General features: G+C 44.2%; 2 protein-coding genes across 7 annotated transcripts in view; both read left to right on the forward strand.

Moving 5' to 3' along the window:
- The first annotated feature begins 111,278 nt into the window (after positions 1-111,278).
- RIPOR1 (RHO family interacting cell polarization regulator 1) lies at positions 111,279-232,032 on the forward strand. 2 transcript variants are annotated; one of them, XM_075281773.1, is made up of 23 exons: positions 111,279-111,550; positions 132,478-132,598; positions 143,295-143,447; positions 144,989-145,067; positions 166,101-166,124; positions 169,632-169,685; positions 172,004-172,153; positions 177,191-177,254; positions 179,500-179,543; positions 181,974-182,099; positions 183,154-183,302; positions 187,861-187,990; positions 189,574-189,717; positions 191,737-192,615; positions 198,856-198,998; positions 199,826-199,997; positions 206,687-206,822; positions 208,489-208,650; positions 212,889-213,047; positions 214,606-214,802; positions 221,621-221,704; positions 224,990-225,080; positions 230,471-232,032. In XM_075281773.1, the coding sequence occupies exons 1-23, from the start codon at positions 111,532-111,534 to the stop codon at positions 230,566-230,568; spliced, it is 3,378 nt and encodes a 1,125-aa protein (XP_075137874.1). In that variant the 5' UTR covers positions 111,279-111,531; the 3' UTR covers positions 230,569-232,032. The 2 variants fall into 2 exon arrangements, with proteins under 2 accessions (XP_075137874.1, XP_075137875.1); XM_075281774.1 differs by lacking the exon at positions 189,574-189,717 and having other exon boundaries at positions 111,281-111,550; positions 230,471-232,031.
- Positions 232,033-281,411: 49,379 nt separating this feature from the next.
- Positions 281,412-288,358, forward strand: part of CTCF (CCCTC-binding factor) — a 31,269-nt gene continuing 24,322 nt past the window's right edge. For 2 of the 5 annotated variants that reach the window (XM_075281787.1, XM_075281786.1), the window contains exon 1: positions 281,412-281,561. The gene's annotated coding sequence lies outside the window, so the exon portion shown is untranslated. Of the gene's footprint in view, positions 281,562-281,952; positions 282,580-288,358 lie in introns of those variants that run through there. The other 3 variants (XM_075281788.1, XM_075281789.1, XM_075281790.1) reach the window with 2 other exon arrangements.

Genomic DNA, 288,358 nt, shown 5'->3' on the forward strand with positions numbered 1-288,358 from the left:
CTGATTGCGCATGCATAGAAGATTGAAAGCCAGGCCGACGACGCAGATGGAGGCGGCACTGGAGAGTTCTCTCGCAGCACTATGGACGCCCCCAGTGCTGTTTGAGCGCTGGGGCCCGCCCCCAGTGCTGCGAGAGAACTCATTTGCATAAAGACAGAAAACAGAATATCAACCGAATGGCAGCGTGGAGAAGACATCTAAAGGTAGGAGAAGAATAGTCTTTCTTAAGGCTATTCCTACGTGTTAGTTAGAAAAAAAAGGGATCTAATGATAGGATCCCTTTAATAGTGCAGTTTAGAGAACGATAGTTTGTGATTTTTCATCACAATTTAATATTAGTTATTGGTCTATGGGTTAATATAATAGATTTGATCTTAACTTTAGGACATACAATTTAGTCAGTCTTTATACCATACCACAGGCTTTCAATATGGTCTTTAAAAATACTAACTATGTTAAAATGTGTGAAAGAAGTTGAATGTAGGATTGAAGTGTGTAGAGCTCAATTTATGAAGGTTAAATATAGACTTTTGTGAGTATATTACATTTTGTACATGGCAAGTACAAGTACTCCAAATGGTGTCTGGAATTTTAATATGGTGCGGTTTTAATCTGTTCTTTCCCTACATTGATTTAGAGAATAAAAATATTTTGTTTTAATATCGTTTTTCATATCCAGAAACATAAATCAGAATGTCTTTCACTTGTTTGTTGTGTAAACATAATGTGACTGTGATATTTTAATAAAGCTGTGACATCCTTATTAAGTTTTATTGATTGTGTTTTGTAAGAAGTGACAAAAGTTATTGTTGAAAATATATACAAAATTTGTAATACATCATTGTATTAGTATTTGGACTATGTCACATAGGAGGTTCAGATGATTTGCTATGACATCGCATATCAGGTCTAATGTGTTCAATAAAAAAATAGATTTCATGCAGTACATTATATACCCGTATATACTAGAGTATAAGCTGACCCGAATATAAGCCGAGGCCCCTAATTTTACCACAAAAAAAACTGGGAAAACTTATTGACTCAAGTATAAGCCTGGGGGCGGGAATCCACCATTGCAGATAAAAAGTCTGGTCATGTGTATTACAGCTTAGTAACTCAATGTGCCTCATAGTAATAGCAGTTAACCCCATCATGTCCCTCACATTAACCCCCTGTGTGCCTCACATAAGAGTTACTGATATGTGGGACATATGGAGGTAATAATTAGGTATCTTCATAATTAAGGTCCTTTATTAGTACCCTCGTGTCTCACATATTAGTAACCCTTATATGGGGAACACAGGGGTTAATATGAGGGACATGATGGGGTTAACTGCTATTAATGAGAGGCACATGGAGTTACTGAAACTAAATTAATAACCCCAAATGCCTGACATTACTAGGCAGAGTAACTAAAGGAAGGTCCCTGTGTGTGTCACGTTATTGTAGCTTCCTCTCCTCCATACAACAGACATCTTCCATAAGACACAATGAATTATGGCAACTGACTTATCTGCAGATAATCCATTCTAGTTTCTACAGGACCTTTGATGACATCACACGTGACCTACATGACAAGCCAATCACAGAGCAAGGACCTCCCCCTTCATTTAGTTTATGCAGGTCCTTCCAGTTTTCTGTGCTCCATGGACCCTGACTCGAGTATAAGCTGAGGGGGGCTTTTTCAGCATAAAAATTGTGCTGAAACGGTAAGTGCTTCTCAAAGGTGTATTCTGGTGATTTGATAGTCCCATAGAAGTGGGGCAACGTGTGTGCAACCAGCTGCTACATTTGTTTTCAGGTACGATGGACCCTTGTTACCATGATCTTTGGTGTTCCCAGTGGCCGGTCCTCAGCTGATCAGCAAGTTGAATAGAGTGCTTTACCCACCTTCATCACAATAGTATGACAGATATCAGGACTTTTAAATATGGCACCCATCAAGGGGCTGAGTGGGCGCTATAGCCTCCAGGCCTCTCTTATATTACATGTTTGGGATCTGGTGGCAATGTTTTTTTTTGTTTTGTTTTGTTTTTTGTTTTTTTTTTAAAATGTAGATTGTGAGCCCCACATAGAGCTCACTATGTACATTTTTTCCCTATCAGTATGTCTTTTTGGAATATGGGATGGAAATCCATGCAAACACGGGGAGAACATACAAACTCCTTGCAGATGGTTTTATGCCCTTGGTGGGATTTGAACACCAGGACTCCAGCGCTGCAAGGCTGCAGTGCTAACCACTGAGCCACCGTGTGGCCCCTTTGGTGGCAATGTTTGTGATCAGAGCCCTTTCTGATTCTGAGCATTAGCCCTTCAAATGCAGATATGACTAAGGCTAAGTTCACATTTGCGTTTAGGTTTCTGTTGTGGTAAAGAAAAGTCCGCTTGGGAAAACCCTAAACAGAAACCTAATCCGCTTAAAAAAGCGTTTACTTTCGGAACCCGCTGACCCCATAGACTATAATGGGGTCCATCGGGTTTCTGTCCAAAAGGGTTGAAAAATGCAGAAAGAAAAGTGCTGCTTCCAGTGATTTTCTCTCAGCATTTTTCAAGCAAAATGGAGTCCCCAGGCGGAGAGCAGGCGCCAATGTGAACCTAGTATGATCACTGGCGTTTGGTGGGCGAATGCACATTGGATATGTTCCCAATACATCCGAACTAGCAATAACAGCAATTTGCTTAACACTAGATCAAAAGGGTGCAGCATTTTAATTTCTTTTGCTTTTTGCTAGGAATATATAGAACAGAGTTGTGAGGCAGATGGTTTAAATTTCTACATGAATACAGGTCTCGTAGATGTATTTGGAAAAACTGAGTTATTTTACGCAAGGGTCATTAGTTGTAGAGGGAGACCTGATATTTGCCTTGAAACCCTTGTTGGATGTATCTTGGGAAAAGGGGGCTTCCTGTTATGCAGACTCAAAGCTCTGTTGCAACAATATCAGTTGATAGATTCATGGTGTACATTACATCTGAGCCACCAGGACAGTACATTTTACATTTTAAAATTTAATTTAGGGCTCGTTCACATCTGCGTTGTCCTCTCCGTAATGCAGGTTTCCGTTTCCTGCATAAAACAGAGCAGGAGACGGAAACCTGCAGGAGTCTTTCTCACCCATTCATTTGAATGGGTGAAAAAGATGTCCGGCGGTGAGCGTTTTGCGCTCTCCGCTGCGAAACCGGGTTTTTTAATCCGGACATAGAGTCGGACATGCAGTACTCTGTGTCCGGATTAAAAAACGCTCACCGCCGCTCATGGCCAGACCCGGTCTGAGCTTTCCGTCTTCTGGCATGCAGAAGACGGAAAGCACAGAACGGAGAGTAGAACGCAGGTGTGAACCTAGCGTTACTTAAAATTTACTTTAAACTTAATTTAAATGTAAAATTAATTTTAAAAAAAATTTATAGTCATAAAACCCCCAAAATCCCTTTTTTTTCTATAGAAAATGAATTGTACAAAAAAGCCCTAAAAATTAATAAAAACAATGCATATTTTGTATCACTGTGTCCGTAACAACCTATACAATAAAACTGAAACAATATTTAATGTACACAGTGAACATCGGAAAAAAAAAAAGAAAACCCGCTGGAAGTAATGATTTTTCGCCATACCTTACAAAATATGCTATAAAAAATTATCAAAAAGTCTTATGTACTACAAAATAGTACCAATAAAAACCAAAGGTTGTCCCGCAAAAAATAAGCCATCAACCAATGCTGTCAACCGAAAAAAAAATGATGCAAAAATCATTGATTTATGTTCCCAAATGTGTTTTTGCTCTGCAGAATTACTAAGGCATAAAAAAACAATATAAATGAGGTATTGCCGTAATCGTACCGACCCGCAGAATAAAGATAACATGATACGCCTACTGTACATTGCATGGAGAGAAAAAAATGTAAGTTAAAAAGTAATGCCAGAATTGATGTTTTTTTTTTTTCTTTTGTTATTTTTTTTAATCCACCCAGAAAGAGTTAATATAATTTATTCAATAAGTTGTAGGCACCCAAACAAATGATGTCATTAAAAAAATGCATCTCATACTGCAAAAAATTAGCCCTTATATGTCCACATCACTAGAAAAATAAAGAAAATATAGCTTGTACAATGTAAGGAGGAAAACCCCAAAAGTCGCCAAAACATTAGAACATAACTGACTGCGACTGGAAGAGAATGTATAAGCTGTGTGAGCGTATATCAGTGGACAACCCAGATTTAGAGCTTCCGAGGTAAAACTAAAAGTGACCCCCGGAGTGACCTTTCCCAATTATAGGAGCTATTGGGGACATAGTAGGGAATTTGGTGGTACCCAATGTATTCTGCACACTTTTGTATTTACTCTTCACCATCCACTGTGCTGGAGAAATTGTATAACAAACTGTGGGGGTCTTCTTCTTCTGTATCCTCTTGTGAAAATGAAAAACTTGGGGCTAAGTTTGTAAAAATTAAAAATATGGCGCTAAATGGGTGGTTTATTGGGAAAAAAGTCATTTCTAATTTTTACATCCCAATGCTAATAGAATCTGTGAAACAGTGGTAGGGTCAAAATGCTCACCATACCTCAAGTTTTTTATAAATAAATACAAAAAATTTTAATGCTTACCACTAACATGAAGTACAATGTGTCATGAAAAAAACAATCTCAAAATCACTTGTGCAAGTTAGCACAAGTGCAAGATAGCGTTTTGAAAAATGAGTCCTAGTCCATAAGGCACTTTTAAACTAACTTTTAGGTTAACTGTAGACCATAACATGGAAAATTAAGAAAAAATAAAATATTTCAAAATATGTATAAACACTTGACATATTTTTTTTTTTCAATATAAATTCTTTATTTATAACAAGTATACAAAATAAACAAACCACAAAACAGACAAGATCAAGGAAGGACCCAAAAGGGGCCTGTAGAAACAACACGCAGCAGGGAACAAAAACAGAACACAGTTACAATGGAAGATTATAAAGATAATCTGTTTTCCCTTAGCCCAAACAGCAGCACAAGATGGGGTATTCCTGCCCCTGTGTGCTGTTAGGACAGGTGGAACTTTTAATTAGCTAACAGTTTTTCCCCCTATAAGAGGCCAGAGCGACCTCCTCCCCCCTGTGTTAGTCAAAAAGTATAAAAGGCAATATAACAATACAAACATTACCATAAACAATGGGAGGGAGCCTTGTGCTGCTGTTTGGGCTAAGGGAAAACAGATTATCTTTATAATCTTCCATTCCCCCTACGCCAAACAGCAGCACAAGATGGGGATCTAGCAAGTAAAATCCCAACTAGGGTGGGAGATCTTGGCAAGCAGATGCCAAGACAGAATGTCCGAAGGCTGTGGCCTCTGAGCTGCGCCAGTCCAATCTGCAGTGTCTGGCGAACATCAGATGAAAACTCCAGGAAGCAGCGGAACATATCTGCTCTAAGGAGAGCGAGCGTCTCTCTGACCGGGAAGTTGGTCCAATTCCGGTACTGGTAGGTCTTGAGCGCGAAGAGAGCAAGCGATGGCCTCCCTGATCCATCTTGACAGGGTGGCTTTAACACCTTTGTTACGGCCGTAGGTATTGATGAGCAGGTTCTTCGAAAGGAAGCTGTACAATCCAAATATATGCGCAGATATATGCGACCCTAGGACAAAATCCCTGGATGAACCCAAGTTGAACCCTATCAGTGAAAAAGGTAATGAATGGCTCCGAGGCAGCCAAAGCTTGTAATTCTCCAATCCTTTTGGCAGAGGTAATTGCCAACAAGAAGGTTACCTTGTAGGAGAGATATCTCCAGTCCACTTCTGTTAAGAGTTCAAACGGGGGAGAACAAAGCCCCTGAAGAACCGCAGCCAAGTCCCATTGCGGGACAGGGGACTGCATCTGAGGGCGGAGCCTAGAGGCCCCTTTAAGGAATTACTTTAATAGAGGATCTTGTTATAACCAGGTCCCTAGAAGAGCGGAAAGTGCTGAAACATGAACCTTCAGGGTAGCTGGAGTTAGCCCCTTATCCAGGTCACTCTGTAGGAACTCCAAGACTGATTCGATAGCAGAGTTATTAAGCTGCCTATCCGAGATCCTTTGGTAACTCCTGTTAGTTGAATCCGCTCTTGAATGGGCCAACGTTCTTAGAACGGCCTGGGATAATCGTCTATCTCCGTATATGATGCGGTCAACCTCCAGGCCATGAGGTTGAACCTGTCCAGGTCCTGGCAGAGCTGTCAGTTCAGAATTACCAGGTTTTGGACTTGTGGAAGCCTCCAGTAGGTCCCTTGACTCATTAGGATGAGGTGGGTAAACCATGCCCTTTTTTGGCCAGAACGGCATGATCACTATTGCCGAAGTCTGGTCCTGCCTGAGTTTCGCCAATACCTTCGGAATCATCAGAATAGGAGGAAAAACGTATGCCAGTTTGAACCTCCAAGGTATTGACAGGGCATCTACCGCCAAAGGATTGTCTTCCCGGTAGAGGGAGCAAAACCTTGTCACTTTGGCGTTGTACTGGGTGGCCATCAGGTCCACCTCGGGGAGACCCCACATCTCAGTGAGATGATGAAAGATGTCCGGATTTAGGGACCATTCGCCTGTCATCACCAGGCCTCTGCTTAGCTGATCCGCAAGGATGTTCAGCCCACCTTGAATATGAACCGCTGATAGTTGTGAAAGATTCCTCTCCACCAGGAGAATATTAGATTTGTCACCTGCAGAAGCGAGGGGGATCTGGTTCCCCCCTTGTTTGCTGATATATCGGACTGCTGTTAAGTTGTCTGTTTCACTCTCACAGCTTTCCCTTGCAGGTGGGGTGCAAACATTAGAAGCACACGGTGCACCGCAGTGAGCTCTCGCCAGTTGGACAAATGAGCCTTCTCTAAGCTGGTTCCAGGTCCCACGTACCGGGGTCTCCCCCAGAAGCACTCCCCATCTTGTGAGGGAGGCATCTGTGGTCAACAGGGTCCAGGATGTCTGGACCGTGGATTTCCCGTCTCTGAGCTGGGACCACCAAGCCAGTGATCGACGGGTTCTGATGGATAACTGGATAGGCTTCTGTAGCCCCGAAGGACTGTGGTTCCCGACTCTCAGGATCTCGCACTGTAAGGGGCGCATGTGCCATAGGGCCCACAGAACTGCCTTGATGGCTGCGGACATGAGACCTAGGACCTTCATGGCGGTCCTGATAGTAACCTTCCGGGTTGTGGATAGGTGATGAGCCGCTTGACCAATCTTCTCCTTCCAAGGAGGAGGCAGGGAGATCATCATGCTGAGAGAATCCAAGATAAACCCAGAAATTGAATCGGGGTAGATGGAACCACTACCGACTTCTGCCAGTTTATTAGCCAGCCCAGCTCATTTAGGAAAGCCACAGTGGATTCCAACTGTGTGGCAAGCACCTCCTTTGACCGGGCTTTTAGGAGCCATTCGTCTAGTTATGGGACAATAAGATCCCTTGGAGGCGCAGGGCGGCTACGACCGGGGCCACTACCTTAGTGAAGGTGTGGGGGGCCAAGGATTTGCCGAATGGGAGAGCTGTCTAGATAAAGTTGCTTGATGCCCTGGAGAGGGAGGGTCCTTACGTATTTGTCTGGCTTGAACAAGTTGAAGGACCGATGGATCTTGGATAAGCCGTGATCAGGCGGACATATGATGAGACCAAATAGCCTACCCAGCCGATCTAGATGTGCTCTCCTCAGAGAGGGAGGCATAGGTAGTCAACAGGGTCTGGCGTTAGATGGACCATGGCCACTCTCCACCAGAGAGGGATGCATCAGTGGTCAACAGGGTCCAGATAAATTGGACCGTGGACTCTACATTCAATTTCATGTTCCTCCTATGGAATGCTTCTCTAGATGTGCTCTCTTATCTGGATGTTCTCTCCACCAGAGAGGGAGACATAGGTAGTCAACAGGGTCCGGCCTTAGCTGGACCGTGGACACTCTCCACCAGAGAGGGATGCATCAGTGGTCAACAGGGTCCAGATAAATTGGACCGTGGACTCTACATTCAATTTCATGTTCCTCTTATGGAACGCTTATCTGGATGTTCTCTCCACCAGAGAGGGAGACATAGGTAGTCAACAGGGTCCGGCCTTAGCTGGACCGTGGACACTCTCCACCAGAGAGGGATGCATCAGTGGTCAACAGGGTCCAGATAAATTGGACCGTGGACTCTACATTCAATTTCATGTTCCTCCTATGGAACGCTTATCTGGATGTTCTCTCCACCAGAGAGGGAGACATAGGTAGTCAACAGGTTCCAGCCTTAGCTGGACCGTGGACACTCTCCACCAGAGAGGGATGCATCAGTGGGCAACAGGGTCCAGGTAAACTGGACCATGAACTCTTCATCCAATTCCACTTTATTCCTATGGAACTTTTCTCTAGATTCGCCCCACTAGTGAGAGAGGGGCGTTTATAGTCAACAGGGTCCAGCGCTAGCTGGACCATGGACATCCCGTCCTTAAGATGGAACACCACCTGGATGAAAGACAAATTTTGAGGAATAACTAAATTGGCTTGACCCAGACTGCTGAGTTTTTTGTCAGCTGGATGACACAGCCTCCTCCATCCAATTCCTCATTGCCCGTATGGGAATCTCCTGTAGATGCGCTCTCTACCGGAGAGGGCTGTCTCTGTGGTCAACAGGGTCCATACTATCTGGACATGGACATCCAGCCCTTAAAATGAAGCCCCTCCAGGCCCCACGGGTTGTGATTCCAGGCCTCAGACTTACCTTCTGCAGGCCGCATGCGCTATATGGCCCAAGGGACTGCAACTGCAGACCCTGACATAAGATCCAGTAACCTTTGGCAGTTAGGATGGAAACCCGCTGTATCACCTATAGATAATGCACTGCTGATATGATCTTTTCCCACCTAGAGGAGGGAGATTTTCAAGCAGACAGAGTCCAGCATGAAGTTTAGAGACTTTCTCCATGTGAATGGACCATGAGAACCACAAGTACTTTATTAACTTTTTTTTTTTTTTATATCACAAATGCAAAGTGCAACTGGGATTGAACCCAGGATACTGTGGATTCAGGCATACAAGTCTGTAACCCTACAGCTTGAGCCACTAGGGCTTCTATTTCTAAGTAAGACCTCTTATGAAAACTGGGAGAGGGAACCTTACCAGAAATCTGCATGTACTCCTTCATCCAGGAGATGACAACAATAAATGAAGGGCTCCTAGCTGGAGGACCCCGTACTGACAGCAGTGCAGACATGCATAACCTTACAACAAATTGCCTTAGAGCATCCACCATCATGTGAGCAATAAGCAAATATGCACCTAATAAGTAATGACAGTACATAGGTATATGAACCCTTCTTTTAGGTTCACAGCATATAGTCCCCGCTTAGGAATTAAATGCACATTGAAAAACCGCAAGAAATACAAAAATTTGGTTGGATCTTACCATAATGGCGGTGAATCGACTTCGATATTGTGAAGTTGACAGAGTGCCCATAGCAAATAGAAATTAGTGCTTTTAGTCTCTGCAGTGAACACAGAGGGAAAGCTGAAAGAGGACACGGCTTACCTTACTGCAGGGCAGTAAATGAACTGCAGCTGAAAAAGTCAGTAACCTGCACAAGGCAGGTAAGACAGAAGACTGCAGTATAAACCTAGATCTTTCACTCAGAAAGAAGGGAAAGAGAAAAAAGGATCTAAGACACCTTATTCTAAACCATAGAGGAGGCCACAGCCTCCTCCACCTGTCTAGTCGCACAGGACAGAAAAAAACACAGGGGGGAGGAGGTCGCTCTGGCCTCTTATAGGGGGAAAAACTGTTAGCTAATTAAAAGTTCCACCTGTCCTAACAGCACACAGGGGCAGGAATACCCCATCTTGTGCTGCTGTTTGGCGTAGGGGGAAAGCCAAGTACACTGGCAAGGGTGGGCGGGGGGGAGAAAAAGGAAAGAAGAAAATAAAGGAAAGGAGAGAAAACAGGGGTCCCGGCTCCCGTCCACGGGCGTGTGACATACGGAGTAGCATCAACTAGACAGGTCTCTGTATATCTGAGTACCCTAGAAGAAAATCCATGGTGTCCAGGCGTCCATGAAAGCCTCACGCATGTCTCGAAGGGACGCGGTGAGATCCTCCATGCCCTTGATATCCTCCACCTTGTGGACCTGGTGGTGGAGAGAGGGGAGGTTGGGTGATTTCCAGAGACTGGGATGCAGGCTCTGGCAGCGTTGATCAAGTGTCGCAAGGAGGACTTACGATACATGTGAAGGGAGAAGTCCGAGAGGTGGAGCAGTAGGAGGGCCGGCGTATGAGGGAGGGGGACATGAAAAAATTGGCCGATCACCTTATGAACACCATCCCAAAAATCCCTCAGCTTAGCACACTCTCAGAAAATATGCAAAAGAGTCCCCTCCTCCAAGTCACAGCGCCAACAGAGGAGGACAGGAAAATCTTATGCAATTTGGATGGGACATGGTACCTGAAGCCAATCTAGTCTATGACTGTGCCACCAAGTTATATCTCAGGCCTGAAGGTCTGCCACTCTCTACCAAAGCTGTCTTATTGGTACAGTATCAGGCACAATACCAAATCCTAACAGACCCTGACTATAGCACAGTTCAATACCAGAGAGATAACCACACAAACTGATAATACACTTCAGCCTTCACCATCCAGAATGCAACTTACAAAGGACAATGACTTTTCCACCTGCCATATTTCACTGTTCAGCCCCACACATTGGACCCAGGCCACTAATCATTTGGTAGCTCACCATTCACCCTGTGAACCATACATGAGGTCTTGTTTAACAAAGCAGACATGCTCCTCATCTTAGGATTTTCTCACTTTCTCTAGACAACCTGCTCTATGGTACCACACGGGTCTATGTTACTATCTTCCTGGACCCCATTCATCACCACTTTCCAGTAGCCTCTGGTTTCTCCTGGCTCACCAACAACTCTTAGAAGGACCAGGTTCCACCCAAATACAAAATAGGACTGAAGTCTAGCAGTTTACGCTAACGCATAAACTCAGTTTTTGCTAATGCGCCTAACCTCCTACCTTTATAGTGCATTGTACTTTAGAGCCATTATACTCTGGGAGACACTGTGGAACATTATACTTACGAGGGCATATTAACAAGGACATTATGCCGTTGGGGGCCACATTAAGAGGGACATTATATGAGGGGGCCTTGTTAAAAAGGGGAGTTATACTGTGGAGGCCACATTTAGGAGAACATTATACTATGGGATCCAGATTGAGGGGGAACTTATACTGTGGGTGGCATTATTCTCTTGGAGACTACAAGGAGACATTATACTGTGTGGAGACCACAACAAGCATGATCCTGTGTCAGGGTCAGTATACTGTCAGGAAGCATAAAAGAACATAGTTGGGAATGGGAGGGTTTGGAGTCATAGCTTACAATACCTAAATTCTCTGTGGTATGCAGGTTTTGTCCCTCTTTCAGTCCTTTGAAAAATGAGGCGTGTATTAACTATAGAGCTGTATTAACTGTAGAGCCAGCTATGGTGCAAATGCAGCAGGACCATATTCATCTCTGTGGCCTCAGGAAACAGAGTTGCATAAAATTGTAGGCATGAAGTCATTAGATTCCTGCTTACCGTGGCATGGCCTAGCTTAGACTACAATCATCCTGACACTCTGCTGTATGTTCACCTGCCTGGGCTCCAAGTGTTCGGGAGAGGTACTCTCAGCTCAGTGACATGTGAGATAGCAGTGTGGGCTTCAATGAACTGAACGAAGGGCCAGTGGGTGGCCCCTCCAAGTCCAGACCATGCATCCCAAAGTGGCACAGTTAGCAGGATAGGGATGAGCATCAACTGTGGAAGCTGGGAGTGAGAAACCTGTGGGTTGAGTAAAGCTAAAAGTGGAGGAGACCCGCTCACTACAGCTGTTTAAATATCCTCTATAGCTGATAGACAGGACTTATATATTACGGTTCTTGATTACTGATGCACTGTTTGAGACTCCTAATTGAGTTTGTATCTGTGAGGAGAGAGGGGGAATGTAACCCCCACCCTCTCTTCTGTGCTTATTTGACAGGTGAAAAGTTACTTGATGGGAATGAAGATAGATTTTCATACATTCATTATACTAGAGGACTGGATTACTGTTACGAGTTACTGTTACGTATCTTTAGGTTTTGTTCGGAGAACTATCTTTGATCATGTCAAACAGCATTAGGGCGAGTTCACACTAGCGCCCGATCTCCGTTTTGAGGTTTCCGTCTTCTACCGACAGGAGACGGAAACTCGGCTTTCATTGTCCACCGGTGAGCGTCTTCTGCTCTCCGCAGCAAAACCGTGTTTTTTTTCACTGGACACAAAGTCCTGCATGTCCGACTTTGTGTCTGGTTAAAAAAAAAAAACGGTTTCGCCGTGGAGAGCAAAAGACGCTCATGGGCAGACACTTTGCAAACCCATTCAAATGAATCAGTTTGAAAACTAACTGCAGGTTTCCGTCTTCTATCCAGATACAGGGGCACTGATTTCTTTTGGATGCCAGTTGATGACACGGGGTTTAGAGATCTTTTGAGAGAGTCGTACCCAGGTTCGTCAGTACTCTTGTGTATCTTCCACATATAGAACCTTATTGACTGTGTTAGGTACGGATTGCATGCTACCATATGTTAAGAATGTAGAGTATATGCAGACAGCACTCACTGATCATTCATATGCCTTCCTTTTTTTTTTTTTTTTTTTTTTATCAGATAAATTTTATTAACAAATTTTTCTGCACATAAATTCAAACAATCATCAAAACAACAGCAACACAACAACAATTCAAAGTAAATATGGAGACACAATCCGACATGTAAAGTGCCCCCCACTAAATCTCCCAAACATCCTTTGATTCATAGCAAATAATAGCACTCAAGGGATCAGGGAAACAGATGAAGTAGAAGTGAGAGATCTATTCCTAATCAATTTCATATGCCTTCCTGCTCTGCGCTGTACTTTTACGTTGAGTATGCTGTGTGTATAGTTAACGTGTGCCTGCAGCATTATCCCTGAACTTGTCTGTGTTAAACTATCCAACAATATTATTTATCTTGTATGGTGAACGCTGTAAAAAATATATACTGCAATACGCAGAATAACGTATTTTGGTCACCTAACTTCCCAAAAAATAGCAATAAAAAGTGATCAAAAAGTAATTCATACCAAACATTGGTAACAGTAAAAAGTACAACTTTCCCTGTGGTAAAAAAAAAAAAAAAGTTAGGCATCAGAATCCAGTGACCCAATGAAAATCATTAGTTCAAAAAAGCGGTAAAACCTATTAAAACCAAAAATTATGAGAGAAAACCCTTAGAAAATGTTAATAAAATAATGAAAAAACCTTATGTACCCCAAAAAGAACCAAGTGAAAGTATAAATCATCACACAAAGAATTAGCCCTCACATAGTTATATTAAAAATTTTTTAAAAGCTATGAATTTTTGATGACACGGAAGGAAAATCTGAATGTACGCATGTATGAACTAGGGAGGCCTGATGAGTACTGACCCGGAGACAGCACTAGATCTGGAACCTGTAGACATCTTTGTGGAAATCGGGATAGGTGAGTATATCTTGTGTTTTTATTTGTTTGGCAAAGCTTAAAGCAGTATTCCCATGAACATAAGCACATTTGTATTAGTAGATAATTTCAAGTTAAGAATTTTTGCAAATATAAGTAGTTAAAGAGGACCTTTCATGGGTTTGGGTACAGGCAGTTTTATATACCGCTGGAAAGCCGACAGTATGCTGAATTCAGCACACTGTCGGCTTTCACGATCTGTGTCCCAGGTGAAGAGCTATTGGTACCGATACCGTAGCTCTTCACAGTCAGAAGGGCGTTTCTGACAGTCAGTCAGGAACATCCTTCTTCACAGCAGTACCTATGGCGCTGTACTGTGAGAGCAGGGAGGAACACCTCCTCCAGTACTCGTTCATAGACGAGTATTATCAGGAGGGGAGGGGGCCTTCCTCCCCAGTCTCACTGTAGAACACTATTGGCGCTGCTGTGAAGAAGGACGCTCCTGATTGTCAGGAACGCCCTTCTAATTGTAAAGAGCCACGGTACCGGCACCGATAGCTTTTCACCCGGGGCAACAGTGCGCTGAAAGCCGACAGTGCGCTGAATTCATATATGAATTTGTACATAAAATTGCCTGTGCCCATGAAAGGTCCTCTTTAAAAATTCTTCAGAGTTTTAAAGATTTTCTCTAATTTTCTTAGTGGTGACAGTCTGTTGTCTAGATCGGTTGCCAATGGATATGACCACAAATTCAGAAACTTTCTATGGTCTGGGACTTGTCGGGAACCCAGCAATGATTATCTTATTGTAGCTGGGTCATCAGGCAGGGACACTACATGTATCAGAAGATATCCTGGTCCACAATAAGGAAAGAATGGCTGATTTTAAGAATTTAGAAAGGTCCTGCATTCATGGTCGTATACAATGGCAACCGATCAAGACCACAAGACTGTGACCACATGATATTTAGAGAAAATCTTTAAAACTCTGCAAAATGTTTAATTACTATTTTCAAAAATGTTTCACTTTTAATTATCTACAAATTTTAAAATAATTATGTTCCTGGGAATACCTCTTTAAGTTTGTGCGCCCATAGGGGGTATTATACTGGGCATAGGAGCAACATACTATATTGCTACACAAATGGACTGGGTGGAATAAGGCAGGGTTAGGGACATGGCTTAACGCAAAAAATTGCCAGTTATTCGTCTTTGTGTCATTGAGGGAGGGAGGTACTTATCAAACCTTTGCACTGGGCCCACCAATGTGCTAAAATTGCCCTGTATAAAATACTGATAAAGAAGAAATATTTTATTCCATTGTGCATTAAGGGAGCATACTGTACCTAACAACTGCTGCATCTTACAAAATCAGCTCTTCTACATCTGTCACACCAGTCAGAGAGAAGAGCTGAAAGAAAAACAAGGACTGGGCGGTGGTAATGGAAAGCAAGTCAGCAGCAGTGTCCAGAGAGAGAAAGCAGGATGAGACAGCAGGTCCTGATACAAACCTCTGATGAGAAAGAAATCTGACACTGAAATCTCTCCACCCGCAATTCAAAGACACCATTATAAGGTTTGTACATATCTTTTAAGCAGGAGCTTGCTGTGGCGAACCACAATTTGCTATCATTGCCCGGTATGTTTAGCGACTTCCTATATTTACAGGCCAGAGTTTCTTATTATGGGAGTGCAGCAAATTTCCCAGGACACTGGAAAGAATCTAAACATATTTATGGAGCCATTTATATGTCCTTGTACAGCAAATATAGTGTTAAATACAAATGTAATGTATTGCTATGATTACATTAAATGATCATCTATTTTACTCAAGAATCTTATATGCATGATCTGAAGATTAAGGAAGCATGCATACAAGGTGTTACTGGGGTGACCCACAGATGCTCAATGACTAGAATGATTTCTGTGAAAAAAAAAACTATATTACTGTACTGTACTAAAACTACAAAGTTTGCGTATTAGAGAAATATTAAAATGCCTTATCTATGTTTAGCAATTAAAAAGTCCTAAAATACTTGGCAATTGAGATATCAGAAAATGCAAAGTTGCAATGTAACACCTATTGCAGTGTGACCCATAAGAGTTTGATATTCGTATGAATAACACTGGGTCTTACATGTTGGGAAAGTGTAGATTCATGGGGTTGCACACACAGAGATTATAGGTTTGGGATCTGCCCTTACTTATTCCACTATGGAACTGTGCAGGAACTGTCTATCACTATATATATATATATATATATATATATATATATATATATATATATATATATATCTGTATTACTGTATGCAATGTATAGGAACCTGGATTATTGTGCGGTTACAGGATTGCCTGTCACCAAGCTGATCTCAAATTCTTTAATCATCTAGTGTACCCGGTTGTCTCCATCTTGCTACCTGATAGGTCTATTCTTTCTCCAGAGATGATTTTATATGTTAGCAATTCCTTGGGCCTCATTTAGAGAAATTATTCAAGCACTTTTTGTCCTTATTTTTTATGCATTATTTTGGAACTATATAGGTAGTAGTTTTTGTGGTACAATGTGACAATATTGTTTGGATTACTAATATGCATTTCCTTTTTATATAAGGGTAATGTATTTGTTTGCGCAGTATTGAAAAGTTGGATTATTTGCCACACACTTGCAAACATTTTACTGCAAACTGAATAATTTATCTAGGGGAAAATCATTTGGGTTTTATATTAGCTCTATTTGAGAAATATATAATTTAATGTTACCTAGTTTCCACCCTCCATCTTTTCCATTAACTCACTCCCGGTGCTGATAAGTGTGTGCAATAGTTATTGTAGTTCAGCTAGGCTATCGAAAAAAACAGGAAATCAAATTTCCATGCCTAGTCACTTTGTGACCTTCAGCAAACATCAGTGTCCTTTCTTCAGTCCTCATAATATGCATAACTTGCCATAACCTGTACATTCTTTCTTGCGGAGAAACAGCCATAGGGTGCGTATATATATATATATATATATATATATATATATATTAACAGGGTTAGCTCAGGGATCGTCGTCTCCTCAGATAGACGAGCTTTTTTGGCACAAAAATGAAAGTCCAGTCCAGCAGAATGTGGTGCAACTGACCGCAACCAGTTTTATTAGAAGTGGTGCAGACAAAACAAAAGCAAAATAAAATCCTATACCATAACTATGAGAACTCCCATTGATTTAAATGTGTAGCGCATGTAAGCCGGCGCCCATTGAAATCAATGGGATCTGTTTTGAAGCGCCTCACTCTGACACGTGTTTACGTGTCTAAATGAGCGGCGTGCTACTCCATGGGAACGGAGCCTCAATGTGTTCCACGCATTAAATGGAACCCATTGAAGTAAATGGGAGGCTTTTTATGAGCGCTGATTCTGACGAGAGTTATTGTGGCAGAATCAGCGCCACTTTACTCTATGTGAATGCCCCCTTATACCATGCCTGATGAGACTGACCTTGTTACTACCATGCCTGATGAAGAGACCTAGTAGTCTCGAAAGCTTGCAATCTGTCATCATTTTTGTTAGCCATTAAAAAAGGTATCAACTACTGAGGACTCTCAATCTTTACATTATACCATTGAGAAGCCTGTGTGTTCTGTGCCTTACTTTAGTCTAGTCTTTTCTATTGGAGTCATTGGCTTATGGATATCACCTGCTCTGTGGCCGATCATGGTGTAGCAGCGTGTTACTCCGTGGGAATGGAGCCTGAAATCGATGGGAGGCTTTTTAACCCATTGATTTCATGTTAAATGGAACCCATTGAAATGAATGGGAATCTTTTTATCAGCGCTGATTCTACTGCAAGTTTTTCTGGCAGAATCAGCGCCACTTTACTCCGTGTAAACAAGTTCAGTCTCCTTGCTGAAAAATGTGTCTCCTACAAGAATTAATCCAAAAAAATAAATAAACAGCAAAATGTCATAAATAAAACACGGACCAGTACACGGTATACATCTTGCTATTGTGCTTATTTGGGTATATATTTTGTTTTCCTTTGTTTTTAGTAATGTTAATACCCATATTGTGTTGATTCCCTTTTTGAAGCCAAATCTAGGATTTAAAAAAGAGAAATTTATATTTTCTTTTAAGTCCTGCACCTGCATCATCAAAACCTGCAAGTGTGACTGCAGACATAGTATACTAGTTGATTATGTAACTTTTGCAAAAGCTGAAACATCATTGCTTGTTTGTTTTAACTGATATATAGGACTTAAAGAGGAAGCAGAGTTCATCTCTGTGTGTTTTGGAACTGTTATTCAGTGGTGGAAAGCCAGAAAATCTAAAACTGCTCATGTTTTTCCTCTTTTGTTGAACTCAACAGAAAAGTGCCAGGCAGATTCAAGCGAATGACTGCAAGTTTTGCTATCTTTATTGGATTTACAATAGTTAAAGGGGTTGTCCCATCACAAGGATCCTATTTATACTGCTTGTTAATGTGGATTTAAGACTTTTCCTAAATACACTGCTTCAGCAGAACTGATTTGTTTGTCCACTATCTTACTTTATTCAATTCATTGTTGACACAGCCCTTGACTTATCTGCTCAAAAGTCAAGTGATGTAGCTGCCTGCTCTCAGGGGGGAGAGAGGAGGGGCTAAGTGCACGGGAGCAAGCCTATGTATCTAGCTATTCCTGTGTCTGCACCACGTGACCTTCCTGCTCTCAGATAGGGGAGAGGAGTTGCTCTCATTCTGAACTTGTCTTCAGTTCTCCCAGTTATCAGGATAGATAATTCAATTATGTTCATTATGGCAGAGACAGGCAGTCTCTGTATGTAACACAGAATGGAGTTGCTCCTGCCTGTACTTCATAGTCCAATATTGTGCATATAGTGTTGTTTGAGGACCTTTGATGACATCACAGGCCCTTAAGCCACCCCATAGGATCACGCTATGTGGTGGGTGGAGCTACACACTAATTTGGGGGCAGAGCTAAACGGCAGGTTGCATGTGAAACCCCGCCCACCAAATGACGCAAGAAACCAGGAAGAAAGAAGATTTTACAGCAGTGAAGACTGGTGAGTATGCAACGTGGAAATACCCCTCTAATGTAAAGGCAGTAAAGGATCAGTTAAAAAAGAGACATTAAAATAGTGTCCATTTACTGTTTATTATGATTGGTGTCTGTTTTTTAAATAGACTTCCCATGGAAGTGTGAACATCCCCTTATTTTGACTCATGGTGCATAAAATGAATTATTTTATGAGGTCGCTTCTTTATGGATATTTCACCTACCATATTCTGTTGTTGGTTCCCAAACGATCATACCCAGGTAATTTAAACCCAGACAAATTATATCTGCCTATCTGATTATAGAATCCCCTATTTATTACTGTCTTGCCTTACCTACATTACCATCCACCTGACTACCAGTTTGGTAGTTTTCTTGGCTAGCAGGTAAAGCATTGACTAGTACAACTGATATTACTGAGTCTGACATCTTTGCTTCATCATCCAACTTGGCAATTTGGCTTGGACATAGAGTAATAGAAGTGGCTTTCTTTTTCTGGAAACCTTTTCTACTTTTCCTGACTACATTAAGGCCCGGTTTACATGTGCGTTCAGGCCATTCTGTTCCCCTCTCTACATGAAATATACAGAGAGAAAAGTCCTGCAAACAGCATTTTTCTATCCGCATTTTTCCTGAGGAACCCGAACGGAAACCACAAGGACCCCATTATAGTCTATGGGTTCTGCTGGTTTCCTAAGGTAACCGCTTTTTTTTTTATGAAGATAGGTTTACTTTCAGGGGGTCCCCAAGCAGACTCCCTGAACAGAAACCCGAATGCAGATGTGAACTGGGCCTAACTCAGCTATTTAACTGATGCTTCCGGCTTTTACTTACTTTTTTTTTTTTTTTTTTTTTTTTTTAAACTGTAATTTTTATAAAATGTTTCAACAAAAATAATATAACAAAACAGTAACCACAACATGTGGTATAATAAGCATGGAAATAAATAATAATAATAATAATAATAATAAAATCCAAAATCAATTAACTAAGGACAAGCAAAAGACATAGGGCTAGACAAAAGAAAGAGTGGAAGGGAAGGGAAGAGACAGAAAAACGTTAATGGACAATTCAGACAAAGTCAAAAACAGTACAGTGCAGTAGATTTCCCAGTGTGACCAAATGCAGCCTTGAGTTAAAAGACTCAAGGCTGCATGTTTCTTTCATGTGAGCGATTAATTCAGACCTCGTGGGGGGGAGCACTGCTCTCCAGTGGCGGACAATAAGAAATTTCACTGCAGTACAGAGATAAAGAAACGAACGAGAAATCTTCTTGCTCAAGTGTCTGGGAGGCAAGTTAAGCAAGTAAGTCATAGGATCCAGCGGGACCCCTGCACGAACAGGCCTTTTGTAAGCAGTCGCCCCTCTGACCAAAAAGGACAAATAAGAGGGCAATCCCAGAAGGCATGATGGCACCATGCAGGGGCGTAACTACCATAGAGGCAGCTGAGGCGTCTGCCACAGGGCCCGGGCCATTAGGGGGCCCGGTGACAGCTGCTCTACCGCTGCGTTTTTTTTTTTTAAATAGGCCATTACAGGCCCTATTCACTTGCCGATACTATACTGTGTACAGGGGCCACTATGGGACATAATACTGTGTAGGGGCCACTAAGGGGTATAATAGAGTGCGGAGGAGGGGGTTGGTCGAGGTCTTCGACATCGGTGTTGGTTGGGGGGGGGGCCCATGTCAAAAGTTCGCCAAGGGGCCCCGCCATTCCTAGTTACGCCACTGGCACCATGCCCAGTAAGGACTGAAAACGCCAACACAAGGAGGGAACAGCGTGATTAAGCATATGGAGCAATGCTGGATACCACTGCATGAGTATTTTGTACTGAGTCTCTTGAAATGTAATGTAAGACAATGACTTAGCAGCCCTAGACCACACAACCTGCCATTGCTCATGTGAGATCTGGCTCCCCAAGGCCTCCTACCACTTACACATATACTTATGGACAGGAGGGGAGCCATCCCTCCGGAGAGGACAGAAGCCTATAATTATTCGAAATAAGGCCCCTAGTAAAGGTGCTATTTTGAGGGGCAGTGTGCAGTACCAGTATATTGGAGCCATAGATGAGGTATTCCACTAGGGAAATCATTGGACAAGTATTGCCTGGCATATTGTTAGTCTGGACATACCAGATGTGTTATCCTACCCCATGTATTAATCAGAATCGACCCTTATATAAACATTTTAATTGTTTGACCCCCATATATGCCTTACAATTCTGCAACCAATGAGTTGCTGTTAGAGATGAGCGAGTAGTATTAGATCGAGTAGGTATTCGATCGAATACTACGGTATTCGAAATACTCGTACTTGATCGAATACTACTCGCTATTCGAATGGAAAAATTCGATGCAGAACCAGCGTTGATTGGCCGAATGCTATACAGTCGGCCAATCAACGCTGGTTCTTCTCCTACCTTTAGAAGTCTTCTCTGCACAGCGTCCCCGCGGCGTCTTCCGGCTCTGAATTCACTCTGCCAGGCATCGGGCCTGGGCAGAGCCGACTGCGCATGCCCGCGCTACAAGAAAATGGCCGCTTTGACTGTAAGCGGCCATTTTCTTGTAGTGCAGGCACGCGCAGTCGGCTCTGCCCAGGCCCGATGCCTGGCAGAGTGAATTCAGAGCCAGAAGACGCCACGGGGACGCTGCACGGAGAAGACTTCTCGGAGAATCCAGCCCGACCCTCACTCGTGGACTTGGTAAGTTCAATTTGATCGAATGTTGCCTACCCCTGAAACGAGCATTTTTCCCCCATAGAGTATAATAGGATTCGATATTCGATTCGAGTAGTCGAATATTGAGGGGCTACTCGAAACAAATATCGAGTATTTAACTACTCGCTCATCTCTAGTTGCTGTATTTGATCTAGGCCATTATGCAATATATGGGGATGGATTTAGGTATTTCTGCAGACTGTTGGGAAGAATGCCTGGTTGTTGCAATGGGCAAAAGGTTGTTGGCAGAGGACAGGAGTTTTGGAGCAGTACTATTCACAGTAGCCAAATTCTCTAGTTCTCCTCCTTGACTGGTGCAGTGTTCAGTGGGCCTGCACGATATTAGAAATCTTAATATCTGTCCTCCTACTTCTGCACTATCATTCCCTTTAGTGCAGAAGTGCTTGCAGCTGTTTCTTTAAGATTGCCAAGCCGCCTCCATCTTCTTCAGGAACGGCCTCTCTGCACGTCTTCTTCCGGAGCTGGGTTTGAACTTCTAGGCCTTGAGCAGAGCCGACTGCGCATGCTCACAGGCCGCAAGAAAATGGCCGCTTACTTACTGTGTAAGCGGCCATTTTTCTTGTGGCTGCGGGAATGTGCAGTCTGCTCGAATCCGTAAAAAAATAGACACATTAACATCAGTTAGTGTCCCTTAAAGTCTGTTATGATAGGCGTCTTTTTTTTGTTGTTGTTGTTGGTTTTTTTTTGTTTAATTGACACTATCAGAACGGACATTGAATGGTAGTGTCAACGCCCCCTAATAAATGTTTGATAACAAATGATTTGAAAGGTATTAAATAAAAAGAAACAGGCATTTATATTGGGAGATTATGGTAGGATCAGAGAAGTAAAGAAGCAGTTAAGAGTCAAGTTGTGGGAGAGTAAGGAGGTACATATAAGAAAGCTGGAAAGAAGCTTGCAGTACAATAATATGACAGAGGAGTGAGCTGGGATGGAGAAATTTACTGGTTTTAATTTGAAAAGTGAAATGGTGGGTGGAAAAGTTGCAAAGGCAAGCAAATGTACTAAGTATTTTAATTATCTCAATTATTTGAATGAGGGGGTTGCTGTGTGTGTGTGGCGGGATGTTTTTTTGTTTTTTTTTACATAAGGTTAAGAGGCAATATGGGATATTGAAAGTCTGACAGGCAATAGAATAGTTCCCTAAAATTTCAAGGTTTATGTAGCTGAGTTATGTAACCTTTCTTTATGTTATATGAGCCTAATGCCAGCGGTCTTACAGAGGCTATTCACTGTTCTTTTTTCTGCATGTCTGATTTTGTGTCCAGTTAAAAAAAAAAAACGGTTTTGCCGCGGACAGCACAAAACGCTCACCTGCGCACACGGCTGGACACTTTTCAAACCCATTCATTTGAATGGGTTTGAAAAATGCCTGCAGGTTTCTGGCATAACGGGGACCGGGTGCAGATGTGAACAAGCCCTTAGTGAACAGACCAAACAACTTAAAAGACTTTTGTCCTGTAACCTTAATGTCATGTGATAAAGCTGAATATTTTTTAACCTAGTCCAGTGTGCATATATAAGAAGACTTGGAGAAGATGATGCTGTATTTACTACACAGTGTATACATTTAGGCTAAACGAAGCTCAGAAAAAAAAAACGTTGTGGAAAAAATGTGCCAGAAAAGTATCCCATTTTTGTCCACAGCATTTTTCTTTTGCAGTTTTCCTCTGGGGACTTTCTGCCCCTCTTATACATATACAAAAAACAGCAGCTTTCCCGCAAGTATAATTGACATGCTTCAATTATCAAAAATTAGCTAGAATCCCATCCACTTTGCAGGTACTGTACGACTTTCTGATGAGCTGACTTGTTGATTCTGATATTTTGCCTGGACGTCCACCTTTAGGCTTTTGAATGGATGCATGGACTTCATTTTGTATTCTTCCAACTATCATGGTGTAAGGGAATTGCTAGAAGAGCAATTACACAGTAGCTGCTGGTGAAATCTGGGGGAGGGGCATGAAAAGACAGTGAGCCCTAAGCTGAACCTCCCACTCCCCCCCTTCCCGTCCCTTCCTGCTTGCCTATCCTTTCGTAGGTGACAACTGGTCTACAAGCCCTTCCTAGGTACACTGTCTACCAATAAGAATTTGGACACCTTTGGTAGAATAGAAAAAGAATATTTATTCATATTCAATAGTTTGTAGAACCCAGCAGATGCTTTCTTACGGATGGTATTGATCGACACAATACTCCCGGATGCCTGTTGAAACTCCTGGTGTATGTGAGCCATTGGTTGGGTGCAGTTTTGGGAGTCTGCCGACTTGAGGCACATTCCGACAATCACTGTTCACCTTCTACTTCGTAATCACATAGGCCACTGTCGGTTTTGGGTAATTCAGTTCACTTGCTATGTCCCTTAAGGATTGACCATTTCTGTGGTACCCCACAATTACCCCTTTCTCAAAATCGGACAACTCTGCACTTCATGGAATCTTGCATGCAACTAATGTCAATGCACGAATGCCAATTTCTGTTTCCCATTTAACGGCGGAAGGCGTGACGTACATCACAACCGCAGATATTTTCATTTGCATGGGTGTCCAAATACTTATTGGTAGACAGTGTATATGTGTTGACATAGAACACAGTCAAGGCAAACAACAAAGGGAGGTCAGCTAGCCAAGGGTTCTGTAACAGTTGAGCAACGCAGTACAAAATCGTAATTCAAGAGAATATTCAAAGGTAAAGCAAGAGGCCAGGAATAAGAATACAGCTACGCACAAGGCAATAGCAAGCACCAATGTGAATGTGAACCATGAATATATAGGGAGGAAGAATCCGCCCCAAACCTAATAGGAAGATAGGCTTTCAATCACACAGGCAAGGCTAACATTAACTATTAGAGGAGCAGAGGAAAACCAAGGGGGGGGGGAATATAACAGTGTTCACACAGAGCAACAAAAGACTCTAAGCAAAGAATCAAGCAGAACACGCCTCCTGCGCCGCAGCGTGCAAGCACAGGGTAGCGCAGAGACCTGAAAAGGCAGACATGTTACACATGACACATGATGCAGTGTAACATTTTTTTGTGGCCAAGAGGCTGCCATCGATGAGCTGGATGATGTGGTTTTTCTTTTCTTAGGAAATCTTCTTCATGGCTGATCCTCAATTGAAACCAGTGAGCTTTCCCCTGGGAATCTACCTAGTAACACACTAAGATATTAGGAAATGTGAAAACAGGTTGTCATTTGTAGCATACAAGAAGAAAAAGATTTTTCCAGGAAATGTATGCCACAGGCAGAGAAGGAACAGCAGCAGAAGCAGGGACTGTAGAGGAGGAACCGCTATTGCAGAGTGTCATGTTAGCTGAGAAGACAGCACTGGAGATGCCTAAAGGGTGGGATGCACCTCACGTAGATACAGATGCCTTCCATTCCTTATAGTAAGACTAAAGCCCCATCTAGAGAGCTGCAGCCTAAAAAATTCTGTGGTGGTGGAAATGCATTATGATTTTTGCCTGCAGTGTTCTTCACAGAAAATTTCTGCTTCATAGATAGACTTTCTGCTTACATAATGCCTATAGAGAAACCGCCAGCGTTTCCGTAGGTATGATTGGCATGCTGCGATTTGCAAAAATGCAAGCATTTTTTAAATTGTAGCACTGAATACTTTCTGCAATTTGTGGATGAGATTAGCCAGAATTATTGAAAACACTATGGTTTCTGTTACATGGAGCCCTGGCCTAAAAGAGCACTGCCTGAATTTGCTTCCTAGTAGGTTGTGCTGGTGTACAGAGAACAGACAGGACTGGAGGACCTGAAGTACCAATGGCTATCTCACTGGTAGCAACATTGACCTTATTGAATTATGGTTACCAACCAGCTGGTGAAGAAATAATGAGAAGAAGGACCAGATATGGACTCCCTCAGAGACCCAAATCTCAGGAATCGTGCTTCCACCACAGTAAGATTGAAGTTGGCTTTATTTAGCAAAAACACTACGAGAATCAAAATAGTTTTCAGACATATAGGATGCATCTCAAAAAACAAAAAAGTATAAACCTCAGAACATATTTTTCGAAGGGGTTGTATAACAATCAATTAAATGTAATGTCACTGGAAATAAATAAATAAATAAATACATAAATCGATAATTAAAATCTGCATTCAAGTTCCCATGTTACTGTGTCAGCAGAGTGCTACAAGGAGGGACTATAGGTATATTGAGTGAATATCTACATTGTGGAAGTCACTCAAAAAAGTCTAAATGCCGATAGTAAATACATTGTACAGTTCACCTGGATAGATGTTCAGAATATATCTAATGTGTGAACATGGATAATATGACAGGGTGAAATTAATAATTTGATGTTATATGTTTTGGCTATCCAGTGATGTCCTCCAAAGCCTCATTCAGTCCCGCTGGTGTTAAGGTATTTAACCGGTATATCCAGTACATTTCGCGTTGGCGTAGGAGAGAAAATCTGTTGGGTAATTCGGAGGGAATATGATGTACGCCGACGCGAAATGTACTGGATATACCGGTTAAATACCTTGTCATATTGTCCATGTTCACCCATGAGATATATTCTGAACATCTATCCAGGTGAACTTTTTTGTTTCTTGAGATGCATCCTGTATGTCTGGAAACTATTTGATTCTCTATTGTTGTTTTCTATTGTAATGCAGCTAATCACACTTGAAAAAGGGCTGGTGTATGTTAGGAGTATTTTGTGTCGTGGGTATTGGTGCACACCTTCTGACTTGCTCGCACGCACTGTTTGTAGGCAGCTTGATTTCCTGGTTCATTAGTCTGTCCTCCCATTTGCACCTGGGAGGAGTGGTCTCTACTCTGTATTTAAACCCATGCCTCCCATGGTTCTGTGCTGAGTGTCGCTTTTACAGAGCTAGGCCTTAGCAGGAGGAGTAGGTGGTTATCTTGGATAGAGGAAGTTCCGTGGTTGGTTTTTGGGAGGTTTTGGGTGAACAAGTTGGTTTGTGTGTTTTCCCTTCTGTGTTCACCAATCCTCCCTCCGTGTATAATTGACTGTGTGAGTGAATTGCCTTATCCTTTGATTTCTACTCAGTTTCCCTGTGTTTGTTTCCTAGTGTACGGTTCCTTCCCATATTGGTTTGGGGAATTCCTTTCCTACATGTTTCCTGTGTGCTGCTTGTGTTGTTAGTCAGCGCACACCCTTGTCAGTCCCTGTCAGTAGCAGCTTCACTTGTTCGTTAGGGGTGACCCCCTTTAGTCTCCAGTCCCTAGAGATCTTATAGGGCATTCCTTCTCCCACTTCCCTCTAGGCCTACGGTGTCAGTGAGAGAGGAGCTGTCGGGGTCAGGTTTAGCCTGAGAACAGCCGACCTACACCCGTGAGGCAGGGACCGGGTTAGCTAGTGGGAGTAGTGCAGGGCGAGATTCCCTACTGCAATCCCTTAGCCCCGTTGCAGCTACCTGGACTGACATAACAGTACACTCAGCCGGTAAAAAAAAAAAAAAAAAAAAGGAAAGGTTCGTTTGCATTATGACGGACCTGAAACAGTTGTACCAGGCGGTGCAGCAGATCTCCACTGAGATGGAGGGGATCAAGCTACGAATGGATGCCATCCAAGCTTCTGACGTATCTCAAGTACAGCAGTTGGCTCAACACACAGCCTCTCAGGTGGAGGGCATACAGAGGCAGGTGAGTAGCGCCCCTGTGGGTCGGCCTCTGGAGCCAAAAGTCAGCTTACCTGAACCCTTCCGAGGTAAGAGGTCAGATTTTTTCCGATTTCAAAAGGACTGTCTTTTGTATTTCCGGCTACGGCCGTTTTCCTCCGGTTCTGAGGTACAGAGAGTTGGGATTATTATTACTTTATTGAGAGATGATCCCCTCATCTGGGCACATTCGTTACCAGCCGACTCAGCTTGCTTACTAACTGTAGAGGCGTTTTTCTCCACAATGGGGTTACTGTATGACGACCCAGACAGGGTACGCACGGCTGAGTATAACCTACGACGTGTGGTGCAAGGGGATCACGCTATAGAGAAATATTGCACAGAGTTTCGTAGGTGGGCAGCAGAAGTACACTGGAATGACCCCGCTCTACTTAGTCAGTTTGAGACAGGGCTCTCGGACCAGGTTAAAGATCATCTAGTTTCTCACCCTGTTCCTGGAGATCTAGATGAGGCCATGCAGCTGGCAATTAGAGTTGGACGGCGCCTCCGGGAGCGTGGAGACAAGAGTCCTGGGGGGGTTAGCCCTCCTCAATTCTCTGTTTTTGGAGAGGACCCGGGGGACCAACCCATGCAGATTGGGGCCACTGTGCGAAGTGCTAGACCCAAGAGTGAAGGGTCCCGCACAGTACGCTGTTTTGTGTGTGGAGGAATGGGACATTTAGCAAGGGTATGCCCCTCCAGAGAATGGTTCGCCAAGGAGGGTAATAACCCCAGGTCTATTGAGAGTAAGGGGAGAAAACCTACTAAGGAGGGAGGTGTGCATATTTCCTGTACTCAGACTGCCGGGTTGACCCTTGATGGATGGGTAAATGGGCAGAAGTGCCGGATTTTGGTTGATTGTGGTTCGGCAGTCAACCTTATTGACTCAGAGTTTTGCGAGCAACTAAGGGTGAGTCCTTTGGTCTTGAAGTCTCAGATACCGGTGTGGGCTATTGATAAGACCCCTCTACAGCAATCTGTCATCTCCAAACAGGTGGAGGGTCTGGAGTTTATTGTGGGTGGCCACAGGGAAGAGATTGACTTGTTCTTGTTGTCTAAATTACCAGCACAAGTAGTGTTGGGGTGGCCCTGGCTGAAGCAGCATAACCCTATTATCAACTGGGAGACCGAGACAGTAGTTTCTTGGGGGCAGGGGTGTAATGGTCGATGTCTGCCCATATCCGTGATGTCTTTGTCTATAGATAATTTGCCTCAAGAAATATGTGAGTTCAGGGAGGTCTTTGAGGAAAGGGCAGCCAAGACATTACCACCACATCGCACCTATGATTGCTCGATTAAATTTATACCTAATGCAGTGTTACCCAAGACAAGGTTGTACAATCTCACTATTCCGGAGAGGGAGGCGCTCAAAGAGTATATTGAGGGGAGTCTAGAGGTGGGGCATATTCGCCCATCTAAGTCCCCAGTAGCAGTGGGGTTTTTCTTTGTAAAGAAGAAAGATGGAGGGTTGCGCCCTTGTTTGGATTTTAGGGAGATTAATAAAATCACGGTGCGGAATCCCTATCCCATCCCGTTGATCTCGGATCTTTTCAGCCAGATTACGGGAGCTCGCTGGTTTAGTAAAATAGATTTACGTGGGGCGTATAACTTGCTGAGAATCAAGAAGGGGGATGAGTGGAAAACAGCGTTTAACACACCCCTAGGACACTTTGAGAATCTGGTGATGCCTTTCGGTCTAACCAATGCGCCCGCGTTTTTTCAGAATTTTATTAATGATGTACTAAGTGCCGTCATAGGGAGGGGGGTTGTGGTCTATCTGGACGATATACTCATTTACACCCCGGATTTGGAGACTCATTGGGAGAGAGTGAGAGAGGTTTTAAATCTCCTGAGGGTTAACCAATTAAGTGCTAAGCTGGAGAAATGTGTGTTCGCGGTCAATAAATTATGTTTCCTTGGCTATATCCTATCGGACAAGGGGTTCGAGATGGATCCTGAGAAGGTCAGGGCAGTCTTGGAGTGGCCGCGACCTGAGAACCTAAAGGCGGTCCAACGGTTCTTGGGATTCTCCAACTATTATCGCCAGTTTATTAAGGGATTTTCTGAGGTTGTGAAACCCATCTCGGACTTGACTAAGAAGGGGGCTGACTGTGCTAAGTGGTCGCCAGAGGCGCTAGCCGCGTTTGAAGAATTGAAGAAGCGATTCTCCTCCGCTCCCATTTTGAGACAGCCGGATGAGAGGTTGGCCTTCCGAGTGGAGGTGGATGCCTCCTCGGTGGGGGTGGGTGCAGTACTTTCTCAGGAGTTCGAGGAGGGTACGCATCCCTGTGCCTTCTTTTCTAAGAAATTCTCTGCCTCTGAACGGAATTATGACATCGGAGATAGAGAACTACTGGCAATAAAACTAGCGTTCGAACATTGGCGTCATTTCCTGGAGGGGGCCAGAAGGCCAGTCCAGGTATTTACCGATCACAAGAATTTGGTTTATCTTGGGTCGGCGAAGAGATTAAATGCACGGCAGGCCAGATGGGCTCTATTTTTTGCGCGGTTCCATTTTACCGTGACTTATGTGCCGGGTTCAAAGAATGTTAAGGCTGATGCTTTATCCCGGTATATGTCGACTGAGGAGGAACGAGAGGCGCCGGCCACTATTCTTGGGGATGGAGTGGTGGTAGCAGTATTGGGCACGAAATTGGAGAAAGCCTTGATCGAAGCGCAACACGCTGCACCTTCCAAGGTACCTAGAAACAAGCTGTTTGTCCCAACTACTCTCCGACAAAGTCTACTGAGGGAGTGTCACGAGTCGGTTCTTGCTGGTCACCCGGGGGTTTCAGAGACCATGAGATTGGTGTCTAGGAATTTTTGGTGGCCAGGGTGGAGTAAGGATGTCTTGCAGTTTGTTCAAAATTGTTCGGTCTGTGCAAGAGCCAAGGCGTCGCATACCCGTCCCCACGGTCTTCTACATCCGTTAGAACCTCCTAAGGCACCTTGGACTCATCTGTCTATGGATTTCATCACGGGCCTTCCAGTGTCTAAGGGTTTCACGGTCATTTGGGTAGTCGTTGACCGCTTCACGAAAATGTGCCATTTGATCCCGTTTTCCAGGCTGCCATGTGCCAAGACACTATCAGGGTCATTTATTAAAGAAATTGTAAGGTTGCATGGTCTTCCTGAGGAGATCGTTTCGGACAGGGGTCCGCAATTTGTGGCTAAATTCTGGCGGGCTTTTTGCAGCAGGTTGGGAGTTACACTGTCGTTTTCCTCCGGGTTTCACCCGGAGTCTAACGGGCAAACAGAGAGGAAGAATCAGGATGTGGAACAGTTTTTGAGGTGTTTTGTTCGAGAGAATCAGAATAATTGGGCTGACTTTCTTCCCCTGGCAGAATTTTCCTTAAACAACCATGATTCCAACGCCACAGGTACCACACCTTTTTTTTGCTCCGGTGGTAGACATCCTGTTTTCGGAGTATTTTCTTCCATTTCGTCCCCAGTTCCGGAGGAGGAGCTATTTTCTAAAAAGCTGCAAGGGGTATGGTCCCGTATCCGAGAGAATCTGGTGCGGGCGTCGCACCAGGCTAAGGTCCAGGCGGATAGGAAGAGAGGGGAGTTGCAGTTCTTCCCTGGTGAGATGGTTTGGTTGTCCACCAAGAATATCAGGTTGAAGGTTCCTAGCAAGAAGCTGAGTCCCAGGTTTGTGGGTCCTTTTAAGATCATCAAGATGGTAAATGAAGTGGCGGCGCAGCTGCAACTACCTAAAAGGTGGAAGATAAACCGGGTGTTTCATGTCTCCTTGTTAAAGAAGGCCAAGAAGGGAACGTCTCCAGTTAAAGTTCCACCAGTTTCTGAGTCCGGGGAGTATGAGATATCCCGAGTTCTGGATAGCAAATATGTTCGGGGGAAGCTACGGTATCTGGTGGCATGGAAGGGATACGGTCCTGAAGATAATTCTTGGGTTCTGGAGTCGGATATGTCAGCCCCCAGACTCGTGGAGAAATTCCACAAGGAGTTCCCGAAGAAGGATGCTCCTAGAGAATCCGGAGTCTTCTCCTTGAGGGGAGGATCCTGTTAGGAGTATTTTGTGTCGTGGGTATTGGTGCACACCTTCTGACTTGCTCGCACGCACTGTTGGTAGGCAGCTTGATTTCCTGGTTCATTAGTCTGTCCTCCCATTTGCACCTGGGAGGAGTGGTCTCTACTCTGTATTTAAACCCATGCCTCCCATGGTTCTGTGCTGAGTGTCGCTTTTACAGAGCTAGGCCTTAGCAGGAGGAGTAGGTGGTTATCTTGGATAGAGGAAGTTCCGTGGTTGGTTTTTGGGAGGTTTTGGGTGAACAAGTTGGTTTGTGTGTTTTCCCTTCTGTGTTCACCAATCCTCCCTCCGTGTATAATTGACTGTGTGAGTGAATTGCCTTATCCTTTGATTTCTACTCAGTTTCCCTGTGTTTGTTTCCTAGTGTACGGTTCCTTCCCATATTGGTTTGGGGAATTCCTTTCCTACATGTTTCCTGTGTGCTGCTTGTGTTGTTAGTCAGCGCACACCCTTGTCAGTCCCTGTCAGTAGCAGCTTCACTTGTTCGTTAGGGGTGACCCCCTTTAGTCTCCAGTCCCTAGAGATCTTATAGGGCATTCCTTCTCCCACTTCCCTCTAGGCCTACGGTGTCAGTGAGAGAGGAGCTGTCGGGGTCAGGTTTAGCCTGAGAACAGCCGACCTACACCCGTGAGGCAGGGACCGGGTTAGCTAGTGGGAGTAGTGCAGGGCGAGATTCCCTACTGCAATCCCTTAGCCCCGTTGCAGCTACCTGGACTGACATAACAGTGTAAGCCCGAAATGCGTAGTGTTTTTGCTAAATGGATCCAACTTCAATCTTACTGTGGTGGAAGCGCGATTCCTGAGATTTGGGTCTCTGAGGGAGTCTATATCTGGTCCTTCGTCTCATTGGTTGTTTACACCTTGTGGTGTTGGGAATCCAGCAGCTCGTACCCATACAGAGAGGAACCCTCTGGTAATTGGTTCCGACGCCATTTAATAGTGGTGTATTCCCAACAGCATCAGGTGAGAACCTGTCTTGTTACTAATCTGATTACTGGATCTCATACTATACTATACTATGGGCCGCTCGGTGTTGTCTTTTTCTTTTTTTGAGTCAATTTCAGCTGGTGAAGAGGAACAGAAGCTGGGTCTCCTATTCTCTACCTCCAATTCTCATTTAGGATTGAGAGGGACACCATGGTGGCTCAGTGGTTAGCACTGCAGCTTTGCAGCGCTGGAGTCCTGGGTTCGAATCTTGCCAAGGAAAACATCTGCAAGGAGTTTGTATGTTCTCCCTGTGTTTGCGTGGGTTTCCTCTGGGTAATCCTCCGGTTTCCTCCCACACACCAAAAGACATACTGATAGGGAATGTAGATTGTGAGCCCTATATGGAACAGTGACTGTCAATGTCTGTAAAGCGCTGCAGAATATGATGGTGCTATATAAGTAAGCATAATAAATAATTCCTTTTCTGTGGGCATCAAAGGGCACAGCCAAAAGAGCCAGAGGTGCAGTAGTAAAATTGACCATAGACCTGGAATTCAGTAGGACCTTAATGGTGACACAATGGTTATGTGTAATCGCTCTTCTGTTTATGTTGTTCTCTTCAGTTAAAGGGGTTGGCCACTTTCAGACCAATATTGACAAACAAATGTACAATAAAAAGATATACAATTTTCCAATATACTTTCTGTATTTATTCTTTACAGTTTTCTAGATTTCGGCTTGCTGTCATTCATTCTGTTACTTCTAGAGGATAAAACTCTGACCATGGTCATGTGATTTACGGTCCATATTCATGTGATGAGAACATAGGTGCCGCTCGTTATAATCACAGTACAGTGATAAGACATCTGCCTGGTAATCAGCTGTGCACCTGTATAGTCATCACATGACCATGGACCGTAAATCACATGACCATGGTCAGAGTTTTATCCTCTAGAAGTAACAGAATGAAAGACAGCAAGCCAAAATCTAGAAAACCGTGAGGAATTGATACAGAAAGTATAATGGAAAATTGTATATCTTTTTATTGTACATTTGTTTGTCAATATTGGTCTGAAAGTGGCCAACCCCTTTAATGTTTGTTATAATATTTTTAGTCTTGTCCCTACTTGTAGCAGTTCTTTTGATACTGTTTTGGTTGGTATTGCTGAGGGTTTACACAAGGCCTATACAGTTCCAACTGGGTGCATCTCTGATATAAATATTGACATTTTTAAATTAGGTATACAGAATGCTATGGAAAATGGTGCTTTGGGGGACCATGTCACATAGAATCCTGGCTTTTAGTCTTCGACACCCAGCAAATACTGCACTTGAGTTATTGCAGTGGCTACATAATGAATTAATGTTTTATTTTATTACATTTATTTATTATTTAATTATTTCATGGATGTTACCATACTTTCCTTTAATAAACTCCACAACCTCATTTAAGCCATTGTATTTTGTCTGTGTTTTATTAGAGATGAGCGAACACTAAAATGTTCGAGGTTCGAAATTCGAATCGAACAGCCGCTCACTGTTCGTGTGTTCGAACGGGTTTCGAACCCCATTATAGTCTATGGGGAACATATACTCGTTAAGGGGGAAACCCAAATCCGTGTCTGGAGGGTCACCAAGTCCACTATGACACCCCAGGAAATGATGCCAACACCTCTGGAATGACACTGGGACAGCAGGGGACGCATGTCTGGGGGCATCTAACACACCAAAGACCCTCTATTACCCCAACATCACTGCCTAACAACTACACACTTTACACACTCAATACCACCTCTCTGACAGTAGGAAAACACCTTGAAACATGTGTATTTGGCACTTGCAGTGAGGAGAGCTTGTCACCAGCAGTGAATTTGGCCCTTGTAGTAAGTTGAGGTTGGCACCAACATTTGTTTTGAAAATCAGGGTGGATTGAGCCTCTAACCAGCAGAGTTTGGGCAAATTCATGGTGGAGGGAGCCTCTAAAAACCCCAGTTTGGACCAATTCATGGTGGAGGGAGCCTCTAAAAACCCCAGTTTGGACCAATTCATGGTGGAGGGAGCCTCTAAAAACCCCCGTTTGGACCAATTCATGGTGGAGGGAGCCTCTAAACAGCCCAGTTTGGGCAAATTCATGGTGGAGGGAGCCTCTAACCAGCCCAGTTTGGACCAATTCATGGTGGAGGGAGCCTCTAAAAACCCCAGTTTGGACCAATTCATGGTGGAGGGAGCCTCTAAAAACCCCAGTTTGGACCAATTCATGGTGGAGGGAGCCTCTAAAAACCCCAGTTTGGACCAATTCATGCTGGAGGGAGCCTCTAAACAGCCCAGTTTGGGCAAATTCATGGTGGAGGGAGCCTCTAAAAACCCCAGTTTGGACCAATTCATGGTGGAGGGAGCCTCTAAAAACCCCAATTTGGACCAATTCATGGTGGAGGGAGCCTCTAAACAGCCCAGTTTGGGCAAATTCATGGTGGAGGGAGCCTCTAAAAACCCCAGTTTGGACCAATTCATGGTGGAGGGAGCCTCTAAAAACCCCAGTTTGGACCAATTCATGGTGGAGGGAGCCTCTAAAAAACCCAGTTTGGACCAATTCATGGTGGAGGGAGCCTCTAAACAGCCCAGTTTGGGCAAATTCATGGTGGAGGGAGCCTCTAAAAACCCCAGTTTGGACCAATTCATGGTGGAGGGAGCCTCTAAAAACCCCAGTTTGGACCAATTCATGGTGGAGGGAGCCTCTAAAAACCCCAGTTTGGACCAATTCATGGTGGAGGGAGCCTCTAAAAAACCCAGTTTGGACCAATTCATGGTGGAGGGAGCCTCTAACCAGCCCAGTTTGGACCAATTCATGGTGGAGGGAGCCTCTAAAAACCCCAGTTTGGACCAATTCATGGTGGAGGGAGCCTCTAAACAGCCCAGTTTGGACCAATTCATGGTGGAGGGAGCCTCTAAAAACCCCAATTTGGACCAATTCATGGTGGAGGGAGCCTCTAACCAGCCCAGTTTGGACCAATTCATGGTGGAGGGAGCCTCTAACCAGCCCAGTTTGGGCAAATTCATGGTGGAGGGAGCCTCTAAAAACCCCAATTTGGACCAATTCATGGTGGAGGGAGCCTCTAAACAGCCCAGTTTGGGCAAATTCATGGTGGAGGGAGCCTCTAAAAACCCCAGTTTGGACCAATTCATGGTGGAGGGAGCCTCTAAAAAACCCAGTTTGGACCAATTCATGGTGGAGGGAGCCTCTAACCAGCCCAGTTTGGACCAATTCATGGTGGAGGGAGCCTCTAAAAACCCCAGTTTGGACCAATTCATGGTGGAGGGAGCCTCTAAACAGCCCAGTTTGGACCAATTCATGGTGGAGGGAGCCTCTAAAAACCCCAATTTGGACCAATTCATGGTGGAGGGAGCCTCTAACCAGCCCAGTTTGGACCAATTCATGGTGGAGGGAGCCTCTAACCAGCCCAGTTTGGGCAAATTCATGGTGGAGGGAGCCTCTAAAAACCCCAATTTGGACCAATTCATGGTGGAGGGAGCCTCTAACCAGCCCAGTTTGGACCAATTCATGGTGGAGGGAGCCTCTAAAAACCCCAGTTTGGACCAATTCATGGTGGAGGGAGCCTCTAAAAAACCCAGTTTGGACCAATTCATGGTGGAGGGAGCCTCTAAACAGCCCAGTTTTGGCAAATTCATGGTGGAGGGAGCCTCTAAAAACCCCAGTTTGGACCAATTCATGGTGGAGGGAGCCTCTAAAAACCCCAGTTTGGACCAATTCATGGTGGAGGGAGCCTCTAAAAACCCCAGTTTGGACCAATTCATGGTGGAGGGAGCCTCTAAACAGCCCAGTTTGGGCAAATTCATGGTGGAGGGAGCCTCTAACCAGCCCAGTTTGGACCAATTCATGGTGGAGGGAGCCTCTAAAAACCCCAGTTTGGACCAATTCATGGTGGAGGGAGCCTCTAAAAACCCCAGTTTGGACCAATTCATGGTGGAGGGAGCCTCTAAAAACCCCAGTTTGGACCAATTCATGCTGGAGGGAGCCTCTAAACAGCCCAGTTTGGGCAAATTCATGGTGGAGGGAGCCTCTAAAAACCCCAGTTTGGACCAATTCATGGTGGAGGGAGCCTCTAAAACCCCCAATTTGGACCAATTCATGGTGGAGGGAGCCTCTAAACAGCCCAGTTTTGGCAAATTCATGGTGGAGGGAGCCTCTAAAAACCCCAGTTTGGACCAATTCATGGTGGAGGGAGCCTCTAAAAACCCCAGTTTGGACCAATTCATGGTGGAGGGAGCCTCTAAAAACCCCAGTTTGGACCAATTCATGGTGGAGGGAGCCTCTAAACAGCCCAGTTTGGGCAAATTCATGGTGGAGGGAGCCTCTAAAACCCCCAGTTTGGACCAATTCATGGTGGAGGGAGCCTCTAAAAACCCCAGTTTGGACCAATTCATGGTGGAGGGAGTCTCTAAAAACCCCAGTTTGGACCAATTCATGGTGGAGGGAGCCTCTAAAAAACCCAGTTTGGACCAATTCATGGTGGAGGGAGCCTCTAACCAGCCCAGTTTGGACCAATTCATGGTGGAGGGAGCCTCTAAAAACCCCAGTTTGGACCAATTCATGGTGGAGGGAGCCTCTAAACAGCCCAGTTTGGACCAATTCATGGTGGAGGGAGCCTCTAAAAACCCCAATTTGGACCAATTCATGGTGGAGGGAGCCTCTAACCAGCCCAGTTTGGACCAATTCATGGTGGAGGGAGCCTCTAACCAGCCCAGTTTGGGCAAATTCATGGTGGAGGGAGCCTCTAAAAACCCCAATTTGGACCAATTCATGGTGGAGGGAGCCTCTAACCAGCCCAGTTTGGACCAATTCATGGTGGAGGGAGCCTCTAAAAACCCCAGTTTGGACCAATTCATGGTGGAGGGAGCCTCTAAAAAACCCAGTTTGGACCAATTCATGGTGGAGGGAGCCTCTAAACAGCCCAGTTTTGGCAAATTCATGGTGGAGGGAGCCTCTAAAAACCCCAGTTTGGACCAATTCATGGTGGAGGGAGCCTCTAAAAACCCCAGTTTGGACCAATTCATGGTGGAGGGAGCCTCTAAAAACCCCAGTTTGGACCAATTCATGGTGGAGGGAGCCTCTAAACAGCCCAGTTTGGGCAAATTCATGGTGGAGGGAGCCTCTAACCAGCCCAGTTTGGACCAATTCATGGTGGAGGGAGCCTCTAAAAACCCCAGTTTGGACCAATTCATGGTGGAGGGAGCCTCTAAAAACCCCAGTTTGGACCAATTCATGGTGGAGGGAGCCTCTAAAAACCCCAGTTTGGACCAATTCATGCTGGAGGGAGCCTCTAAACAGCCCAGTTTGGGCAAATTCATGGTGGAGGGAGCCTCTAAAAACCCCATTTTGGACCAATTCATGGTGGAGGGAGCCTCTAAAAACCCCAATTTGGACCAATTCATGGTGGAGGGAGCCTCTAAACAGCCCAGTTTTGGCAAATTCATGGTGGAGGGAGCCTCTAAAAACCCCAGTTTGGACCAATTCATGGTGGAGGGAGCCTCTAAAAACCCCAGTTTGGACCAATTCATGGTGGAGGGAGCCTCTAAAAACCCCAGTTTGGACCAATTCATGGTGGAGGGAGCCTCTAAACAGCCCAGTTTGGGCAAATTCATGGTGGAGGGAGCCTCTAAAAACCCCAGTTTGGACCAATTCATGGTGGAGGGAGCCTCTAAAAACCCCAGTTTGGACCAATTCATGGTGGAGGGAGTCTCTAAAAACCCCCGTTTGGACCAATTCATGGTGGAGGGAGCCTCTAAAAAACCCAGTTTGGACCAATTCATGGTGGAGGGAGCCTCTAACCAGCCCAGTTTGGACCAATACATGGTGGAGGGAGCCTCTAAAAACCCCAGTTTGGACCAATTCATGGTGGAGGGAGCCTCTAAACAGCCCAGTTTGGACCAATTCATGGTGGAGGGAGCCTCTAAAAACCCCAATTTGGACCAATTAATGGTGGAGGGAGCCGCTAACCAGCCCAGTTTGGACCAATTCATGGTGGAGGGAGCCTCTAACCAGCCCAGTTTGGGCAAATTCATGGTGGAGGGAGCCTCTAAAAACCCCAATTTGGACCAATTCATGGTGGAGGGAGCCTCTAAACAGCCCAGTTTTGGCAAATTCATGGTGGAGGGAGCCTCTAAAAACCCCAGTTTGGACCAATTCATGGTGGAGGGAGCCTCTAACCAGCCCAGTTTGGGCAAATTCATGGTGGAGGGAGCCTCTAACCAGCAGAGTTGTGGGAAAGCAGGGTGGAGGGAGCCTCTAACCAGCAGAGTTGGTGGAAATCAGGGTGGAGGGAGCCTCTAACCAGCAGAGTTGGGGGAAATCATGTTGGAGGGAGCCTAGTATTAGCAGAATTGTGCAACGCTTATGGTGGATGAGTATGAGGATGCGGAGGAATTGGAGAGGTTGAGTACAGACATGGAGTTTCATGTTGGGGTGCTTTACACAGGTGGGCACAAAAATTAAGGCTCTATCCAGTGGTGGTTCATTTTTATCAAAGTGAGCCGGTCGGCACTCTCAGCTGACAGACGGGTGCGCTTGTCAGTGATGATGCCACCGGCTGCACTGAACACCCTCTCAGATAGGACGCTGGCGGCAGGACAGGACAGCACCTCCAAGGCATATAGGGCAAGTTCAAGCCACAGGTCCAACTTCGACACCCAATACGTGTAGGGCGCAGAGGGGTCGGAGAGGACAGGGCTGTGGTCGGAAAGGTATTCCCGCAACATGCGCCTATACTTCTCACGCCTGGTGACACTAGGACCCTCTGTGGCGGCACTTTGGCGAGGGGGTGCCATCAAGGTGTCCCAGACCTTAGACAGTGTGCCCCTCGTTTGTGTGGACCGGTGAGAACTTGGTCGCCTACTGGAGGAACTGTCCTCCCTGCCGCCAACGTCACATGCTGGAAACATCTCCATCATATTCTGCACCAATTGCCTGTGGCAAGCATTGATGCGATTGGCCCTCCCCTCTACCGGAATAAAAGACGAGATGTTGTTTTTATACCGGGGGTCAAGGATAGCAAAGATCCAGTACTGGTTGTCCTCCATGATTTTGACAATACGCTTGTCGGTTGTAAAGCACCCCAACATGAACTCAGCCATGTCTGCCACAGTGTTAGTTGGCATGACTCCTCTGGCCCCACCGGAAAGTTCAATCTCCATTTCCTCCTCATCCTCCATGTCTACCCATCCGCGCTGCAACAATGGGACGATTCGAAGTTGCCCGGAAGCCTCCTGTATCACCATCACATCATCGGACAACTCTTCTTCCTCCTCCTCCTCCTCCTCCATTAAACGCGATGAAGCGGACAGATGTGTGGACCTACTCTCCAGCTGTGACGGATCGGATGCTATCCCTGACTCCTCTGTGTGATCTGAGTTATCCCTGATGTCAATCAGGGATTCTCTCAGAACACACAAGAGCGGGATTGTAAGGCTCACCATCGCATCCTCAGAGCTCACCCTCCTTGTGGACTCCTCAAACACCCGTAGGATGTCACAAAGGTCTCTCATCCATGGCCACTCATGGATGAGAAACTGAGGCAGCTGACTTTGTGGCACCCTAGGGTTTTGTAGCTGGTATTCCATCAAAGGTCTCTGCTGCTCAACCACTCTATTCAACATCTGAAATGTTGAGTTCCAGCGTGTGGGGATGTCGCACAAAAGCCGGTGTTGTGGCACATGCAGGCGTTGCTGGAGAGATTTTAAGCTAGCAGCGGCTACTGTCGACTTGCGAAAGTGGGCGCACATGCGCCGCACTTTCACCAGTAGCTCTGGAACATTGGGGTAGCTCTTTAGGAAACGTTGCACCACTAGGTTGAAGACGTGGGCCAGGCATGGAACATGTTGGAGTCCGGCAAGCTCCAGAGCTGCTACCAGGTTCCGGCCGTTATCACAAACGACCATGCCTGGGCCCATGTGCAGCGGCTCAAACCATATTGCCGTCTCATCGAGGAGGGCATCCCTCACCTCGGAGGCAGTGTGCTGTCTGTCCCCCAAGCTGATCAGCTTCAGCACAGCCTGCTGACGTCTACCAACGCCAGTGCTACAACGTTTCCAACTCGTAGCTGGGGTCAATCTAACAGCGGAGGAGGAGGCGGTGGCGGAGGAGGAGGCGGTGGCGGAGGAGGAGGCGGTAGAGGAGGAGGAGGAGGGGGGTGTTCTTCTCGTGTCCCTGCCAGGAATGTTAGGCGGGGAGACGAGGTACACCGGGCCAGTTTGGGAAGCAGTCCCAGCCTCAACTACATTCACCCAGTGTGCCGTCAGTGAAATGTAGCGTCCCTGTCCGCATGCACTTGTCCACGCGTCGGTGGTCAAGTGGACCTTTGTGCAAAGCGCGGAACTAAGGGCCCGCCTGATGTTGAGTGACACGTGCTGGTGCAAGGCGGGGACGGCACACCGGGAGAAGTAGTGACGGCTAGGGACGGCATAGCGAGGTGCCGCAGTTGCCATCAGGTCCAGGAAGGCGGGAGTTTCAACAAGCCGGAACGCCAACATCTCCTGGGCCAGCAGTTTAGCGATGTTGGCGTTCAAGGCTTGCGCGTGTGGGTGGTTAGCAGTGTATTTCTGCCGCCGCTCCAATGTCTGAGAGATGGTGGGTTGTTGTAAAGAAGCGCCTGATGGTGCCTTTGATGGTGCAGGAGAAGGAGATAAGACAGGAACAGGGGAGGATGAGGGAGAAGTCAACAAAGTGGCGGAGGCAGATGAAGTGGTGTCCTGGCTCGTCCTCTGGAGTGCATCGCCAGCACAGTCAGCAGTGGCAGTGGCAGAGGCAGAGGCAGTGGCAGAGGCAGTGGCAGTGGCGTGAACGGCAGGCGGCCTTTGTCCTGCCGTTGCTGCCTGCCACTGATTCCAGTGCTTGGATTCCAAATGACGGCGCATTGAAGTGGTGGACAGGTTGCTCTTCTCAGAGCCCCTAATCAATTTCGAGAGGCAAATTGTGCAGACAACACTATATCTGTCCTCGGCGCATTCCTTGAAAAAACTCCACACCTTCGAGAAACGTGCCCTCGAGGTGGGAGTTTTTCGGGGCTGGGTACGAACTGGAACATCTTGGGAGATTCCGGGTGTGGCCTGGCTTCGCCTAAGCTGCTGACCTCTGCCTCTGCCTCTAGCTACCCTTTTTGGTGCTGCACTTGCCTCAACATCCACACTACTTTCCCCGCTTGACATCCCCCCTGTCCAGGTCGGGTCAGTGTCCTCATCATCCACCACTTCCTCTTCCAACTCCTGTCTCATCTCCTCCTCCCGCACAATGCGCCGGTCAACTGGATGCCCTGACGGCAACTGCGTCACATCATCGTCGATGAGGGTGGGTTGCTGGTCATCCACCACCAAATCGAACGGAGATGGAGGAGACTCTAGTGTTTGAGCATCTGGACACAGATGCTCCTCTGTTAGGTTCGTGGAATCGTGACGTGGAGAGGCAGGTTGAGGGACAATGAAAGGAGCGGAGAACAGCTCTGGGGAGCAGGGACAGTTGGGGTTATTGTTCTGTGAAGCTTGGGAATTTTGGGAGGAAGGAGGACAAGACTGTTGGGTAATAGGAGGAGAGGAGGCAGAGTCTGACTGGCTGCTGGACAATGTGCTGTAAGCGTTCTCTGACAGCCATTGCAAGACCTGTTCCTGGTTCTCGGGCCTACTAAGGTTTGTACCCTGCAGTTTAGTTAATGTGGCAAGCAACCCTGGCACTGTGGAGTGGCGCAATGCTTGCTGCCCCACAGGAGTAGGCACGGGACGCCCTGTGGCTTCACTGCTACCTTGCTCCCCAGAACCATTCCCCCGACCTCGCCCACGGCCTCGTCCACGTCCCTTTCCGGGAGCCTTGCGCATTTTGAATTCCCAGTTAGAAATTGACACTATATACCAGTAGCAAAAATTGTGGGTGCACGTAACCCCAATATATTCTTTGAATTCCCAGTCAGACAATGGCACTATATACCAGTAGCAAGAAATGAGGGTATTTATAACCCCAATATATTCTTTGAATTACCAGTCAGAAACTGGCACTATATGGCAGTAGCAAGAAATGAGGGTATTTATAACCCCAATATATTCTTTGAATTCCCAGTCAGACAATGGCACTGTATACCAGTAGTAAAAATTGTGGGTGCACGTAACCCCAATATATTCTTTGAATTACCAGTCAGAAACTGGCACTATATGGCAGTAGCAAGAAATGAGGGTATTTGTAACCCCAATATATTCTTTGAATTCCCAGTCAGAAACTGGCACTGTATACCAGTAGTAAAAATTGTGGGTGCACGTAACCCCAATATATTCTTTGAATTCCCAGTCAGACAATGGCACTATATACCAGTAGCAAGAAATGAGGGTATTTATAACCCCAATATATTCTTTGAATTCCCAGTCAGACAATGGCACTGTATACCAGTAGTAAAAATTGTGGGTGCACGTAACCCCAATATATTCTTTGAATTACCAGTCAGAAACTGGCACTATATGGCAGTAGCAAGAAATGAGGGTATTTGTAACCCCAATATATTCTTTGAATTCCCAGTCAGAAACTGGCACTGTATACCAGTAGTAAAAATTGTGGGTGCACGTAACCCCAATATATTCTTTGAATTCCCAGTCAGACAATGGCACTATATACCAGTAGCAACAAATGAGGGTATTTATAACCCCAATATATTCTTTGAATTCCCAGTCAGAAACTGGCACTATATGGCAGTAGCAAGAAATGAGGGTATTTATAACCCCAATATATTCTTTGAATTCCCAGTCAGACAATGGCACTGTATACCAGTAGTAAAAATTGTGGGTGCACGTAACCCCAATATATTCTTTGAATTACCAGTCAGAAACTGGCACTATATGGCAGTAGCAAGAAATGAGGGTATTTGTAACCCCAATATATTCTTTGAATTCCCAGTCAGAAACTGGCACTGTATACCAGTAGTAAAAATTGTGGGTGCACGTAACCCCAATATATTCTTTGAATTACCAGTCAGAAACTGGCACTATATGGCAGTAGCAAGAAATGAGGGTATTTGTAACCCCAATATATTCTTTGAATTCCCAGTCAGAAACTGGCACTGTATACCAGTAGTAAAAATTGTGGGTGCACGTAACCCCAATATATTCTTTGAATTCCCAGTCAGACAATGGCACTATATACCAGTAGCAAGAAATGAGGGTATTTATAACCCCAATATATTCTTTGAATTACCAGTCAGAAACTGGCACTATATGGCAGTAGCAAGAAATGAGGGTATTTATAACCCCAATATATTCTTTGAATTCCCAGTCAGAAACTGGCACTGTATACCAGTAGTAAAAATTGTGGGTGCACGTAACCCCAATATATTCTTTGAATTCCCAGTCAGACAATGGCACTATATGGCAGTAGCAAAAATAGTGGGTGTATATAGCCCCAATTCTATTGCTAGGGGACTTGCAGGGTATTTCTGGGGTGAAGGTGGGGGGGCACACCGTTGGAACGGGTATCGGGGGTATATATCGGGTATACGGGAATACACTGACAGTGTATTCCATTCAGGATCCTGGGAAAGCTGGGTTGCGGCGATTGAGCCCGTCAGTGCCACGTTACACTGACAAGCTTCTCCCTGGAATTTAGCTCTTACAAGAGCTGTTGTGGTTGTCTTCTCCTTCCTATCCTAGCCTGTCCCTGCCTACCCAGAATCTAAGCCCTAGCTAGCTGGACGGAAACCTCCGTCCTCGGTGAATTGCAAGCTCAGAATGACGCGAACCTGGGCGGCGCTGTTCTTTTAAATTAGAGGTCACATGTTTTCGGCAGCCAATGGGTTTTGCCTACTTTTCTCAACGTCACCGGTGTCGTAGTTCCTGTCCCACCTACCCTGCGCTGTTATTGGAGCAAAAAAGGCGCCAGGGAAGGTGGGAGGGGAATCGAGTAATGGCGCACTTTACCACGCGGTGGTCGATTCGATTCGAACATGCCGAACAGCCTAATATCCGATCGAACATGAGTTCGATAGAACACTGTTCGCTCATCTCTATGTTTTATTTCATCTGACTCTATTGGTTTAATTGGGATAACCTGGAATGGGGTTTGTGCTACCTTGCTTTAGGGCCCTTTCGCACGATCAAGTCCCGCCCATGGAAAACAGTCCGTGTACAGTATGTATTTCCTGAACATGGCCATGTGCATTACTGTAGCGATTAGGCTCTTTGGGAGCTCACTGCATTATATCTTACTGTGATGCTGAGGCTCCCATGACTTATTTCAGTGTGAAACTGCCTTAGTGATTGTTCCTACTCCATATGCCCCTTCCGATTGTGTATGAGCACATACTGGCACATTGTCATTTTGCCTGTTGAAAAAAATATTGTTTTTTGTTCTAGGTATTATTAAGTAACTATATAGGTATATGTTATTGAGTGTGTGGGGTGGGAGCAGGCTATATGTCTAGGTATTGTGTCCCTGATCATTTACAGCTCCAGCAATGCACCTGGAAGTAATAGAAAAATAGAAAGTTGGTGCAATATTTCAGTATTTCATGGCACTATTAATTCTGCCCAGGAACACATTATGCCTACAACCCTCCCTGCCTAATGGTGTAGAGCAGTGATGGCGAACCTTTTAGAGACCAAGTACCCAAACTGCAACCCAAAACTCACTAATTTATCACTAAGTGCCAACGTGGCAATTTAACTTAAAGGGATTCTACCACTAAAACACTTTTTTTTCTAGTGACCACGTCGGAATAGCCTTTAAAAAGGCTATTCGTCTCTTACCTGTAGAAGTGCTCTCCGCCGCGCCGTTCGTTCAAAATACCGGTTTGTACCGGTATGCTAATGAGTTCTCTCGCAGCGATGGGGGCGTCCCCATCGCAGGAGCAGCGATGGGGGCGTCCCCATTGCAGCTCGAAAACTCACCGCAGCGCCACCTCTCCGGTCTTCGGTGTCCTCCCCTTGCCTCTTCAGCGTCTGTCGGACGCCTGCGCAGTATGCTCTCTGTTCGGCGAAGATTGCCGAACGTACTGCGCATGCGCGAAAGTTCGGTGCCCGCACTATAGCTGGGATCGCAATTTCGCGCATGCGCAGTACGTTCGGCAATCTTCGTCGAACAGAGCGTACTGCGCAGGCGTCCGACAGTACGCTGAAGAAGCAAGGGGAGGACACCGAAGACTGGAGAGGCGGCGCTGCGGTGAGTTTTCGAGCTGCAATGGGGACGCCCCCATCGCTGCTCCTGCGATGGGGACGCCCCCATCGCTGCGAGAGAACTTATTAGCATACCGGTACAAACTGGTATTTTGAACGAACAGCGCGGCGGAGAGCACTTCTACAGGTAAGAGACGAATAGCCTTTTTAAAGGCTATTCCGATGTGGTCACTAGAAAAAAAAGTGTTTTAGTGGTAGAATCCCTTTAATAATGTGAGGGATCCACAATTGCAGACAATTACAGACCTGCAAAATATGGTCATACGAATGGGGCTTTCTGCTTTACTGTGACCCACACACAGTCCAATCTGCTTTACAGTGACCCACACACAGTCCAATCTGCTTTACAGTGACCCCCACAAAGTACAATCAGCTCGACAGTGGCCCCCACACAGTATAATCTGCTTCACAGTGACCCCCCACACAGTACAATCTGCTTCACAGTGGCACCCGCACAGTGGCCCCAACACAGTACAACTTGCTCCACAGTGGCCCTCATAAAGTATAATCTGTACCATAGATGGGTGCCCATAGAGAGGGCTCTGAGTGCCACCTCTGGCACCCTTGCCATAGGTTCGCCATCACGGGTGTAGAGTGTTTAAGCGGTTATTAGTCATTTATGTTGTGGAATAGAGTGGTTGTTTAGGGGCTAGTACCTTATTTTTCAAGTGATCTAGTGTGAATATTGTGTACATATTTTTCCATAATGTGACATGCCACCACTGATCAAGTTTTGTGGGCAATAATTACCCTAACACTGCACTCCAGCAGTTCAAGGACTAAAAGAAGATTTCCTGTGGTAACATGTGGCAGGATGCAAATGGCTGACCCCTAACCCCCTCCTCCCCACACACACACACACACTCCCCCAAAAAACCAAAACTATATTTACCTCTACCATTTTCCCACTGCTGCATTTCCAGTGGTGCCCTGTTCCCCATCCTGATTGCAGTGGCTGATTTTCTTTTTTTAAAATAAGTTCTTATTGGGCAAAAGCAGTTAGGCCCAGTTCACATCTGTGTTCAGGTATCCCTTTGGGTAGTCTGCTTGGGGACTGCACACTGTATATACAGCTTACTGAGCTGATCTGGGGTCCTGTAGGACCCAGCAGCTCTGGTAAGACGCTGCTCCCAGTGGATCACGTGACTGCCGGGTCAGAGGGAAGCTGAATTATGGCGGCGCCCATAGCTGTGTATACAGTGCTCATTGAGCGCTGTATACACAGCGATCGAGAAGGCAGGGAAGAGAATAAATCTTCCCTGTCTTCTCTCTGGGAGCTCCAGCTGAAGTTACAGCTGGCTCCCAGCTTCAGTAGCTGCACGATCTCTGTGCAGCTACTGTGTTCTGACTGGACATACTGGTACGTCCTGTCAGAACTAGGCAACCACTTCCCGGACGTATAGGCAGTCCGGAAGTGGATAATATTTACCACCACAGAGGGCTGTGAGCTCTTGCCTCATTTGAGTAGAGCCCATCTGATTCAAGACAGTGTTCTTCTGCACTTTTCTTTTTATAGAAGAAATGTAGCAATAACCTCAAGATTGTAGAAATCAGAGGAGCAGTAATTGTGCTGATGATGGAGTCAATAAGTAAGGTATGGGCGCATCAGGAAATTTGGCAGGGTAGAACCACCAGCAGGTTTACTGGGGATATCAGGATAGGCACTATGGTATGATCAAGCTCAGAAAACCTTAGTTGTTTCAGAGAATGTCCACTAGATGGCAGCAAGGTTTTATGGAAAATGTCAGATAAGGGTATTAATGATGTCCAAAGTTTTTCAACCTAATACAAAGAAGATCTAGAATGTAGAGTAAATTAGCAAACTACATTATTTCGGCACAAAGTTAAAGGGGTTGGCCACTTTCAGACCAATATTAGCAAACAAATGTACAATAAAAAGATATACAATTTTCCATTATACTTTCTGTATCTATTCCTTTCATTTTTCTAGATCTGGGCTTGCTGTCATTCTTTTTGTTACTTTTAGTGGATAAAAGTCTGTCCATGGTCATGTGATGACAAAACACAGGTGCAAAGCTGATTACCAGGCAGCTGTCTGATTGTACTGTGACTGTAACAAGCAGCACCTGTGTACTCATCACATGATTTTACATCAATTTTCATGGACCGTAAATCACATGACCATGGTCAGAGTTTTATCCTCTAGAGGTAACAATGAATGACAGCAAGCCGAGATCTAGAAAATCGTGAGGAATTGATACAGAAAGTATATTGGAAAATTGTACAACTTTTTGTTATAACACTTGTTTGTCAATGCTGCTCTGAAAGTGGCCAACCCCTTTAACCCCTTCCCGACATGCGCCGTAATAGTATGGCGCGTGTCGGGTCTGTAACTATGGCGACCGCCCGGGAGCCGGGCGGCCGTCATAGCCGCCGGGTGTCTACTGCTTTAAGCAGTAGACAACCGGCTCTAATGCCTCCGATCGGTCCCCGGACCGATCGGAGGCATTAACCCCTCCGGCGCTGCTGTCAAAGGCGCCGGAGGCGCCATCTTCCCAGCGGCGCACGGGCGCCGCCATTTTGGCAAGGATCGCCGGCTCCTGGAGCATGCTCCAGGGCCGACCCCCCGTTGCCATGACAGCCGGAAGCCTTGTTAAGGGCTCCCAGCCAGTCTGCAAATTCTCTCTTTTGCAGGCTGGTGTATACAGCCTGCAAAAGAGATGATGATTTTTTGCAATGCATTGCAATGCATTAGCATTGTAATGCATTGCATTAGTGATCAGACCCCCTGGGGTTCAACACCCCTAGGGGGTCTAATAAATGCAAAAAAAAAATTAAAAAAAAGTAAAAAAAAATATAAAAAAATATAAAAAGTATTAAAAGTTCAAATCACCCCCCTTTCCCTAGAACACATATAAAAGTAGTTAAAGACTGTGAAACATATAAATGTTAGGTATCCCCGCGTCCGAAATCGCCCGCTCTACAAATCTATAAAAATATTTTTCCTGTTCGGTAAACGCCGTAGCAGGAAAAATAGTCAAAAGTGCCAAACCGCCGTTTTTTCACTGTTTTAATTCTGATAAAAATTTGAATAAAAAGTGATCAAAGCAATAACATTTCCCGAAAATGGTAGAACTAAAAAGTACACCCGGCCCCGCAAAAAAAGACGCCCTATGCATCCCCGTACACCTATGTATAAAAAAGTTACGGCCGTCGGAATATGGCGACTTTTAGAAAAAAAAATTTTTAACACCGTTTTGGAATTTTTTTTAGGGGTCAAAATGTAAATAAAACCATATAAATTTGGTATCCCTGGAACCGTACTGAAACACAGAATACAGGGGACATGTCATTTTGTCTGCACAGTGAACGCTGTAAAACCAAAGCCCGTAAGAAATTCGCAGAAATGCATTTTTTCTTCAAATCCACCCCATTCTGAATTTTTTTCCTGCTTCCCAGTACATTATATAGAATAATTAATGGTGGCATCATGAAGAAAAAATTGTCCCGCAAAAATTAAGACCTCATATGACTCTGGGAGCGGAGAAATAAAAAAGTTATGGGGTTTAGAAGGAGGGGAGTCAAAAACGAAAAACGAAAATCAAAAAATGCCATCGGCGGGAAGGGGTTAAAGGGGTTGTCCCATCACAAAGATCCTATCTATACTGCTTGTTAATGTGAATGTAAGACTTCTCCTAAATACATTGCTTCAGCAAAACTGCTTTTTTTGTCCACTATATCACTTTATTCATTTTTTTTTTTTTTACACATCCCTTGACTTATCTGGTCATAAGTCAAGTGATGTTTCTGCTGCTCTGAGGGAGGAGGGGCTAAGAGCACGGGAGCGAGCCTGGATTGGGGGGGGGGGGGTAGTTTACCCTTTGGAAGGAACGGGCCGCCAATACAGACCCGGCATCTGCTGTAATAGGCGAATGGGGGTAGGGGGCAGAGGAGCGGAATAACAGCATCGCTTCTGCCGCTGCTGGCTTCATGCAGGGCAGGAGCATAGTGATGTTGCAGGCATCTGTGCCGGCGTCTACACTCCCTGGCATTCGCCTCTCTATTACAGCGGATGCCGGGTCTGTATTCACATATACAAAGCCAAGTGGCGAGATGCCGCTGGCCCTGCTTGCACGCTCATAGACCAGTCTAGCCTTCACAATGCGAATACAAACCCGGCATCCGCTGTAATAGAGAGAGGCGGATGCCGGGGTCTGTATTCGCATTGTGAAGGCTAGACTGGTCTATCAGCGTGCACGCAGGGCCAGCGGCATCTCGCCGCCTGCTTTGCATATGTAACCCCGCCCACCAATGACGCAACAAAGCCGAAAGAAAGAAGAATTTACAGCAACAAAGACTGGTGAGTATGCGACGTGGGAATACCCCTTTAAGTCAGTGAGTCACCAGGCAATATTATTATGAGAGACTGCCTCACAAAATGTTCCAATTGGTGGTCCATTGAAAGTGGTCATCCACATAGTTACATAGTAGATGAGGTTTGATGAAGACATCAGTCCATCAAATCCAACCTATAACCCTACAATCCCCTACAGTGTTGATCCAGAGGAAGGCAAAAAAAACAAACATATGAGGCTTATGCCAATTGCCCCATTTCAGGGGAAAAAATTATTTCCTGACTCCAATCTGGCAGTCAGTATAAAAACACTGGATCAAAATGTCCTTAAAATCTAGTGTACATAACCTGTTGGTGTTCTCTTTGAGAAAGGCATCCAGGCCCTCTTTGATCTTGCTCAATGTATTCACCATCACCACTTACGGGGACAGAGAGTTCCATTGCGTTGCTGTTCTTACTGTGAAGAATCCCCATCAGTGTTGCTGGTGAAACTTTCTCTCCTCCAGACATAGTGGATGTCTCCTCTAGAGGATGTCTTGATGTTGAGGCAAGACTATAAGTGGGGGAAACAAGATATGCCACAGCAGCTACTCATCTGTCCTAGAGTCAAAAGATGTGAATAGTACACTGTAGTATTTTTAGATCTGCATGGACCGGATGTTGCTCCGTTCGGAGGGTAGATCAATGGGGAGCAGTAGGTGAGAGTCCAGTGCCAATGTAAGGGATGATAATGGCGGCAGGTCACCCCCTGGTGCTTATCCTCACAGCTTCAATGCTGAAGTGCAGAGAAGGTTCCAGGAGCGAATTGTTGGCTCCTTCTGCACTAGGGCAAGAAAGAGGGCACTAATAGCAAGTATGTACCATCAGGAGGATGGATGGTTGCAGTATCTGACACATTTTTTTTTTTTTTCTTTTTTGGTAGAGTTGGAAGGGACCTCAAGGGCCATCGGGTCCAACCCCCTGCGAGTGCAGGTTTTCCTAAATCATCCCAGCTATATGTTTATCCAGATTCCGCTTGAAGATTTCCATTGATGGAGCGCCCACCACCTCCCGTGGCAGCCTATTCCACTCTCTCACTACCCTCACTGTCAGAAAGTTTTTCCTAATGTCTAATCTGTATCTCTTTCCCTTTAGTTTCATCCCATTGCTTCTTGTACTTCCTTGTGCTAATGAGAATAGGGTAGATCCCTCTGCACTGTGACTACCTTTCAGATATTTGTAGACTGCTATTAAATCTCCCCTCAGCCTTCTCTTCTGCAAACTAAACAATCCCAATTCTTTTAGCCGCTCCTCATAGGACATGGTTTGCAGACCTTCCACGATTTTGGTTGCTCTTCTCTGGCCTTGCTCCAATATATCGATGTCTTTCTTGAATTGAGGCGCCCAGAACTGTACACAGTATTCCAGGTGTGGTCTGACCAGGGAAGAGTACAGCGGAATAATGACCTCTCTTGATCTAGATTCAATGCTTGTCTTAATACATCCCAGAATTTTATTAGCCTTTTTTGCAGCAGCACCGCACTGTTGGCTCGTGTTGAATTATTATGTTTTTTACATTTCTGTTACCCAGATGTAGAACTTTGCATTTGTCCCTGTTAAATACCATTTTGTTCGCCTCAGCCCATTGTTCCAGTGTGTCCAAGTCCTTTTGAATACACTCTCTCTCCTCTCTAGTGTTGGCTATTCCTCCTATCTTCGTATCATCTGCAAATTTTATGAGTTCCCCAATAATTCCATCGTCCAGATCATTTATAAAGATATTAAAAAGTACTGGGCCCAGAACAGAGCCCTGCGGCACCCCGCTTTTGACTTTCTTCCAGTTCGATGTGTAGCCATTTAGTATTACTCGTTGTGCCCGATCATTAAGCCAGTTGTGAATCCACCTAACTGATTTTTTGTCAAAGCCATACTTAATCATTTTTTCAATAAGAAGGTTATGTGATACTTTATCAAGTATCTGAAGTCAAGATATACTATGTCCACGGCATTCCCTTGGTCCAACCATTCAGTGATTTTGTTGTAGAAGGAAATCAGGTTAGTCTGACAAGATTTATTGGTCATAAAGCCGTGCTGGCTCTGGTTAATTAATGCCTTCCCATCCAGGTACCGAAGTAAATGTTCCTTGACAATTTGCTCAAAGATTTTTCCTGCTATCGAGGTCAGACTTACCGGCCTGTAATTTCCTGGATCGTCCCTTTTCCCCTTTTTGTAGATGGGGACAACATTTGCCCTTTTCCAATCTAAGGGTGCATGCACACTACGTAACGCCGGGCGTGTATGAGAGCCGTACACGCCGGCGTTACAGCAGGGCTGCCGAACACTTCCCATTCACTTCAATGGGAGCGCTCGTAAACGCCGCTGTTACGAGCGCTCCCATTGAAGTGAATGGGAAGTGTTCGGCAGTCTGCCGTAACGCCGGCGTGTACGGCTCTCATACACGCCCGGCGTTACTCAGTGTGCATGCACCCTAAAGGAACCACTCCTGTTTCCCATGACTTACCGAAGATTATAGCAAGGGGTTCAAGACCACAAGGTCTCAAGAGCATACATAAAATGCGGCCATACAAGATGCCCCTGAAGTTTTAATTCCCTGTGTAACTCTTTTAAATAATAATAGAAACTTATATATGAATCATGGACGTACAACGTACTACGAGAGGACTTTAGCCATAAAATTGCTATAAGCTAAGCATTTACAGACATTTAAAAGAAGAGGCAGCTTTAGGGCCCGTTCCCACAATGTAACACGGCACTCATTCTGACATGTAAACACGTGTCAGAGTGAGCACTTCAAAACAGAATCCCATTGACTTCAATGGGTGCCGTCTTACGCGTGCTACACATTGAAATCAATGGGTTAAAAAGCCTCCCATTGATTTCAATGTGTAGCGCGCGTAAGACGGCACCCATTGAAGTAAATGGGATTCTGAGTAGAAATCTCATCTACTGTGCTGTTACTATAGATAACAGTTAGTCGAGGACCTCCTTAATGTCGTCACACACAATAATATGTCCTCCTTATGCCTCTCACCAGTATAATGGCCCCAGTTCTGTCTCCGCAATATAATGTTCCACTTTTGTCCCACATAGAAAGATTTCCCCTTTTGCCCCCATCTACAGGATAAGGGCCCCATTTTGCCCCCATACACAGTATAAATCCGGCTTTTGCCCACCCACACCACATAATGGCCCCCTTTTGCCTTAATACACAGCTTAATTGCTCCCTTTTCATACTCATACACACAGAGTAATTGTTCCAGGCTCCAGGTAGGGCCCAGGCAGGGAGAGAGCAATGTTACAGGTTTCCTCATTTATAACGCAAAGCTCCACTGCCACTAAATATGTCCATAAATGTAGAAACTTTCTATACTCTGAAACCCAGACATAATATCCTTTTTGTGGCCGGGTTATCTTTTCGTGCACATGCTGTCCCTGCCTTGATAACCCGGCCAAAGTAAGGAAATCATGTCTAGGTTTCTGACAAGTACCAGATAATAGAAAGGTTCTGTATTCATGGTTGTATAAAATGGCACCCAATCAACACAAAAGACTTTCTATACTAAGATGATTAAAGACAATCTTTATAACTCTGCAAAAGTCTTATTTATTTAGAATTGTAAAACTATCTAACATTTGATTGTCTATAGATTTACATATGGTTATGTTTGTGGGGAAGCCTCTTTAGTCTAGGGATGCACGTTGCAGAAATGGAACTTTTTTTGCTCTGGCTTTGTCTTATTAAAAGCTGCAAAATCTGCAACAATATAACATATGTTTCTTTAACCGGGTCCCTCTGCCTTAAAGGGATAAAAATAAATTTTTACCCTGAATTAAACACCTCCCCATTTACTTTTAATTCACTTTTATTAACAAAAGTGAATATTTACCCTGATCATGTGACCACCCCAGACAGATCCTCCCGTCTCCTTGCTTCCCATCTCCTCCCCTCACTACACTGCTTCTGTCTCAGGCCTTGCCCTCCCATCTCCTCACTGTCTTAATATGTGCTCCAAAACTGGAACAGCGTTCCTTTACCTTCTGTGCTTGGCTGTGCCAATACAGCAGTATATACCCATCTATGACATTAAGTATGTTATCCTGTGTGCAAAAATGTCATACATGTGGACATAAACTGCAGTTTGAGCACACAGCAGGGTGCAGATGTGTTTGGAGCACAAATTTATGTGTTTTTATTATATATGTTTTCAATATGAAAACTGCACCCCTCAAAGAATTTATCAAACGATGTATTGAGCATTTGTTTCACAGATGTGAATGAACAATGGATGGTGAAAAGTGAATATGTAAGCTTCACAGAGTACATGAGGAACATCGAATTTCCTACTACTTTCTCAGTAGCTCCTATGATTTGGGGGGGGGGGGTCACTTCTGATGTCTTTTGTCTTGCAAGATCTAAGTCTGGGGTGTGCGCTATATTTTAGTTACATCAGGGTTACCCTGCGAGAGTTAAAAGTGAAAATAGAATCAAATTGGAGAATATCCCTCGTGATATGTGATTGACTGAGCCTAGAAATCAGTAGAAATCAAAATAGGCTCCCCTTTATCTCCGCACACAAGAATTTGAGTAGTCAGATTCGGGATATTATTCGTAAACACTGGGGTGTCCTTAGAATGAGTTCTTTATCTGTCCCAAAATTTCAGTCTCCTCCTCTTCTATCCTATAGGAGAGCAAGGAGTATTGGGGATCAATTTTGGTAAACAAACCACATTAACTGGATGCACAAGGAAGGGTTGTTATCCATGCCGTTCCTGTGTTAATTATACCCTCTTGGATAAAGCAGATTGGTTTATGCACAATGGTACACAATTTAAAATTAAGACTTTCCTTACTTGTGACAGAAAATTTGTCATATATATGCTTACATGTCCTTGTGTACTCATTTATATTGGGGAGACTACACTTGATCTCAAGACTAGACTCAACCAGCACTGTTACACAATTAGGAAACACAAGAAAGATTTTAGCGACTTTAAAGGGATCCTATCACTCAGACACAATTTTTTCTAGCTACCATGTCGGAATAGCCTTAAGAAAGGCTATTCCTCTCCTACCTTTCGTCGTCTTCTCCGTGCCACTGTTGGCCTACAATCTCGATTTCTCTTGGTATGCAAATTAGCTCTCTCGCAGCACTGGGGGCGGGCCCCAGCACTCAAAAAGCACTGGGGGCGTCCCCAATGCTGCGAGATAACTCTGTCCAGCGCTGCCTCAATCTTTGTCAGCAGCGTCCTCTTCAGCCTCTTTTTATGGCGGTGGCTTGTAACACAGTATTGTAAGCGGCCATTTTCTCGTGACCTGTGGGCATGCGCAGTCTGCTCTGCCCAAGGCCCGAGGCCTAGAAGTTACAAGCCACCGCCGAAAGAAGAGGCTGAAGAGGACGCTGATGCTGAAGATGGAGGTGGCGCAGGAGAGAGTTCTAATTTGCATACCAAGAAAAAACGGGATTGTAGGTGAACGGCGGCGCAGAGAAGATGACGAAAGATAGAAGAATAGCCTTTCTTAAGGCTATTCCGACGTGGTACCTAGAAAAAATAGTGTCTGAGTGATAGGATCCCTTTAAACATATCGATCAACAATTGCAACTTAAGATCATTGACCGTATTCCTCCACTTAGACGTGGAGGGAACAGAGAATGGTTAATGAAATGACGAGAATTAGGGTCAGTGCACACAGAGTTTTTTTTACGCTGATTTTGAAGCTGAATCCGCCTCAAAATCAGCCTCCAAAAAAGCCTCCCAATAGAGTACTTTTTTGGGAGACTGATTTTGAGGCAGATTCAGCATCAAAATCATCGCAAACAACTGTTTGTGCACCTTTGGGTCCATTCACACAGAGTTTTTTGGCACTGATTTTGATGCTGAATCCGCGCCAGAATCCACGTGGAAAAAAAGCCTCCCATCGACTTCAATGGGTTCCCTTTTCTGCTTCCAAAATACAGCTGTATTGCAGTCTATATGACTTGCATTCAGAAGATTGCAGGTTCAGGTCCCCTAGGACCTTAATAGGAGCTTAATAAAATAGTTAAAAAAAAAAAAAAATAGTGGGTGTACTTGGCTTCCAAGACTGACAATTGGGCTTACAACTTTAATACAAAGATAACAGAAGCTTTGATCAGGCACTGTTTTAGTCCCGATCGAGCAGCTCAGTGTACTTGAGATGGAAGGGAAAATGGGGGAAGATGCAGTGCAACAATGGGTAACTGCCGTAATATAGAACAATCATACATCCACCTGTAACAGCAGAACTGAACCTTGCTGGGAGAGACCAGGGACAGGTAAGTATGTTTTAGGGGGTTTTTTTCACCTTCCCCACCGTAATATTAAAAAAAAAGGTTATCCTGGACAACCCCTTTAAGCTGTATCTGATAAACAAAATAGATAAAGCAATAGATTAGGTTAAATCCTTTAGCTTTAGCTATAAGTCTAAATAATGATCCTGGAAATGCAAATACCCCTTGAGGCCGGGGACCCATCTGGCATAAATGGGATTTGGCTACTGCGGAAACGCCGCAGAGGAAAATGCAGCACTTTACAGTCACTGCAAGGTGGATTGGATTCCAGCTAAACCCAACCACACCTTGTGAAAAAAAATTACCACTGCGTAGAGGTGCTGCAATTTCCAAAACTATCACGGTTTTGGAAATCACAGCATGTCAATTATACCTACAGAAACGCCAGTGATTTCCCTATTTTTTTTTTATTTTTTTTTAATAAAATGTAGATTGTGAGCCCCATATAGGGATCACAATGTACATTTTTAAAAAAAATCTTTTCATTTAAGTATGTCTTTGTAGAATGGGAGGAAATCCACGCAAACACAGGGAGAACATACAAACTCCTTGCAGATGTTGCTCATGGGGGGATTCAAACCCAGGGCTCAAGCGCAGCAGTGCTAACCACTGAGCCACCGTGTTGCCCCTGAAATGCCAGTGATTTCCCTACATGTATAATTGTAACAGAAAACACTGTGGGAAAACCGTGATGCATTGCTGCCGTGGTTTTCCCACAGCACTTATTTGCTGCGGCTCGCTACGTTGGGCCTTAAGGGGTTAAATATTCAACATTTGTCATTTCCAGTAAAGTATGTTAGACGATTACAGTATGAAACACTATACACGTCATGCAAAAATAAATGTTCCTTTTCAACACAGTCCTGATAAAATTAATTTGTAATCTGATGGGTTACTATGGACAGCACTGGCACTTTTTCTTTGAGCAATGTTTATGCATGAGGAACACATCTGTGACATTATTTTCTTCTAGCTATTTCTGCACAGGAAATGTCATAAATGAGTCATCACCAACCAACATAGCAGTTTGGTTTGCTCGATTGTGCTAATACAAAAATGAGAGTGATGCACTTTTTTTTTTTCTTAAACTCTTGAGAAAACCTTATCCAGATCACATTTTCTGTGATGAATTTTCAGTTTTCCATATTAGCCATCTTCTTTGAGAAGACCACCTTCTCTAGAAGACCACTTTTCTAATTTAATTTTGAGTGGTTGTCTCAAAGAGATTTCACTTTTCACTGTACATACTTTACTTGTTGTGGTACCCTAGTCACTTGTTTGACTTGTGGGCAATTCAGAAAGCCATGTGTGGCCCAGGAAATGTGGTCTATTTGCTGGTCCATTTCCTGAACCAAACTCACTGTGTCATATTGATTTATTAGACTTTCAGTTTTAGCCTGACCAATACTTAAAAGCATCATTTGAGTATGGGACAGTATTCCTGTATCGAGCTGGAACACAGTGTTATAGATCACTGTGACTCATGGAGCTTAGTTCAGCCGAATGATGATGGTTGATCCAGAAATTGTTACGTGGACCTTATGAATATGCTTTTAATAGGACACAAAGCAATGTGTTCAGGTTGTTTAGTTTCAGTTGTGGAATCTAAAACTAAGTTTGGCTCATAACAGGGAAAAAAGGGATAAAGGTACATGTATAACACCAATATATTCCACAGCGCTTTTACATACATTGTCAGTCGCTATCCCATATATGGCTCCCAATCTAAATTCTCCATCGATGTGTCTTTGGCATATGGGAGAAAACCCATGCACATGGGAAACTCGCAAACACATGACTTCCAAAACAGTATAAAAAAAACTTTGAATATGTGAAATAAATCCTAAGGCTAGATATTTTGATGTGTATTTGGAAGGATTTGTGCTCCAAAATCCACATTAAAAATCCCCTCCTTTAAGTCCCATTGTTTTCAATTGGAGCCTGACAAACTGCTTCATCTTGGAGTTTCATCATCAAAAGCAGTGGAAACACTCTGATAAGCTCCATATGGTTAAAAAAAAAAAAAGGGGGGGGGGGCAGGACGTGGACAGCAGCGCTTAGGGCCTGGTATGTTGTAGCAGGCCACTGCAACAAATGTAGCTTTCTTAAACTTATCCACTTGTTTAATATCATCAATGATCATCAAGATTAGCTTTGCCCCACAACAGTGTCTCATGACCCATCTGGACCACTGTCACTAATCTGTGACTACTTCTGAGGTACTGACTAGAGATGTGCAAACTTCTCATGATTCATTTTATATCTTGTTTGGGTGGTTCGGGACCAAGATTAGTTTTGGACCGAACAAGTTTGGTACGAACCTCAGTTTAAATTGGCTTAAAACCAAGCGTATAACAGTATGAAGGTTACTAGGAACCTATCTATCCAATTTCTAGCTCTTTACGGCATACACAGCCAAAATTATGTAAAGGTGAAAGTGACATGTATGTCTATGGAAAAACAGATGTAAGCAGTGGATACAAACTTTGAGTTTAACCATACATTGCAATGCCAGTTTTACACAATTTAACATTTAAAACACTTCAAAAATTACCCTTTTTGGGAGAAAGATGCTTGCCCATGGGTTTTTTTTAGACACACATGGTGGTTATAATGCAAAGGCATGGGGGCGTGGCTTGGCCATGGAGGAGTGAGGTTGTGTGCTGCCTCTGCTCCGTCCCTGGCTCCGGGTAAAGACACCTTTTGCTGCTGACCGAAATTGGACTTACCTGCTCTGTGATGGGGAAGAACCGCAGGCCCTCTCACCGGTCCTCTTCAACCCCTCCGGGGACTTCTGGCTCCTCTTCTATCTCCCGCTTCCTCCGGGTGCCGCGCTGTGGGGACTCCTCTGCTCCGGCCGGATCCAAGATGGCGCCCGTTCCTGTAGCCGCTCCATGCGGCCGGCTTCCTGCAGGCTCTGTGCACTCTCCGGCTGCCTCCGACGCTGTTCTATCTTCTGCCCTCAGCGATGAAGTGGACTCTGGGGACATGCGGCCGTGCTCCTCTGCCTCCGGCGGTCCGGATGATCTACATGCCGGGGATGTCTGTCCGCCGACGCACACCTCCGGCGGCCTTTCTCCTCTCTCCTCCGGCCTGAAGGATGATGGACAGGTAGGCCGTGGCTCTGCCTCACCCTCTCTACTGCCTGCTCCTGGGCTGGATAGTGACTGGCCGTCCCTGCCGCCTTCTCCTGCTGCCCCACTGCTGTCCCCCTCCCTGGAGCCTATGACTGCCTCCTCAGGGTCCCTTGCTTGGGGAGAGGGCAGGTCTGACTGGCTCCCCTCTGAGTCCTCCCTCCCTAGGATGGCCCCAACATCCCCCTCATGCCCTGTCCGGGAGCCCCTGCATGTTTTGTGCGTGCCTCCAAGCCCCTTGGCTTCTGAATACACCGGCCATGAGGCCCATGGTCTCTCTTCCCCACCAGTTGCTCCCCCCCTGGGGCCTGACCCCCCTTCTACCGCTCCCTCCCAGCCTCCCCAAAGTCATCAGGCTGCTGTTGCTCTCCCGCCAGTTCCCCCTGCCTCACCTACTGCTGCCGCGGTTAGTGGACCACGTCTCTGTATTGCCTATGACCCTGCGGTAGCTGACGTTTCTTCTGCTTCTGTTTCTGATACCTTGGTTGAACTACGTCGCCTTAGCGCTCACTTGGCGGCGGTCCCTACTAAGTCTGATATGGAGGAGTATGTGGTTCGTCTTGAGCAGTCTTACAAATCGGAGCTATCTGCTGTCCGTTCCTCTGTACAACAACTGGAGACCAGAGTGGATTCCCTCGAAGCGACCTCTGCCTCCCATGATTCCCAGCTCTCTACCCAGGAGGCGACCATTGCCTCTCACACTCGACAGTTGTGGTTCTTGTCTGACATGCTGGATGACTTGGAGAATCGCAATCGACGTAATAACATAAGGGTGAGAGGACTGCCTGAATCTGTTGAGTCTCAGCATCTGGACACTACCTTGCGCACCATCTTCAATTCGATTTTGGGGGCCCCCTTGGATTCGCCCATTGAGCTTGACCGTGCGCACCGCTCTTTGGGTGCGCGCCCTCCTGATGACAATAGGCCCCGAGATGTTATTTGCAGGGTGCATAGATACCAGTTGAAGGAAGCGATTATGCGCAAAGTTTGGGAAGTGCCGAAGATATTGTTTCAGGACTCTGAGCTCCAACTACTTCCGGATCTGTCACGCCTCACCCTTGCTAAACGGAGAGCGTTGAAGCCTCTTCTGGATGTGCTCACCCAGCATCAAGTGCCGTACACTTGGGGCTTTCCTTTCCGCCTTCAGGTCCGTCATGGCGGCCGTGTTGTTTCCATGTCACATCCGGATGAACTTTTCAATTTTGCCTCTGCCCTGGGCCTCCCATCTGTTCCTGCCCTCTCATGGCCTCCGTTTCCTGGTGATCTTCTGTCGGCCCCTCCTGCCCATCCTCAGAGGCGTTCCGGGAGGCGCCGCAAGACCCGCTCCTCGGTGGTGACGAGTCCGTCTCAGGCTGCTCCTGGCGCTTCTACCTGATTGCTCTGCTGTTTGTGACGGGCTTCTTTAGTTTGGACTGGTCACCCCTTATGTTCCTGGGATTTGCGTGGGGGGGATAGGGATGTGTGATGCTTATTTTTATATGCGGTGTTTCTGTCCTCTCCACCACATGGCTCCCTTGTGGGGCTTGTTTCCTCTGATTATTGTGTTCCTGTTCTTATTGTTCTATTTTTTCGGTCAGCATTTTATTCTTTACTAGTTGATTTACTGTCTTGGTGTTTTCGCCTGGGGGCCTGGGATGGGGTACTGGCTGCTTTATTTGGAAAAGCCCGTTTCCCACCGGGGTCTCCACGCTTTCTGTTTGCGTGGTCTTTGGCAATCTTTTTCTTTGCCGCTTCCCCACCTCTTTGTGTGGAGTTCTTCTCTCCACCCCACTTAGTTGGTTTTGTTTCTTTTGTCCTCCTGTCCTTTGTGTTTCACTCCTGGTTGTTTCTTTCTATTTCCTTTTCTCTCTCTTACTCGTTTTTCTTAATCGTTCTCTGGTTGTCTTCCGGTTGTTTCTTCCCTTTTCCCTTTCTTTCCTCTCCCCTCGGACATGTCCTCCGTTAACTTTTGCACCCTCAATGCTCGGGGCCTTAATGTCCCTCAAAAACGTAATCAGATTCTGTATCAGTTGCATAAACAGCGCTCACATGTCCTTGTTTTGCAGGAAACCCATTTTAAGAAGGACCACGTCCCGGACATCCACAGTCGTTACTTCCCTAAGTGGTTCCACAGCGTCAACCCTGTTGCTAAGTCCAAGGGAGTTTCGATTGCTATCCACCGTTCCTTGCAGCATGAGGTTCTGGACACCTGTATCGACCCTGAGGGTAGGTTTCTCTTCTTGAAATTGCGCACGGGAGGCACGGTTCTTACCGTGGCTGGCTGCTACCTCCCGAATCAGGGTCAATTGGCGTACTGTAGGTCCCTTATCCGCAGATTGGCAGACTTTAGTGAGGGGGTTGTAGTTCTGGGTGGTGATTTCAATTTTGTGCTGGACCCCCATGTCGACTCCTCTCCCCCGCGTCCCCCCCACGCTCCCTCGCAATTGCGCCGCTTGTCGTCGGCCCTTCACAACTCCCAATTGGTAGACGTCTGGAGTATCCTACACCCTCTGGATAGGGATTATACTTATTACTCCCCGGCTCATAACTCTTACAGTCGCATTGACTTCTTCCTGACCAGCCATCATGCCCTGTCCTGGTCCCCGGTAGTCCGTATCGGCTCGGCCCTCTGGTCGGACCATGCCCCTGTTCATTTGTCCTTGGACATTCCTGGTCTGTCGCGTCGTCCATTTAACTGGCGCTTAAACGAGGGCCTATTGAAGGATATCTCCTGTAGGGAGGCTGTCGGGGCGGCTATCCGGAACTTCTGGCTTGATCATTCCCTTGACTCTACTTCCCTCCCTATGCAATGGGAGGCTATGAAGTGTGTAGTGAGGGGGGTCCTTATTCAGCATGGCGCTCGTCTTAAGAGGGAGAGGGCCGTTGGGGTTGCTGCCCTTTTGGGGCGGATCCACGATCTGGAGATGTCCCATAAGCAGACTGGCTCCCGTACAACTTTCACTGAGCTTCTTAATGTTAAGGAGGAACTCCGTGCCCTTCTGGATGGGAAGTATCTGCGCTTCCGGGATCGCATTAGAAAACATTATTATGAGTTTGCTGATAAATGTGGTCGTTCGCTGGCTCGGCGTCTCCATCCGCGTGACTCCCCCGCGTATGTTCCGCGCTTGCGTACGGGATCGGGTGTTTTAGTTCATAATCCTTCTGACATCGCTGCGGAATTCCGCTCGTTTTATTCCAACTTGTATGATATTCGCGGTCATTATGCAGACCTAGATCCATCGGCGCTCCGGCATAAGATCCGTCGTTATGTTACGGAGACTGCTCTCCCCTCCCTTTCTAGTGATGATGCGGAAGCCCTTGAGACACCATTCTCGTCGGAAGAAGTCGCCGCGGCGATTCAGGCGACGACTGCGGGTAAGGCGCCGGGCCCGGACGGGTTCACTGCTCGTTTTTATAAATGCTTCGGTTCTCTGCTCTCCCCGGACCTGGCACGGGTGTTTAATAGTGTGGGTGAGTCGTCGCCGTTTCCTGCGCAATCCTTGTCGGCTCTGATCACTGTGATTCCTAAGCCTGGTAAGGATCCTGTATGTCCGGGGAGTTACCGGCCTATCTCCTTAATCAATATAGACGTGAAATTGTATGCGAAACTGTTGGCGAATCGTCTTTCTCCTTTCATGCCTGCTTTGGTTCATAGTGATCAGGTCGGCTTTATTCCGGGTCGGGAGGCACGTGATAACGTCTGTAAAACTGTTCTCGCCATCTCCGTTGCCCGCTCCACTAGATTCCCTCTTTGCTTGCTTTCAATTGATGCCGAAAAGGCGTTTGATCGCATCCATTGGGGGTTTCTTCGGGAGACCCTTGTGCAGATCGGTATTGGTTCCGGATTTTTGGGCAAGATCTTGGCTCTCTACGGGAATGCGTCGGCGCGTGTCCGTGCGAACGGAGTAATTTCGGATCCCTTTTCGGTCCATAACGGTACCCGCCAGGGTTGCCCCCTCTCACCGTTGCTTTTTGCTTTGGTGATGGAGCACCTGGCGGTGGCGTTGCGCCATTGCCCAGATGTTCACGGTATATCTCTGGGGTCTCGTGTGGTCAAAGCGGCGTTATATGCGGATGATCTCCTGCTTTATGTCTCCGATCCGCGGGTGTCATTCCCGGCCATTCTGCGCGAATTTTCTCGTTTTGGTGCCCTTAGTAACTTTAAGGTTAATTTATCTAAGAGTGAGGCCCTTAATGTCTCACTTCCACCCTCTGAGGCTGAATTTCTGGCGTGGACTTTCCCTTTTAGGTGGCAGCCTTCCTCCTTCAAGTACTTAGGGATCCGTATCTCCCCTGATCCTGCTTCCCTATTCCAACTTAATTATCTCCCACTTTTGGATGCCGTTACTACGGACCTACGCTCTTATGGCGCTCGTCTTCCCTCTTGGTTCAGTCGAATTCATGCCCTTAAAATGGATATCCTCCCCCGGTTTTTGTATTTATTTCAGGCCCTTCCTATCCCTCTACCACGCACTTTTTTGGCCAAGGTACAATCCTTGTTTGGGAGGTTTGTTTGGGGCTCCTCTCAGAGCAGACTTGGGTTCCTTACTCTTGTCCGGCGTAAGTCCAGGGGAGGCGTTGGCCTTCCGGATGTGCGCCTTTATTATCGCGCCTCGGTTTTGCTTCGTTTGTTTGACTGGCAATTCCGTCGCCATGATAAGCAGTGGGTGTCCATCGAATTTGACCTGTTATCATCCTCGCTCTCCTCTTGGCCGTGGATTCCACCGCATTTCCGTCCCAAACCCCCTGGCCTTTACGTTCTCCCTTCACACTTCTTGAAGGTGTGGGATCTGGTCTGCTCTTCTGGGCGCTTGGCCCGTGTTCCGGGCCCCTTGACTCCTCTCTTCGGGAATCCTATGTTCCCCCCTGGGTGCTCGGTGGATCGGTTCCTCTGTTGGGAGAGAGAGAATTGTACTCGTCTTCAGGAGGTGGCGGGCGACTCCCCGCTCCCTCCTTTTGCCCAGTTATGTAGTTCTCACCCTGACTTGCACCTCTCGTGGTTGGAATACGCCCAACTTCAGTCCTTTTTGAAGCGGTTCTCGCTTATTTCTCATCTCTCCCCTCCGGCCTTAGCCTTAGAATCCTTAGTTGGGCGACGGACCTCCCCGCCTCGCGCGCTTTCACTGTTGTATGACGTTCTCCTTTCGGATGTCACTGCAGGACTCCCCTCTTATGTTACTGCCTGGAATTCCGATCTTCCTGTGAGTCTGTCATCTGCGGATTGGGACAGGTCCTTCCTGCTTTCTCACAAGATGGCCCTCCCGTGTAGCGCTCAGGAGAAAAATTTTAAGATTCTGTCCTGGTGGTACAGGTGTCCAGTGCTTCTTCATAGGATTTTTCCTGCGTTTTCGGACTTATGTTGGCGCTGTGGCTCCGCTAGGGGTACTATGCTACACATTTGGTGGGATTGTGACGTTCTGCGGCCTTTCTGGGATGCGGTGTTCTCATTGTATTCCACGGTCAGTGGGCGCTCTGTGACTGTTTCTCCTCAGCTGGCACTTCTGTCGGTCATCCCTGGCAAGCTGTCGGCGATTAAAGAGGACCTCCTGAGACATTTTCTTACGGCCGCCAGGGCTGTTATTCCAAGACACTGGCGCAGCTCCACCCCACCCTCCCTGCTTGAGTTCCTCCAGGAGTTTCTGCTTATACAGAGGATGGAGACCATGGTAGCGGAGGATTCTCCCGCTTATTCCAAGTTTGAACTTCGATGGCGCCCTTGGATTCTGTTCCAGGAGTCCTCTGCTTTTTCTACTGCCTTCGCCTGCGTGTGACATGGCCGTCTGTTGTTTTTCTCCCTCTTTTTCTTTCTTACCTTCCCTTTCCTCCTCTTCCCGTTCTAGTTCTGCTTGTGGTCTCACTGTCCTTGTCCTGTGTTTGTTTGTTCGTTCCCTGTCTCCTCCTTATTCCCTTTTCTTCTCCTCGTTGAGCTATTTTTGGTTTATGTGCTGAGAGGTCTTCTTTGGCCCTCTCGCCTACTGATATATGTGCCTTTTTTTATTGATGCTCGACTTATCTTTGTTTATTTGTGTTGTATTTTTATTGAAAAATCCTTAATAAAACCCGTTTAAGCATAATGCAAAGGCATGGTTTTATAGAAACATCTGCCAGTTTTGATTACTTATAAGTGCTATAGGTTTCTTATTCTTTGGAAGACACTTTTGTCTTGTTGAAAAGTGAAGAATGACTTTTCACAATTAAAAAGTCACCAAAAATGATCCCTTTATAGGATAAGATATGAAATAAAAATGTTTGACAACATTGTGGCACCAACAGTGTGGTATAGTGTAATGTAATGGTGGAAGTTATGGTAGCTGTGGCAACATAAGTAGCAGTACAGGATGGAATAATAACTTTTGATGATCATGCCACAGGATATACCTGGCTGAGCCGTGGCAGTGGTAGTAGCTGCAGCAGCATGAGTGGCAGGCAGTAAAGTATGGATTAATATGGTGGACAAGGCCTCAGGACATGTCTGACTATGGGGTGGCAGTGGTGGTGGGCGTTTAAGAGTTGCGGGTAGCATCAGCAGTACAGTAAATGGAACATGATATGGTGAGACAGTGGAACCTCTATTTGGAGGCATCAGCCATAGTTGTGTGAAAATCATCATGGTTTCATGACTGATTCAGTTTGACAATGAATTTTTTCCATACTGGTGGTGGATAGTTTGGTTCCTATAGTATCACAATGCCACTAGCAGTACTGAACACACTCTTGGCCTTTACACTTGAGACCAGACAAGCTAAAACTCCCAAGACAATCTAGGCCAACTCTTTCCACTGCTCTATCCTTTTGGCCCAGAATTCCATGTGGTCACAGTTATCTGCTGAAACATAGATGCACTCTATCGAAAATTGTTCTTGTTGGTGCATCCAGTGGATGTCAGATACTTGTGGGTCTGGTTGGCACTGTGAAGTAAAATTTTTTGTTTCATGTTCCAGATACTGTATTGTGTGCTCATGCTGTTTTTACTTTTACTTTTAGATTTTACTTCTGTTACTTGTAGCTGTGGCACTTGCAGTGGAGGTGGAGTGGTGGCTGAGAGAGGTGATCTGGTATGCGTACTCTCTCAACACTGTGCCAAGTTAGCTATCCTATACTATTCCAATTTTTCTTTGCTTTGGGTGTAGGGAAGAATTTCCCCATTTTGGGTTTAGGCTGCTTTCACACGGAGTAACGCTCCGCTCATTCTGACACGTAAACTTGTGTCAGAGTGAGCGCTGTAAAACAGAATCCCATTGACTTCAATGGGTGCTGTCTTATGCGTGCTACACATTGAAATAAATGGGAGGCTTCTTAACCCATTGATTTCAATGTGTAGCGCACGTAAGACGGCACCCATTGAAGTCAGTGGGATTCTGTTTTACAGCATTCACTCTGAGACGTGTTTACGTGTAAGAATTAGTGGAGCATTACTCCGCTTGAAAGCAGCCTTACGGAGCCTTCACACGGAGTATACGCTCCGCTCATTCTGAATGTAAAAGTTGTTCAGAACGAGCGCGTAAAAACCAGCTCCCATTGACTTAAATGGGTGCCGGCATACGAGCGCTCCCCATTGAAATCAATGGGAGGCTTTTTTCCCTATTGCTTTCAATGTGATACGCACTTGTCACAATGAAAGCAATAAGGAAAAAAGCCTCCCATTGATTTCTATGGGGAGCGTACGTATGCCGGCACCCATAGAAATCAATGTGATCTGGTTTTAACGCGCTCATTCTGAACAAGCTTTACGTTCACAATGAGCGGAGCGTATACTCAGTGTGAAGGCTCCCTTATACTTCTCAATTCTGCTCAAACCACTCCTTGGTTTGACTCAAAAAACTGCAGCAAAATCTGCAACAAAAAAAGTTGCGTTTCTGCAACGTGGGGCCTTAGCCAATGCGGTTTTATTTAAACCTATATGGTATCTGTATAGAAATAAAAACATAAATAAAAAAAAACAAAAATAGTTCTTAATACAAAAATAATTTTATTAATATTACACATCAAGAAGAAAAGACAAAATGGTTAAAGACAATTAAAAAAAACTATCGTATCAAAAATGCGAGTGGAGGTCGCATGTGGATCACAATAGACAACATATATGAGTCAGTACTGTTGCCGTATTCTGCCCATTAATTAAATAGATGTACATCCATTTCAAGCCCATATGGTGTGGGCGATGAAAATAATCATATAAATATATGGGGTCACCCAGCTAAAGAAAAATCAAATATGATGAAGTATAATGAAAGGTAGATATCAATCACATATAGATGATATCATATGGGAGAAGGAGTGCATATAACTGTTGTACAAAGAGTACCTTATACAGGTAAAACACATCAAAGCCTGACTACATAGTATAACCAAAATGTAAACTGACTCCTTGTGGAGTATGCTTAAAGGGATTCTACCACTAAAACACTTTTTTTTCTAGTTACCACGTCGGAATAGCCTTTAAAAAGGCTATTCGTCTCTTACCTGTGGAAGTGCTCTCCGCCGCGCCATTCGTTCAAAATACCGGTTTGTACCGGTATGCTAATGAGTTCTCTCGCAGCGATGGGGGCGTCCCCATCGCAGGAGCAGCGATGGGGGCGTCCCCATTGCAGCTCGAAAACTCACCGCAGCGCCGCCTCTCTGGTCTTCGGTGTCCTCCCCTTGCCTCTTCAGCGTCTGTCGGACGCCTGCGCAGTATGCTCTCTGTTCGGCGAAGATTGCCGAACGTACTGCGCATGCGCGAAAGTGCGGCGCCCGCACTATGGCTGGGACCGTACTTTCGCTTATGCGTATTACGTTCGGCAATCTTCGCCGAACAGAGAGCATACTGCGCAGGCGTCCGACAGACGCTGAAGAGGCAAGGGGAGGACACCGAAGACCAGAGAGGCGGCGCTGCGGTGAGTTTTCGAGCTGCAATGGGGACGCCCCCATCGCTGCTCCTGCGATGGGGACGGTATTTTGAACGAACGGCGCGGCGGAGAGCACTTCCACAGGTAAGAGACGAATAGCCTTTTTAAAGGCTATTCCGACGTGGTAACTAGAAAAAAAAGTGTTTTAGTGGTAGAATCCCTTTAACCACTGCGACCTCCACCCAGAGTCCCGACGCGCGTTTTGCACCCTTCGGTTTTATATACCACTATAAGGGTGAATTCACACTGAGTAAACACTAGCTTATTCTGAACGTAAAACACGTTCAGAAAAAGCGGCGTCTAAAGCAGCTCCATTCATTTCTATGGGAGCGGGGATACGAGCGCTCCCCATAGAAATGAATGGGCTGCTTCTTTCACTCCGTGCAGTCCCATTGAAGTGAATGGGGAGTGCCGGCGTGTACGCTCCGGCATGAGCAGAGCTTGCCGTATACGCCGGCACTTCCCATTCACTTCAATGGGACTGCACGGAGTGAAAGAAGCAGCCCATTCATTTCTATGGGGAGCGCTCGTATCCCCGCTCCCATAGAAATGAATGGAGCTGCTTTAGACGCCGCTTATTCTGAACGTGTTTTACGTTCAGAATAAGCTAGCGTTTACTCAGTGTGAATGCACCCTAAAGCCAACAGTGCGCGGAAACCTGAAGTATGGAGTGCTGGCGCAGATGTGAACGAGCCCTAAGCTGTGAAGAACACCCCCTAGTACTAGTCTAGGGATGAGTACAGGCAGGGGGGCATTCCTCACAGCTCCGTATTTCCAGCCTGGGGCATATAACAGGAAAGTCAACAGGGTGCTGAATTCAAGAAAAGATCATTTAAACCACAGTCATACAGGTGCATCATACAGTGAAAAAAACCCATAGGACCCATGTGTATTTTCACAGAAGTTCTTTACACTCTACTGTTATGTGCATGGAGACTACCAATACTCTTAAGTGTTTAAGGATAAAAATATACTAAAATAGTTGGTCCTACAATCTTTACCCGTCTCCCAGCTGCTTGTCACTCACATATCATATCATGGTCTATAAATTCCCAGCTGTCGGTCTTTAAATTGCCCCTTTGTATATTTGTACAAGGTCACGGCTTGACCTAGACGTTTTGTTGCTCTACTAATGAATGAAAAATCATTAGCTACAGGTACAGTACAAAGCAATAAACTGAGTTGTATGGAATTTTGTATACTGTGACTCAATAGATAAAGTAAATTAGGACTGGTATTAAAAGACTAGATGTCCTCCCGCTGCCCTTGTTGCCCTTATGGCAATATCCCTCCCTCACTTCTTGCTCCAGGTTCTGCCCCTCTCCTGCTAGCAAAAAAAGGAAGGCTTTTTTTTTTTCAGCACTGAAATTCCACACCAAATTCCTCACCATTTTCCTCCGTGTGAATGGACCCAAGAAAGTTACACAAGCCAATAAATGTCGCTAGATGTTCTCTTCACTAGAGGTTTCTATTAGTTACATTACTACACTTTGCTATAAAGGACTCGCTCTGCCTTCCCTACAGTTCAGGAAAATCATATTGCTAATAAGTGAACAATGTAATGTGTTTTATATATGCTAGATATGCAATACTGACACTTAAAAATAACAGTTATATAAAAACCGTTACAAAACAACGCTAAGGGAGACTTCACACGGAGTATACGCTCCGCTCATTCTGAACGGAAAACTCGTTCGGAATGAGCGCGTAAAAAACAGCTCCCATTGATTTCTATGTGTGCCGGCATACGTGCGCTCCTCGTTGAAATCAATAGGAGCCCCCCCACCCCCCTTATTGCTTTCAATGTGAACCTCCTGAGTCGAATTTGGGTTTCCCCTGAAACAAACTTTTTTTTTTTCCCATAGACTGTAATGGGATTCGATATTCGTTCGAATAGTCGAATATTGAGGGGCTATTCGAAACGAATATCGAATATTTCACTGTTCGCTCATCTCTAATAATGATCCATAGTAGCCTCTTCAAACAGTATAATGTGCCATAGTGGCCCCTCCACACAGTATAATGTCACATAGAGGCCCCTTCAAACAGTGTATTGTCCTATAGGGGCCCTTGAACACAGTATTATTTCCCATAGTAGCTCCTATGTTGTTCCTTGCTAATATTGCAAAAATTCAGGTTCGGCACAGCCTGAAATTTTTGGTGGTGACTTGGGGGTCTTTTCAGACCCTCAGAGTATAATGACTCGATGCCCAGGGGAGGTGACAAACATGAAAAAAAAGAAGTCTTACTCACCTCTCCTGAGTTCCAGTGCGACTCCCTGCTCAGCCTTCAGTCCTCTACAATGATGTCACAGAAATGGATTACACCAGTATAATTATGCTTTGTGACGCCAGGCCGCTTTCCAATAGATGTCTCCTGAGGGGAGTTGGCTTAAAATAAGACACACTTATACTCACCTCTCCTGAACTTCTGACAGTCCTCAGCATTCTTTCTGTGCTCCTCCAGCCTGTGACTTCTGATTGCGCTACCTTGAATTATGTTCTAACAATATTGACACCGCACCTCTGATGAAGCTGGTCATCTAGATCAGCAGAAACGCGTTAGCGGTGGATTGTGGGCCTATTTTTGCCCATTTTTGTGCTTGTGTGTATGTGGTTACGCAAATCAGAAATATCCATACAGTAGTCAGTAAAATTCCCCAGCTAGTTGGCTCCATAGCTTTTTGTGGGTGAATTTTACATGTGTGTGAGTTGTTAATATTACGCTTACTTGCTAGGACTATGTAGATTTTTTCATCACAAATCTGCAACTACCTAAGGTTTAGCCCATGTTTGAGTTAAAAGTATAGGGTCCTAGTAAATATATTTTTTTATTAGGAACGATATACAGCCGTTCTTATGTTATTAAGACCCTTCTTTTTCTCTTTCTTTTTCATACATGCATCATCACCTTATAGTATTAGACCTATTAAGGGATATTACTGCAGTGGAATGTTCTGTTATCATCCATAATACACCTAAAGTTTTATTAAAGGGAACGTCTCATTTATTTTTTGACACTTGATCTTTTAAATTAACGATTAAAAGTTACATTTTAGTGTACTATTCATTCTTGTTTATTCTACATAGATAGTTTGTAACCTCAATTAACACACAGGCTACTTTTTATCCTGGTAAATGACATGGCTTCACGGCTGTTATGAATTTATGTTCACATGCTATATTAAACTGCTCTTGGCAGCAGCTTATCTCAGGTTCTGATAAAGCCAGGTCTGTTATCTCTATGTAAACACTCAGCTAACCCTCCGTCCATTATGTACATGCATTTGCATATTATCTGATCTGCTCCAGGCAGCGTGCTGACACACTGCATAGGAAAACAGCTTTAATCCAAATTGGTAGTTTTTCTACTTTTTTTTTTTCTTTTTTTTTAATGTAGATTGTGAGCCCTCTTATAGGGATCACAAAGTACATTTATTTTCCTATAAGTATGTCTTTATAGAATGGGAGGAAATCCACACAAACACAGGAAGAACATACAAACTCCTTGCAGATGTTGTTCCAGGCAGGATTTGAACCCAGGACTCCAGCGCATGTCCCCTGTCCAGTTTCTCCGGGGTTAAGGACAGAGAAAACACCCCCTTACAGTTTTTATCTGGCTTCATCATTTACATATGTAGAAAGAATTTTTGGAAATATAGTGCAAAACTGCAGTAAATACTGAAAGCATAACATTTATAGCAAATTTATATGAAATTCTGGTTCAAGTTTTGAATAACATAGGAAATCTGTATTAGTGAATACTATACACAGACAAAAGGCAGAACATGTGTACGCAGACACACACACACACACACACCATGTGCACACAGACACAACATGTGTACACATGACAGAACATGTAACCCAAACAAACACATGACAGACTATGTACACACAAACAGAAGACAGAACATGGGTACATACACGCAACATGTACATACATATACACACACACACAGCACATACCTGGAGCTGAGTCAGTGATTGATTACACAGGTATGCAGCAGCTGCACAGCTACACTTCAAGATGAGGAGGAGGAGCTTTCACCCTGTGCAGACACAGATAAACCTCAAAGGTAGGTGAAGTGAGGGGGAGACAAAGTGAGGCAGCCAGCACCCCGCAGTTCATTGGGCTCCTTCAGGAGCTTGGGGCCCCGGCACTTGCCCGAGTTGGCCAGGTGCTGACGCTGACCCCGGCTGTATCCCTTTCAAGTATCAGAGATACCACTGCAGCCCCTGTAACCATCACTATCAAGAAGATACTGTAGGGAGGAGTAGGGGCCCCGGAAAAAATATTTGCATTGGGGCCCTCAAAACTTTATTTACATTACTGCCTGTCCATTTAGCAGCCGAAATAAATGAATGGGTCAGAGACAGCACAAGAGATATCATTCATGCACCATTTAAACATGTTCGTGTGAATGTAGCCTTAGGCCACGCTCACACAGTCAATACCCCTTTAAAGGGTCTCTATCATTGGGAAAAGTCATTTTTAACTAATCACATCCTTGCATAGCCTTTAGAAAGGCTATTCCACACCTACCTTTAGTATGTAAATTGCGTCAGTGGTTTTTGAATAAGCCTGTTTTCATTCATATGCTAATTAGACTCTTGGTGCACCATCGTGCACCCTCTTTGCTATTGTTTCCGATGGGTGTATACAGCACAGGCTGCTGCTGATGACTTCCTGCTTGCACACACAGATAGGAGAGAATAGCAGGGACGAGTGCTGCTGGGAACTTCCTGTGCTGGCTGGAAGCTAATTAGCATATACATAAAAATGGACTTATTCAAAAACCAGCCTCTGCTGTGCATACACATAGAGAATAGCAGAGAGGAGTGCATAGTAAGACTTCCAGTGCATGCAGAAAGCTAAATAGCATACGAATTAAAACAGACTTATTCAAAGACTACTGAGGCAATTTACATACTAGAGGTAGGTGTGAAATAGCCTTTGTAAAGGCTATGCAAGGATGTTATTAGTTAAAAATGACTTTTCCCAATGATAGAGCCCCTTTCGTATGCTATTTAGCTTTCTTTTTTTTTATGTAGATTGTGAGCCCCACATAGAGATCACAATGTACATTTTTTCCCCTATCAGTATGTCTTTGGAATATGGGATGGAAATCCATGCAAACACGGGGAGAACATACAATCTCCTTGCAGATGGTTTTTTGCCCTTGGCGGGATTTGAACACCAGGACTCCAGCGCTGCAAAGCTACAGTGCTAACCACTGAGCCACCGTGTGGCCCTTGTATGCTATTTAGCTTTCTGTGTGCACTGGAAGTCTTACTGTGCACTCCTCTCTGCTATTCTCTATGTGTATGCACAGCAGAGGCTGCTGTGCAGATGACTCATCTCCCTACTAGCATACACAGAGAATAGGAGACACAGACACTTCCGTTGCATGCAGAAAGCTTATTAGTATATGAATAAAAATTGACTTATTCAAAGACTACTGAGGCAATTTACATACAAAAGGTAGGTGTGAAATAGCCTTTGGCTATGCAAAGATGAGCTTATCTAAAATTGACGTTTTCCAATGATACAGCCCCTGTAAGATGGCTGCAGGTCTCAATTTGGAGAATGCAATATGAATGCTGGTGCAGCAGCTACATTGTCCAATATTGCCAGTTTACCCAAGGGGTTAACAGGACAGCTCACTCCCACTTCTCTGGTGCTTGTAGAAGTTAAAGAGGACCTTTCATCAGTTTGGGCACATGCAGTTTTATATACTGATGGAAAGCTGACAGTGCGCTGAATTCAGCGCACTATCGGCTTTCCCGATCTGTGCCCGGTGTAAAGCGCTATCGGTCCCGTTACCGTAGCGCTTTAGTGTCAGAAGGGCGTTTCTGACAGTTAGCCAGGAACGTCCTTCTGCTTCGCGGCGCCTATCACGCTGTAGAGTGGAGCGGGGAGGAATTCCCCCTCCCCTCCGGATAATACTCGTCTATGGACGAGCTGAGCTGTGTGAGCAGAGGGAGGGGGCGTTCCTCCCTGCTCACACAGTACAGCACGATAGGCGCCGCGAGGCAGAAGGACGTTCCTGGCTAACTGTCAGAAACACCCTTCTGACACTAAAGCGCTACGGTCCCGGGACCGATAGCGCTTTACACCGGGCACAGATCGGGAAAGCCGATAGTGCGCTGAATTCAGCGCACTGTCAGCTTTCCAGCAGTATATAAAACTGCATGTGCCCGATCTGATGAAAGGTCCTCTTTAAGCTGAAATGCTTACACACAACATGCAAGTCACAGTCTTCACTGGACACTTTACTGAAGTTATTGCAGGACAGAAAGGGCCACAGCAGTTTACAGAAAAACAATGCACATTTTTTACACAGTGATTGGCTGTGGCAGTACAGCAGTGTTCCTGTTTGCAATGTGGTAGTGCTCAGCACAGACAGGCCATATGTCAAATTCATGCTGCAATCTTGGGCCACTACATGAAATTGTCATCAATCCCTTAGTCGTCACTTGCTACCAATCGACTAACTAGATGTCTGTTATCTGTAAAGATGGGCGAACCCCAGAAGATTTGTTTCATCTTGTGTTTGAAGGAAGTGAACCCCTGGCTTCGTTCAAAATTGTTTATAGAGAACTGGAAGGGAAATTATTATATTTTGGCATACCTCCCAACTTTTGAAGAACCGAAAGAAGGGACAAAATGTGCGGCGCGCATAGCGTGCCGCGGCAAATTTAGCCCCGCCCACTTTTGTGTTGACCCCGCCCACTCGTTAATTTTTCATGTGCCCGCACACAGTATAATCCTCCTACAGTCACCCATAAATTATATGTCCCCCCTCTATCTCTCCCCCAGTTTCATATACACCCTTCATCTGCCCCCAGTTTCATGTCCCTCTTCCAGCTCTGCCCCCAGATTCATGTCCCTCCATCTCTGCCCCCAGATTCATGTCCTCTCCATCTCTGCCCCCAGATTCATGTCCCACATCTCTGCCCCCAGATTCATGTCCCTCCATCTCTGCCCCCAGATTCATGTCCTCTCCATCTCTGCCCCCAGATTCCTGTCCCTCCATCTCTGCCCCCAGATTCGTGTCCCTCCATCTCTGCCCCCAGATTCATGTCCTCTCCATCTCTGCCCCCAGATTCATGTCCTCTCCATCTCTGCCCCCAGATTCATGTCCCTCCATCTCTGCCCCCAGATTTGTGTCCCTCCATATCTGCCCCCAGATTCATGTCCCTCCATCTCTGCCCCCAGATTCATGTCTCCTCCATCTCTGCCCCCAGATTCATGTCCTCTCCATCTCTGCCCCCAGATTCATGTCCTCTCCATCTCTGCCCCCAGATTCATGTCCCTCCATCTCTGCCCCCAGATTCATGTCCCCTCCATCTCTGCCCCAGTTTCATGTCCACTCCATCTCTGCCCCCAGATTCATGTCCCTCCATATCTGCCCCCAGATTCATGTCCCTCCATCTCTGCCCCCAGATTCATGTCTCCTCCATCTCTGCCCCCAGATTCATGTCCCACATCTCTGCCCCCAGATTCATGTCCCCCATCTCTGCCCCCAGATTCCTGTCCCTCCATCTCTGCCCCCAGATTCCTGTCCCTCCATCTCTGCCCCCAGATTCATGTCCCTCAATATCTGCCCCCAGATTCATGTCCCTCCATCTCTGCCCCCAGATTCATGTCTCCTCCATCTCTGCCCCCAGATTCATGTCCTCTCCATCTCTGCCCCCAGATTCATGTCCTCTCCATCTCTGCCCCCAGATTCATGTCCTCTCCATCTCTGCCCCCAGATTCATGTCCCCCCATCTCTGCCCCCAGATTCATGTCCACTCCATCTCTGCCCCCAGATTCATGTCCCTCCATATCTGCCCCCAGATTCATGTCCCTCCATCTCTGCCCCCAGATTCATGTCTCCTCCATCTCTGCCCCCAGATTCATGTCCCACATCTCTGCCCCCAGATTCATGTCCCCCATCTCTGCCCCCAGATTCCTGTCCCTCCATCTCTGCCCCCAGATTCATGTCCCACATCTCTGCCCCCAGATTCATGTCCCCCATCTCTGCCCCCAGATTCATGTCCTCTCCATCTCTGCCCCCAGTGTCATGCCGTCCTCTCCTTCATCTGCCCCCAGATTCACGTTCCACCTCCACATTAAACTTACCTTCTCCTCCGCTCCCTCGCCGCTCTCTGCCCGCCTCTCTCCCTGACACACGCGGCTGAAGCTGCTCGCGTGCTCGCTTCGCCGCTGCGTCTCTCTCTCTCTCTCTCTCGCTGACACATGCGGCTGAAGCGAGGAGCTGACCTGTGTCAGCTCCTCGCTTCGCTGCTGCCGCCGGCTCCTGGCTTGTACATCGCGTCTACAAGCCAGGAGCCGGCGGCAGCAGCTAAGCGAGGAGCTGACACAGGTCAGCTCCTCGCTTCAGCCGCATGTGTCAGCGAGAGAGAGAGACGCAGCGGCGAAGCGAGCACACGAGCAGCTTCAGCCGCGTGTGTCAGGGAGAGAGGCGGGCAGCGGCGAAGCGAGGAGCTGACCTGTGTCAGCTCCTTGCTTCAGCCGCATATGTGTTCAACTCAGATCTGCGTCCTCTGGACGCAGATCTGAGTTGAAATCGGGACATATCTCCCTCCAACCGGGACCGCGGGACATGTCACCCAAATCGGGACTGTCCCGCGGAAATCGGGACGGTTGGGAGGTATGTTTTGGGGTCTCTTCAGTCCCCAGAGTATAGTAACTGGAAACTACTCACTTTCCATTACTTCTTCTAGGCCTCCTCATGGTGTCCAGCACTCTGTGACTTCCTCATCACTGGCGTCTGGCTTGATATGGTTGAGGGACTCATCAGGGCTGCCCTTTATTTCCTTGACTTTTCAACATAGCCTTAGACCCATTGCTTAGGGCTAGTTCACACGTGAGTATAAGGGGAGGTTTTTGACAGCGGATTTCGCGTCCAAAACCTCCCCTTATAATGGTGGTCTATGGAGACCGCCGGGCTTCTGTTCTCCGCTAGCGGCGAGTTGCTGCTAGCGGAGAAAAGAAAGGACATGTCCTTTCTTCAGGCGGAAGCTGCGCAGGCTCAGCCGCGCGGCTTCCGCCCCCGGCAGCTCCCTCCTATGTCGGCTCATTCATTTGAGCCGACAGCAGAGGGTTAAGCCGCGACAGCGATGGTCGTGGCAGGCGGGTTTTGACAAGAGAGAGACGCGGCTCGCAGCGTCTCTCTCTGTGTCAAAACTCGCGCGGGCAGTTCACGTGTGAACTAGCCCTTAGAATTTTAGATAAACCACCAGCTTTCTCTGGAATTAAGACAGACACTTATGTGACGTACGTGCAGGCACATGTTGATGGTCTACTTCTCTGTATGGCAAACCAAAAATTAGCATTTCCTGATATAATGCAATGGGATCTGTTTTAACGCCGCTGATTCGGAATGAGTTACACGTTCAGAATCAGTGAGCATATACTCAGTGTCAATGCACCCTTAGGGACAAAAATTGCTTCTGAATGATAGGATCCCTTTAAATATACAGCGTGATACTTTTTGGAGCTACTGCAACGGCTTTGCAAATCACAGTGTGTCCGCGCTGCGATCTTTTCCGCAAAGTGGGGATGGGATTTGCATGAATCCCATCCACTTTGCCTGCACTGTACAATGCTGCAGGCAAATCGCGGTGTTTTCGGTCCATGGTGCCCCGGCCTTAAGGACATGTTCTGTATTATTATAACAGATGTCAGTGTTTCAGGTTTCTGTTGTTCCAAATAAAATAAAATAAAAAAAAATCAAATCACCTATTTCCCTAGATTACATACAAAAATAAAATAACACATTTGGGGAAATTCATCAATTACTCTACGCCAGTTTTGTGGCATAGAGGGATGGTACTGTGGCGCGCATTTGATGTAAGGACCTTTTCTGAGGCACAAGCCCTATTCTATGCCTCAGTTGCCAAATTATATGAATGTGGGCAGGGGATGGGGAAGGCCTTGGCTAAATGTATTCATTTTATAGCTCACAACAGTTAGCTGGTGTGATTTATAAGAGAAATCTATGCCAGTTGTTAATTGGCATAGATCTCCATTCAGGTGCAAAGGCGTATGATTGATTTATGAGGAGGCCAGAGGCAGTCGTACTCTGCACCAGTTGAGGCCTTTATGTATGTATATGATAATAAATCTGCCCCATTATCCCACATGCTGAACAGTTCAACAGGAAAAAATGAAAATGTTTGAATTTTCTCACCCCCAATTGAACAAACAGTGATCATCCAAACATTCCCTAAGGCTGGGGCCGGAAACGCTGTGATTTGCCCTTGGCGGAGACGCCGCGGGAAAAATCGCGGCGTTGTACAGTACTTGCAAAGTGGATGGGATTCATGCGAATCCCATCCCTACTTTGCAGAAAAAATTGCAGCGTGTCCGCCCGTGGGGACTTAGCCTAACATAGTATCAGTACAAACTTCATCATGTCTTGCATAAGAAAACCTCTCTAAGGCTAAGGCCCCATGGGCCGGAAACGCTGCGCTAAGGCACTGCGGGAACAACCACGGCATGAACACATCGCGGTTCTTCCCGCAGCAATTTGAACAGAAAGTTTGCAGAGTTTTCCTCCTCTGACTATTTGTTACAATTATATCTACGGGAAAGCCGCCGGCGTTTCTGTAGATATAATTCACATGCTGCAATTTTCAAAACCGCGATGGCTTTGGAAATCGCAGCGTATCTGCTCTTCGATTTTTCTCCGCACAGTGGGCATGGGATTCGCATGAATCCCATCCATTTTGCAAGTACTGAAAAACGCTGTTCTTTCCGACCTCACATGGCTTTGTACCTGGAAATATAAAAAGCTATTGGTTTCACAATATGGCAATACACAGAAATATTTTTTTTCAAATTCTATGATTTTTAAAACATAAACAATATCAATTGGGTATTTCTGCGTTTGTGCTGACCTGCAGATTATAGCTATGTTCACACCTACACCAGAATCTGCATTGGAGACTCTGTCACATTGTCCGCTTGAAATCATTGGATGATAAAGTCCAGCACTGTGTACTTTTTTCTCTGTCGACTTCAGTTTAATTCCTTCCTGACATCCACTGTACTAGTAAGATGGATGCCAGGTCTTTAAAGACAGCAGATGCTCTACTGTAGGGTGGCTGCCATAGCTACCAGGCCCATATACGGTACGGTAAGATTGGCACGGTAAGATTGCAGGAGCCGACCTGTTCCTTTGGAAACCTGGAGTCTTAGGGTCCATTCACACTGAGGAATTTGATGCTAATTCTGGCGTGGAATCCGCGTCAGAAGCAGCACTAAAAAAAAAACTCCCATTGACCTAAATGGATTCCGCTTTCCGTGCGGAACCCATTAAAATCAATGGGAGGCTTTTTTTGCCATTGATTTCAATGCATTCTGTGCAGAAAATGGAACCCATTGAAGTCAATGGGTGTTTTTTTTCAGCGCTGATTCTGACACGGAGTCCGTGCCAACTTCCTCTGTGTGAATGGACCCTAATGAAGGCTTCCAGATCTGCCATAGAAATATTACTATTGAGGCTGGACTATATCTATAATAGTAGTGTAGTGAATCTTCCATACACTGACATACAGTTGTATGGCAGTCTATAGGACTTGCAGGTTCAAGCTCCCAAAGGGAGCTAATAATAGTAAAAAATAATAGTAAAAAATAAAAATAAAAATCTATAAAAAACCTACAAGTTATTATTATTGTTTATTTATATAGCACCATTAGTTCCATGGTGCTTTACATTTGGGGGTTTACATACAATACACAAAAAATACAGGTAGATATAATACTAACAATGACCGACTGGCACAGTGGGGTAGAGGGCCCTGCCCCCGAGGGCTTACAATCTGTGAGTTCAAATCACCAACTTTCTCTAGAATACCTATAGAACAAAAAAAATTCTGTGAAACACATACACATTAGGTATCCCTGTGTCGTTAAATGCCCAGTCTACAAACTTACAAGATTTTGTGCGGACATTAGCATCGGACACAAGCTGTCGGACACAGACGCTAGTGTGAACGCCCCCTTATGCATCCCCTACATGCAAATATAAAAAAAAGTTATGGGTGTCAGAATATGGTGGCATATTTTTTTTGCAAAGTTTTTTTGTTAAGGTATAAATAAAAACTATATAAATTTGGTATCCCTGGAAATTTACTGAAACATAGAATACAGGTAACGTAATTTTGGCTGCACAGTGAGCACTGTAAAAACGAAGCCTGTAAGATTGTCGCACAAATGCAGTTTTTCTCCAATTTTAGCTCATTCTGCATATTTTTCCAGGTTCCCAGTACATTGTACAGAATAATAGATGGTACTACCGTGAAGAACTATTTGCCCCCCAAACATTAAGCCCTCATATGGCTCTGAGAATGAAAAAATAAAAAAGTTAAGGGAGTCAAAAATGAAATACCAAAAACGCCACCAGGGAGGAGTTAAAAAAAAAAAGACAGAAATCTGTCAAACCTCATTATAGTCAACTAGCTGGTACCCGCGACTTCGTCTGCGGTGATTGTAGAAGTGGGTAAATACAGGGTGAGGTAAGGTTTTAGTAGTGTGCTAAAGCTATGAGATAAGAAATGTACTGCTGTATCTTGATTTTGTTGTAATTTAGAGAACACATGAGACGTTTGTGTTGAATGTAATTTTTATTACAGCTGTTAGAGGGGTTTGTTAAAAACTGTACATAGTGTCTTTGGGACAGAGGTATTTTAAGTTAATATACTGCGATATACGATATTGTATGATTTGTTATTTTCCGCCAGTACATGTAAGTTTTGGGCACAGGATACTCGTGAGCAAGTCACATAAAGTTGTCCATGTGAGAAGCACGGTGTGGCTAAATGTATTCCTGCTACTTTGAGCGTTTGTCCTTGGGATTTATTAATGGTCATTGTAAAAGCCAATTTAAGGGGAAATTGTAGTCGTTTGAATTGAAATGGGAAATTATTTGGTATAATTGGAATGCGTGGGATTAACACACTGTCACCTTTAGCTGCTCCTGTAAGAATAGTGGCTTCAATGATATTTGTTCCTAGTTGTGTGACACGTAGCCTCGTGCCATTACACAATCGTGGTGCATCCAGATTACGCATGAGTAGGACAGGGACGCCAATCTTGAGTTCTAGTTTATGTGATGGGACGCCGGGTAATTCTAAGGTGTTGAGGAATTCCACAGGGTAACTTGTAGTCTCTTCAGAGGTTAATACTGTGTCTATGGATTTATATATGGTGGATTCACCAAGTAACTGTTGTAATATCTTGCGGTTGATGTTATTGACCAAGTCATTTTTTGGCGCTAGCAGTGCTCTTTCGCATAACCATTCTTCGTTGCTGATATTTGTTTGCAAAGATGGGAAAACGTGTAATGAGTTCTTCTTCAGTGGTGATGGGATTGCAAAATTCGTTAGTAAATTGAATTTGTCCATGTAAGTCTGTTTGTAGTCGGCCGTCTCCGATTTCAATCAATTTAGAGGCAAAGGCACCTGATTGTAAATCATTGTATAGGTGGACTCGCATGTTGCATGTTAGGTGTAGTTTTTCGACTTTTGACCAGAGTGGTGATGCTTTTATACATGCATTCATCTCATCCGCTGGTGTACCTCTTTCGATGACTGGCAGGGTTTGTCTGAAATCACCAGCAAGCAAGACGACCACACCTCCCATGATAGCTTTGTTGGTGCGAATGTCTTGAAGACTGCGGTTTAATGCTTCGACAGCACGCTTGTGTGACATGGTGCACTCGTCCCATACAATTAGCTTACACTGTTGTAAAAGAGTGCCGCGGCTGCTATTTTTGGTGATGTTGCATGTAGGAGCTTCGTCAGCGGCAAGATTGAGTGGCAATTTAAAAGTTGAATGCGCTGTTCGACCACCATTGAGCAAGGTTGCTGCAATACCTGAGGAGGCTACAGCTAGGGCTATGTTGTGGTCTTTACGAAGGGAGGCCAGTAGAAGGTTGAGTACAAATGTCTTACCAGTTCCTCCTGGAGCATCGAGAAAGAAGAGTCCGCCATTGCCACTATTTACGCAGTTGAGGATGGAATTATAGATGTGACGTTGCTCGGGTAGTAAACGCGGCACCATTTCATTGACTAAAGTAGTCAAGGCCTCTGTATCGTAATTAAGTTCTTTCAGCACTTCGGTTGTTAATTCTCCAGTTCGTTGTGGTTTTGGCAAACCAAATTCTGTTATGTTTTTGCCTGATAAGTTAATGATTTTGTCTTCTAGTAATTTGAGAGATTCATTGATGATAATGTCTTCATGCATGCATTGTAGCCTATGTGTGATATCCTCAGATAGCGCCTCTTTGTATTTATTCCATAGCTGAAGTGGGTTTGAGAGTCCGCAAGCGCATAGTAAAATAGCAAAGAGCTCTCTGAGTTTTGAGGCAGAGCGACAGAGGACGGCTTCTTCCATAGTTTTGTCCCAGTGATTGTCATTTTGTAATAGGCCACGTGCTTCACATGCTTCTTTGAAGGTGGTGCACTGTTGGCCATCAATGTATTTGAGTGAGTCAAAGTGGGCGGGACCTCGCACTTCATTGAGTAACAGCCGTAAGCAGTAGCATTCGAAGTTGGTAACGTGTACGGTATACATACGGCCTAGTGTGTCGGCAGATTTAATACCTGGCCAGGCTTGGAGAGCTGTGCCCTGGACATGACGCTTCCACTCTTTCTTTGTTGGATTCCATGTGTAGTATTTAGGTAGTTCAGTGTATAACAGGGTTTTTGCAAAATGGTCTGTTTGGCACAGTTGGAAAAATGCAGTTAATGTTGTCTTGGGAGGTATGGCAATTTTTTCTCTGAAATTGTGCTCAGTGAAGTAAATGCGTGCGCCATTGGGCAGGTGGACGGCTAAATGGGTGACAGCGGGGTGTCTTTCGTGAAGTGGTAATCCAAAGATGCGCCATACTGTCTCATTGCTGCTGACGTAGCGTGCTGCTCTGAATGTTTGTATTTCATCTCTGGGGTCTAGATTGGGATATTTTGTGTGTGTCATATTGAAAACTGCCTGATCGGTTCCTTTGTTGATGTACTTGCAGATATATTTTATTGCCTGCACTGAATTACAGAATTCCACATTAATATGGGCGTTGAAGATTTTTGTGAGAAGGGGAGAATAGGGCACAACCCACTTGTTATCTACTGTGACATTTTGTGTGGTGCCACGAATTGTTAGTGTAGTTGTGTGTCCTCCATCGTCAGGTGCTCTGCGGCGGTACAGCGGATATCCATTTTGGTTTGTCTGTGTGTCGTTGAGTAAGGGGCGAGGGTATTTTTTGGTACACTTTCTATCTTTCATACACGGAGATGACATATTCAGTGCTCCACATGGGCCATGGATCATATTTTTCACAACGCTGTCGTATAGTTGTTGGTCAATGTTGGGATTGGGTATTTCGGCACTAATGATGTCGTCAATTTGGTTGGGCCGTAATTTTTGCTTTAGCCGCAGTAAAAGATGTACATGGGGTAAGCCTCGTTTCTGCCATTCAATGGAGTACATGAAGCACTGTGTTTCTCCAAATATTTGTCCTTTGGTTAGAAGAGCTACTAACTTCTGTACTTTAATTTTAAAGACTCTGGCAATGATGTCGTGTCTATCAGTGGCTTTTTGTCCAGGCATAAGTTCCCGTGTAATCTCAGGCCAGGCGGAATTGCATGTGAAAGTGATGAATAGATCGGGTCGGCCATAGTTGCGAACGTATGTGAAAGCATCCTGTGTGTACTCGTGGAGATATCTTGGGCTGTTGACGACAGAGGAGGGTAGGATAACTATTTGGCCGACATCAGTGGCGCTAAGTTGGGCGTCTGTTTTGATGGCATCTTGCAAATGAATGTAGTTTTCAGCGCGTAACTTAGTTTGATTTAAAGCAATGTATCTTAAGCGCTCACTTTCCATTTTGACATACATGTCAACTAAAAACTGGTGGAAAAGCTGTCTGCAGCGCAGGAGTAGATTGAAGTTATTCTTTCGAACCATAAGGTGGTAAGAATAGAAATCCTTGCAGGAAACTGTTTTAGTTAGCATAGGAGAGTTAGTGTGTGGATTGGTTTGCGGTATGTTAAAATGATATCCTTCTTGTCCTTTCCAAAAAATAATGGGGTATTGGAGGGCATCATAGAAGCGATGGGTGTCAGCTATGCGGCAAAGTTGGCCATCTCGTGCATGCAAGACGATGTCTCTGGTGCTGGTGTGTTCGGCGATAGCTACCACAGCTGCAACTTCATTGGAAGTGGGAGCATTGTAGCGGCGCTGGTGCTGGCCATGTGGTACACGGTCAGGGTGGATGACGACTTTGTAGCTTTCATTAGGCATGTTTTCAAGAGCGGTTTTAAATTCTTTGACTAAAATATTGTTAGTGTTCAGAACACTTTGTATTTTGTTAACTATTTCTGTTCGAACTCCTTGCACAATAGAGGTACGCCGATGTGTTTGTGCTGCGTCATCGCCTATAAAATAAATTTGTAAAAATTGTGGTTGTCCATTGGAGTGTGGAAGGAGTGAGCCAATCCTATGATACACTTGGCCTTGGACAGTAAATGTTGGACAGAAGCCTGGCATGGAAACAACAGTATCAGCTCCAAACGATGTCATGTGGAAGCAGGCATTGTACTTTCGTAGATTTTGTAAAAAATGTGTGGATTCTTCAGTGTTATCTGCAAATAATTTGTTCAAGGGTTCGGCAGGCTCTTCTAAAAGTGGGATAACGACTTTACCCCCTGAACAACACATGCCAGGTGCTTCTTCTTTCCATTTCTGCGCATTGCAAAACCTACACGTTGTGTTCATCTGGCTGATTGTTAGGAGTCTGTGTGCGCTGTAGTTGAGAGCGGGATCATACTCCAATGCAGCGTGATGGAAAACACTCCAAGTGTTTTGAGTGAAATTTGTGCGGCGTTGTGCTACTTTTTGCGCAACAGCGTTGCGCCGGATTTGTGCTTCTTCCACAGTCTCAGTAGCTCGTTGTGATGCCATATAAAGAGCGGTTTGTTGGCGTTGATGATCAGCTTCTTCATCTGTTTGGCGAGCTCTTAAGTTGGCTTGACGCTGAACTTGTTTTTGGCGGCGTGTTTTGGTGCGTTGGGTGCTTTCAGCAGCTCTTTGTGAGGCAATGTACTGAGTGTGTGCTTGGCGTCGAGAAGTTGTCTGTTGCGGTGTTTCCGAAGCTCGTAAGGTAGCTTGACGTTGTTGTTGTTGTTTTTTTCGTAGTTGTGTTTGAAGTGGGGTTTCAGCTGCTCTCTTGGAAGCCATATATCGAGTTTTTCTTTGTTTGTAAAGAGCTGCTTGCTCCACTGTTTGCACAGCTCTTAATTGTGCCTGGCGCTGAAGTTGTTGTTTGCGTCGGATATGTGATTGTTGGGGCATTTCAGCAGCTCTGCGCAAGGTCATGGAATGCAGTTTTCTGTGTTGTCGGCAGCGTGTGTGCTGTGGTGTTTCTGCAGTGCGGCGTGCTTGTGCTTCTTGTGGCATTTCAGCTGCTTGTTGGGATGTTCGGTGTCTTCGCCGTCGTACGTGCTGTGTGCGCTGAGACGCTATATAATGAGCATGTTGTCGTCGTACATGGGCTTGTTGGGGTGTTTCAGCGTTGCGAAAAGCGGCTTGACGCATCGCTTGCTCTATTCTTCTTAGTTCAGCTTGAGCTGTATTTTCTTGTTTGCGAGCTACTTTCATAGCTGTTTGTTGTTTTGTTTGTCGTGAAATATTGGATTTCCGTTTCTTGGGCATTGTGTAAATGGAGGAACAGTGAAGGTGTGGGAATGTGTTTGTCCCAACTGTGTGCGCAGATGCTGTTTGGAGAGTGGGATTATGTCTGCTTTGAGTTGTGTGTGGGCAATATCCTGCGGGTGAACATAACAGTTATTTAGTTGACGTAAGAGGTAGATGGGTGGAGATAGAGGATGCAATGGTATGTTTTGGCTGTATAGAGGGATTGGTGAGGTGAGTGTGTGATGAAGTGCTGATGTTGAGATAGTTGTGGCAGCGAGGGCTGATGAGTTTGCTGTAGTGTTGGGTTTTGATTTTTGTTTTTATTGTGCTGTTGGGTTTTTGAGTGTGGTGTTTGGAAAGTGTGTAAAGTCTATTTGTGTGTTGTAGTACGTTTGTGAGTTGTGAATGTTTGTGTGAGAAATGTGTTTGTATGATGTGGCTATGGATTATTCGTTAGAAGGTAATGGTAAGTTGTGGGCCAATTTTTGATGTGGTGAATTTGTTTGAAAACTGCATTTATGGGAGGTTGTTAGGGGCTTGTGTTTTCCGCCGTTGAGTGTGAAGGCGACATGACATCGCCCCTGTGTTGTGTTTTTGGGTGAAATTGTGGGGATGGTAACGTCATATGGTTTTATGAATCTTTGCAGTCTTTTTGAAAAAAGCGAAAGTGTGTTGAGCTTTTTTTTTGTGTGGAAAAGTTGTGGTAGTGTGAGAGCAGTGATTTTTACACACGTGTGTGTTGGGGGATGTCTTTTCTTGTGGGCCACGGTTTGGTTCGTACGGTAGGGTCCGGACTATAAGTGGCACATAAAATCCTACAATTTCCTCTGAAAATGAAAGAGCGGCTTATAGTCGGGTGCGCCTTCTATATGGATGGAAGCGAGGGCCCGCGAGGAGTTAAGTGGCGTCCGGTGGCAAAGTCTGGGTGCCGTTTCCATACCTTGCAATGGGAGGGTGCTATTGGTATAGTATTTGCTCATCTGTAACTTCAATTGTAACTGCTTGCAATTGAACTTCGAGATGAGCGAAGAGTATTGGAATAGCACGCTCCTATTGTAAGGTATGGAAGCGGCACCCAGACTTTGCCGCCGGACGCCGCTGAACTCCTCGTGGGCTGTCGCTTCCATCCATATATAAGGCGCACCGGACTATAAGGCGCTCTTTCATTGTCTGAGGAAATGGTAGGATTTTATGTGCCACTTCTAGTCGGGACCCTACCGTACGAACCAAACTGTGGCCCACAACAAAAGACATCCCCCAACACACACGTGTGTAAAAATCACTGCTCTCACACTACCACATCTTTTCCACACAAAAAAAGGTCAACACACTTTGGCTTTTTTCAAAAAGACTGCAAAGATTCATAAAACCATATGACGTTACCATCCCGGTTCCCATTGCCGGCGGCCGGCGCATAACTCCTGGCGTGTCGAGCGCTGTCATTCATTTCCATGGAAGCGTGGCATTGAAATGAATATAAGCGGCTGGGACGCGGTGGGAAAGCGGCCGGCGGCAAAGTGAGCGTGCCGCCGCTTTCAATGACATATAAGGCGCATCGGACAGCACTGCGCCTTAGAGTCCGGTGCACCTTATAGATGAACCTAGATAGGACTATAAGGCGCTCATTGGTAATGCGCCTTATAGCGCTGTGCGCCTTCTAGTCAGCAAAATATGTGTTTGATCATTTTGTATTGATATTTGTCTGAGAATGTAAAGAGTGGGCAAACGTTGGTTAGGGGGTGTGGAGTATGTTTGGCGTTACGGCGGTAAGCGTCCAGGTGAAATATTTGTATAGCTTTGTACAGCGGCCAATTTGGGACATAGGGAGACGTAAGATGTATGTGTTTCACAGTATTGAGGAATTTTATATGTGTTCTGGGTAAGTGTTTTAATTTTTTTTTTATTTTGCATGTATTAGACCATCTTGTGGTTTTGAACAGCAGGAGATGTGATGAGCAATACAATGCATGACAATGCTAATGCATTGCAATGCATTGCCAAACAATCCTAATTTCTTTTGCAGGCTGCATATAGCAGGGTGCCAAAGAAAAGGATTGTTCAAGAGCCAGTGCTATTGCAGGCTATGTAGCATAGCCTGCAGAAGCCTGGATAGAGTCAGCTGACTGGGAGACCTGGCGGCTGCCATAGCAACCTGACGCCTGCCACCTAGCTCAGTGTAGGCAGCGGAGAACAGGCAGAGGATGCCTACGCGCAGCGGGGGACAGATCGGAGGCGGTGTGCAGGTAAGAGTTGGGCGGCAGAGATGTTAATGTCGCCGCTTGGTGTGGGCACAAAGAGGGGATATGACGGCGGCTTGTGAAGTGGGCAAGCACTATGGCGGGCGTCCGGCTCCCGGGCGCCTGCCACAGTGAAGCGGCCGCCATGCGCCGTACTACAACGGCGTATGTCAGCCAAGCTGACAGTGCGGGCATACTATGTGAGCGGTAGCAGCGATATAGGCCAAAAGCTTTGTGGATGCAGTGTGGCAGGCGTCCGGCTCCCGGGCGCTTGCCATAGCGAAACTGCCGGCATGCGCCGTATTATTAAGGGGGGTATGTGAGCAAGAGTATAGTAAGAGGGGACATGACGGCGTCTTGTAAAGAGTGCAAACAGTATGGCAGGCGTCCGGCTCAGGGGCACCTGCTCCAGCGAAACTGCCGGCATGCGCCGTACTATTAAGGAAGACTACAGAAAGAGGGGACATGACGGCGTGTTGTTAAGTGTGCAAGCACTATGGCGGGTGTCCGGCTCCGGGGCACCTGCCACAGCGAAGCGGCCGGCATGCGCCGTACTACAACGGCGTATGTCGGCCTAGACTATAGTGCGTGCATTCACTGTGGCGGACGTCCGGCTTCTCATCGGTAGCAGTGAAATAACAGGCGGCTATGGCGGGCGCTTGCCATAGCCACACCGGCGGCCTAGGCCGTAGTCGTACGGCATATGTGGGGATGGGGTGCAGTAATGTTTTAAGGCACTTTGATGTGTTTCTGGGAGCAATACATGTAGAAGGCAGTAAGGGAGATTGGTGACATTGTTATGGAGCGTAAGGTGTTCGTGCTGTGTGGAAGGATAGAGCAGAATGTAGAGGGCCGAAGTAGAGGCAATGTAAGCATGGTATTGCAACTTACCAGTGTCGTTGGCGTGGAGAGGTAGAGAAGCTGGATGGATCGTGAAGACGGGAACAGCAGTGAGGTGAGGGTGCCGTCGGGGAGTGTGGCAGGCCGGATAGAGTAGTTCGGGTGCTGATGCCTACGGTGGAGGGGCAAAATGGTGGCGTGCTGGAAAGATGGTCGGGAGGTGGCTAACATGCGCATGCTCCTGCCAGTGAACTGGCTGTGTGGGCGGGATCGCGGATCGTCAGACCAGTGGGGGTCGGCAAAGATGGCTGCCTCGGAGTGTTGAAGAGATAGGCTCCTGGAATATCGTTAAGGTGAGGGTAAAAGCAGTAAAGTATGTGTAAATGTGAGTGTGTGCTGTTAGGGGCTAGGCTGTAGGGGGTAATATGAATTTTGTGGCTTGCTATGGTGCAAAGTGTGTGAGATAGCAGAGGTAGTGGTGTGAGTTTGGGTTTGTGGAGGTCCTGGGAAAAACGTATGTGCGCAATTGTGACGAAAAGTAGCCTGTTGCGCAATGGGGTGTAGTGACTATGTTTGTGGAAAATTTCAGCCAAATCGGTGGAGCGCGTTTTGCGTGATTGACTAACAAACATCCGAAAAGCCAATGCCACAAACATCCAAACTCACAAACTTTCACATTTATAATATTAATAGGATGGGTCCACCGGCCTCTGTGTGTAAATGCTATTACAGTGGTCAGACTGTCTGTTGTTCTGGTTCTCTGTGGTGTGACCTGAGTCTAATTCTGTAATTTTTTTCCCACATGGTGAATGGCCTTATAAACGATACCATTAAGCAGATTGTGTACTTGCTTCTTTTCCCCAATTCCACCCCAGCTGCCACCAAACACAACAATGTCTTCTATATCGCCCTCGAATGAACGAAAAACTTATGGTTTTTGTAAGGTGGGGAGAAGAAAAGGAAAACACAATAGCATAAAATGACTGTGTCCTGAAGGGGTTAATACGGTAGTAATGTGAATATAACCACAGGAGGTCCAGAAAGAATGACTGCGGTACAGCAGCTGTGTGAATCCGGCCTTTCAATAGAAAAAAAAGCCAATGGAGGAATTGCAATAAGTGAGCCCCTCAGTGGTGTGTGAGCCACTGCAGCAGAGGACAGACATGTCAGCCTCATTCCCTAGTAATAGATAGCAGGAGCTGGAACAAATCACAGGAAGGCAGTGACTCCTCCGTGCGCCCCTCCCCCACTCCCTTGTCCTGCACTCTTCTCCGTCCCTCCCTCCCTCCACATAGTGGAGTCGCCGTGTCTTATCCTCCTGCTCTTGTCCACATCTTAGTGTGCAATGACTGACAGGACACGGCACAAGGCTGGATATATCGCTAACAAATAGAGAACGCCAGAGCCGAAGCGAGTCACAGGAGTGCGTGTAGGAATAAGGGGAGGACTGATGTGACTTCACTGCCAGGACACTGCCCTTCCTTCAGCTGATCCCAAAGCAGTCATGTAAGTTCCACTGATATCCTTGTATGAGGGGATCGCGGGGGGTGCTATGGATTCGGGTTAAGGAGCTTTGGGGAGGATCAGTCTCTGTGCATTGTTTGGTGCCATAACTGCGTGTGAAGCGGCACTAGGGCAATAGACATTGCCGGGGACGTCCAGCCATCCGGGCTATATGGGCAGCAGATGTTTACCGTTAGCAGACTGACGTGCCAGTCTGTGGTGAATGTGTGTGGGCATCGGGAGGCTGCTGCTATGTCGTCTGCTCTTCTAGGCTCAGGCCACTTGTACACAGACTAGGCCATGAGCTAGTGAAGTCTCTGCTGGATAAATCTACATTCTGTTGTGATTATTCACTTGTGTGATGGTGGAGGCTCAGGCCCCATATAAGGAGGAGACCTCTGGTTGCATCATATACATAAGCTAATATACTGTATTGTCCGCTGTCTGTGTAAGATATTACAATGATAATAAAGACTGAGGTGACTTACAGTCCATTGTGCAGCGCAGTGTATGAAAGTTAAAGCGATAATCGGTTTACAAGCTATGGGCAACGCCGCTTTATTAAATCTGCCAGCAAATATTATTCCAGGCCATACACATTACACTGACTGTTTAGCCATCTGGCTAATTTGTAATACCTATGGCCAGTTTTAGGATGCGTTCACACGTAGCTGGAATGTGCGGGTTGTTCTCAGCGTATTACAGTAACGCATTAATTTAACAAATGTTATCCACATGCTGCGGAAAGGTATAAGTGCGTATATTGGCCTGTGGCGCAAATTTTAAGTCTGTGGCTTGTCAGGTTTTCTGAGTGTATTTATATTTTACTTTTATGAAGGATATTCGGGTCCATAAACACGAAAGTGAAAAACTAACTTATAACCTCCATTTTTAGAACGACGTATTGTCAGTTTTTTTTCAAATGACAGTGAACATCAATTAAAATAAAAGAACGTCTTATTTTTGGACATTTTATGGGGTGAGGGACCCAAATCCAGTGTACGAGGTGGCCAATTTTTAGCTTTTTTTGGGTAATGTGTCAGTTTCACAGATATTAAAAACTGATGAGTGGGCTTGGTAAGGAAAAAAAACCCAAACAACAATGACGTTCATCCAATTTTTTTTACTGGTATTTAAAAATGGATGTAAAACTGACTCAGTCAGAAAACTGATGAATAATAAGTCACTCACTGAGAACGACAAACTGATGAAACTGTCAGTTCATTTTTTTCACTGTCAAGTACATGTAGCCTTAGTACAGCAAAACAATAACTGTAATGATCATTATAAAGCTGGGTTCACACCTGCGCTGTTCTGGCAATCTGTCCATCATTCTGCTTGAAAAATGTGAGGACTTTTTTCTCCGCATTTTTCAGGTGGAAACCCGGCGGACCCTGTAATAGACTATGGGTTCTGCGGGTAACCACTTTTTAAGCGTATTTGGAATCCCAAACGCAAGCATCTTCTGAGTAGATCTTCTCCACTGTACAAATAAATGTTAGGGAGAGTTTACACGGAGTAACGTGCCGCGTGATGTGGCACATAGACGCCACGTGAGCTTTTGTGGGCCGTTCACGCTTCCATTGATTTCAATGGGAGTGTGGATCGTATACACTGCGCTATTTTGCGGTCGTGATTTTGGGGCCGCAAAATAGCGCCGCGTATACGATCCCGGCTCCCATTGAAATCAATGGGAGCGTGAACGGCCCGCAAAAGCTCACGCGGCACTTTACTCCGTGTCAACTCAGCCTTAGGGTTTAGTGTGGTTGATAAACATGACATTAAGGCAGTTCTCCTTGGGAGCTGCAACAGTAACCTTTGTAGAAAACTAAGGCCTGCTTCACATCTGCGTTCAGGATTCATTTGGGGAGTCCTGAACAGAATACAGAACACATTGAAAAGCGGTGAGCTTATGATAGCACACGGACCCCATAGACTATAATGGGGTTTGTGTGTTTTACGAATGGTGTCCACACGGAACATGCGGAGAGAAAAGTACTTCATGAACTACTTCCTCTCCGCATGACTTGTGCAGACACCGCGCGGAAAACATTATAGTCTATGAGGTCCATGTGTTTTTATTGCTCACCGCTTGTCAATGCATGCAGTACTCTTCTGCCCGTTTGAAAAAACGGACATGGTTGTAAACAGACACTTAAAGACACAAATGGATACTAAAGGACTCAAGATAAAATCCCATTTAAATTAATGGAAATTGTAAACGGAAACAGCTAGTGTCCGTTGCTAAAATCTTGAGCGGACCTTAGCTACAGACACTAGCTGTCGGACACCTACAGTAGTGTGAATCCAGCCTGAGGGATTGGGAAGATGAGAGAGGATGGACGTAGTGGATCCAAGTGAACCATGTCTTCTCAAATATAGCATGATGAGTTTATCATTGATGCAGACGTTATGTAGTCAGGATGTAACTTCCTGATAGGTGACTGAGCGTTTTCTCCACGAGTATACTATTGTCTGTTTGTTTGGCTGCTAGTAATAGAAATGTAAGTAGCTTAAATTGTGTATGCGTCACAGAGGTTTAAGATGTAGGAGGGCACTTTATGATCTTTATGACTGACAAAACCAAATAGGCATGCAGAAGACCTGACACACAATTTCAAAACCTAGTCAGCCCAGCACAGGACCATCATGTATGTAAGTTGTTCCTTTTTTTTATGGATTTTCGCCATGAATTTCTCCCTTTGCAATGTATAGGGTGAAATCTGTTGTAAGGCTAAGGCCCCATGACCCGGAAACGCCGCGTTAAAGCGCTGCGGGAACAAACGCAGTGTGAACGCATCACGGTTCTTCCCGCAGCGCTTTGAACAGGAAGTTCACGGAGTTTTCCTCCACGGACTTTTTGTTACAATATCTACGGGGAAGCCGCCGGCGTTTCCGTAGTTATAATTGACATTCTGCGTTTTTCAAAACTGCAATGTGTCCGCGTGTCCGCGCTGTCATTTTATTTTTATTTTTTTTCCGCAAAGTGGGGATGGGATTCGCATGAATCCCATCCACTTTTCAAGTACTGTAAAATGCTGCAATTTTTTTTCCCACGGCATTTCTGCTGCGGGCAAATCGCAACATTTCTAGCCCATGTGGCCCCAGCCTAAGTTCGCAAGGATATCTACATTCTCTGTGACATTTCTGGCATAATTTGCAAAAATATTCTGATACTCTTACTGCTCACGCACAAGGGAAAATCTGGCCAATAGATTAGCTGGAAATCCGGACCTCTACCCAGCCAGGGTACTGGTATACCATTGTTCATACTCTATAGTACAAGACAGGACATAGCTCACTATGATTCACAGATCTTGGGATTGGGCCTGTCAATAGGCTGTGGAGTCGGCAGACTAAATCACCGACTCCACCTCCTCCATTTTTCCACAGACCGACTCAGACTTCACAAAAGGCTGATTTGTATGGTTAGTTATGGTAGTAAAGAGTCTCTAAGTTGTTAAAAATCCAATGATTGAATTTTTTTGAAAGTAAATATGCAACAAATTATGCATCTAATAAATTATACAATATTAACAATTGTATAATATAATTAATCATTTTATTTTAAAGGGAGAGCTGGTTCCTTTTTTTTCAGACTCCAGCTAAAATTGTTCCCAACCCTGCTTCCACAAGTCTGACTCCACCTACCCGGTAAATCTGGTCGATGTACGGAACTGTTTTTTTGTCCTGATTTCCCCAAGTGCATGAGGCTTTGGGGTTCTATGTTTACAGAGACAGAATTTCTGTTATAACATATATATATATATATATATAATTTCAATGAGTGCCATCTTACGCGCGCTACACATTGAAATCAATGGGTGGCTTTATAGCCCATTGATTTCAATGAGTAGCGCGCGTAAGCCGGCACCCATTGAAGTCAATGAGATCTGTTTTGAAGCGCCTCGCTCTGACACGTGTTTACGTGTCTAAATGAGTGGCGTGTTACTCTGTGGGAACGGAGCAAAACTCTACATAAAGAAAATGGTGGAAACACATCATGGTTTTTTTAGCTTTTTTTTCACAAAGTGTAAAGAGTGTTTTTCCTGTGGTATTTCAGTTTCTATTATGCCTAGACAGAAAACGCTTCCATTTCTGCAGGTTTAATTAACATAAGGTAATTTACAAAAACACATCAGTTTTTGAAATAGCAGAATTTCCGCTACATATATATATTTTTTTTCTGCCCATTCCCATCCACTTTGAAAGTATTGTAATACACAGCGCCAAAACACTGAATATTTGCAACATGGGTCCCTGGCCTAATGGAGTCTGTCAGCAGTAAATAGAGATGAGCGAACACTGTTCGGATCAGCCGATCCGAACAGCACGCTCCAATAGAAATGAATGGAAGCACCTGTGACGCTGACTTTGCCGGCGGCCGGCCGGCGTCACAGGTGCTTCCATTCATTTCTATGGGAGCGTGCTGTTCGGATCGGCTGATCCGAACAGTGTTCGCTCATCTCTAGTTATAAACATGTTCAGTCTGCTGTTCTGATCTGTCATAGGATCAGAACAATGGGCTGATATACTAGTATGATGAAGGTTGCAGACGGAGCACATTCTGTCTACATCTGTCGTCATTTACTGTATAAAAAAAAAAAAAAAAAAAAAAAGAGCTTTCTTCCTTTCTTCTTCTATCCTGTTTGTTTTAGACAGAAGATAAACTTGTTCATGCAGGACTTTATATTCTGTTTGACAAGTAAACAAAGAAGATAGAAGAAAGCTTCCACCTTTACATTACAGTGAATGATGACGGATGCCAACAAAATGTCCTCCATGTGCGTCCATCATTATTTTAGTTTCATTACTATCCAATGACCAATCAGAACAATGGACTGATGTGAATTTAGCCTTAATGTGTAAATCAATGTTTAAATAACTTTTGATTACCATTAGTGTCATTAATTAGAGATGAGCGAGTACTGTTCGGATCAGCCGATCCGAACAGCACGCTCGCATAGAAATGAATGGACGTAGCCGGCACGCGGGGGGTTAAGCGGCCGGCCAAGTGCATCCATTCATTTCTATGGAGCGTGCTGTTCGGATCGGCTGATCCGAACAGTACTCGCTCATCTCTATCATTAATAAATTCTGTAATGTACTTTAACACATTTTGGCTTTTTTTCTATGAAATCCCATGCTTTTTTATGCTTTTCCTTGTTTCACCATTGAGAGCTGCATACCTTTCACTAGTAGAGATGATCGAATAGTATTCGAAACTGCAGTTTCGAATACCTCGCTCCATAGGAATCAGCCGGCGCTTAACCCCTTGCAGTTCGCTTGCTCTCATTCATTCCTATGGAGGCGAGGTATTCGAAACTTGAGTTTAGAACCTCTACTCACTAGGTGTACTGAGGAGCGGGTTCTTGTATAATGTCTGCAGCTGGGGGGGGGCACTTGAAATGGTCATATCTCCGGTATTATAGAACAGGCATTGTATGAAAGAAGAGATTCTCATTTTGTCTCTGTGGTAGATGATGTCCCTGAAGAAGCCATGACTATATTAAATATTGTGTGTGTTTTTATATTGGAGCCAGAAACACCATGTATCAGCTCAACTCAGGAGCTTTTCTCAAGTCCTGAATGAGTCCGATGTTGTTTATTTCTAGCTCCAAGAGAGGAGTTTGGTACAGTCTACATCTATCTATCTATCTATCTATCTATCTATCTATCTATCTATCTATCTATCTATCTATCTATCTATCTTGCCTTGCGAAAGTATACGGCCCCCTTGAACTTTTCAAGCTTTTGCCACATTTCAGGCTTCAAACATAAAGATATCAAATTTAAATTTTTTTTGGGGAAGAATTAACAACAAGTGGGACACAATTGTGAAGTGGAACAAAATTTAATGGATATTTTAAACTTTTTTAACAAATAAAAAACTGAAAAGTAGGGCGTGCAATATTATTCGGCCCCCTTGCGTTAATACTTTTGTAGCGCCACCTTTTGCAGCGATTACAGCTGCAAGTCGCATGGGGTATGTCTCTATCTGTTTTGCACATCGAGAGACAGAAATTCTTGCCAATTCTTCCTTGCAAAACAGCTGGAGCTCAGTGAGGTTGGATGGAGAGCGTTTGTGAACAGCAGTTTTCAGCTCTTTCCACAGATTCTCGATTGGATTCAGGTCTGGGCTTTGACTTGGCCATTCTAACACCTGGATACGTTTATTTGTGAACCATTCCACTGTAGATTTTGCTTCATGTTTTGGATCATTGTCTTGTTGGAAGATAAATCTGCGTCCCAGTCTCGGGTCTTTTGCAGACTCCAACAGGTTTTCTTCCAGAATGGTCCTGTATTTGGCTCCATCCATCTTCCCATCAATTTTAACCATCTTCCCTGTCCCTGCTGAAGAAAAGCAGGCCCAAACCATGATGCTGACACCACCATGTGTGACAGTGGGGATGGTGTGTTCAGTGTGATGAGCTGTGTGGCATTGTTTTGCATTGTGGCCAAAAAGTTCGATTTTGGTTTCATCTGACCCGAGCACCTTCGTTCACATGTTTGGTGTCTCTCAGGTGGCTTGTGAAAAACTGTAAACAAGACTTTTTATGGATATCTTTGAGAAATGGCTTTCTTCTTGCCACTCTTCCATAAAGGCCAGATTCTTGCAGTGTACGACTGATTGTTGTCCTATGGACAGACTCCACTTCAGCTGTAGATCTCTGCCCTTCATCCAGAGTGATCATGGGCCTCTTGTCTTCCTCTCTGATCAGTCTTCTCCTTGTTTGAGATGAGTTTAGAGGGATGGCTGGGTCTTGGTAGATTTGCAGTGGTCTGATACTCCTTCCATTTCATTATGATTGCTTGCACAGTGCTCCATGAGATGTTTAAAGCTTGGGAAATCTTTTTGTATCCAAATCTGGCTTTAAACTTCACCACAACAGTATCTCAGACCTGCCTGGTGTGTTCCTTGGTCTTCATGATGCTCTCTGCGCTTAAGGGTGCCTTCACACGGAGTAATGCTCCACGCATTTTGCTACATTTTACACGTGTAAAAATACATGCGTAAAATGTAGTAAGCCATTGAGTTCAATGTTTTTTTTCCGTATAACACGTGTTAAAAAAAAAGCCATTGAACTCAATGGCTAACTTCATTTTACACGTGTAAAATGGACAAAAAGCACGGAGCATAACTCCGTGTGAAGGCACCCTAAAACAGAAACCTGAGCAGGGTGCATTTATACGGAGACTTGATTACATACAGGTGGATTCTATTTATCATCATCAGTCATTTAGGACAACATTGGATCATTCAGAAATCCTCACTGAACTGAACGGAGTGAGTTTGCTACACTGAAAGTAAAGGGGGCGAATAATATTGCACGCCCCACTTTTCAGTTTTTTTTATTTGTTTAAAAAGTTTAAAATATCCAATAAATTTTAAATTTGATATCTTTGTTTGAAGCCTGAAATGTGGCAAAAGATTGAAAAGTTCAAGGGGGCCGAATACTTTCGCAAGGCACTATACAGTGTGTGTATATATATATATATATATATATATATATATATATATATATATATATATATATATATATATATATATATAATGCAAATCAATGTTTTTTCAACAGCTCTTTTTAGCTATGTTTCACAATGTGCGATCTTAGCTTAAAAAAGGAAGTGGCAGAGCTGCCAATCTTCTATATCTAACTATATGTTATATTAACATACAGTTATATAGAAACAAAAGAAATAAGCAGCCTTCTTCTTAAAAAAAAAATGGTTGACACCAAAATCAGTTTAGTAAAAAAAATAAATCTCTTAAAATTAATAGAGAATCATTTTTTTTCTATGAATATTTGGAGGGTTTTTTTGTGTTTTTTTAAATGTATGTTTTCTGGAGTTTCTTAAAATAAAGACAAAAAAATCCTTCAATCTCAGACTTTTTTTCTATTTTAGCTTTTTTTTTTTTTTTTACTTTCCGCCGTCTAATTAAGGAAGAGCTGCATTTCTTATAGGCTTTGTTTTTACGGAGTTCATTTTAATGAGATTACCTGAATTCTGTGGGTCCGTACCATTATGTGTATTGCCAAATTCTTTTAGTGTAAACCTTGTAAAAAACAAAAACTTTGAAAAAATAAACATTTCTTGGAATTGCTATATTCTGGGTCCTGTATAAGGGGCTGCATTTTTTTTCTCTGCGGACGTTCTGCTTCCATTATACCTATAGGGCAGACCTGGGCAATGTCCACCTCAAGTTCCTCTTCATTTTCTGCTATGTGAATGTCCCACAAAAATGCAAGTGAAACCTTTCCGATATAGACAACCAGAAAAGTAAGGCTTTTTGGAAAGCCTTTTCGGATCCCACAGAGCAGGATGATCTCATTCGCTGTTGTGTGGCCGTGTGTATAAGCCCTACAAGATGACTGTGTTGTATTTATAATGTTGTAATTAGTTTTGTGTATTGTATTTGGAAAGCTACAGGATCACACAAATCTTTGGCAGATTTATAAAAAAATTTTCTCATAGTTATTATGGTGCAGCTTTCAAGACCAGTATATGGGATTAAAGCCATCCTGTCAATGGTTGCTATGGGCAACTAAGGCCGTTTTCCATTTAGTGCATTTTATAAATCTCTGTAGATGTGTATCCTTGCTGTCAGAGCCATTTTTGTGGTTTTTGGCATGCTGTGTGGCTTGCATGCAGCTGTCACACATTCCTCATCTTGCTTCCATATGTTTAGTACAGTTACTCATTATAGATGTTGATTCTCCCTTGCTGAGACTGCGTCATAGGTTAGACTGCAATACTTTCTACAGTCTTATTATGCTTCAGTATACAGCTTTGAGGGATCTCAGTGGTGAATCTAAATCTCACTAAAGATGTTATGTAAATTGGCCATCAAATGAAAAACTCTAATCCTCTCTGTGATGTAAAGGAGATGACTGCTGCAAACTAAACCCCTACACTTTTCAACCTATTATTAAGCTTAGTGGCCAAAGTGAAAATCTAGTGCTTTAATTATTGTATTTTCTTTTAGAAGAACATTATGTTCCAAAGTTCTTCATAGCAACGCTAAGTTATAACTTATTACATATTTAGCCTATATTGCCAGTATGTATAAAAAGCCAAAGAGGAGTGTCAATTCAAATCGCTGTATTTCTGCTTTTATAACACTTACAAAACTGTTATTTTAAAGGGGCTCTATCAGCAAAATTATGCTAATAGAGCCCCACATATGCGTGAATAGTCTTTAAAAAGACCTATCGTGCACCATGGGCGGGGATAAACGATGCGACGTCAGCTTCGGGCACGCCTGCCTCTTCTGTCTTCTTGGAGCGACGCCCTCTCGTTCCGTGTCTTCCGGCTTCTTCTCTTTAAATCCCGCGCCTGCGTAGTAGCGCTTTCCTCTGAAGCTACTGCGCAGGCTCACTTGCAAACTGCCATTAAGTAAAATGGCGAGTGAGCCTGCGCAGTAGCGCTTCGGAGGAAAGCGCTACTACGCAGGCGCGGGATTTAAAGAGAAGAAGCCGGAAGACACGGAACGAGAGGGCGTCGCTCCAAGAAGACAGAAGAGGCAGGCGTGCCCGAAGCTGACGTCGCATCGTTTATCCCCGCCCACAGGCTTTCCCGATCTGTGCCCGGGGTAAAGCGCTATCGGTCCCTGTACCGTATTGCTTTACAGTCAGAAGGGTGTTTCTGACAGTTAGCCAGGGACGCCCTTCTGCCCAGCAGCACCTATAGCGCTGTACAGTGTGAGCGGGGAGGAACGCCGCCTCCCTCTCCTCACAGTGCTCGTCTATAGACGAGTATTATCAGGAGGGGAGGGGGCGTTTAATAGTTCCCACTGGAGGAATCCTCATCAGCAAGCATCTCTTTTCCCTGTAGCAGCCATTGTAGGAGGGATATTGCATTGTGTTGTTCATCTCCAGATTCTGTTTGAGGTTTTGACGGATTTTGAAGCCACTTCTTTAAAATCCAGTTTGTTAACCTCTTCCTACATTTCTCTGTGGGGTGTTATGCGTAATGGAGAGATTTTTTTTTTTAAATTAATGTAGATTGTGAGGCCTACATAGAGCTCACAATGTACATTTTTCCCTTTCAGTATGTCTTTGGAATATGGGATGTAAATCCATGGAAACACAGGGAGAACATACAAACTCCTTGCAGATGGTTTTATGCCCTTGGCGGGATTTGAACACCAGGACTCCAGGGCTGCAGTACTAACCACTGAGCCACCGTGTGGCCCCATCGCATAATGGAAGAGATTTTGTAAGAAGCTAGTCCTCTCGCTACACTTTCTAGGCATATCTCAAAACAGACAAAAGAGGAAGGACACTTCTGTATGTGAGATTTACCATCCTTCACCATGTGAATTGTTCATTTGTTTATTTATTGAAAATGTCCCTGTCCACAGCAGGAAAATGTAACCTTTCAACTTAGACTTTCCTCTCCTTCAGGCATTTCCTGTTCTGAATATCCTCTATGCTGCATCTTTTTTCTCATATTTATTGTGTTTTATCCCCCCTTCCTTCCCCAATAACAATATTTTAGATTGAAGTGATAGATCATTAAAATGTCAGCATTTAATATTGTTCCTTTTCTTATCTGTAGAGTATTAATCATGTCAGACTGTACAAGGAAGACATGGAGTTGTGCACAGGCTTTTTTTTTTTACTATTTTATTTAGTGTGTGTGTGTGTGTATATATATATATATATATATATATATATATATATATATATATATATATATATTATTGTATATTATTATTTTTTTTTTTTAGCTGTCCTGCCTTCCAATAGCCATAGCTTGTTTTTTGGTTTGTATTTTTTATGTACCACATAATGTACTGAATTTTTTTTTCTAATGTAGATTGTGAGCCCCATATAGTTTAAAGAAGAAAATGTTTGTTTTTGTACCGTGTTAGCCAGTGGGTATGAAATATAAAAAAACAAAAAACTTGAGTCTTCAGTAGATGATACCTTTTTTAATGGCTAGCTCATAATGATGACAGAATATATATTTTTCTTTGTGTGTATTCTTGTAGAATCCTGGAGTAAGTCTCAGTCTGTGGAGTTTCTTTTTTATTGTGGATTAGAGATATCCGCAGTTTATCATAGTATTGTAGCAATGTTATCCTGGAACTTTCTTTGATATTGTTCCATTCTGTTTTAATCTCCATTTGGACTTTGCTCTTGATGCTGTAGAAGTGATGTAAGATGTATAAGGTGGTGAAAACCTTCCATGAACAATTCAACCAGTTCCATCCCACCATCAACCTGACGCTCAATTATTCCTTCTCTGAAATCAACTTCCTGGACACTGTCATCAAGATACAGGATAACAAAATTGAGACCTCACTGTATCGGAAACCAATTGATTGCCCTACCTACCTAAGATGGGATAGCTTTCATCCTAAACACATAAAGAACTCCATTGTATACAGCCAGGCCATCAGATACCATTGCATATGTTCAAACCCTGCAGCTAGAGACAAACACCTTGGTGGCCTCAAAAACACATTCTTGAGGCAGGGTTACCATCCAAAAACAATTGAAAATCAAATCTCCAGGGCCACGAGAATACCAAGATCAGAGTTATTAAAATACAGTACAACACAGGAAAACAATTGGGTGCCCCTGGTTGTCACATATAACCCACACCTGGAGACGCTGAGAGGAATCACATGCAAATTACATCCACTACTGCAAAAAGACAACCGTCTAAAATCCATATTTCCAGACCCCCCTCTTCTGTGCTATAGACAGCCACCAAACCTCAGGAATATGGTTGTTAGCAGCTCACTGTCACCTCCAACTAACACAGGAACATTCCCATGCGGACAGAAAAGATGCAAAACCTGCCCTCACATACTGACCACTGACAAGATAGAGATACCAAACTCTAACAGGGAATATAGAATCCCAGGTACGTTCACCTGTAACACACCTAATGTAGTGTATTTAATAATGTGCACCAAATGTTCCACCGAAAATCTGTATGTTGGAGAGACCAGTCAGAAGCTCAGAATGAGAATTAATTCACATCGCCATACAATTAGAGAACAAAGGATGGACCTTCCCGTGCCAAAACATTTCTGCAATGAAGATCATAATATCACCAATGACATGAAATTTTTGGTTTTAAGAGGGAATTTTAATTCAAGGAAAGAGCGACGGATTTAGGAGTACAAGAGCATGACCCTATTTAACACTCTGGAGAATGGAATGAATGTCACACATGGGTTCATTCCATTCTATAGAAATCACTGAACTAAGACAGCCATAAAGATAAGAACCTGGGAACTGTGAATTGTTTACATGTATATACTAACAAGCCTCTCCCCCCCCCCCCCTCCTGAAATTCTATCCCTATGTGTCCTGTTGTACATAAATATGCATCCTTCAGAAATTGTACTTAGTTATATCTGAAGAAGACAAAGAGCTTCGAAATGTTATATTCTGTCATCATTTTGAGCCCCATATAGGGATCACAATTTACTTTTTTTCCCCTATCAGTATGTCTTTGTAGAATGGGAGGAAATCCACACAAACACGGGGAGATCATACAAACGCCTTGCAGATGTTTTTCCTGGCGGGATTTGAACCCAGGACTCCAGCACTGAAAGGCTACAGTGCCAAACACTGAGCCACCGTGGTTGCCCTTATAATGTACTGAATTTGTCTCAAAATAAAATAACAAAAAAAAACCCACAATCCCATTTACTTTTGGGTTTTGATTTTACAGCATTCACTGTATAGTAAAAATTACTTTATTTTTATTCTGCTGGTCAGCATGATTATGGCAATACCAAATTTGTATAGTTTTTGTTATGTTTTACTGTTTAGAAGAATAAACTTTTTCTTTTAAAGAGGACCTTTCATGTCCTCGGGCACATGCGGTTTTATATACTGCTACAAAGGCGACAGTGCGCTGAATTCATCTCATTGTTGGTTTTCCCGTTACGTGCCCCACATGTGTCCAAGGACATGAAAGGTCCTCTTTAATTGATTTAATCAATTGAAATCCACTCATTTATGTGGCTTTTGATGCGGTGTACAGGGCAGGCTAAATAATGAATTATTTTAACAGCACAGACTTTTACAGACACACTTGACTGCTGATGCTAGTGCAGTGGTCAAGTGAGTGATGTACGTGAGACACTGTATTTGAAGAATCGGTGGCAACATCCAGAGTAGTGGAGAATAAAAAGGGTTATGCAGGGAAAAATAAACCTTACCAGTGCATTCCCTGTATTGGATAAGCTTAGTTATTAATAGATAAGAAGATCTCCCCATCCCCAGGATTAACTTCACAGAAGTCTCATTCTTCTGCACCCTTTGTTGACTTCTCAGTTTGTATCCACATGGCTGGCTCCCCCCAAACACATGATCATGTGATTTATGGTCCATGGTCATGTGATTTATGGTCCATGGTCATGTGATGAGCACACAGGCGCACAGCTCGTTACCAGGCAGAGGTCCGGTTACTGTGCTGTGACTATAACGAGCGGCACCTGTGTACTCATCACATGACCAGGGACCATAAATCACAAACAAAAATGAATGACCGCAAACAGAGATGTAGAAAACCATGAGGAATTTATACAGGAAGTATTTTGGAAAATTGTACAACTTTTTATTATAAAACCATAACATTTGTCTCTCCATATTGGTCTGAAAGTGGCCAATCCCTTTAAGAGATAGAAATTGGAAGACATTCAGATCAGAATGATGGACAGGCAGCATATACCGTATATACTTGAGTATAAGCAGAGTTTTTCAGCACAGTTTTTGTGCTGAAAAAGCCCCCCTCGGCTTATACTCAGTGGGCTTTAATGGATTGAAACATCACTTGTGTCAGTAAGGCCTTAGATCTGGTTCTTGGGTGTTTTGAATTGCTTTGTGCATTGCATATGCTGACTTTGGGGTGAATTTGCTGCGACATCCACTATTGGGAAGATTGTCAACTATCTTGAATGTTTTTCAGTTGTAAATAATCTTGGATGATGGATTTCAAATTGTTTGAAACTGGCCCATAACTCATACTTGCACACTAAGGGAGCGTTCACACTAGTGTCGGTGTCCGACAGGTAGTGTCCGCTGCTAATGTCCGCTCAAAATCTTGTGCGGACACTAGCCGTGTCCGTGACATTTTTCATTAATTTAAATGGAGATCGGGTGCGTTCTTTTACAGTCCTTAGCTGTCTGTTCCCAAAGATGTTTGACTTTTCATGCGGACAGCAAAACCCGACATGTAGGTTTTTTTTTTAACTTTGCAATGTTATTGCACCCTGTACTAATATCACATGACTGCTATAAAACAGATACTGTGTGATCTAAATAGTGAAGGGCCCCAAAGCAGTACATTCTGTCCCACAGTGGTCCCCAAAGCAGTAGTATATGCTCCACAGTAAGCACCATGAAGAGAAGGTAAGTAGCATCCTTATTTTTCTATCAGTGCAAGCGCTGATGAATTACATCATTGAACTTGTGTCAGAGCAGAGGTCACACTCTACTTTCAATGCAAGCTGCGGGTCTACACTAACCATTTTCAGCTGTATGTGCATTTGCACATACAGCTGAAAGAAGCACTCGCTCACAAACTGGGAATCCTGTACTGGATTTTCCATTAGTGAGCGATCAGGGAGCCTGGACAGAGTGACGGCTCACGTGGCTTAGGTTCACCACCACGGCTAAGGGTGTGTATTCTGGTGCAAAGTTTGTTTCTAGGTGGGTGGCAGAGGGATAGGACTATAGAAGGCAGGCAAATCTGGGAGATCTGGTGGTTGAAGGCCAATGGCATCACAGAAAGCTGTTAGATCCTCAGGGTCATGGAGCTGAGCTCTTCTACCATTCCTTTCAGCAGATATCCTAAAGGGTTAAGCCCCAGATGTAAGGAATCCACTGTTGGTTCAGTAAGGGGCATCGAGCATGGCACTGCTGTACTGCTATAGTATTTACCTAATTTAATTTTAATTCGGATGTTTTTGTGTTTGGTTTTTTTTCTTAATCATGTCTTGATATGCAAAACCATAGAATTCAAGAAAAATGCAGTGTGTGTGTATATATATATATATATATATATATATATATATATATATATATATATACACTCACCGGCCACTTTATTAGGTACACCATGCTAGTAACGGGTTGGACCCCCTTTTGCCTTCAGAACTGCCTCAATTCTTCGTGGCATAGATTCAACAAGGTGCTGGAAGCATTCCTCAGAGATTTTGGTCCATATTGACATGATGGCATCACACAGTTGCCGCAGATTTGTCGGCTGCACATCCATGATGCGAATCTCCCGTTCCACTACATCCCAAAGATGCTCTATTGGATTGAGATCTGGTGACTGTGGAGGCCATTGGAGTACAGTGAACTCATTGTCATGTTCAAGAAACCAGTCTGAGATGATTCCAGCTTTATGACATGGCACATTATCCTGCTGAAAGTAGCCATCAGATGTTGGGTACATTGTGGTCATAAAGGGATGGACATGGTCAGCAACAATACTCAGGTAGGCTTTGGCGTTGCAACGATGCTCAATTGGTACCAAGGGGCCCAAAGAGTGCCAAGAAAATATTCCCCACACCATGACACCACCACCACCAGCCTGAACCGTTGATACAAGGCAGGATGGATCCATGCTTTCATGTTGTTGACGCCAAATTCTGACCCTACCATCCGAATGTCGCAGCAGAAATCGAGACTCATCAGACCAGGCAACGTTTTTCCAATCTTCAATTGTCCAATTTCGGTGAGCTTGTGCAAATTGTAGCCTCAGTTTCCTGTTCTTAGCTGAAAGGAGTGGCACCCGGTGTGGTCTTCTGCTGCTGTAGCCCATCTGCCTCAAAGTTCGACGTACTGTGCGTTTAGAGATGCTCTTCTGGCTACCTTGGTTGTAACGGGTGGCTATTTGAGTCACTGTTGCCTTTCTATCAGCTCGAACCAGTCTGGCCATTCTCCTCTGACCTCTGGCATCAACAACGCATTTCCGCCCACAGAACTGCCGCTCACTGGATGTTTTTTCTTTTTCGGACCATTCTCTGCAAACCCTAGAGATGGTTGTGCGTGAAAATCCCAGTAGATCAGCAGTTTCTGAAATACTCAGACCAGCCCTTCTGGCACCAACAACCATGCCACGTTCAAAGGCACTCAAATCACCTTTCTTCCCCATACTGATGCTCGGTTTGAACTGCAGGAGATTGTCTTGACCATGTCTACATGCCTAAATGCACTGAGTTGCCGCCATGTGATTGGCTGATTAGAAATTAAGTGTTAACGAGCAGTTGGACAGGTGTACCTAATAAAGTGGCCGGTGAGTATATATATATATATATATATATATATATATATATATATATATATAAAATTGCCTATTCTGAGGCTAAATCATGGGGGTGTGACATGTGGGACCCCACTCAATCACAGTGTGAAAAGGCTAGAGCGCTTATGTGGGCACATGACCTTTTCACTGCTTAGCTCACACTCCTGATTCACAGTGCGTGTACAATTTTAGGATATATTAACACGGCGGAATTTGCTGCGGGATGTAGGGACAGATTTCACCCCCATATCGGGGTAGATTCCACCTGGAATCCGTCTCCCACTGTTCTCGATGAGAGGCAGAGATCACAGTAGGACACTGAAAAAAGAAGTGAGTTGCTAGATCTTGCTATGGCTCGAGATTCCCTGTTGAATAGGCCGACAGAATGCCGATGCATTGCATCAACCAGTGGGCAAAAATATTGGCGGGGGAAAATGAACAGTAATTCCTCTTCATTTTCCACCATTAGATCAGCAAAAGTAGACTTTGGATATCTGTGGGGTCCTAGTTATACCGAACTGTACCAAAAAAGCTGAATCAACTGTACAATAACAGCATATAGGCCTATACTTTAAGTGCTGGGAGCCGAAATGTTAACTCGCTGTACAAACTGTAGTGGTGGATGTAGGTACTCCAGCACTGCTCTGTAGACTTCAGTCGAGCAGTGCTGCCGTACCAAAACCCGCCAATTCAATTTGTACGGCTAATAAGTAACACTGCTTGTTGCATGTAAACATTAGCAGGAGACCACTTCTAGGAAATGAGGCTGTAATTAAAGGGGTTATCAAGTTTCTGGTCATCAATGTTAGATCTTTTGAGGTCATGCTCCGGCGACCCCACAGATCAGCTGTACTGAGAGAATGCAGCTCTTGGTAATGTTTACATGCTGGAAGCTGCTCACTCAAACTGTAGCAACCGCACAGTACCTACAGCTGCTGCTACAATTTGTTCAGTGAGTTAAAGGGGAAAGTCATTTTTAACTAATCACATCTTTGCATAGCCTTTAGAAAGGCTATTCCACACCTACCTTCGGTATGTAAATTGCCTCAGTGGTTTCTGAATAAGTCCGTTTTTATTCATATGCTATTTAGACTGGTGCACGATGCATCGTGCACCCCCTTTGCTATTGTTTCCTATGGGAGTATACAGCACAGGCTGCTGCTGCTGATGATGACCCAGCTTCCTGTTTGCACACACACACATAGGAGATAATAGCAGAGACAAGTGCTGCTGGGAACTACCTGTGCTGGCTGGAAGCTCATTAGCATATGAATAAAAATGGACTTATTCAGAAACCACTGAGGCTATTTATATACTAAAGGTAGGTGTGGAATAGCATTTCTAAAGGCTATGCAAGGATGTGATTAGTTAAAGGGTTATTCCCATAACTCTTGTTCTGAAGCCTGCAGGCTCTGTGCTCTCTTCGCTTCCTGGATTTCTCGGCACATTGGTTGGTGGGTTTCACTTCCTCTGTTATCTGCTATGTTTGCAGTCTGTAATGAGGGATTGGTTGTAAATGCATTACTACAGTATAAAGCTGATGTGGAAACTGATGTAGCACAGCTGGATTTGAATCAGCTTGCATTACATACAGAGGTAACGGACTCCTTATCTCAGCCCTTATCAGCCAAATTCATTTAAACCAGCTGATAAGTGGAAAGGCTGAAGATAGACAACACAGAAATCCTGGCGCTCTCCCCTCCCCTCTCCCCTATCTGAGAGTTGCTTGTCTCCCCCCCTGATAGCAGGCAGCTACTTCACTTGGGAAATGAGCAGATAAGCCCAGTGGCCATAGAAACGCAGTAATCAACAATGAAGTGAATAAATTAAGATAGCGGCCAGACAAAGCAGTTTTCATACAGCAATGTATTTAGGAAAAGTCTTAAATCCACATAAACTAGCATTATAGATAGGATGTTTTTCATGGGACAACCCCTTTAAAAATGACTTTAATATTACAGTTTACAGAACATAAACAATACTGGACGCCATCTTTGTACTGCTGATCTGCATGGTTCCCAGGTGTCAGATCCCCACAGATCTAATATTGATGGTCATCCTAACCCCTCTAATTGTAATTCATGGCATGAGGCCCCTTCATAAAGCTGCTGAGCCTGGGTCTTGAGCAGGGCCGCCAATAGGCCAGTACTACTGCTACTGGCGTCAGGGGCCCGGCCAAATTTAAAAATGGGGGGGGGGGGGCGGGCGGGCCCCCTGGCGCCAGCAGCAGTCATTGTATGTCCTGTTTGTTTCAACTCAGATCTGCGTCCAGAGGACGCAGATCTGAGTTAAACACTTACGCGACTGAAGCAAGGAGCTGACACAGGTCAGCTCCTCGCTTCGCCGCTGCCGCCTCTCTCGCTGACACATATGTGGCTGAAGTGAGGAGCTGACCTGTCGGCCACCGGCTACCCGGCAATGTAGACGCGATGTGATGACGTCACATCGCGTCTACAACTGTGCGCCAGTAAGAGAGAGAGGCGTGCAGAGAGCAGCGGGGGAACGAAGGAGAAGGTAAGTGTAATGTGGAACGTGAAACTGGGGGCAGATGAAGGAGAGGACGGCATGACACTGGGGGCAGAGATGGAGGGACATGAATCTGGGGGCAGAGATGGAGAGGACGGCATGACACTTGGGGCAGAGATGGAGGGACATGAATCTGGGGGCAGAGATGGAGGGGACCTAAATCTAGGGGCAGAGATGGAGGGGACCTAAATCTGGGGGCAGAGATGGAGGGGACATGAATCTGGGGGCAAAGATGGAGGGGACATGAATCTGGGGGCAGAGATGGAGAGGACATGAATTTGGGGGCAGAGATGGAGGGACATGAATCTGGGGGCAGAAATGGAGGGGACATGAATCTGGGGGCAGAGATGGAGGGACATGAATCTGGAGGCAGAGATGGGGGGACATGAATCTGGAGGCAGAGATGGGGGGACATGAATCTGGGGGCAGAGATGTGGAGACATGAATCTGTGGGCAGAGATGGAGGGGACATGAATCTGGGGGCAGAGATGGGGGGACATGAATCTAGGGGCAGATGAAGGGTGTATATGAAGCTGGGGGAGAGACGGAGGGGGGACATATAATTTACGGGCGACTGTAGGAGGATTATACAGTGTGCGGGCACATGAAAAATTAATGAGTGGGCGGAGTAAACCTAACAGTGGGTGGGGCTAAATTTCCTGCGGCGCGTAAAGCGCGCCACACGTTTTGTCCCTCTTTTGGTTCTTCAGAAGTTGGGAGTTATGGGTACAGGGGGCATCCCTTGCCGGGATACGTTGGTAACCAGTCACAATCAGCTCCCCACTTATCCCTGTACGGAGAACTGCACCCCCCCCTTTTTTTTTAATGGCCAGTTCTTCGTGCAGGGATAAGTTGACAGCTGATTCTGACTGGTTACCAACGTATCCCGGCAAGGGAGGCCAAAAACGCAACGTGAAAAAGCCCTGAGGATTTATTAGGAGGGCTCTTATAAATGGTGTTGGTCACACGTAGCAGATTTTACCTGCAAATAGAATCTGATTAAGCCTTGTAATGTTGCTAAATAAAGGGAAATGTAATACAGAATTGGTATGACGCAAAATAAGGTAGTTTTAAAATGGGGGGACAGACACTTAGGCTGTATGGGGCCCCAAAATTCCTGATGGCAGCCCTGGTCTTGAGTGTCAGTTCTCCACTGATTTCTTTTTCATGATATATATACACTCACCGGCCACTTTATTAGGTACACCATGCTAGTAACGGGTTGGACCCCCTTTTGCCTTCAGAACTGCCTCAATTCTTTGTGGCATAGATTCAACAAGGTGCTGGAAGCATTCCTCAGAGATTTTGGTCCATATTGACATGATGGCATCACACAGTTGCCGCAGATTTGTCGGCTGCACATCCATGATGCGAATCTCCCGTTCCACTACATCCCAAAGATGCTCTATTGGATTGAGATCTGGTGACTGTGGAGGCCATTGGAGTACAGTGAACTCATTGTCATGTTCAAGAAACCAGTCTGAGATGATTCCAGCTTTATGACATGGCGCATTATCCTGCTGAAAGTAGCCATCAGATGTTGGGTACATTGTGGTCATAAAGGGATGGACATGGTCAGCAACAATACTCAGGTAGGCTTTGGCATTGCAACGATGCTCAATTGGTACCAAGGGGCCCAAAGAGTGCCAAGAAAATATTCCCCACACCATGACACCACCACCACCAGCCTGAACCGTTGATACAAGGCAGGATGGATCCATGCTTTCATGTTGTTGACGCCAAATTCTGACCCTACCATCCGAATGTCGCAGCAGAAATCGAGACTCATCAGACCATCTGCCTCAAAGTTCGACGTACTGTGCGTTCAGAGATGCTCTTCTGGCTACCTTGGTTGTAACGGGTGGCTATTTGAGTCACTGTTGCCTTTCTATCAGCTCGAACCAGTCTGGCCATTCTCCTCTGACCTCTGGCATCAACAACGCATTTCCGCCCACAGAACTGCCGCTCACTGGATGTTTTTTCTTTTTCGGACCATTCTCTGTAAACCCTAGAGATGGTTGTGCGTGAAAATCCCAGTAGATCAGCAGTTTCTGAAATACTCAGACCAGCCCTTCTGGCACCAACAACCATGCCACGTTCAAAGGCACTCAAATCACCTTTCTTCCCCATACTGATGCTCGGTTTGAACTGCAGGAGATTGTCTTGACCATGTCTACATACCTAAATGCACTGAGTTGCCGCCATGTGATTGGCTGATTAGAAATTAAGTGTTAACGAGCAGTTGGACAGGTGTACCTAATAAAGTGGCCGGTGAGTGTATATATAAAAAAACCTGACTTTGCTAGCAGTATAAAGCAGAACACCCAGTACCATATGTTATATCAGTTTTGTCTTTTTTGCTTTTTCTCATCTTGCATGACTGAAGACTGGTAGGTGTCTGACCTTTCATTTTCTGTTCCCAGAAATAAGTTTCCTAATTTAGGAATCCTTACTATAATGGGCAGTTACATTGTAGGAGAGAGAACCTTGCTGTCATTGTTTGTTACATATCAGGATTTGACTCATCATGAAAAGGGTGATGTCAGATAGTTTGGCAAGGGAAGTAAGGGTGGAAACCTGCCTGGCCCTTTCCTGTCTTGGACTTGCTGGACCTGGCTCTCCAGCACAGCTAAAAGTCTAAAACGTAGAAGCTACACAGTTCACTGGGGCAGATGAGGGCATCAAATATATTGATTATTGACTAAAGCAAACATGAACGGCAGCCTTCAAGGTAACAGCAATTCTTCATCACACATTACTGAATTATAATGGGTACCTGCTACTACACTATCTATTCCTGGAGGATATTGATGATGGAACGATAAATGGGATTTTTTTTTTTTTTTTAATTTTCACAGTGGACTTGTAAGGTATGGCAACTTATAGATGTGTTATTAGGTAACGCTTGTTAAAGTTGAATTGCAGAAAGACGAGATTGGTTAAAATACACCAGAAGTGTGCCTTGCTTTATTTGCCTTTTCCTTTGAAATACTATTTGGCACGATAATGTGAGAGTTTTAGTAAAGAGTTTCACTGAATATGAACAGTTGCAGCATTTTTTACTTATCTGTTTGACAATTTGGAAAGTGCCAGTGTATTTTGAGCTAGTGGCTTATCAATCCAGCTATTAGATCATTGATGGGAAACTAGACTTTTCTGTTAAGTTATATGTTTACTTGAATGGCACATTAAACAACACATTGGCAGAATAGTACAGCTATGTGTAAAGCTTATATCCACTGCTTGGAGGTGCTTACAACCTTCACACTAGCCTCTCCATTGACAGAATGCAGGGACTGTAAGGCTAGTTGTACAGCTGCGCCCGGTCTCCGCTGGGGTATTCCGTTCCCCTCTCCGCTTGAAAAATTTGGGTGAAAATCTGGGTGACCGTGGATTTCCACAGGTAGCTGCTTTTTTTATTTTATTTTTTTTTAAGCAGATTAGATTTCCATTCAGGTGGTCCCCAAGCAGACCCCTCCTAAACAGAAACGCAAGTGGGAACCTAGCATCGGTTGCTTACTATGGGTATGTTCTCAATTAACTTCTTGACAAAGATTTTGGCACATTTTCTATTACACTCAATTCCCTTTATTTTTGGTATTCGGTTATAGATCCTTTGTTTTCTGCACTATTTCCTGGCCTGTCTTGCTGCAGTTTCACGGCTGAAAATTCAGCCAGTGGCTACACGTTTACTAGACTATGGAATGGCGCTAACCACAATTTTTAATCGTGGAAGTTCAGAACTGCAAATGGTTGCCAGATATGTATTATTTGCTTTATGAACATACTTTTATGCTGTAATATGTTAATAAGTTGAAAAGCGTCTCACTCAGCAAATGTGTAACTGCTTGGCACAATCTGCTTTATATGTACAGTGCAAGGGTGGAGTGGCCTGTGGAGCAGGGGTAGGGTCCGATAAGTTTTACATTGACACATTTGGCTATATTCACATTACTGTTATAGAGGCCCTCCATGCAGGGCTTTTTTTTCGGTCAGATTTGGATGAATGAGAACAACTTAAGTTGAATAATGGTAGTGTGAACCCATCTTTAAAGGGGTTGTTCAGTAAAACTGAAAACCATTCTAATATAGTGTCATTAAGACTTGCAACATCTTTTATGACTTTTTGTGGTTTCCTTCTTGACTGGAAGCTCTCTCTCTCTCTCTCTCTCTCTCTCTCTCTCTCTCTCTCTTTCTCTCCTATTTTCTCTCTCTCTCTCTCTCTCTCTCTCCTATTTTCTCTCTCTCTCTCTCTCTCTCTCTCTCTCTCTCTCCTATTTTCTCTCTCTCTCTCTCTCTCTCTCCTATTTTCTCTCTCTCTCTCTCTCCTATTTTCTCTCTCTCTCTCTCTCTCTCTCTCCTATTTTCTCTCTCTCTCTCTCTCCTATTTTCTCTCTCTCTCTCTCTCTCTCTCTCTCTCTCTCCTATTTTCTCTCTCTCTACACAGCAGGAAATGCCCCATTCCCTTCTGTGTCAAGAGGTTTTCACCTTCCAGCAGGTCCCTTCTTGTGATCATGCACCCAAGATGCCTCTAAATTATACAGCCAATTTATATATGTTTATACGGGACCTCTGGTAAGCAAAGCAACAACACAATGAGATGAGCCCATGCTCACTTCTTGTTAGAGGGAAGATTTGCTTTGCTTAATAGCAGTGTTCATTATAGGGCATCAAAGAGTATTAATCAATAATGTAGAATCTCTTGTGTATACCTGTTCTAGTTGATGTGTCATAAATATATTACTTTTGGTGCCCTGGAGTGGGGCACTTAGTGTAAGGCTGTGTATCAAAAATCTCCTCCATCAGAAAGGAGAAAATTAACCTTTTAAAGGGGTTATCCATCTTTCAAAAATTATCTACAAATCTATCCACAGCCGTAGTAAATACTCACTATTCCATTGTACACCCTTTGCTTGGCTTTATTTTATTTACTGCTTCTTATAAAAAAAAAAAAAAACCTTGAGTCTTCAGTAGTTGATACTAGAGATGAGCGAGTACTGTTCGGATCTGCCGATCCAAACAGCACGCTCGCATAGAAATGAATGGACGTAGCCGGCACGCAGGGGTTAAGCGGCTGGCCGGCGTCAAAGCAGAAGTACCAGGTGCATCCATTCATTTCTATGGTGCGTGCTGTTCGGATCGGCTGATCCGAACAGTACTCGCTCATCTCTAGTTAATACCTTTTTTAATGGCTAACTCATAATGATGACCAATTACAACGTTCCGAAGCTCTCGGCTTCTTTCTCAAGTAAATTTACTTGAGAAAGAAGCCGAGAGCTAGTCGAGAGCTTCAAAATGTTGTAATCTGTCATCATTATGAGTTAGCCATTAAAAAAGATATCAACTACTGAGGACTCTCAAGTTTTTTGTTTTTTTATAATTTCCTACCCACTGGCTAACACGGTACAAAAACAAACATTTTCGTTTTACGGCTTCTTGTCATTTACATGCAGCGAATCTGTGGACAAACTACACTTCCCATGATTCATCTGCCTTCTTAACATCCCTTCCCCACTGACAGGGAGTGGGCATGAGTAAAGTTTGTGTGCACAGACATGTTGTGAGCAAGTCTTCGTGGCAATCTGGGCCATGATAGAGAAGGGCAATGTAAATGCTGCTGTTGGGATGTGGCTGATCATTGTCATGCAGAAGAGCCAAACTGATATTTTAACACCAGGGCCTGTAAACATTTAGTTGTACGCCTGACCATGGCCTTTTTTTTATCCAGCAGTCAGCAGGAGTCTGCTTTCAAGGACCTTGTGAAACCCCTTTTTGGCACAGTAGCTCAATTGTTAGCACTGTTGCCTTTTAGTGCTGGGGTCCTGGGTTAAAATCTATCCAGGGACATAGAGTTTGTATGTTCTTCCCATGTCTGTGAGTGTTTCCTCCCATGTGCCAAAAACATACTGATGGGTATATTGGTTTCCCATAAAACATCTGAGCCGTGTATACGGCAGCCACAGACTCCTCTACTCCACAACGCTTCCTGAGCTTTGAGTCCCTTGTGTCAGAAAATTGCATTACAAATTGTCATTGTCATTCTCTTTCTGTAAGCAAATATCTATTAGAATAAATGTTACGGTAAGTAGAGCAAGTACTTATCTGTTGTGTATCGGATTCTGTGTTAAAGGACTTTTGTATGCTACCATCTTATTGCATAAAGCTGAATTTAAGAGGACGCACTTCTAAATTAGCTCTGTTAATGTTAACTTCTCAAGGAAGTAGTCTACAAAAATTTCCCATTTTTAAACAGATGTCGGAAGCAGATAAAATACTGGAGGTATGTGAGGGCTGGGGAGGGGATTGGAAAACTAAGCTCATCTACACAGGGTGTTTTCTTATATGAGATGCTGAAATATTGTATGAAATATTGATAGATCTCTGTAAAACATGATTTTATAAAGCTACAGTATTTGCTTAAATATGTAGCTCAAGGAACGTGTTCTCACCTTTTTACTTGCAGTAGTTTAACAGTATTCTTAATGTACTGGATTATTCATAACTGCTATTTATAGGTCACAGATAAAATATGATACTATTTATATATTAGGGCTTGTTTGCAGCAATCACAATCCTGCTGTATATATGTCATTATACTTGACATATGGCAGTAATTGATGTGTATCTGCCACACCACACCTTTTCCAGCTCATCTTTATGCCCAGCCTATACTTTCTCATTTCTACGGTGTTGAATGAAGAATTAAAGTGAGGAGCGGCCACTCCAGAATGAAAAAATAACTGGGTGCTATGGACATATGTTTTTTGTGTTCTTTTTTTTTTCTGGGTCTAGGTCCAGGAAAGATTTAGATTTCTGGTGTTCAATACCACAGGAAACAAACATTCTGGCTGGATGGGCGACTCAGTCAGGCTAGGCTTACATATGAGTCGATTGCAATGCAATGCGATTGCAATGCAATGCAATTGCAAGTTGATTGCTATCTCCACCGCTCTCATTATAAAGACAGCGGAAACCCGACATAAATGCTTTTTAGACAGATGGTCTCCCACTCATTCGCATATCGTAATGGTCCCAAATGATGGAGAGCCCAATGAACCGTGCCAAACCCCCTCCCCCCCCATCCATGGTGATTGGCTGGCAGCTGGCACCAGAGAGGGGAGCGGTGGGTGGAACATTTCCTGCTAAACAGCCCATATGAATATTCATGATGGTGAACGGGAGAGTGTTCTGCTCACCACTTTGGGTCCATCTGTATATTTATGGCAGGGCCCTGGCGTTCGCAAGTTCTGTGAGCATTGTTCTGGTGGCTGACATTGAGCCAGAGAGGTGAGCGGTGGGTGGAACACCCTCCCGCTACACAGCCCATGTGCACATTCAGGAGACTCTGCCACTCCCCCCCCCGGCAGCTTCTGCTACTGTCGGCGGCTGTGTGGGCCAACCAGTAAGTGCACGTGCGTGTGATCTTGGCAGGGCCGCTGCAGACATCACAGCAGCGGCCCTACCATGCAAAGAACTGTGAATGGAGCCAGATCAGAAGCGCCCCCGTTCACCTCTAAACAGCCCCCTGTCAGCGCTACAGGCGGCACTGTGTTGCTTGTCAGCGCTGAAAACTGACATACCGCGGCACTGCACCGCATGTCAGCTACCATGGCAACACGCGTGTCATAGGTTAGCCATCACTGATCTAGAGAAAAAAAAAATTGCTCTGACATTATTAAGCAATTTGGGTATGTTGTCAGATTTACTTAGAAATGTTTCTTTAAAGAAGCATCAAATATTTCTGAATTTTCAGGCTGATATAAGGAAACCCCTGTTTTCTTTAAGGAGGTCAGAAGTTATGTAAACAGATAAATGTAACTCCCGTAATGGTAAATCGGAGTCACAGAAACAATGTAGCACACTACACAATTTCCATAACTTTGTAAACTAAATGGTTTGTCCACACATTTCAGGACTCGAGGAGGTCTGGGAGGGTGAAATATTAAAAAAAAAAAAAAAATAAAAAAAAATAAATCATACTCTCCTATCCCTAGCTGGCTCCAGTAGCTGACTCAGCAGACACAGGAAAGAAGCTGGTGACATTATATGACTGATGTCACTGATTCCTGTCCTGTGACCGCTTAGCCCACTTCTTGGAGCAGGACTTTCACCCACAAAGGCAAGAGGACACCATGGCGCCGAAGACAAGTTAATATGCCCCCCCCCCCTTCCCTGGCCTCCTCCCTGAGTCCTGAAATTCATGGACAACCTCTTTATGCTGTTTCTGTAACATCTGTTTACTTTGAGAGGAGATACAAAGAGAATATAGAACTGTGTCCGGCTGTTTTTATAACTCCCAACCTGATGATCAGTAGAAAGAGGCATTATTGTAAACAGATATTTCTATTTGGAGTTGTAGATGAGTTGGTATGCCTACAGTATATCAGGATCTTCTTGTATGAATCCTTACTTTTGGCTAGCAAAACCATAGATTTACAATGGATGGATTCGCACCCTCCATCTCTTCCGATGTGGAGGAAGTTGATCAGTTCGATTTTTGCCATATAACCAATTGATGTGTAAGGGAGGGGCTTTCAAAAGACCTGGGGACCATAGTGTAATTCATTGTTACTGCCACATTAGTTCGTACAGCTTTGGCTCATTTATTGTGTAGACAAGGGGGATTGCCAGGAGTACCCAGGACAACTACTAAACTTTGGGTCTATGTATTACTTTTGTAATTGTAACTTTCCTTATATACTGAACTATACTGTCTGGATGGGTATGTGGTATTGTTTGGTGTCCACTGCCATTTCCCTCTAATACCATTGGGCTGTTTCTCCCTTTTGGACTCTGATGCTGAGTCCTTCTTACCTTCAGGGTACCTGCCTATGGAATTGGTAAATGTGGTGTTTTGCAGCAATGTTGTTTTTTTTTTTTTTTTAACGTTTGTTACATTGTTTTATCTCTTATTTTTATGTATTTGTAGTCTGAGATTATTTTGACACTTGACTGCCACTGCCTATTTGTCTTTTATAACAGGTTGTACAATTTTCAGTTTAAAAAAAAAATAAAAAATCCTCAAATTCAAATGATATTATGCCATACCAATCATAATTTTGTAGTCTTTGTTTTATACAGAAGTGGGTTTAAAATGCTGGTAAATGTAATGGGTATTCTAATCGGTGCAATCTGTAAGGAATAGCCACACATGGTTGATGTTACGTGGCCACTAACTGAATGGATCTGCATGTTGCTGCAGCTTTTCCCTGGGTTGTTAAATTTTTGTTCGTTTTTCTTGTTAAGACCAGGTGGGTTTGCAGAATTACCTGCAAAATTGCGCAGCAATAAATGTGATATACATTACTAGAAAATTACATCACACTGAGAGAGAATTTTGGAACATCTTGCCACATTTTGGCACTTCTAAGCCACACTCCACATGTGCTAGATGTGCTGTGTTTACTCCAATGTCTAGTCATAACCAGGGCAGTAAATCTGGGCCTATGTTCTCTTTATTTTGGATGTGGCTTTACATAACATATTAGGTATAGCCAAATTCAAAATGGCCAAACTATTAAAATTTAAACTATTATATCCCAGTGATCTGCCGTAGTCCTGGATATTGGATCGAATATTGATGGCTGACCCATTAAGGAAACAACCCAAATTTCTATAGTTACCACAGGAGTAGATGAACATTGAGAGAGAAGTTTTTTTAATCTATTGGAGAGCCACCCTTTATAGTTACCAAATATACTCGAGTATAAGCCGACCCGAATATAAGCCGAGGCCCCTAATTTTAGCACAAAAAACTGGGAAAACTTATTGACTCGAGTATAAGCCGAGGGGGGGAAATGCAACAGCTACTGGAAAATTTCAAAAATTAAAATGGTCGGAGTTTTTGGATGCTGGGTGCTAGGAAAGGGGAGGGGGTGTTTTGGTTGTCTGTCTGCCCCTTCCCTGAGCTTGACGACTGTTTTTTTTTTTTTTTTTCTCCCACCTGGAATTCAGTCTGGCTGAATATAGGGTATCTGCAGAGCTCCTATTAACCCCCTCCGACGGAACAGGAGCACTGCAGATACATTATATTCAGTAGAGCGGGCACTTTCAGACACAGGAATACCTAATGCGTAATCTGTGTGTAATCTGTTTCACAGAAATTTTCTACTTTTATATGTATTCTAGGGAAAGGAGGGATTTAGAACTTTTTATTTTATTGTTTTATTATATTTTTTTTAAAGCTTCAAATTTTTTTTCACTATTTTATGGGAGATTCTATACATCACTATTGCAGCTGGTCATTGACCCCCCCCCCCAAAAAAAAAAAATAAAAATGTAATTATATATATATATCTATATCTATATATATATATATATATATATATATATATATATATATATATATATATATATCTATATATATATATATATTTTTTTTTTTTGCTTGACTCGAGTATAAGCCGAAAAACTAGGCTTATACTCGAGTATAAACGGTCGGTTTTGTTAAAATCTTTACCCTGCACTTGTAACAGTACACATTACTGTTTGTCTCGCTCAGTTTATTTTATTTTTTATTACCAATCCGATTTGCATACATACAGCTGCAAGTGCTCAGAATTGTTGCTCTTTAGCTGTATGAATGAAATTTTCAGCTTCTGTCTGTGTCACAACTATTTTGAGGCAAATCTGCTGAATCAGTCCTGCCCCTTGTGCACTTGCCGGTTGACTCGCGTATCTATAAAACAATGATTATCTCTCCGTGGCTTCGCCATTTTGCGGTGACAAAGGTTTCTCCTCCTATTAACAGCCCCCAATATTTATTTTGGAGATATTTTGGAACTGACAGAGCCTCCCTTTTTAAAGTGTTGTGGAATGTACCTTCTGTCCCAGCCTCACTATTATGGGAACTGAACGTTATCTGTCATGCATAGTCACATTATTATTTAAGATGCTCCAATGGGAAAACAAACTATTTCCGTGTATTCTTTGTTGTACTCACCCAACCTTTTCCTTTTCCTGTCCTGTAACAGTTACTCTGCATTGATTTCTTGTTATGTAGTGTTTTTAGAGGATAACTGCCTGCAGTGCAAATTGGCATCTGTAATTTTTATATTAAAGCGAGTCTATGAGCAGGAAGCGGTGGAGTGACAACTTTTAGTTCTACAGCCATAATACAGCTTCTTGAAGTCCAATCTGATGAGACGGAGACAGATGGTGTTAAGGACTGTCCCAGGCAATCAAATTGATCAGAGTTCTCATGATGACTCTGCCCCAATAACTTTTAGTTTGCGTCCACATTTTTCTGCAGCTTGTCTGAGCCAAAGCCAAGAGTGGCTTCAAACGGAATGGGAAATATGAAAAAACTTTGGTGCAAAAAAAAAAAAAAAGGCAACAAAAAACACAGCTTTTCTGCACTGTGGATCCTTAGCTTTAAAGTTGTTTTCTTGTGAAATTTATGATAGAAATAGATTATTAATATCAGATTGATGGGGTTCGATCTCTTGAACACCTGCCTGTCAACTGACTGAAGGGACCGCGGTGCTCAGGCAGTCTTTGTATAATGTCTGTAACACCATGTCTACCGGTCTACTGGTTCTTCTATGGTTTAGTTGATGCCACAGCCCTTGCCAATTCGCCCAAGCTTTTAAAGGGGTATTCCTACGTCGCATACTCACCAGTCTTCGCTGCTGTAAAATCTTCTTTCTTCCTGCTTTGTTGCGTCATTGGTGGGCAGGGTTACATATGCAAAGCCAACGGCAAGATGACGTCGCTTCTATGCCGCTGGCCCTGCGTGCGCGCTCATAGATAGTGAGTCCAGTCAATTCCCCAGCCTTCACAATGCCTATACAGACCCGGCATCCGCTGTAATAGAGAGGCGGATGCCGGGGGGGGGGGGGGTGTTTTAGACGCCGGCACAGGTGCCTGCGGCATCGCTACGCTCCTGCCCTGCATGAAGCCAGCAGCGGCTGATGCTGCTATTCCGCTCCTCCGCCCCCCTCCGGAATAGCAGCATCGCTCCTGACGCCTCTCTATTGAAGCGGATGCCGGGTCTGTATTGGCGGCCCCTTCCCCCAAAGTGTAAACTACCCCTCCCCCCTGGCTCGCTCCTGTGCATTTAACCCCTCCTCCTTCCCCCCTGGCAGCAGGCAGATGCATCACTTGACTTTTGGCCAGATAAGTCAAGGGCTGTATCAACAATGAAATGAATAAAGTAAGATAATGGACAAACAAAGACGTTTTGCTGAAGCAATGTATTTAGGAGAAGTCTTAAATTCACATTAACAAGCAGTATAGATAGGATCCTTGTGATGGGACAACCCCTTTAATTCTGCTTATCAGCAGAGGTTCTACTTGATACTGATGACCTATCCTAAGGATACATCATAAAATATCTACAGAGAACTGGTGCTAATGCCTTTAATCAAAGTTATCTTTGATCCTGGGCAATTTGATATTATAATGCCCATGATGTCCTCTGGGTGCCCCTTTTGCAAGTCACTGCCATTGCCTTGCTACCTTTTTCACTGTAGGAGGGCTCCCACGCTTTGAGATTGTGGAAGCTGTCTTGTTACTATGACCATTTGCAGCCTTATGAAGACTTGGGATGTGTGTGACGTTTTAGTTGTTTATGTCACATTGATTGTGACTGTTCATCTCATCTATACTGCAATACCTCCTTCGCGTTCTATCCAAACATGCTAAAAGTATGTCTTTTTGGAAAATGTAATGCCACAAGCGATCTTTCTAGTTTTCTTACGATCGTCTTGCTTTTATCTGCAGAGTTTTCCTGTTCTTCACCAATTCTTTGGAATTTGACCTTGGAATCATATGTTTTGTGGAGGCCAATGTCACATAATTTTATTTAATTTAATCTACTGTACAGGCTCACTTCAAGTTTGTCAGCTTGACCTAGCCAGATAACTTTCTAGTTGACTTGGTTGTTACTCTTGTTGCATCATTGGACACTGCATACTGACTGAGTGTGTCCCGGTTCATATCTGCGTTTGGTATTCCACTTGGGGACCCCCCTGAAAGGAATACCGAACACATTATAAAGTGGTTAGCTAAGAAACCACATGGATGTGAACCAGGCTTAAATTGCTCACATATATTTCTATTATCATTGCCAATGGAAGGGGCTGTTCCCCATGGACAAATAAAAATGCAGAAAACCTGCACCTAATATGTCAGGGCTTGTTCACATCTGCGCCCGGTGTCCGTTCTGCAGGTTTCCGTTTCCTGCACTAAACAGATTCAGGATACGGAAACCTGCAGGACTCTTTCATACCCATTCATTTGAATGGGTTTGAAAGATGTCCGGCCATGAGCGGCGGTGAGCGTTTTATGCTCTCCGCTGCAAAACCGTTTTTTTTTTTAAATTGGACACAGAGTCGGACATACAGTACTCTGTGTCCGATTTAAAAAAAACGGTTTCGCGGCAGAGAGCATAAAACGCTCACCGCCGCTCACGGCCGGACCCGGTCTGACAGGTTTCAGTCTTCTGCATGCAGAAGTCAGAAACCACAGAACGGAGACCTGAACGCTAGTGTGAACCTAGCGTCACTCTTTCTAGTCCATTTACATTGTTATTGTTTTTTATTTTTTATTATTATTTCTTTTTATAGCACCATTCATTTCTTGGTGCTGCACATATGAGAAGGGTTTACATACAACACGAGAACAATACTAACAACTGGTCGAGTGGGTTATAGCACCTTGTCCGCAGGGGCTTACAATCTCATCTTTTGATTGTAATCCCATTGTGAACTCTTACAGGAAGGTGAACTCTCATTTGTCTCATTGTTTTTTCTTTTGTCCTCCTTATTTTTCGTTTCACTTGCTGCCTCCGAATTGTAAAAGCCTGCAGAATATATTGGTGCTGTAAAAATAAAGATAATTCTTATTAAAAACAAGTAGACATTAGCTAGCAATCTGTTTAGTACCAGCTAGTGATTCAAACCACTAGAAAACAGGAATGTAAGGAATGTGAATGAGAGGTTTGTAAGGAGAATGGGAGTGAGATTTCTTATCTGCTTTGTAAGTCAGAGCAAATCGTGTCTCTGAAAATCTAATTCTTTATTTGCTTTGTGCGTTTGAAATGGATACGGCCACATGAAATGACGGAGCTTTGGGATGAGTTGTTGCTTGTTATTGGTAAGGTACAATTCTCAATGGAAAACTGTGACTTTGACTTTGTACTAAAGTCTGTTTGTAGTTTACATGCTTGGCTTTTTGTAATCTTTGCAGTACTGCTGTTCCGTTTTGTTTTTAAGTAAAATAGGATTTTGCAGACAGTGTCTTTTTTATGAACAGCCATTGCATTGCATTTGAAAAAAATATTGGAGTACCTCCATTTATAAACCAGCAAAATGTTGACCAAGTTAGATTTCATTCACCTAATACTACTAGAATCAACTCATGCAATCTATTGAAAAAAATGTGTGTGACTATGAAATAATGACATTGAAAATGTCCATTTTGTTTGCATATCGGTTGTTGTTTTGGGACCTGTATAGCTTGCTCTGCTTCAATGTTGAATTATCCATATTTATGCTGGTGAGATGTTTTGAAAGTCTAGATATATAATTTTTGCCTTATCAAATAATGTAATGAGATTATCAGTGTAGAGACTAAATTGTATGTGGAACAGTATTCCAGTGTGTTTAGTAATATAATAATAATAATAATAATATAATAAACATTTTATTTCAATAGTGCTTCGTATTCCGCAGCACTGTACAATTTGTAGGGTTCAAATAGACAGAAAGATACATTACAAAGAAAGTCATTTCACACAATGGGACTGAGGGCCCTGCTCGCAAGAGCTTACAATCTATGAGATAGAGGGGATGACACACGAGGTAGCAGGGACGGCATTGCTTATACAGTGGTCAGACAATTTTGTAATAGAGGTTACTGTCAAGGTAATGCCCAATATTTTGCCAACAACAGTGTCCTCAGATATACAAAGGACTTCTTTTGCTGATGTTCTGGGTTAATTTGTGATCTCCCTGTTATAACTTAGGCTGTTTTGAAACTTCTGGCAAACTTTACCACACTCAGCAATTTTCACCATTATGTGAGATAATTAAGGACCAAAAGTTGTGAAATGTGTTGTGTGTGTTTTTTTTTTAAATCAATTTATTTTTTTAAATCTATAAAGTTTTGTAGAGACTTTTTGAAGCTAAGGCCCCACCTATTGAGCCGTAGGAAAAAAAAAGTTTCAGAAAAGTCCACGGAGGAAACAAGATTGTTTTTCCGGAGAATTTTTCAACAGAAAGTCCAGAGTTATCCTCTGTGGACTTTCTGTTTCTATTATACCTCTTTGGAAACCGCCAGTGTTTTCATAGGTATAATTGCCATTCAAAATGTTTAAAATTGCAGCATTTTCGCTGTGGATATTTTTCTGCGATGTGTGGACGAGATTAGCCAGAATCCCATCCACTTTGCAGGTACTGTAAAATGCAGCGTGTTTTGCCATGCCGTTTCATGAAACTCTGTTGTGTGAATAAGTACTGATTCATTTCAGCTATATCTCTTCATTAGCCGCACGGTAACAACAAAACCAAAAGAGTCAAGCAGTGCTCAGTCTTTTGATGACGATACTGCAGTCACAGCACCCTTTATTTCGCAGTGCAACTCCATTCACTTATATTGGTAGAAGAGTCGCTGAGTGACATGGCTTTTTTTTTTTTTTTTTTTTGTGGAACAGGAGACCCACACAAAGTTGCATGTAATCCTAGAAATACTGCTCATAACGGTGCTACACATTTTGTATTTCTCAATACTGTCAAACTTTGACACTGACTCCCATTCTCAGTTTTACATATATTTCAGAATTTTTTTTATACAGTTCTTCATAAATATGGAATGTCTAGAAGCACCAAACTTCTGACTCCAATATCATCCAACTAAAAAAAAGTTGAGCTGAGACAAATATTTGATTCACGCAACTAATCTATATAAATCTTAGATGCAAAACATGTAGTCAAAAAAAACTTAAAGGGGCTATATCAGCAAAATTTTGCTGTATGACCCCCACATATGCTATTCAGGCACCGGTAATCTTGTTTTAAACCCCCGTCCCATTTTAAAATAAAACTATAGAAACATATATGTAAATCATACCTGAACGTGCACGATCTGACGTCATTTTCTGGCACGCCTACCTCTTCCTTCTTCTTGTAGCGACGCCCTCTGGTCCTGGCTCTTCCACGCCTTCAGCGTCCTCTTCTTTTGGCGTGATGGCTTCAAATCCTGTGCCTGTGTAGTAGTGCTTCCCTTTGGAGCACTACTGCGCAGGCTTCGGCGCCATTTTTAGCAATGGCAGTTTGCAAGTGTACTGCGCATGCGCAGTACGCTCGTGAAGTTGTAAGGGAAACTAAGCATCCTGAGTGCCAACAGTGCCGGAGGGAAGCACTACTATGCAGGCGTGGGATTTGAAGCCATCACGCCAGAAGAAGAGGACGCTGAAGGTGTGGAAGAGCCAGGACCAGAGGGTGTCGCTGCAAGAAGAAAGAAGAGGTAGGTGTGGCAGAAGATGACGTCAGATCATGCACGGTGGGCGGTCGTGCACGTTCTGGTATGATTTACATATATGTTTTTATAATTTTATTTTAAAATGGGACGGGGGTTTAAAATAAGATTAGCGGTACCTGAATAGCCTTTTTAAAGGGGCTCTATCACTGGGAAAAGTTATTTTTATCTAAACACATGCTTGCATAGGCTTTAGAAATGCTACTTCACACTTACCTTTAGTATGTAAATTGCCTCAGTGGTTTCTGAATAAGTCCGTTTTTATTCATATGCTAATGAGCTTTCAGCCAGTACAGGAAGTTCCCAGCAGCCTCCTCTCTTCTATTATCTCCTATGTGTGTGAGGCAAACAGGAAGCCGAGTCATCATCATCATCATTAGCAGCCTCCCATAGGAAATAACAGGAGAGGAGTGCACAATGTATCTAATTAGCATATGAATAAAACAGACTTATTCAGAAACCACTGAGGCAATCTACATACTAAAGGTAGGTGTGGAATAGACTTTCTAAAGGCTATGCAAGGATGTGATTAGTTAAAAATGACTTTTCCCAGTGATATGCAAAAGATAGAAAAACACCGAGCACACTTTATAGTGTAGATAGTCGATTCACCTTTTTGGATAATTGTAATGAATGTATCAGACCTCGTGGCCTCTCACCTGGTTTTGTTGTGACAGCGTTCACAACTCCGTACTAAGGTGTATATGATACCAGGTATGGGGAGCGGCACGTCTCAAAGGCACCAGTTGTGTCAACCGGGGAAACAGCAGAGGAAAAGGGCAGGACGGCGCTCACAGGTCCAATAGATTTTATTAATAAGAAGAATTGCACAACGCAAACAATCACAGCGTTTCGGGCTGGACGCCCTTTCTCAAGTGCGTATCTAATTAAAAACACACAAATCCATATATAAAGTAACATATAGAATCTATAACATATAAAATCACAAACAGTTAAAATTGTAATGTTGCCAAACTCAGATATAACACTTCAAAGCTGATATACAACATAAAGATATATATAAAAAAAAAAAAAAAAAAAAAAAAGAGAATATAGCACATTGGGAGCATATATAGCTTATCCATATACTCATTGTGTAACTGGCATCCTTAAAAATAGATATACAATGAGCTGGAAGCTCATATTGTTCACCATATACATAGATCTTTTATCCTAAACACCTTAGTAAATGAGCAGCCTTATTAGACATACTGAGAACTCTGATCTTTATAATAGAAGTCTCCAAGAGACAGGACAGCTTCTTACCTTTCAGGAAAAAGCCCTGTAGATACCAAGGATCAGCTATTCTGTTTGGGGAGTGCTGCCTGATCTGTATATATGGTTCACAAGGTTCACTTCCTCCCGGTCGTCCAAGCACTTCCGGGGGAAATGTGCAGTTCACCCTGGAATGCACATGCACACAAGGCGCTCACTCATACTTTGTGATCTTTGTCTTAGGGCAGTCATATAGTTTCACTAAGGATATCCTCAGTGTACCTATAGTCTATAAAAAAAAAAAAATTAAAAATAAATAAATAGATTAAAAAAAAAAAAAAAAAAGTCTTTTTTTTTTTTCTTTCCCCTCCTTCTTTTCTCTGAAAAAAATTTGAAAAATTTTTTTGAAAAAAAAAAAAAAAAAGTGAAAAAAAGGAAAAAATTCATAATAATGAAAAAATAATAAAAAAATAATAAAAAATAGTAAAATACATAACTGTTGGTTGGCCTTATTTATTCACATCTTCTGATGCGATGTTCGAACCAGCTGGATGTAATGTATTGAATTTGAACATCCAGAACATTTCTCTTTTGTTCAATATACTAAGTCTATCACTGGTTCCCGAGGGAATCCAATCAATCGGTGTGACTTTAAACCCTCCAAAACTTTTATTATGGTACTCGGCTGCATGACGCGAAACGCTGTGTTTCATGTAACCATTGTTAACATTAGAGCGATGCTTGCTAATGCGTTCGCTCAATTGCCTAATTGTTCTTCCAATATACTGGAGGCCACAAGGGCACTCTATTAAATATATCACAAAAGTTGAAGTACAATTTAGATGATACTTTAGTTTAAAAGTGTTATTTGTAGTGAAGCTACTCACTTCACAGACTTTATTTCTAATAGACTCACAGCATTTGCATCTTTTTCGATTACAACAGTAACTACCAACAGGGGATGTATTTGATGTTGTAGGGGTAGGGCCAAGCGGACGTAATTTGCTTGGAGCTATAAAGCTTTTTAGTGTTCTTGCCCTTCTGAAGGTAAACCCAGGTTTATTGGGGAGAATCTTTTTAAGGAAGGGGTCATTGTATAAAACTGGCCAATGTTTGATGACTATATCTTTTATATGCTGATGGGAAGAGCTGAAAGCTGTTATGAAATTTATATCATAATTTTTATGGTCCACAGGTATTTTTGGAATTAAACATTCTTGTTGGTTTAATTTGCTGGCTTTAGAGCAAGCAGCCTTAATTATTTCATTCGGGTAGCCTTTCTCTAAAAACCTATCAGTAAGAATCGTACTTTGGATGTGAAAATCTTTATCCCTGGTGCAATTGCGTCTGATACGGCGGAATTGGCCAAAGGGCACATTTTGTTTCCACCTTTTATAGTGGAGACTTCGAAAATCCAACAGGCTATTACAGTCTACAGATTTAAAATACGTTTTTGTGCAGATTTTCTTGCCTTCATTAGTCAAAACCAGATCTAGGTATTCAATCGATACTGGATCTGATTTGCCTGACAGATGGATTCCCCAGGTGTTGGGATTGAGATGTTCCGTAAACTGTTCGAAATATAATGCCGACCCATCCCAGATAAAAATAAGGTCATCTATATAACGCCTAAAATAAACTAAATAACTTGACCATTGATGGTTCCCATATATCCATGTATTTTCAAATTGGCCCATGAAAAGATTGGCATAACTGGGGGCCATCCTCGTCCCCATAGCCGTTCTTTTATTTTGTATAAAAAGTTTATCATTAAAAGTAAAAACATTATGTTTTAAAATAAACTCAATACTAGCTAGTATAAAATCCCTTTGTATTGTAGAAAATGAGTCGTCTAATTTTAGTGTAGTGTTGATTGCCAGTAGGCCCAAGTCATGGGATATGTTGCTATATAGGCTAGTGACATCTAAAATTGCCCATCTATAAGTTTCCTTCCATTCAATGGAAAGTAACTCACGGATCAACATTGTTGAGTCCTTCAAATATGATGGTAGACTGATTACATAACGTTGAAGTAGATAGAGCCCCTTTAACCCCTTCCTGACATGTGCCGTAATAGTACGGCGCATGTCGGGTCTGTAACTATGGCGACCGCCCGGGAGGCATTAACCCCTCCGGCGCCTTTGACCGCCATTTTCCCTCGCGGCGCATGGGCGCCACCATTTTGGCCGGGATCGCCGGCTCCTGGAGCATGCTCCAGGGCTGACGTCCCGTTGCCATGACAGCCGGGAGCCTTGTACAGGCTCCCAGGCTTGTCTGCAAATCCTCTCTTTTGCAGGCTGGTCTATGGAGCCTGCAAAAGAAAGGATGCTTTTTTGCAATGCATTGCAATGCATTAGCATTGTAATGCATTGCATTAGTGATCAGACCCCCTGGGGTTCAACACCCCTAGGGGGTCTAATAAATGTAAAAAAAAAAGTTAAAAAAAATATAAAAAGAATTAAAAGTTCAAATCACCCCCCTTTCCCTAGAACACATATAAAAGTAGTTAAAAACTGTGAAACATATACATGTTAGGTATCCCCGCGTCCGAAATCGCCCGCTCTACAAAGCTATAAAAATATTTTTCCTGTTCGGTAAACGCCGTAGCGGGAAAAATAGTCGAAAGTGCCAAACCGCCGTTTTTTCACTGTTTTGATTCTGATAAAAATTTGAATAAAAAGTGATCAAAGCAATAACATTTCCCGAAAATGGTAGAACTAAAAAGTACACCCAGCCCCGCAAAAAAAGACGCCCTATGCATCCCCATACACTTACGTATAAAAAAGTTATGGCCGTCAGAATATGGCGACTTTTAGAAAAAAAATTTTTTAACACAGTTTTGGAATTTTTTTTAGGGGTCAAAATGTAAATAAAACCATATAAATTTGGTATCTCTGGAACCGTACCGAAACACAGAATATAGGGGACATGTCATTTTGGCTGCACAGAGAACGCCGTAAAACCAAAGCCCGTAAGAAAGTCACAGAAATGCATTTTTTCTTCAAATCCACCCGATTCTGAATTATTTTCCTGCTTCCCAGTACATTATATAGAATAATTAATGGTAGCATCATGAAGAAAAATTTGTCCCGCAAAAATTAAGACCTCATATGGCTCTGGGAGCGGAGAAATAAAAAAGTTATGGGGTTTAGAAGGAGGGGAGTCAAAAACGAAAATCAAAAAATGCCATCGGCGGGAAGGGGTTAAAGGCTATTCACGCATGTGTGGTGCTCATACAGCATACTTTTGCTGATAGAGCCCCTTTAAGTGACATCTTCCGTTTTGTCACACTTTTTCTGCAGTTTTTCATTAAAAAGTACTGTGTGAACCCAGCCTCCTTGTGGGAAATCATGGCAAATAAAGCAATAATACTACTGTGTGTATATATAAGGCCCTCTAAAACTACGGTACGCTCACTTGGCCCAATTTTTTCAGTAGAATCCATGACAAAAATGTACCTCCCATGTATTTCAGTGGGTTGCAGACACTTCAAAAGTAAGTTTCCTGCTTAATCCAGTGGATGCGTAGTAGGGAACCTTTCAGCCACTAGCACAAAGTTTTCCAAGGCAGATTTACTATGACAGGTTTTGCCACAAAATCCAATGTATAAATTTAGCCCTAGTGGTAATTTAAATTAGGGTCAATATACGCTAATTTGTATCAATGCTGAAAGGGGCTTATAACTTCAGAATGGCTGAATGGATTTGGATAAACAAAACCTTAACATACTTAGGGTGACATTACCTCTTTGGGCATTTCAGACCTGTGGACATGTCCTTTATAACTGTAGTTTTATGTATTCATTCAGGTCCCATTTGTCTAATGTCCAGAAATCATTCATTGTTGAATATGTGACAGTGTAGTGTAAGGAGTGTAAATACTGATAATAAGCTGTCACAAGATAATGGTGTAATACTAAAGGCTTCAGGAAGATAACAGAAAAGCCATCTGTTATAGTTGTGTAGAACACCAACTTAGCAGATGTGAGTCCACTAATCTACTTACATAAAGTTCATTCTGCTAAAACTCTGCAGAGCTCTTGCTTAGTCCAATACAATAAATTCCTTAACTACTACATAAATGTCTAATACATGTTATGTTTGTACTTTCATTTTAATATGTTTGCAAAAGCATATTATTGGAGAAAACTGTATAATTGAAAGGAGGCTCTTGGACCGCGTCTAGCTTGAATACAAGATGAGATACGATTGGATACAGAGACATACAGGGTCTGTGCTATCCTGGTATACGCATTTCCCCACAGAGGTTGCAGCTGGGTCTGTGAATCCTGTGCACCCTTAGGTTACCGAAGCCAAATCTGGTGACGAGCAAGACCAAGGAAGTGTGGGTGAGCAGTATCCTGATGAAAAATGCCAGTTGAAAGCCCTGTCATGAGAGGCAACATATGGTCACAGGATGTCCTGTATATATCGCAGAGCTATTCGTTTCCCTTGTAGGAGAGAACTGTCATAGTAGAGGAGACCCAGATCATAACACCAGCAGTTGGGGCACAGAAAACGCAGGGTTGAAGCGCTAACTCAAATCCAATCGTTGTCTGATCTAAAACAGATCTTGTATTTGATGTTTCAGTTTCAGTCTTTAGCAGTCTAGGTTTTTTGTGCTGGTTATCAGGGGCAGTACACATGATGGGCGCAATGGCATCAAGTTTCTATCTGCTAAGTGCCTGGAAACGGTCCTGCAAAGACAAGGGAGTGCTTGTGCTTTTCAGTGGATCAAACAGTCCTTTCGAATGGTGGTCTATCTAGGCCATCGGGAGCAAGTTTGTCCCGTGTCCATGCCCTCATATAACCAACTCCTCCTAATGGTTAAGTCACAACACTCTAGATCAGTGATAGTATACCTTTTTGAGACAGAGTGCCCAAACATTTACATTTGGCATAATTTTGAACAATTAATGTTCGCTATTTACATTGCACAGGATCGTGCAATAGGATGTGGTCGTGCAATGTTATTACGACCTGTAATAATACAACGTCTGTTATAAAACAGATACTAGGACATAAATAGTGAAGGGTCCTAACACAGTACAGTCTGCTCCACCGTGGCTCCCACACAGTATAATCTGTTAATAAGATGAGTACCCACAGAAAGGGCTCTGTGTGCCACCTCTGGAATGCATGCCATAGATTCACCACCACGGGTCTAGTCTTCTGCCCTCAGTACTGAAGTGTTTTGCAAGTAGGTTCTGTAAGGGTATGTTCACACAGAGGATAATGGATTCTGCGTGTGAAGATTCTGTGGCTAGCCGCACCGTAATCCGACGAATTGCACTGGTATCCCGTCCCGGCATTCCGCTCCGGATTAGGCCTAAATGAATGGGCCTAATTGGGAGGGAATCTCGCGCCGCGGCTGAGTCAGCCGTGGAATCCGCAGCAAGATGGGGCATGTCGCTTCTTTTCCGCTATTAGCTAGTGGAAAAAAGAAGCGAGTGGCTCCCATTGAACATTTGTCTGCAGTAGTACCTAAATAAATTTTGAAACCTGAAAAAAAATTATGTAACTTTGGAATTTCCATGATTGTACCACAGAATGTAGGTAACGTTATATATAACATACAGTGAACTACCTAAACCCATAAGAAATTGTGTCTAATGCCTTTTTTTCCCAATTCCACTCCATTCACAATTTTTTCCAACCTCCCAGTATGTTGTACAAAATGTTACATGGTACCATTATGAAGTACATTTTGCAACAACTGAATTAAATGTGAGACTTCGTGAATGGAAAAATAATTATGGCTCTTCAGATGTCAACAATAAAACAGAAAAGCGTATATAATTATTAACCTGGTGTTTAAGAAGTTAAAAAGTGTTAATATTGCAAAAAGCTTACTTTTAGGAACTTCTTTATTTTAAACCGAACATTCCCTTTTAACTCAATGTCTGTGTTCTAATTAAGTTTTTGGAAGGATTGTTATATTCTATATTTTATTTTTTTATTTCAGGGAGCACACACAAGGCCCACTCCACCATGTCACTCTCCATGCAGTCTTCAAGGGTCACATCTACTTCAATTGCTAGAAGTCAGTCATTTGCAGGTGTTAACTCAAACTACGAAAAATACAGGTTCGTTCATTTTCACACTTTTCTAATAATCTCTATAATCTTTGACTGAGTTACATACATTTTGTGTTTACAATATATAGGTTTGTGTGTTTATTGATTATACAAATCTATATGATGTCATTTAAAGAGGACCTTTCATCATATTGGGCACAGGCAGTTCTATATACTGCTAGAAAGCTGAATTCAGCGCACTATCTGCTTTCCTGATCTGTGCCCCGGGTAAAGCGCCATCGGTCCCGGTACCATAGCGCTTTACAGTCAGAAGGGCGTTTTTGACAGTCAGTCAGGAATGTCCTTCTCCACAGCATCGCCTATCGCACTGCACAGTGTGAACGCCTCCTCCCATCCTGATAATACTCATCTATGGACGAGCACTGTGAGCAGAGGGAGGGAGGCGTTCCTCCCCGCTCACACTGTGATAGGCGCTATTGGGAAGAAGGACGTTCCTGACTGACTGTAAAGCGCTACAGTACCGGGACCGATAGCGCTTTACCTGGGGCACAGATGAATTCAGCGCACTGTCAGCTTTCTAGCAGTATATGGAACTGCCTGTGCCCAATCTGATGAAAGGTCCTCTAACTTTGTAGCTATCATTTTGATCTCCCCCAAATTTCGTAGGTGAATCCGCATGTGTAAGGCATGTCTCATCATATGTTCTAAATTTGCTGGCAGAAAAATCGCAGCATACTAAAATACTAAATGTGTTTGATGGGATTGCTGTTAGGGGTCCGTGAAGGCCACTTGAGTTTCCAATTAGTCATACAGACCTTGTTTTGTGTATATGTTCTATGTAGTGATAAAGGGCCTTCTGTAGACTGTTGCCAGAAAGTTGGAAATTGTTTAAAATATCTTTGTTGCTGAAGCTTTAACATTTCCATTACTGGAAAGACAAACCTTAAGATCAGTCCTATAGTAGGCCCTCATTGATCAAATTTTATATTAAGGCACTCTTTTGTTTTGCTAGATGGTGTTCTCAGGGCATATGCAGAACTCCTTTTTTTTACTCCATTAGACAGCCAGATATTGAACATGATTCATCCCTCCAGAGAAAGCTTCCTCTGCTGCAGGATCTATTGCCGGTGTGCTTCACGTCACCGCTTCTCCAGCAGTTGCATAGCATTGCTCATGGTGATCTTGGGTTGTATGCAGCTGTTCAAACATGGAAACTGACATCATAAAGCTCCCAAAGCACAATTTTTCTGTCAAGTGTCTCTACCAGAGACAGTTTGTAACTATGTAGTGACCGATGCAGAGTGTTTGCTTTGCTTCGTAGCTGTTCATAGACAACTTATGGTAACTTTTACTTTTTAATAACAGTGCTTAACTTTGTACCTATCATTTTGACTGGCATAGATCTAGCAGATCAGGAATTTCATATGGCAATGCCATGTTTTGTTAATGTATCCAGATTGGTTTTGGGTGCACCAGGTAAGAGTTGGGATACATATTCCAATTTAGTCCATGGAAGTACTTCCTCAAGCTGAATAGTTTAAAGGGTTGTTCCCATCTCCAAACTGGAATATATAGAAACCGAGAGAGTGGTACTGCTCTATGCTGTTTTTGTAACTCCAATAGAGACAAATGGGAGCTAAATATACTGTACCGTGCATCACAGCCGAGCCACACTGTTTCTATAGATCCTCCGTTATGGAAACAAATATGCTCAGGATTGTGGCATTAGTAGGCCAAACCACCAACTTCTCTGTTTTTTTCCAATGTCCATTTTTCTGACTCCTGCTCCAAATCCAACTCCTTTATAAATGACAAAATGGCCTCCAGACAGTATAATGTTGCATAGCGGCCCGTTAGCACAGTATAATGTCCCACTGTGGCCCCTGCATATAGTAGCATGCCCCATAGCGGACCACCCACCTGGCCCAAGAGACATCTGAGACGTGACCAAATAGGCCAGAAGACGCCTGGAGAGAGGTATGGCGCAGGAGAGTTAAGTAACAGTGTTTTTTATGGTCCCTCATCTCTCCTGGCCGTCTGAACAGTATACTCCTGAGTCTGAAAATACCCCAGAGTATACTGGTAGCAATGTTTGTTGGGGTTCTTGGACCTCCGTTCTCACTTACCAATCCCCGCTCCTGATCAGATCTGCCTCCCCTTCTGTCCCCCAGGGGTCTCCAGCGACATGATATGGGACGCAGGTCCCGGGCCTTGTGGCAGCTGCTACCACATCTACCCCGGTATTTACACCCCTGGCAGCAGAAACCGTAAAGCTCCTTTGATTCATCACAATATTTTTAATGAAATTCCTATTAAAGTATATTTGCAGCAAACTCTGTATATAATTAATTAAATATGCATTATTTATAATTGTATAATATAATTAAAAATAAAAATGTAACAATTTTGTCTTGAAGTCAGAGTTGGAAACTCCCCCCCCCCCCCCCCCCCCTCATATTCCATCAAAAATTGGACCCAACTCCGATGCCCTGAATGTATTACATTATTTGTATAGCGCCCATTCACATCGGTTACTGAGACAGTGTAGAGCAGTCACTGAAATCCACAGAAAAATATGCACATATGTCACATGCAAATGTTGGCACTTATTTTACCCTTTGCATAGCTAAGCGAAATCTACTCTAAGTAGAGCATGCTGTACATTTAAAAATTTGGTCTACATTTTTATTGTCTCTGCCTAGGGGATGTAGATATAGATATGGATCATGTTGTTATTGAAATAGTTAAATCAATTGTGAGAACAGAATTAATCAATAGTAGATGTACATTATAGGGAGTCACCAGGGTGAATGGATCAAACCAGCAACACAGTTTGATAGGTCAGGTTCACTTGAAGGTGATCATTTTTTTTTCCCCATGAAAATCTGTGTCCCCATTGCCACAATCTTTTTTTTTTTTTTTTTTCTTTCATAATATGCAAATAAGCTACTAAGGGCTTCTCCGTTGCTGTAAACTTCCAAGCCCCAAACTGCTGTAACACCCCCACCTTCCCTATTTTAAGTTCCAGGGAGCACTAAAATCATGTCACGTGCGCTGGTATAGTAGAGCAGTGTAGGGCATAGCAGGACAATATCCTCGGTGCTCCAGACTGTTCTGTTTGTGTGTTATAAAGTAAATGAATATTTTGGTCATGGAGTCAGGTTAGTTTAGGGGGGGGGGAGGGATTATATACAGGTGAGCCTGATTAATATGCTTCACCCTGGTGACAGATTCCATTTAAGGGTAAGTTCACATGGAGTTTTTTGGTCAGGATTTTGAGACCGTATTTGCCTCACAATCCTGACCAAAAAGACGGCTACCAGGTGCTCATTCTTCAGGCCGTTTCACCTCGCGATTCGGCCTGAAGACACACCCTCCTCCAGACTAGGCCCATTCTTTGCGGAGTGCGCGGCTGGATGCCGGTGCAGTGCATCGGCTTTCAGTCGCAGCTATCGGCTTCCGGCTAAGGGTAAGTTCACACAGGGTTTTTTGGACCGGTACCTGAGGCGGAGGCATCCAGTTGCACACACCGCTCCGGATTAGGCCCAAATGAATGGGCCTAGCAGGGAAGGAGTGTTTTCAGGTGGATGTCGCGAGGCAAATTCGCCTGAATGAGCATCTCGCTTTTTTTTAAAGTAAAGAACTGACCGGCTCCCATTGCTTTCAATGGGAGCCATCTTTTTGGTCAGGATTTTGAGGCGGACACGGCCTCAAAATCCTGACCAAAAAACTCCATGTGAACTTAGAGATGAAGCACAATGATTTCAGGCTGCTCAGAAATGTTTTTATGCTGCTCAGAAATGAGTCAGTCATTTCCATGGCAACACTTAATATGTATGTTGGCTGTAGTAAGAGGACTAGTATTCTAGAACAAGTAGGTAACCTATCAATAGAGTATTCTTTATGGTCTGGCTGGTTACTTTTTCACCTGAGTTAATGGTTTGTTGATTAATTTGCTGGTTTAAGTGAATGCTACTATAAAAATTTAGGGTCCATTCACACATAGGTTTTTTTTTGTTTGTTTTTTTTTAGCAAGGATTTTGGTGCTAAATCAGTGTCAGAATCCACGTAGAAAAAACGTCTCCCCATAGAGTTCTATGGGTTCTGCTAGCTTTTTTTCCGTTAGCGGAAATTTTTTTTCCTTCAGGCGGATTCCGCCTGTAAAAATCAACGCAGTTAATGGAAGGCGGAAAATCCACGTGGAATTGGCAAAAATGGGGCTTGATTTTCCAAATTTGACGTGTCACTTTATGCACTAATAACCTTGAAATGCTTTAACTCGCCAAAGTAATTTTGATATTGTTTTTTCGTGACACATTGTATTTCAGCTTAGTAGTAAATTTTGGTTGATATGTTTTGAGTTTATTTATGAAAAAATAGGAAATTTGGTGGAAATTTTGTAAAATATACATTTTATAAAGTTTGAAGTTATGTGCATTGCATAGTCATACCACCAAAATTCTATCATAAATCTAATGGACCAGATCTCTCCTTTATGTTTGCATCAAAGTTTAGTCACCCTTTTATTTTTGACATTGACAAACTGACATTTTCTCAGATAGGCCATTTTAGTGGCCAATATTTCCCGTCCATATCACATCACTGTAAAATGTCAGCTCTTCAGTTGCTAGGCCGTGTCTCCTGATTTCGGAAACCCTCTATATGTGGTCCTCCTCTTTTGCCTACAAATATGGCAAGGCTCAGAAATTAAGAAGCGCCATACTTATTTGGTTATTTACACTGCATTGTAAGAGCAATGTTTCTGTAGAGGCCGACCATTTGCTTTTTGTGTCAGTATACCAGCAGAGATGGCTGCAGGTACTAGTAAAAGGGCAGACACAGAGGAAATCTATTTAGAAGCCTGACTTTCTTGGATAACTAGTGCTTTTTTGTACATACTGTCCCCCATAAATATACCAGAGCTACGTTCTCCTGGAATGCATTTGTTTTTTTGTTTTTTTTACCAAGGTAGTTCCTTATTAGAAACTGAAGGTGGTAGTTTTTGGATTAGTAAAATAGTAAAGTAAAATAGTATAACTTCCACAATTTCCTCTATGTCTAGAAGAGAGAACATTTCACTAGCATCATAGGTAGGGATTCTTTCTAAGGCCTGGTTCACATCTTCGTTCGGTAATCTGTTCGAGGAGTCCCCATCGGGACCCCCCCACACACACCCACCCCCGAACAGACTACCATACGTATTGTCAAGTGGTGTGCAGTGAAAGCACATGGATGTCATAAACCACGGTTGCCACATGGAACATGCGGACAGAAAAGTACTTCGATCTACTTTCCTGTCTGCATGACTCGAGTGGAAATTGTAATGGGGTTCGTGTGCTTTCACTGCACACCGTTTGTCAATGCGTTCGGTAGTCCGGTCGGTTGGTCCCCATGCGGACTTCCCGAATGGATTACCGAACACAGATGTGAACCAAACCTAAGAGCATTGAGGTTATGGATCTCACTGCCACAGAATGTGGTGAAGGCGGATTCATTATACAAGTTCAAAAAGGGCCAAGGTTTAAAAGGCGTTGACACTACTGTGGGATATCTGTTATGATGGGGTCCTTTAAAAAAATTAAAAACCTGCAAGAGTTTGTGTCCAGTTAAAAAAACAAAAAAAAAACAAAAACGGCTTCCCCGTGGACAGGCAGAAGACGCACATGGGCAGTCACCTTTGCAAACCCATTCAAGCGATTAGGTTTGAAAGCTGACCACCAGGTTTCTGTCTCCTGTACAGTTTTGCGGGGCAGAAGACGGAAACCGGATGGATTACACAAGATGACGAGCATAGGTGTGAACCCACCCTGACTGATGCTAACTGACAACAACTGATGCTAACTGATTCTAATGTGTGTTTTTAATAACTGATCCATTAAATGGATCTGTTAAAAAAACAGACACATTAACATCAGTTAGCATTAGAGATGAGCGAACACTAAAATGTTCGAGGTTCGAAATTCGATTCGAACAGCCGCTCACTGTTCGAGTGTTCGAATGGGTTTCGAACCCCATTATAGTCTATGGGGAACATAAACTCGTTAAGGGGGAAACCCAAATTCGTGTCTGGAGGGTCACCAAGTCCACTATGACACCCCAGGAAATGATACCAACACCCTGGAATGACACTGGGACAGCAGGGGAAGCATGTCTGGGGGCATAAAAGTCACTTTATTTCATGGAAATCCCTGTCAGTTTGCGATTTTCGCAAACTAACTTTTCCCCATAGAAATGCATTGGCCAGTGCTGATTGGCCAGAGTACGGAACTCGACCAATCAGCGCTGGCTCTGCTGGAGGAGGCGGAGTCTAAGATAGCTCCACACCAGTCTCCATTCAGGTCCGACCTTAGACTCCGCCTCCTCCGGCAGAGCCAGCGCTGATTGGCCGAAGGCTGGCCAATGCATTCCTATGCGAATGCAGACTTAGCAGTGCTGAGTCAGTTTTGCTCAACTACACATCTGATGCACACTCGGCACTGCTACATCAGATGTAGCAATCTGATGTAGCAGAGCCGAGGGTGCACTAGAACCCCTGTGCAAACTCAGTTCACGCTAATAGAATGCATTGGCCAGCGCTGATTGGCCAATGCATTCTATTAGCCCGATGAAGTAGAGCTGAATGTGTGTGCTAAGCACACACATTCAGCACTGCTTCATCAAGCCAATACAATGCATTAGCCAGTGCTGATTGGCCAGAGTACGGAATTCGGCCAATCAGCGCTGGCCAATGCATTCTATTAGCCCGATGAAGTAGAGCTGAATGTGTGTGCTAAGCACACACATTCAGCACTGCTTCATCAAGCCAATACAATGCATTAGCCAGTGCTGATTGGCCAGAGTACGGAATTCGGCCAATCAGCGCTGGCTCTGCTGGAGGAGGCGGAGTCTAAGATCGCTCCACACCAGTCTCCATTCAGGTCCGACCTTAGACTCCGCCTCCTCCGGCAGAGCCAGCGCTGATTGGCCGAAGGCTGGCCAATGCATTCCTATGCGAATGCAGAGACTTAGCAGTGCTGAGTCAGTTTTGCTCAACTACACATCTGATGCACACTCGGCACTGCTACATCAGATGTAGCAATCTGATGTAGCAGAGCCGAGGGTGCACTAGAACCCCTGTGCAAACTCAGTTCACGCTAATAGAATGCATTGGCCAGCGCTGATTGGCCAATGCATTCTATTAGCCCGATGAAGTAGAGCTGAATGTGTGTGCTAAGCACACACATTCAGCACTGCTTCATCAAGCCAATACAATGCATTAGCCAGTGCTGATTGGCCAGAGTACGGAATTCGGCCAATCAGCGCTGGCTCTGCTGGAGGAGGCGGAGTCTAAGGTCGGACCTGAATGGAGACTGGTGTGGAGCGATCTTAGACTCCGCCTCCTCCAGCAGAGCCAGCGCTGATTGGCCGAATTCCGTACTCTGGCCAATCAGCACTGGCTAATGCATTGTATTGGCGTGATGAAGCAGTGCTGAATGTGTGTGCTTAGCACACACATTCAGCTCTACTTCATCGGGCTAATAGAATGCATTGGCCAGCGCTGATTGGCCGAATTCCGTACTCTGGCCAATCAGTGCTGGCCAATGCATTCTATTAGCTTGATGAAGCAGAGTGTGCACAAGGGTTCAAGCGCACCCTCGGCTCTGATGTAGCAGAGCCGAGGCTGCACAAGGGTTCAAGTGCACCCTCGGCTCTCCTACATCAGAGCCGAGGGTGCGCTTGAACCCTTGTGCAGCCTCGGCTCTGCTACATCAGAGCCGAGGGTGCGCTTGAACCCTTGTGCACACTCTGCTTCATCAAGCTAATAGAATGCATTGGCCAGCGCTGATTGGCCAATGTATTCTATTAGCCTGATGAAGTAGAGCTGAATGTGTGTGCTAAGCACACACATTCAGCTCTACTTCATCGGGCTAATAGAATGCATTGGCCAGCGCTGATTGGCCAGAGTACGGAACTCGACCAATCAGCGCTGGCTCTGCTGGAGGAGGCGGAGTCTAAGATCGCTCCACACCAGTCTCCATTCAGGTCCGACCTTAGACTCCGCCTCCTCCAGCAGAGCCAGCGCTGATTGGCCGAATTCCGTACTCTGGCCAATCAGCACTGGCTAATGCATTGTATTGGCGTGATGAAGCAGTGCTGAATGTGTGTGCTTAGCACACACATTCAGCTCTACTTCATCGGGCTAATAGAATGCATTGGCCAATCAGCGCTGGCCAATGCATTCTATTAGCGTGAACTGAGTTTGCACAGGGGTTCTAGTGCACCCTCGGCTCTGCTACATCAGATTGCTACATCTGATGTAGCAGTGCCGAGTGTGCATCAGATGTGTAGTTGAGCAAAACTGACTCAGCACTGCTAAGTCTCTGCATTCGCATAGGAATGCATTGGCCAGCCTTCGGCCAATCAGCGCTGGCTCTGCCGGAGGAGGCGGAGTCTAAGGTCGGACCTGAATGGAGACTGGTGTGGAGCGATCTTAGACTCCGCCTCCTCCAGCAGAGCCAGCGCTGATTGGTCGAGTTCCGTACTCTGGCCAATCAGCGCTGGCCAATGCATTCTATTAGCCCGATGAAGTAGAGCTGAATGTGTGTGCTTAGCACACACATTCAGCTCTACTTCATCAGGCTAATAGAATACATTGGCCAATCAGCGCTGGCCAATGCATTCTATTAGCTTGATGAAGCAGAGTGTGCACAAGGGTTCAAGCGCACCCTCGGCTCTGATGTAGCAGAGCTGAGGGTGCACAAGGGTTCAAGTGCACCCTCGGCTCTCCTACATCAGAGCCGAGGGTGCGCTTGAACCCTTGTGCAGCCTCGGCTCTGCTACATCAGAGCCGAGGGTGCGCTTGAACCCTTGTGCACACTCTGCTTCATCAAGCTAATAGAATGCATTGGCCAGCACTGATTGGCCAGAGTACGGAATTCGGCCAATCAGCGCTGGCCAATGCATCCCTATGGGAAAAAGTTTATCTCACAAAAATCACAATTACACACCCGATAGAGCCCCAAAAAGTTATTTTTAATAACATTCCCCCCTAAATAAAGGTTATCCCTAGCTATCCCTGCCTGTACAGCTATCCCTGTCTCATAGTCACAAAGTTCACATTCTCATATGACCCGGATTTGAAATCCACTATTCGTCTAAAATGGAGGTCACCTGATTTCGGCAGCCAATGACTTTTTCCAATTTTTTTCAATGCCCCCAGTGTCGTAGTTCCTGTCCCACCTCCCCTGCGCTGTTATTGGTGCAAAAAAGGCGCCAGGGAAGGTGGGAGGGGAATCGAATTTTGGCGCACTTTACCACGTGGTGTTCGATTCGATTCGAACATGGCGAACACCCTGATATCCGATCGAACATGTGTTCGATAGAACACTGTTCGCTCATCTCTAGTTAGCATCAGTTACGCTGGGTTCACATCAGCGTTCGGCTTTCCGTTCTCAGGTTTCCGTCTTCTGCATGCAGAAGATGGAAACCTGTCATGCTGAGTCCGGCCTTGAGCGCCAGTGAGCGTTTTATGCTCTCCGTGGCGAAACCGTTTTTTTAAAACCGGACAGAGTACTGCATGTCCGACTCTGTGTCCGGTTTAAAAAAAAAAAAAAAACGGTTTCGCCGCGGAGAGCTTAAAACACTCACCGGCGCTCACGGCCGGACACTTTTCAAACCAATTCATGCCTCAGTCTTAACCTCTTCCTAACATTCACTCTTCTATTACGGTGAATGTCTGATATTTAAATACAGATATGTATTAGGGGGGCGTTCACACTAGCGCTGCTGTCTGCCCTGGGGTTTCCGTCTTAAACCCTCGGGAAACTGGACAGGGGACGGCTCCTGCATGTCTGACTTTGTGTCCGTCCAAAAAACCCCAAAACAAAACAAAAATATTTCCAGGTGGAGAGGCTGCATAAGGAATGAATGGGTTTTAAAGCTGACTGCCGACAAGCCGTCCTCTGTCCAGGTTCCCCAGGGTTTAGGATGGGAACCCCCAGGCGGACAGCGGTAGTAGTGTGACAGCAAAGACCTATCGCTACTGCCAGCAGTGCCTGTGTCTTCCCAGCAGCGCATCGATGCAGCATTTTGGGGAGGATCACCTGTCCTCTGAACAAATTAATAAGTTATGGGGTTGGGAAGGCAGGGACTGAAAAACAATTCAGCACACATGCAAATGTCCAGCTCACCCCAATTCCATATGAAACAAAATTCCTGGGCTGCACGGATGCGGATAGACTCCAATCCACACTGATACGATGACTGATAGTACTATCAGTCACTGAAAAACAATGCATGTTCTGGGAAAGTTTTAAACCACTTATATACTAATTTGCTTTTTTTTTTTTTTTTTTATTGATTGGGATGTTAAATGCTGTTGTTGCTTTTATTTATTTTTTTCTAGTTTAGTGAATAGAAAATGCATTTAGGTTCCATTCAGATAAAACAGATGGATTACGTAAACATAGAGATTAAAGTTTTGTCTTTTTTTTTTTTGTGTGTGTGTGTCCACTTCCCCCACTAAAAAATCTGAAATTATAATTTTTTTTAAATATTGATCTTTATGTGAACAGATGGCCTTCAGTTTGCATCCTCCTTGGCGTCCGATTAACAGACCTGCTAAACAATTTTAAAAAAATATTTTGAATGGAGCCTGAGTTTATAAATCATAACCTCAATCTAATCCATCAACCTCTGTTGAAGCTCTACACATGAACATGTTTTACTTATTGCACCTAACCTTACGTATCTTTTTTTCTTCTAGACATCGTCAGCCATTTCATACACCCACAGTTTCACGAAGGTCTGGATCCAAAGTTCGCAGAATGTTCTCTATATCGCACAAATCTCCTCCTCCTAAGGTGCCTCAACCTGACCGAGTGGACGAAGTCTATAATGCTTTAAAAAAGGGATTGGGGTAAGAGATCTAATGTTACATGCTCAAAGTCTTAAAGAGGACCTGTCGCCAAGTACAAAATGCTAAATTACATTCCTCATTTGATTGTTGTGCCCCAATTCAATTTAGTGGGTTATTTTTTTTTTTTTCTTGCAAGAAAATAAAATGTTACTATTTGGTGAACAAAAAACAAATTTACATATAGGCCATATCTTTTGAATGGGAGCACAGATTTGAAAAACTTTATTAAAAAAAAAAAGGCAAAAATTATCAGTCACAACAGCAATGAAATGAGGGGTGTATTGTTTTAGCATTTTTTTTTCTTTTTTACTTTGTGATGGGTCTTCTTCATGCATAATTTTGTAACTACCAGCTACCCCAAAGGTTGGCATCAAACTGAGTGGGGTTCAAATGGATTTTTTAGTATCTGTATAAAAAGTAATATGGCACATTGTATGTTTGGGCAGTTCTCTCCTAACTCTGCAGATGTGCACCAGAACTTCATGCAGAGTTAGCTTCATCTCACTGTCTGGAGAAAATGGAGACTTGACTGGAGACCAGTGTGGTCTTGCAGGCATGTGATCTTACAGTGATCGTAATAAGGTTTGTCACATAGTGGCAAACTTAATTGGCTGAGCACAGTTCACCCTATTCGCAACCTATCATAGGGGGAGATCAGTGTGTCTACTCCCACCCCACTGTCAGTAAGGCAGCTAATATCATGAGCTTTTGCCAGAAACTGATTAGCTCAGGTCATAGTGGTCTAGGGGCTCCTATGCAAACTGTCCCAATATATCCAGTGTTGTCACAATTTGACATATACACACCTACTTTACCCGCATATATAGCAGAAGGTGGTGTAAATGTGCCACAATAAAATTTTGCCCCGTTTGCTTTTTCAAACTTTTCAAGCACGGCAGCTATTAGATGATATAGTTCTATAAATTTATAAGTTAAACCAGTTCTGGCAAACAATCCTTTTTCTTTCTGTGCCAAACCCAGATACAGGAGGCCCACTAGTGTTCAAGAAATTAAAATAAATTCACTGTGTGAGAAGGGAAAAAACACAAACACATACATACATACATACATACATACATACATACACACACACACACACACACACACACACACACACACACACATACATATATACACACACACACACACACACACTGTGAATCTGTAAGTGCGGGACTTCTCTAGTAACATTGAGTGAGCACCACTCAGCGTTGGTGACCATTTAAAGGAAGTCTGTGAGGTCAGTTTGGGACAATAAACCACCTACAAGTTCTTATGAACCAGATTTAGAGGTTTAGACCCGTAGCAACGCCATTCATGCCCGTTTTTAAAAAACAAGAGATGAGTTGCATCTACCTCTTTAATGGAGTGGGGACATAGAGGGACCTTGGCTTCACTGAAGAACTGTGCCTGGAGAACATGAGCTGGATAAGTAGATATTTTTTTTTCTTTTTGTTGCATTGGTAGAGGTCGATTTTGGAACTAAACCCTCAGTCACATGTATATTTAGAAGTAACAAGCCATTTGTTTTTCCTTTTTAGGGCATACTTAGAGGTTCACCAAATTGAAATGGATAAGCTTACCGTCCAGATCAGGGAATCCAAAAGGAACTCTAGATTGGTAAGCTCTAAAACTAAGGCCTACATTTACTAATGACTTTACAGCATGGACATAGTAGATGGTCTGAAAATGTGCTAGGTTTCTCTGCAACTCAAGTTGTATAATAGATCTGCCACATAGACTACTGCGTTGACATTATTATTAGAGATGAGCGAACAGTGTTCTATCGAACACATGTTCGATCGGATATCAGGGTGTTCGCCATGTTCGAATCGAATCGAACACCGCGTGGTAAAGTGCGCCAAAATTCGATTCCCCTCCCACCTTCCCTGGCGCCTTTTTTGCACCAATAACAGCGCAGGGGAGGTGGGACAGGAACTACGACACCGGGGGCATTGAAAAAAATTGGAAAAAGTCATTGGCTGCCGAAATCAGGTGACCTCCATTTTAGACGAATAGTGGATTTCAAATCCGGGTCATATGAGACTGTGAACTTTGTGACTATGAGACAGGGATAGCTGTACAGGCAGGGATAGCTAGGGATAACCTTTATTTAGGGGGGAATGTTATTAAAAATAACTTTTTGGGGCTCTATCGGGTGTGTAATTGTGATTTTTGTGAGATAAACTTTTTCCCATAGGGATGCATTGGCCAGCGCTGATTGGCCGAATTCCGTACTCTGGCCAATCAGTGCTGGCCAATGCATTCTATTAGCTTGATGAAGCAGAGTGTGCACAAGGGTTCAAGCGCACCCTCGGCTCTGATGTAGCAGAGCCGAGGCTGCACAAGGGTTCAAGCGCACCCTCGGCTCTGATGTAGGAGAGCCGAGGGTGCACTTGAACCCTTGTGCACCCTCAGCTCTGCTACATCAGAGCCGAGGGTGCGCTTGAACCCTTGTGCACACTCTGCTTCATCAAGCTAATAGAATGCATTGGCCAGCGCTGATTGGCCAGAGTACGGAACTCGACCAATCAGCGCTGGCTCTGCTGGAGGAGGCGGAGTCTAAGATCGCTCCACACCAGTCTCCATTCAGGTCCGACCTTAGACTCCGCCTCCTCCGGCAGAGCCAGCGCTGATTGGCCGAAGGCTGGCCAATGCATTCCTATGCGAATGCAGAGACTTAGCAGTGCTGAGTCAGTTTTGCTCAACTACACATCTGATGCACACTCGGCACTGCTACATCAGATGTAGCAATCTGATGTAGCAGAGCCGAGGGTGCACTAGAACCCCTGTGCAAACTCAGTTCACGCTAATAGAATGCATTGGCCAGCGCTGATTGGCCAATGCATTCTATTAGCCCGATGAAGTAGAGCTGAATGTGTGTGCTAAGCACACACATTCAGCACTGCTTCATCACGCCAATACAATGCATTAGCCAGTGCTGATTGGCCAGAGTACGGAATTCGGCCAATCAGCGCTGGCCAATGCATTCTATTAGCCCGATGAAGTAGAGCTGAATGTGTGTGCTAAGCACACACATTCAGCACTGCTTCATCACGCCAATACAATGCATTAGCCAGTGTTGATTGGCCAGAGTACGGAATTCGGCCAATCAGCGCTGGCCAATGCATTCTATTAGCCCGATGAAGTAGAGCTGAATGTCTGTGCTAAGCACACACATTCAGCACTGCTTCATCACGCCAATACAATGCATTAGCCAGTGTTGATTGGCCAGAGTACGGAATTCGGCCAATCAGCGCTGGCCAATGCATTCTATTAGCCCGATGAAGTAGAGCTGAATGTGTGTGCTAAGCACACACATTCAGCACTGCTTCATCACGCCAATACAATGCATTAGCCAGTGCTGATTGGCCGAATTCCGTACTCTGGCCAATCAGCGCTGGCTCTGCTGGAGGAGGCGGAGTCTAAGGTCGGACCTGAATGGAGACTGGTGTGGAGCGATCTTAGACTCCGCCTCCTCCAGCAGAGCCAGCGCTGATTGGCCGAATTCCGTACTCTGGCCAATCAGCACTGGCTAATGCATTGTATTGGCGTGATGAAGCAGTGCTGAATGTGTGTGCTTAGCACACACATTCAGCTCTACTTCATCGGGCTAATAGAATGCATTGGCCAGCGCTGATTGGCCGAATTCCGTACTCTGGCCAATCAGCACTGGCTAATGCATTGTATTGGCGTGATGAAGCAGTGCTGAATGTGTGTGCTTAGCACACACATTCAGCTCTGCTTCATCGGGCTAATAGAATGCATTGGCCAGCGCTGATTGGCCGAATTCCGTACTCTGGCCAATCAGCACTGGCTAATGCATTGTATTGGCGTGATGAAGCAGTGCTGAATGTGTGTGCTTAGCACACACATTCAGCTCTACTTCATCGGGCTAATAGAATGCATTGGCCAGCGCTGATTGGCCAGAGTACGGAATTCGGCCAATCAGCGCTGGCTCTGCTGGAGGAGGCGGAGTCTAAGATCGCTCCACACCAGTCTCCATTCAGGTCCGACCTTAGACTCCGCCTCCTCCAGCAGAGCCAGCGCTGATTGGCCGAATTCCGTACTCTGGCCAATCAGCACTGGCTAATGCATTGTATTGGCGTGATGAAGCAGTGCTGAATGTGTGTGCTTAGCACACACATTCAGCTCTACTTCATCGGGCTAATAGAATGCATTGGCCAATCAGCGCTGGCCAATGCATTCTATTAGCGTGAACTGAGTTTGCACAGGGGTTCTAGTGCACCCTCGGCTCTGCTACATCAGATTGCTACATCTGATGTAGCAGTGCCGAGTGTGCATCAGATGTGTAGTTGAGCAAAACTGACTCAGCACTACTAAGTCTCTGCATTCGCATAGGAATGCATTGGCCAGCCTTCGGCCAATCAGCGCTGGCTCTGCTGGAGGAGGCGGAGTCTAAGGTCGGACCTGAATGGAGACTGGTGTGGAGCGATCTTAGACTCCGCCTCCTCCAGCAGAGCCAGCGCTGATTGGCCGAATTCCGTACTCTGGCCAATCAGCACTGGCTAATGCATTGTATTGGCGTGATGAAGCAGTGCTGAATGTGTGTGCTTAGCACACACATTCAGCTCTACTTCATCGGGCTAATAGAATGCATTGGCCAGCGCCATTGGCCGAATTCCGTACTCTGGCCAATCAGCACTGGCTAATGCATTGTATTGGCGTGATGAAGCAGTGCTGAATGTGTGTGCTTAGCACACACATTCAGCTCTGCTTCATCGGGCTAATAGAATGCATTGGCCAGCGCTGATTGGCCGAATTCCGTACTCTGGCCAATCAGCACTGGCTAATGCATTGTATTGGCGTGATGAAGCAGTGCTGAATGTGTGTGCTTAGCACACACATTCAGCTCTACTTCATCGGGCTAATAGAATGCATTGGCCAGCGCTGATTGGCCAGAGTACGGAATTCGGCCAATCAGCGCTGGCTCTGCTGGAGGAGGCGGAGTCTAAGATCGCTCCACACCAGTCTCCATTCAGGTCCGACCTTAGACTCCGCCTCCTCCAGCAGAGCCAGCGCTGATTGGCCGAATTCCGTACTCTGGCCAATCAGCACTGGCTAATGCATTGTATTGGCGTGATGAAGCAGTGCTGAATGTGTGTGCTTAGCACACACATTCAGCTCTACTTCATCGGGCTAATAGAATGCATTGGCCAGTGCTGATTGGCCAGAGTACGGAATTCGGCCAATCAGCGCTGGCCAATGCATTCTATTAGCCCGATGAAGCAGTGCTGAATGTGTGTGCTTAGCACACACATTCAGCTCTACTTCATCGGGCTAATAGAATGCATTGGCCAGCGCTGATTGGCCGAATTCCGTACTCTGGCCAATCAGCACTGGCTAATGCATTGTATTGGCGTGATGAAGCAGTGCTGAATGTGTGTGCTTAGCACACACATTCAGCTCTGCTTCATCGGGCTAATAGAATGCATTGGCCAGCGCTGATTGGCCGAATTCCGTACTCTGGCCAATCAGCACTGGCTAATGCATTGTATTGGCGTGATGAAGCAGTGCTGAATGTGTGTGCTTAGCACACACATTCAGCTCTACTTCATCGGGCTAATAGAATGCATTGGCCAGCGCTGATTGGCCAGAGTACGGAATTCGGCCAATCAGCGCTGGCTCTGCTGGAGGAGGCGGAGTCTAAGATCGCTCCACACCAGTCTCCATTCAGGTCCGACCTTAGACTCCGCCTCCTCCAGCAGAGCCAGCGCTGATTGGCCGAATTCTGTACTCTGGCCAATCAGCACTGGCTAATGCATTGTATTGGCGTGATGAAGCAGTGCTGAATGTGTGTGCTTAGCACACACATTCAGCTCTACTTCATCGGGCTAATAGAATGCATTGGCCAGTGCTGATTGGCCAGAGTACGGAATTCGGCCAATCAGCGCTGGCCAATGCATTCTATTAGCCCGATGAAGCAGTGCTGAATGTGTGTGCTTAGCACACACATTCAGCTCTACTTCATCGGGCTAATAGAATGCATTGGCCAGCGCTGATTGGCCGAATTCCGTACTCTGGCCAATCAGCACTGGCTAATGCATTGTATTGGCGTGATGAAGCAGTGCTGAATGTGTGTGCTTAGCACACACATTCAGCTCTACTTCATCGGGCTAATAGAATGCATTGGCCAGCGCTGATTGGCCAGAGTACGGAATTCGGCCAATCAGCGCTGGCTCTGCTGGAGGAGGCGGAGTCTAAGGTCGGACCTGAATGGAGACTGGTGTGGAGCGATCTTAGACTCCGCCTCCTCCAGCAGAGCCAGCGCTGATTGGTCGAGTTCCGTACTCTGGCCAATCAGCACTGGCCAATGCATTTCTATGGGGAAAAGTTAGCTTGTGAAAATCGCAAACTGACAGGGATTTCCATGAAATAAAGTGACTTTTATGCCCCCAGACATGCTTCCCCTGCTGTCCCAGTGTCATTCCAGGGTGTTAGTATCATTTCCTGGGGTGTCATAGTGGACTTGGTGACCCTCCAGACACGAATTTGGGTTTCCCCCTTAACGAGTTTATGTTCCCCATAGACTATAATGGGGTTCGAAACCCATTCGAACACTCGAACAGTGAGCGGCTGTTCGAATCGAATTTCGAACCTCGAACATTTTAGTGTTCGCTCATCTCTAATTATTAATATTATTATTATTTATTTAGCACCATTAATTCCATGATGCTTTACATTTGAGGGTGTACATACGGTACACAAAATATACAAAAGAAATACAATACTAATAGTGACCGACAGGCAGAGTGGGATAGAGAGAGGGCCCTGCCCACAAGGGTTTATAATCTATGAAGGAGGGATAGAGACAGAAGGTGAAGGGAGAGACTGTTCAGATAGTGGTGAGGTGGCGGTGAGTCTTCAGGGCCTTCTTGTAGCCTGTGATTGTTTGGGTCAGTCTTATGTGTCTTGGTAATGACTTCCAGAGTATGGGGGATGCACGGGAGAAATCTTGGAGATGGTTGTGTGAAGAGCGTATGAGATCAGAGTGGGTTAGGAGGTCTTTGGAGGATCGCGAATTACGTTTGGGCAGGTAGTGAGAGATTAGGTCAGAGATATATGGAGGGGACAGATTGTGGATGGCTTTGTATGTCAGCGTTAGTATATTGAACTCTATTCGCTACGCAATGGGTAACCAGTGAAGGGTTTGGCAAAGGGGAGCGGCCGATGAAGAACGGGGAGAGATTTGTATTAAGTGAACAGCACAGTTTAAGGTGGACTGGAAGGGGGCAAGAGTATTTGCAGGAAGGCCATAGAGAAGGGTGTTACAGTAGTCTCAGTGGGAGATAATGACTGCATGGACTAGCATCTTTGTGGTTTCAGGGGTGAGGAAGGAGCTAATTTGATGGATGCTCTTGAGTTGGAGGCGGCAGGAGGGGTTGACGGCTTGTATCTGCAATTTGAAAGATAGGTCGGAGTCCAGGGTTATCCCAAGGCAGTGGACTCGTGGGACAAGGGTAAGCGTGTTTCCATTAAATTTGAAAGATGGGTCAGGTAGAGTTGCCGTACGAGGTGGAGTGAAGTTGAACGCTGTTTTCTCCATGTTGAGTTTGAGAAAGTGGGAGGAGAGAAAGGAGGCTACAGCCACTAGACACTTTGGAACTCTGGCCAACAGAGAGGTAACGTCTGATCCAGAGAGATATATTTGAGCATCGTCGGCATAGCAATGATAATGAAAACCATGCGATTCTATGGGTTTGCCTAGGCCGAGGGTGTAGATGGAGAACAGGAGGGGTCCTATGATGGAGCCTTTGAGGACACATACTGAGAGAGGGTATGGTGAGGGGATCCAGGAAAGTGCCAGGTGTTAGATGTAGAGTTGAGCGAGTACTGTTTGGATCAGCCGATCCGAACAGCACGCACGCATTGAAATGAATGGAAGCACCTGGTGCTTCCGGTTTGACGGCAGCCGGCCGCTTAACCCGCCGCGTGCCGGCTGCGTGCATTGATTTCAATGTGTGCGTGCTGTTCGGATCGGCTGATCCGAACAGTACTCGCTCAACTCTGGTTAGATGCCAAGGGATGAGAGCATTTCTAACAAGAGGGATTGGTCAACTGTGTCAATGACAGAGGAAAGGTCAAGGAGGAGTAAGACAGACTAGTGACGCTTGGCTTTGGCAGTTAGAAGGTCATTAGTGTCTTTGGTTAGGACAATTTCTGTGGTGTGACGAGGTCAGAAGCCTTACTGTAGTCTGTCAAAGAGTAAGTTGGACTAGAGGTAGGAGGATAGTTTGGAGTAGACGAGTTGCTCAATCAGTTTTGAGGCATACAGGAGCAGTGAGATGAGACGATAGTTGGCTGAAGAGGACGGGTCGAGGGACGGTTTCTTAAGTATAGGAGTGATGGTAGCATGCTTGAAGGCAGAGGGGTAGGATCCATTGGTTAGAGATAGGTTGAAGAGATGGGTTAGGGTCGGAGTAATGACTTTAGTGAGTTTGGGGATGAGATGTGATATAACTAAGTAGCTTAGGAGCTGATGTAGGAAGAAGGTTTTTGTGTTCTTGGAGAACTGGGTTGACTTCTATGTTGGCTACAGGCTGTTCAATGGGGATTGGCCACCTCAATAGGGAGGGTTCAGTTGTACTAGGGGAGAAAATGGCTAGAAAGTTTGGGGAGTGTTTAAACTAGAGACTGGGGAGTGCATAAAGGATGTAGCAAAAAAAAACAAAAAACGTCAGGTTAGGTTCACACTAGCATAGATCTCTCTGCCGTTTGGGTCCCGGTGACATATCATTTTGGCTGCACAGTGAACGCCGTAAAAATGAGGCCTGTAAGAGTCACAAAAATAAACTTTTTCTCCAAATTCAACTCATTCAGATGAAGGAGGCAAAGACTGAGACAGAGGTTCATCGCTAGGGAAAGTAAAAATAGCTTGAAAATATTCTTTAATTACATAAATGAAAAGAGAATTAAAACTGAGACATGGGCCCTCTCAAAATAATCTCAGTGTAATGGTAGAGGAAGATGAAAAGACAATTATTTTAAACGCCTTCTTCTGTACAGTATTTAGAGAAAATTCAATGACTGAGGCTATGACTAGAGAAAATATAAATTCTCATTGTAACGTCACCTTCTTAACTGTGGACGGAGTGCAGAGGCGTCTTTAAAACATTGGAATAGGCTAATCACTGGGTGCTTTTGTTATTCATGTTATTCATAATGTTATATTGATGGTTTTGAAGGATTTAAACATATCTAATATTTAAGGACTTTATACACACAGGATTTATCCCACAAGACAGTTTTTTTTTAAAGAGATACTATTACAGAATATCTCAGTATTATATATACTCTAAGTGTGGCCATACCAGTGATTTGTATAGAGGCATAACTATGTTCTTGTCATGAGAGTGTATACCTTTTTTGATGCATCCCATAATTTTAATTGCCTTGGTAACAGCTGCCTGGCACTGGTCACTAAAGGTAAGCTTGCTATCCATCAAAATCCCCAAGTCTTTTTCAGTTGCAGTCTGAGGCTAAGGCCCCACGGGCCGTAAACGCAGCGCTAAAGTGCTGAGGAAAGAACCGCGGCGTGAACACAGTGCGGTTCTTTCTGCAGCACTTTCAAAAGAAAGTTCGCAGAGTTTTCCTCCACGGACATTCTGTTATAATTATATCTATGGGAAAGCCGTCGGCATTTACGTAGATATAATTAACATGCTGCAATTTGCAAAGCCGCAACTGTACAGGAACCAACAGTGACCCTTGTGGCCCCCCACTGGTGACTGTGACCCAGTCTGAATATTTACCATTAACAAGTACCCTCTGTTTCCTATCACAGAGCCAGTTGCTAACCCAAATGCATATGTTTTCCCCCAGTCCCAACATTCTCATTTTGCATACCAACCGTTTGTGTGGTACAGTATCAAAAGCCTTTGAAAAGTCCAGGTACACCACGTCCACTGCATTACCCATGTCTGGTCTTGAACTGACCTCTTCGTAGCAGCTGATCAGATTAGTCTGACAGGCCCGATTCCTCATAAACCCATGCTGATTGAGTGTTATAAGATTATTTACATTGAGATACTCCAGGATAGCATCTCTTAGAAAGCCCTCAAATATCTTACCCACCACAGAAGTCAAATTTACTGGACTATAAGTTTCACTTTTACACCTCTTTTTGGAAATTGGCACCACATTTACTATGCGCCAATCCTGTGGAACAGACCCAGTCATTACTGGATCCTCAAATATTAGATACAAGGGTCTATCTATGACCATGCTTAATGCCCTCAGAACTCGGGGGTGTATTCCATCTGGACTGGGCGATTTCTCTATTTTAGTGTTTTGAAGGCGCCACCACACTTCTTCTTGGGTTAAACAGATGACATTTAATTGAGAGCTAACATTACCCCTAATCATGTTGCTGGCTAATGGATTTTCTTTTTTAAACACTGTAGAGAAGAAGGCATTTAATACTTGTGTTTTTTTCTCATCCTCCTTTACCATAACTCCCAGATTATTGTTGAGCATGCCCACATTCTCAGTTTTTATGCTCTTGTTATTTATGTAATTGAAGAATAAGTTTAGATTATTTTTACTTTCCTTGGAAATTTTTCTTTCAGCCTCAATTTTCACCATTTTTTATTTGTGGTTTGGGGATAAAAATAATCACAAAAAATTGTTGCAACTGAGGTTCACACTACTGTTGTTACCGTTGGTTTGTTGCTCACATCTGTCGAAGGATGAGAGTAACAGATGTCAATATTGATAGAGTGACTGCAGATAGACCATCTCTGCATTTACTCTAATGTAAAAAAACATGACAGAAATTTTTTCCCATAATGTTACATTACTAATGGAAGAAATTTTTTTTTCTTTTTCTTTTGTTACGAAATTAAACAAACACGCTGTAAAAAAAATTCTATCAGAGAAGGCTCTGTCTGCACCCATCATGCTATTGCTGTTAATGTACATTGCTCTCATCATATGAAGCTTAAGCGAGACAAGCATTTGTAACAGTGGTGTAGCCATCACCTAAAAATTTATTTTTCAGTAAATTCATGACTTTGACCCATATTATTATTATTATTATTATTATTATTATTATTATTAGCCAGGCTGCCTCCTGGTAGTATAGAGAACCTTGAGTGAGAATAATTTTTTTTTTTAGGAGGAGTCATTACTTTCCGCACAGTGTTATCTTACAATGCAAAAACCTGTAGCAATTACTAGTGCATCTCAATAAATTAGAATATCATCAAAAAGTTCTGGACTGTAGCTCAGTGGTCAAAGGTGTTTTCAGATGAAAGAAAATTTTGCATTTCATTTGGAAATTAAGGTCCCAGATTCTGGAGGAAAAGTGGAGAGGCTGCATACAATCCAAGCCGTTTGAGGTCTAGTGTGAAGTTTCCACAATGAGTGATGGTTTGGGGAGCCATGTCATCTGCTGTTGTAGGTCCACTGTGTTTTATCAAGACCAAATTCAGCTCTGCCGTCTACCAAGAAATACTAGAGCTCTTCATGCTTCCCGCTGCCCACAAGCTTTTTGGAGATGGAATTTTCATTTTCCAACAGGACTTGGCACCTGTCCACACTGCCAAAATTTCATAATCACAGTATCACTCTGCTTGATTGGCCAGCAAACTCGCCTGACCTTAACCTCATAGAGAGTCTATGGGGTGTTGTGAAGAAGAAGATGAGACACACCAGACCCAACAATGAAGTCAAGCTGAAGGCTTGGTCTTATATAATAATCTAATTTTCTGCGATAATGACTAGAGATGAGCGAACAGTGTTCTATCGAACTCATGTTCGATCGGATATTAGGCTGTTCGGCATGTTCGAATCGAATCGAACACCGCGTGGTAAAGTGCGCCATTACTCGATTCCCCTCCCACCTTCCCTGGCGCCTTTTTTGCTCCAATAACAGCGCAGGGTAGGTGGGACAGGAACTACGACACCGGTGACGTTGAAAAAAGTAGGCAAAACCCATTGGCTGCCGAAAACATGTGACCTCTAATTTAAAAGAACAGCGACGCCCAGCTTCGCGTCATTCTGAGCTTGCAATTCACCGGGGATGGAGGTTTCCATCCAGCTAGCTAGGGCTTAGATTCTGGGTAGGCAGGGACAGGCTAGGATAGGAAGGAGAAGACAACCAACAGTTCTTATAAGAGCTAAATTCCAGGGAGAAGCTTGTCAGTGTAACGTGGCACTGACGGGCTCAATCGCCGCAACCCAGCTTTCCCAGGATCCTGAATGGAATACACTGACAGTGTATTCCCGTATACCCGATATATACCCCCGATACCCGTTCCAACGGTGTGCCCCCCACCTTCACCCCAGAAATACACTGCAAGTCCCCTAGCAATAGAATTGGGGCTATATACACCCACTATTTTTGCTACTGCCATATAGTGCCATTGTCTGACTGGGAATTCAAAGAATATATTGGGGTTACGTGCACCCACAATTTTTGCTACTGGTATATAGTGCCATTGTCTGACTGGGAATTCAAAGAATATATTGGGGTTATAAATACCCTCATTTCTTGCTACTGGTATATAGTGCCATTGTCTGACTGGGAATTCAAAGAATATATTGGGGTTACAAATACCCTCATTTCTTGCTACTGCCATATAGTGCCAGTTTCTGACTGGTAATTCAAAGAATATATTGGGGTTATAAATACCCTCATTTCTTGCTACTGGTATATAGTGCCATTGTCTGACTGGGAATTCAAAGAATATATTGGGGTTATAAATACCCTCATTTCTTGCTACTGGTATATAGTGCCATTGTCTGACTGGGAATTCAAAGAATATATTGGGGTTACAAATACCCTCATTTCTTGCTACTGCCATATAGTGCCAGTTTCTGACTGGTAATTCAAAGAATATATTGGGGTTATAAATACCCTCATTTCTTGCTACTGGTATATAGTGCCATTGTCTGACTGGGAATTCAAAGAATATATTGGGGTTACAAATACCCTCATTTCTTGCTACTGCCATATAGTGCCAGTTTCTGACTGGTAATTCAAAGAATATATTGGGGTTACGTGCACCCACAATTTTTGCTACTGGTATATAGTGCCATTGTCTGACTGGGAATTCAAAGAATATATTGGGGTTACAAATACCCTCATTTCTTGCTACTGGTATATAGTGCCATTGTCTGACTGGGAATTCAAAGAATATATTGGGGTTACAAATACCCTCATTTCTTGCTACTGCCATATAGTGCCAGTTTCTGACTGGTAATTCAAAGAATATATTGGGGTTATAAATACGCTCATTTCTTGCTACTGGTATATAGTGCCATTGTCTGACTGGGAATTCAAAGAATATATTGGGGTTATAAATTCCCTCATTTCTTGCTACTGGTATATAGTGCCATTGTCTGACTGGGAATTCAAAGAATATATTGGGGTTATAAATACCCTCATTTCTTGCTACTGGTATATAGTGCCATTGTCTGACTGGGAATTCAAAGAATATATTGGGGTTACAAATACCCTCATTTCTTGCTACTGCCATATAGTGCCAGTTTCTGACTGGTAATTCAAAGAATATATTGAGGTTACGTGCACCCACAATTTTTGCTACTGGTATATAGTGCCATTGTCTGACTGGGAATTCAAAGAATATATTGGGGTTACAAATACCCTCATTTCTTGCTACTGGTATATAGTGCCATTGTGTGACTGGGAATTCAAAGAATATATTGGGGTTACAAATACCCTCATTTCTTGCTACTGCCATATAGTGCCAGTTTCTGACTGGTAATTCAAAGAATATATTGGGGTTACGTGCACCCACAATTTTTGCTACTGGTATACAGTGCCATTGTCTGACTGGGAATTCAAAGAATATATTGGGGTTACAAATACCCTCATTTCTTGCTACTGGTATATAGTGCCATTGTCTGACTGGGAATTCAAAGAATATATTGGGGTTACAAATACCCTCATTTCTTGCTACTGGTATATAGTGCCATTGTCTGACTGGGAATTCAAAGAATATATTGGGGTTACAAATACCCTCATTTCTTGCTACTGGTATATAGTACCATTGTCTGACTGGGAATTCAAAGAATATATTGGGGTTACAAATACCCTCATTTCTTGCTACTGCCATATAGTGCCAGTTTCTGACTGGTAATTCAAAGAATATATTGGGGTTACGTGCACCCACAATTTTTGCTACTGGTATATAGTGCCATTGTCTGACTGGGAATTCAAAGAATATATTGGGGTTACAAATACCCTCATTTCTTGCTACTGGTATATAGTGCCATTGTCTGACTGGGAATTCAAAGAATATATTGGGGTTACAAATACCCTCATTTCTTGCTACTGGTATATAGTGCCATTGTCTGACTGGGAATTCAAAGAATATTTTGGGGTTATAAATACCCTCATTTCTTGCTACTGCCATATAGTGCCAGTTTCTGACTGGTAATTCAAAGAATATATTGGGGTTATAAATACCCTCTTTTCTTGCTACTGGTATATAGTGCCATTGTCTGACTGGGAATTCAAAGAATATATTGGGGTTACAAATACCCTCATTTCTTGCTACTGCCATATAGTGCCAGTTTCTGACTGGTAATTCAAAGAATATATTGGGGTTACGTGCACCCACAATTTTTGCTACTGGTATATAGTGCCATTGTCTGACTGGGAATTCAAAGAATATATTGGGGTTACAAATACCCTCATTTCTTGCTACTGGTATATAGTGCCATTGTCTGACTGGGAATTCAAAGAATATATTGGGGTTACAAATACCCTCATTTCTTGCTACTGCCATATAGTGCCAGTTTCTGACTGGTAATTCAAAGAATATATTGGGGTTATAAATACCCTCATTTCTTGCTACTGGTATATAGTGCCATTGTCTGACTGGGAATTCCAAGAATATATTGGGGTAATAAATACCCTCATTTCTTGCTACTGGTATATAGTGCCATTGTCTGACTGGGAATTCAAAGAATATATTGGGGTTACAAATACCCTCATTTCTTGATACTGCCATATAGTGCCAGTTTCTGACTTGTAATTCAAAGAATATATTGGGGTTACGTGCACCCACAATTTTTGCTACTGGTATATAGTGCCATTGTCTGACTGGGAATTCAAAGAATATATTGGAGTTACAAATACCCTCATTTCTTGCTACTGGTATATAGTGCCATTGTCTGACTGGGAATTCAAAGAATATATTGGGGTTACAAATACCCTCATTTCTTGCTACTGGTATATAGTGCCATTGTCTGACTGGGAATTCAAAGAATATATTGGGGTTATAAATACCCTCATTTCTTGCTACTGCCATATAGTGCCAGTTTCTGACTGGTAATTCAAAGAATATATTGGGGTTACGTGCACCCACAATTTTTGCTACTGGTATATAGTGCCAATTTCTAACTGGGAATTCAAAATGCGCAAGGCTCCCGGAAAGGGACGTGGACGAGGCCGTGGGCGAGGTCGGGGGAATGGTTCTGGGGAGCAAGGTAGCAGTGAAGCCACAGGGCGTCCCGTGCCTACTCCTGTGGGGCAGCAAGCATTGCGCCACTCCACAGTGCCAGGGTTGCTTGCCACATTAACTAAACTGCAGGGTACAAACCTTAGTAGGCCTGAGAACCAGGAACAGGTCTTGCAATGGCTGTCAGAGAACGCTTACAGCACATTGTCCAGCAGCCAGTCAGACTCTGCCTCCTCTCCTCCTATTACCCAACAGTCTTGTCCTCCTTCCTCCCAAAATTCCCAAGCTTCACAGAACAATAACCCCAACTGTCCCTGCTCCCCAGAGCTGTTCTCCGCTCCTTTCATTGTCCCTCAACCTGCCTCTCCACGTCACGATTCCACGAACCTATCAGAGGAGCATCTGTGTCCAGATGCTCAAACACTAGACTCTCCTCCATCTCCGTTCGATTTGGTGGTGGATGACCAGCAACCCACCCTCATCGACGATGATGTGACGCAGTTGCCGTCAGGGCATCCAGTTGACCGGCGCATTGTGCGGGAGGAGGAGATGAGACAGGAGTTGGAAGAGGAAGTGGTGGATGATGAGGACACTGACCCGACCTGGACAGGGGGGGATGTCAAGCGGGGAAAGTAGTGTGGATGTTGAGGCAGGTGCAGCACCAAAAAGGGTAGCTAGAGGCAGAGGCAGAGGTCAGCAGCTTAGGCGAAGCCAGGCCACACCCGGAATCTCCCAAGATGTTCCAGTTCGTACCCAGTCCCGAAAAACTCCCACCTCGAGGGCACGTTTCTCGAAGGTGTGGAGTTTTTTCAAGGAATGCGCCGAGGACAGATATAGTGTTGTCTGCACAATTTGCCTCTCGAAATTGATTAGGGGCTCTGAGAAGAGCAACCTGTCCACCACTTCAATGCGCCGTCATTTGGAATCCAAGCACTGGAATCAGTGGCAGGCAGCAACGGCAGGACAAAGGCCGCCTGCCGTTCACGCCACTGCCTCTGCCACTGCCGCTGCCACTGCCACTGCTGACTGTGCTGGCGATGCACTCCAGAGGACGAGCCAGGACACCACTTCATCTGCCTCCGCCACTTTGTTGACTTCTCCCTCATCCTCCCCTGTTCCTGTCTTATCTCCTTCTCCTGCACCATCAAAGGCACCATCAGGCGCTTCTTTACAACAACCCACCATCTCTCAGACATTGGAGCGGCGGCAGAAATACACTGCTAACCACCCACACGCGCAAGCCTTGAACGCCAACATCGCTAAACTGCTGGCCCAGGAGATGTTGGCGTTCAGGCTTGTTGAAACGCTCGCCTTCCTGGACCTGATGGCAACTGCGGCACCTCGCTATGCCGTCCCTAGCCGTCACTACTTCTCCCGGTGTGCCGTCCCCGCCTTGCACCAGCACATGTCACTCAACATCAGGCGGGCCCTTAGTTCCGCGCTTTGCACAAAGGTCCACTTGACCACCGACGCGTGGACAAGTGCATGCGGACAAGGACGCTACATTTCACTGACGGCACACTGGGTGAATGTAGTTGAGGCTGGGACTGCTTCCCAAACTGGCCCGGTGTACCTCGTCTCCCCGCCTAACATTCCTGGCAGGGACACGAGAAGAACACCCCCCTCCTCCTCCTCCTCTACCGCCTCCTCCTCCGCCACCGCCTCCTCCTCCGCTGTTAGATTGACCCCAGCTACGAGTTGGAAACGTTGCAGCACTGGCGTTGGTAGACGTCAGCAGGCTGTGCTGAAGCTGATCAGCTTGGGGGACAGACAGCACACTGCCTCCGAGGTGAGGGATGCCCTCCTCGATGAGACGGCAATATGGTTTGAGCCGCTGCACCTGGGCCCAGGCATGGTCGTTTGTGATAACGGCCGGAACCTGGTAGCAGCTCTGGAGCTTGCCGGACTCCAACATGTTCCATGCCTGGCCCACGTCTTCAACCTAGTGGTGCAACGTTTCCTAAAGAGCTACCCCAATGTTCCAGAGCTACTGGTGAAAGTGCGGCGCATGTGCGCCCACTTTCGCAAGTCGACAGTAGCCGCTGCTAGCTTAAAATCTCTCCAGCAACGCCTGCATGTGCCACAACACCGGCTTTTGTGCGACGTCCCCACACGCTGGAACTCAACGTTTCAGATGTTGAATAGAGTGGTTGAGCAGCAGAGACCTTTGATGGAATACCAGCTACAAAACCCTAGGGTGCCACAAAGTCAGCTGCCTCAGTTTCACATCCATGAGTGGCCATGGATGAGAGACCTTTGTGACATCCTACGGGTCTTTGAGGAGTCCACAAGGAGGGTGAGCTCTGAGGATGACATCAGGGATAACTCAGATCACACAGAGGAGTTAGGGATAGCATCCGATCCGTCACAGCTGGAGAGTAGGTCCACACATCTGTCCGCTTCACTGCGTTTAATGGAGGAGGAGGAGGAGGAGGAGGAAGAAGAGTTGTCCGATGATGTGATGGTGATACAGGAGGCTTCCGGGCAACTTCGAATCGTCCCATTGTTGCAGCGCGGATGGGTAGACATGGAGGATGAGGAGGAAATGGAGATTGAACTTTCCGGTGGGGCCAGAGGAGTCATGCCAACTAACACTGTGGCAGACATGGCTGAGTTCATGTTGGGGTGCTTTACAACCGACAAGCGTATAGTCAAAATCATGGAGGACAACCAGTACTGGATCTTTGCTATCCTTGACCCCCGGTATAAAAACAACATCTCGTCTTTTATTCCGGTAGAGGGGAGGGCCAATCGCATCAATGCTTGCCACAGGCAATTGGTGCAGAATATGATGGAGATGTTTCCAGCATGTGACGTTGGCGGCAGGGAGGGCAGTTCCTCCAGTAGGCAACCAAGTTCTCACCGGTCCACACAAACGAGGGGCACACTGTCTAAGGTCTGGGACACCTTGATGGCACCCCCTCGCCAAAGTGCCGCCACGGAGGCTCCTAGTGTCACCAGGCGTGAGAAGTATAGGCGCATGTTGCGGGAATACCTTTCCGACCACAGCCCTGTCCTCTCCGACCCCTCTGCGCCCTACACGTATTGGGTGTCGAAGTTGGACCTGTGGCTTGAACTTGCCCTATATGCCTTGGAGGTGCTGTCCTGTCCTGCCGCCAGCGTCCTATCTGAGAGGGTGTTCAGTGCAGCCGGTGGCATCATCACTGACAAGCGCACCCGTCTGTCAGCTGAGAGTGCCGACCGGCTCACTTTGATAAAAATGAACCACCACTGGATAGAGCCTTCATTTTTGTGCCCACCTGTGTAAAGCACCCCAACATGAAACTCCATGTCTGTACTCAACCTCTCCAATTCCTCCGCATCCTCATACTCATCCACCATAAGCGTTGCACAATTCTGCTAATACTAGGCTCCCTCCACCCTGATTTCCCCCAACTCTGCTGGTTAGAGGCTCCCTCCACCCTGATTTCCACCAACTCTGCTGGTTAGAGGCTCCCTCCACCCTGATTTCCACCAACTCTGCTGGTTAGAGGCTCCCTCCACCCTGCTTTCCCACAACTCTGCTGGTTAGAGGCTCCCTCCACCCTGCTTTCCCACAACTCTGCTGGTTAGAGGCTCCCTCCACCCTGATTTCCACCAACTCTGCTGGTTGGAGGCTCCCTCCACCCTGCTTTCCCACAACTCTGCTGGTTAGAGGCTCCCTTCACCCTGATTTCCACCAACTCTGCTGGTTAGAGGCTCCCTCCACCATGAATTGGTCCAAACTGGGCTGTTTAGCGGCTCCCTCCACCATGAATTGGTCCAAACTGGGCTGTTTAGAGGCTCCCTCCACCATGAATTGGTCCAAACTGGGGTTTTTAGAGGCTCCCTCCACCATGAATTGGTCCAAACTGGGCTGTTTAGAGGCTCCCTCCACCATGAATTTGCCCAAACTGGGCTGTTTAGAGGCTCCCTCCACCATGAATTGGTCCAAACTGGGGTTTTTAGAGGCTCCCTCCACCATGAATTTGCCCAAACTGGGCTGTTTAGAGGCTCCCTCCACCATGAATTGGTCCAAACTGGGGTTTTTAGAGGCTCCCTCCACCATGAATTGGTCCAAACTGGGCTGTTTAGAGGCTCCCTCCACCATGAATTGGTCCAAACTGGGGTTTTTAGAGGCTCCCTCCACCATGAATTTGCCCAAACTGGGCTGTTTAGAGGCTCCCTCCACCATGAATTTGCCCAAACTGAGCTGTTTAGAGGCTCCCTCCACCATGAATTGGTCCAAACTGGGGTTTTTAGAGGCTCCCTCCACCATGAATTGGTCCAAACTGGGGGTTTTTAGAGGCTCCCTCCACCATGAATTTGCCCAAACTGGGCTGTTTAGAGGCTCCCTCCATCATGAATTGGTCCAAACTGGGGTTTTTAGAGGCTCCCTCCACCATGAATTGGTCCAAACTGGGGTTTTTAGAGGCTCCCTCCACCATGAATTGGTCCAAACTGGGGTTTTTAGAGGCTCCCTCCACCATGAATTTGCCCAAACTGGGCTGTTTAGAGGCTCCCTCCACCATGAATTTGCCCAAACTGGGCTGTTTAGAGGCTCCCTCCACCATGAATTGGTCCAAACTGGGGTTTTTAGAGGCTCCCTCCACCATGAATTGGTCCAAACTGGGGGTTTTTAGAGGCTCCCTCCACCATGAATTTGCCCAAACTGGGCTGTTTAGAGGCTCCCTCCATCATGAATTGGTCCAAACTGGGGTTTTTAGAGGCTCCCTCCACCATGAATTGGTCCAAACTGGGTTTTTTAGAGGCTCCCTCCACCATGAATTTGCCCAAACTCTGCTGGTTAGAGGCTCAATCCACCCTGATTTTCAAAACAAATGTTGGTGCCAACCTCAACTTACTACAAGGGCCAAATTCACTGCTGGTGACAAGCTCTCCCCACTACAAGTGCCAAATACACATGTTTCAAGGTGTTTTCCTACTGTCAGAGAGGTGGTATTGAGTGTGTAAAGTGTGTAGTTGTTAGGCTGTGATGTTGGGGTAATAGAGGGTCTTTGGTGTGTTAGATGCCCCCAGACATGCTTCCCCTGCTGTCCCAGTGTCATTCCAGAGGTGTTGGCATCATTTCCTGGGTTGTCATAGTGGACTTGGTGACCCTCCAGACACGGATTTGGGTTTCCCCCTTAACGAGTATCTGTTCCCCATAGACTATAATGGGGTTCGAAACCCGTTCGAACACACGAACATTGAGCGGCTGTTCGAATCGAATTTCGAACCTCGAACATTTTAGTGTTTGCTCATCTCTAATAATGACTTTTGGGTTTTACTTGGCTTTAAGGCCCGATTCACATCTGAGTTTGGCAAATCCATTTGAAATCCTTATTTAACATCTTCAAAAACTGACTTCAAACGGTGCGGATGAAAACCCATTAATTTCAATGGTTTTTAAAAGTAATCAGTATGTAATCAGGTTGTGCCATTTCCATCTGCTTTCAGTTTTTTTGTGCGGACAGAAAAGTAGAACTTGCAGAACTTTGTCTCCGTACTAACAATAAGGATTCCAGACAGACAGCAACCAATCTGTTTTGTTTTAACATTGAGGTCTATGGAAAACAGATTACATACTGACTACATACTGATTACATACTGTCCGGATTAAAAAAACCTGTTTCGCGGCGGAGAGCATAAAACGCCTCTCACAGCCAGACAGCTTTCTCACCCATTCAAGTGAATGGGTGAGAGAGTCCTGCAGGTTTCCGTCTCCTGCCTCTGTTTTGTGCAGGAAACGGAAACCTGCAGAACGGAGACCGGGCGCAGATGTGAACGAACCCTGATTACATATGGAGTACATACCGATTACATATGGAGTACGTAATCAGTTTGTGTCTGTTTTGCATATGCTCAGAATGAAGAAGAGGGAGGAAAAAGAAAAACTGATTAGTCAAAAACTGATTACATACTGACGCTAGGTTCACACCTGCGTTCATCTGTCCGTTCTGAGCTTTCCGTCTTCTGCATGCCAGAAGTTGGAAAGCTCAGACCGGGTCCGGCCGTGAGCGGCGGTGAGCGTTTTAGGCTCTCCGCCGCGAAACCGGATTTTTTAATCCGGACACAGAGTACTGCATGTCCGACTCTGTGTCCGGATTCTAAAACCTGGTTTCGCGGCGGAGAGCCTAAAACGCTCACCGCCGCTCACGGCCGGACAGCTTTCTCACCCATTCATTTGAATGGGTGAGAAAGCCTCCTGCAGGTTTCCGTCTCCTGCCTCTGTTTTAGGCAGGAAACGGAAACCTGAACTACGGAGTGCCGGTGCAGATGTGAACGAGCCCTGACACAGTTTTCTTCTTAGGGCGGGTTCACTCTGCTTTCTTGGTTTCTATCTTCTGCCCGAGAAACTGGACAGGAGACAGAAACCGACAGTCAGTTTTCAAGCCCATTCACTTCAATGGGTTTGCGAAGTGACCGCCCGTGAACAATTTGTGTCTGGCCGCAGCGAAACCTTTTTTTTTTTTTAACTGGACACAAAGTCGGACATACAGGACTTTATGTTCAGTTTAAGAAAAAAACATTTCACCGTGGAGAGGCAGAAGGGGAGACACTGCCTGCCGGGTTTCAGTCTCTTGTCCAGTTTCTCCGGAAGAAGACAGAAACTCACAAAGTGAAGACCGGGCGCAGGTGTGAACCTGCGCTCAATCACTTTAATCTCTCATTATTTTAAATACTGATTTCAAATGGATTTGCCAAACGCAGATGTGAACCAGGCCTTAGCCATAATCATCAACATTAGCAGAAAGAAAGACTTAGTTCACTCTGTTTGTAATGGCTCAATATAATATGTTTCATTTTCTTTTTTTTTAATTACTAAAAAAAATACATTTTTGACGATATTCTAATTTATTGACAAACACTAGTATATTGTTAAGAAGAAAATATAAAAAGTACAAAGTGAAATAGATGTTTTCCATTTTCAGAAAAGTATAGTTTAATACATTTACTGAATTAATCAGATGCAAGTCCAATATTCAGTCTTCATTTGTTAATGGTTTCATAGTTTTGTGAATATATAAAATGTAAATATTTAGGGCTGTATTATATGTTTTAGCAAATGTGGATCTAAATCATTTCAAGGATACGTTTAAGGAAATGTGACCAAGAAATTGATGTCTTATTGTAAATGCATAGCAATTGAAATGACTCCAAAAATATTGTGCTTTTTATGTATCTAATATAGGTTTTGTTTTTTTGTGTGTTTTTTTAGGGCTTTTTATATGACTTAGACAAGGTGAGCATTATTTTATAAAGTTTTTTATATAACTGTGTTATTTTTGTGTCAGTATTGCAGTATTACATATATAAAACATGTTACATTGTTCACTTACTAGCGACATAATTTTTCTGAAGTGTAGAGATTGTAGGAAAGACGCATTCCGTTATAGCGAAGTGTATTATTGTAACTAATAGAAAGCTCTAGTAAAGACAACATCTAGTAGCGCTTTTTGGCTTGTAAATTGACTTCCCTCAATCTGAAATTTGGTAGACAACTGAACAAGAATAATAGATACTCAAACTCATTGGGGTTATTTTTCATCTGCTCCTTTTTCGGCCATATTTTTCACAGGTGTGCATTATGTTAAACTAGTTTTACTCTGGTGTTAATTTATGATGTCAGCGCACCTCCTTGTTAAATGTTTTGCACATGTTACCCCTTGTTCACATCAGCGTTTGGATTCCGTCCAGGGGAGTCCGCATGGTGGACACCCCCCCCCCCCCCCCCCGAACGGAATACAAACGCAATTGCAAGTGCTGTGCTGTAAAAGTACATGGACCCCATAGACTATAATGGGGTCCGTGTGCTTGCTGAACGCTGCCCGCACGAATCATGAGGACAGGAAAGTAGATGGTGAACTATATTTATGAAAAACTTTTAAAAAAATATTTTAAATAAAATAATTAAAAAAAATAAGTAAAATAATACGCCAATAAAATGTCGTTATTAAAGGTTATAGCCCCACCCCCGACAACACCATACAAAATAAAAATTATGTAATGGAGAGGAAAAACTATTTTAAGAAAAACTAAGTTTTTCAGTAGCACTTTGTATTATTAGGCTGTATTCACACAGAGTAACGCCAGGCGTTTTTTGTGTGTTTTTTGCACATAGCGCCGCGTTTACGCCGCGTAGCGCCGCGTTAACACCGCGTATACGCCGCGTTAACGCCGCGTTAACGCCGCGCTATTTAGCGGTGGCGTTGCCCGGCGTTAACGCGGCGTTAACGCGGCGCTATGTGCAAGAAACGCCTGGCGTTACTCTGTGTGAATACAGCCTCAAAGGGATCCTATCATTCAGACGACATTTTTTTTCGAAGTACCAAGTCGGAATAGCCTTAAGAAAGGCTATTCTTCTCCTACCTTTCGTTGTTTTCTCTGTGCTGCCGTTCGAATACAATCCCCATTCTTGTCGGTGCGACTCCAATGCTGCGAGAAAACTCTCCAGCGCCGCCTCCATTTTCGTCAGGAACGGCCTCTTCAGTGTCTTCTTCCAGCAGTGTCTTCTTACTCCTAGGCCTCGGACAGAGCAGATTGCGCATGCCCACAGGCTGCTACAATACTATGCCCACAGGCCATTACAATACTATGCAAGCGGCCATTTTCTCGTGGCCTATGGGCATGTGCACTATGCTCTGCCTAAGGCCAGAGGCCTTAGAAGTTACAAGCCACCACGAAAAGAAGAGGCTGCAGATGACGCTGCTGAAGAAGAGGAGGCGGCGCTGGAGAGAGTTCTCTCGCAGCATTGGGGCCACCCCTAGTGCTGTATTAGCACTGGGGCCTGCCCCCAGTGCTGCGAGAGAGCAAATTTTCATACCACCAAGAACCGGGATTGTAGGCGAATGGCGGTACGGAGAAGACAAGTGAAAGAAAAAAAAAAAAAAAAAGTGAAAAACAGACACAATTTCCCTCCTATTTTGTTTATATTTACCCGGATTAAAACACGTTCGAAAATAAAAACAACATAAAAATAAAGCCCTATGTGTCCCCGAAAAAAGACGCAAAAATTAGTTGAATGAGACTTATGAGAAAAATGTTACAGCCCTCTAAACTGCACATACAAAATAAACCTAAAATGTGTCTGGTCCTGGACTACAAATTAGCACGGTACTGAAGTGGTTAATAAAAAAAACAAAAAAAAAAACCTAACAAATCCAAACACATTGCAATGAACAAGTTCAGAACACTTCTGGTGGTGCACATTCCAAGTGTGTGCCAAGAGTGTCCTTATATTTGGCCATTAAACGTCACTACACTTTTTATACAATGTAATCAGATCCTTAGAATTTTCATTCAGCTCTGTGGATGATGCATGTGTCTATTTATTGAATCACACAATATGTTTCCCATACTAACCTATAGTGTACCACCACCAAAACTGCTTTTTAGTCCATCTCTATGCGGTCATTGAGTCAGTTAGCGATAAAGTAATATATCTATCTTGTGTCAAAGATCATTCTTGCTGCTTAGAAATGTAACTTATTCCCTGTCATAATGAAGTGTTTGATGCCCTTGACCATGGCAGGATTTGCTAGAGTATTATATTCTTTAGTGCAGGGGTGGGGAATTAATTTTCCCATGGGGCCACATGAGAAATTATAACGGTTCTAGAGGGCCATGCACGCCACAACAAATTTAGCTTCACCCACTTATCCACTGACTCCGCCCATTCTCGATAATTTTTCCATGTGCCCCACAGAGTAAAATCCTCCTACAGTCACCCTAACATTATACACCCCCACATTATAACGTTTCCCTCCAAATGTCACACAGTATTAAGTCCCTCTCCTTGTGCCCCAGTATAAACCAGCAGAAATTAGAGGGGACATTAAACTGGGGCAGCTGGAGGGGGACATTAAAATGGGGGCAACTAGAGGCAGAGATGTCCCCCTCCAGCTACCCCCCATGGTTTAATATTTGCCTCCAGCTGCTCCAATTTAATGTCACCCTCCATCTGCCCCCTAGTTTAATGCCCCCCTACATCTGCCTCTAGTTCCCTCCCTCTTGCTCACACATGCTGTCTCTTCTCTCTTTATCATTCAGCAGCTTCCATTGACGGCAGCTTGCATCAAGCACACAGTCTCGTGTGGCTCCGCCCACTAACAGGTCATAGCCTATCCTGGTGATAAGCTGTGATGACATCATCACAGGTCCTTGAATATCTGCCCCCTAGTTTAATGTCCGCCCTCCATGTGCATTCAGTTTAACTGCCCCCCTACATCTGCCCCTAGTTCCCCCCTCTTGCTCACACATGCTATCTTTTCTCTCTTTATCATCCAGCAGCCTCCATTGCCGGCAGCTTGCAGAAAGCACACAGTCCCGTGTGGCTCCGCCCACTAATGAGTCATAGCCTATCCTGGTGATAGGCTGTGATGACATCATCACAGGTCCTTGAAACAACTTCCACTAGCTATGCGGAAGCAGTCAGAGGGCCGGATGTGGCCCCCGGGCCGGACATTGCCCAGGCCTGCTTTAGTGGTTTCAGCAAATCCCTGTCTATGTCAGTCTTTCTATTTTTGGGGCAACACAGAGTGGTATTCACAAAAAAATAGATGCTTTGTCAGGTGTGACCACGCTTTGAGTATTACAGCTCATTTGGGCATGGGGGGGGGGGAGTAGATTTTCTTAGTAAAGTGCTTGTTCTATGTCAACAGCATAAGCGGTTTAAAGTGCCCTTTACTTATGTAGTGTTGGTTTTCTATTGTTCGTATTAAATTTTTTAAATATTTTCCTTTTTTAACAGCAAGTGAAGTCTGTTGAACGGTTTATCCGCAAATTGGAATTTCACACAAGTAAGGTTAGTACCTTGTTATATAGAGAAAATATATTTTAATGTTTAGATATATATGTTTGTCAGTTTGAGAAAATATCAGGATTTTGTATGAACTTCTAAAATTTTGTTTTACTAGCTTGCTTCAGGCTCTTGGCGCACAGTCTTTATGTGGCAGCTTTTGATAAAGGGATGGGAAATAAAGAAATATTTTGGAAATTTCTATCTCTAGCAGGATGTACTTCTGGCGTTGCTGTGAAAGACTTAGTTTGCTGCACTAGTGGGAACTATCTTATGCTAGAGACTTGGGTCACCCGTTCACACAGATTCCGGAACTAAACCACCACCAAATTGGATCTATTAAAGGCCGCCATCTATCACTACATATGTGGCTCTTTTGAAGCCATCAATTCCAAAAAGATTTATCTTGGTCTCATTATTCCAGGTTATAGATTCACAGTAGTCTTCATCTCTGAATTAACATGAAGATTATTTTTCAACCCTTCATATCAGAACATGCTCATCTTTTGGTGTCAACCTCTGGAGACGGCTTGGTTGAGATGATTGCAGTTCCATCTTTGTTAAATTTTTGTATCACTTTTGCTATAGTATTCAGATTGTAGAAAAAGCTTTGCTGATCTTCTTGTAGCATTCATCTTTCTTGTGTAAAGAAATTGTCCTGTGACTTTTCTCTTCCATATGGTGCTATTGCTGACAGCATGAAATGAGAAGGGGTTTACTTAGTTCACTATAAAAAGGTTTTAATTTAACAATCTGTCTGCTGGACATAATTAGCATCAATTTCAGCTGAATTCTTCTAAACAAGAATTTTGTACTGACACATCTGTTGGGGTGTACTTATAAAATCTATATACACACAATGTGGAACTCTTATGACAATCTATTCTAAATCATTAGGCCTTAAAGGGGTTGTCCGGGATAACTTAAAATCTTTGTACTACTCTACACCCTCACCCTTCATACTTTCTAAATAACATCAATTATGAAAAACAGATAGTTACCCATATCCCTGGGGCGGTTATGTAACCACTCAAGGGACATTTTCTGATTATCCGCTATCTGTTTACGCATTTCTGGAAACAGATTGCTACTACTACTCCCTTACTATTCATGGCTTCTTCCGGTGAGATGGCTCCTCCTCCTGCTGATGCGTGCTGCCACCGCGAGTAATTCACCTCTACTACGATTTAACACATGCACAGTAGAGGAATTATCATTGCTGAGGGGGAGTACGGGAGGAGGGGCTGTCTCACCGGAAGAAGCATGGAGGGGTAAGTATATAATGTGGGTTGGGGGTTGGGCTGAATAGGTAGGGAAGGGTGGAAAGTTTGAAAGAAAAGCCCCTGGTGGGAAAGCCCCTCCTCCCGTACTCCTCCTTAGCAGCGATAATTCCTCTACTGCGCATATGTCGAAGTGTAGTAGAGGTGAATTACCCGCGGTGACAGCACGCAACAGCAGGAGGCCTTCCTGAGGACTGACTTATAGTATGCCATTCTTAATAATTCTTCTGTTTAGGCCTAATAGGAGAGCAAAGTCATGGTAGATAGCTGAAACTCTGCTTCCGTGTTCCTTAGCAGGCTGCACAAGAATCTGAAACAGATGACTGACTCATTGTGTGAATCTATCCTTAAAGCGGTTGTTCGGGATAACTTTAAATCCCTGCACAATTCTAAACACCCTCCTACTTTCTAAATAACATTGATTATCAAAAATGTTGCCCATAATCATTTTCTGATTATCCAGTGATGATCCAATTCCCCATTTCCGGACACGAATCATCACTACCCCCCCCCCCATCCATTCCACTGATACTCACCCATCAATGTCTTCTTCCGGTGAGACGGCTCCTCCTCCTGCTCTTCTAGACTGTCCGCCGCCTATAATTCACTTCTATTGTGCTTCAATTCATACGCAGTAGAGGCGTCTTGTTACTGCTGAGGAGGAGTACGGGAGCAGTACAGGACGAGGGGCCGACTTGCTGGAAGAATATGGAGGGATAAGTATATACTATTGGTCGGGGTTGGGCTGAGTAGGTAGGAAAGGGTGGGATAGTTAGAGAGACAGGGAGGGGAGAGAGGAAGGAGGTGAGGAATGAGGAACGAAGTGGGTAGAAATGTTAGAGGTTTAGTGAGTGAGTTAGCAGGAAGCAGAGCCTGTAAACAAAAGCAGAGATAGCATTAACCCCCAGAGACTCCCAGAACAAAACACTCAAAACACAGATATAGGTATATGGGTACATTTATTAAGACATTTTTTAATAAAACTTTTTTGCCAGGAAAACTGCTTTAATTTGTTGTTTTTTTTTTATTTTTTTATTTTTCCAGATAGATGAGGTATATGAAGCATACTGTATCCAGCGTAGGTTAAGAGATGGAGCACATAACATGGTTAGAGCTTATTCAGCCTCTCCAAGTAGCAAAGAGGCCCGTGAGAGCATGACAGAAGCTGGAAAAGGTTATAAAGAATATACAGAGGTGAGAGATAAATTGTATGAAACTATATTTGTAAATAACTTATATGAAGGAGTTTATTTTTTTATGATCTAGGATGGCCTGGTCTATAAGGCCCTATGCACACAACAATAACAAAAAGCTGTGTAATTTTTTAGCATCTATTAGGACAATTAAAGTCAATAGGTCATATACATGTACATTATTATTTTTTTCTTTTCTTTTTTTATGTAGATTGTGAGCCCCATATATTGATCACAATGTACTTTTTTTTTTTTCCTATCAGTATGTTTTTTGGAATATTGGGGGAAATCCACACAAACACAGGGAGAACATACAAACTCGTTGCAGATATTGTTCCTGGTGGGAGTCGAACCCAGGACTGCAAGGCTGCAGTGCTAACCACTGAGCCACCGTATTGCTCCCACATGTACATTACTTTTAGTACACAGTAAATAATGTTTAAAAGATAGAACGTCTTATTTTTGTCCATTTTTTTTTTTTATGGACCCAATACATTGGGATTAGTTGTCCATATTTCAGCTAATGTTAAACTTTGTATCAGCAATACAAACACATAGCCAGAAAATGTGTAACACCGATGTTAAAAACGGATGGTTTCATCGTTTTTAATGTCTCTTTTTGCTAATGTGTGCATGTAGTCTGAGGGTAAGTCCAGACTAAACTTTTTCCAAAAAGAATCTCTACAGTAGCAGAACTACACCAGGCATCTGCTTTATTGCAATATCTTACATTGCAAAAGGGGAAATTTGTAGTGTAAATCTGCAGTATAAATTGATATACTGTATTAAATATTAAATCATTATTGCAGACCAATTTATGTAGCAGATTTTTCTCCTTCTGTATGTGTATGGTATTTTGTACATTTTCATTCACAATATGTTTTAGTTTTTTTGTGTTTTTTTTTTTGTTGTGTTTATGTTGCTTTTTTCACTCTAAGCATTTTAAGATTAAAGTAATACTCCCATATCAACGATCCTATCTATACTGGTAGCTTATGTAAACTGAAGACTTTTCCTAAATATATTGTTTTAGAAATGCTGCCTTGTTTGCCTGCTGTGTGAAATTATTCCTTCCATTGTTTACACAGCGTTTCCATAGCGCTCTCACTGTTTACAGCTCTGCATGAAGGAGAATAAGTTCATTTGATTGCAGCTGATAAAGTCCTGCATGTTATCTCTCTATGTAAACACAGAGATAACACGGAGTCCTCTAGAAGATGTGCATATTATTTGATCTGCATTTATATTAGATTTCTAGTAATTATAATAAGTATTGTGATACTTCATAGTGTCCTGTTCAGCACGCTTGAAGGGGGGATACAGGAAGTGAGAAGAGGAGACAGCAGGTAAAGCTGCTGAAACAGGGAGATGGGATAACCCGTTTAAGGCTAAGGCCCCACGGGATGTCCTGCAGCAAAAAAGCTACCTATGGGGAACCACCAGCATTTCCGTAGATATGATTGACATTCTGTGATTTCCAAAACCGTGCGTGTCCGCACAGTGGTTTTTACTGCAAAGTGGGCATGGGATTCGCTGGGATGCAATTTTTGCGGTGTTTCCATCCTGTGGGGCCCCAGCCTAAGGCTTGAAGCCCCACGTTCTAGAAATGTAACGGAAAAAAAAAATGCAGCTTTTTACAGTACCAGCAAAGTGACTGAGATTCTGGCTAATCCCATCCACTGATTGCAGGGTAAAAAAAAACACTGCAGAAAAGCTGCATTTTGAAAAACACAGACATTATTGAAATTTACATAATCTAGCAGTACAGATGGGATCCTTAAGATGGGAATACCCCTTTAAAGGGATTCTACCACTAAAACACATTTTTTTTTTAGTTACCACGTTGGAATAGCCTTTAAAAAGGCTATTCGTCTCCTACCTTTGGAAGTGCTCTCCGCCGCGCCGTTCGTTCAAAATACCGGATTGTACCGGTATGCTAATTAGATCTCTCGCAGCGATGGGGGAGTCCCCATTGCAGCTCGAAAACCAACCGCAGCGCCGCCTCTATGGTCTTTGGTATCCTCCCTTTCCTTCTTCAGTGGCCTGTCGGACGCCTGCGCAGTACACTCTGTTCGGCGAAGATTGCCGAACGTACTGCGCATGCGCGAAATTGCGGTGCTCGCACTATGGCTGGGACCGCAATTTCGCGCATGCGCAGTATGTTCGTCAATCTTCGCCGAACAGAGCGTACTGCGCAGGTGTCTGACAGGCCGCTGAAGAAGGAAAGGGAGGATACCAAAGTCCATAGAGGAGGCGCTGCGGTCGGTTTTCGAGCTGCAATGGGGACGCCCCCATCGCTGCTCCTGCGATGGGGACGCCCCCATCGCTGCGAGAGATCTAATTAGCATACCGGTACAAACAGGGCCGGCTCCAGGTTTTTATGGGCCCTTGGGCGACAGAGCCTCAGTGGGCCCCCTTCTAAAGGAGGTGGGGGAGTCGAGACACTGTGCGTTGCAGATGAAGCGAGTGACGTCATGTAGGAGTGTGGCGTCACCAACGCCATACCTCCCAATCTTTTAAAGAGTAGAAAGAGGGGCAAAATGTGCGGCGCACTCTGCGCGCTGCTGCAAATTTAGCTCCACCCACTTTTATGTTGATTCCACCCATTCTCATTCATTTATTATGTGCTCCCACACAGTATAATCCTCCTACAGTCACCCGTAAATTATATGCCCCCCTCCATCTCTCCCCCAGTTTCATATACACCCTTCCTCTGCCCCCAGTTTCATGTCCCCCCTCCATCTCTGTCCCCAGTTTCATCACGTTCTCCCCCTTCATCTGCCCACAGTTTAATGTCCCCCGTCTCTGCCCGTGTCATGCCGTTCCCCCCCTCCCCTTCATTTGCCCCTTCAGTTTCATTGGGCCCCCTCCATCTCTGTCCCCAGTTCCATGCCGTTCTCTCCCCACCCCCTTCCCCAGTGTCATGCCGTCCCCCCCCCTCCCCTTCATTTGCCCCTTCAGTTTCATTGGGCCCCCTCCATCTCTGTCCCCAGTTCCATGCCGTTCTCTCCCCACCCCCTCCATCTGCCCCAGTGTCATGCTGTTCTCCCCCCCTCCATATGCCCCAGTGTCATGCTGTTCCCCCCTCCCCTTCATTTGCCCCACAGTTTCTTTGGGCCCCCTCCATCTCTGTCCCCAGTTTCATGCCGTTCTCTCCCCACCCCCTTCATCTTCTCCAGTGTCATGCCGTTCCCCCCCTCCCCTTCATTTGCCCCCCAGTTTCATGGGCCCCCTTCATTATGTTTCACCTTAATATGTAATACAAAACAAACACTTACACTCACCTTCTATCACTCACCTTCCATCGTTCCCCCGACGCTCCTCTCTCTCCCTCCAATCACATACGCGATGCAGGAGCTGTGAGATCAGCTCCTGCTTAGCTACGGCCCGGCTTGCATGTGTAGGCGTGATGCGATGACGTCATCGCGCCTACACACGCAAGCCGGGCCGGAGCTTTAATGCAGGAGCTGATCTCACAGCTCCTGCATCGCGTATGTATTCCAGCTCATCGGCGGACGGACGCCGATGAGCTGAAATTGTGACAGGCAAGTGCCGGGGGGCCCCCAGAGGCTCTGTGGGCCCCGGCACTTGCCCGACTATGCCGTGCGCTGACGCCGGCCCTGGGTACAAACCAGTATTTTGAACGAACGGCGCGGCGGAGAGCACTTCCAAAGGTAGGAGATGAATAGCCTTTTTAAAGGCTATTCCAACGTGTTAACTAGAAAAAAAAATGTGTTTTAGTGGTAGAATCCCTTTAAGGTTTGTGCCACACAATGTTCTTTTATGTGTCTATAGCTCTATACAGTCCTTGAACTGCCAGTGCTTTCATTTTTCTATAAGTGAAACTAATTAATTTCAGTTGTATGTAATTATATCATATATACCACAAAGGGGAGCAGGGAAGGGAAGACACAGCCCAAAAAAGAAAAAAAGGCACACAGCAATTAGAAAAGGAACACTTACGATCCCTTGGGAAGAGGAAGAAGCTGCCCGGACCTCCAAAGCGATTCCTCCGACATAGGAATAGATCCTTATAGGAAAGTTGAGCAAAAAGAAGGATGGTCCAGCAATATTCTTCCTTAAAAATAATTCTTCTTTATTTGAATACACATTTAAAAAGTATAAGTGTCCAGCGGGATAATTGGATATAATGCATAGCGGAAATATTTGGAAAAGACTGACGTGTTTCGAACAGAAAGTTCTTATTCGTAGTCTGGTGTTTTCAGAGATCCACTGATTCTTATATACCATGGAAATCATGTGTGAGTAATCCACATGATTGCACGAACCCGTACTGACATATACCAAATGTATGTAATTATATGCAGTGACAGCAAAACCATGCTTCGTTCAAAGGGAGTCTGTCAGCAATAAGTTAGTTAGAAACTTAATCGCAGTACTTTGTAGAGGTGAAGCTCCATTTTTATGTAAAATATTTTGATTCATATGCAAGTGATGAGAAAAGTTTTGGCTGGGAATGTAGAGCTGAGACAAAGGCCCAGGCAAGCTAAGACACCCCTCAAAGCGGGTTTTTCTGTTCATTTGCGTATGGATAAAACTGCATTTTAGATGAAGATAGGGCTTCAAAGTTAAATAAAAGAGATACATTGGAACCTGTAGAATTCCCTCTACAAGGAACCGTAGTTACGTTTATAATGAATTTACTACTGACTCTCTTAAACCAGCATACTAAATGACATAAAAAAAATGCATGCAAAATGCTTTTGGATAGAAGAAACATGGTAATCCAAACTTGTCATAGGCATATGAATCCATAGAATGAAGATAACCTATTTATGTTGCATGAGAGATGCTGAATAATTTAGTACACACAAATAATTATTCTCCATTGAAAGTGCAATTTATCCTGAAACAAATAATCTCCAGTATACCCTCTCACCCCCCCAAAAAAAGAAAGAAAGAAAGAAAGAAAGCACTGCATCTGACTGCCAAAATTGGTTGTGTCCTGGCCCTGTTTGGATCCTGATATAGATCTTACATGTTTGTTAATCATTTTCATCCTTTTGTTTTGAAACAGAATATGTGTGTACTAGAGAATGAACTTGAAAACCAACTGGGAGAGTTTCGCATTAAAATGAAGGGTGAGTACTGAATCCAAATCTGATAATAGGTCTAATGCGCATGTCTACGAAAAAACACAGGATATGCCAGAAATGACTAACTCCACGATAGTATATTTTGGTGGAAAAATTCCTAGAACAGTAGTTGGTGCCTTTATCTACGCTTCTTAATTTGACCAATGATGGAAGACCAGACGAGGTGAATTTGAACTCCTCCTAAGGCATAGGAAAAAATACACCAACACAGGGCAACACGGTGGCTCAGTGGTTAGCACTGCAGCCTTGCAGCGCTGGAGTCCTGGGTTTGAATCCGAGCAGGAACAATATCTACAAGGAGTTTGTATGTTCTCCCCGTGTTTGTGTGGATTTGCTCCCATGCTACAAAAGACATACTGATAGGAAAAAAATGTACATTGTGATCCCTATATGGGGCTCACAATCTACATAAAAAAAAAATAAAAAAATACACCAGCACCTTCAGGTATTCCTCTTTAACCTTCCTCTGTCTATTGTTAACTCCTTCCGGACCACTCATTGACTATAGATTTCCTATGCGGAATACTCCCTTGCAAGATTAGGCTGTTGCATGAAATTGTGCAGCTGTAAGATAGGGATGCCAGCTGTTTCTTCAGGCAGATACCACATAGGGTTTATTACTGTTTCTGCCATCCCAATCGCTGTGCGCACGGTATTTCATGATCACTGTGTTTACAGCTATGGGAGCTGCCGGGATGTAGCTCCCCTCTGACCCAGCAATCACATGATTGCTAGGGGTTGGGATCTTTGTGAGCTTCCTGGGTCCTATTGTCCCACCCCCCAAGCAACACATCTTCATAAAAATGACCGTAACAGAGAAGGGAAAGTCTTTAAAATTCTTCTTTATTGCACTTAATGCTATTAAAGAAACACATGAAAAATGTGAAAAACGGACATATATCCTTTTTTGTTTACATTTTTTCGGATATGTAAATATATTAAAAAAACATGGAAAAATAAAAGCAACACAAAAATTCCACAAAGGAAAAAATCTTATAGCCCTAAAAAAAGCAAGTATGAAAAAAATCAATGGTAGCTAGACAGGAAAACATTAAATTTGGTAACTGTTTTAAAGGGGCTCTATCAGCAAAATTTTGCTGTATGAGCCCCACATACAGTGTTGGCCAAAAGTATTGGCACCCCTGCAATTCTGTCAGATAATACTCAGTTTCTTCCAGAAAATGATTGCAAGCACAAACTCCTTGGTATTAATATCTTCATTTATTTTGCTTGCAATGAAAAAAACACAAAAGAGAATGAAAAAAGTCAAATCATTGATCTTTTTACACAAAAATGGGCCGGACAAAAGTATTGGCACCCTCAGCCAATTCTTTTTGTGGTTTTTCCATTGAAGACAAATTAAGAAGATAATAATACCAAAGAATTTGTGATTGCACAGAATTGCAGGGGTGCCAATACTTTTGGCCAACACTGTATGCGTGAATATTCAGGCACCGCTAATGTTATTTTAACCCCCCCCCCCCCCCCCCCCCCCCCGTTTCAAATAGTACTCTAAAACCGAATATGCTAATTATACTTATCGTGCATGGTGGGTGGTCATACACTGTGCGACGTCATCTTCTGGCACGCCTACCTCTTCTTTCTTCTTGCAACGACGCCCTCTGGTCCTGGCTCTTCTCCGGCTTCATCGTCCTCTTCTTCCGGTGGGATTGGTTTAGATCCCGCGCGTGCGTAGTAGCGCTCCCTCCGGGTGTACGGGGATGGGGGCGGGGGGAATGAGCTACTGAGTATGCGAGCGTACTGCGCATTGCGATCTGCCATTGAGAAAAATGGCGCCGGAGTGTGTGCAGTAGCCGGAAGAGGAGGACGATGAAGCCAGGGAAGAGCCAGGACCACAGGGCGTTGCTGCAAGAAGAAAGAAGAGGAAGGCGTGCCAGAAGATGACGTCAGACAGTGCACGACCGCCCACCGTGCACAATGAGTATAATTAGCATATTCGTTTTTAGGGTATTATTTTAAAACGGGGAGGGGGGGAGGGTTTAAAATAACAGTAGTGGTGCCTGAATAGCCTTTTTAAAGGCTATTCACGCATATCTGGGGCTCATACAGCAAAATTTTGCTGATAGAGCCCCTTTAATATAAAAGTAAGCTACACAAAGGACTGAAATTCTGCAAACAGGTGACGTAAGTATGGGGGCATGTTGGTTTGAGAAAGGTAGTGCTGACTGGACAGTATGCAAATACACGTTTGTTTGTTTTTCTTTTTTAGGGCTTGCAGGATTTGCAAGGTTGTGTGCTGGAGATCAGTATGAGGTAAAACAGACATGTAACAAATGAATTTATAATAACAGTAGTTTGCGCTCATTAAACTAACAAGATTTTTGCAAAAGGTGCCTGTGCTAAATACTGGATGGGTTAATTTAACTGTTAGACTCTGTTCACATCTGCCTTGTGGCTTCAGTTTTAAATTGAAAACACAAAATCACAAAAAATGCACATAAGACAGCAGCAGTGACTGATGGGCTAAATTGTTATAATAAGGTACATAAGATTCAAACTAATGTTTTTTGGAAAAAAAAAAAAGACTGCCTGTGCAGCATTTCCTTCAGAAAATGTTACTGAAACTCCTAGCAAAGCCTTGGACACAGATGTGAACTGAGCCTTATTCTAGCCAAATGTGTGTTTCTCTCCATTATACTGCTTGGCAGTTAAAGGGATTCTACCATTAAAATGCTTTTTTTGTCGCTCACCCATAGGAATAGCCTTAAGAAAGGCTATTCTTCTCCTACCTTTAGATGTCTTCTCTGTGCCACCGTTCGGTTGAAATCCCAGTTTTCTTCGGTATGCAAATGAGTTCTCTCACAGCACTGGGGGCGGGCCCCATAGCTCAAACAGCAATGGGGGCATCCCCAATGCTGCAAGAGAACTCTCCAGTGACACCTCCATCTTCTTGAGGAACGGCCTCTCTGCGCATCTTCTTTCGGAGCTGGGTTTCAATCTTCTAGGCCTCGCGCAGAGCAGACTGCATATACCCGTGGCCAGAAAAAAAATGGCCACTTACACAGTAAGCATAAGCGGCCATTTTCTTGTGGCTGCGGGCATGCGCAGTCTGCTCTGCCAGAGGCCTAGGAGATTGAAACCCAGCTCTGGAAGAAGAAGCGCAGAAAGGCTGTTCCTGAAGAAGATGGAGGCGTCGCTGGAGAGTTCTCTAGCAGCATTGGGGACATCCCCGATGCTGTTTGTGCGCTGGGGCCCGCCCCCAATGCTGCAAGAGAACTCATTTGCATACCGAAAAAAAACGGAATTTCAACCGAATGGTGGCGCGGAGAAGACATCTAATGGTAGGAGAAGAATAGCCTTTCTTAAAGGGGTTGTCCCATAACAAGGATCCTATCTATACTGCTAGTTTATGTGGATATAAGACTTTTTCTAAATACATTGCTTTATCAAAACTGCTTTGTTTGGCCGCTATCTTAATTTATTCACTTAATTGTTTACATGTGTTTCTATGACCACGGGCTCTGGACCACAAGCTTATCTGCTCAGTCCCTCAGTGACATAGCTCCCTGCTCTCAGGGGGGAAGGGAGGGGCTGAGTGCTCGGCAGCAGCTCTGAGCTGTGTATGTCTCTGCCACAGACAACCAATGGAGCTCCTCAGATAGGGGAGGGGGGAGGTGAGATCTCCGGGATTTCTGAGCTCTTATCAGTCGGTTTAATTGAATTTGGCTGATAAGGGCTGAGTTAGGGAGTCCGATTCCTCTGTATGTAATGCAAACTGACTCAAATCCAGCTCTACTACATCAGCTTCTACATTAGCTTCATCCTGTGGTAATTAATTTACAACCAATCCCTCATTATTGACTGCAAACATAGCAGAGCAAGTGAAACCCCACCCACCAATGTGCTGAGAAAACCAGGAAGTGAACAGAGCAGACAGTATACAGGTTGGTGAACAAGCGGATGGGAATACCCCTTTAAGGCTATTCCTACATGTGATCAACAAAAAAATGCATTTTAATAGTAGAATCCCTTTAAACCTACTTTTCTTGGCATTTCTCTTGCCATTCCAATGATTTATTTTGGTACCACAACCAATATTAGTTTCAAGATGTAATTACAATTAGTATGATTCAGTATTGCAAAAATATGTAACAGTCTAGAATGGATGGATATGGTGGCCTACATTGTGCGTGATTAGTTTCTTTTGTATAAGGCTCTATGCACACAACCATGTGCTTTGCCAGCGTGCTAGTCTTTTTTATTTTTCACAGCTAGCACTCGACCCATTCATTTCTTTGGCCATATACACATGCCTCATGTATCATCCTAGGCCCTATATGCAGCAGTAAGCCTGGGGTAAAAATCAGGACAGGTCCTATACCTGTCTGTTTTGTGGCCTGGACTCAGTGAATATGTCCATGGGTCACAAGGCAGCACATAGATGTCATCCATGTGCCGTCAATGCAGTTTTACCATGGACTTGCCACATGGGGCATATTGGTTTGAGAAAGGTAGTGCTAGCTGGATAGTATGCAAATACACGTCCTTTTTTATTTTTTTTATTTTTTTTTTTTAGGGCTTGCAGGAGTTGGAAGGTTGTGTGCAGGAGATCATGAATTTTGGAAATACATTTTTAAAATTAAAATGTCCAAATTATTCTAATAGACATTGTTCATTCTAGCCAATAATTTTTTTCTCGTTTGTTATAATCTATTCATACTTTTCATTATTTATATGATTTAGATTTTTATGAAGTATGGCCGTCAGCGCTGGAAATTAAAGGGACGAATTGAAGTAAATGGAAAGCAGATATGGGATAGTGAGGACATGGTATTTCTCCCGCTAATCACAGAGTTTCTTTCTATAAAGGTACAATGACTAAGAATTATTCTCCCATTATCTTCCTATACTTCTGTTGAATTCACTGACTTGTTTCCATTTAAAGACCTATACAATAAAATGAACCTTTGTATTGGAATTTTCAATTTCCTGGACTTAATGAAGAGTTGGCAATGCTAAAAATAATTTAGAAAACTGAAGTATTATTTTTAGATCTTTCAATAACTTTTTTGAAGATTTCACCAATTTGCTTTAAAAAAAAAAAAAATATTCAGGCTAGGGTCCCACGTTGTGGAAACAGTTTTTTTGTTGTTGCAGAGTTTGATGCGGAGCAGAAGTTAGAAGTAGAGCTTTATATTTTCGATTCCATTTGTAGCTATCCTTGGCTTTGGCTCAAAAAACGTCACGAGCTGCAACAAAAAAGGCTGCGTTTCCGCAACATGGGGCCTTGGCCTCAAAACCTCATGTGAGTGTGGATTATCATTAGATATAATTTCTTTCTGTTATGACATTATTCTTCTTCAGAGGAGCTTGTTGGCCAATTTAATCACGACACAATAATTATTGTGAAAATTAAAAATGTTTGCACTTGTAGTCAGTATCGATGGATCTCAAAGTTTCAGGTGCTTTTCAAGTAAATGACTTGTGCACCAGTAGTTTATTGTCACAAAGCATTGTTCCAAGTAAGCCCACCTTGGTTATCTGCAATTGCCATTGGTCTCATCTTGGTTGCGCTGTCCACCTTCACCAATGGAGCAAAGGTAAGTTAACTTTAGCGTCACTCTGCATACACTTGACCTTCAACAACTGAGCAGTGAACCAAGGTGTACTGACCTTTGTTTCATCAGAAAAATGTGCATGCTCTGGGATAACCAGGGATGAGTCCACTGGGAGTTGCTGACTCCACTTTTACCAACTACTACAGTCTTTCATTAAGGAACCCCAAGGAGGATAGACTTCACGTAGTCAGCTTTGGGGAAGTAAACCACTAGTGCATAACAATATCATACTCATTCTTTATTTATAAGAAGAAGATACTTTTGCTGCTTATATTTGAAATAATTGACTTTTATTGTAATTGCAGGTCACGGAATTGAAGAGTCTAGCAAACCATGTCATAGTGGGCAGTGTTTCCTGTGAAACAAAAGATCTCTTTGCAGCTCTTCCTCAGGTTGTAGCAGTGGATATTAATGACTTGGGAACAATCAAACTAAATTTAGAGGTCAATTGGAAGTAAGTAAAGGCAGTAGGAGCAGATTATAACCAGTGTCGCATATGCAATTGTTTTGTGTAAACTTTTGAACAGTAAATGTAGCAAAAGTTAACATGACTCATAGCACGTTAGGCAACATTGGCTGTAGACTATCCAGTCAAGAAAGTCAAGTTAAATAGTGCTACATCTGTATATGTGCAGTACCGTGCAACGTTTTTTCCACACCTGCCTAAAATGTTAGAATGCTTTCAAAAATAGAAGTATTTATTTTTGTAAAAATCTAAATCTCAAATCAATATTTGTTGTGATCACTCATTGCCTTGAAAACAGCATCAGTTCTTCTATGTACCCTTGCATACGTACTTTGAAGGATCTTAAGAGGAACTAACCTCAGATCTGGTAATATGGATATTAAAGGGTGAAATCACTAATGATGCAGTTGTCATTACTGACAAGTATGATGACCCTCCTCAAAGAACCATGGGAGGTGACATGCTTTTCTGATGAGTGGCAGATTTTAAAATCACACATTGTCCCTGTGGTCCGTTACATGCAGTAATCATTCACAGAAAGCACAGAAAGAGTGGCAATGGCAGGCCTTATGTAAAATACAGTGCTGTGTGTAGTCACAAAGTTATTACTTATTTTACACAGAAGGAACCTTCTAGACCATTGATGGCGAACCTTGTAGACACCGAGTGCCCAAACTGTAACCCAAAATCCACTAATTTATCACAAAGTACCAACACTGCAATTTAACCTTATTACTATATGGATCCACAATTGCAGACAGTTACAAACCCACAAAATGTAGTTGTGCTAATGGGCTTTACAGAGCTTTCAACCAACTTTGTACTGAAAGGTAGAAGTTTGCATTTGGTATACTTTGAACAATTAATGTCTGGGTAGAGATTACAGACTGCTGACAGTGTAAGTTCGGGACCCGTGGCCTACACTGATAGTTTTCAATACCTGAAAGAATGTTTTGCTCCTTAGTGAGCGATCCTGGAGCCTGGCTGGGGCGACAGACACATGTACAATAGGTTTGCCACCACAGTTCTAGACTGTCACTGATTCCTAAGATCGCTCCCTTTAACCAGGGTCTTAGCTGTGGGAGGCATGTGACTTGGGTGCTGGTTGTCAGGGGAGGCACCAACAAGTATGTTGTGTGCGTTTGCTGGGTTCAGGGCTGAATGGCATGAATGACATGGATAATATAGGTGCGCTGCCCATTCCTCCACACGCCCATTAGTTTACTTCACTGAGCCAAGTCATATATCTAGTGCCATAGAATACAATGGGTCATACTTGCTCACTGACAATGCACATGTGTGAATGCCTGAGAGCAGTGAAATTAGCCTTTGCCAGTGCTGATGGAAATGCTGGTTACTAGAGATGAGCGAACACTAAAATGTTCGAGGTTCGAAATTCGATTCGAACAGCCGCTCACTGTTCGAGTGTTCGAATGGGTTTCGAACCCCATTATAGTCTATGGGGAACATAAACTCGTTAAGGGGGAAACCCAAATTCGTGTCTGGAGGGTCACCAAGTCCACTATGACACCCCAGGAAATGATACCAACACCCTGGAATGACACTGGGACAGCAGGGGAAGCATGTCTGGGGGCATAAAAGTCACTTTATTTCATGGAAATCCCTGTCAGTTTGCGATTTTCGCAAGCTAACTTTTCCCCATAGAAATGCATTGGCCAGTGCTGATTGGCCAGAGTACGGAACTCGACCAATCAGCGCTGGCTCTGCTGGAGGAGGCGGAGTCTAAGATCGCTCCACACCAGTCTCCATTCAGGTCCGACCTTAGACTCCGCCTCCTCCGGCAGAGCCAGCGCTGATTGGCCGAAGGCTGGCCAATGCATTCCTATGCGAATGCAGAGACTTAGCAGTGCTGAGTCAGTTTTGCTCAACTACACATCTGATGCACACTCGGCACTGCTACATCAGATGTAGCAATCTGATGTAGCAGAGCCGAGGGTGCACTAGAACCCCTGTGCAAACTCAGTTCACGCTAATAGAATGCATTGGCCAGCGCTGATTGGCCAATGCATTCTATTAGCCCGATGAAGTAGAGCTGAATGTGTGTGCTAAGCACACACATTCAGCACTGCTTCATCGCGCCAATACAATGCATTAGCCAGTGCTGATTGGCCAGAGTATGGAATTCGGCCAATCAGCGCTGGCTCTGCTGGAGGAGGCGGAGTCTAAGGTCGGACCTGAATGGAGACTGGTGTGGAGCGATCTTAGACTCCGCCTCCTCCAGCAGAGCCAGCGCTGATTGGCCGAATTCCGTACTCTGGCCAATCAGCACTGGCTAATGCATTGTATTGGCGTGATGAAGCAGTGCTGAATGTGTGTGCTTAGCACACACATTCAGCTCTACTTCATCGGGCTAATAGAATGCATTGGCCAGCGCTGATTGGCCGAATTCCGTACTCTGGCCAATCAGTGCTGGCCAATGCATTCTATTAGCTTGATGAAGCAGAGTGTGTACAAGGGTTCAAGCGCACCCTCGGCTCTGATGTAGCAGAGCCGAGGCTGCACAAGGGTTCAAGCGCACCCTCGGCTCTGATGTAGGAGAGCCGAGGGTGCACTTGAACCCTTGTGCACCCTCAGCTCTGCTACATCAGAGCCGAGGGTGCGCTTGAACCCTTGTGCACACTCTGCTTCATCAAGCTAATAGAATGCATTGGCCAGCGCTGATTGGCCAATGTATTCTATTAGCCTGATGAAGTAGAGCTGAATGTGTGTGCTAAGCACACACATTCAGCTCTACTTCATCGGGCTAATAGAATGCATTGGCCAGCGCTGATTGGCCAGAGTACGGAACTCGACCAATCAGCGCTGGCTCTGCTGGAGGAGGCGGAGTCTAAGATCGCTCCACACCAGTCTCCATTCAGGTCCGACCTTAGACTCCGCCTCCTCCAGCAGAGCCAGCGCTGATTGGTCAAGTTCCGTACTCTGGCCAATCAGCGCTGGCCAATGCATTCTATTAGCCCGATGAAGTAGAGCTGAATGTGTGTGCTTAGCACACACATTCAGCTCTACTTCATCAGGCTAATAGAATACATTGGCCAATCAGCGCTGGCCAATGCATTCTATTAGCTTGATGAAGCAGAGTGTGCACAAGGGTTCAAGCGCACCCTCGGCTCTGATGTAGCAGAGCTGAGGGTGCACAAGGGTTCAAGTGCACCCTCGGCTCTCCTACATCAGAGCCGAGGGTGCGCTTGAACCCTTGTGCAGCCTCGGCTCTGCTACATCAGAGCCGAGGGTGCGCTTGAACCCTTGTGCACACTCTGCTTCATCAAGCTAATAGAATGCATTGGCCAGCACTGATTGGCCAGAGTACGGAATTCGGCCAATCAGCGCTGGCCAATGCATCCCTATGGGAAAAAGTTTATCTCACAAAAATCACAATTACACACCCGATAGAGCCCCAAAAAGTTATTTTTAATAACATTCCCCCCTAAATAAAGGTTATCCCTAGCTATCCCTGCCTGTACAGCTATCCCTGTCTCATAGTCACAAAGTTCACATTCTCATATGACCCGGATTTGAAATCCACTATTCGTCTAAAATGGAGGTCACCTGATTTCGGCAGCCAATGACTTTTTCCAATTTTTTTCAATGCCCCCGGTGTCGTAGTTCCTGTCCCACCTCCCCTCCGCTGTTATTGGTGCAAAAAAGGCGCCAGGGAAGGTGGGAGGGGAATCGAATTTTGGCGCACTTTACCACGTGGTGTTCGATTCGATTCGAACATGGCGAACACCCTGATATCCGATCGAACATGTGTTCGATAGAACACTGTTCGCTCATCTCTACTGGTTACAGCTCTGCTGCTGTCTGTCTGTCTAAATTAATTAAAACTATCGAATCTATCCTCTTCTCCTCCCTCTCCACTATCTGCTTCCCTATAGCTATTTTCTATAGTAATATAATAGTATTTTTCATTTCTGCACTGGCCCTCTTGGCTGAGGTCTGTCCTTTTCTCTATCTCCCTGGATTTGCTCTTTATATAGTGTTCATTACATCAACATTGACCCCTCATGATTGAGAGACTGATCCAAGGGATTTTTGGAAAATCCACATGGTTCTCCGATCATGATCCCACCCGTTGAAACAAAGTGTCTACTGTAATTTCCATGTAACACTGTGACTAGCTCCAGATCATGATCTACGGTATGCACTCACCTGTAACTACCTTGTCTATGTATAGTAGGTGTTGGGGAGGTGTTAAGAAACTGCTGCATATTCTAGGCATGCTGTTAAAATTCATTTGTACTGCAGATGATTTCTTCCATTGCAGTGCAATTGAAACAATTTAAGTAATCATTTTTATGCAGATTTTTGAGCTGCTTCCATCTTGTAATATTTTACACTATGTATTAATCCAACTTAGAGAGGCATTTAGAAATGTGAGACAGAAACGAATATCTATTATTCTGTATTCTGTATGATTTTATACTGGTATTAAGAATAGAGAACATTTCTAATTGAAAAATACTGTATATGGCAATATTTTGGATGAATTTGCATATGTCATTTTATTTATTTTTTTCTTCCCCAGTCCATTTGACAAGGAAGACCAACCGTCTGCTGCCAGTACTGTAAATAAAACCTCAACCGTGAACAAACGATATTCCACTTATAATCCTAGTCCTCCAGATACCCCTTCATTACGGGAACAAGCATTTTATGTAAGTAGCTTTTTTGCAGTGACTGATTTTCTGTTTGGAACAGAAAGGGGAACCTAAAGAATACTGCTTCTGGTTCTTACTTGTGGTCTTACTTGAGGTTCTTACTTACCTTATTTTTTAGGCACTTATAGACATATTACTATAAGACTTAAGTTGGGTTCACACAGCGCTTTAAGTCTGTTCAGGGTATCCTCCCTGAACTGACTTTGAGGTATCCGTCCCTGGAGTCCACCAGGTTTCAGGCGGAAACCCGGCAGACTCCATTATAGTCTGTGAGGTCTGCGGGTAACTGCTTTTTTAAGCGGATTAGGTTTGGGGACCCAAACGCAGTTGTGAACTTAACATCATTCAGGTTTAGACAATAGAAAATGGTATAAAATATTTTTTCTTCTATACATGGTAGTCAAAGGAAGTGGATGGGTTAATGTCACTAACTTTGGTTAACTCCTTTCTTTGTTAAACATAACACACTGCACTTTATTTAGCGAACAGTTGTAGGCATTGGTTGTTGTACCCTTGTGAGCCTCATACCTGCTGTGTTAATAAACTTAACCTATCACTGTTTAGTCACATTGATTAAAAAAGTCATGTAAATGATGGATCAAGGTAACCAGTACTAGTGATATGGCAGAAAGACAAAGCAATATATTAATTTGTTATTTATTCGTCTCAACTTCTTGCAGTCTTTTCTCCATATTCCTATATTTATCTCTCTATTTTTATATTTGTGCTCTGATCAGTACAGGGAGAACGAGATTTGTGCAGCTATGAGTCAATGCACAGTTCTCACCATGGCAAAAAAGCCGAATAGGACATTTAAGATTTGCAAAATGTGAACTATGATTATGATTTATCTGCGGCACAAAAATGTGCTGCATGCTATGCACCACATTTATTATGTGTGATTAGAAATGATTTTTCATCTTGACCATTAAAAGAGCAGGACTTTGTTGGAGAGGGAACAGGTCTTAACAGGCTGCGACAATATGCAGTAGTATTGTGCCAAAATCTTGGCGCATGTTTCTGTCACTAGTAAGTGATATAAAATTAGACTAGACAGTCTAAGGCTGAGGCCCCCACATTGCAGAAACACTGTTTTGTTTTGTTTTTTGTTTGCAGATTTTGCACCTTTTTTTTTAAAGCCAAAGCCAGGAATAGATTGAGCAAAAGGGAGAAGTATAAGCGCTTCCTATATTAAGAATAAAATGTGGTCCGTCTGGTCTCCACCTGAAATTGGCAGAGAGAATAGTCCTGTTTGCCTTTTCTAAGTGGCATGGGGGATGGAGTTCCCCAAATAGAAGTGTGAACCGACACTTAGTAATGCCATTAAAAAAAACACTTGGTCAAGCCTTTTAATGAAATCTTGTGAATACTTACCTTGTTCATGTTCCTGATTAGAACACTGAACTATTCCAAGATTGTGAAAATCCAGCACAGTTCTCAAAAATTCCTTTATTTTATTGTAGATCTTACAGCAAAATGCATACCCCCACTGTAATGTGTTTTATTTAAATTAGTTGCCATTTACTTACTATTTATATCTCCTGCATGATACCTGTTCTTTCTATTTGTGTTATGGAAAGAGTTCCTTTTTGCCAGATCTGGGAAAGCACAGCTGGCCAATGCTTGTCATGCTTCGAGAGACCCTAACTGACAAATTGTCGCAGACTTGCTCATGCAATGATGTCTCATCTATCCATGTTAGTAATTATGAGCAAGACTACTATGTAAGTGTGTTAAATATAACATAGTTTAGCATTCGGAAGCTTGAAAATAAACCTCCAGAAACCTGCTTATAGAGACTATAATAAAGTAAAGCTACTTCCTGAATAGTTCATTGCTGCTCTTAATGCAACTGGTTCCTATTTGCTTGTTTTTTTGCAAGCTTCTAGCATTTGCTTTTGCTGCTGAATATGGTATACATTGCAGGTAATCTGATCAACCCATATATGACATACAGTGTGGCTTAATATTTAGTTGCTGGAAATCAGAGGAAATGTGTTATTAATAGCCATTGTTGAAATGGCGTGGTGTGTGCAGTTTGATACACCATTATATTGCTGGCTATAGCATAATAAAACATGACTCCATATTATATTGAGTGATGTGGTCCTATTTGCCTTTTTGTTTACACTTCAACAGCACAATGTACATTGATTGTTCCATATGCTTTTTTAAGGGCTTATTATGTCACATATACGGTAAATAACAAAACTCGGCATCTTTATTACTGGACATTGGAAAGGGAGTAATGATTAAAGAGGTGTACATATCCTAGACAACTATGATATATATCTACAGAATATGGACAAGAGCCTCACCTCTGGGACTCAAATCCATTTGTAGAACAGGGGTTCACATTCTCCATTCCATCAGGTGACATGGTCATTACCTACCTTATCCAGATAGGGAATGAATTAAAGCTGGCTGGTCATTTGTGAAGCTTTCTCCATTAACTTCTAACGGAGTCACAGAAAAAGCTCAGCATGCTTGCTTGGGATTTTCCTTATAGTAGGAATCAGCAACCTTTAGCACTCCAGCAAGTTGTGAAGCTAGAACTGACAGCATGTGCTAGTCCAAGAACAGCAACCAACAGTGTTCAGGAAAAGCCAACATGAGTTCAACACTGTTTCCATAATTCCCTTAGAGGTGAATGGGAACTATGAACGCCATGTAGCACAGCAGACCTATACTGTTTCTATAGTTCCATGAGCAGTGGTTAATTTCAGCTGGAATTCATTTTTGGCATAATTACAAAATATCTTTCAGCGTTTCGGTATAAATAAAAGTGTCTAACTTGGAATGTGGAACATGAAAAACACTGAAACTTAACTCTCCTGGCTCTGGAAGGCTTCAGGCCTACTTGGTGACTTTGCAGACGTCACATGGGCTGGAGCTTGCATCCTTATGCATTGCGATGCAAGCCCCTGGTCAAATGACGTCCCGTAAATCATTGAAGATGGCTGACATCTGCAGGGAGTGCGCCAGAGCCAAGGAGAGGTAAGTAACATTGTTTTTTTTAGATATCTAGCCTCCCCTGGGTCTGCGATTATGTTATACTCTGGGATCTGAAAATACCCCAGAGTATAAAATTTGTTCATTGGTGTCCACAATGGGTCATAATACTTTGTGCAGGAGCCACTATATTATGATACTGTGTGCAGGGACCACTATGGGGCATAATACTGTGTGCAGGGGCCACTATGGGGCATAATAGTATGTGCAGGAATGTGTGTGTGTGTGTTGGGGGGGGGGTTGTCGGTTGGTTTATCTGGGTCCCTGGCGGGAGGGGCATTATTCCAGAGTTCCCCCTAAGATTTTTTTCCCAATGTAAGCACTATTCATGAGTGTTATGAAAACACCATAGAGCAGTGCTGCTCATCTGTTTCTGTAAGCCTCACCTTTGGGGATGGGACTTGCTGGCAGTGATTTGCCAAAACGGGAATAACCCTTAAAATTAAGAGAGAGAGTCAAGCACATGCATGGAAACATCTCAAATAAATCACTAGTTCACAAGCTAGAGAGGGGATTTTGGAGATGGGTTAGGGTCCCAGGGGTCAGACCCATATACAGTTGACTTTTTTTTGGCTGTGTCAAACATGGAAATAACCTCTTAACTTATCATATAACATGTTTCCTGTATGACAGAAGGCAACTAATTGTAATAGGAATGAAAATATTAGACAAAATTACCTGAGGTTCTCTGAAATTTGTCAGTGACTAAATGTTAATCTTTTTACTTTTAGAATATGTTACGGCGTCAGGATGATTTGGAAAATGGAGCTGCTTGGTCAGTTTCTTCAGAATCCTCTGATGATTCCTCTAGCCCACAGTTGTCTACCAGTATCCGACACGCTCCCAAGAATATTGTACAGCCTGAACTTCAAGCATCTGCTCCAGATATAGAAATCTGCTTTACACAAAGGGATGAGAGCGTGTTAACAGAAACAGATACTTCAGTCAATGTGGTGGAAAAGGATGACAAAATTGATGAAAGAGAAGTATCGACAAAAGAATCTGTGACCAATGGCCATGTAGTGTACTCAAGGACATTAAGCCATATTAGTGAAGTTAGTTTTGATGCTTCCGGTTCAGACTTCCATATATCGGATGAAGCTCCGATAGCACTATCATTAGAAACAAGTGTCTCAGAAACTGTTGATGTTCTACCTAGTGAAAAAGCTGACAATTTGCAAATCAATGTGCAAACAGCCTGTCCTCAGGAAGAAGAAAATACAATACTATGCATAAATCCAGAGGCAGATCTACAGCAGAACATGGTTGATTCCGATCAGTCATTAGATGCACAAACTCAAGTTCAAGTGGTTGTGCCTTGTGTGGAGGAACGTGAGCTGGTGTTGGGTGACCTTGTTGAGACAAAACAGAAACTACCTATAGTTCATTGTTCTCCCATAAATGTTTCATGTTCGGACACTGCTCATAAACAGACAGAGATCCCCATCGTGGAAGTAGTAGACTCTGACTCCACTAAAAACAAGATTGTTGACTCTGGTTTGGGTGAAGCTATCAGTTCCTTGAGTTCATCACTGGATGACTACCGAGGTCAGTTTCCCGAACTACAGGCACTTGAAAATAAAATCAAACATTTGGAAGAGATTGTCATGGTAAGTTTATATCTATATTGCAAGCCTTGATAGAATGCACAGGTGGCTACGCATATATTGTCCTTTCTGTTCCTGTCTAATGGAGTTGCAGAAACGAAGTTTAAACCCTATATCCGTCCCACAAAAAATAAAAAAAAAGTCATGGCTGTGTGTTCCTGCACTTAATCCTCTTAAAATAATGGAAGAAAACTGTGGCAACCAGGCAAGACCACTATAGTGTTAAAGCAGCTCTGGCCTGTGTTCAGAAAAACAGCTTTTTTTGTTGCAGATTTTGTTGCGGTTTTTTGAGCCAAAGCAAAGAATGTCTACAAAAGGAATGGCAACTGTGTAGGAAGTTCTTATAATTCTATCTGCTGCTCAATCCACTTCTGGCTTTGGCTCCAAAAACCGCAGCAAAATCTGCAACAAAAAAAGCTGTGTTTCCGCAACGTAGGACCTTAGGCCTGCAGCCCCACGTGGCATAAACCCCACAGCAAAATCCACAGTGTTTTACAGTCTCTGCATATTCTAGTGATCCTCATCTATACATTGCAGAAAAATGCATGCCGTTTTTGGAAATCACGATATGTCAATTATATCTACGGAAATGCTGGCATTTTCCATATAGGTATAATTGAAGCAGAAAGTCTGCAGTGGGAAAATCTGTGTACTTTCTTTGAAAAGTGGTGCAGGAAAAAACTGCAATGCATTTCCGTCGCGTTTTTTCCCGTAGTGCATTTTTGCGTGGGGACTAAGCCTTACCCTATCTAAATAATCTATTAGACATACAGGTGTTATAAAGGGAAGATATACCTGTTTTACTAAACAAAGCAAACTAAGCTCCTAGGGATCATGACTTTAATGGGAAACTCACACACTGAAAATGCTGTGCTGCAGCTATGAGTGTCTATTATACAGCAGGAGGAACTGTGCAGAGATTGTGATAGGGCACAAATAAAAATCATGGACAACCCCTTTAAAGGGATCCTATCATACAAATAAATTTTTTTTCACAGTAACACGTCGGAATAGCCTTAATAAAAGGCGATTCTTCTCCTACCTTTCGTTGTCTTCTCCGTGCCGCCATTCTGTAGGAATCCCGGTTCTTGTCGGTATGCAAATTAGTTCTCTCGCAGCACTGGGGGCGGGCCCCAGCGCTCAAACAGCACTGGGGGTGTCCCCAATGCTGCCAGAGAACTCTCTCCAGCACTGCCTCCATCTTCGTCAGAAACGTCCTCTTCTTCCGGCGCAGGTTTCAGACTTCTAGGCCTCAGGCAGAGCAGACTGCGCATGCCCACAGGCCACAAGAAAATGGCCACTAACAATACTGTGTAAGCGGCCATTTGCCAGAACTAATTTGCATACTGACAAGAACTGGGATTCCTAAGGAACGGTGGCGCGGAGAAGTCAACGAAAGGTAGGAGTAGAATAGCCTTTCTTAAGGCTATTCCGACGTGTTACTGAGAAATAAATTTATTTGTATGATAAAATCCCTTTAATAACAGTATGTTCATTACATAACATCATGGCATAAATTGAGTTCAAGGTAGTTTAGAGTGGGTAGCACTTTTTGTGGAAGCTGTATTTGGTAAAAAAAATTCTGTGTGTTATATGTACACAAGACTTCTTTCTGTTTCAGAGATTTCTGTTACTGAAATCTGTAACATAAATCTGAACTAACTCCTGTAGAGACTGTGAGCGTAGATTGTGTCATAAATAGAGATGAGCGAACACTAAAATGTTCGAGGTTCGAAATTCGATTCGAACAGCCGCTCACTGTTCGAGTGTTCGAATGGGTTTCGAACCCCATTATAGTCTATGGGGAACATAAACTCGTTAAGGGGGAAACCCAAATTCGTGTCTGGAGGGTCACCAAGTCCACTATGACACCCCAGGAAATGATACCAACACCCTGGAATGACACTGGGACAGCAGGGGAAGCATGTCTGGGGGCATAAAAGTCACTTTATTTCATGGAAATCCCTGTCAGTTTGCGATTTTCGCAAGCTAACTTTTCCCCATAGAAATGCATTGGCCAGTGCTGATTGGCCAGAGTACGGAACTCGACCAATCAGCGCTGGCTCTGCTGGAGGAGGCGGAGTCTAAGATCGCTCCACACCAGTCTCCATTCAGGTCCGACCTTAGACTCCGCCTCCTCCGGCAGAGCCAGCGCTGATTGGCCGAAGGCTGGCCAATGCATTCCTATGCGAATGCAGAGACTTAGCAGTGCTGAGTCAGTTTTGCTCAACTACACATCTGATGCACACTCGGCACTGCTACATCAGATGTAGCAATCTGATGTAGCAGAGCCGAGGGTGCACTAGAACCCCTGTGCAAACTCAGTTCACGCTAATAGAATGCATTGGCCAGCGCTGATTGGCCAATGCATTCTATTAGCCCGATGAAGTAGAGCTGAATGTGTGTGTTAAGCACACACATTCATCACTGCTTCATCACGCCAATACAATGCATTAGCCAGTGCTGATTGGCCAGAGTACGGAATTCGGCCAATCAGCGCTGGCTCTGCTGGAGGAGGCGGAGTCTAAGGTCGGACCTGAATGGAGACTGGTGTGGAGCGATCTTAGACTCCGCCTCCTCCAGCAGAGCCAGCGCTGATTGGCCGAATTCCGTACTCTGGCCAATCAGCGCTGGCCAATGCATTCTATTAGCCCGATGAAGTAGAGCTGAATGTGTGTGCTAAGCACACACATTCAGCACTGCTTCATCACGCCAATACAATGCATTAGCCAGTGCTGATTGGCCAGAGTACGGAATTCGGCCAATCAGCGCTGGCTCTGCTGGAGGAGGCGGAGTCTAAGGTCGGACCTGAATGGAGACTGGTGTGGAGCGATCTTAGACTCCGCCTCCTCCAGCAGAGCCAGCGCTGATTGGCCGAATTCCGTACTCTGGCCAATCAGCGCTGGCCAATGCATTCTATTAGCCCGATGAAGTAGAGCTGAATGTGTGTGCTAAGCACACACATTCAGCACTGCTTCATCACGCCAATACAATGCATTAGCCAGTGCTGATTGGCCAGAGTACGGAATTCGGCCAATCAGCGCTGGCTCTGCTGGAGGAGGCGGAGTCTAAGGTCGGACCTGAATGGAGACTGGTGTGGAGCGATCTTAGACTCCGCCTCCTCCAGCAGAGCCAGCGCTGATTGGCCGAATTCCGTACTCTGGCCAATCAGCGCTGGCCAATGCATTCTATTAGCCCGATGAAGTAGAGCTGAATGTGTGTGCTTAGCACACACATTCAGCTCTACTTCATCGGGCTAATAGAATGCATTGGCCAATCAGCGCTGGCCAATGCATTCTATTAGCTTGATGAAGCAGAGTGTGCACAAGGGTTCAAGCGCACCCTCGGCTCTGATGTAGCAGAGCCGAGGGTGCACAAGGGTTCAAGTGCACCCTCGGCTCTCCTACATCAGAGCCGAGGGTGCGCTTGAACCCTTGTGCAGCCTCAGCTCTGCTACATCAGAGCCGAGGGTGCGCTTGAACCCTTGTGCACACTCTGCTTCATCAAGCTAATAGAATGCATTGGCCAGCACTGATTGGCCAGAGTACGGAATTCGGCCAATCAGCGCTGGCCAATGCATCCCTATGGGAAAAAGTTTATCTCACAAAAATCACAATTACACACCCGATAGAGCCCCAAAAAGTTATTTTTAATAACATTCCCCCCTAAATAAAGGTTATCCCTAGCTATCCCTGCCTGTACAGCTATCCCTGTCTCATAGTCACAAAGTTCACATTCTCATATGACCCGGATTTGAAATCCACTATTCGTCTAAAATGGAGGTCACCTGATTTCGGCAGCCAATGACTTTTTCCAATTTTTTTCAATGCCCCCAGTGTCGTAGTTCCTGTCCCACCTCCCCTGCGCTGTTATTGGTGCAAAAAAGGCGCCAGGGAAGGTGGGAGGGGAATCGAATTTTGGCGCACTTTACCACGCGGTGTTCGATTCGATTCGAACATGGCGAACACCCTGATATCCGATCGAACATGTGTTGGATAGAACACTGTTCGCTCATCTCTAGTCATAAATAAAGGACAAAATACTGCGGCATGCACTATGTCCAGGGAGTTAGCTTACCTCATCAGGCGGACTTATGTGATTGGAACCAGCGTCCACCTCCTCCTCCTCCCCCCTGATCTGTGCTATGGGGACTGGCTTTAACAAAGTTCCCTATATCTCTCCTCAGCGAGTTCAGGGGAGAAAGGATGGGGCATAGCAACCTGGGGATTGGTGGGCGGGTTCTGATCACATCATGTCGGATCCATGCTGGAACCCTCGGGTCCATCACCATGAGTCTGCTGGATCAGGTGAGCTAATTTTAACTCCCTGGACGGCCTCATTAATAATAATGTGTTAATTTAATAATGAGGAAAAGAATTATTTTAATGTGGACAAGTAGGGTTAGTACTTTGTGTGGGCACTGCATTTGCAGAAACTCTACACTCACCGGCCACTTTATTAGGTACACCAGGCTAGTAACGGGTTGGACCCCCTTTTGCCTTCAGAACTGCCTCAATTCTTCGTGGCATAGATTCAACAAGGTGCTGGAAGCATTCCTCAGAGATTTTGGTCCATATTGACATGATGGCATCACACAGTTGCCGCAGATTTGTCGGCTGCACATCCATAATGCGAATCTCCCGTTCCACTACATCCCAAAGATACTCTATTGGATTGAGATCTGGTGACTGTGGAGGCCATTGGAGTACAGTGAACTCATTGTCATGTTCAAGAAACCAGTCTGAGATGATTCCAGCTTTATGACATGGCATTGCATTATCCTGCTGAAAGTAGCCATCAGATGTTGGGTACATTGTGGTCATAAAGGGATGGACATGGTCAGCAACAATACTCAGGTAGGCTTTGGCGTTGCAACGATGCTCAATTGGTACCAAGGGGCCCAAAGAGTGCCAAGAAAATATTCCCCACACCATGACACCACCACCACCAGCCTGAACCGTTGATACAAGGCAGGATGGATCCATGCTTTCATGTTGTTGACGCCAAATTCTGACCCTACCATCCGAATGTCGCAGCAGAAATCGAGACTCATCAGACCAGGCAACGTTTTTCCAATCTTCAATTGTCCAATTTCGATGAGCTTGTGCAAATTGTAGCCTCAGTTTCCTGTTCTTAGCTGAAAGGAGTGGCACCCGGTGTGGTCTTCTGCTGCTGTAGCCCATCTGCCTCAAAGTTCGACGTACTGTGCATTCAGAGATGCTCTTCTGGCTATCTTGGTTGTAACGTGTGGCTATTTGAGTCACTGTTGCCTTTCTATCAGCTCGAACCAGTCTGGCCATTCTCCTCTGACCTCTGGCATCAACAACGCATTTCCGCCCACAGAACTGCCGCTCACTGGATGTTTTTTCTTTTTCGGACCATTCTCTGTAAACCCTAGAGATGGTTGTGCGTGAAAATCCCAGTAGATCAGCAGTTTCTGAAATACTCAGACCAGCCCTTCTGGCGCCAACAACCATGCCACGTTCAAAGGCACTCAAATCACCTTTCTTCCCCATACTGATGCTCGGTTTGAACTGCAGGAGATTGTCTTGACCATGTCTACATGCCTAATTGCACTGAGTTGCCGCCATGTGATTGGCTGATTAGAAATTAAGTGTTAACGAGCAGTTGGACAGGTGTACCTAATAAAGTGGCCGGTGAGTGTATGTGACTATAACAAGTGTGTGTGTAAGGGAGCTTTAACACTTCTGCTTATGACCGTCAGTAGTGTCAGTTTCTTTTATCCAATACAAAATTTTAGCAACGGACATTAGCCGAACCGTCACAAATCTGTTAAAATTTCCATTCATTTCAATGGGATTTTATTTTGTGACTGTTCATCACATGTCCATTTTTTTTCACAGAAAAAAAAATCCTACATGCAGGACTTTTTTGTCCATAAAAAAAACAGACGTCAAGGGTCTTTTATTTTTTAACATTAAAGTCCAAAGCAAAAAATATGGACAGTATAAAAATTGACAACAACTGATGCTAATGTGTCCGTTTTTTTAACTGATCCATTAAATTTTAGTGTACATTATTGTCTGTTATGATAGGTGTCTGTTGTTTTTTTTTTTGTTTGTTTTTTTTAAAAGGACACTATGATAACAGATATCCATCGGTAGTGTGAACCCACCCTAACTGATCACTCGTGTTGTGCAGTTGTCATACAGTTGTGCTTTTCTTTCTGGCATCAGACTAATTAGTCACAGACTTGTGTATCTTTTTTTTTAATGATGACAGCAGAAACAAGGAGTATTCCGAAGCAGGGCATCCAGCATAAGCCTAACGGTAGAAAATGCCCTAGAGAGTTTCGACTTCTTAAATACCACTTCTGACATGGAAGATTCAGAATGCTCGGAGGAAGAAGGTGTTCCAAATGAAAGGCAAGACTATAGTATTTTACTAAAGAAATATACATTTTTCATCTAAATGTACCGTATATACTCGAGTATAAGCCGAATTTTTCAGCACAGTTTTTGTACTGAAAAAGCCCCCCTCGGCTTATACTCGAGTCAGCAAAAGAAAAAAAGAAAGAAATATTTTTTTTTCGGTCGGGGGGGTCTATGACCAGCTGCAATATCAATGATCAATGTATAGAGTCTCTCATAAAATAGTGGGGAAAAAAAAGAAGCTTTAAAAAAAAGTTGTAGAATACATACAAAAGTAGAAAATGACTGTGAACCACATACACATTAGGTATCCCTGTGTCTGAAAGTGCCCGTTCTACTGAATATAGTGGAGCACTGCAGATCCCCTATATTCAGCCAGACTGAATTCCAAGTGGGGGGGTAAAAAACAGTCCTCAAGCTCAGGGAAGGGGCAGACAGACAACCAAAACACCCTTGCCCCTTTCCCTTTCCTAGCATCTACTGCACCCAAAAACTCCGACCATTTTAATTTTTGAAATTTTCCAGTAGCTACTGCATTTCCCCCCCTAGACTTATATTCAAGTCAATAAGTTTTCCCAGTTTTTTGTGGTAAAATTAGGGGCCTCGGCTTATATTCGGGTCGGCTTATACTCGAGTATATACGGTAGTTAAGATGTCATTGTGATATTCTTCAGGGGTGTTTAGTTAGTCACTTATGAATATCAAGTGTTTAAAAATTCCACATTGATTTCTTCACATGCTTCAAATACTTCTACCAAATATTTGCAAAAGAGGATTAATAACCACACATTGCTGGTTTTTTCTTTCTTTTTTTTTTAAAGGACTGAAAGTAGTGAAGATTTACCTGTAGCGGCACTAGAGCAGAAAAGGACGATAGAGGATGTTGTAATATGTGGTTCCTCTGAAGTCCTTTCAAATCCTCTGACCACTGGTAGTGAACAGCTGGATAGGGCCTTGGTCATACATCTGCGCAACTGCAATAGGCTGCTGTTGGTAAGTGGTTTAATGTCACTGAAGTTTTTTATTGACAACTGCTGCTATAGCCTGATAGAAAATGCTGCAAAAGTTAATACAGTTTTTCTTTTCATTTATGAAATTGAAATATGAACACTTTTGTAAAACAAGTCTCAAAACAAGATAAAAACCACTGATGCCCATAGAGTATAAACATCCGGAAGGTGACCAAGGAAACAGTATGGGAAGGCTGAATGAGGGAGGGGGAGGGGGTTACAGCTCTGAGAGCAGCATAATGATGAACTATGGGACTTGCAGTAAAAACCTAGCACAGAAATGAGCAGATGTAAACAAAGGCACAGCATTCTAGAAGCTTCCAGAGAAACCAGAATATACTCACATCACTGGTAAAGGTATTTGGGGGCAATTATTTAACCTAGCATTAGCAGACTGTTTTAAAAAATTGTGTGTTCAGAAAATCCCTTTAATGGAGACACTGAGGGGACAGGATATAACCAAACCACAGAAGACATCAGTATAAATGTAGAAGCCCAAAGAGAAACAAGAAGATGAGTAGTCGTCGTCTGTCACAGTAGCTGGGGTGGTCCCTACTAAACCCTCCACATTCCTTAATGCTGGTGCAGTGATGAGGAGGCCTGCAGCATAGATGGTTAGTTATTTAGGGCACACCCTGAGCTGAGGTCTCCTGGATAATGGTAGATGGAGTGCACTTATAGCTGTAATGTGGGATTAAAGGACTCGGGAGATGGTTGTTACAGACACTTTATTTATCCTTTGGATAGGGGTTCAACTGATGGGTGCCTCAGTGATCAGGAGAATGAGGGAATCAAAATCTGCCTGCAGTCTCTCTGTGAAGTTACACAGCTCTTGCAGAATCAGTGATGCGACACTTATTCCCTATTCACAGCATAGGCAATAAATGGTCAACCTCTTTAAAGCTTTTGTGGGTGGAGTGGTGCAGGAGGCAAAGAGATGGTTCTCCAATGGTCAATAAATCTTGTTACATGTAATAATAATACATTTTATATAGCGCCAACATATTCCGCAGCGCTGTACAAGTTGTAGGGTTCAAATACAGACAGAAAGATACATTACAAAGAAAGTCATTTCACACAATGGGACTGAGGGCCCTGCTCGCAAGAGCTTACAATCTATGAGGTAGAGGGGGTGACACAAGAGGTAGCAGGGGTGGCATTGCTTATACAGAGGTCAGACACTTTTGTAATAGAGGTTACTGTCATTACATAAACATAAGACTTTATGAGCCATCAACAGTCGTGTCCTTTAACATGTGAATGGAGCTTGGACCTATAAAGTTAGCATGAGATGACATCATATCATGTGGGGAAATGTGGGAGCGGGGACAGAGGAGGTTAAGGATTTACGTTAGAAATTGTGATAGGCTTGTCTGAAAAGATGTGTCTTTAGTTTGCGTTTGAAACTGTAGAAATTTGGAGTAATTCTGATTGTCCGGGGTAGGGCATTCCAGAGAAGTGGTGCAGCTCGGAAAAGTCTTGTATACGAGCGTGGGAGGTTCTGATAATAGAGGATGTAAGTGTTAGGTCATTGAGTGAACAGAGAACACGGGTTGGGCGGTAGACAGAGATGAGGGAGGAAATGTATGGAGGTGCGGCATTATGGAGAGCCTTGTGGATGAGGGTGATAACTTTATATTGTATTCTATAATGAATAGGCAGCCAATGTAACGACTGGCACAGACCAGAGGCATCGCTGTAGCATCTAGACTGATAGATGAGCCTGGCTGCTGCATTCAGATCTGTTTCTACTTTGCCTTCAATAGTCTTCAAAAACCTGGTTACCAGGTATAGGTTGAAGGTTAAGTTTACACTGCTTGGCATTCAAATATAATGTTCTGACCTGTCGTAGAATCAGAACAATGGACCAAATTCTGACAGTATGGCTGACTCCATCCATGTCCGCTCGCTGTAATGTTATAAACAAGATGGAAGAAACCTTCTGTCTTTTTTTATTGTTTGAACAGAAATAAGTAGTCCAACTTTATTTTCCATATAAATTGTGACTAGATACATTATGGACCAAACATGACGACCACTTGCAAAACTTGGCTGTACATGGTGGTCAGTCTGGCTTTTCTGGAAACTCAAACTTGACTGTAATGAGGGCTCTTGCACTGCGTCTTGGGATCTCTTTTTCCTTATACAGGTACAGAGCATTAGGTTATCCTATTAAGTTTGTGAGTTTGTGGGTTTGTGTGTTTGGATTTTTGTGTGTTTTGGATGTTTGTTCCGCAAAACCCACTCGACGGATTTGGCTGAAAGTTTCCACAAACATAGTTAATACACCCGATTGCGCAATAGGCTACTTTTCGTCACAATAGCGCACATACGTTTGTGCCAGGACCCCCACAAAACCCAAACTCACACCACCATCTCTGCAATCTCACACACTTTGGACCATAGCAAGCCACAAAATTCATATTGCCCTCTACAGCCTAGCCCCTAACCCCACACAATCACATATACATATACTTTACCACTTTGCCCCTCACCTTAACGATACTCCAGGAGGCTCTCTTTAACGCTCCGGAGCAGCTATGTTTGCCGACCCCCACCGCTCTGACAATCCGCGACACCACCCACCCATGTCAATACCCCTAGGAGGTCTAATAAATGCAAAAAAAAAAGTTTACAAAAAAGTAAAAAAATATAAAAAATAAAAAGGATTAAAATTCAAATCACCCCCCTTTCCCTAGAACACATATAAAAGTAGTTAAACACTGTGAAACACATACATGTTAGGTATCCCCGCGTCCAAAATCGCCCGCTCTACAAAGCTATACAAATATTTTTCCTGTTCAGTAAACGCCGTAGCGGGAAAAATGGTCAAAAGTGCCAAACCGCCGTTTTTTCACTGTTTTGATTCTGATAAAAATTTGACTAAAAAGTCATCAAAGCAATAACATTTCCCGAAAATGGTAGAACTACAAAGTACACCCGGTCCCGCAAAAAAAGACGCCCTATACATCCCCGTACACGCACGTATAAAAAAAAGTTACGGTTGTCGGAATATGGCGACTTTTCAAAAAAACATTTTTTAACACAGTTTTGGATTTTTTTAAGGGGTCAAAATGTAAATAAAACCATATAAATTTGGTATCCCCGGCATCGTAAATCGTAACGAAACACAGAATACAGGGGACATGTCATTTTGGTTGCACAGTGAACGCCGTAAAACCAAAGCCCGTAAGAAAGTCGCAGAAATGCATTTTTTCTTCAAATCCACCCCATTCTGAATTTTTTCCCTGCTTCCCAGTACATTATATAGAATAAATAATGGTGGCATCATGAAGAAAAATTTGTCCCAGGAAAATTAAGACCTCATATGACTCTGGGAGCGGAGAAATTAAAAAGTTATGGGGTTTAGAAGGAGGGAAAGGGTTAACTTCAAATACTTCTGTCCCAAAGTCACTATGTAAAGTTTCTCACAACACCGTATTGCAGCTCAAATACAAATTACATTCAACACGAAAGTCTCACGTATTCTCTGAATTACAGCAAAAACAAGATACAAACTTACATTTCATATCCCATACCTTATACACACTACGAAAACCTTACCCGCACCTGTATATACCCACTGCTACAATCACCGCAGACGACGTCGCAGGTACCAGCTAGTTAACTATAAGAAGCTTCAAAGCTTCTTCCATAACACAAGCTGAATGTCTCCTGTGCAGGTATGGTGCTCATCACCATAGTGGTAAGTGATCCTTCGAGTCTTGTTAAACTTCCATTAACTTCCTTTCTGTGTGCAGCTTTATCACTTCCCCCAGGCATATACAACTGTCACCACTATGTTACAGATCACATTACAGTGATAAACAGCTTACCTTTGTTATGTACATCACTTTGTAGATTTGGAAACAAACCACTTTGAAGTCTTATGCAAATGAGGCAGTTGGTGCTCTGGGGGTGGGCCTTCAGCTTCTTCTAAAAAACCACATGTGCAGGAGGATATGAAAGGTCCTCTTTAAACAGTTCTACCTCTATATGCCTGCTGGTAGCGAGCTGGCACCTCTGGATGTATGAGCTTTGGATTTTAATCCTTGTTTTTCTGCTTTGTTTGCTGTATTTAACACTTGGCTGGATTCATACTCAGTTGGTTCAAGTAATCTGTTCACAAAATGGACAAGCTGGATATGGGAAACTGTCTTTTTTTTGTAGGGGGATATACAGGGAATAAAATCTTCTTGTAGTGTATTCACAATGGTTCCACTTACTAATTTACATTTGCACACTTTGCCTATGATGTTATAGCACTGCATGAAGGCCTAAAGTCTTCGAGATTGCTGTAACCATGGTCCACTGCACCTACAACCATGAGGAATAGAGTGGTATCAGTCTTGTGATCCAGAGAGGCTACCGACTTTCTGCCCCCAGGCGGTGGTATAAAAGCCTTAAAATGTGTGTGATTGGGACCTACTCACTGCAAAGAATGCACCAAAATAATTTTTTAATCCCCAGATAATCCCGTTACACCACATAATCCACTTTGTACTCTCATTCACAATACTCTCCCCAGTGCTGCATAGCCCTATATCTCTTCCTTTTGTGTCTATTACCTTACTCATATTGTATTTAGCTTTTATAAACTGAACCTTTGTCTCCAGTGTCTAAAACTTTCCTAAGGCTGCACCAGTTCTCTTGAATTCAGTACATCAGACAATGAATGCAACATTCCCTGAAATCGCATCTTTTTATGTAGGCCATAACTTTACATAAATTGATTCAATGATTCATGAAAAACAGAAATCAACATGCATTTCTCTCTCCTACTCCCCCCTGTTTTTTAAGGTGTATTTATTCAGCAAACATATTGGATTCCATCAGCAGTGTCCGTGGCTATTGTCCTTACAAGATTTTAGCAATGGACACTAGCTGGTCCATCTGAAATTTCCATTAATTTCAATGGGATTTTATCTTGTGTCTGTTTGTGTCCGTTTGTACCCATGTCCGTTTTTTCTTACATGCAGGACTTTTCTGTCCGTTTGAAAAAAATGGACAGCAAGTATCCATTATTTTTTTTAACATTGAAGTCTATGGACAACAGACTTCTAACGGACAGTAATTGATAGCCATCAGTTACAGTTCATTAGTGTCTATTATGATAGGTGTCCGTTTTTTGATTTGTTTTCAAAAGGAAACCTTCTGATTGGAATCCAACATACAAAGTAACAGTTAATAGAGATTGTTTATACATTTGTTAATGCTGAGGTTTCTCTTTATACATTTTGGCTCTCGGGGCTTATTGTTTGTTACCGTCTGTCAATTTGAAACTGCAAAACTAAATTAAAATAATAAGCGTAACCAATATCTTAGTTTCTGTGAGGAGGTAAAAGCAGATTCAAAATCCAAATCTACCCTTGACACTGTACTATACAAGGGCCTTGTATTGCAACTGTATATACAAGGATTAGGGGACAATGTATGCACATGGATAAAAAACTGGTTAAAAAAAGAAGAAAAAACTTTTTCTTCTGTTTCTGCCCCCATTTTGTCAGGGATATTATGTGAGGTTTATCTGTAATCTTACTTTGAAATGCATAAAAAAAAAAGATTAACTATGAAAAGGAACAACTGCACTTGCGTTATATGGACAGCCTAAAAATACAAACTAAAACAGAAATATCAGGCAACAGTGGAATCACAATTTCCTTGAGGTGAATTGCACAAGATTTTTTTTTATGCTCCTATACCTATTCCATGCACCTAGTAAATTTGGTGCATGGAAATGCACCTCAGAAAAAGATGCAGGCAGCTAATAAATTCCTCTTAAAGTAGTGGAAATGGCAGAATGGAGCCAGAAGCACAGCTTTGCTCTCAGCAACAATGTGAAACACTCAGCATACATGTATGCAAAGGCATGAGAAATGGTACTGTGCAATAGTCATATCTTGTATAGGGAGCAGTTACTAAGAATGATACTCAGCATACAGGACAAGTAGTAGTACTGTGCAGTGTCTGAATACACAGGGTAAGAGAAGAGGTACAGTACAATGTCTCTACCTTCAGGGAAGTAGAAGGGGTACTATGCCGTGACTATATAATGTGACCAGTGGCTTTACATTAAGCTAAATAGAAGTATATTGAAAGACCCAATGAAATCAATAGGAGGGAGAAAAAAATATTTTTTTTTTTGTTTTTTACACAGTTTTTGCAAAAACAGCATCCAAAATCGCTAGTGTCTTTATTTTCTTTTTTTTTTTTTTTTTTTAAATTCAGTATCCAGGTTTTTTCAGTGCGCTGGAGAAAGAAAAAAAAATGTTAAGAAACTGCTGTAAGACATGAATCATATAGAAAAAACTGCAGCATAAAACATTTCCTAATTCTATAAGCAGATTTTTTTTCCAGCCTGTAAAACGCTGAGTGTGAATATACTGAGTTTCTCTCATATAACTGTATATAAACGCACAACACAAACACATTTATTCTCAAGCACACACATCCATACATTAACACACACTTCTTATTTTACAGTCCAAAGTCGTCATACTTTTACACTAGGAAGTTTTTTTTTTCCACTGTGATGACTAAGCAAATACAGTACCAGTTTTCAGAAAATAGCATCATGTTACGGCTTGTTGTCGACAGAGGTTGTTTTATCATGTTCTAACTTAAACTGTCATTTGACCAGGATTAACTGATACTTGTTATTGTTCCCTGTAGCATTTGGGCACATTTGGACCCCTTCGTTGTCGTGAGTTATATGCACTTGATAAATTAATGAAAGAAGCTCAAATTTTGGAAATGATCTGTACCTTAACTGAGGAAAAGTCAGGACGAGTGCATTCTGCAGGAGAAGGTGATCTGTTTTTATTTTAAGCTTTTTTCAGTTGTTTTCTCCTCTTCTTCATGCAACTGTCTGATGGCCAGCAAGTATCTTGTTTGTCTCATGTACATAATGCTTCCTTTGGTCAGACAGTGGAATATCCCACCTGAATGCAGCAGAATATATCCATATATCCAGCGTCGGATTGAACAGTTGTTTTGCCAAATTTTATCAATACAGGTTCTAGTTACGCTTTAAAGAAGGCCGGGCAATTAGAATATAACACAATTTTATTTAAAATATAATATGACAAATCAATAATGGTAAAATGATAGTATATCAGTGATATAATACATTGATTACAAGAAATAGTGTGATATTGCGTACACTTCTGTAAAATGCTAGATATAAAGATTAATATACAAAAATTAGGCTACAAAGATTAAGATACAAAATCATCACCAAAAACTTACATTATCATCTGCTCGGAAAAGAAAATCATCAACAGTGGAAGCAACTGGCGAAGGCAGAGAACCCTTGGGAAACAACACCATGAGATGCGTCCTCTACACACGGGTACAAAGCTTCTGACTTCATCAGCCCTCCTCATCTTCTTATACAGATTAAACAGAATGGCTGAATCAACCTACTGTTGCATAAGCTTGAACTGCGCAGGTGCTCTTTGTCTGCTTCATCCTGTACCATGGAGTGGCCAGTTCCAAAGCCCTAGATAAGGTAGCCAAAACCTCCAGAAAGCAAAAATAGGCTCATGAGTTCACACAGCAATGAGAAATTCTGCCTAAGGCACAAAATGGAGTCTATAATACAAAATGGAGTCTAGAATATACTTCAAATAGCCATCAATTTTACTAGCACTACAACAGTATATTTGTTTTTGAAAAGTGGATTTAAAGAGAACCTTTCACGTCCTTGGGCACATGCGGTTCTGTGGCCCTGCTGAAGAACAATTGGTGTCGTTACCGTAGCTCTTCAGTGTCAGAAGGGCGTTTCTGAGAGTCAGTCAGGAACGCCCTTCCTCACAGTAGCGTCTATTGCGCTGTACTGTGAGAGGGGGCATTCCTTATCGCCCAGCCATGACGCTGAGCGGTGAGGAAAGCCCCCCCCCCAATCTTTGTCTATGGACGAGTACGGTCAGGAGTAGGAGAGGCGTTCCTCACCACTCAGCGTCATTGCTAGGCAGTAAGGAACGCCCCCTGTCAGAGTACAGCGCAGGAAAAATTAGCAGAAATAAGTTAGGTTAACTTTTATTTGATTTCCTACTCTGTCATAATGAAACATTTATTAAATCAGGCCGAAGTTAAAATTCTTTATCGTTCTCTGCTGTTTGGAATTACTCTGTACCAGTGATGCTAGGTCCAAACTAGCATTGGCCTATCTATCAGAGGACCAGAACAACGAACAGTTGGACTGCTGTAATATTGGTTATATATGGAATCCGGTGGAGCCTATTGACTATAATGGGATATGGAGGGTGTCTGTTGTTTTAAAGCTGAACCCGTTCTTTTTTACGGACATTGTGATGGAGACTCTGGCACAGATATGACTATGCCTAAATAATTACCGTAGGTAGACCAAGGGCCGTGTATCTTTTGGGAATTGAATTACTTATTGTGTATCACAACAGTAATTTTTCTTTCTTTCTTTTCTTTTTTTCTTCTTTTTTTTTTTTTTTTTCCAGTTTTAAAATTTTCAGCACCTAAAGAAGGTATTGTTGAATTTTGGAATGAATGTGTACAACCAACAGATGTATTTGTATGTCAAGTGGAGACAATGCTGCAGTCCCTTAATATGCGATATGCTGAACAAATCAACTTTCAGCAACAAGGGCTTTCTGATGCTGGTACGTAAGACAAAGCATCATATAACATGGTTTGTTTTTGCATCAAATTTTTAGGTGTAATCAGATTTTATTAAGGCTTTTGCAATTAAAGAAAACAAACATCCAATATAACAAAACAACAGGGAGGGGAAAACACGTCTCAGGAACAAAACAATGCGACCGCACAGGGTCAAGGGACAAGGTACAGAACTGGGGAAAAACCCCAACAGAGAAATCAAGGGCCGAAAAATAAAAAAGGCATCAAACCAGGAGGCAAGAAGGGGGGAGGACAGGACAGGGGAATGTACAGGACACAGAAGGGGGGTGGGACGAACAGAGGGTGTATCAGAGGGAGAGGGAGGAAAATCAACCAGAGAGCACAACCCGGAGCAGGGCAAACAACAAAGGAGAAAGGGAAATCAGGCAAAAAGGGAGGTGAAATCTGAGGACTCCTGGAACTTGCATCGAATTTTTAAAAGATAAAGGTAACCTGTTTACTCATTATTATTATCGTAAACATTTTTATAACAACTTTGCTTTAAAAACCTCCAGTTACAAACAGTATTTCATAAATGATTAGCACATTTGGATTAAAGAACATTTGTAAAGTATCTTATTATAGAGATCTTTTTCCTTTCCACTTATTAAGATGCTTTCCTCCTCTTCAACTATACTATATACGTCCAGGCAGTCCATTCTGGACTCTGCAGTGATGTACACATGCGTCAGAGGCGTAGCTAACTCAGGCCTGCGATTTACAAGACACAGAGAACTGCACACGGATGTCTTCTTCTCAGCAAAGGCGTCGCAATGACTTAATCGTGTCTCCTGTGCTTGACATAGATGTCCTGAGGAGGTGGCGGCTCAATTCAACAGGATCGCAGGTAGGTGAGTATAAGTTTTTCTTACGAAGTAAAGTGGCGCTGATTCTGCCACAATAACTCGCGACAGAATCAGTGCTGATAAAGACTCCCATTGATTTCAATGTGTTCCACGCAGAAGACGTAATCCATTGAACTCAATAGGAGTCTTTTTATCAGCGCTGATTCTGCCGCGAGTTACTGTGACAGAATCAGTGCCACTTTACTCCGTGTGAATGACCCCTAAGGGGGCAATTCATTTAATTAAGGTGGCACTTAAAGCTAAGGTCCCACGTAGCTGCGTAACTGCAATGGTAAAACATTGCGTTTTTTCCTGCAACACTTTACATAGGAGGTCTTCAGAGTTTTCCTCTTTGGATTTCCTGCTTCCGTTATAACTATAAGGAAACCGCCTGCGTTTCCATAGATATATTTGATATGCTGTGATTTACAAAACCCCAACAGTTTTGGAAATCGCAACGTGTCTGCTGCACGTATGTTTCTACAATGTGTGGATGGGATTCGCTACAGTACCATTTCTTTTCACCACATGGGGCCCTGGCCTTAAAGGGAGTCTATCATTAGAAAAATCACCTTTTGAACTAATGGTGCATTGGAATAGCCTTTAAAAAGACTGCAGCAAAATGGCGTTGGAGCATGCACAGTCGGCATATAGCTCAGCGTTTGATGCCTATGCAAGGCAGAGATCAGGAGAAAATGTGAGGCGTGAACAAAATTAACTAAGGGGCGGTGAGAGATTATGATGCAAGGGTGCTCGGAACACAGGGGGAACGCCACCTATGTTCTATGGGTATAACTTGCATATCGCAATAAATGGATTTTTACAGAAATGGTGGGGAGAAGAAGAGAATGGAAGAAGTAGAAAAACCTTTTAAAGGCTATTCCATCGTACCATTACTGCTCTGTATTAATTTAAATTGTCTGCAGAGCCCTCTTTAGAGCTGATTTATACCACTATACGGTCGCTGTAGTGATAATATCTGTATACCTATGTTGGGGGCCCACTTGGACATGTTCGATCCCCTTGGCTGAACCCTTAGCTACGCCTCTGCCATGCGTACTTGCAGTGTTAAGCAGCTGCATGAAATTGTGCAGCTGCAGAACTGGGGAGTCGGCTGTAGCTAAAGCCAAAGCTCCTACAGAGAAAGCAGGGATGGTTTATCACTGTCTCTGCCTTTTCAATTGCTCTGTATACAGTGCACAATGAACACTGTATACACAGCTACGGGACCTGGCGGTCAAGAAAAAATACTGTTAACATACCCCCCAAATTTCTCTCATGACCATATGGGGGCAAATTGTAATAAATAAAAAGACTCATGTAAAAAAACAAAAAAAGACCACACCCACATCACAGGTTCTAGACAATAGTTTGTGCCCGAGGACGTGAAAGGTCCTCTTTAAGTACACAGTGGTATTTCTGCATCCATATAGTCCCAAACTGTTATATTATATTATGATATTTACCCACATGGTGAAAACTGTAAAACAAACACACTGCCAAAAGGATTATCCAGCCATGCAAAAACAACAAGCAATCAAAAAGTTGAATTCCTGCAAAAATGATTCATAAATGTCAACCCATCCTGCGAAAAAAAAAAAAAAAAAAAAGCTCTCTGTGTTAACAGAAAAATAAAGCTATGCCATTCAGAATATGACATACAACTATCGGGCACTCTCTCCTGATAGTACTCGTCCATAGATGAGTTCTGGGGGAGGGGCGTTCCTCATCGCTCAGCGTCATCGCTAGCGGTAAGCAATGCCCCCTCTCACAGTACAGCGCAATAGACGCTACTGTGAGGAAGGGCATCCCTGACTGACTGTCAGAGCTTCGGTATCAGCATCGATAGCTCTTCACTGGGCGCACAGATCGTGAATTCAGCGCACTGTCTGCTTACTAACAGTATATAAAACCGCATGTGCCCCAGGAGGTAAAGGTCCTCTTTAAATCAATCTTTACCTCTCTCTATCTCTCTGTGTATATATTTCATTTATTTTTTTTGAAAAAGCATTTCTAAAAGGGTTTTGCATTTTTTGAGTGAAGTAGAGAGCATATAGAACTAGGCAGTGGACTGGCATGTGGTTCAGGCAGGGTATCACTTGTTAGCTCTCATTTTTTTCCATTGTGAGCAGTTTTGAATATATTTTATTTTATCAGAAAAACCCCTTTTAACCACTTCCAGCTTTGCACTGCACTATTACATTGTGCTGAGTGTGTAGTTAATGCATGCTGCTATAATAGTACAGTGTTAGGGCCCCTTCACACGGAGTATACGCTGGCTGATTCTGAATGTGTAAACGTTCCGAATCAGCGGTGTTTAAAGCAGATCCCATTGCTTTCTATGGGAGCCGGCATATGTGCGCTCCCCATAGAAATGAATGGGCTGCTTTTTTCCATTCATTTGTATGGGGAGCACACGTATGCCGGCTCCCATAGAAAGCAATGGGATCTGTTTTAAACGCCGCTGATTCGGAACGTTTACACGTTCAGAATCAGCCAGCATATACTCTGTGTGAAGGGGCCCTTATAATGGCACAGGAGCTGTGTCTGAGGCATTACTTCGAGCACTCTGCCGTGTTACACAGCCGAGACTAGAGTCTTTCGACTCCAGCAGATTAACCCCCTGGATGCTGTGATTAATAGCATCAGGATCGCCTCCACCAATCCTTGGAGGGGATGCTATAGCAACCAGGAGGCCAAAGTATGGCCTCCTGACTGCCTTTCCCTGTTACACATAGTCAACCTATGTGCGATATACTGCAATACTATAGAGATAGATAGATAGATAGATAGATAGATAGATAGATAGATAGATAGATAGATAGATATTTGGATACACAAATAAATGAATAATAAGTTAAAAAAAAAAACACCTTTAGATTTAAAAAAAAAATAGTTAGGAAAAATAAACAAACCTGTTAGGTATCCGCATGTGTGTATAAACTCCAATTACCCCAAAATAGCATTCTTTAACCTGTATGGTGAATGCTGTAGAAAATAGACACTACAAAGTGCAAAATAACAAATTGTGGCCACCTTGCTTTCCAGAAAAATACTATCATTACAAGAATGAATGAAAACATGACAAAAATTGCAGATAATTAACGTACAAACTACCCTGCGTCCTTAAAGGGTTAAATAATTATGGACAATAATGTAGTCTACAGCTATGTCGTTTATATTACATTACTTTGGCACACACAAAGTGATTTGGTAAAATAATTGTAATGTAATAATGTAAATGTAATTGTAATAATAATTGTAATTTACTGCATGTAGCCTTTAAGATCTTCATACGACTCTCATGGCACATTAATATGTTCAACTTTATTCTTTCACTATGTGTAATATGTCATAATTTCTCTTCTGTTTTTTAGTCTTTGTAAAACTTGTCGAGGATATTTTGGATCAGAAGTTGCCCAGAAGATCGAGGATGACTTACAGTGAACAGATAACAATTTTTCAGTATTGGAGATACTTTGAATCTACCACAGGCACTAATCTGGATGCCATCATTCTTGATTTGTCCAAAGAAGGTAAAATATTTTTTGATCCTTTTTTTTTTACATTTTGCACAGGATGTACACCAACGAGGATTCCAATTAGACAACTATTAGTTCTCTATAATCTAAACAGCAGTTCACAGTCCTGAAGTTCATTGCTGATGAATCCTCATTGGTGTATATTCTGTGCAAAATGTAAAAACAAATATTTTGCAATCCTAAATGACTTGATTATTTCACAGTCATGTGACCAATCACCTACAGAGGCAGAGCTTGTACAATAGCTCTGTGTATGGAAGCAGGCCAGTGCTCAAGGAAGGAACATGGGGGTAGGAGTGAGGGGGAAGGGAGGTAGCAAAAAGGATATCTGAATGTAGTAGAGCTGAGTGTGCAGGGGGAATACATTGATGCAGCAGAGCTGAATAAGTGGGGGAGAATTGGAAGTAGTAGATCGTGTGTGTGTGTGTGTGTAGGAAATATGGAGGTTGTAGAGCTGTGTGTATGTAACAGGCATTTGAAAAGGAAGAATAAGCAAAACAGAGGCAAGTACAGTGTTTCTCCAAAAATAAGACTGGGTCTTATAAATATTTTTTTTTTTTCTCTGAAAAAGGGCTAGGACTTATTTTTGTGGTCAGTCTTACTTTTCAGGCACCAAATCCTTTTTGATATGCTCCGGACGAATCTTGTAAAATGGTTAGCGTTAGTAACCCTGAACTTACATTCTCAATTGATGGTGCATTGTCATTGGGTCTGAAACAAAATGACTGGCACTCTCATTCTCTCTAAACACTTTGTATGGCAGTGGCACCGTACCCTCTCCTTTACACTGGAAGTGCTGTAGTGGAGTGGCTGTGTGTGTGTGTGGGAGCGATCAGGGATGGCACATGACGTCTGCTCTCGTAGGTAGCAAAGCCCACAGCATAGTAGCGGTGGTAGGTGGAACCCATGAGGCGACAGGGCCGGCGTTAAGGGGAGGGGGGGGGTGTCAAACTGGGCAAGTGTCCAGGGCCCCTGACTCCAAAGGGGCCGCGGGATCAGGGGAGCCCTAGTTACAAGTGTATTGGTAACTACTTTCTCATCTTCAAATGCAAGAAATCATTCAAATGATCCTGTTCACCGTTTCTTTTTTACAAAAACAAAATTTGGCCGGAAAGCCCTTTTAAAGACCCCTGTAATCCCCTCAATCTGTAGATCAATAAATGTGAATCCTGGCTACAATCTTGAGTCTGGAAGCTAGATTATCAATGTACATTCCTGAGAAAACTTGCTTAGACTGAGGCCACATAGGATAGGTATGCTGCATAATGTCCACAGTCATGTCATGCATGATGTAATATACGGTCTCACCCTAATGAGTCATAGACTTCTGAACCATTGCAAAGGCTGAAAAAAATTTTGAAGATTTTTTTTATCCTGCAATGTGTGGATGGGATTTATTTCATCTTCATCCCCTCTCCTCACTTACACATAGCTGAAGACAGGTGGTCCACCGAGAGAACTCCCTGCGTGTCTCTGACATTAAAAGACTTTTGCTTTTGGTAGAATATAGCATTCATTTAAACGTTTAATATAATGAACTTTTTCTTTTCAGTATTGTTAGTGCAAAAATTGAATTCAGATGATCAGAATGTTGTTCTAAAAGCCATGAAGAGAGTATCTGAGGACAGTATACAGAAGGAAGGTTTCAAGACTTTAAGCCTTTTACTGACTAATGGAAATAGCAGAGTTATTGCAGCTGCATCTTCATTGCTTAAAAGTTTCTCTGATCATCAATCTTTTAGGAAAAAGGTAAGCACAATCTTTTTCTATATTTGCCTAGTCAATAATTTTGCAACAAACTTTGTCTCCATCAATATATCTAATAAAAGAAATAGGTTTCTTTCTGCTCTTATCAAACCGTTTTCTTGCTTTCTCTTCCTTTATTAAACTGGCTTTCACTCTGAAAATTCTGCTGTATCCATCTCAAGGCGGACTACATTTTACAAGACACAGATTACACGTCCATAAAAGTCTATGGGGAGTGGAAAAGATGGAAAGAGCAGAGGAATAGTTTAATGTGACGCTGGAGCTAAATAGGAACTTTATATTACAGTACCAAAATAGTCAGTACTTCTCTGTATGTCCCGGAGCTATTTTTGAGTGAGGCAGAGACAGTTATGGAGCAGATTCTCTCGTATCTCCAGTTATTAAAAATTTTTCAGAAATGCAAAGGGAATTTGAAACTTTGTAATACATCTTATGCAAATCTGTTTCCCTTTTAATTTAATAGGCTGTCCCCCCCCCCCCCCATATGTCTTTATCATCTTATTTACATCAAATCTAAAGACGTATCTAGCTCACACACGGAACTTGATGGGGTAGAGGAGGATATTACCGTAGTTGATTTATTGCCTCATTCTTCCACAAGGCACAAATCTACAGATCATATGTGTGCGCATTGTACTGTACAGACATACATGTGTAAGTACACATTAGACATACACATTACACTTAATTAATGTATACATTATTCACATAAACACACATGGATGTGCATATTAAAGAGGACCTTTCATCAGATCGGGCACATGCAGTTCTATATACTGCTGGAAAGCTGACAGTGCGCTGAATTCAGCGCACTGTCGGCTTTCCCAATCTGTGCCCGGTGTAAAGCGCTATCGGTCCCGGGACCGTAGCGCTTTAGTGTCTGAAGGGCGTTTCTGACAGTTAGCCAGGGACGCCCTTCTGCCCAGCAGCGCCTATCGCGCTGTACTGTGGAGCGGGGAGGAACGCCCCCTCCCTCTGCTCGTCCATAGACTAGTATTATCAGGAGGGGAGAGGGCGTTCCTCCCCAATCCACAGTACAGCGCGATAGGCGCTGCTGGGCAGAAGGGCGTCCCTGGCTAAGTGTCACAAACGCCCTTCTGACTGTAAAGCGCTACGGTACCGGGACCGATAGCGCTTTACACTGGGCACAGATCGGGAAAGCTTTCCAGCAGTATATAAAACTGCATGTGCCCGATCAGATGAAAGTTCCTCTTTAAGCACACCCCATTATACATTATGTAAACATTAAGTACATGTGCATTTACACTACATGTGCATTTACACATTATATAAATATAGTACGTTAATATACTTATTTTGTGTCCTATAAAACCTGATCAAAGGAGGAGGGAACATATAGGACAGAGGCTCCTTTCTGTTGATCTTCACTTGTCTTGTAGGATCTCTTGGCATCCTTTCCCTCTACTCTGTTCCTGACTGCTTAACTGCTGCTATGTATTGAATGCCCACAGCCTAAGTATTGTAGCCCTCCTTTATCAACCTTTTGCCTGCTCCAAGTTTCCAATATACACTATTCATAATACACTAAATCAAAATAATAGCAAAACAAATATTTACATCAACCATACTACACCCTCCTCTAAAACACCATACAAAATATACATCGAACCTAAAAAGAAATATATGAAAAATAAAAAAATAAAATAAATAAAAATATAACAATAATAAAGTAATATAAATATAATTCAATAATATATGAAAAAAGAAGCATAAATATATAAAAGTATAATATACTTTATTGCAAAACAAGTTTAAAAATACAAGTCCCACAGTAAAAAAAAAAAAAAAGAAAAAAGAACAACATATGCGGATCAATCAAAACATATACAAACAGAATCATGTATAATGTGCTATTAGATTCATACCCATCATATGTATAATGTAGAATATCAGACACTGTATAACATACTCTGCCTACATTAGAGATTCCAGTGCGTCTAATGCAGGGGTCTCAAACTCAACTCAGCATGTGGGCTGCAGAGCAAGATCCCAGCCAGTCAGCGGGCCGCACCGCGGCAAATTTAGCTCCACCAACTTTGTTGACTCCGCCCATTCATTTTTCATGTGCCCCCACACTGTATAATCCTCCTACAGTCACCCGTAAACTATATGCCCCCCTTCCATCTTTCCCCCAGTTACATATACACCCTTCATCTGCCCCCCCAGATTCATGTCCCTCCATCTCTGCCCCCAAATTCATTTCCCTCCATCTCTGCCCCCAAATTCATTTCCCTCCATCTCTGCCCCCAGTTTCATGTCCCCCCATCTCTGCCCCCAGTTTCATGTCCCTCCATCTCTACCCCCAGATTCATGTCCCTCCATCTCTGCCCCCAGATTCATGTCCCCCCATCTCTGCCCCCAGATTCATGTCCCCCCATCTCTGCCCCCAGATTCATGTCCCTCCATCTCTGCCCCCAGATTCATGGTCCCCCCATCTCTGCCCCCAGATTCATGTCCCCCCATCTCTGCCCCCAGATTCATGTCCCCCCATCTCTGCCCCCAGATTCATGTCCCCTCATCTCTGCCCCCAGATTCATGTCCCTCCATCTCTACCCCCAGATTCATGTCCCCTCCATCTCTGCCCCCAGATTCATGTCCCTTCCATCTCTGCCCCCAGATTCATGTCTCCACATCTCTGCCCCCATATTCATGTCCTCTCCATCTCTGCCCCAGTGTCATGCCGTTCTCCCATCATCTGCCCCCAGTGTCATGCCGTTCTCCCCCCTCCCATCATCTGCCCCCAGTGTCATGAGCCCCTTCATTCCACCTCAATGTTTAAAGAGGACCTTTCACCATTTTGCCCACAGGCAGTACTATACACTGCCGGAAAGCTGGACGAGTACTGCGAGCATAGGGAGGGGGGAGTTCCTCCCGGCTCTCACAGCACAGCGCGATTGGCTGCGCTGTGAAGAAGGACATCTCTGACTGAGTGGCAGAAACTCCCTTCTGACCATAGAAGAGCTACAGTACCGGACCGTAAGCTCTTCACACTGGGCCCACATCGGGAAAGCCGACAGTGCGCTGAACTCAGTGCACTGTCAGCTTTCCGGCAGTATATAGTACTGCCTGTGGGCAAAATGGTGAAAGGTCCTCTTTAACACACAAAAAAAACACTTATACTCACCATCCAACGCTCCCCCGCCGCGCTCTGCAGTTTCACTAATAGACCTGTAGGCGCGATGTGATGATGTGACGTCATCACATCGCGCCTATATGTCCACTAGCCAGAACGTAGCGGCCCACACAAGCCTAGGGACGCCGGATGCGCGTTGAATACATTGCGAGATGATTATATCCACTAGCCGCTAGTGGATATAATCATTTCGCAATGTATTCAACGCGGATCCGGCGTCCCTAGGCTTGTGTGGGCCGCACAAAACTGTTCGGGGGGCCGCGAGCTTGAGACCCCTGGTCTAATGTCTTGTGCAAAAGGGGCAGGGATTGCAGGCAGGAGCCCCTAGCCAAGTAGTGTCAGAACGTTTTCATCCAAGTCATGGATCCATGGAGATGGTGCGCCCTAGAGCAGGGAGACCCAACACCCCATCTATACAAGGCTGGGCTAGAATCAAGTTCAAGAAAAAAAAAAAAAAAAAATCAATGGACCCAAAATTGATATGACATATATAAAAATTCATAAAACCTAAAACTATCTTATATACTAAGCATATCATAATAAAAGGTCTCATTGTGTATATAAATTTAATTAAATGGTGCAATTTTTAATTAATACGCATCATATTTTATTCTGATGTACTTAGTACATCGCATAATGTATTGTGATATGTTTTCAGAATTTTACATGTATTAAACAACCCTGCTACTTTTCTGTGAGACTCTGATAATATTATATTATACTATATGTATTATTCTATTTGTATATGTTTGTTTGGGCAACGTATGTCCTCCTTTTTTTATATATTTTTTTTTTAAGCTGTGGGACTTGTATTTTTAGACTAGTTTTGCAATAGTAAATTATATTTTTAAAGTAAAAAGTAAAAGTAAATTATATTTTTATATATTTAGGCTTCTTTACATCTTTTTCTTTTTTGGATTGCCTTTCATATTTATAAGGAAAATGTTTGTTTTTGTACTGTTAGCCAGTGGGTAGGAAATATAAAAAAACAAAAAACTTGAGTCTTCAGTAGTTGATGCCTTTTTTAATGGCTAACTAATAATGATGGTAGATTACAACGTTTCCAAGCTCTCTGCTTCTTCTTCAGGTATATCTAAAAATAATTTCTGAATGCTGCATATTTATGTACAAGAGGAACACATATGAATAGAACTCTAGGAGGGAGGGTAGTTAGTTTAGTTGTATAACCAATAACCTTCTTCTACCCCCCCCCTCCTAGAACTCTATTCCTATGTGTCCCTCTCGTACATAAATATGAATCCTTCAGAAATTGTTTTTAGATATACCTGAAGAAGAAGCAGAGAGCTTTGAAACGTTGTAATCTACCATCATTATTAGTGAGCCATTAAAAAAAGGTATCAACTACTGAAGACTCGAGTTATTAGTTTTTTTTTTATCTTTCATATTTATGCATTATCACAGTATCCTTAAAAATACTGCCACAAAATTGTTTCTAGAAACATTAGTGTTTCTTGCTTATTTCACTGGGGGACAAAGCACCATCGGTATAGTCCTGGCCACTAGGAGACTGACAGTAGGATAATGAAAAGACACTGTGCTAGTCAGTTTGAATCTAGTTTCTTAAGAGGCAGACACGACCTAACTGGGGTCTTTCTTTCTTACATCGTTTTTATTTTTCCTTTTCATTCAGGTGCAGAGGGGTCTTCAGCGTATACGCCACACTAGTCTTCACCCCCCTGTGGGCACAGTGCTCTGCAAAAGAGCACCTCACAGGTTACGTAGTCCCCGCTCCACACTCGCTGCACCTGCAGCTCGATTACCAGTGACCCCATTCCCGCATGCGAGGTCCTACCAAGGGGGTGACGCCCTAGCGTCGTCTCCTCCTTTTCATTACAGTGACAAGGAGGAGCCTTCCAGTGACTTATGCTCTGTGAAGCCCAAAACGGAGCTGAAACTTCTAGTCCAGGTCCTCTGGCACTCTTGTTCCGAGCTTCCCAGGTTTTTTCTCCACCATTCTAAACTGCAGGTTTTTTTTTCTCCAGGCCTCCTCCACTGTGCTGTGGTGAGGTGTCATTGGTCCTTTGTCTGGAAGGACCTCCTTCCTTTCCTGGTCCTGAAGAGGCTTAACAAGGCTTGTCCGTGGGGCAACACGGTAGCTCAGTGGTTAGCACTGCAGCCTTGCAGCGCTGGAGTCCTCCATACGAATCCCACCAGAGCAACATCTGCAAGGAGTTTGTATGTTCTCCCTATGTTTGTGTGGATTTCCTCCCATTCTACAAAAGACATACTGATAGGAGAAAAAATTAATAAAAATGTACATTGTGATCCCTATATGGGGCTCACAATCTACATTTAGAAAAAAAAAAGGCTTGTCCGTATCAGCAAGCTCCACTTGTAGTCCTACGATTGGTGGTGGCATCCGGTCTGGTGACTAACTGTCACCCATTGCTTTGCAGTGACACTCTCCTTCTAGCCATCCTCCGTTGCAAAGGAACTGTCGTGGTTATGCACCTGGATGTCCTCTAAGTGAAAACTCCCTCCAGGATGGTCATTCCTACAACTGGTGGATTGCCTTGAACCACTGTTACTGATTTCACATGGCATTCTCTGGGCATGTTTCTTGATTCTCCCCAAGTTTTCTTCTGGGTCCCGGATTCAGTGTGTCCGGCCTTCTGAGGATCCCTTTGTGCTCTATTCGCTCCTGCCTGTGAGTCCTGGGTAAGGTGGTCATGCCCTTCGAGGCTCTGCCTTTGGCTCAGTTCCTGACAAGCCCTTGCAATTGGTCTTTCTGGGCCACTGAAAGTAGTCTTGTCCAGCTCATTTGCCTGTCCTCCTGCCTTCCCAGGTTTCCTGCAGGCTTCTTGCTTAGCTCTCCTCCCCAGGTCTCTTTCAGGGGGTTTCCTCCCCTGCCCACCTCCCCCTCCCTGTCACCAGTCTCCCAGCCAGTGTTCCTTCACAGTTAAGGGCCTGCAGTCCATAGAATGCCCTCATCCAGATCTACTTCTGGAAATGGGGGCCATCTTTCTAGCCCTGTCTCATTGGACCTTTCTCCTCCAAGGGCATCTGGTCAGTGTCCTGACTGGCAGCTCCGCCACAGTCGCCTACTTGAACCTTCCGGTTAGCTCCCGAACACTGTTTGGTCTTCTGGACACCTCCCGCCCTCTTCAGTGGGTAGGGCGTCTTGTTTCGGCTATTTCGTAGGTCCCCATTTCAGATGTGGAGCATTGGGTGGAAGCCGCCCTAAGCTGAAATAGTCTCAATCTTGGAGTGTGGTCGCTTCATCAGTGGATTGTTCTCTTGCGATGCTCTTGGATGGGCATGCCAGATGCCCCTCTTCATTTACCACCGTATTTTTTTTTATTTTTATTTTTTTAAAAAATTTATTGCTTTTTTGTGCGTTTCTCCTACTGCTGCAGTACAAACTGACTAGCACAGTGCCTGTGAAAGGGATATAGTCCAGAGGCAGAGCTGACAGCTTTTTATTCTCCTAGTGGCCAGGTCTGTACCCATGGCGCTGTGTCCCTCAGTGAATACAACATGAAAAGGATTTTATGGCGAGTATTAAAAAAAAAAAAAAAAAAATCTAATTTTTGCAGTACCCAAAAATAGCGAAATACACAGTCACCCAAAATAAGATGTAGATAATAAATATCTAGGTCCTCTTCTGAACATGTGTGTTTTGCAGGCTCTTGTGTCTTACTTGGAGCAGTTGGAAGATGAAGATGTACACGTGCGTGTTGCAGGTTGTGCTGCACTCGGATGTTTAAAGGTAAGAAACTTGGTCAAAATTAAAGTACAGTTATTGATAAGTCTGCTACATTGATCAGCGTGTTATTCTTAGTATCTTGAAATAGTTAAGAGTTCTAGAATACCTTCAGTTAAGAATAAGAACTTCAGTGCTCCTATAGCTTCATGCGTTTTTCCCTTCTTATGACTGCTGCTTGTGCTGCAGACTTTTCCTTCTTCTTAATTCTCTTAAAAGAAATTATTATTATTATTGGTATGTTACAGAAATAGTGCTGTAGCAGTGACATTATTTTTACAAGCTTGTTAGCTGAGACTGCTGTGTTCACACCCCTCACAAAAGTCGAGATAGCCTGTTCAAAACAGTGCAAAGTAGGAGATCTCTCTAAGTGGTTGGTTGTTGGAGCCTGAGGGGGTTATCATCGCAACCAGGAGGCCTTATTCCAAAAGTAGTACACACCAGTAAATGCAGCCTTTAGGGGTAGTACAAGTTGGGGGGCAATCAATCCCCAATGGCTGCCCCCTCACATGTGCTTCCTAATGGTATTAGGTGAAGCACATGTAGGGGGTAACAGAGGAGCTGTCTCCCAAGCACTGCAAGTCACAGCACAATTTTTTTTTGTGCTGTAACTTGAATGCATGGGGACAGCTCTTCTGCCACCCCCTACATGTGCTTCACCTAATACCATTAGGAAGCACATGTGAGGGGGCAGCCATTGGGGATTGATTGCCCCCCAACTTGTACTACTCCTAAAGGCTGCAACCCTGGTCCCAGCATGAATGATCCTGCCAATTGTAACCCCCGTTCCAAAAATAGCTGCTGCACCTCTCACACTTCTCACCACTTGTGTCCTGACTCCCGAATGTCTCCAGCGCCATCCCAGTCCGATCTTCTCCTCCCCCTCCATGAGTGCTTCTCTTTTCACTACTGGCATGAGGTGGGGGAGGGGTGGCTTTCATGGCGGGGGAGGAGAAGATTGGATTGTGATGGTGCTGGAGACATTTGGGAGCCTAGATACAAGTGTATGGGGGCACTCGTCCACATTAGGGAGAGTGTGTGCCTACATAGGCAGTACGGAGACTTACAAGTCGTTCCTGCTCCGCTAGGGATTATGGGTAAAAAATATGCAAATCTATTCTCCTGGATGGAATTAGGAGATCAGAGTGCACTCTGTACACCACCCTATAGAGGGCAGCATCCTTAACATCATGAACGACTCAGTTATAAAGTCTTTTAATCATAATGTGGATTTAATTGCCAAATCAGTATTTCTGTCCCAAAAGGAACAGATTCCCAGCTATGGACAGCACTGTTTCGGCCTATTGGGCCATCCTCAGCATAGCGTAGATACAAGTGGTGAGAAGTGGGGGAGAGGCAGCAATCATTTCTCAAATGAAGGGGGGGGGGGGACAAATGGCAGGATCACTCTTGCTGGGAACATGGAAGTGTGAGGGGCAGCCATTTCAGTAGGACTGGGTTGGAATGAAGGGATTTGGGATTATTTTATGGAGAGATTCGCTGGCTTTTCTTTCCTACAAGACCCTGCGTGGTTTCAGTACGGAAAAATGGGTGGAGTTTTGGCTAATGAAAGAGGGTTACCTCTTCAGGGGATGAACTGACAAGTCATGACAGAATGCTTAAAGAGGTATTCCCATGAACATAATCATATCTATATTTGTAGATAATTAAAGTTAAACATTTTTGCAAATATAAATAGTTAAAAATTCTGCAGCGTTTTAAAGATTTCCTCTAACCATATTAGTGGTGACAGTCTGTTGTCTTGATTATTTGCCAACGGATACAACTACAAATGCAGAAACTTTCTATGGTCTGGGACTTGTGAAAAACCCAGCTATGATTTTCTTATTGTACCTGGGTTATCAGGCAGGGACACTACATGTATGAGAAGATATCCCGGCCACAATAAAGAAATCATAGCTGATTTTCTAACCTTAGAAAGTTCCTGCTTTCATCATTGTATCCATTAGCAACCGATCAAGACAACAAAACTATGACCACAAGATATTTAAAGAAAATCTTTAAAACCCTGCAAAATGTTTAATTACTTATATTTGCAAAAATGATTAACTTTAATTATCTACAAATTTAAAAATAGTTATGTACATGGGAATACCTCTTTAAGCAGCTGCAAATTGCTTGCAACCATTTACATAGAAGACTATAGTAGATTAACAACAACATATCCGCAACCGTTTGTTTTCAAAGTACAGAAAAGCATGGTAGTACACACTTTTTTGTCCGTTTTAAATATAGAGACCATAACAGATTGTTTTATTTTTTGTTGGAGTCAATGGGTCTGCTGACTGATAAGGTTTTATAGCTTTTTACCTCATAAAAACATATCAGTCAGGCGGACCTGTGTGGGGACATTCACACTTGTGCTGCTGTCCACCTGCTGTGATTTTGACAAAATTGCAAGGAAAACAGCTTGGGGACGGTTTGCATATGGTCAGTTTAAAAACCCATTCATTTCAATGGGTTTTTAAGGCAAACTGCCAGTGTCCAAATGCAGCCTCTCCACAATGAAACTGCTTTTTTTGCATGGACACAACGACCAGCATGCCCAACTTTACGTCCGTACAAAAAAAAAGTGGAATCACTGCAGGCGGACAGCAGCACAAGTGTGAACACCCCCTATAACGTGATGTGAAAGTTTAGTGGTAACTTTTTTTTTTTTTGCTAACATGAAGGGGAAGGGGAGGGGGGGAAAATCCCAGTCCTCAAGCTCAGGGAAGGGGCAGACAACCAAAACACCCCCTCCCCAGCATCTACTGCACACAAAAACTACTACTGATGTCAGCTAATGTAATTTTTATTGGTATATATTTTAATTTTTGAAATTTTCCAGTAGCTGGTGCATTTCCCCCCTAGGCTTATACTCGAGTCAATGTTTTTTCCATTTTTTTTGTGGTAAAATTAGGGGCCTCAGGTTATATTCGGGTCGGCTTATACTCGAGTATATGCGGTAATTCATTTCAAAGGAGGCATCTAAAATGGTGAAGTACAGCACTTGGCTTTCTCCTGTACGCCCATTGAAGTGAATTTAGCAGGGCGAAAAGGTGTCTGCATCCAACACTACTTCTCAATGGGAGTAAAATACCCTCATTCTCAAAATCTATGGGGGTCTTAGATAAATTGCTGATCAGTAGGGTCCAACTACTGTTATCCAATGGATAGAAGGTAGATAATTTTCCTTAATGATTTATATGAATATTCATCCAAAAGATGTTCTGTTTAAATCACATTAACTAACATTTGTTTTACATATTTCCTTTTGTACATCCACAGGCCAAAGAAAGCATAGAACAGCTTGTTTATTTGTGCCAAACAGACAAAGAAGAAGTAAAAGAGGCTGCCAAACATAGTCTGATACTTTTTGGTAAGTGATGAGCTGCTAACATGTTTTTTAATTCAGTTCACAGCACCTATCAAACCTTCCTTTTAACCCCTTCCCGACATGCGCCGTAATAGTACGGCGCATGTCGGGTCTATAACCGATTGGAGGCATTAACCCCTCTGGCGCCGCGGTCAAAGGCGCCGGAGGCGCCATTTTCCCGGCGGCGCATGGGCGCCGCCATTTTGCCCGGGATCGCCGGCTCCTGGAGCATGCTCCAGGGCCGACGTCATGTTGCCATGACAGCCGGGAGCCTGTACAAGGCTCCCAGGCTTGTCTGCAAATTGTCTCTTTTGCCTGCAAAAGAGAGGATAATTTTTTGCAATGCATTAGCATTGTAATGCATTGCATTAGTGATCAGACCCCCTGGGGTTCAACACCCCTAGGGAGTCTAATAAATGCAAAAAAAAAAAATTTATATATATATATATATATATATATATATATATATATATATATATATATATATATATAAAATATAAAAAGTATTAAAAGTTCAAATCACCCCCCTTTCCCTAGAACACATAAAAGTAGTTAAAAACTGTGAAACATATACATGTTAGGTATCCCCGCGTCTGAAATCGCCCACTCTACAAATCTATAAAAATATTTTTCCTGTTCGGTAAACGCCGTAGCGGGAAAAATAGTCAAAAGTGCCAAACTGCCGTTTTTTCACTGTTTTGATTCTGATAAAAATTTGAATAAAAAGTGATCAAAGCAATAACATTTCCTGAAAATGGTAGAACTAAAAAGTACACCCGGCCCCGCAAAAAAAGACGCCCTATGCATCCCCGTACACTTACGTATAAAAAAGTTACGGCTGTCGGAATATGGCGACTGTGTTATAAAAAATCCAAAACGGTGTTAAATTTTTTTAAGGGGTCAAAATGTAAATAAAACCATATAAATTTGGTATCCCTGGAACCGTACCGAAACACACAATATAGGGGACATGTCATTTTGGCTGCACAGTGAACGCCGTAAAACCAAAGCCCGTAAGAAAGACGCAGAAATGCATTTTTTCTTCAAATCCACCCCATTCTGAATTTTTTTTCCTGCTTCCCAGTACATTATATAGAATAATTAATGGTGGCATCATGAAGAAAAATTTGTCCCGCAAAAATTAAGACCTCATATGGCTCTGGGAGCGGAGAAATAAAAAAGTTATGGGGTTTAGAAGGAGGGGAGTCAAAAACGAAAATCAAAAAATGCCATCGGCGGGAAGGGGTTAATAGAAAACAGGCTTTAAAACTTCCATTAGCAATTCTATTAATTTCCCTTCCTTTTTTATAGGCCCACTGGTTTTATTCTTGTTTTTCGTTCTCCTTTTCCTGGTATAGTTAATACTATCAATACCGTGTGCCTTTGTCTCGACTTTGGCTGCGGTTCTTTTCTTTGGGTCATTTTGTCCACCGCAAAGTAAAAGGGATTCTACCATTAAAGCAACTTTTTTTTCTAATTGCTACGTCGGAATAGCCTTAAGAAAGGCTATTCATCTCCTACCTTTAGATGTGGTCTCCGTCGCGCCGTTCCTTAGAAATACCGGTACTTACCGGTATGCTATTGAGGTCTCAGCAGCAATGGGGGCGTCCTCCTTCTCCACTTGTCTGTCGTCTTCTTTCTTCGTCATGTCTGACGCCTGCGCAGTCAGCTCTGACAGTGAGACCCTGTTAGAGCCGACTGCACATGCTCAGTAAGGTCCGTACAGCCCTCCGGCATGCGAGTGAACTCATCCAGGCGTCGGAGGGCTGTACGGACCTTACTGAGCATGCGCAGTCGGCTCTAACAGGGTCTCTGCTGTTAAAGGCTACGGAAAGGCTGGCGGCTTCCCTGTAGATAAAATGGTAACAGAAAGTCCGCAGAGGAAAACTCTGAACTTTCTGTTCAAAGCACTGTGGGAAGAACAGTGATGCGTTTGTGCCGCAGTTTTCGCCTAAGGCTAGGTTCAAACCACTACTACATAGTTACATAGTAGATGAGATTGGATGAAGACACAGGTCCATAAATTCTAACCTATAACCCTACAGTGTTGATCCAGAGGAAGACAAAAAAAACTTCCTTAGGCTGATGCCAATTGCCCCAACTCCCTATCCAGAAATCAGTATTAACTTGGGACAAACCTGTTTTTACAAAAATCTAAAACCCTTAACATATTTTTCAATCAAGAAAGGCATCTAGGCCCACCTTGAAATTGCACAATATATCCACCATTACCACATCCTGTGACAGTGAGTTCCATAGCATCACTAAGCCTCTCACCTCTGCCAAATCAGTCCTCTCTGTGCCAAGCTGATGAGATGCAAGTACATGGAAACAGCTGTCCTTGGCTGAGAGACTGTATCTGGTAAAATCCCAGCATCGTTGCAAACAAAGGCCTCTGAGAAGGTCTGTATGATGTTAAAGGGAGCGCCCTCTATAGGTTTTGCTTGACTTAGACTCTGTCTTCCTAATTACATCATATAAGGAAAATGTTTGTTCTCGTACCGTGTTAGCCAGTGGGCAGGAAATATATATATATATATAAAAAAAAACAAAAAAAAACTTGATAGTCTTCAGTAGTTGATACCTTTTTAATGGCTAACTAATAATGATGACAGATTACAACGTTTCGGGAACTTTAGGGTCCTTTCTCAAGTAAATTTAAAACCATTTCTGAAGGATGCATAAACTTCCTGGACGCAGTCATCAAGATACAGGACAACAAAATTGAGACATCGCTGTATCGGAAGCCGATTGACTGACCAACCTACTTAAGATGGGGTAGCTTTCATCCTAAACACATAAAGAACTCCATTGTATACAGCCAGGCCATCAGATACCATCGCATATGTTCGAACCCTGCAGATAGAGACGAACACCTTGGAGGCCTCAAAAACACATTTTTGAGGCAGGGTTACCATCCAAGAACAATTGATAACCAAATCATCAGGGCCACCAGAACACCAAGATCGGATTTATTAAAATACAATACCAAAAAGGAAAACAATTGGGTGCCCCTGGTTGTCACATATAACCCACACCTGGAGACGCTAAGAGGAATCACACGCAAATTACATCCACTACTACAAAAAGACAACTGTCTAAAATCCATATTTCCAGACCCCCCTCTCCTTTGCGACAGACAGCCACAAACCTCAGGAATATGGTTGTTAGCAGCTCACTGTCACCTCCAACACAGGAACATTTCCATGCGGACAGAAAAGGTGCAAAACCTGCCCTCACATACTGACCACCGACAGGATAGAGATACCAAACTCTAACAGGGATTATAAAATCCCAGGTACGTTCACCTGCAACACACCCAATGTAGTGTATTTAATAATATGCACCAAATGTTCCACTGAAAATCTGTATGTTGGAGAGGCCGGACAGCAGCTTAGAATGCATATGAACTCACATCGCCATACAATTAGAGAACGAAGACTTGACCTTCCTGTATCAAAGCATTTTTGCAATGTGGATCATAATATCACCGATCACATGAAAGTTTTGGGAGGGAATTTCAAATCAAAGAGAGAACGACGCATTTATGTGTGTAAATTTATGACCCTGCTTCAAACACTGGAGAGGGGGCTAAATTTGTCACATGGTTTTATGTCATTTTACAGAAATCACTGACCTGAGACCCTGAGAAGTGATAAGGACCTGTAAGTGTTTACATTGTTTCTACCAATTACTAACAACCCTCTACCCTCCTTCCTCCTGGAATTCTATCCCTATGTGCCCTTTTTGTATATAAATAAAACCATTTCTGAAGGATGCATAAATTTACTTGAGAAAGGACCCTAAAGTTCAGAAACGTTGTAATCAGTCATCATTATTAGTTAGCCATTAAAAGGGTAACAACTACTGAAGACTATCAAGTTTTTTTTTTATATTAATTACATCATGGAAGATAGACTTGCACATTCTCAGTCAGCGCCCTCTATTGGTGTGCATACTTGAGGCACTGGCATCCTAATTATTTCATGGAAGTCAGATTTGCATATTCTTCCCATGTTCCTTTGCAGTGGAGCGCTCATGGCTTAATAAGACTCCACACACCTAAATGGTGGACTCTCCCTATGGAGTGACGATATCCCCTCAACCTCGTCTTAAAGTAAAGAGTCTATCTCTGTTGCAAGCTGTATAGGATATTCTGTTGTCACTGTCACAGCCTAGGAGTAAAAGGATCATTAGAAAGCGCCTTGTGCAGTCTATAAATGTATTTTTACATTATTAGATCTCCCCATAGCTATTGTCAGGGTCTGGGGGTTGCTAGGTGGGGTGGCATAGACACACAACTGCAGTTTCTTTAGTCCAAAACCAAAGTAGAGTTTTATTTTCACTCAAAACAAAACGGTAGTGCAGCAACAAAAGGAAAACAATACAAAAATAAATCCCTGCCCAGCTAGGCTCTAACTACACACATCAATAGGTTACCTCACCTCTGATAGCAGATTCAATAGCAAAATTGGATGGTACAAGACACAGTTCCCACAGTGTGACCTTCCAGCAGGCCCTGCAGCCCAGCTGTATCTAAAGTCTTTCCTTTCTGCTGGAGCTGACCTTTTACACCTCACTGACGAGGTCAATCCACAGCAGCTGACACACTGCAGAAACCTCCACAATGTGTGGACTGGAGGGGGTGTGGAATGACACAAAAAAAATCCAGCCCAATACTGAGCATGTAACAAAATGCTCGGCAGACAAAAGCCGACCTCATTAAACTGATCCCTGCTGCTGCTCCTGGGGTCTTCTTCCTGTGGAAATCCCTGCTGCATGTGACCACTGAGACAAATCCGTGGCCTCAGCTGTGTAAGGAAAGGACACGGGATGTCACATGTGGTGGGATCTTGAGCCAAAACAAGACCCTGGAGCAGCAGGACCAAACCACTGTGAGGGACATCAGAGAACCGGGGACAGATGTTTGTTGGAATTTTTTCTGTGGCCTCCACTGTTCATGAGCAATAACTGCTGATATTTGTCATGTCTGTTATGCTATTTAGTCTTTATATTGTCAGGTGGACAGTGTGAAACAGGAAAGGGGATGTTATTCAGAACTCCAATGGGAGGTGGACAGTGTCAGATCTCAGAATTACACTCTCTCCCTGTTACTGCCTGACACCACCCATGTAATAGTACAAAGCCTCAATAGCAATAAATGCATTAACTGCTGATGAAAGGGGGGAGATAAACAAAAAAAAAAAGTCTGAAATCAATGGAGCAGCGCCTATTAAAAGATGCAAAGAGGCGATGAAAGCATCTCTTTAAGAACTGAATGATGATAGCACTTGTACCACATTTTGGCAAAGTATTCATTCATAGCTTCCATGGGATTTTTCTTTTGTGTGTTCCTATTTCAGTTTTGTTTTTTGTTTGTTTCATTAACACAGGAGAAGATGGTAAAATTGCTTGTCGACATTTGGAGGAAACTCTTGGAAGTCTGCCTCGACTTTTTGCACCTGGAGCAATGGCAAGCACAGCATTTTGAACCTACCGGATGTAACATTTTGGAGACTCTATAATGCTACTAGGAGACAAGATGCACATAACAGAGGAATATCAAGATGTGTGCTACATGACAGTATTACTAAAATTTTTACCATGGATAGTTTTGTGGTGGATGCTGGTGGAAAGTTTTTATTTAAATGAGCTACCTCTGACAATTACAATATTTCCTGAAGCTTGTGAGCGAGAGAACAAGAAAAGATCAGTTATGAGCAGCATTTACTACTTAGAGGGGTTTTCTAGCCTATCTTTTGGATAGGTCATCAATCAATGATCAGCAGAGGTTTGATACCTGGAATCCCGTTGATCAGCTGATTGAAGAGACTGCAGGTTTCAGACATGACCTCGAGCTCATAACTGAATTCCAGGCACAGCAAAATACATTGTATAGTTGCTATGCATGGTGTTTTAAGCTCATCCCCATTCACTTGAATGGGACTGAACTGCAAACAAGCCCTAAGACCAATGAATGTGACATCACATGGCCTGTAAAGCGAAAGTGATGCTCACTGCTTGTACATCATTCTATTGATTGGCAGAGGTACCAGCTGTCGGACTCATACCAATGTTTGATTGATGACCTATCCTAAGGATAGGTCATCTATCTTGTAAGCCTGGAAAACCACTTTAATCTTCAAATATACAATCCATATGTTCCATAATTCAATATGCAATCAAATAGCTTGCAAGATGAAGAAATGGCACCTGCTCACTAACTTTTAAACATAGATTTTCTTAACACATATGGCATTACTCTTTATTCTCATAATGAGATTCTTTATTTTCATGCATGCCCTCGCAGTACATGTACAAGTATAACATCTGTGGTATAAGTGCCCACTGATATTTTTGTAAGGAATGCCACTAGTCCATGTGTAGTGCTCTTTGAAACCTAATTCTTTAGTTTTGTTTTTAATGATCTGATGAAACGTTCTGGAAGTCCAATTCAGACTTTGTTTATATCAAATAATCTGACTTTTTACAAGTAAATAAGTCTATCAGAATTTCCCGTTGACAGTGCCATTTTTTTTGTCTAAAATTCTGCTATATATTTATAAATACAGGATATAAATGTGCTGACACTTTCTTGATAAATATTATATATATATGTACATATTAGTTTGTTCTTCAGTTATTTCTTTACTTACCAGTTGTCTGTTTATAAGGGAGTGAATTAAATTAAAGACCAAAGGCAGATGTAAAGTTTATCATTGCTGCCACATCACCAGAAATAATACAGTAAAAAGAATAGGCTCAACCTTCCCTCCGGATACTCCTGGTTGTCTATATTGCGCTTTCACTATTATATCATATTTTCTGCATATTAAAGGTTTTTTATGTTGTTTGCTTTATGACCAAAGCAAATACAGTGTGTCACTTTGAGTTGTTTTTTTTAAAACCAAACCTAAAATGAGAAAAACATCCTTACATGTGGTTTTCTTATTGAACAATTGTGTGTACTGTATTTAATAAAAAAAACACAAACCTTGCAAACATGTTTCTTTGGCGCAGCAAACTATATTTTATCATTTGAAGTAGCAGTCCCGCTTTTCACTCAATTCTGGTCCTCAGTTGTTTCACGTGACATACCTTAATAAATTCCCACCATTGTGACCACTGAAGAATATGAAGACCTATTGTGTTCTTTACCAGTCTTACTAAATTTCCCTGCAGGCAGGAGATGTCTGGGTCACAGCACCAATAAACTATCTGGTTATGTTTAGAGGGTATTACATAAGAATACCCCACAAGTAAAGCTCAGGGGGAAATTACATTATGCCTGTAAGTGACAATCAGAGAGCGAAAGTATAATATGCACTCTGATTGGCAGGAGAAGGGTTAATAGGGACAGAGTCCCTGCCACCCCCCTCCTGGTGTTACATACAGGTTAGCATAGATAATGATGATCATTCATTATCACTGTGCAAGCTGCTCCTCCCCCTCCCCTTCTGCTACAATTTAACTAATGCTTCCAAGACAGGAGGGGGGGGGGGACACTTTAAAGCCCTATATCTCTGGGCTGCATTAAGATATCTTGATGCTTTAAAATTCATTTTAAAGAGGAGAATCTCATCTTTAAAATAATGATACCAAGCATTTGATGATAGAACTTAAAGTTTTGTTGCGATTCAATGTTGAAATGCAGTCGGGAATTGAGATCTGCAGTTGGATCTCAATGCCAAATAGCGTTTTCAACAGTGAATTGCTCTAAAACTATAAATTCTGTCATGAAGTCATTGATAACATTTTAAACATGTTCTCATGTTTAAAATGAATTTTAAAGCATCAAGATATGTTCAGTCCAGAGATATCGGCATTAGTAGGGAAGATGTATTAGCTACGTCCTCTGCTTCTGTAGTGCCACCCTGGGAGAACGTAGAGCTGACGTCCTCAGCAGGGAAAGGGTTAAAACTTTGGGTGAATTTGAAAATCACAATTAGTGAGACATGGTGTTGCTCACTTATATTCGTATATAGCAAAACAAACCTCCAGAGCCACCTATTTATCTCAATGTCTCCTTGTGCCCTCACACAGTATAACATCACTTTAGTGGCCCTGACACTATATATTCCCACGCTATAATGCCCCCCTCCAATTGCACCCACAGTATATGGAGCCCCCTCTAGTTGTACCACAGTATACAGGCCTCCCACATAGTATACAACCTCTCAATCAGTTGCTCCTACAGATACAGAATATATATATATATATATATATATATATATATATATATAATCTATTACACATATACACACACACACCGCACAGTCCTATGAAAAAGTTTGGGCACCCCTATTAATCTTAATTGTATCCTTCCCCTGAACAACTATGTTGAACAATCTTTGTTTTCAGATCATTTGAGAGTTGTTTTGAGTAGCCCATGATGCCACTCTTCAGAGGAGAGCCAAATAGGAGAACAATTTGCAATTGGCCACCTTAAATACCTTTTCTCATGATTGGATACACCTGGCTATGAAGTTCAACGCTCAGTGAGGTTACAAAACCAATTTTGTGCTTCAGTAAGTCAGTAAAAAGTAGTTAGGAGTATTCATATCAATAAAATGATAAGGGTACCAAAATTTTTGCACCGGTCTCACATACCTGGACTCACCTACAGGGCAGCAGTCCTGGCTCTTACCACCACCAAGCCTGGCTGAGCCACAGAGCCCAGAGAAAAACTGATACCCCCCCAACCAAGCATCAGCCATGCCAAAACCCCCAACATGCCCTGAACAAGGCTCAAATAAAAGGAGTTATTGAGAGAGACAAAGAGCGGTACATCGAGGAATGGAGAAGCGCAATAAATAACTCCAAGAAACTCACTGTGTACCTGTCACTGCAAAGGTACTACACCATGGCCACCTACCTGGAGAGAATACGCCATCCCAAACACAGACAGACCCTGAGCCGGTACAGACTGAGCGCCCACAACCTAGAGATAGAGATGGGGCGACACAGGCAGACATACAAGCCACGGGAAAACAGACTGTGCCAGCACTGTGACCAGGGGGCCCTAGAAGATGAGACCCACTTCCTGCTACACTGCACCAAATACTCAGCTGTGAGGGCCGTCTACTACCAAAGACTCTCTGTCCACATCCCAGACTTCATATCTGCTGACGAGAAGCGGAAACTCTACATCCTACTGGGAGAAGAGGCCACTGTGGAGGTCGCTGCCCAATACGTGTTCAGCTGTCACCAAACAAGAGGAAGATGAGACTCCACGGACTGTTATACCCCAAACCACCTGCCCCACCCCACCTGCCCATATAGCGGTAACCAACTAAGAGGAAGTTGAGACTCCATGGACTGTTATACCCCAAATCAGCCACCACCCCACCCCCATACTCTCCCCCTCGACTCCAACTCCCCCCACACACACACACACACACACACGCTTTACTATCCATTCGGACGTTCCAATAAAGCCTATTTGATTTGATTCATATTGCACATTTTCTGTTAGTACAATAAACCTTATTTCAATCCAGAAATATTACTGTGTCCATCAGTTATTAGATATATCAAACTGAAGTGGCTGTTCCAAACACCAAAATATTTATAACTAAAAATGATTAAGATTAATAGGGGTGTCCAAACTTTTTCATAGGACTGTATATAGTTACATAGTAGATGAGGTTGGATAAAGACATTAGTCCAAGTCCAACCGATAACCCTACAATCCCTGATGATCCAGGGGAAGGCAAAAAACCCCATGAGGCTCGTGCCAATTGCTCTTTTTTAGGGGAAAAAAATCCTTCGACTCCAAATCTAGCAGTAAGTATAAAAACCCTGGATCTGTCTTTAAAATCTAGAGTCCGAGATTATATATATATATATACACACACACACACACACACACACCTTATTCTGTAACCCTCTGTCCTTGACCGTTTTCTGCTCATAGAGCCTTTAGGGAGGAGGCATAATGTAAGTTGCTTCACTACATCACGCCTACTGTTCCTAAGACACTGAAAGCAATAGACAGGAGCCAGAAGGTGAAACAGGGAGCTTACGGCTTCCCCATCATGCTCAATTTATCTTTGTCCAGAGGATGCAGAGGAGTTGAAGTCAGGACTTTCCTACTGCCCTACTAGTGGGACAGGACCTGGAATCCATGACTGTCCCACAGAATCTGGGATGGTCGGGTGGTATGCTTTTATTTGGGACCTCAAGGTGTTTATTACAAGGGGCTTTATTCAGTGTTCTTTCAAAGCATAACATTACACACCATTTTTCAGTATTACTGTGCCAAAGAAAACTGAATTCTTATCCAGTATTCTCTGCAGGCATCCATTAAAATACCTTTTTTAAATGCGTTCATTAGTGGGGAAAGAAATTAGGGGCATATTAGCCGTTCTGTTCCGAGAATACAATTACAGGCCATTTCTCAATACAGAAGTGTCAAAAAGCAATAATTCTTAGCCACTAATCCCTGCAGTTAGCTGTTATTCTAACACATATTTAAAGGTGTTTTTTTAGTGGGGAAACAAGGGACATATTAACAGTTTTGTTCCAAGTATAGGCCACTTTGCAGTACAGTACTGCCACAAATCAGAATTCTTAACCAGTAATCACTGCCTTTATCACACTTTTTTTTTTTTTTCAAAAGTATTCACTACTGGGGAAAGAAATAAGGGGCATATTCACCATTCTCTTCAAAATAGAAAATTATAGGCCTTTTTGCCCTGTGTTTTATTTCCTTTGCAATTACGTTTTCTCATCTAACAGTATGTCAGACAGAAGCGACAGGCCATGCACAGGGGAGAGCCACAGGCCTAAAGGTTTCTGGCACAGGCATAGGTCGCAGCAGGGGTCACTTACTGAGGACTGAGCTCCCAGAGTCAAATAGCGATTATGTCTTGTCCAGCAACCCAACGGTTATAGATTGACTGACTCAGTCATCCACTTTATGCTAAGTCACATCAGACCCCCCAGCCAAGAGTCATTGGGTTCCTCAGACACAACCCTTAGTTGACATATCCCAGGAGCGGGCCCAGTACCCTCACGTGTACTCAACCTTCCTCAGTCCTTTTCTGCTCCCTCAGCCAGAGAAATACTCTGTGCTTTGGGCTCAGAGCCATTATACAGTGAGGATGAGCTAATAGAGAATGTTCAGCTGCTAGTGCTGAGCCAAGATCTGGAGGAGACATGTGCCGCTTCCTTAAGTAGTGATGAGGAGAGTGGTGTGGTAGCTGGTTTTGTGAGCAGTCACGCTCCTTGCTCAGAGACCGTTGAGGAAGACAGTGTGGAGGGTTTGGGGTAAAAGCAACTATTTGGTGTGGCTGTTTTTTATTAAGCCACCGGGGGAAGTGAACTTGGCCATATGTCAAATCTGTGGGCAGAAGGTGAACTGTGGGCAGGGTGCCAATGTTGACACCACAGCCCTATGTCAACATATGCATCAACACCATAAAGTAGCCTGGCAGCGGTGTGGCTCCAATGTAATGGTTCCTGCGGCACGCCGTACCACTATATCACCTAGAGGCAGGTACCCCATTTCAGGCAGTCAAGGTTCCACCACCTCAGCTGAAGGAAACTGTGTCCTTCCCATCATCTGCTGGTCGTGATACTGCTGCTGCTCCTCCTCCTAGTCAGTGATTGTGTCAGCAATCCATCAGGGAATTTATATCTAATCTATATCACACGGCTTCCACTTCCACACACTGTCACTGGGCACTGTATGGCCTCCTAAAGCTTTTGCTAACTCCACATTATATCACTTTGCCACTCTGTGGCCTACTCACGCTGCTACCGCCTTACCACTCTGGTACCGGGTTACTGTATGGCCTCCTCACGCTGCTGCTACCTCCTCACTCTGCCACAATGGCCTTCACATGCTGCCGCCGCCTCCCCGCTCTGTCAATGGGTCACTGTATAGACTCCTAAGGCTGCTGAAACCTCTACACTCTTCTACTGAGTCACTGTATGGCTTCCTCACCCTGCTACCTACTCACTCTGCCACTGGGTCACTGTATGTCCTAAGGCTGCTGCCACCTCCACATTATATCACATTGCCACTAGCTACGTCCTAGACTACTGTCAGGGGGGCTGTACTTGAATAAACATTTACTAGAACAGGTTCTACAGACATCTGTGTGGAATCAGCAGATGAGGGTGTCAAAAGTGTGCTCTTTCATGCTACAGTAGGATCTTAGGCCTCTGTACAGTTGTTTATACCTGGCACTAACTTTGATGTGCACAGCTGAGTTCACACTTGAGTTATTTGGTCAGTTTTGACCCCTTAACTGGCCAAATTAGTTAGCAAAACCTGTCATGTGCGTGTCATACTCACTGTATTGTTTAACTACTACAGCAGACTCCCTATGTGTGTTACTGCAAGGCACAGTGTCCTACACCTCTACACATTCTGTCTGTCAGGAAATAGCTGTTTTTTTAAACACTATTCCCCACAAATTAATTAAAATTAAGGAAGCCTTTCATCAATGAGAAGCAAAGGAGAGCCAGGCTGAAGTTTGCCAAAGACCATAAGGATTGGACAGGGTTAGACTGGGATGTCTAGGGTCCACAAGTGGAATTGTCTCTGGGGGCCCACTGCCAGGACCTTGCAGATTAGCAGTACCGAGACACGATGGCTAAAGGTAATAACTAGAGATGAGCGAGTAGTGAAATAGTCGATATTCATTTTGAGTAGACCCTCAATATTCAACTATTCAACTGAATATGGAATCCCATTATAGTCTATGGGAAAAAATGCTTGTTTCAGGGGAAACCCAAATTCGACTAAGGAGAGTCACCAAGTCCACAATGACACCCCAGGAAATGATGCCAACACCTCTGGAATGCAACTGGGACAGCAGGGGAAGCATGCCTGAGTGCATCTAACACGCCCAAGTCCCAGTATTACCCCACTATCACAACCTATCAACTAGACACTTTCCACACTCAATAGAACCTCTATGAAAGTTGATAAGTATTTGGAAACCTTTTTTCTACATTAATATGGACAGAAACACAAATTTGAACCTAAAGAAATATTAGCATGCACTCATCACAATCACTGAATTGATAGTTGCATTAAGCAGGACGCAGACTACAACGAGGCCCGAGCACCAGGAACAGGTCTTACAAGGGCTTAGTGGATAATGCTTCCAGATGCTTTTCCACCAGCCTGTCAGCCACTACCTCCAGTCATGTTCATACTCGAGTTTCCCCCTCCTTCCTCCCAACATGCCCAATCTTCCCAGCAGAGTCATCCCACCCTTGCCCCCTCCCAGAAGCTACAAGAATAATTTCTGTGTCCTGATGACCAAACACTGGAGCATCCGCCCAATATACCTGTCCCATACAGGTGTCAAGCAAGGGGTCTACTTGCCATACAGTATAGACCGTACTTCACATTCGGTCAAAATAGATACCGTGTATACATCGCATTGTGAGCCCAATACAGGTATCAAGCAAGGGGTCTACTTGCCATACAGTATAGATCGTAGTGCACATACATTCAAAATAGATACAGTGTATACATCGGTTTGTGCACCCAATATACCTGTCCCATACATGTTTGAAGCAAAGGATACACTTGCCACACAGTATAGACTGTACTTGCTATACAGTCAAAATATATACCGCGTCTACTTGCGCTTGTATACAACTTGAAATGCGTAAGGCTAGCGGAAGAGGACGGGTGTGTGGAAATCCAGCTTGGGGCCCAGGCCGCGATCAAGCTACTGCGGATGCAATGCTTACTGGTGAAGGGCAGCCAGCATTGTGCTCATCCACAATCCCTGGCTTGATGGCGACGTTAAGCAGGGTTCAGGGTACAATGCAGACTAGGCCTGAGCACCAGGAACAGGTGTTACAAGGGCTAGCAGATAATGCTTCCAGCTGCTTTTTCACCAGCTTGTCAGCCACTACCTCTAGTCAGCCCCTCCTTCCTCTTAACATGCCCAATCTTCCCAGCAGAGTAATTTCACCCTTGCACTCTCCCAGGAGCTGTTTTTGGGTCCTTTTTCACTCTTCGACTCTGTTCAACCACTTCACAAATCCAAGGAGCTAACAGACGAATTTCTCTGTCCTAATTCCCAAACACTGGAGCATCCGCCATCTCCTGCCAATTTAGTGATGATGATGACGAGACAGTTGCCATCAGGGCAGGCTGTGGTTATGTGCGGTTTGCAGTAAGAGGATAGTGAGCAATTGAAAGAGGAGGTGGTGGACGACGAGGCCACCGACTCAACCTGGACAGGGGTGATGTGTAGCGTGGAAAGCAGTGTAGATGTGGAGGCAAGCGCAGCAGCAAAAAAGGTGGCTAGAGGCAGAGGCATGTCCAGAGGCACAGGATAGCTGCTTCACAGAAGCCAGGCCAGAGTCAGCAAGGCCCAAGATGTTCCTTGTACTAGCCACTCACCCAAAAGTTACCCATGCGCGGACGACAAACTGTACAACTGAAAACTGAATAGGGGCTCTGAGAAAAGCAACCTGACCACCTCAGCCATGTGCCGTCATTTGTAAGGCAATCACTGGGCTCAGTGGGAGAGAACAAACACAGGACAATCGTTGGCCGGCGTTGCAGACACTGACTGTTTCCAGTGCAGGCGCTGCAGTCCAGACCACCACCCAGGACACCTCCACATCTGCCTCTGACACTTTGGGGAATTCACTCTCATCCTCCCCTTTTCCTGCCTCTGCTCCTTTTGCCTGCACCATCATGCGCCTCTTTCCAGCAACTCTCCATTTCCCAGGCGCTTGATCGCAGGCAGAAGTACAGCGCAACCCACCCACATGCCCTAGCCTTAAACGGCCACATCTCAAAACTGCTGGCCCTGGAGATGTTGGCGTTTCTGCTTGTGGAGACTCAGGCCTGATGGCAACTGCAGCACCTCGCTATGCTGCCCCTAGCATCTCCACCTTGCACCAGCATGTGTCCCATAACATCAGGCGGGCCCTGAGTTCCGCGCATTGCTCTAAGGTCCACTTGATCACCGACACCTTGACAAGCGCATGCGGACAGGCACACTGCATCTCTGTAACAACAGGCTGGGTGAATGTAGTGGAGGCCGCGACTGGGTCGCAAACTGGGGTGGCCTATCTCTTCTACCCGCCCAAGATTCCTGGCAGGGGTTCTCACAAAGCCTCCTCCTCCGTCGTAACATCGACCCCCAGCTGCGAGCTGGAAACGCTGCAGCACTGGTGTGGGGAGACATCAGTAGGTCGTGCTGAAGCTCAGCTTGTGCGACAAAAAACACACTGCCCCCGAGGTGAGGGATGCCATCCTAGAGGAGACAGCAATGTGGTTTCAACGATATACCTGGGCCCAGGCATGGTCATGCGTGATGATGGCCGGAACCTGGTAGCGGTTCTGGAGCTTGCCAGACTCAAAACACTTTTCATGCCTGGCCCAAGTTTTCAAGTTTTAAAAACCTACCCCAATGTACCTGATTTACTGGTGAAAGTGCACTGCTTGTGTGCCCACTTTCGTAAGTCGACATTTGCAACTGCTAGCCTGAAAACCCTCCAGCAACGCCTACATCTGCCTAAACACCGGCTATTGTGCGACGAGTACTAGCTCCAAAACCTAATGGTTCCTCAAAGTCAGCTCCCTCAGTTTCTGCACCATGAGTGGCCATGGATGGCAGATTTATGTGAGATAATACGCGTCTTTGAGGAGTCCACCAAGAGGGTCTGCTGTGACGACGCATTAGTGAGAGTAACCATTCCGCTCCTCTGTGTGATGCGAGAATCTCTCCTCACAATTAGGGATAACGCATTGCACGCTGAGGAGTCAGGGATAAGCAGACCTATCACAGCTAGATACTCGAGCACACGTGTTAGCTTCTGTGTTGAATGACTGAGGAAGAGGAGGAGGATCAAGTGGCAAATAATGTCACTTGCACACACAAGGCTAGCGGGGAAGTACAGTGCATCCCATTGCTTCAGCGCAGATGGGGCGAAGGGGAGTAGGATATTGCGAGTGACCCTGCCAGTGGGGGCAGCAAAATCATGCCAAGTAACACTCTGGCACACATGGCTGACTTCATGTTGGACTGCTTTTCCAGAGACAAAGGCATTGTTCACATCATGGAGAGCAACCATTACTAGATTTTTGCAATCCTCGATCCCCGGTATAAAAATAACTTCTCATCTTTCATTCCAGTAGAGGGGAGGACCAATCGCATTAATGTATTGCCACAAGCAACTGGTGCAGAATATGATGGAAAAGTTTGCCTCAACCCTCGCTGGCGCCAGAGAGGAGAGTTCCTCCAAGAGGCTAACAACTGCCATCCGGGCCACACCCACCAGGGGGACACTTTCCAAGATGTGGGACACGTTAATAGCACCCCCACGCCAAACTAACACCACTGAGGGGCCTAATGTCACCAGGAGGCAAATGTATAGCCCTGTCCTTTCCGATCCCTCTGCGCCCTACACGTATTGGATGTCGAAGTTAGACCTATGGCCCTTAAAGTTAGCCTTTTTGGTGGGACAGAGTGCACACAAAGAGCCACATCTGTCACTTGCTGAGCGACTCTTCTACTTCTAACATCATAATAGAACCTGTGTGTGTATGTTTTCTTTTGAGTTCAAGTTTGATTTCTGTTTCCTATCTTGTCACAACTTTTGAAAAATGAAAACTGGTCAACGATTTACTGTAGTTATGTTTTCTCATAGTATGTTAGATTATCAATAGAATATGAATAGATTAGAGCATCAATATAATAATAAATATCAATAGATTTGTATTTGATTAATTGAGAGTTGCTGAAGAATGGCATGTAGAAAAGTTTTTCTTCAAAGATAATTTTGGAATTTTTAAAGGACTGGAGTTTTATAGTAAGTCTTCTCTTCTCAGAGCCCTTAGGACCTTGAAGGTGAATTGAGCCTTTCACCAGCAGTTTTTACATTTTGTTCCCCTTGGTGTGAGTTCAGACTTGCACCAGCAGATATACGGTAGTAGATAAACGCCATATATATCGGATGACAGTATACAGGAATGAGTGAGTTCACAAACTGATGTATATAAGTGTATGTTTTTTTGTATACACAGAGGGTAGATATATTGAGCTTATGTACTGCTGTATATGCCGGATGACAGCATACAGCTTTCTTCTCACCCAATGGCACAGGTGCAATTTGAGTGAACAAAAACACTTGTATACATCAGCTTGTTTGACGTATACATGGAGGGTAGATAGATATGGCGTTTATCTACTAACGTATGTACCGGATGTAAGGTAAACTGCTAGCTTCTCACCGCTATGGGACACACATGTAGTATATACCAGTGGTAGGGAATTCGAGGCCTAAAAAGAGCTTTTTGTCGAAATTTGCTGCAGGATAAGTGTATATACTAGTGGTGTATATACACTAATCAAGCAGTGTACCTCTGAGAATGTTTCCTGCCTTCCTAGCAGAAGCTGATCCCTCTCTAGCCCTCAGCATTATCTCTCCCTATCTAACACTAAGCCGCAAATGACATGAACATGACTGCCACTATTCTTATAAATTGGAGGTCACCTGATTTAGCCAGCCAATGACTTTTTCCAATTTTTTTCGATGCCTATGTTTTCCTGCTTCCTGTCCCATCTGCACAGTTATTGGTGCAAAAAAAGCGCTAGTGAAGGAGTTAGGGGATACAAATTTTTACTGCGTTTACAGTGTGGTATTCGATCGAAATCGAATATGTCGAATACCATAATATTCGATCGAATACCTACTAGATCGAACGGTATTCGCTCATCTCTAGTAATAACATGTCGGGAACCATGCTGCTCACCTACTATAACATGTGCACTACCTAAACCTACTGCTACTCCCTGGATGGCAAGTGAACAGCATGGCTCCTAGAAATGTTACCATTACCTGTAGCTGCAGGTCCTGGCTGTTGTATCATCACAGATGTAATATTGATGGCCTATCCTAAGGACAGGTCATCAATATTAGAAACCTGGATAAATCCTTTAAAGTGGTTGTCCAGGAATTGGAGCAACTAATGTGCCGGGCGAGAGGTGCAAGATATAAAATAATTAAAAAAAAAAAAAAAAAAAAGCATACTCATCTGTCCCCGATGCTCTGTTTTCATTTGCCAGTGTCCATTCGGTCTCGTGCTGGCGCCTCCTTGCTCCGACCCATTGAGGCATGGACCCCAAAAGACCTCTGGCACCAAGATATTAGCAACAGACCTGTAAGCTACAAGAAACTGTTGCACCTGAGGAAGGGCGTGGTCAGACGCCCAAAACGCGTTGTGCGAGTTTTAATTCCAATAAAACCGTATTTTCCAACCTTTGGAGACGTCATGACCATGTGATCAGACTCCCGTTAGTATGCATTCTGCATACTACAGTACAGTGTGTGCGTTACACAGAAGCTGCTGGGAGAAGTCTGATGGAAGATAAGGAAGAGAGAAGAGAATGCATGTGTGAGCAAGAGGGTGGAACTGGGGGAAGATGTGGGGGGCAATTAAACTGAAGCCAGATGAAGGGGCAGGTAAACTGGGTGCAGATAAAGGGGGAAATTAAGGTGATGGTAGATGAAGGGGGGGGGACATTAAATTGGTGGAAGATGAAAGGGGGACATTAAACTGTGGGTTGTAGCTGGAGGAGGACATGCCTGCCTCAAGTTGCCCCCACCAACTACTCTCACTGTTTAATGTCCCCCTCCAGCTGCCCCAGTTCAATGTCCCCCCTAGTTTCCACCAGTTGGGGTATGAGGAGAGGGACTTAATACTGTGGGGCAATTGGAGGTGAACATTATAATATGGGGGCATATAATGTTAGGGAGCATTATACTGTGTGGGGGCACATAAAAGAATGAATGAGAAGGGGCAGGGTCAACATAGAAGTTTGTGGAGCTAAATTTGCTACAGCCTGCATTATGTCCCTCTTTCTGTCCTTTGAAAGTTGGGAGGTACGCTATTACAGTAATAATAATAGTACCCCCCCAACAGGTAATAGCCCCACATACGCACACACACACATAATTAATGTTGTTACCTGTGGAGGAGCACACTTACTTTAATAGTGAGCTAATTGCACCTCTTACAGGTTATAGTCCCTCTCCCCCACATACCATTCCATATTCTGTTGCTCTGCATAGCTGTATAGTTATACTGTACAGGGGCGTAACTACCGGGGGTAGCAGGGGGCCTGGCAACAGCCGCTACCACTGCGTTTCTTTAATAGGCCATTACCAGCTGGAGTTGTAGACCTAGAGCGCTCCCCTTGCGCTTTTTTTTTGTGTGTTAGGACAGGTGGAGTGGACCTCTAGGTTCTCTATCTTCAGGGATTATTAGTGGCACTACCTATTCACTGCCGTGACAGGAAGTGGTGTATTCTATGCTATTTTCAACCGGAGCAATTAAGTCAAGGTGAGCACTTGCCCTGGAGGGGTCCAGAACTGTTTTGGGGAGGGGAGGAAGCTTATCGGACAAGTTTAATCCCTAGTTTGGTGCTGCTTTTAGATCAGCTACAGGGTTGCTGTTAAGCCCCGCCCCTGGGCGGTGATAGGCTCTTATAGAGCTCTCAGTGGCTTCTATCCCCTGCCTTCTTATGTTACACAGGCAGGTTCTGGCGTGTCAGTTGCTAGTTGCTAGCTACTTTCTCCTTTGCTGGTTATTGCATGCATTTACCTCTCACCTTCACTGAAGAAGTTTGTCTCTATTAAAGGTTTTTGTGAGCTATTGCCTGTGAGCCCTTTTCATTTCCACCCACTCTCCTTACGTGTAGCCATGATCTACAGTCCACCTGGCTCACCCTACCAATTTTTGGACCACTTTGCTTCTTGGCTTCCCCACTTTTTATCCAGTGAAATTCCTATCCTCATCATGGGTGACTAACATACCTATTGACACCCCTGTGTCCCCAGCTGCCTCACAGTTTCTCTTAATAACCACCTCTTTTGGTTTTTCACAATGTTCTTCTTCCGCAACACATGTAGATGGCAACATGATTAATTTTGTCTTCCATCGTCTCCTCACAAGTTTCTAAATTTACTAACTCTTCTCTGCTGCTCTCTGACCATAACCTTCTATCTCTCACTATCAGTGCTCTCTCCCCTTCACAAGATACACCTACCCAACACACATATAGGAATTTGCATGCTATCGACACCCAGCACCTCTCAGATACTCTACAGTCCTCTCTGTCCCCCATCTCCTCAATCTCCTGTCCCAATCTGGCCACCAGTCACAATAATGAAACCTTTAAAAATGCATTGGATGAGGTGGCTCCCTCCTCCACTCGTAAAGTCCCACATAGGAGGCAGCAACCCTGGCATATGCCACAGACACATTTTCTTCAGCGGTGCTCTAAGTGTGCCAAATGTCTGTGGAGAAAATCACATTCACCTGCAGATTTCCTCCACTTCAAATTTATGCTTAAAACATACTGTATAGTTCTGCCCTTTACCTCGCCAAACAAGCCTATTTCACCGCTCTCATCTCTTCTCTCTCCAGTAACCCTAAAAGGCTTTTGGAAACTTTTCACTCCTTACTCACACCCAAGGTGCAGACGCCATTCACAGACCTTAGTGCTGATGACCTGGCCACTTATTTCCATGATAAGATCAGTCAGGAAATAACTGCCCAATCCCCTGGTGGCATTGATTCCCACACCTACCATAGTACTGATCCCCTCACCAACCACACTTCAAACTGTCCATTCTCATCTTTTGAACCTGTTACAGAAGAGGAAGTCTTAACTACTTTCTTCATCTCGTCCTACAACCTGCAGTAGTGATCCCTTCCCCTCACACCTTCTTCAATCTCTTTCGCCTGCTGTTACGACTTACCTTACTAAAATATTTAACCTCTCTCTCTTCTGGAATTTTCCCATCCTCTTTCAAGCATGCTGTTGTAATCCCGCTATTGAAAAAACCCTAACTGGACCTGTCCTACTAACTATCAACACGTCTCTAACCTCCCCTTCATCACTAAAATCTTGGAACGCCTGGTCTATTCTCGTTTAATCGCTATCTCTCTGCTTGACCCCTTACAATCTGGTTTCCACGCTCTGCACTCTACTGAAATGTCCCTCACAAAAGTCTCCAATGATCTCCTAATGGCTAAATCTAATGGTGACTTCTCTCTTCTTATTCTTCTGGACCTCTCTGCAGCTTTTAACACTGTTGACCATCAACACCTCCTCACTATGCTCTGCTCGGTTGGCCTCAAGGACACTGCGCTCTCCTGGTTCTCCTCTTATATCTCAGACCACACGTTCAGTGTATCATTTGCAGGCTGTGTTTCTTCCCCTCTTTCCCTTGCTGTTGGGGTACCTCAGGGCTCGGTCCGAGGCTCCCTGCTCTTTTCTCTCTACAGAGCCCCCACTGGACAAACCATCACCGATTTGGCTTCTGGTACCATCTTTATGCTGAGGACACCCAATTATGCACATCTTCCCGTGACATCACCCCTGCACTACTACAGAACACCAGCGACTGTCTTTCTGTTGTCTCAAATATCATGTCTTTGCTCTATCTTAAACAAAATCTCTCTAAGAATGAACTACTACTGTTTCCACCATCTAATAGATCTGTCCCTGATATATCCATTGCAGTCTCAGGCCTTACTATAACTCCTAGACAGCATATTCAACGCAGACCTTTCCTTCACTCCCCATACTGAATCACTTGCACTCTCATGTCACCTCCACCTCAAAAACATCTCCAGAATACGCCCTTTCCTTACCAGAGATACATTAGACACTTATTGTCTCTCTGATTTATTCTCGCCTTGAGTACTGTAACTCCTTACTAATCAGTCTTCCCCTTACTAAACTCTCCCCTCTACAATCTATTCTGAATGCAGCGGCCAGGCTCATCTATCAGTCTAGATGCTACAGCGATGCCTCTGGTCTGTGCCAGTCGCTACATTGGCTGTCTATTCATTTTAGAATAAAATATAAAGTTATCACCCTCATCCACAAGGCTCTCCATAATGCTGCACCTACCTACATTTCCTCCCTCATCTCTGTCTACCGCCCAACCCATGTTGTCCATTCGCTCAATGACCTAACACATCTTCTATTATCAGCACTTCCCACGCTCGTATACAAGACTTCTTCAGAGTTGCACCAGTTCTCTGGAATTCTCTATCCCGGTCTATCAGATTAACTCCCAATTTCTACAGCTTCAAGCGCAAACTAAAGACACATCTTTTCAGACAGGCCTAAACCAATTCCTAATGTAAACTCTTCCGTACCGTCATTAGAGTCCCCAAAATCTAACCCTCCTCTCTTCCAGCTCCCACATTACCCCACATGACATGATGCCATCTCAGGCTAACTCTATATGTCCAAGCACCATCCACATGTTAAAGGTCACGACTGGTGACGGCTCATAAAGTTTTATGTTTGTGTAATGACAGTCACCTCTATTACAAAATTGTCTGACCACTGTATAAGCAATGCTGCCCCTGCTACCTCTTGTGTCCCCCCCTCTACCCCATAGATTGTAAGCTCTTGAGAGCAGGGCCCGCAGTCCAATTGTGTGAAATGACTTTTTAATGTATCTTTCTGTCTGTATTTGAACCCTACTGATTGTACAGTGCTGTGGAATATGTTGGTGCTATATAAATAAAATTTATTATATAGTGGGGAGAGCCGTATTACGTATGTAGTCACATATCTTACGCTGAGTCGAGTCCGAATCCATAGAACCGTCGGCGTAGAGAGACTGGTGAAAGGAACGGAAGGAATCTGCAATGTCCGAGAGATTGTCAAGAGAGAGGACCACGCCGTCCCTAATGAGGGGAATGTACGTCCTGGCTTGCGCAGTTGGGCAGGGGCACCGGGGGAGAGAGTCGACAGATGGGTTGAGGACAAAGTTAAAGTTGCCCCCCAGGAACACTACCCCCTCGCAGAAGTCTGCCAGCTTGTTCAGAAGGGTCCTACAGTAAGCCATCTGTCGCTGATTGGGAAGGTAGCATTCCGCCACAGTAACAACAGAGTTGCCAATATGTAGCCTCAGGAAAACGTACCTGCCCTCCGGATCGAGAACTGAACCCAGTACCTTACATTGGAGAGAGCGATGTAGGGCGATGGAGACTCCCTTCGACTTTGCGGACGGGTTGGCGCCATGGTACCACGTCGGGTAGTAGCAGTTGCGGATGGCAGGAACCATGGTCCCTCCGGAAGTGCGTCTCCTGTAAAATCAAGATATGATAATGGGATTTATGTGATTGGTAGAGAATCTGGTTTCTCTTCTGGGGGTATTTAGGCCCCTAGCGTTGAGTGAGCACAGAGTGACTGATGTCTTCGCACTGCAGACCTATGGGAGGGGATGGAACAGGGCAGACAAACAGGGGGAGACAAACACACAAAGGAAAGCGAACGCGGAGACTTAAAGAGACAAATAGAAAAAGAGGAGAGAGACAGAAGAACGAAAGAATACACAGAACAAGTACCACAAAGTGGGGAAAGGGGGAAAGTGGGGAAAATTGCGTTACAAACTGACACGGGGACCCCGGGAGGAGAGAAGCCAAACAAAAACGAGAAGCCCCCCCCCCCCCCCGAAGACTCCACGCCACACATTACAGGTGGAAAGGCATTGGCACAAGGCGCTATCGATCAGCCAGGTCTAGGGCACAAAGAAAAAGAGAAGCAATGTAACCATTAGTAAATGAGGCAGTAATGGAAGAGCAAATAAAAAAAAACAAAACAAAAAACAAAACCACAACATGTGAGCCAATGGGTCCAGTTCAGGTCGGCAGGGATCCAATAGGATCCGCATCCGGGGCCCTAGCTCGAGGGCGCTGGCGGGGTGGGCACGACAGGGCAAGGGTGGGCAATAGGGGCGCTGCCCGGCGTAGGGGCGCCGCCCGGCACATGCCAACTGGGGATGTCTACTGGAGGGAGGCGAAGGGCCAACATAAAGGTTGGGATCTCGTGCGGGTGGTGTAGGGTGAGGAGGCGGCCATCTCTCCGTACTTGTAGGCGGAACAGGAAGCCCCAGGAATATGCGATGTTGTTGGGGTGGCCATCAATATTAGGGTGCTTTCACATCACGTTATGTAGATCTGCCTGACTGACATTTTTATAGCGGTTTACCTGTTTACGTGTCAGTCAGCAGACCCATTGCCTCCAATCTATATATATATATAAAACTCAAATTCTGTAGTAGTCTGCTCTATACAAATCTACAGTTCTCGCCCAATTTGGGTGAAATTTGGCACGCCCCCTCTCCACCTACAGGAGCAGAATACTGCGCATGTTACATCTAGCTAGCGTCCCCCCGTCATGAGATTGGAGCCCCCAAAGTTAGGCCCTATACATATAATGGGGAAAAATGAAAGTGAAAGTGCTGAGGGGAAAACAACAGTTGTGACTGACAGGGACGGATTATAGCGATAGTGCCAAAGAGTCGCTGGGGAAAGGAGCTGCACCACCACACACAACACAAACATTTCAAACACACCATATAAACATCACACAGACAGCGCACATACACCAACCCACAAGCACAACACCACACAAATGCCACAACACACCACACAAACACCAGACCACTCTAGACACACACACAACCCAATCACCCCCCCACAAATACCACACACACACTCACACGCAAGGACCACACACGCATGGAAACACACAGACGGATGCACACGGACGAACAGAGCACATGTGTACTCACACACAGCTACCGCACACGTGGACACTTACACTGCACCTGCACAAACATATGGATCACATGGGCACATACACGGACCACAAACGTGCATGCACACACGCATACATACACATGGATCACACACGTGCACATATACATGGACCATACACATGTGCATGCACACAAGCATACATACACATACATGCACGCACTGAAAAAACACATCTGGTATCATTAGTGGCTGCTTGCACACTATCGTATTTTTCATGGGCCTCCGGGTCATGGATTTGGCAGTTCCATAGACTTCTTTGAGCACAAAGATGTCAATTTTGAAGGCTCCATAGAAGTCTAAGGAGATGTAGAATCCACAGCTCTTTTGTCCATGAACTGGGAGGGAGAAGGGTTGCACTATTTTGCTAATTGGGTGTAAATGTTTTAGATGTTTGTTTAAGGGACATAAATTTAAATTTATTTTTGATAAAAAAAAAAAAAAAAAAAAGTTTAAAAAAATATTTGTAATAGTTTATACACAATATGTATTGAATATGTAAAATCTATAAAAATGTTGAAATGAAAAAAAGTTGTTGTCCACTTCAATGTTATGACAAATTAGTAAAATGCCAAAATAATAAAAATTTTAAGCATACTTTCCAACAGTCCCAGATTCTGCGGGACATTCCCATATTTGGAGTCCTGTCCTACAGTCCCGGTCAGCGGGAGGTATGTCCCGGTTTTAACTCATCTGCGTCTGGAGGCAAGTAAAGTAGAAGCTGTCACAGCTCAGCCCCTGCTTTACTGCTGCAATCTGGCTCCTGGATGTGTAGGCGCGATGTGATGATGTCACTAACATCGTAACTACTACTCTGTAAGTGAGACTGTGGAGATAGTTGCAGGGGAGTGAGGAAACTGTGAATATCAGTGTTGTTTAATGCTAAAAATTAAGGGGGAACATAATGAAGGGGGCCCCAAGATGGAGGGGGAGGCGCGACATGAAACTGGGGCAGAGATGGAGGGGAGGACATGAAACTCGGGCAGAGATGGAGGGGGGGGGGGGGGCATATAATTTACAGGTGACTGTAGGAGGATTATATTGTGTGGGGGCACATGAAAAAATGACAGAATGGGCGGAGTCAACATAGACGTGGGCGGAGCTAAATTTTCCACGGCGCAAATAGTGCACCGCACATTTTGTCCCTCTTTCTGTTCTTCAAAAGTTAGGAGGTATGTTTAAGTGGAAAAAAGATTTACTGTATCACTCTGAAAATGTCAATTACAGTGTGACAAAATTTTACTTTAGCCATAACAAATTTATCATATTTTCCACAAGCGAAGCCGTGGGTATTCTACTAGTCTATATACAGTATTGGCACCCCTGCAATTCTGTCAGATAATACTCATTTTCTTCCAGAAAATGATTGCAATCACACATTCTTTGGTATTATTATCTTCATTTAATTTGTCTTCACTGGAAAACCACAAAAAAAATTGTCAAAAAGCCAAATTGGATATAATTCCACAGCAAACATAAAAAAGGGAGTGGGCAAAAGTATTGGCACTGTTTGAAAAATCATGTGATGCTTTTCTAATTTGTGTAATTAACAGCACCTGTTACTTACCTGAGGCATCTAACAGGTGGTGGCAATAACTAAAACACACTTGCAGCCAGTTGAAATGGATTAAAGTTGACTCAACCTCTGTCCTGTGTCCTTGTGTGTACCACATTGAGCATGGAGAAAAGAAAGAAGACCAAAGAACTGTGAGTACTTGAGAAGCAAAATTGTGAGGAAGCATGAGCAATCTCAAGGCTACAAGTCCATCTCCAGAGACCTGAATGTTCCTGTGTCTACTGTGCGCAGTGTCATCAAGAAGTTTAAAGCCCATGGCACTGTGGCTAACCTCCTTAGATGTGGACGGAAAATAAAAATTGACGAGAGATTTCAACGCAAGATTGTGCGGATGGTGGATAACGAACCTCGACTAACATCCAAACAAGTTCAAGCTGCCCTGCAGTCCGAGGGTACAACAGTGTCAACCTGTACTATCCATCGGCGTCTGAATGAAAAGGGACTGTATGGTAGGATACCCAGGAAGACCCCACTTCTTACCCAGAGACATAAAAAAGCCAGGCTGGAGTTTGCCAAAACTTACCTGAGAAAGCCAAACACGTTTTGGAAGAATGTTCTCTGGTCAGATGAGGCAAAAGTAGAGCTTTTTGGGAAAAGGCATCAACATAGAGTTGGGGGGGGGGGGGGGGAGAAAAAAAAAAAAAAAGAGGCCTTCAAAGAAAAGAACACGGTCCCTACAGTCAAACATGGCGGAGGTTCCCTGATGTTTTGGGGTTGCTTTGCTGCCTCTGGCACTGGACTGCTTGACCGTGTACATGGCATTATGAAGTCTGAAGACTACCAACAAATTTTGCAGCATAATGTAGGGCCCACTGTGAGAAAGCTGGGCCTCCCCCAAAGGTCATGGGTTTTCCAGCAGTGACTCAAAACACACTTCAGGTCAGCACTAGAAAATGGTTTGAGAGAAAGCACTGGAGACTTCTAAAGTGGTCAGCAATGAGTCCAGACCTGAATCCCATAGAACACCTGTGGAGAGATCTCAAAATGGAAGTTTATAGAAGGCCCCCTTCAAATCTCAGGGACCTGGAGCAGTTTGTCAAAGAAGAATGGTCTAAAATTCCAGCAGAGGATTATAAGAAACTCATTGATGGTTCCCGGAAGCGGTTCGCAGTTATTTTGTCTAAAGGTTGTGCTACCAAGTATTAGGCTGAGGGTGCCAATACTTTTGTCTGGCCCATATTTGGAGTTTTGTGTAAAATGATCAATGATTTGACTTTTTTTTTTTTCATTCTCTTTTATGTTTTTTTATTGCAAGCAAAATTAATGAAGTTATTAATGCCAAAGTTTGTGCTTGCAATCATATTCTGGAAGAGAACGAGTATTATCTGACAGAATTGCAGGGGTGCCAATACTTTTGGCCAACACTGTATATAAAACTCAAATTCTGTAGTAGTCTGCTCCATACAAATCCACAGTTCTCGCCCGATTTGAGTGAAATTTGTTCTCCCGTGGCTTGTACGTCTGCCTGTATCGCCCCGTCTCTATCTCTAGGTTGTGGGCGCTCAGTCTGTACCGGCTAAGGGTCTGTCTGTGTTTGGGGTGGCGTATTCTCTCCAGGTAGGTGGCCATGGTGTAGTCCCTTTGTAGGGATTGGTACACGGTGAGTTTCTTGGAGTTATTTATTTCGTTTCTCCATTCTTCAACGTACCGCTCTCTGTTTGCCTCTGTGGTCGCCTTTATTTCGGCCTTGGTTATCATCTGTTGGTGTTTTTGGTTTGGTGGTTGGCTGTTGTTTGGTTGGTGAGTGTCTGGTTTGCTCAGGTGGCTTAGCCATGCTTGGTGGTGGTAGGAGTCGGGCTTGCTCCCCTGGATGTGTGCCTGGAAAGCTAGCGCCCTCTTCTGTATGGTGAGCCATAGGGGGAGTCTGCCTAGCTCTGCCCTGCAGGCCATGTTGGTGGTGTTGCGATGGACATGGAGCAGGTATTTGCAGAACTCCAGGTGGAAGTTCTCTGTTGGGCTGGAATCCCACTTTGACTGGTCTGGGTAGGTGGCTGGGCCCCAAACCTCACTGCCATAGAGAAGGATCGGGGAGATGACAGCATCAAATATCTTCATCCAGACCCTCACCGGTGGTTTGAGGTGGTACAGTTGTCTTCTGATGGCATAGAAGGTTCTGCAGGCTTTTGCTTTCAGGGTTTCTATTGCTGCTTTGAAGCTTCCTGATTGGCTGAGCTCCAGCCCCAGGTAGGTGTAGCTGTTGGTTTTCTCCAGTGTGGAGCCGTTCAGTGTGAATTGTGGGGTGGAGGCTTTATTGTGGCCCTTCTTCTGAAATACCATGACTTTGGTCTTCTTCTGGTTGATGGGTAGGGCCCATGTGGTGCTGAATTTTTCCAGCACTGACAGGCTTTCTTGGAGGTCTTTCTCGGTGGGGGCCAGGAGAAGGAGGTCGTCGGCGTATAGCAGGAACTTCACCTCTCGGTTGTTCAGGTATTCACTACACAGACGAAAAAAGCACATGCATACTCACACAAATATCGCACGCATGGACACTTGCTCTGTGCATGCAGAAACACATGGCTCACACACACATATACACGGACCACACACACGTGCATGCACACATACACGTTGAACGCGCGTGCACATACACGCACACATGCATACATATACACGTGCATGCACACACGCATACATAAACATGGATCACACACATGTACATGCACACACACTGAATAAACATGTCTTGGTATCCTTAGTGGCTGCTTGCACACTGCAGTATTTTACATGGGCCTCCGGGCCATGGATTTGGCGGTTCCATAGACTTCTTTGTGCACAAAGCCGTGAATTTTGCAGGCTCCATAGAAATCTATGGAGATGTAGAATCCACAGCCCGGAGACTGTTACTGTAGTGTGCAAGCAGCCTTACTGAGCAGCAATATTGGTCAGGGGAAAACTGCTTCATAGTAAGATTGCCATTATTGCTTACAGGGAGCTTTCATCACTGAAGCCCTACAACAGATAGTTGTGTAACTCGAAACCAATTTGACTCTTTTGTCGATGAACTACTTCCAAATTACACTGGAGGGAAGGAAGGGTTGCACTATGTTGTTAATTGGGTCTAAATCAGTGGCATAACTAGGAATGATGGGGTCCTGTGGCGAACTTTTGACATGGCCCCCTTCCCCGATGCTGAAGACCCCGAATGACCTGCCTGCATTCCTGCACACAGTATTATACCCCACAGTGGGCCCTGCACACAGTATTATACCCCACAGTGGGCCCTGCACACAGTATTATACCCCACAGTGGGCCCTGCACACAGTATTATACCCCATAGTGGCCCTGCACAAAGTATTATACCCCATAGTGGCCACTGCACACAGAATTATACCTCATAGTGGCACCTTCACCCAGCAGTATGCCCCATTGTGGCCCCTTCAGCTAGGGTTATGCCCCACTGTGGCATCCATGAACAATTATTATACTCTGGGGGGGGGGTTTCAGAACCCGGAGCATAATAATCGGAGACTCAGGAGGGATACAAACATAAAAAAAAAAAAAAAAAAACAACAAACCACACACTTATTTACCTATCCCTGGCTTCGCTGTAGTTCCCGCTGATGGCGGCCATCTTCAATGACGTCCAGGACGTCACATGACCCGGGGGCCTGCGTTGCAACGCAAAGGACGCAGGCCCCAGTCATGTGAAGTCAGGGACGTCACACAAGTAGGCCCAAAGCCTGCCCAGAGAGGTAAGCAACACAATTTATGTTCCTTTACCTCTCCTGGGCCTCCGGTCATTATACTCAGGAATCTTTTCAGATCGGTAAGTACCATATTTTTCGGACTAGGTTTTAGAGGAGGAAAATAGGGAAAAAAAATTTTGAAGCAAAAACTGGTAAAATATTTAATATATGGGAGTTGTAGTTTTGCAACAGCTGCAAGGCCACATTGACAGGTGACCCTGCAGCTGTACGGGGATGCATAGAGCGTTTTTTTTGCGGGGCCAGAAGTACTTTTTAGTTATACCATTTTGGGGGATATCTATTGCTTAGATCACCTTGTATTGAAAAAAAAACAGGAGGTGATTTAGAACTTTTATTTATTTCATATTTTTAAAGCTTTTTTTTTTTTTTTTTTTACTATTTTATTCCCCCCCGGGGGCTTGAACCTGCGGTCACTTGATCGCAAGTCCCATAGACGGCAATACAACTGTATTGCCGTCTATGGGACATTCTGTCTATTAGTATTACGGCTGGTCATAGACCCAGCCGCAATACTAATATATAGCAGTGACAGACCCGGGAGCCTCATTAGGCTCCCGGCTGTCACCCGAACAGGTCGGCTCCTGCGATATCGCCGCGCAGGAGCCGGCCTGCAACTTTACAGGTACGGGGCCGGTGGGGACCGGCCCCGGGGGAGAAGGGGCCACGGATACTGACCCGGCATCTGCTGTACTAGAGAGGCGGATGCCGGGGAGGGATAGACGCCGGGGCCTGAGACATCGCTACGATCCTCTGCCCTGCATGAAGCCAGCGGCGGGGGCACGGAGGAGCCCCTGCTGCTGCTGGCTTCATGCAGGGCAGAGGAGCGCAGCGATGTCTCAGGCCCCAGCACCTGTAATGGCGTCTATCACTTGCCGGCTTCCGCCTCTCTATTACAGCGGATGCCAGGCGCCACCTTCAGACTATAAGACGCACTCTTCTTTTCCCCCCAAATTTGCGTCTTATAGTCCGAAAAATACGGTAAATAGGGCTTGTTACTGCCTGGAGTAAAAAAAAACAAAAAAATGCAGCGATAGTGGCTGTCGCCGGGTCCCCTAATGTCCCGGGCCCTGTGGCAGCTGCTACTGCTGCTTAACCCGGTAGTTACACCCCTGTTGTAAATGTTTTATATGTTTGTGTAAGGGGCATAAATTTTAATTTTTGATAAACAGTTGTAATAGTTTATATTACATAATATGTATTGAATATATAAAATCAATAAAAATGTTAAAACGAAAAATGTTGTTCACATAAATGTTACGACAAATTAGTAAAATGCCAAAATAAAAATTTAAGGTGGAAAAAAAGATTTACTGTAGCACTCCGAAAATGTCAATTTCAGTGTGACACTGAAAATTTTACTTTAGCATAACCAATGTAACATTTTCCACGAGCGAAGCCAAGGGTATTCTACTAGTCTATATAATATATATATATATATATATATATATATATATATATATATATATATATATATATCTCAAATTTTGTAGTATCCTGCCATATACAAATCCACAGTTCTTGCCCGATTTTGGTGAAATTTGGCACGCCCCCTCTCCACCCACAGGAGCAGAATACTGCACACATTACATCTCGTCCCCCAGTCATGAGATTGGGGACCCCGAAGTTAGGCCCTATACATATAATGGGGAAATGTGACTGACAGGGATGGATTATAGCGACGGCGCGAAAGAGTCGCTGCTGAAGGGGCCGCACCACCACACAAACATTTCACAAACACCATATGAACATCACACAGACAGCACATATACACCAACCCACAAGCACAACACACCACACAAATACCAGACCACTCTAGACACACACAATACAAACAACACCCCACAAATACCACATCATCACCCCATAAATACCACATGCACACCACACACAAACACGCACTCAGATGGATGCACACCATGCACACGGAAAAACTTAGCACATGTGTATTCACACACAACTACCACATGCATGGACACTTGCACTGTGCACGCACAAACACATGGATCCAGTGGCGTAACTACCACCATAGCAGCAGAGGCAGCTGCCACAGGGCCCGGGACATTAGGTGCCCGGTGACAGCTACCCCTCCTCTTATCACAGACAAACTGTTATAACTGCGATAAGATCGGGGTATCTTAGCCGTCACATGACTAGGTGGGCGTGTCTTTATAGCCTGTGCAGTCCTGCAGGGGATCAAGAGAAGGACAGATGTGCTGCTAGGTACTGAGGGGGAGGGGATGGGAGATGCAGGATGGAGAGTGTGTGTGTGTGTCTGTGTGTGAGTGTGTGTATGTATGCATGTGTGGTCTGGAGGAGGGGAGAGGACAGTGTCCTTATATCTGTGTATGAGGAGGAGAGGACAGTGTCCTGATATCTGTGTATGAGGAGGAGGGGGAGGTCAGTGTCAGTAGATGGATCAATACTCTACACATTGTTTGTATTTAGACATGCCTGCAATTGCTGTTACTAATGACTGTCTAATAGTAGTCAGGGGGCGCTCATTGTATTGTATTGTACTAAAGGGGAGGGGGATGTGAGATGCAGGATGGAGAGTGTGTGTGAGTGTGTATATATGTGTGGTGTGGAGCAATTGAGGAGCAACAGTAACCTAGGGGCAGAGATGGAGGGGAGGACATGAAAATGGGGGTAGAGATGAGGGGTGCATGAAACTGGGGGCAGATGGAGGGAGGGCATGAAATGTCATGTGACATCCGTGCGTTATTAAAGATGGCCAACACCACCAAAGACTGCAGCGGAGCCGGAGACAGGTAAGTAACTTTTTTTTTTTTTTTTTTTTAAAATGTCTGTATCTCCCCTCGGTCTCCGATTATTATACTCTGGGATCTGAAAATACCCCAGAGTATAATAATTGTTCACGGGTGTTTATTATGGGGCATAATCCCATGTGCAGGGGCCACGATGGGATGTAATACTGTGGGCAGGGGCCACTAAAGGACATAATAGAGCGCGCAGGAATGCGGCGTGTGTGTGTGTGTGTGTGTGTGTGTGTGTGTGTGTGTGTGTGTGTGTGTGGTCAAGCCCCGCCATTCCTAGTTACGCCACTGCATGGATCACACGCATGCACACACACAAGGACAACACACACACGCAAACACACTCAGATGGATGCACATTACACGCATGGACGAACATAACACGTGTACTCACACACAACTACTGCACGCATGGACACTTGCACTGCACACGCACAAACACATGGATCACATGCACACATACAAGCATACATATACACAGACCACACACGTGCATGCCCACCCGCGTGCATGCCCACCCGCATACATACACATGGATCACACGAGTGGGTACACACACAAATACGCACACACACTGATACATATACACGAACCACACACATGTATGCACACATGCATACATACACAGACACGCATACATATACACAGACCACACACAAGCATACATACACATGGATCCCATGCGCGCGCACGCACACACACAAAACATGTCTGGTATCCTTAGTAGCTGCTTAAACACTACAATATTTTTCACGGGCCTCCGGGCCATGGTTTTTGGAGGTTCCATAGACTTATTTGTTCGCGAAGCTGTGAAATTTGCAGGCTCCATAGAAGTCTATGGAGCTGTAGAATCCACAGCCCAGCTGTAGTGTTACTGTAGTGTGCAAGCAGCCTTACTGAGCAGCAATATTGGTCAGGCGAAAACTGCCTCATAGTAAGATTGTCATTTTGCTTACTATACAGGGAGCTTTCATCACTGAAGCACTACAATAGTTGTGTAACTAACCAATTTTACTCTTTTGTCCGTGAACTACTTATAGATTATACTGGAAGGAGGGGAGAAGGGTTGCACTATGTCAGTGATGGCGAACCTATGGTTCGCGTGCCAGAGAGGGCGAGTCATCAGCTCCCGCAGTCAAAAGGTGGTGGATGCCGGCAGCTCTTCATGGGTAAGTAAAAGACTGTGTGAGAATGTGTTTGTGTCAGTCAGTCAATGTCGCCCTTGCACCGCATAGGGAAAAGGGCTAGGACTGCTGGGCCAGGTCTGGCTGCACGGTTGCCAGGTAAAGTTGTTTTTTCAAACCTAAACCCACCCCTGTTACGAAGAAATGTATCAAAATTGGTAGTTTATATATTTAGGGGCACGTGGCCAGGGCCCCATACCTTTAGTCTAGGTTTAGGCTGAAAGTGCTCCCGCCCACCCTGCCCCTATGGTTTTTTCTATGATGTTGGTTTTTTGTGTGTGTCTTTTCTTTTTCTGTTGTTTGTCTTCTTTTTTGCAGTTGTCACAGCACGCGGGTGTATGATCCATGTCCCCGGAAGGAACACAAGTGGTCTACATGTCAGCTGTGGTCAACAGTTACCATAACAATGAAGATCAGAGTCAACAGGGACATGGAGGAAATGCATTATTGTTTGTTTGGTCAAATTCGGTTAAATATTTACTCTAAGTTGTGTTAAGATTAATTTAAATAAAGCTGTGGCCAATTCCACTAACCAAAATATAACAGTGTCCATGTTATTTGGGGTTTAGGGGGTGGCCTTACTTATTCATGGCTTTAGGCGTGTTTAGGTCCCAGCAGTCTAGTGAAGAGCGTACAGAGGAGCATATAATACTGTGTGTGTGGGGTTAAGGAGAAGCATATAATACTGGGAGAGCATACTGAGTGGCATATAATACTGTGTGGGGGTATTGATAAGCATATAATACTGTGTGTGGGTGCCACTGTGGAGTATATAATCCTGTGAGGGGCTACTATGGAGCGTATAATACTGTGTGTGGGGCTTACTGTGGAGAATATAACACTGTGGGGGGCTACTGTGGTACTGTGGAGAATATAATACTGTGTGGTGGACCTACTTACTGTGGAGCATATAATACTGTGGGGGGGGCAATGTGGAGCATATAATACTGTCTGGGGTCCCCTCACTATTTATATCACACAGTATCTGTTTTATAGCAGACGTGATATTAGTACAAGATGTAATAACATTGCACGGTCACTATAAAACAAATCCTGTGCAATGTAAATAGTGAACATTAATTGTTCAAAGTACCGTATATACTCGAGTATAAGCCGAATTTTTCAGCCCAGTTTTTGTGCTGAAAAAGCCCCCCTCGGCTTATACTCGAGTCAGCAAAAAAAAAAAAAAAAAAAATATTATTATTATTTTTTTTTTTTTAAGGAGGGGAGTCTATGACCAGCCACAATATTAATGTATAGAATCTCCCATAAAATAGTGCAAAAAAAAAAAAAAAAAAAAAAAAAAAATTTCATTAAAAAAATAAAAGTTCTAAATCCCTCCTTTCCCTAGAATACATATAAAAGTGGAAAATGACTGTGACACACATTATACACATTAGGTATCCCTGTGTCTGACAGTGCCCGGTCTACTGAATATAGGGGATCGGGAAGGGGTTAATAGGAGCACTGCAGATCCCCTATATTTAGCCGGACTGAATTCCAAGTGGGGGAAGAAAAAACAGTCCTAAAGCTCAGGGAAGGGGCAGACAGACAACCAAAACACCCCCTCCCCTTCCCCAGCATCTATTGCACCCAAAAACTCCCACCATTTTAATTTTTGAAATTTTCAAGTAGCTGCTGTATTTCCTCCCTAGGCTTATACTCGAGTCAATAAGTTTTCCCAGTTTTTTTGTGGTAAAATTAGGGTGGTCGGCTTATACTCGGGTCGGCTTATACTTGAGTATATACGGTACTAAATGCAGAGACCTTTACATTTCAGTACAAAGTTGTTTGTATTATTAAAAGCTCTGTAAAGCCCCATTCACAGAACTGTAATTTGTGGGTCTGTGATTGTCCGCAATAGTTAAGGATTAAGGATAAATTGCTGTGTTGGCACTTCACGATAATTTAGTGGGCTTTGGGTTGCAGTTTGGGCACTCGGTCTCAAAAAGGTTCGCCATCACTGTACTAAGTTGTTAATTGGGTGTAAATGTTTTATATGTTTGTGTAAGGTGCATAAATTTAAATTTTTGACAAAAAAAAATAGTTAAAAAAATAGTTCTAAGTTTATACTACATAATATGTATTGAATATGTAAAATCAATAAAAATGTTGAAATGAAAAAAAAAAAAGTTGTTGTTCACTAGAGATGAGCAAACAGTAAAATATTCAATATTCGTTTTGAGTAGCCCCTCAATATTCGACTATTTGAACGAATATCGAACCCCATTATAGTCTATGGGGAAAAATGCTTTGTTTCAGGGGATCCCACCATTCGACTCAGGAGAGTCACCAAGTCCACTAGGACACCCCAGGAAATGATGCCAACACCCTGGAATGCAACTGGGTAAAGCAGGGGAAGCATGTCTGGGGGCATCTAACATGCCCAAGTCACTGTATTACGTCGGGATCCCTGTCGGCAGAACCAACGTTGATAAGCCGAATGCTGTATACTGTATGGCATTCGGCCAATCAACGCATTCCTATGGGAAAAAGTCAGCTCCCGCATATCGCAAGCTGACATGGATCCCGACCAGATAGAGCCCCAATGAGCTGGGTGAGTCACATTCCCCCCTAAATAAAGGTAATCCCTAGCTAAACCTGCCTGTAGATCTGTCCCTGTCTCAGTCACACAGTTCACAGTCCCAAATTAATCGAATGTTAAATCCACCATTTGTCTAAAGCGGAGGTCACCTGATTTCGGCCGCCAATTCCTTTTTCCAATTTTTTTTCGATGCCTCCGTTGTCGTAGTTCCTGTCCCACCTCCCCTGCGCAGTTATTGGTGCAAAAAACGCGCCAGGGAAGGTGGGAGGGGATACAAATTTTTACTGTGTTTGCCTCGTGGTATTCGATTGGAATCGAATACCTCAAACGGCCTGATATTCGATCAAACGGTGTTCGCTCATCTCTATTGTTCACATCATGCTATGACAAATTAGTAAAATGCCAAAATAATAAAAATGTAAAGTGGAAAAAGTTACTGTAGCACTCTGAAAATGTCAATTTCAGTGTGATACTGAAAATTTAACTTTTTTTAGCATAACCAACAATTCAACATATTTTCCGCGAGCGAAGCTGGGAGTATTCTATTAGTCTATATATATATATATATAAAACTAAAATTCTGTAGTAGTCTGCTCTATACAAATTCCACAGTTCTCGCTCGATTTGGGTGAAATTTGGCACCCCCCCCTCTCCACCCACAGGAGCAGAATACTGCGCATGTTACATCTCACTAGACTCCCCCGTCATGAGATTGGGGCCACTAAATTTAGGCCCTATACTTATAATGGGGGAAAGTGAAAGCGCTGAGGGGAAAACAATAGTTGTGACTGATAAGGACGGATTATAGCGACGGCGCCAAAGGGGCCGCACCACCACACACAACACTCAAACACCATATAAATATAATATAACACAGACAGCACACATACACCAGACCACAAGCACAACACCACACAAATGTCACAACACACCACACAAACACCAGACCACTCTAGACACACATAACACAAACACCACCCCACAAATACCACATGTACACCACACGCACACGGACCACAAACACGCACGGACCACACACGCATGCAAACACACTCAGATGGATGCATACTACACACACAGACGAACAGAGCACATGCGTACTCACAGACAACTACCGCACGCATGGACACTTGCTCTGCGCAAGCAGAAACACATGGATTACACGCGCACACATACCTCCCAACCGTCCCGATTTCCGCGGGACATTCACGATTTCGGCGTCCTGTCCCGTGTTTCCGGTCGGTGGGAGGTATGTCCCGATCCTCCGGACACCGATGAGCTGAATACATAGGCGATTAAAGCAGGAGCTGTCACAGCTCAGCTCCTGCTTTAACACTGCACTCCAGCATTTGTAGGCGCGATGTGATGACATCATACAGTGTTGGCCAAATGTATTGACACCCCTGCAATTCTGTCAGATAATACTCATTTTCTTCCAGACAATGATTGCAATCACAAATGGATCACACACACGGATCACACACAAACACATGGATCACACACATATACACGGACGCATGCACTGGCAAAACATGCCTGGTATTCTTAGTGGCGGCTTGCACACTGCAATATTTTTCACGGGCCTTCAGGCCATGGATTTGGCGGTTCCATAGACTTCTTTGTGCACAAAGCTGTGAATTTTTCAGGCTCCATAGAAGTCTATGGATATGTAGAATCCACGGCCTGGTGACTGTAGTGTTACTGTAATGTGCAAGCAGCCTTACTGAGCAGAAATATTGGTCAGGAGAAAACTGCCTCATAGTAAGATTGTCATTATTGCTTACTATACAGAGAGCTTTCATCACTGAAGCACTACAATAGATAGTTGTGTAACTGGAAAACAATTTTACTCTTTTGTCCATGAACTACTTATAGATTACACTGGAGGGAGGGAAAAAGGTTGCACTATGTTGTTAATAGTGGCCCTGCACAAAGTATTATACCTCATACTGGCCCCTTCACCCAGGATTATGCCCCACTGTGGACACCCATGAACAATTATTATACTCTGGGGGCTTTTCAGAACCTAGAGCATAATAATCGGAGACACAGGAGGAATACAAACATAAAAAAACCCCCCACTGTTACTTACCTATTAGAGATGAGCGAACACTAAAATGTTCGAGGTTCGAAATTCGATTCGAACAGCCGCTCACTGTTCGAGTGTTCGAATGGGTTTCGAACCCCATTATAGTCTATGGGGAACATAAACTCGTTAAGGGGGAAACCCAAATTCATGTCTGGAGGGTCACCAAGTCCACTATGACACCCCAGGAAATGATACCAACACCCTGGAATGACACTGGGACAGCAGGGGAAGCATGTCTGGGGGCATAAAAGTCACTTTATTTCATGGAAATCCCTGTCAGTTTGCGATTTTCGCAAGCTAACTTTTCCCCATAGAAATGCATTGGCCAGTGCTGATTGGCCAGAGTACGGAACTCGACCAATCAGCGCTGGCTCTGCTGGAGGAGGCGGAGTCTAAGATCGCTCCACACCAGTCTCCATTCAGGTCCGACCTTAGACTCCGCCTCCTCCGGCAGAGCCAGCGCTGATTGGCCGAAGGCTGGCCAATGCATTCCTATGCGAATGCAGACTTAGCAGTGCTGAGTCAGTTTTGCTCAACTACACATCTGATGCACACTCGGCACTGCTACATCAGATGTAGCAATCTGATGTAGCAGAGCCGAGGGTGCACTAGAACCCCTGTGCAAACTCAGTTCACGCTAATAGAATGCATTGGCCAGCGCTGATTGGCCAATGCATTCTATTAGCCCGATGAAGTAGAGCTGAATGTGTGTGCTAAGCACACACATTCAGCACTGCTTCATCATGCCAATACAATGCATTAGCCAGTGCTGATTGGCCGAATTCCGTACTCTGGCCAATCAGCGCTGGCCAATGCATTCTATTAGCCCGATGAAGTAGAGCTGAATGTGTGTGCTAAGCACACACATTCAGCACTGCTTCATCACGCCAATACAATGCATTAGCCAGTGCTGATTGGCCAGAGTACGGAATTCGGCCAATCAGCGCTGGCTCTGCTGGAGGAGGCGGAGTCTAAGGTCGGACCTGAATGGAGACTGGTGTGGAGCGATCTTAGACTCCGCCTCCTCCAGCAGAGCCAGCGCTGATTGGCCGAATTCCGTACTCTGGCCAATCAGCACTGGCTAATGCATTGTATTGGCGTGATGAAGCAGTGCTGAATGTGTGTGCTTAGCACACACATTCAGCTCTACTTCATCGGGCTAATAGAATGCATTGGCCAGCGCTGATTGGCCGAATTCCGTACTCTGGCCAATCAGTGCTGGCCAATGCATTCTATTAGCTTGATGAAGCAGAGTGTGCACAAGGGTTCAAGCGCACCCTCGGCTCTGATGTAGCAGAGCCGAGGCTGCACAAGGGTTCAAGCGCACCCTCGGCTCTGATGTAGGAGAGCCGAGGGTGCACTTGAACCCTTGTGCACCCTCAGCTCTGCTACATCAGAGCCGAGGGTGCGCTTGAACCCTTGTGCACACTCTGCTTCATCAAGCTAATAGAATGCATTGGCCAGCGCTGATTGGCCAATGTATTCTATTAGCCTGATGAAGTAGAGCTGAATGTGTGTGCTAAGCACACACATTCAGCTCTACTTCATCGGGCTAATAGAATGCATTGGCCAGCGCTGATTGGCCAGAGTACGGAACTCCACCAATCAGCGCTGGCTCTGCTGGAGGAGGCGGAGTCTAAGATCGCTCCACACCAGTCTCCATTCAGGTCCGACCTTAGACTCCGCCTCCTCCGGCAGAGCCAGCGCTGATTGGCCGAATTCCGTACTCTGGCCAATCAGCACTGGCTAATGCATTGTATTGGCGTGATGAAGCAGTGCTGAATGTGTGTGCTTAGCACACACATTCAGCTCTACTTCATCGGGCTAATAGAATGCATTGGCCAGCGCTGATTGGCCGAATTCCGTACTCTGGCCAATCAGCACTGGCTAATGCATTGTATTGGCGTGATGAAGCAGTGCTGAATGTGTGTGCTTAGCACACACATTCAGCTCTACTTCATCGGGCTAATAGAATGCATTGGCCAATCAGCGCTGGCCAATGCATTCTATTAGCGTGAACTGAGTTTGCACAGGGGTTCTAGTGCACCCTCGGCTCTGCTACATCAGATTGCTACATCTGATGTAGCAGTGCCGAGTGTGCATCAGATGTGTAGTTGAGCAAAACTGACTCAGCACTGCTAAGTCTCTGCATTCGCATAGGAATGCATTGGCCAGCCTTCGGCCAATCAGCGCTGGCTCTGCCGGAGGAGGCGGAGTCTAAGGTCGGACCTGAATGGAGACTGGTGTGGAGCGATCTTAGACTCCGCCTCCTCCAGCAGAGCCAGCGCTGATTGGTCGAGTTCCGTACTCTGGCCAATCAGCGCTGGCCAATGCATTCTATTAGCCCGATGAAGTAGAGCTGAATGTGTGTGCTTAGCACACACATTCAGCTCTACTTCATCAGGCTAATAGAATACATTGGCCAATCAGCGCTGGCCAATGCATTCTATTAGCTTGATGAAGCAGAGTGTGCACAAGGGTTCAAGCGCACCCTCGGCTCTGATGTAGCAGAGCTGAGGGTGCACAAGGGTTCAAGTGCACCCTCGGCTCTCCTACATCAGAGCCGAGGGTGCGCTTGAACCCTTGTGCAGCCTCGGCTCTGCTACATCAGAGCCGAGGGTGCGCTTGAACCCTTGTGCACACTCTGCTTCATCAAGCTAATAGAATGCATTGGCCAGCACTGATTGGCCAGAGTACGGAATTCGGCCAATCAGCGCTGGCCAATGCATCCCTATGGGAAAAAGTTTATCTCACAAAAATCACAATTACACACCCGATAGAGCCCCAAAAAGTTATTTTTAATAACATTCCCCCCTAAATAAAGGTTAACCCTAGCTATCCCTGCCTGTACAGCTATCCCTGTCTCATAGTCACAAAGTTCACATTCTCATATGACCCGGATTTGAAATCCACTATTCGTCTAAAACGGAGGTCACCTGTTTTCGGCAGCCAATGACTTTTTCCAATTTTTTTCAATGCCCCCGGTGTCGTAGTTCCTGTCCCACCTCCCCTGCGCTGTTATTGGTGCAAAAAAGGCGCCAGGGAAGGTGGGAGGGGAATCGAATTTTGGCGCACTTTACCACGTGGTGTTCGATTCGAACATGGCGAACACCCTGATATCCGATCGAACATGTGTTCGATAGAACACTGTTCGCTCATCTCTATTACCTATCCCTGGCTTCACTGTACTTCCTGCTGATGGCGGACATCTTCAATGACGTCACATGACCCGGGGGGCCTGCGTCACAACGTAAAGGACGCAGGCCCCGGTCATGTGAAGTCAGGAACGTCACACAAGTATACCCGAAGCCTGCCCGGAGAGGTAAGTAACAGTTTTTTTTATGTTCTCTTACCTCTCCTGGGCCTCCGGTCATTATACTCGGGGTCTATAATAATACTGTTTTTGGGGCTTGTGGTGTCACTTACCGCTGCCAGGATTGATAAGTAAATAGGGCCTTTAAGTAACTCCAGCCAGTAACAGTCTATTAAAAAAACAAACAAACAAAATGCAGCGGTAGTGGCTATCACAGGACCCTCTAATGTCCCTGGCCATGAGACAGCCGCTACCCCGGTAGTTACACTCTTGGTGTAAACCTTTTATATGTTTGTGTAAGGTGCATACATTTTGATTTTTGATTAAAAAAAAAAAATAGTTCAAAAAAATTGCTGTAATAGTTTATACTACATAATATGTATTGAATATATAAAATCAACAAAAATGTTGAAATGAAAAAAAAAATTCACATCAATGTTATGACAAATTAGTAAAATGACAAAATAATATAAACTGGAAAAAAAGATTTACTGTAGCACTCTGAAAATGTCTATTTCACTGTGACACCGAAAATTTTACTTTAGCTGGCGTAACCAATAATGAAACATATTTTCCGATGAGCGAAGCTGCGGGTAATCTACTAGTAAGAAATAAAACAATCCGTTGTGCTCTCTTCATTCCCCTCTCTGTTATTTCAAACGGACAGAAAAGAGTGTACTACTCTGCTTTTCTGTCCTTTAAACACAACAGATTTGTGACGGTTCAGTTTGCATTCCCTAGTTTCCTATGTCAGCGGATACCAGCACTGTGCAGCCGCTTACTACAGTCCGTTACAGCTTCTCACTTCATCCAGAGGACACAGATGAGTTAAATACATAGGCGAGTAAAGCTGGAGCTGTCACAGCTCAGCACCTGCTTTACCGCTGCGCTCCAGATAGTGGATGTGTAGTGGATGTCACATCGCGCAACTACTCTGTGAGTGAGACTGCGGAGAGACCTGCGAGGGAGCATTGGAAGGGTGAGTATAAGTGTTTTTTCTGTGTTAAACATTGGGGTGGAACATAATGAAGGGGGCCCATGAAACTGGGGGCAAACGGAATGAAACTGGGGAAGATGAGGGAGGGGAGGCATGAAATTGTGGGCATAGATGGAGGGACATGAAACTGTGGGAAGAGATGGGGAGGTATCACAATACCCTTACTAGTAGTCTAGAGACCAATAGCTGGAAACGGAGTATAACAATAGCAATACACAGATAGACTTACAGTCCATTCTATGGAAGGCAGGGAGGCTTAGCTGGAAGCAGTGGTCCTATAATCAGCAGGAGGGCTTGCTGGAAGCAGTAGTTCCACGGCTCCTATGGACCAGGTGGATAGCAAAGTCTTTTAGTAGCAGAAGGACTTGCTGGGGTCAGTAGTTCCACGGTTCCTATGGACCGGGTGGCTAGCAAGTCTTTGGTAGCTGGAGGTAGTAGTTCCAGGTAGCAACCAACTTGGCAGGTAAATGACCAACTTGGAACAGTCGGTTAGAGCTCGAGGACCTTGGCAGAAGACAGGCTTCTGAAACAAATACTCAGGCAACAGGGTAATCACAACACAGATGCTAAATAATCAAGAATCAGGAAACCAGGGTAAGTCACAGGCAGGAAACACAAAAAACTCCATCTTGACTGCTGGCAAAAAAAGAGTTCAACAAAACAAGATCCTGACAGGAGGGACATGAAACTGGGGACAGATGAGGGGACATGAAACTGGGGGTGAGATGGAGAGGGGACATATAATTTACGGGTGACTGTAGGAGGATTATATTGTGTGGGGGCACATGAAAAATGAATGAGAATAGGCGGAGTCAACATAAAAGTGGACGTGGCTAAATTTGCCACACGGTTTGTCCCTCTTTCTGTTCTTCAAAAGTTGGGAGGTATCTAATTGTCTGAGTATCATCCCTATACTATCTTCACTCCACGTCCTGCCCCCCCTCCCCCACCCTATTCAGAAGTTGGGACAAGTGAGCAGGTGGGGAAGGTGAAGCAGGAGTGGAGAGAAGATAGCATAGGGATGATGCTGTAGGCATTCAGGAGCCTAAACAAAAGTGATAAGAAGTAGTGAGGAGTTGGGGAGAGGCAGAAGCAGCCCTTTTTGTAATTGGAGTTACAAATGGCAGGGGGTAGCACATGTTAGGGAGACAATCAATCCCTAATGGCTGCCCCCTCCACATGTGCTACCCCTGATGGTGTTAGGTGAAGCACAGTGTGTGTGTGTTACCCCTAATGGTACTAGGTGAAGCACTTGTGGGGGGTAGCAGAGGAGCTCCTCTGCCACCCCTCAAATGTGCTTTACATAGCTGCCCCCAGAAACACTATCCACTAATGCTTGTACCGATTGCGGTCATTAACCCCTCTGGTGCCTCGGTAAAAGCTGACCGAGGTGCCATTTTACCAGCGATCACAGGCACCCTGAACAAGCTCCGTGTCCTGTGTCCCGTTTCTATGATAGCCAGGAGCCTTGTGAAGGCTCTCTAGCCTGTCATTCTATACTTTCTATTGCAGGCTACTCTATGTAGCCTGCAATAGAAATGCTGGATTTTTGCAATGCATTAGCATTATGCTGCATTGCATTAGTGATCAGACTCCCAGAGGTTCAAGACCCCCAGGGGTGAGGTCTAATAAATGCAAAAAATTAGAAAAAAAAAGTAAAAAATTTTAAATAAAAAGTATTAAAAATTCAAATCACTTCCCTTTCCCTAGAACACATATAAAAGTACTATATACTGTGTATAAATACTGTGAAACACCTACACATTAGATATCTCTGCATCCGAAAATGCCCGCTCTACAAATCTATAAAAATATTTTTCCTATATGGTAAATGCAGTAGCGGGAAAAAAAGTCAAAACTACCAAACCCACTTCCACCATCTTTGAAAATACACGTGTAAAATATACACATGTAAAAATAAGACTCCCATTGACTTCAATGACATTTTTCACACGTGTAAAAAAACACGGCAAAATACACTGTAAAATGTCATTGAAGTCAATGGGAGTCTTATTTTTACACGTGTATTTTTTACATTATACTTTCTAGTGTTAAGGGCGATCTCCTGCGCCACTTCCTCACAGCTGCCAGAACGGTTATCCCCTGCCACTGGCGCAGCTCCACCCCTCCCTCTCTGTTGGAATGGTTACATGAGTTTATCCTTATTCATAGAATGGAGTATCTGGTGGTGATGGATCTGCCCGACTCCTCCAAGTTCGAAACCCTCTAGCGGCTGTGGGTGGTGTTCCAGGAGTCCTTGGAATTCTCCGTCCTGTTCACCTGATCTCCTTACCATGTCTGCTCCCTGCTCTCCGATGTCTGTCCGCCTGTCACTGTACACCTTACCCTTGTCTCTCCCCCTTCCTACTTGTGTTCGTCTAGTGTCTCTATCCCCCCCCTCATTGTCCCTAGTACATGGGTCTTGCTTTGTCTATCTCCATCTCTCCCCCCCCCCCTTTTTTTCCTTTTCTCTCACTCTTCCTTTCCCTTTTCTTGTTTTGTCTTTTTTTTTTTTGAATTATTAGGTTTTTGTTGTCTCCTTGAGGACTATGTTTTGCCTAAAGGGTTTTCCCCCTAGTGCCTACTTTACACTGTGACCCTGTGTGGCCCCCCTGTTGCCTTTTGGGCTTGTTATACCCTCATGACTTGTTTGACCTTTTTGTTTCTATGTTTATTATTTCTTGTTTGTAAAATTCTCAAAAATTGATTACACCTAAATACGGCAGATCATAGCTATAGCTAATGGGTCTCCTCTGTAAGGTACAGCAGAGACACAGAACTAATCGGTCTGATGTTGGGCATTGTCGTTTTGGGACGCCTTCACAGGTTCCCTTTAATGGGGTATTCCCATCACGCTTGTGATGCAGGCTGTGTGCTCTCTTCACTTCCTGGTTTTCTCGGCACATTGGTGGGCGGGGTTTCACTTACTCTACTATGTTTGCAGTCAGTAATGATAGATTGGTTGTAAATTAATTACCACAGTATGAAGCTGATGTAGAGGCTGATGTAGCAAAGCTGCATGAGTCAGTTTGTAATAAATACAGAGCTACCGAACTCCCTACCTCAGCCCTTATCAGCCAAATTCAATTAAACCGACTGATAAGTGGAAAAGCAGGAGATAAGAGCTCAAGAAACCCGGAGCTCTCACCTCCCCCATCTGTGGAGGTCTGTGGCAGAGACAAACAGCTCAGAGCTGCTCCCAGCACTCAGCCCCTCCGTCCCCCCCCCCTGAGAGCAGGCAGCTATGTCACTTGGGGACTGAGCAGATAAGCTCAGAGCGGGCCCTGTGGTCATAGAAACGCAGTGTAAACAATAAAGTGAATAAATTAAGATAGCGGCCAAAAAAAGTTTTGATAAAGCACTGTATTTAGAAAACCGGAGTTAGACTTACCGGTAACTCTATTGCCATGAAATCCACCATGACGGCTACACAAGGAGGTTGACCTCTGACCCGCTGTAGGGACAGGAACTGAGAGACTTGTTAAATACACCACTCCCACCAGCATTCACCATTGTTTACCAAACAACAATGGAAAGGTGTGAAATATAAACTACAGTATGCTGTCTTACATAAAGATATTAACTAGGGAGGGTAATTAGACACCGTCATGGTGGATTTCATGGAAATAGAGTTACCGGTAAGTCTAACTCCGGTTTTCCATTTCATCCACCATGATGGCTACACAAAGAGATATACTAGATTACAACTCCTAGGGCGGGATTACCTGCCGAAAGGACCTTACGTCCAAAGGCTAAATCACTTACCGAACCTAACCTGTAGTGTTTAGCAAAGGTCAGCGAACTAGCTCAAGTGGGAGCCCTGCATATCTGCTCTAGGGAAGCCTCCCGTCCCTCATCCCAAGAGGAGGAAGCTGCCCCAGTTGAATGAGCTTTGATGTTCCCTGGCTCTGGTAGATTCTTTAACAGGAAAGCCTGCAGGATTGTCACATTAATCCCCCTGCATTGGTAGTTTTGGAAGCCTTATGACCTTTATTTTTGTACCCACAAATTTAATTTAATAAATTTAAATCCTTTCTCCAGGAGGAGGTAGTTTCCAGGTAGGTGACCACTGCCCTTCTGATGTCCATGGCCTGCTACTCCCTCTCTTTTGAAGAAGAGGGATTTGAGCGAAAGGAGGTAGTTCTCTAAAAAAATATATAAATAAAAAAAAATATAAATAAATAAATAAAATTCTCAGGTACAGAGCAGCTGTTCCAAGTACTCACAACACCAAGGGAGCTGGAACAGCCAGGGGATCTGTGATCAACAGCTGTGCCTCAGAGAGCAACATGCTGGAACATACAGTGATACATCACATACATTGCAGGAATGTCGCCTAGTTCACTCACCGCCCGGCATTCATCCCTTGTGTAGCCAGAAATTCCTTGATCCTGCAGCCTCCCAGGAAGCTGGGACGCACGCCACTGTGCCTGGCTATGTCACATCCTGGAACGCCAGTATGCCTAGGTTGGCCGTTCCTCCCCTGTGTGCTGGCCGGAGCCGGCATCCACTCTACCCCCTGCATTAGCCATAACGGACCGCTGGAAGGGGGGAGTTTTCCACCCGGGGGCAGGCCGGAGCAATACCCCCGTGTCCTTAATGGCCCAGGGAGGCAGGCGCCTTTGACTACGACCGAGGGCCGGACGGTGGTAATACTTACCTATTCCCCCAGACGGAGGAGAGCCTCTCATTCCAACCCTGTGTAGGGACAGGAAACACTGGTGAATGGTGGTGGGAGTGGTGTATTTAACAAGTCTTTCAGTTCCTGTCCCTACAGCGGGTCAGAGGTCAACCTCCTTGTGTAGCCGTCATGGTGGATGAAATGGAAAAAGTCTTATATCCACATAAACTAGCAGTATAGATGGGATCCTTGTTATGTAACAACCCCTTTAATGCATGTGCTCTGATGCATAGAATAGGACAACTGCTGCTTCCATCTCTAGCCCAGTCTGCTACTGTTCGCTTTGCCTCCATCTTCTACACAACTCCTGCAATCCACAGCATGAGGTATGGGGACTTTGTTAATTGATATGGATGTTCTGTCTAGTGGCTAGGCAAGTCTGCTGTTTCTCCCTTCATACTGGACTGCCGCTTGCAGTTCTGTATAAAGTATGCAGGGAGGAGCAAGTATCACTTGCCACCTGCACCTACAAAATATCCCCAGAATCTGGCTTTTTCCTTAGGGCCCATTTGTTTTAGATTGATACTTAATGACTTTCAGTTTAGGTGCAAGTGATTAGATAATGGAGTAAAGCAAAGTTCTGAGTCAAACATAACCCCAAGACAAAAGGTATGCTGCCTCTGCGTTATTCTAAAACCACAGACTAAAAAGTTAGGTTGGTTAGTAGTTCAGTGTTGGAATCATTCAGTTTCAAATAAAGGGAAGACATTGTGTTAGAGACAGCAAGTCTCTAACACAATGTAGTAGTTAAGGGGTGATGTCACTGGAGGCAGTTTGGATGTCATCAGTATAAAGATGGCACTGAAAGTCCAAAACTGCTGATTGTTTGTCCAATAGGGGCTGTGTAGATTTAGAAGAGAAAGGGACCTAGGACCAAGTCCTGGGGAACCCAACATCAAGAAGAGAGATAGTGAGAAAATTGTACACTGAAAGTAACGTCAGAGAGATAGAAGACGTATCGAGAGTCTGTGAAGTCAATAGAATGGAATATACTGAGGAGAAGTTGCAGAAGTCCTGGATTAGGCAAGAATAGACTAAATATTCCAGTTTGGAGATGAAGGTGGTCCGTAGTTAGCAGGCAGGACATATCATGGGAGAATTTTTTCAGTAGTCGGAGTTAAAGGGATTCTACCACTAAAACACATTTTTTTCTAGTTAACATGTCGGAATAGCCTTTAGAAAGGCTATTCGTCTCCTACCTTTGGATGGGCTCTCCGCCACGCCGTTCGTTCAAAATACCGGTTTGTACCGGTATGCTAATGAGTTCTCTCGCAGCGATGGGGGCATCCCCATTGCAGCTCGAAAACCGACCACAGCGCCGCCTCTATGGTCTTCTGTATCCTCCCTTTGCTTCTTCAGCGTCCTGTCGGAGGCCTGCGCAGTACGCTCTGTTCGGCGAAGATTGCCGAACGTACTGCGCATTGCGCGAAATTGTGGTCCCAGCCATAGTGCGGGCACTGCAATTTCGCGCGTGCGCAGTACGTTCGGCAATCTTCGCCGAACAGAGCATACTGCGCAGGCCTCCGACAGGACGCTGAAGAAGCAAGGGGAGGATACAGAAGACCATAGAGGCGGCGCTGCGGTCGGTTTTCGAGCTGCAATGGGGACGCCCCCATCGATGCTCCTGCGATGGGGACGCCCCCATCGCTGCGAAAGAACTCATTAGCATACCGGTACAAACCGGTATTTTGAACGAACGGCGTGGCGGAGAGCCCATCCAAAGGTAGGAGACGAATAGCCTTTCTAAAGGCTATTCCGACGTGTTAACTAGAAAAAAATGTGTTTTAGTGGTAGAATCCCTTTAAAACAACATGTTTGAAAGAGGAAGGAAAGATTCCAGAAGAAAGAGTAAGGTTAAATATTTCAGCATGTGGAGACAGTCAGGGAAAGAGATTAGACAAGGTGTGTGGGGAGAGGGTCTTTAAAGCAGGTATTAGGGCAACAAGACAAAACCTGGGAGAACTCTTCTGTAATAGGATTAAAGCATGAGCGTGAACATGATGCAGTGTGGTAGGGGAAGGAATCAATTCTGTTTGGCAATTGGGCGAGTGTTTCTTTGCGGATCTAGTACAAGGAAAATGTTTGTTCTCGTACCGTGTTAGCCAGTCGGTAGGAAATATAAAAAAACAGAAAACTTGATAGTCTTCAGTAGTTGATACCTTTTTAATGGCTAACTAATAACGATGACAGATTACAACGTTTCGGAACTCTAGGCTCCTTTCTCAAGTACATTTCTTGAAAGGAGCTTAGAGTTCCGAAACGTTGTAATCTGTCATCATTATTAGTTAGCCCTTAAAAAGGTATCAACTACTGAAGACTATCAAGTTTTTGGTTTTTTTTAATATTTGCGGATCTAGTCTTTGAAGCAGGTATCAGATACTCAGCACAGAGTTCAGAGTAAATAAAGAGTGAAGTTTCATGGAGTGATTTTTGGGTCACTGGAGATGAGTAATGTTTGCGAGGTGAAAGGCGGAGATGTGGACTTGAGTATGAACTTCAAGTGAAGGAAGCCTGTGGGTAAACACAATGTGGCATATTTATTATGCCTTGTACAAGAGTTTTCTGGCATACAGTTCCTCTCCAAGTGCATGGACCCATGGAGGTTGCACATCATTTATGAGGAGCATGGCTGTTTTAACACAATGCATAGGTTTCATAAATGGGTTCCTTTCCCCAACCACCACTACTTAGACCAGACCTGAGCAAAGCCCGGACCCCGGGCCATATCCGGCCCTCTGACTGATTCAGTCCGGCCCGCACAGCTTGAATGGGGAGGCGTGTCTAGGGGGCGTGTCTTAGTGCCGGCAGGAAGATGGAGACGTGGTGTGTGTCATAAGGTATTGAGAGATGTAAGGTGAGCTGCAGGCTGGAGAGTGTGTGTGTGTCTATATCTGTCTGTCTGTGTGTCTCAGTAACCTAGGGACAGAGATGGAAGGGGAATGTTATACTGGGGCAGAGATGGCAGATGGAGGGGGGGGGGACATGAGACTGGGGGAGAGATGGAGGGAGGACATGAAACTGGGGGAGAGGTGGAGGGAGGACATGAAACTGGGGGAGAGGTGGAGGGGACATGAATCTGGGGGCAGAGATGGAGGGGACATGAATCTGGGGGCAGAGATGGAGGGGACATGAATCTGGGGGCAGAGATGGAGGGGACATGAATCTGGGGGCAGAGATGGAGGGGACATGAATCTGGGGGCAGAGATGGCAGATGGAGGGGGGACATGAAACTGGGGGAGAGATGGAGAGGGGGCATGAAATGGGGCAAATAAAGGCGGATATGAAACTGAGGGAGAAATGGAGGGAGGGACATGAAACTGGGGGTAGATGAAGAGGGCACTTAAACTGGGGACAACTGGAGGGGGCATTAAATCGTGGAGGAAGCTGTAGGGGGACCTGACTGCCTCTAGTTGCCCCTAGTTTAATGTCACCCTCCAGCTACCCCTACGGTTTATTGTCTTCTTCCAGCTTCCCGATTTTAATGTCCCCCTCTAGTTGCCCCCAGTTTCATGTCCCGCTCCAGCTGTCAATTTATTGCCCCCCACCAACTACCCCCACTGTTTAATGTCCCCCTCAAGCTGCCCCAGTTTAATGTCCCCTCTAGTTTCCACCAGTTTACACTGGGGCACCAGGAGAGGGACTTAATACTGTGGGGCAGTTGGAAGGGAACATTATAATGTGGGAACATATAATGTACAGGTGACTGTAGGAGGATTATACTTTGTGGGGGCACATTGAAAGATGATTGGGAATGGGCGGAGTCAACGTAGAAGTGGGTGGAGCTAAATTTGCAGTGGCGCGGCCCTCTAGCATAGTTTAAATTTCTTATGCGGCCCCATGGGAAAATTAATTGCCCACCCCTGACTTAGACATACTTGACAAGCACAAATTATAATGCCTCTTATATACAGTAGTATAATGCATCACACACCTGTCCCACCACCAGCAGACCCTCAAAATATTAAATTATAGTGTCCTCCCTCCAGCCCCCCCCCTCCCCCCAGTATAAAGTCCCTCCCCCGATGTGTCTACAGTTTCATGTCCCCTTCCAAGTTGCCTCCACTGTTTCATGTGCCGTCCAGGCTGCTCCCTAGTTTTATGTCCCCCTCCAAGATATCCCCCAGTTTCAAGAAGGTTGCCCTCATAGTTTCATGGCCGCCTCCAGCTATATGGTATAAGTAAACCAAAGAATAAAAAAACCTAACCTTACCTTTCTGTATGTACTTCAAACAGCAACAGGTACAATGTAAGTACCAGCACTACATTGTGCCTACTGCTCCCAAGACACAGGAAGCAAGAGGCAGGAGACAAATAGTGAAGCAGTGAGCTGATGAGTTGGAGACTGAACACAGTGGGGCAACCCGGATACATTGCTGTACCAGGACGGTGGCATAGCACTCTGAATGGTGGGCTGTCCATTGCTGATTCTAGCTTTTTTACTGCCTGAATTGAATATTTTTTTACCATGTTTTGGGCAAACACTTCAGCAAGGAACGCAGTTTCTCTCAGCTGCATTTAGATCATATATGACAGGAACCTGGTAGAAATGTATACTCCTTCTACCACTTTGCCCCTGGTCCTGCCACAATATGTGTGTGTGTGTATATATATATATATATATATATATATGTCACTGATAAATAATAGTGCATATAAATAGCATTTCCTGAAAATGGTAGAACTAAAAAGTACACTCGGCCACGCAAAAAAAGACGCCCTATGTATCCCCGTACACGGACGTATAAACAAGTTACGGCTGTCAGAATATGGCGACTTTTAGAAAAAAAAATTTTTAACACAGTTTTGGATTTTTTTTAATGGGTCAAAATGTAAATAAAACCATATAAATTTGGTATCCCTGGAATCGTACCGAAACACAGAATACAGGGCACATGTCATTTTGGCTGCATAGTGAACGCCGTAAAACCAAAGCCCGTAAGAAAGTTGCAGAAATGCATTTTTTCTTCAAATCCACCCCATTCTGAATTTTTTTTCCAGCTTCCCAGTACATTCTACAGAATAATTAATGGTGGCATCATGAAGAAAAATTTGTCCCGCAAAAATTAAGACCTCATATGGCTCTGGGAGCGGAGAAATAAAAAAAGTTATGGGGTTTAGAAAGAGGGGAGTCAGAAACGAAAATCAAAAAATGCCATCGGCGGGAAGGGGTTAAAGAGGACCTTTCATGGATTTGGACACAAGCAGTTTTATATACAGCTGAAAAGCCGACAGTGCGCTGATCTGTGCTGGTACCGTAGCTCTTTACAGTTAGAAGGACATTTCTGACAGTCTGTCAGGAACTTCCTTCTTCACAGCAGCGCCTATAGCGCTGTACAGTCTGAGCGGGAAGGAACTCCTTCCCCAGTAATCGTCCGTAGATGAGTACTATCAGAAGCGGAGGGGGGCGTTCCATCCCACTCTCACAGTACAGTGCTATAGGCGCTGCTGTGAAGAAGGTCGTTCCTGACAGACTGTCAGAAACGCCCTTGTGACTGTGAAGAGCTACAGTTCTGGCACCGATAGCTCTTCACCTGGGGCACAGATCGTGAAAGCCAACAGTGCAGCTTTCCAGCGGTATATAAAACCGTATGTGCCCCAACTCATGAAAGGTCCTCTTTAAGACCATTCTGTTATGGCTTGTCAGTTCATCCCCTGAGGAGGGACCACATTATCCCCCATTATCCAAAACTCAGCCCCTTATGTTTGTGCTGAAACTGCACAGGAGGGTCTTGTAGGAAGGAGAAGCCAGTGGAACTCTCTATAAGGTAAACCCAAAGTCCCTCCTCCCCAATCCCCTCCCCTGGTTCCTGCAAGAATGATTCTGCCGACCCCTTACAGAAATGGCTTCTTCCCTTTCTCTATTACTGATGTCTCCCAGCTCCAGAATATCCCTAGCACCATCCTAAGTCCTCCTCCCCAGCTACAAGTGCTGCCCCTCTCCCACCTCAACCAGGAGCTGGGACATGCAAATGGTGAAAGGTGGGGGAAGGGAGAAGAATATAGGACTGTGGTGGGGCTGGAGACATTCAGGAGACGGGACATACAAGATGTGGGGGAGGGGCAGTAAATGCAGCCATTTCTCTAAAGGGGGTTACAAATGGCAGTATCATTCGTGCTGGAACCAGGGGTAGCACAAGTTAAGGTGGCAATCACTAATGGCTGCCCCCCCCCCCCATCCCCCGACCACATGTGCTACCGCCAATGGTATTAGGTGAATTACATGTAGGGGTAGCAGAGAAGCTCATGTGCATGTGAACAGTAAATATGTAAAAGGCTTTATTTTTACCATTCAATACACGTCTGCTTTTAGAATAATGAGAGTTTGTTTTTTTTTTAATCTACTTATGGCTTACTTCACATCTGTGTTTGGTATTCCGTTCAGGGAGTCTGCTTGGGGACGCCCTGACCGGAATACTGAACGCTTTAAAAAGAGGTGAGCAATGAAAGCACGGATCCCATAGACTATAATGGGGTCTGTGTGTTTTCCGCATGAGTCATGTGGAGATAAAAGTACTTCAAGAACTACTTTCCTCTTCGCATGATTCCTGTGGACATGGTGCAGAAAACACACGGCTTTTACAATTCGGGTTTTGCTGTCCGCTTGAAAAGTCAGACATCTTTGGGAACGAACAGTTAAGGACAGACACGGAGTGTAAAACAACGCACCCGATCTCCATTTAAATCAATGCAAAATGTCACAGACACAGCTAGTGTCCGCTGATAATGTCCGCACAAGATTTTGAACGGACATTAGCAGCGGACAGTAGCTGTCGGACACCGATGGTAGTGTGAACGCTCCCTAAGATTACAATAGTAATAATTAATAAATTGCATAGGCTACTTCATAGGCCGCTCCATCCCCCAACATCACGACCGCTACCGGAGAACGTATGGTCCTGCTACGCTGCAGGACCTAAGATGACGTCATCCCCGACTTCAGCAGGGCTCCGCAATGGATGAAGTGCCAGCCAGAAAACATGGTGGCGGGTCACCGCTACGGTGCGACACTGACATGCAGGCTGGCTGTGCAGGATGAGCCGCTCGGGTGTGCACAGCCTGCGCTCAAGACACAACGGTGCATAGCCACAGCTGCGGAGTGAAGCGGACACGCGGTCTCACTCGCTGTGAAAGGGCAAGTGGATAGGCTGTGTGAGTAACCACGGGGACTGTAGTGTTCGTGCTGGGGCCACGGTATAGGACTTTGGGGGCCCAAGGGGTTGTGCAGGAGGGGAGGGGGCCGCGCAACAGTGGTTTGGGAAGCCAGAGGGGTGCCCAGGGCCCCTTTACCAGGGATGCCGCGGGGGTTGGGTTTGGAAGTGCGCATGGGAGGAGGGGGCCGCGCTACAGGGGTTTGGGTGGGCCGGAGCCACGCGGGCCAGGGGTCACAAGTTAGATCAGGGGTAGGGAACGTACGGCTCTCCAGCTGTTGCAAAACTACAATTCCCAGCATGCATACTTGCTCTGCTGTTCTTGGAACGCCCATGGAAGTGAATGGAGCATGATGGGAGTTGCAGTTTCACAGCAGCTGGAGAGCCGAAGGTTCCCTACCCGTGAGTTAGATACACGTATCTGCACAAAGTACCACATGCTGAAAGATTACATACGCACATCTGTACACAGTACCACACGCCAGAGAATTAAATACACAGGTCAGTACACAGTATCACACGCCAGAGGATTATATACATGCATCTACACACAGTTCCACATGGCAAAGGATTACATACGTGCATCTGCACACCGTTCCACATGCCAGAGGATTAGATATGCGCATCTACCCAATTACCACACGCAAGAGGATTAGATACACAGGCCAGCACACAGTATCACAAGCCAGAGGATTAGATACACACGTCATCACACAGTACCACACGCCGGAGAATTAGATACGCACGTCTGCACACAGTACCACAAGCCGGAGGATTACATACACTTGTCTTAACACAATACCACACGCCAGAGGATTAGAAACGCACATCTGCACACAGTTCCACATGCTGCAGAATTCCATACGCGCCACTGCACACAATACCACACGCCGGAGGATTGGATACCTGCTAATGCACACAGTTATACACGCTGCAGGATTACATAAACGCATCTAAACACAATTCCACATGATGGAGGATTACATACGTGCGTCTATACACAGTTCCACATGCCACAGGATTAAACATGCGTGTCTGCACACAGTTCCACATACCAAACAATTACATACGTGCGATATAGCTTCACCCCAGATCTCCAGAACAACCGAACCCTGGTTTGTCACTAATATCCAAAATGAGATACACATGATCACATGATGCTTATGGACACACACACATACAATATACACCAATTCAAAACTGGACAATTGTTATGGGGACACTACACAAACAAAATATGAAAAATACCCGTGCGAAGCCGGGTCCTCCGCTAGTGTGTGTATATGTATGTGTGTGTGTATATATATATATATATATACACACATCAGACAAACACATACTGTAAATATATTCATATCTAAAAATACACACATATATATATATATATATATATATCTCAAATAGTAAGTGTTAGGCATCTAAGCTTCCAAGCTCTCACTCAACATACAGCTCCACAATGTAAACCTTTACTTCCCCTAGCATGAGACGTACATTTTACAACGTCACCACGTCGCTATTCAAATTTGGCGCTCAAATTGCAATTCCGCACTCCGGGTCATCGCGCTCATCTAAGTATCTATAGCTCCAGTCCCTGAGCGGGTTTACAGTTCATTCCTGTGACCGCATCAAACTACAACTCCCAGAAGCCTTCTGGCCCCGCCTCAACTTCGCATGCGCTCTAACTGATTATTCCGCCATTTTGTGAAGCAGGGGTTTGGAGAGATTAAACGGTGAGCTGGTTATCGTCTGGCGTCTCCGTTCTTGTCTGTTGCCGGTTGTCAAGTCTGGATCAATCGAATCTGTCCAAAAAGCAGAAAAAAACAGAGAAAAAGCTGCTCTAGGGAGGTAAGGAGAGTTAAAAATGCGATTTTGCAGGAGCTTTCTCCGGCCTCTAGGTGTCACGATGGGGCTCCGGTTCGGGCGGCTGATGGGGGTGTTTGTCTCCCTCTATCGTTATTTGTATTATGGCAAAATGTCTGTAGCCTGGGCCTAAGGACTTAATCTCTGAAGCAACGTGACTTGCTATGCACTCTGGATGGCGCTAGGATGGCGTTGGATTGAGGGATGTAGCTTTTAGGCGTCCTCGGTTCTGGGCCTGACCTCCATTTTACCCTCAGCTGCGCTTTTTCCCCCGTTGTTTCTCTTTTTGTCTCCCGGTTTAGTCGCACAGCTCGCCTCACGCGAGGGACTGTCGGTAACGATTAGAATAATTTTTTCGTGTCGTTAATGTACCATACTTTCTCTATATATTACAGAGTATGGTAGAGATATATAATGTGCGCTCGCCGTATATTCCCGCGTCTTCTGTTATGCTGAAGTACCCGTCGCCTACGCATTATATTTTGCTTTATTTTTCCGCCCTGTCTCCTATTACTAAATCATGAACAACCACGCCCGTATTCTTAGGGTGCACAACACATATTCCTACCTCTGTGGATGGAGGTGTCTTTGGGGCGGGAGACGTATTAGCAACCATGGTAAATCAGACGCAGCTGTTGGGGTTTCCAAAGCCGCGTTAGATCGGGCTGGTACTGCATCTGAACATGGCGCAGGCACATTCATGATATTTCACATTTTTACGTATTTTTTTTTTTGGCGGCAATGCAACAAGGGGTGCAGGGAATGGTTCAAGCATCGGGTCACTCGGTGCAGAGAAACTACCCTGATGAGTGGAACTTGTGAGGCTCTGCACACAGCCGTCCCTGACTGGAATGAACTGCTCTTGGTGGGCACAAGGGAAGAATAGAGTAAGGCGCCTTCTTGGAATAAGACCGAGTTTAGGCTCAATTCACACATTCTAGGATGAGCGAGCGTGGGGGCTGGTGTGCTTTTATTGCAGGTGTTCTGTCTCTACTACTTCATTGTAAGTGAATAGTCTCTTTGTGAATAACTGAATCATTTTCACATGAATATGTCTCCTTATATGCAGTTTTAATGTACATGGTGTGTTTTATCTCTGCCTAAGGTTAAATTTACATCTGTGTCAGAGATTCTCTTTTAGGAGGATACATTACATAGTCGAACAAAACAATATGGACAAAGTAGTGGAGTGCTGCACTCTTTTCTCTGGTCAAATAGGTCTGTAGGGAGCTTTCACATGATAGATAGATATATTATATTTTTTTCTCATTCCTCTAACATGGAAAACAAGTGTGCTGAAGTAGTCTCACACGAAAATCTTTCTAAACATGCTTATAATGTAACTAAACTTTTAGACAACTTTAGATTTTTTTTTTTTCTATCAGTGTTTGTCATTAATAAAATTTTGTTATACTTTATTGACAAATTTTGGCTCTCTGAAATCCTGCACTTTTGTTTACACTCTCACTGAATGTTTCTATGTATGGGGCTTAGGCCTGGTTCATATCTGCGTTCGGTATTCCATTGGGGAAGTCCGCTTGGGGACCCCCCCTGAACCGAATAGCAAACTCATTAAAAAGCGGTTAGCAGAGAAACCACACGGACCCAGGTCCGTGTGGTTTCTCTGCTAACCGCTTTTTAATGAGTTTGCTATTCGGTTCAGGGGGGTCCCCAAGCGGACTTCCCCCAATGGTATACCGAAGGCAGATATGAACCAGGGGATCACATCTGGGGTCCGTGTGTTTTCCGTGCTGTACCTGCACGAATCATGTGGAGAGAAAAGTACTTCAAGTAGCACTCTTCTCTCTGTGTGATTCCTACAGACCCCATTGTAGTCTATGTAGATTCTTTGCTAACTGCTCTTTAATGCGTTTGGGGGGACTCCCCCCAATGCAGATGTGAACCAGACCTTAGATTCACACCTGTGTCCAGTTACTGTTTGAGAGTTCCATTCTTCATTCTGGTTTTAAAAAAATGTGCGTTTTCAGGTGGAAAACCCGGTGGACCACATCATAGTCTATAGTGCCTATGATTTCCACTGGTAACTGCTTTTTAAAGGGATTCTACCACTAAAACACATTTTTTTTCTAGTTAACACGTCGGAATAGCCTTTAGAAAGGCTATTCGTCTCCTACCTTTGGAAGTGCTCTTCGCCGCGCCGTTCGTTCAAAATACCGGTATGCTAATTAGTTCTCTTGCAGCAATGGGGGCGTGTGTGTCCCCCCCCCCCCCCCCCCCATCACAGGAGCAGCGATGGGGGCGTCCCCATTGCAGCTCGAAAACCGACCACAGCGCCGCCTCTATGGTCTTGGGTATCCTCCCCTTCCTTCTTCAGCGTCCTGCCGAACGTACTGCGCATGCGCGAAATTGCAGTGCCCGCACTATGGCTGGGACCGCAATTTCGCTCATGCGCAGTACGTTCGGCAATCTTCGCCGAACAGCGTACTGCGCAGGCGTCCGACAGGACGCTGAAGAAGGAAGGGGAGGATACCCAAGACCATAGAGGCGGCACTGCGGTCGGTTTTAGAGCTGCAATGGGGACGCCACCATTGCTGCTCCTGCGATGGGGGACGCCCCCATCGCTGCGAGAGAACTAATTAGCATACCGGTACGAACGGCGCGGCGGAGAGCACTTCCAAAGGTAGGAGACGAATAGCCTTTCTAAAGGCTATTCTGACGTGTTAACTAGAAAAAAAATGTGTTTTAGTGGTAGATTCCCTTTAAAGAGGACCTTTTATGGGTTTGGGCAAAGGCAGTTGTATATACTCCTGATCTGTGCCCCGGGTGAAGAGCTAGCGGTACCAGTACTGTAGCTCTTGACAGTCAGAAGGGAGTTCCTGACAGTCTGTCTCCCCAGTCCTTCTACCCAGCAGCGCCTATTGCGCTGTACAGTGTGAGCGGGGAGGAGCGCCCCCTGCCCTCCTGATAATACTCGTCTATGGACGAGCACTATGAGCAGAGGGAGGGGGCGTTCCTCCCCGCTCACACTGTACAGCGCGATAGGCGCTGCTGGGGAGAAGGACGTTCCTGACAGATTGTCAGGAACTCCCTTCTGACTGTAAAGAGCTACGGTAACGGGACCGATAGCTCCTTACCCGGGGCACAGATCGGGAAAGCCAATAGTGGGCTGAATTCAGCGCACTGTCTGCTTTCCAGCAGTATATAGAACTGCCTGTGCCCAAACCCATGAAAGGTCCTCTAAGTGGATTGGGTTTCTTTTTCGGATCCCTAAGCAGACCTGAATAATGGTGTGAACCTAGCGTAACATCTAAAGAAAGTGGGAGGGGGTAGAGATTCACTTCAAATAGTTATATTTTGCACATCATAAAACTTGCAACTAACTTTGCTGGTGTCATTTGAAATAGGAGATTCTCTTCATATAACACCAAGCTTGCAGTGCTATTTGAGAGTTATCACTGGTTGAAAACACAGTTGATATTAGGATATTTATATGCCGCTGTATAATATGATATAAAAATCCCATTTCCGACTGTTTTCAACCAGTGATTTCTATTTAAATTTTGTGAGATATAACTTTTTGAAGTTCCACTCCCCTCAATTTCTCTATATCTTACACAGCCTTGTACTCCCGTACTCAGTAACATCCATTGAGAGGCATAAACAACTCTCAATTCAAAAACGAGGAAAAGAGTGTAGGATTTCACAAAAAGGATCTAAAATATAATGTACTATATTACAAAATTTGACTGAAAATTTATTTACTCTTTAGTCACTCCTCATAGATGTGTGGTATTATTCAGCTCACAGTCAGCTTTCGTGGTATACACCCTTGTGCTGGAGATATCGTTGCTGTTAATTTTGCTAACCATTTCTGAAAGGCAGGCCTTATAGCCTAGTGCCATCGCTGGGCAGTGAGAAGCACCACTTCCTTCAGTATAAGTTTGTGGAAGGGGTGCATTACTCACAGCCCAGCAATGACGCTAGGCTTTAAGGCCCTACCTTCTGACAGTGAAGAGAGATATCTTTGCCAAAATTAAGGGCAGTAATATCTGCAGCATTTGGAAAGCTGACGGTATGCTGAATTCAGCGCACTGTTGGCTTTCTAGTGTTTTATCATACCACACATGAGTATGTGAAAGGTGCTCTTTAAAGGGATATTTCCACAAACTCAACCTTAATTAAATGATTAAATGTATAGACTCTTAAAAGGTGAACGTTTATGCAAAAACTAAAAATGTTGTAGCTTTTTTTTTGTCTTTTTCTAATCCTCTGTGGTGACAGTATTGTGTTGATCGGCTGCCAATGGATTCAGCCATGAAAGCAGGAACTTTCTATAGGCTGGTCAGAAAGACACAGCCATGATAGGTTTTCAGTCATGGACACTATATGTGCGAGAAGATAACCTGGCCACAATAAGGAACTCATGAGTATAGAAAATAGGAAAGAAGTCATTTGAAGCTTAAAGGGGTAGGCCACTTTTTTTTTTTTTTTTCCTGTGGGACGCTACCTGGGGCCCTAGCCTAAAAGGGTTTTCCCATCTCACTGTTTCAGCAGTTTGCCTGCTGTCTCTCTTTCTCACTTCCTGTGCTGTGTGCACCAGTTCAATGGAAGCTCTGGAGATTGCCAAAGTGAAGTGCTCCAACATTCTCTTTGCAGTGAATGGAGCCACATACTGTGGGTGTCTGCAATGAGGAAAGTTGGGTATGTTGAAGCTGCAGGCCGAGGTTCTACGACTAATGTATGAGAGCAGGCCTTAGGATACCACTTAACATTACTGTGAAGTGCTAATGTCCAGTTATTTTTACTAATTCTAACACCTATTTAATTTATTCTTCCACAGTGGCAGAGAACAGGTTAACAGATGCTATAACCAACTTGTCATTTAACACTGGTCTGCTGAAGCTCTTTTCCCATATCAGATCTCGTGATCTGGGCTGGGGACAGAGTTACTTCAATCGACGTTTGTTAACCTGTTCTCTGCCTCTGGTGAGGAGCAGATCAAAGGGGCTCTATCATTGGGAAAAGTCATTTTTAACTAAGGACAAACTTGCATAGCCTTTAGAAAGGCTATTCCACACATACTTTTTGTATGTTAATCCCCTCAGTAGTTTTTTTTTAATGAGGCAGTTTTGATTTGTATGCTAATTAGCCAGCAACGAGCACTGGAAGTCTCGGTGAGCACTCTTAGCTATGTCTGAGAGCAGGGAGATGAGGCAGCAGCATACAGTGCTCGCAGAGATTTCTGTGTGCGTGCTGGAGGCTAATTAGCATATGAATAAAAAAAAAATGGCTCATTCAAAAACTACTGGGGGATTAACATACTAAAGGTATGCGTGGAATAGCCTTTCTAAAGGCTATGCAAGTATGTGCTTAGTTAAAAATGAATTTTCCCAATCATAGAGCCCCTTTAACAGTTGCTGTGATCAGTTACTGTGACTAGCAGTGGCTGTGACAACATCACAAAGTTGGCCGCATTAAAAGGTGTTTTTATTTTTTTTTAGACCAGGTCAATATTAGAATAAATGACCAGATGCACACATTTTTTGCATTGCACTCCTCAAAAGGGAAGCATTAGTGAACTGTAGCAGAAGGGGAGGGGGAAGGAGCAGGGTGCACAGTGATAATGAATGATCATTATCTGTGCTAACCCATATGTGACACCAGGAGGGGGGTGGCAGGGACTCTTCTGTCCCTATTAACCCTTCTCCTGCCAATCAGAGCGCATACTATACTTTCGCTCTCTGTCACATACAGGTATAATGTAACTTCCCCTTGAGCTTTACTATTGGGGTATTCTTTTGCAATACCCTCTAAACATAACCCAAAAGTTTGGTGCTGTGACCCAGACATTTACCATTGTCCAGGTCGCAGCGCCCAAAAAAAGTTGCACCAAACACTTACACAACATATACACAAAGTCGTGAATAAAGTTTACATTTCACCCAATCCCTCTCCTGTCCATACCTGAGCTTTCTAGAGTAAAATAGTGATACCCGTTTCACGCTAAAATAATAGTAATAACGATTATCGCTAGAGATGAACGTATATCTCTTGATGCTTTAAAATGCATTTTAAAGAGGAGAATCGCATCTTTAAAATCATACCAAGAACTTGATGATATAACTTACAGTTTTGGAGCGACTCAATGTTGAAAACGCTATTTGGCATTGAGATCCAACTGCAGATCTCAATTCCCGACAGCGTTGCAACAGTGAATTGCTCGAAAACGATAAGTTTTATCATTGTTCTTGGTATCATTTCAAAGGTGAGATTCTCCTCTTTAAAATGCATTTGAAAGCATCAAGATATGTTGATGCAGTCCAAAGATATAGGGCTCTAAAGTGTCCCTCCTCCTGTCTAAAGCAAGCAATTTGCGAACTGTAACAGGAAAGGGAGGGGGGCATGAGCAGCCCAGCAGCTGCACAGAGACGGAGAAACAATCTGACTCTACATAATTTGTATGTGACACCAGGAGGGGGGTGGCAGGGACTCTTCTGGCCCCATTAACCCTTCTCCTGCCAATCAGAGCATACTATACTTTTGCTGTCTGTGTCACATACAGGTATAATATAATTCCCCCCATGAGCTTTACTAGTGGGGTAGTCTTACGTAATACCCTCTAAACATGACCAGGAAGTTTATTGGCGCTGTGACCCAGACTTTTACCATTGTCCAGGTCACAGCGCCAAACACACAACATATACAAAAAGTCATGAATAAAGTTTATATTTCACCCAATCCCTGTCCTGTCCATACCTGAGCTTTTCTAGAGTAAAATACGTCTCTAGTGATGTCGTTACACGCTAAAATAATAGTAATAA

This window comes from Leptodactylus fuscus, chromosome 7 (genome assembly GCF_031893055.1).
Source record: "Leptodactylus fuscus isolate aLepFus1 chromosome 7, aLepFus1.hap2, whole genome shotgun sequence".
NCBI lineage: Eukaryota > Metazoa > Chordata > Amphibia > Anura > Leptodactylidae > Leptodactylus > Leptodactylus fuscus.

Bases quoted from the DNA above. Each gene is read 5' to 3' on its own strand.
- RIPOR1 (XM_075281773.1), top strand. The intron at 132,599-143,294 runs GTTCGTTCATTT...TTTTTCTTCTAG, and splicing joins TCAAACTACGAAAAATACAG to ACATCGTCAGCCATTTCATA. The intron at 221,705-224,989 runs GTAAGAAACTTG...GTACATCCACAG, and splicing joins CTGCACTCGGATGTTTAAAG to GCCAAAGAAAGCATAGAACA.